This window comes from Lepus europaeus, chromosome 11, assembly GCF_033115175.1.
Source record: "Lepus europaeus isolate LE1 chromosome 11, mLepTim1.pri, whole genome shotgun sequence".
NCBI lineage: Eukaryota > Metazoa > Chordata > Mammalia > Lagomorpha > Leporidae > Lepus > Lepus europaeus.
This window is the reverse complement of record NC_084837.1, coordinates 43,918,762-44,207,119: the sequence shown is the minus strand read 5'-3', so window position 1 is coordinate 44,207,119 and position 288,358 is coordinate 43,918,762. Positions and strand designations below refer to the sequence as shown.

At 40.0% G+C, this 288,358-nt stretch overlaps 2 protein-coding genes, 1 non-coding gene and 1 pseudogene across 4 annotated transcripts; 3 read left to right on the top strand and 1 right to left on the bottom strand.

Annotated features, from left to right (window-relative positions):
- The first annotated feature begins 56,375 nt into the window (after nt 1-56,375).
- On the top strand, nt 56,376-125,585 carry G2E3 (G2/M-phase specific E3 ubiquitin protein ligase). Of its 2 annotated transcripts, XM_062205333.1 has the most exons (16): nt 56,376-56,492; nt 65,715-65,901; nt 78,673-78,713; nt 85,723-85,820; nt 90,241-90,342; nt 91,519-91,643; nt 92,959-93,124; nt 99,491-99,597; nt 100,640-100,756; nt 103,726-103,850; nt 103,954-104,083; nt 107,179-107,486; nt 111,615-111,796; nt 116,920-117,092; nt 121,608-121,798; nt 122,603-125,585. In XM_062205333.1, exons 3-16 carry the CDS (start codon nt 78,677-78,679, stop codon nt 122,857-122,859), a joined length of 2,118 nt encoding a protein of 705 aa, XP_062061317.1. In that variant the 5' UTR covers nt 56,376-56,492; nt 65,715-65,901; nt 78,673-78,676; the 3' UTR covers nt 122,860-125,585. The 2 variants fall into 2 exon arrangements, with proteins under 2 accessions (XP_062061317.1, XP_062061316.1); XM_062205332.1 differs by lacking the exon at nt 65,715-65,901.
- Nucleotides 98,310-98,419, bottom strand: LOC133770654 (U6 spliceosomal RNA). Its single transcript, XR_009867364.1, has one exon. It is a non-coding gene; the product is annotated as a U6 spliceosomal RNA (small nuclear RNA).
- Nucleotides 125,586-127,715: 2,130 nt separating the features above from the next.
- On the top strand, nt 127,716-234,168 carry SCFD1 (sec1 family domain containing 1). The gene is made up of 25 exons (XM_062205331.1): nt 127,716-127,815; nt 133,538-133,608; nt 140,786-140,874; nt 145,405-145,495; nt 147,741-147,863; nt 149,073-149,160; nt 151,132-151,221; nt 156,433-156,488; nt 157,452-157,537; nt 160,140-160,239; nt 173,152-173,291; nt 175,774-175,864; nt 176,497-176,570; nt 177,824-177,905; nt 195,099-195,195; nt 200,036-200,106; nt 201,682-201,761; nt 205,680-205,742; nt 207,428-207,503; nt 214,463-214,516; nt 219,981-220,033; nt 222,784-222,817; nt 223,727-223,792; nt 228,994-229,062; nt 233,969-234,168. Exons 1-25 carry the CDS (start codon nt 127,758-127,760, stop codon nt 233,990-233,992), a joined length of 1,926 nt encoding a protein of 641 aa, XP_062061315.1. The 5' UTR covers nt 127,716-127,757; the 3' UTR covers nt 233,993-234,168.
- Nucleotides 234,169-248,101: 13,933 nt separating this feature from the next.
- Nucleotides 248,102-249,077, top strand: LOC133769423 (pre-mRNA-splicing factor 38A-like; annotated as a pseudogene).
- The last annotated feature ends 39,281 nt before the right edge of the window (nt 249,078-288,358 follow it).

The following is a 288,358-nucleotide window of genomic DNA, read 5'->3' as shown; positions in this document are numbered from 1 at the left end:
GAACTGCTTCATATTGTTTGTCCCTGTTTTACCTCTGTAGGATACATTTGTTGCATAAACCCAACCATTTATTTGGACAAGAGAAAAAAAAACACAAAAATATAAAGGTCTAGTCATAGCACCATATCTTGAGGTAATTAAAATTTTCTATTTTTGCAGCCAAGGCTGATTAATAGCACAAGAATTTTAGATCAGGAGATTATTTGTGCCAAGGACAATGCTTGACCAAATATAATTAGCTGAATTTAGATAAATTCTCAATCTGGCTTTCTTTAACTTGAATAGGAAAATCACATACTTCATTGAACATGAATGGATTTGAAAATGAACATTTGGATTATATGTGAGGATATTTTCCTGGAATAATAGGACCAAGATTTTTTGATGTGCTTCACAGAAGTTCTTTGTTGACCCAAATAATCTATCAGCCTTCTGTTTTTACTTTCTAGTTCTATTTGCTGATTTTTGTTAATATTTATAATAACAGAAATAGTAGGTGAGGGAAAGCATGAGAATAACAGATCCATTTAAATCTTTATTCTTTGTTTTTTCAGTGCTTCTTGTTCTTTTTCTTAGGGATAATTAGAGATAAATGGTATGCTATTATATTTGCTCAGATAGCAATACAAAAATGCCTATTTCCATCATTTTCAGTAATAGACTTTCAAGCTATATTTTCCTCAAACTTGATCCTCATTATTCCAGTAATATTTAAGCTATTAATTTCTCCAGAGAGTGCTTTTTGAAAATGGTAAATTATAAGACAAATCCCAAAATTACATTTTCTTTAATTTACAGTATTGTTCAAGCTCTACTGTTAGCCTAAATGAATAGTCTGAGCTGGAGTCTGAAATAAAGGCTTGAGCATTAAACAGTTGGCTTGGAAACAGAAACATTAAGAATATGATTGAAATTTTTTTACAGAAGATGAAATAGCAGCATGCACAAAAGCTCATTTATGATAATTCTAACATTTTTGCTACAGTTACAGAAAAATGACAACATTTACCCCCACCCCCATCCCAAGAAAAAAAAAGAAGAAAGAAAAGGAAGGAAGGAGAAAAGGAAGGAAGGAAAGAAGGAAGGAAGGTTGGTTTAATTTTCTAACCAATTGCAATGATACCCCTTTTGCCTATAGTGAAAAGTGATTTTTCACAGTTACATAAATTTTGTGGGTTTTTTTCTGAGTTGTAAGTTTATACTTTTTGAGAGAAAATTTGACATTGAAAACAAAAGTCAGTCTAAGCAAAAGTTTTCATGTTTGGTATCTAAACTGCAATCATGTTATAAACATGTAAGAATAGCAATAAACACAGTCAAATGGCTTCTTACTCATTAAGACAATAATGTTTATAAATGTTTACAAATATTAGCACATTCATTTTACTATAAAAAGACATTAATTAATGCTAATGTGCGATGAAATCCTATGAAATTTCTACACGTCTTAAGGTATAGTTTCAATCACTCAGTCTGTTTCATTTCACACTAGTTATTATCTATTTGCTTTATTGTTTTGCCTTTTTTTAGGGGTAGAAGTATAGTTAAGGAAATAGAGAATACTCTTTAGGAAATTATGAAGGAAGAAGGTCTGTCTTCTTAAATATATTGATAATATGGTAAATTGCCAACAATAACCATCAGAGGCCTTAGCAAGCGTTTGTGATTCTTCAAATGAAAATATTCTAATTTCTCAGACTGAGAAAATCACTTCCTCCATCTAGTGGTGGCTGACTGTAATTCTCGCAAATTCTGGAATACTTTGCAACTCCTTTTAAATGTCATTTTATTTCTATATAAATGCTTGTGGTAAACAAATATACTTATGTGGGAAATTAGCGAAATTTTTTTGGGTTTCTGGAAAATTTGGTACAGTCTGATGAAATAGGCCATTACTATCAGCAATATTTCACCCCTGAGCCAAAATGCATAAAACCCAATCCCTGCCATTGTAGAGCTTACAGTCTAATTAGGGATATTTGACATGTATGCCTCAAAATGAATAAAAAAACATGTGAGGTATAACATAAAGTGATAAAGGTGGTATTAGGGCTCAGAACCCAATGCCCCAAAATATGGCCACTTGGAAAACTGAGTATTTTAAGCTAAAGGAAATAGAAAAAAAAAAACACCAAAGCAGAAAGGTCTTTCTGACCTTCTGTCTTGACGTTCCTGAAGTAACAGGTGCCCTGCCCTACACCCAGAGGGAAGGAATGAGAGAGACATGCCTACTTCTGGCCAGTGATACTTCCATACCACTGTCTGCTCTCCATTAAACCTAAGCATAAAAATACAGTTTTCTCAGTTTATTTGCGTCTTCATTTCTGAAGGCTCTCCTGTCACATAAAATTGAAATTAAATAAATCTGCCATGTTTTTCTCTTATTTATCTTTTTTTTTTTTTTGGTAATATCAACCACGAACCTTGAAGTAGGTGAAAGAAAAATTACTTTTTCTCCCCTACAGCAAATTCCTCAAGAATCCTGAGAAAGGTGTAGTTGTTAAACCATCAGGAATTGAAAAATAAATCACAGAATATGTGGGATTTAAATAGTCTTAAAGAGAAGTAGGAATTATACAACCTTAGAAGACTGATGTAGGTATTTCAGGCAGGGGGAGCAGTCACAAACAAGATTGGGAAACAAGATGCATCTGGCTCTGGCATTATTGGAAGGCAATGGGTAAATCCTTTGCTGCAAAACAAAAAAAATTAATTTTCGTGTGTCATTAAGTGGGGAGAGGATAAGGGTAAAAGTAAAGTTGTAGCTATTGTAGATATCGAATAGAGTTATGGTGGAGTCTTAAATGTTGTGAAAGTGCTAGAGTGGGAGTGAGCATTTAGCCTACCAGATAAGATGCCTATGTCCTCCATGAGATACTTGGACTTAATACCCAGCTTGGGCTCCTAACTCCAGTTTCTTGCTAACACACACCCTGGGAGGCAGCACATAGCTCAAGTAACTGGGTTCCTGCCACCCACATGAGAGATCAGGAAAGAATTCCAGCCTCCCAGGCATGTAGGGAGTGAACCAGAAGATGGGGCTCTATTGCTGTCTCTCTGCTTTGCAAATAAATAAAATTTTTAATAGAAAAAAAATGCTAGACTATCCATCAACCGTACATGGTTTATAATAGGTTTGCTGTGTTCCAGAATTTCTTGAAATACTATAGATAATCATCTGCACTTGAGTAGATATGTTTCAAGGGAGAGAGATACTTGTTATCAGATACTCAGTAGAGTTCCTTGCTCTGTTAATAGGCAAATATTAAAGGTGTTCAATTGCTATTGAGCTTTGGAAAGGTCTTCTGGCATTGATGGGTAGAGAATTGCTAATCATGTATTTAGGCTGACATATATATTCCTCCTGCAGAAGCAATACAGAGATATCTGCCAGCCTGGTTGCATGTACTTCATCCCTCACCTCCCTGAACACAAAAACTTCCTAATGAGAGATTTGGTAATTTATTCCATGACAATTTATAGATTCCTATATATTATATCTTCAAATATATTCATAAGTATGCCTAAAAGTTAGACTGAATGGGTATATCTTTCTCAACACTGGAGTGTTTTCTGTCTGCACTTGCATTTGGGATTCAGACTCCATAATGATAGAAGTAATCATAAAAGCTACCATTTGTTGAGGACTATATGCTAGGCATGAAACTAGGTATATTTACTCAACAAATACTTGTTGAGTGCTTATCATGTGCCAAGTTGGTCATTTGTCATTTTCATAATAATCTAATGAGTTGTAGTCCTTCAAATTAATACATGTGGAAGTGAAGTTTAGGAGTCAAGCAGTGTTGACCTAGTCACCTTGTTAATAGCTAACACTGTCTTGATTTCAACTGATTAGCTCTTTGATTCCGAAAGATGTGTCAAGGTGAAGCTGAAGAAGAATTTGGCCAGGATGCAAGATTTTTGAATGCCTGTATATTGTCCTATTATAGCCTTACCTTTCTTTTCCCTTTCTCTCTCCATCCAACCCACCCTGACTCCCCCTAGCCCTCACCTCTTGCAAAATGCCCATGGAATATAGGCATGGGCAAATATACCTTCTTCATTACTGCAAAGCTTTGGTTCAGAGGTCCAATGTGTGTACCAAGTAGGAATTATTTGTCAAGTTCTTTTCAAGGTTGGTGTTTCCCAAACGATTATCCTAAGTAACTACCTAAAAATATTAACTGATATTGCCCAGTGCTGTGGCTCAACAGGCTAATCCTCTGCCTAGGCAGCACACCAGGTTCTAGTCCCGGTCGGGGCACTGGATTCTGTCCTGGTTGCCCCTCTTCCAGTCCAGTTCTCTGCTATGGCCAGGGAGTGCAGTGGAGGATGGCCCAAGTGCTTGGGCCCTGCACCCCATGGGAGACCAGAAGAAGCACCTGGCTCCTGGCTTCGGAACAGCGCGGTGCGCCGGCCGCAGCGCGCCAGCCGCAGCGGCCATTGGAGGGTGAACCAACGGCAAAGGAAGACCTTTCTGTCTCTCTCTCAACTGTCCATTCTGCCTGTCAAAAATAAAAAATAAAAATAAATAAAAAATATATATTAACTGATATTAAAAGAAGAAAAAATATAGTTGAACCTCCATAACCATGGTTCTATATCCGTGGATGCAACCAATTATGTATCAAAAACTGAAAAAAATGCACTGGGGCACATATAGGCATAGCAGTTTAAGTCACCACCTGGGGCACCCACATCTCATGTTAGAGTGCCTATTTCAAGTCCAGGCTACCTCAATTCTGATCCGACTTCTTGGGAGATAGTCGATGTTAGCTCAAGTACTTTGTTCCCTGTTTTCCATATTGGAGACCCAGGTGGAGTTTTAGGATACTGTCTTTGTTCTAGCCCAATCCTGGCTATTTCTGCCATTTCAGGAGTGAATCAGCAGCTGGATGATCTCTCTCTCTCTCTCTCTCTATCTCTATCTCCCCCCCCCCCCCGCCTTTCAAACAAAATGGAAATAAATAAATAAATGTTTAATTGTGTTAGTACCAAACAGGTACAGACTTCTTTCTTGTCATTGCTCCCTAAAACATAAACTATTTACATAACATTTATATTATCTTAGAAACTATAAGTAATCTAGAGATTATCTAATGTATACAAAAGGTGTACATAGGTTATATTTGATGTAAGGAAATTAAGCATCACAAGCTTAATGGAACCAAACCCTCCTGGATACCAAAGGAAGATTATAATATGTCCTCTCCCACTGTAAGGTTCATGCTGAGGCCCCTAAAATAAAAGATATATTAACAAGAAAAAAGGGCCAGCGCTGTGGCGCAGTGAGTTAACGCCCTGGCCTGAAGCCCTGGCATCCCAAATAGGTGCCAGTTCTAGGCCCTGCTGCTCCTCTTCTTTTTTTTTTTTAAAGGTTTATTTATTTTTTATTTGAAACACAAAGTTACGAAAGAGGTACAGACAGAGAGAGGTCTTCCATCCGCTGGGTCACTCCCCAGATGGCTGCAATGGCTGGAGCTGCGCCGATCCAAAGCCAGGAGCCAGGAGTTTCTTCCAGGTCTCCTACATGGGTGCAGGCACCCAAGGACTTGGGCCATCTTATACTGCTCTCCCAGGCCATAGCAGAGAGCCAGATCGGAAGAGGAGCAGCCAGGACTAGAACTGGCACCCATATGGGATGCCGGCACTTCAGGCCAGGGCTTTAACCCACTGCACCACAGCACCGACTCCTGCTCCTCTTCTTATACAGCTCTCTGCTATGGGATAGCACTTTGGGATAGCAGTGAAAGATGGCCCAAGTCCTTTGGCCCCTGCACCTGAGTGGGAGACCCAGAAGAAGCTCCTGGCTCCTGGCTTTGGATCGGCTCAGCTCCAGCCATTGCGGCCATCTGGGGAGTGAACCAGCGGATGGAAGACCTCTCTCTATGTCTCTACGTCTCTCTGTAACTCTGACTTTCAAATAAATAAAAAATAAATCTAAAAAAAAAAAAAAAAAAACTCTGATTAAAAAAGTCTTTGGGGCCAGCGCTGTGGCACAGCGGGTTAATGCCCTGGCCTGAAGCACCGGCATCCCATATGGCGCTGGTTCTAGTCCTGGCTGTTCCTCTTCCTATCCAGCTCTCTGCTATGGCCTGGGAAAGCAGTAGAAGATGGACCAACTCCTTGGGCCCCTGCACCCATGTAGGAGACCCCTGGCTCCTGGCTTCGGATCACATAGCTCCAGCCATTATGGCCAATTGGGGAGTGAACCATCGGATAGAGGACCTCTCTCTCTCTCTCTCTCTCTCTCTCTCTCTCTCTCTCTCTCTCTCTCTCTCTGCCTCTCCTTCCCTCTTTGTGTAACTCTGACTTTCAAATAAATAAATAAATCTTTTAAAATAAGAAAACAAGAGAAAAGCACACAAATTTATTTAAGACTTATGTGACATTGAGAATCTTCAAAAAGAAACAGAGAACCCTGTGTTATTTTTATGTTTAGCTTTAATGAAGGGACAGTTGCATAGAATTATGATTGGACAATGAGAGTATGACTTATGATATACTGGGGAGAACACAAGACCTATTTGGTCAGATTCTTCTTGGTGTCTCTGTATCTTTGAGGATAAGGATGTTCCTCTTCTCCAGACATAGGAAGGGCACCTCTGGAATGAAGATTTTTATGATCTGCTCCTAGAGAGGAGAAAGGGGGGAGGCGAGAGTGATCTTCCTTTTGCTATTTTCTCAAATGCCATTGTACTATATTTTGAGGTAGCATCTCCAGAAACCTGCCACTATACCAGGTTAAAGTAATCCATGATCAAAAATATCATGGAAATACTACATCACATTCTTCCCTCTTGGTATTTAAAAATGAACATTCAGGGGATCCAAGATGGCTGAATAGAGAACAGCCACACTAACTTAAGCTGCTCTGGGATATGAAAAGACCAAAGACTACATTTCCAGGGGTCTGAGTGATGGAGATTTTCAGCAAAGAAGTTATAAAAAGAACAAAGACTCCATGGGACAAGAAGAGAGAAGATAGACACATCGCTGCAGCCAGACACATGGCGCAGCCAGCCTGGTAGGAAGAAATTACCTCATGCCCAGCTGCTCACAGTTTCAGCTGAGGGGGAGTTCCACAGCCACCTACTGACTTTACTTCAGCCTGGAGAGCCGACTGGGGTCTGAGCAACTGCCTGGCTCGGAGCAGGGAAGTCAGTTTTCTTTCTCCCCTCCCACACTCCCACAGAGTGCCATACTTGGCAGGGAAAAGTCATACAGCACATCTCTACTCTGCTCCTATCAGCGTCAGAGGCAGAGTCAGGGCAGCGTGTGGGACAAAGGAAGATCCCTGCGTCCTGCATCTGGGGCATTGACCCCAGAGCTACGCTCATGCACTCTACAGGAACAAGGGAGATTCTCCTTAGCGTCTGAGGGCTAACACCAGAAGCAGCCCATGAAAAATCTACTCCCACTCTGGGAGATCTGGATAATGACCCCACTAACCCCTGCAAAACCAGGACTGTAACAATTCATTCTAAATTTCTGAGCATCAGTGGAATCTACCCAGTACATATAGGGAAGAAGCCACCTACATCCACCTCTCTATACTCACACCTTCCAGAGTAAAATCTCTTGTATACCTGTAGTCATCCTGTAGGACTGAAATAGGGTTCAGTTCACATCCTCTGGTCCTAGGACTAGAGCTGTTGGTATTATAAGCCTCAGTACCAGTTGGGCTCTCCTAGCAGGACCTGAGGGAAGGTCTATCCATATCACACAGTCCTAAAGCCCAGCAGTTGGTGCCACCAGCACAGACTTGCCAGTAAGACAAGGTGGGCAGCCACCCCATTTCTCTCAGCACCAAGAACAAGACCCTGGCTGTCACATTTACCAGAGAGACTGACCTTGAACTCTCTGTGGACCAAAGATGAACACCCAAGGAAACCCCTATTCATCTCAAAGTCACACTTCTATTCCTATGAACTACAGCAGACTACTCCACTGTGTCACCCATACACACAGCTGATATTGATTAAGACCAAAGAAATCATTGAGAGACTACATTCCCAGGCTCACCTAGAACCAAAACCAAAGCCACAACCCAAGTGATACCCTGCAAACCAGCTAAACCATAAACTCTTTTATAATAAAAACTACTCCACAAAGAAGAAGGGATCAATGTACCAAGTGAGCAGACATCAATATAGGCACACAGGAGACAAGAAGAAGCATGACACCTCCAAAAGAATGCAATAATCCTCCAGAATTAGATCCTGAACTGAAGAAAATCTATGAAATGACAGATATAGAATTGAAATAATGATTGTAAGGAGACTCAATGAGATGCAAGAGAATGCAGATAGATTTTAAAAATGAGGAAATCAGTGAGTGATGTAAGTAAAAATATTACTAAGGAGATAGGACTTATTAAGAACCAAATAGAAATTTTGGAGATAAAATCTTTAACCAGTGAAATAAAAATACAACTGAGAGCTTTAACAGCAAAATAGACCAAGTGGAGGAAAGGATTTCTGACCTTCAGGACAAGAATTTTGAAATAATCCAGACAGAAATAAAGAGAGGAGAATTAAAAAGAAAGAAAAAGTCTACACAAAGTATGGGATACCACTAAATAACCAAATATTTGTATTGTAGGTATTCCTGGAGGAGAAGAAAAGGAAAAAGGCATTGAGAACCTGCTAAATGAAATAACAGTTGAAAATTTTTCAGGTCTTAAAAGAGACATGAACATTAGATACAAGAAGCTCATGGAACATTTTCTAGAATAGACCACATATTAAGCCATAAATCAAGTCTCATCAAATTAAAAAGATTTAGTGGCTGGCACTGTCATGTAATAGGCTAAGCCTTTGTCTGCAGAACGGGCATTCCATGTTGGAGCCAGTTCATGTCTCAGCTGCTCTTTCGATTTAGTTCTCTGCTTATGACCTGGGAAAGCAGTTCAAGATGAGTCAGGAACTTGGGCCCTTGCACCTGTGTGGGAGACCTGGAAGAAGCTCCTGGCTTCTGGCTTTGGATCAGCCCAGCTCTGGCCATTGCAGCCATTTGGGGAATGTACTAGCAAATAAAAGGCCTCTCTCTTTGTCTTTCCTTCTCTCTGTCTGTAACTTTACCCCTCAAATAAATAAAATCTTAAAAAAAATATTGAAATCATACCATGTATCTTCTCAGACCATAAATGAATAAAACTAGAAATCAACAAGAAGACCACTCATAAATACTTGGAAATTAAACAACATACTTCTGAATGATCAATGGGTCATTGAAGAAATTAAAAAAGAAATCAAAAATGTTCTTGAAATAAATGAAAATAAAAACAACATATCAAATCCTGTGGGATATAACAAAAGCATTATTAAGAGGAAAGTTTACATTTGAAAAAAGAGAAATGTCTCAAATTAAGGATTTAATGATGCATCTTGAAGACTTAGAAAAACTTAAACTCAAAGCAAGCAGAAGGCAAAAACTATAAGGATCAGATCAGAAATAGATGAAATCGAAACAAAAAAAATACAAAAGATCAACAAAACAAAAAGTTGGTTTTTTGAGAAAGTAAACAAAATAAACTCCTAGCCAGATTAACAGAGAAACAAATAAAAAAACTCAAATAAATAAAATTAGAAATGAAAAAAGTAGACATTATAACTAACTCCAATGAAATACAAGGTATCATAAAAAATTACTATGAAGAATGATATGCCAAAAAAACTGAAAAGCCTTGATGAAATGCATAAATTCCTAGATTCATATAACTACCAAGATTAAATCAATAAGATATAGACAATATAAACAGACCCAACAAACAATGAGCTTGAAACTGTTATCAAATGTTTCAATTGGGGCCAGCACTGTGGCACAGCAGGTTAACGCCCTGGTCTAAAGCGCCAGCTTCCCATATAGGCACCTGTTCGAGACCTGGCTGCTCCACTTCCAATCCAGCTCTCTGCTATGGCCTGGGAAAGCAGTAGAAGATGGCCCAAGTCCTTAGGCCCCTGCACCCCTGTGAGAGACCCAGAAGAAGCTCCTGGCTCCTGGCTTTGGATTGGCGCAGCTCCTGCCGTTGTGGCCAACTGGAGAGTGAACCATCAGATGGAAGACCTCTCTCTCTCTTCTCTCTCTCTCTCTCTCTCTCTCTCTGCCTCTCCTCTTTCTGTGTAAATCTTTCAAATAAATAAATAAATCTTTTTTTAAAAAAGTCTTCAATCAAAAAAAAGTCCAGAACCTGGCAGCTTTACTACTGAATTCTACATAACATTAAAAGAGGAAATAATTCCAGTACTCTTCAAACTATTTCAAAATATTGAACAGGATGGAATTCTGCCAAACTCTTTTTTGTGAGGCCAGCATTACTTTAATACCAAACCAAAGACACAACACAAAAAGAAAACTACCTTAATGAATATAGATGCAAAGATTCTCAACAAAATACTAGCAAATCAAATCCAAAACCACATCAAAAAGATCATACATCACGATCAAGTGGGATTTATCCCAGAAATGCAAGGGTGGTTCAACATTTGCAAATCAATAAATATCTGAAATCACATCAATAAAACAAAGACCAAAAGCCATATGGTCATCTCAATAGATGCAGAGAAAACATTTCATAAGATTCAACATTGCTTCATGATAAAAACCCTCCATGGTTTAGGTATAGAAGAAATAGTCCTCAAAATTATAAAGGCTATATATCACTAACCAACAGCCAATATTATACTGAATGGGGAAAAACTGAAAGCATTTCCCCTCAGATCTGGTTGTCCACTTTCACCAGTCTTATTCAATATAGTATCAGAAGTTTTAGCAATAGCAATTAAGGACGAAAAATAAAGGGCATCATCTATATTGGAAAAGAAGAAGTCAAATTATCCATGTTTGCAGATAACATGATATTGTACATGGGAAAACCTAAACATTCCACTAAAAAACTGCTAGAATTGATAAACCAATTCAGTATACTTGTAGGTTACAAAATAAACATACAGAAAACAAGCTTTTTTGTGTGTGCTAATGGTGAACTTAGAGAAATCAAGAAAGAAATACCATTCACAATAGCCACAAAAAAATCAAATATTTAGGAATAAATTTAATGAAACAAGTGAAAGATCTCTACAATGAAAATTATCAAACTTTGATGAAAGAAACCATCAAGGAAATATAGTCCTTGCTCATGAATTGGAAGAATCGATATTACTAAAATGTCTACACTATCTGACGCAATTTACAGAATCAGTGCAATCCCTACCAAACACCAATGGCATTCTTCACAGAGTTAGAAAAAACAATCCAAAAATTTATATGGGGGCCAGTGCTGTGGCACAGTAAGTTAATCCTCCACCTGCGGCACCGGCATCCTATATGGGGGCAGTTCAAGTCCTGGCTGCTGCTCTTCCCGTCCAGCTCTCTGCTATGACCCGGGAAAGCAGAAGATGGCCCAATTCCTTGGGCCCCTGCACCCATGTGAGAGACCCAGAAGAAACTCCTGGCTCCTGGCAACAGATCAGCGCAGCTCTGGCCATTGCAGCCATTTGGGGAATGAACCAGCAGATGGAAGACCTTTCTCTCTGTCTATCCCTCTCACCGTCTGTAACTTTACCTCTCAAATAAAAAAATAAAAAATCTTTAAAACATTTATATGGAATCATAAAAGGCCCTGAATAGCAAAAGTGATCCTGAGCAAGAAAAACCAAGCTGGAACATTCACAATACCTGATTTCAAAGTACGCTACAGACCATAATAATTAAAACAGCTTAGTACTGACAAAAAAAACTAATACACAGATCAATGGAATAGAAAAAAGAGCCCAGAAATTAATCTATCTACATACAGCCAGCTGATTTTTGACAACAACTGGTGCTGGCAAAAGTGGATGTATATAGGTAGAAGAATGAAATTAGATCCATACCTCTTACCATATACAAAAATCAACTCAATATGGACCAAAGAACCAAATTTAAGACCAGAGACAATGAAGTCACTGGAGTAAAATATAGGGGAAACACTTCAAGACATTGGTGCAGGGGACAATTTCCTGGACAGGACCCCCAAAGCACTGGCAACAAAAGCACAACTAAACAAATGAAACTATATCAACCTCAGAAGGTTTTTTACAGCAAAGGAAATGATCAGTAAAGCGAAGATACATCCAAGAGAATGGGAAATACTATTTGCAAGCCACCTATTTGACAAAAGATTAATATCCCAAATATGTCATCAATTTTAAAAACTCAACAATAGGGGCCGGCGCTGTGGCACAGTGGATTAAAGCCCTGGCCTGAAGCGCCAGTATCCCAAATGGGTGCCGGTTCTAGTCCCAGCTGCTCTTCTTCTGATCTGGCTCTCTGCTATGGCCCGGTATGGAAGTAGAAGATGGATCAAGTCCTCGGGCCCCTGCACCCACATGAGAGACCTGGAAGAAGCTCATGGCTCCTGGCTTTGGATTGGCGCAGCTCTAGCCATCTGGGGAGTGAACCAGTGAATGGAAGACCTCTCTCTGTGTCTCTACCTCTCTGTGTAACTCTTTCAAATAAATAAAATAAATCTTTTAAAAAAACTCAACAATAAAGCAATCCAGTTGAGAAATGGTCAAAGGACTTCAACAGACAGTTCTCAAAAGAAGAAATACAAATGGCCAAAAAAAAGCCTGAAAAAATGCTCCACATCACTAGCTATCAGGGAAATGCAAATCAAAATCACAATGAGATATCACCTCACCCCTGTCAGAATGGCTAAAATCCAAAACACAGAGAGTAACAAATGCTGGCAAGGGTGTGGACAAAGGGGAACACTTATACGCTGTTGGTGGAAATGTAAATTGATGCAACCATTGTGGAGACTTCTTTAAAAACTAGAAATAAACTTGCCATATGATCCAGCAATCCTACTATGAAAAGACTTGAACACAAGAAAGACAAATATCACATGTTCTCATTTATATGTGGGAGCTAAAAATTGAAACACAAATAAACAGACAAAAAAGAAAGATCTATGTGTATCTTTGCTGCAAATCCAGTTTTGTAAAACTTTGTTTTATAACATGTCAAACCAATGGTTAAGAACGTTATACTACTATGGTCTTAATGATCTGTGATTACCTTAAAATTTACTGTATATGAGTAAAATGGTCATCTTTCCATTCAATTGTTGTTTATAGCCATTGTCTATATTCCCACTAGAGTCATTTTGCTTTTTCTTGTTAAACTTCTTATTTAGTGAAGTATTAAGCCTTTTTACTGTAATGTAATTTTAAAATATGTTATCTCAAAAACTAAAAAAAGAATGGGGGGAAGAAAGGAAAAAGGTGGGAAGGAGAGGGGGCAGAAAGGAAGGGAATATAATTAAGTTCCTTTTTTAAAAAAAGATTTATTTATTTATTTGAAAGGCAGAGTTACAGAGGCAGAGGCAGAAAGAGAGGTCTTCCATCCACTGGTCCACTCTCCAAATGGCCGCAATGGCCAGAGCTGGGCCAATCCGAAGCCAGGAGCCAGAGCCTCTTCCGGATCTCCCACATGGGTGCAGGAGCCCAAGCATCTGGGTCATCCTCCACTGCTCTCCCAGGCCAAAGCAGAGAGCCAGATCTGAAGCGGAGCAACTGGGACCTGAAGCGGTGCCCATATAGGACACCAGCACTGCAGGTGGTGGCTTCACCTGCTACACCACAGTTCTGACCCCTCATTATGTTCTTAGAACACACTGAATCTGTTAAAAACTAAATAAAAATTATATTTTAAAAATAAATAAAAATCTAAAAATCCTTTTTTAAAAAAATAATTTAAAATGAAAATTCACAGATTAAAAACTAAGAAACCCATGGAAAGAAAAAAAGGTGACCCTGCTCAAGATAGCTTTTCTCAAATTTGTTTGACCAAGAACTCTCTTCCAATGAAACTCCTACTAATATGCCTCAAAGCAGTATTTATCACAGGCTTAAGTACTGTGTAATACTAAAATCAGGCCCTCTCTAGTATTCCACTGAAATTAATGTAGCATCCTCAGCACTTGCGAAATTGAGTTTCTCTGACCACAAGCATCTCAGGTGTTCACTTCTAAATGCCAGAGGTTCAGCATGATGCCTAAGAATATAAGCCTTACACTCACCAAAAATAATTGCAAAACACAATTAAATTGCAGAATAAATGTGGCCACTACTTTAACACTTTATATTATAAGCATCAATTACTTATTAAAGATAATTTTCCAAGCAAAATTAATGCCATCAAACCAGGAAATACTAAAATTGAGAACCACGTGATTCTCCCCAGTCATTGACACTAGCAGAGAAATCAGAAGGGAGGAAAAGAAAAAACTCTTCTCGGGCTCAGCTTCACTGGGGCGCAAGGCCACACCTATCCATGGTCACATACCTTGTCTGTGCACTTGAATTTCATTTGAGGGAAGAACCTATGCGGAAGTTAACTGTGAGCCTAAAGTTCCCATATCTGAGGGGAAAGTGAGAGCATCTGGGGAACCCACGGTGCCTCTTAGAGAGTGTTGAATCATTGCTGTTCTCTCTGCAGCTTTAGAAACTACATTTGGGCACCTCCATTCAGTCTTCCCTGAAACCCCATGCTCCACCTCACGTCTCTCCCAGATATTTTTCTACCTTTCTCTGGTCTTGCATTCCTGACACTCAGATCTTAACTGACAGTGGGCTGTTTCTGAGAAGTGATTTCCATGCTTCTTATGAGCAGGGAAGATCACATAGTACTCATATTCAGGCAATTCACACAACCCTGATCTGACTCTCTCTTCCTCCCTCTCCCTTTCTGTCTCTCTCTCTCTCCCCCTCCCCACCACCCCCATCCCTCCCCACCTCTCTCTCCAAGCCCAAGTGATCCCTGGATAGCCTAGGGTTACCAGAAATATAATTATTGCCTTCTCTTCTGAAATTCCTCAGGCAAGTCCTTTCACATCCACAGCAGTGAAAGCCCCTTAGTCCCTCACTTGTCCCAGATAAAAAGAATGACTCAACAGTTTTCTGAACTAGCCTACTGTTGATGGTGTGGCTTAAGAGATCTATTGATACAGGACATTCATATATGCTCACAGTACAGCCTGGACCTGCACTGCTCTTTTCAGATAAAGCCTCCTATAGAAGCCATCTGGACAATGCAAATTCTCAAAAATAAAATAGAGAAAAATAAGAAAAGCCTCATGCTTTTAACCTTTCCAGAGTATTTATAGCATTAGCCTGAAGAAATAGACATCTTTGTGATGAGGAACTCTAGAAGGAATTCTTTAAGGTTGATTGGTTTGAAAGGCAGAGTTGTAGACAGAAATCTTCCATCTGCTGGGTCACACCCCAAATAGCCATAATGGCCAGGGTTGGGCCAAAACAAAGCCAGGAACCTGCAACTCTATCCAGGTCTCCCATGTGGGTGGCAGGGGTCCACGCATTTGGGCCATCTTCCACTGTTGTTCCAGGTGCATTAGCAGGGAGCTGGATCAGAAGTGGAGCAGCTGGGACTCAAACCAGCACTTATATAAGAGCTTAAACCACTGTGCTTCAATGCTGGTCTCTCTTGAAGGAATTTTCATAGGAGTTTTTATTTACCATTATTTGATATTATAATGGACAGTATTTTGATTTTTTTTTTGATAGAAAATACTTAGAGAGCTATGAGATTCTTGGTCTTTAAAGACATAGTCTCCCAACTTCTATAATATTATTTTGATAATTGTATGTGTCCCACAGTATTTGCTACTAACACTACATAATGAATGACAAGCTCAACGTCACAATAAATTATGCATAATTCCAGAGGATCTATAAATACAGTGTAAAGTGTTCAGCTTGTTACTTGATGCAACATCTGAAATCAGATTGCTCTGATGCAAATGTTTATCTCAATGTTATAACTGTAGTGTGAAGTCTTCTAAATTTATTTTGTTTGCAAGGAGCATTTTATTAATTAGTAACATCAGTCTCAGGGTATTAGTTTTTTAAGAGCTATCAGTGTCAAAACTTCTGCAAATATAAAACTAACTCATTTTTAAAAGAAACAAGTGTTATTAAATGATTTTTAAAACACGAGCTAGAGAACATAAGTACTCCCAGGGGGTATATTTTCCAAATATTTCTAAGCATTGAAGCATTTAATAATTGTATTATTTATTGCTTCTCATTATCATCCCATATTGATTCTTTTGACAAAAATTAGAGTACAAGAATCCTATCTGTATTCATTTATTGTGAACTAAAATATCAGCCCAAGAAATTTTAGCCTATTTCATGATAAGATAGTCTATAATTCTTGCTTTTGTTTTTATTTCATTTATAGTATTGTCAAACTATTGATTGTGCTGAATCTTTTTTCCAAAAGATTTATTTTTATTTATTTGAAAGAAAGAGTTATAGAGAGAGATAGAGAGGTCTTCCATCTGCTGGTTCACTCCCCAAATGGCTACAATGGCCAGAGCTGAGCCGATCTGAAGCCAGGAGCCAGGAGCTTCTTCCAAGTCTCCCATGTGGGTGCAGGGGCCCAAGGACTTGGGCCATCTTCTACTGCTTTCCCATAGCAGAGAGCTGAATCAGAAGAGGAGCAGCAGGGACTCAAACCAGTGCCCATATACGATGTCATAGCTTCAGGCCAGGGCTTTAACTTGCTGAGCCATAGCACCAGCCCCTGTGTTGAATCTTTATATAGAAATATATTACCTACATATGTTGATATTTGTTTTCATTCTTGAAAGACGTGATTTTTATGTGTTTTGTGATTTTTGATTGCAAATTCATACTTAATATATGAATATTTATATGAGGACTGAAATTAAGGTAAGTTTCTTCAGGAAGATTTGAATTTGCTTCTAAAAATGCCTGTGATAGCTACCAACCTGAATTTTTGGAAGGGAGATCACATAGGTAGGAAGAATTCCTACCCCAAACCTGCATAAGGGCCAATTTGTTAAGAGAGATTAATGTTGTGTCCCCCAATTGCGAAATTCTAGGGACTACAGTGTTCCTTCCCCAGCTACCAGAACTGTTTCTTTCCTTTCCCAGATGCATGATTGGCAGTGCAGCCCTGCGGAAGTATGCTCCCCATGTTCTACCCACACCATATGTTCAGATTCAACCCTAAAGAGCTCCGCAGTTTCTTCCTTGTATAGCTTGAACCATTCTTGATCATCTCCCATCCCCCATCATGGGCCACATACAAGGACCACCTTAGGAATTGTCACTTTATATTCGGGATCATTATCAAAATTTAAGTCCTCTGTTTAAGTATTATTATATGGTTCATATTGTGGGTCCTAGGAAAACTGAGGCTATATACATAGCTCCAAAGGTTAACTAGTTAACTCCCCTTTGACATCCCTAGACCTAGTATACAATGCATAGAACCAGACCTAGTATACAATGCATAGAACTGGAAGATTATATCACATACACACAGGCCTATATTTTCTTCTTATTTGATGACATACTAATTAGTCAACTTTCTCTCTTTAACGTTTACCCTAAAAAACTTATATCATAAAATCTGTCAGTTCCACGATAAAACTATCTCTTTGTCTGCTCTGTTTTCCCTATTTTTGCTGTTTTACCTTTGGAAGCTCTTGGATTGCCTTCCAAATTAGTCTGACTTACCACGGTTTGATCTTTCTCCATTTCAATTCATTCCCATTTTTGTTGCATGAACTTTTGTGCTCTCTCTCTCTCTCTAACACTCCTCTAAATACATTTTCTTGTTTAGAAACATCAGACAGCTCCACACTGCATCTAACACCTATCCCAATATTCTTTACATGGCATAAAGATTCACAGCCCAACATGAACCTCATTTTTCTAGGCTGATCATCCAACTCTCTTCCTTCACTCATTTATTCAACAGTATACACTGAATGCCTACTCTGGGTCAAGGACACATTCAGTCACAATCACCTGAGTTTGTTGTTCTTTTAGCATCCATAATCTTTCATGCTTCTACCCCTTTGCACATGATATTTCTGATGCCCCTGACTTCAACGCCAATCATTCAGACCAAATTTAAGTGCCATATATTTTTTGAGGCCCCCTGTGACCTTCTTATGGTATGTTTTTTCCTGTATGGTTTCTTACACCTTTGCATATAACATTGTGACAATAGAATATTCAGTATAGCCTGCACTTATTAAGTCTACTGTGTTGCAAGAAGAGTTCTAGGCATGGATACATGAATGAGATATGGACTCTTCTAAAGATCTCAGTATCTACTGTTTATTAGATTATGAATCCCTTAAAGGCACAGATTCTTGGTTCCTAAAATATAGTAAGAATCCAACTGTTTGTTGGAGAAACAAATTATCAGGTCCATTTGCTCTGCCTTTTGTATTTTCTTTTTAAAGCTTTTATTATACATGATTTTCTTCAAAGCCTCCATGTCCTTTTGAAGCCAGGGGGAAAAAAATATTGCCCTTTCTAAGTCTAGAGATATTACTGAAGCCATTCAGTCTTACAATTCAATTTGCCCATAGTGGGGTTTGATGTTCTTCGCACCAAAAGAGGGCAACGAATTCTCCTTCCCTTGATTATGGGCCAGTCTTACCAACTTAATTCTGATGAATAGGAGGAAGCAGAAAGGCTGCTGCATGAGTTCCAAAGCTAAGTTAGAAAAATGTTGCTTCCACCTGGCTTGCTCTTGGAACATAGCCACCCCTGGGATGCTGGCCCTTTAGAACCAAGCCACCATGCTATGAAGAAGCCACAGAGCTATATAGAAAGGTCATACATAAGCATTTTGACCACAGTCCCAGCTGAGGACACAGCTGACAGCCATCATCAACTGCCAGATGTGAGTGGTCCAGCCTTCAGATGATTCCAGCTCTCTTAGTTGATGCCAAGTGGAGCAAAGAGGCGCGGAACTGACAAACCCTGCCAAAATGACAAATTTGTGAGCAAAGCAAATGTTGTCATTATTTTAAGCCACCAAGTTTTGGGGATACTTATTATGTAGCATTAAATAACTAGAACAACATTAAGATGAATTGCAACAAACACGCTAAGAGTAGCTTCTCAGGGGATGGTGCGATGGCTTAGCAAGTAATGCTACCGCCTGTGGACCAGCAACCCATATGGGCTCTGGTTTGAATTTCCCTGCTCCATTTCTGATTCAGTTCCATGCTAATGCACCTGGAAAAGCAGCAGAAGATGACCCAAGTCCTTGGGCCCCTGAGCCCACATGGGAGACCTGGGAGAAGCTCTTGACTCTTCAAATCAGTTGGGCCCAGCTGCAGCCATTGCAGCCATTTTAGAAATATTCCAGCAGTTGGAAAATTTCTCTCTCAATCTCTCTCTCTCTCTCTGTAAATCTGCCTTTCAAATAAATAAATAAAATCTCTCTCTCTATATATATATATACACACACACACACACACACATATATATATATATATATGTAACAGTTGCTCTTTGACCTTATGTTTAACTACACTATTAGCAGAGTACAGGATGCATGGAGTTCATCTAAAGCTTTCCAACATTGCACTGCTTACCTCCTTTCTGTCTGACCTAAAGCTCTCTGTCCTCTGCAGCCAAAGTGATATGTTCCAAGCAGACAAATTATGCTCTTTCCTGCCCAAAACCCTTCAGTCACTTTCGATCTCACACAAAATACCATTCCAATCATTAGCATGGCCAAAAAACCCTCAAGATCTGGCCTTCCAACTGCCTCATTTTCAGCACCTCTGACCCTCCCTCACTCCACCTCAGCCAGCTAGCACACTTCCTGTTCCTAGGACTTACCACGCGTATTTGTGTCTCAGGATCTCATTCCCTCACCTTGTTCATCTCTATTCAAAATCACTTTATCCTAGAGGGCATCAACAATCTCCACTTGAAATAAAACCTTCCTACTCAATTACTGTGCTCTGCTATCCTTATTTTTCTTCACAGCACTTACCATCATCTAACACACATTTATTTACTTATCTAGTTCATGTCTCCTTCTGTTACAATGTGATCTCTGTTTTGTAGGCTTAGAACAGTACCTGGTCCTCAATGATTATTATTGACTCTATGAATGAATGAATGAATATTTTTTAAAGGAGAGCCAAGATGTAAACAATTTAAACCATGAATGAGGGCAGGCGTTTGGCAAATAGGTTGAGATGCTGCTTGTGATGCCCACATCCCATATCAGAGTGCCTGGCTTCAGAGTCCTGCTCCCCTCTCAATTCCAGCGGCCTTCCCAAACCACCTGGGAAGCGTCAGGTAGGGTTCAAATAGTTGGATTCCTACCACCAGGTGGCAGGTCTGGATTGAGTTCTTAGCTCATGGCTTCCACCTGCCCCAGTTCAGACTATTAGAATTTGAGAATTGAGCCAACTTTTGAGAAAGATCTATCTCAATTCAAATAAATAAAAATAAATACTTTTTAAAAGAAATAAGCCATATATAGTTGGATTTTCTTCAATCAAGTTTCCATGTATGCTCAACTTTTTAGTTTGAAACAGAGAGGACAATTTCCCATCCACTTGTTCACTTCCCAAATGCCTACAATGGACCCAGGCAGGGCAGGATCCAGAGCAGAGATCCAGGAAATCAATCCAGTTCTTCTACATGGTTGGCAGATATTCAACCATGAGCCATCACCTGCTGCTTCCTAGGGTTTGTTCCAACAGACAATTGGAATAGAGAACAGAGCCAGAACTTGAACACAGGCACTTTGAGATAGGATGCAGGCAATGCCAACCATCATTTCAACCACTAAGCCAAATGCCCACCCTCATAGCACTGATTCTGGTTGTCCCGGAGTAGTAGTACATGATGTTAGCCATGTGAATTATATTTCTGCTTGTGGAAATACAGGATTTTAACAGAAAATGTTGACTATGAATTAGAGCTTGGTAGAGTTGAAGGATAGAAAAATTAATTGACAATATTATAAAAGCTATAATACAGAAAGTTTCCCATATATTTTATTTATCATAAATACTGGTAAAGACCAGAAAGAACCAAGTAATGTTTGTGGAAACTATGTGTGCTCTTTTTTTTTTAATCTTTATATACAGATCAATTTAGTATATATTAAGTAAAGATTGCATCAGTTTGCACCCACACAGAAACACAAAGTGTAAAATACTGTTTCAGTACTAGTTATAGCATTACTTCACGTTGGACAACACATTAAGGACAGATCCCACATGAGAAGTAAGTACACAGTGAATCCTGTTGTTGACTTAACAATTTGACACTCTTGTTTATGGCGTCAATAATCTCCCTAGGCTCTAGTCATGAGTTGCCAAGGCTATGGAAGCCTTTTGAGTTCGCCAACTTTGATCTTATTTAGACAGGGTCATAGTCAAAGTGGAGGTTCTCTCCTTCCTTCAGAGAAAAGTTCCTCCTTCTTTGATGGCCCCGTTCTTTCCACTGGGATAACACTCGCAGAGACCTTTCATTTAGGTCTTCTTTTTTTTTTTTTTTTCCCAGAGTGTCTTGGCTTTCCATGCCTACAATACTCTCATGGGCTCTTCAGCCAGATCTGAATGCCTTAAGGGCTGACTCTGAGGCCAGAGTGCTATTTAGGACATCTGGTATTCTATGAGTCTGCTGTATATCCCGCTTCCCATGATGGATCTTTCTCTCCCTTTTTGATTCTATTAGTTAGTATTAGCAGACACTAGTCTTGTTTGTGTGATCCCTTTAACTCTTAGACCTATCAGTGTGTTCAGTTGTGAACTGAAATTGATCACTTGGACTAGTGAGATGGCACCGGTACATGCCACCTTGATGGGATTGTATTGGAATCCGCTGGCACGTTTCTAACTCCACCATTTGGGGCAAGTCCGATTGAGCATGTCCCAAATTGTACATCTCCGTCCACTCTTATTCCCACTCTTATATTTAACAGGGATCACTTTTCAGTTAAATTTCAACACCTAAGAATAAATGTGTGTTAATTACAGAGTTCAACCAATAGTACTAGAACAAAACAAAACAAAAATACTAAAATGGATAAAGTATTTCATTGTACATCAACAGTCAGGACAAGAGCTGATCAAGTCACTGTTTCTCATAGTGTCCAATTCACTTCAACAGGTTTCCCCTTTGGTGCTCAGTTAGTTGTCGCCGATCAGGGAGAACATATGATATTTGTCCCTTTGGGACTGGCTTAATTCACTCAGCATAATGTTTTCCAGATTCCTCCATCTTGTTGCAAATGACCGGGTTTCATTGTTTTTGACTGCTGTATAGTATTCCATAGAGTACATGTCCCATAATTTCTTTATCCAGTCTACTGTTGATGGGCATTTGGGTTGGTTCCAGGTCTTAGCTATTGTGAATTGAGCTGCAATAAACATTAATGTGCAGACAGCTTTTTTATTTGCCAATTTAATTTCCTTTGGGTAAATTCCAAGGAGTGTGATGGCTGGGTTGTATGGTAGAGTTATATTCAGGTTTCTGAGGAATCTCCAGACTGACTTCCATAGTGGCTTAACCAGTTTGCATTCCCACCAACAGTGGGTTAGTGTCCCTTTTTTCCCACATCCTCTCCAGCATCTACTGTTGGTAGATTTCTGAATGTGAACCATTCTAACTGGAGTGAGGTGAAACCTCATTGTGGTTTTGATTTGCATTTCCCTGATTGCTAGTGATCTTGAACATTTTTTCATGTGTCTGTTGGCCATTTGGATTTCCTCTTTTGAAAAATGTCTATTGAGGTCCTTGGCCCATCTCTTAAGTGGGTTGTTTGTTTTGATGTTGTGGAGTTTCTTGATCTCTTTGTAGATTCTGGTTATCAACCCTTTATCTGTTGCGTAGTTTGCAAATATTTTTTCCCATTCTATCAGTTGCCTCTTCACTCTCCTGACTGTTTCTTTTGCAGTACAGAAACTTCTTAATTTTATGCAATCCCAAATGTTAATTTTGGCGTTGAATACCTGTGCCTCTGAGGTCTTTTCCAAGAAGTCTTTGCCGGTACCTATATCTTGCAGGGTTTCTCCAATGCTCTAATAATTTGATGGTGTCAGGTCATAGATTTAAGTCTTTAATCCATGTTGAGTGAATTTTTGTGTAAGGTGAAAGGTAGGGGTCTTGCTTCATGATTCTGCACATGGAAAGCCAATTTTCCCAGCACCATTTATTAAATGGACTGTCCTTACTCCATAGATTGGTTTTAGATCCTTGATCAAATATAAGTTGGCTGTAGATGTTTGGGTTGATTTCTGGTTTTCTATTCTGTTCCATTGGTTTATCCATCTGTTTCTGTGCCAGTATCATGCTGTTTTGATAACAACTGCCCTGTTGTATGTCCTGAGGTCTGGTATTGTGATGCTTCCAGCTTTGTTTTTGTTGTACAAGATTGCTTTCACTATTCGAGGTCTCCTGTGTCTCCATATGAATTTCAGCATCATTTTTTCCAGATCTGAGAAGATTTACTTTGGTATTTTGATTGGAGTGCATTGAATCTGTAAATTGCTTTTGGGAGAATGGACATTTTGATGATATTGATTCTTCCAATCCATGAGCATGGAAGATTTTTCCATTTTTTGGTATCCTCTTCTATTTCTTTCTTTAAGGTTTTGTAATTTTCATCGTAGAGATATTTAATGTCCTTGGTTAAGTTTATTCCAATGTATTTGATTGTTTTTGTAGCTATTGTGAATGGGATTGATCTTAGAAGTACTTCCTCAGCCATGGCATTGCCTGTGTATACAAAGGCTGTTGATTTTTTTGCACTGATTTTATATTGCTACTTTGTAAAACTCTTCTTTGAGTTCCAATAGTCTCTTAGTAGAATTCTTTGGCTCCACTAAATAAAGAATCATGTCATCTGCAAAGAGGGATAGTTTGAGTTCTTCCTTCCCAATTTCTATCCCTTTAATTTCTTTTTCTTGCCTAATAGCTCTGGCTAAAACTTCCAGTGCTATATTGAATAACAGTGGTGAGAGTGGGCATCCCTGTCTGGTACCAGATCTCAGTGGAAATGCTTCCAAGTTTTCCCCATTCAACAGGATGCTGGCCATGGGTTTTTCATAAATTGCTTTGATTGTATTTAGAAATGTTCCTTCCATACCCAGTTTACTTAGAGTTTTCGTCATGAAAGGGTGTTGTATTTTATCAAATGCTTTCTCTGCATCTATTGAGATAATCATATGGTTTTTCTTCTGCAGTCTGTTAATGTGTTGTATCATATTGATTGATTTGCGAACATTGAACCATCCCTGCATACCAGGGATAAATCCCACTTGGTCTGGGTGGATGATCTTTCTGATGTGTTGTTGCATTCTATTGGCCAGAATTTTATGGAGGATTTTTGCATCTATGTTCATCAGGGATATTGGTCTGTAATTCTCTTTCAATGCTGCATCTTTTTCCAGCTTAGGGATTAAGGTGACGCTGGCTTCATAGAAAGAATTTGGGAGCATTTCTTCTTTTTCGATTGTTCTGAATAGTTTGAGAAGAATTGGAGTTAGTTCTTCTTTAAATGTCTGGAAGAATTCAGCAGTGAATCCATCTGGTCCTGGGCTTTTCTTTGTTTTGAGGGCCTTTATTACTGTTTCAATTTCTGTGTCAGTTATGGGTCTGTTTAGGTTTTCTATGTCTTCCTGGTTCAATTTAGGTAGGTTGCATGTGTCCAGGAATCTATCCATTTCTGATAGATCTCCCTGTTTCCTGGCATACAATCCTTGTAGTAATTTCTGATGACTCTTTTTGTTTCTGTGGTGTCTGTTGTTACATTTCCTTTTTCATCTCTGATTTTATTGATTTGGGTCTTTCTCTTCTTTTTTTAGGAAGTTGGGCCAATGGGGTGTCAATTTTGTTTATTTTTTCAAAAAACCAGCTCCTTGTTTGGCTGATCTTTTGTAATATTTTTTTTTATTCAATCCTGTTGATTTCTTCTCTGATTTTAATTATTTCTCTTCTCCTACTAAATTTGGGTCTGGTTTACTGCAGATTTTCTAGATCCATGAGATGAATTGAAAGCTCTTTTATTTGGTGCCTTTCCAATTTCTTGATGTAGGCACCTATTGATATAAACTTTCCTCTTAACATTGCTTTGGTTGTATCCCATAAGTTTTGGTATGTTTGCTGTTACCTGAATGTTGGGTTTATTAATAGTATCCTGTAGATCCCCAGTAATATTTTTTAGATTTCTAATTTCCTCTTCTTTTTTTTTGGTTTGACTGTATACTTTCCTGTGCTCTGTCTTCTGATATTCTCTCTTCTGTTTCACTGACTCTGTTTTTAAGGTTCTCTAGTGTGTTTGTCATTTGATCTATTGAATTCTTCATTTCATTTTGATTTCTCTTCACTATCATACTTTCCTGTTCTACTAGTTTCTGCGTTTCATTTTGATTCCTCCTTAAAATTTCATTTTCTCGAAGATTTTCTATCCTGTCCAGTAAGGAATTCCGTACCTCAAGCATTTGTTTTTGAAAACTTCTAATTGTTCTTATCCTAAATTTTTTGAAATCTGTATCTTGCATTTCTTCCATCTCATCATTTTCATAATCTTGGCTTTGGGTATCTCGTTCATTTGGGGGTGTCATAATGTCTTCCTTGTTCTTGTTTCCTCGGTTTCTGCATTTGTTGCTTGGCATTGTGGAGATGTCTTTGGTATTTCTCCCCTCGCTATGGTGTTTTTTCTTGTTATATTATGACTTTATTAAGTGGACTGTCTGCTTTTGATGGAGCCTTAGAAGCTTGAAATGGGTGTGGCCTGAGAGCTCTGTTTGGTTCCTCAGGGTTAAGGGTGTGCCAAAGGTGACACTTCCAGGTTAGGCGTGGTAAATCTCTCTTTCTTTCTTTTTTTGATTCAAAAGGGAAGCAATTCTGCACAGCTGAACAGAATTGGAGGTAGTTAGCAGGCAAATGATATACCCACAGGAGACAGAGATTGGAAGCTCTTTCCCAAGGACCACACAGGGAATCTGTGCTGCCCTCAGTGTGGGTTCAAATTCTCCTGCAGTCTCCCACTGGGTTGCCAAGGTTACCGAATTGTAGCATCTCTGGAGAGTACTCACAGGAATTCCGTGAGTTCTCTCCCCCACCCTCTCTTTTTTCACAGTCTCAGTTCATTAGCTCCACACATTCACTAGGTCCTAATCTCCTGTTATTTCACACCCCCCACCCCGAGTCAGGTTTTTCTGCTTGGCTGAGGGTGGGTGCAGACCTGAGGTCACCCCGCTTATGACGTATGTCCAAAATGGTGCCTGCTCTTTGTCTTGCTCGCCTTTGAGAGGTGAGCGGAGAGAGAGAAACTTGTGTCCATATCGGTCACTTTTTTTTTCTCTCTTCTAGTTAGCCTGGTGAACTTTTCCCCGTGGGGTTTCAAGCCTCATTCTCTCTTGTCTCCTCTTTCCGCTTGCCCACCCGTGTCTCGGGCTATTGAGGTTTGGCTCACCTCACGTTCCAGCGCTGGTGTGTTGATTCTGCCGCTGGTGTCCCGAATTGTGGGCTCCCACGCTCTCCACGAAGGTCCACTGTGAATCACTTGTTCCTGAAGAGTTTCCTGTGCTGTTTCTCCTACTCTTCCTTGAACCTGAAGTATCTCCACTTTTATTAAACTGTCTCTTCCCGGACTATCAGTGTGCTCCCTTCCTATTCCGCCATCTTGCCACTCTCCTATGTGTGCTCTTAATGCTGTGATCATTCTTTTTTAAAAAGATTAATTTATTTATTTGAAAGTCAGACTTAAACATAGAGAGGAAAGGCAAAGAGAGAGAGAGAGGTCTTCCAATGGTTCACTCCCCAATTGGCTTCAACTGCCGGAGCTGCGCCGTTCCAAAGCCAGGAGCCAGGAGCTTCCTCCAGGTCTCCTATGTGGGCTCAGGGGCCCAAGGACTTGGGCCATCTTCCTCTGCTATCCCTATAGCAGAGAGCTGGATCAGAAAAGGAGCAGCCAAGACTAGAACTGGTGCCCATATTGGATGCCGGCACTTCAGGTCAGGGCATTAACCTGCTGTGCCACAGCACCGGCCGATGCTGTGATCATTCTTAACACTGTTTTACCCATTTCCAGACTTCATTTATTTGCATAGACCCAAATTTAAATCTATATTCATGCTTATATTCTTTCCACTGGTTCTGAAAATCTGAAAAATATCTGTAAATATCCTTATTTCACTCTCTCTTGTAAATATCTATTCTTTCTTTTATTTGAATGGAGATAGAGTCTATTTCATTTTTTTAAAAGATTTTCATGGAGTATAGAGATAAGGGATCACAATTGTTTTTTTCCTTCAGTATTTTAAAGATGTTGCTCCATTGACTTCTTTATTTAAGACTTATTTATTTATTTTGAAAGTCAGAGTTACAGAGAGAGAAGGGGAGAGACAGAGAGACAGAAATCTTCTACCCACTGGTTCACAACCCAGGTTTCCACAACAGCCAACACTTGGCCAGGCCGAAGCCAGGAGCCAGGAGCTTCTACCAGGTCTCCAACATAGGTGGCAGGAGCACAAACATTTGGGCCATCTTCTACTGCTTTTCGCTGATGGATTGGAAGTGGAGCAGCTGGGACTTGAACTGGTGCCCAAATGAGATGCCTACACTGCAAGTGGTGGCTTTACCCACTATTCCACAAACCAGCCCCTACATTGACTTCTAGCTGTGTAGTTACAGTGAAGTGAAAGTATGGAAATAGCTATACCATGCTAACAATAAACAAAAAGGTCACTGTGGCTATATTAATATATTAATAGCCTACAGAGTAGACTTCAAAACTAGGACTGCCAGAGATATAGAGGGCATCTCATAATGGTAAAAGGAAGGATCACAAAGACATCATAGCCATCCTGATGATATGTACACACCTAATATTTAAGCTTCAAACAAGTATAGGAAAAACTAAGAAATAGAAGGAAAATAGAAAAGAAACAGACAAATCCTCAGTAACAGATTGCAACACTCTGGTCTCAATATTTGAAAATATAGATAGATACTTTCTAAGCATATGGAACATTTGAAAAATATAATAAACACATTTAACCTCATAATGCCACAGAAAAACAGCAGAATACATATTCTTTTTATTATTTATTTATTTATTTATTTATTTATTTATTTGAAAGCAGAGTAACAGAAGAGAGAAAGAGTGAGAGAGAGAGAGATCTTCCATCTGCTACCTCACTCCCCAAATGGCTACAACAGCTAGAGTTGGAACAGGCCCAAGCCAGGAGCCTAGAGTTCCATCCAGGTTTCTCATATGGGTGGCAGGAGTCCAAGCACTTGGGCCATCTTCTACTGCTTTCACAGGTATATTAGCAGGGAGCTGGATTGAAAGTGGAACAGCCAAGACTTGACCTGGTGCTTCTATGGGATGCCAGCATTGCAGGCAGCACTGTGCCACAACCCTGGCCACAGAATAAATATTCTTTACAAGTACATGTAGGATACTTACCAAGGCATACCACCATGAATTCTGAACCATGAATCAAGTCTCTATATATTTTAAATTATTCCAAAACCATGCAACATGTATTTTCTGACCACAGTTATTTAGAAATTAGCAACCAAAAAATGTTTGTGAAATATCCAAATACTCAGAAATTTAACAGCATGGGTCTAAAACACCCAATGTCCAAGAAAAAATCCAAAGAGAAATTAGAAAGCATTTGAAATTGTATAGAAATGAAGGCACAGCTATCAATTTTTTTTTAAATGTTCACTTGTTTATTTATTTTCATCTACCTGAATGGCAGAGCAACAGAGAAAGACAGCGAGATTTTCCATCATCCACTGATTCACTCTCCAAATGCCCACCACAGCCAGGGCTGGGCCAGCCTGAAGCCTACTGCTAACACAGGCCTTGGGAGGCAGCAGTGAAAGTTCAAGTAACTGGGTTTCTGCCACTGATGTGGGAGACCTGGATTAAGCTCCTAGCTTTGGCTTTGCTGTGGCTCAGGCATTGAAGGCTTTCAGGAAATGAAGCATGCTCTCTGGGATCTCTGTCTCTCTCTGCCTGTCAAATAAATAAAGAAATAAAATCAGAGTAAGGTACCATTACATACCTATTAAAACTGTTGAAATTTGAAAAGACTGAAGGTGCAGGCGTTGCGGCACAGCAGGTTAAGCCTCTACTTAGGATGCCCACATCCATTACTAGAGTGCCTGGTTTGAGACCCAGCTACTCCACTTCTAATCTAGCTTCCTGCTTATGTGACTGAGAGGTGCAGATGATGGCCCAAGTATTTGCATCCCTGACAACCCTCTGGGAGACCCAGACAGAGTTCCTGGCTCCTGGTGAAATCTCTCTCTCTCTCTCTCTCTCTCTCTCTCTCTCTCTCTCTCCATCCCTCCCTCCCCCCCCTTTCTTTCTCTCTCTTACTCTCTCTCACTTCTTCCCTCTCTCTGTTACTCTGCTTCTCTTTTTTTAAAAACTAAATAAAACTAAGACTGAGGTAAACAGAACTCTTATACTACTATACATCTCTTGTAATAGCTAACATTAAAGAGGCTGATCCGACCAAGTGTTGATTGGCAAGGATACGGAAGAACCGGAATCCTTATACACTGCTCACAGTAAAATGGCACAACTGTTTCAGAAAACCATTAATTAGCTCCTTAAAAAATTAAATATATTCTTAAAATATGATCTAGCCATTCCACTGGTAGGTATTTATCCAAAAGAAATGAAAATAAATGTTACGGCAGATTTATTCGTATCAGCAAAAAAATTGAAACGATGCAAATGCCTACTAATGAGACAAAAAGATTGTATATCCATAAAACAAGTGTATGCATCTTCAAATAATTATGCTGAATGGAAGAAATCACATAGAAAAGAATACATACTCTGTGACTCCATTCTTTTAAAGTTCCAGAAAACACGACCATATCTACAGTGTCAAGAAGCAGACCAGTGGTTGCCTTAAGACAGAACAGAACAGAAGAGGAAGGAGGGGTTATAAAAAGGCATTAGAGGAAGACTTTGGGGATGACAAATATGCTAGTTCATGTCTTGATTATGGTGATGTTTTCACAGGCATATACAGAATATGTGCAATTTATTGTATGTCACATATACCTCAGTAAATCCAACAAAAATGAACTTAACAAGAGAGATAATGGCTTCTCCTGTATTTAAAGAAAGAGTCTTTTAATGCTAAAATCCTAAAGGTACATTTGTCAAGGGAGGAGGTCATAGTATATTGTATTCAGCAGTTATCCCCAATCATAAAACATTTTAGCTGACCATATGCCAGAAACACTTTTGCTGTTTGAGGTCAGGGATCGGGGCTTATTTCAGTCACACCAATAGATAGATAAATTAGAGATGGCAATAGTCTGTGATCCCAACACTCCACTCTCATTGTGTCATTGCTAAAGGTCTTGACATTTCCCGCAGGGGCTTTGCAAAAAGAACAAGGCCAGACAAATATACACTATCCATTGCCATGAGGCTTTTTTCTCTAAAACCAAAAGTCTCCCAGTGGGATGGGCACCACATGCTGAAGTCTTCTTTGACGTAAATTAGAAGCTGTCTGTGTTGGGGATCATTTATGTCTCATCTGACAACCTCTGGGCCCAGCTTTTTGTTCCAGAACTACAGCCATTGCTGCAGGAATGCACAGCCCCGCGTACCTAGGTTCCGCTGCACCAAGGCTCTCTTGCTTTCCACCACATTTCTCTTCTGTCCCCATAGGGGATGCCCTTAGGGGCCTTCTCAGCTGTGCTGGTGCACCTGAAAGAACCCTTAGTACATGGGAGGACTGGAATTTGAGAATACTCCCTCCTGAAGCACTCGTGGTTCTTATCGCATCTTCTCCATGGTAGCAAGAAAGAAAACCCATAAGAGATTAAATCTCAAGAAAGAGATCATGTTAAGTGAAAGGAGCCAAGCACAGAAAGATAAGTATCCCATGATCTCACTTACATGTGCAGTTTGAAGAAACAAGTGATCTCCTAGAAGTTAAAAGTATAATGATGGTTTCCAAAGGCTGGGAAGGGAAGGAGGCAGGCAGGGCTGAGGAAAGGTAGATAGTGTACCATATGTTTCTATATTTTCCAAAAAAACTAGAATGTAGGATATTGGATGTTTTCACTATAAAAATATTAAATGTTTAGCAGGATAGATATATTTCCTCTGATTGGACGTTATAAAATGTATATGTATATGGAAACAGCAACATAGTACCCCATAAATATGTACAATTTTTATTTGTTAAATTTATTTTAATTTTTAAAATTTAGAAAGAAAAGAGAGGGTTTTAGCTTCTCTGTACTCTGTGCCAGCATTTCATTCATCTTTGTAAAATTTTAGTGCAGTCATTTAGTAAATATATGTTTAAAAATTATTACAAGGGCGTGGCTTAACAGGCTAATCCTCCGCCTTGCGGCGCCGGCACACCAGGTTCTGGTCCCGGTTGGGGTGCCAGACTCTATCCCGGTTGCCCCTCTTCCAGGCCAGCTCTCTGCTATGGCCCGGGAAGGCAGTGGAGGATGGCCCAAGTCCTTGGGCCCTGAACCTGCATGGGAGACCAGGAGAAGCACCTGGCTCCTGGCTTCGGATCAGCGAGATGCGCTGGCCGCAGCGGCCATTGGAAGGTGAACCAACGGCAAAAAGGAAGACCTTCCTCTCTGTCTCTCTCTCTCACTATCCACTCTGCCTGTCAAAAAAATATATATATATATATATTACAAGGGGGCCAGTGCTGTGGCGTAGCAAGTTAAAGCCCTGGCCTGCAGTGCTGGCATCCCATTTGTGCACCAGTTCTAGTCCCGGCTGCTCCTCTTCCAATCCAGCTCTCTGCTATGGCCTGGGAAAGCACTAGAAGATGGCCCAAGTCCTTGGGACCCTGCATCCTTGTGGGAGACCTGGAAGAAGCTCCTGGCTCCTGGCTTCAGATCGGTGCAGCTCTGGCCATTGTGGTCATCTGGGGAGTGATCCATCGGATGGAAGACCTCTCTCTCTGTCTCTACCTCTTTCTGTAACTCTGTCTTTCAAATAAATAAAATAAATCTTCTAAAAAAATATTGCAATAAGTACAGTAGCATAATAACAAATTTTTTTCTAATATATTTTTGATAATAAATTGTTATGTAAGATCCAATGTATTAACTGTCTAAAAGAATTTGCTTTAAAAAATTCATTTAATGAATCTTGATGGGAATGGAAGGGGAGAGCGAGTGGGAAAGGGGAGGGTTGCGGGGGGGGGGGAGTTGTGGGGGGGGGAGGCTTTGTAATCCATAAGCTGTACTTTGGAAATTTATATTCACTAAATAAAAAAAAAAAACCCTAAAAAATTTTCATTTAAAATTCTGAGCCTAGAGATACACTATGTATAGTAGTTAGCTTCTAATCAAAATTTATATTGAAATAGGCCTATGATTTCTTCTACAATGAAAATTTTATTTGTATCTTTTCTCTGTGCAAAAAATGTTAGCAAGGGTTAGCACAGGTTGATAGGAGGCAAGGAAGGATAGCAGGAGGGAACCTGAATAAATGCTGGCAATGGCTCCCCTCCTGACTTTGCTATTTTCAAAGGGCAAATGAAGAAGTATGGAATTTATGTAGCAGAATGTTTAATAGTTTTTAAAGAGCTTGATGTCAGTGTAAAAATATTGACAAGGGCTATTGACATTAATTTACTTGAGTAGATGGAAACATAGTGAGACTGTATTCAATAATACTATAAACAGCAAATTTCATGCATATTTATGGAAAAATCTACTAAATTGTAAGTCTTCATAGTGCATTGTTCATCTAAAATTTCACAGAACATTCACTGTCGTACAGTTATAGCACAGTCAGAATCTCAACTGCCTGGTATAATTATTTGCCAAATGAATTATGATCAGGGGAGATTTCTGATCAGAATGATTCCCTCTGATACCACCAGGGTTTTCCCACCAGAGGGACCCCAGGAGGTCCTTCGAGGAAGACCTTCCCTTGGAGGGCTCCGTGCTCCAACAGAGGAAGGACTGTACTGGTATTAATAAGGGGAAGGTATTCATGCAGTGCATGAAATTGGATGCTCAGTAAGATCTCGGGCAGAAACAGGTGTTCTGAGGAAGTAGGTGGTCACCTCAGAAGAGGATCAATTTCATCTAGATCTGTTGTAGTCCCTTATCTTTGTTTTGTAACTGTCTGTTTATGTCCTTTCAAGACCCTTACATTTATTCCTAAGAGACTTACCTGAAGTCTGAAAGTAGGAAAACTTACATTTACTCCTGCTATCACAATTTTAATTTCCCCCAAGATAACAAAGATGGTGCTGTCAACTAGAGAAAATGTTAGGAAGTTTAGGAAAGAAACAAACTCACACTCACAAAAAAAAGGATGTGTAAGTCAGAGAGCCATAAACGTTTTGCATTGGAAGATGCTGTCAGATAATTGTTCCCAACTACAAGTTAGTGGGCAGATGTGGAAGACTGAAAAATCCATTAACTGTTGGTTGGTGAGTGATGGAAAGAAATAGCGGCAGCAAAAAGAGCAGTCGCATTATAGGTAAGGGTTCTTCTTGAAGTCATCAAAATGTTCTACATTTTGTTCATGATCATTTTTGCACCAGTCTGTAAATATAGGATCATTCCATTGTATACCTAACATGGGTGAATTTTATAGTAAGTGAGTTAAATCCCAAAGACATTTTTCAAACGTTAAAATAAAATGAAGAAAGACTGTGATAAATTTAAGTTTGCTTAGCAGTGATAACACAGAGAAATACATTATTTTTCTGTCCAGAAGGATGGATGGTTATTGAAGTTAGATGAGGGTACTGGCTCACACCAGCCAGTTCCTCTACTGGAATGCTCTTCCACTCCTCCAAGTACTCCCACCTCCTTATTAACAAGGTAGCTCTTGTGTCAGGTTCAATATCATTTTTCATGAAAGTTTCCTCTGAATGCTAAATCTAGAATACCCACCCACTCAATCCTAGCACATACAATACTTTAATTCTTAATTAATTCTAATATCATGCCTTCATCCTTGCATTGCAGTTATCACTAGCTGATGCATTAATGATTAAAAATATATATTTTGTTTTGAAAATTGAAATCCTATACATAAATGAATCTACATAAATGACTTTACTATTCTGCTGTCATTATTAACAAAACTTTATTATTCCTCTGTCCTCATTCACACTATTTATTTTTGCAGCAAACTCTCACCCAAAAAGAAAAAATTGTGAACAACTTTTAAAAGTAACTTTGGGGCAGATGTTGTGGCGTAACAGTTAAGTCACAGCTTGGGATGCCTGCATTCCATACTGGAGTATATGAGTCTCAGTGCCAGCTCCACTTCTGATCCAGCTTCTTGCTAATGGACACCCTGGAAGGCAGCAGCTGTTGGTTCAAGTGCTTGAGTCCCAGATCAAGTTCCTGGCTGCTGGCTTCTGCCTGACCCAGCCCAGCTGTTGTGGGTATACTGGGAGTGAATCAGCTAATGGAATCTCTCTCTCTCTCTCTCTCTCTCTCTCTCTCTGTGTGTGTGTGTGTGTGTGTGTTTCTCTATTATTCAAATAAAAATAAAATTTTTAAGTGAACTGTAATTATCATAGCATAAAATTCATCCATGATAAATACAATGCAGTGGTGCTTATAATACTTACAGACCTGTGGGGGAAATTGCAGCAACATAACTTTAGGACATTTTGATTATCTCAAAAAATGTTGTACCCATTAGCAGTGAATCCCATCTCCCCTAACAGACTTGGGCAACCACTGATCACATTCTATCTCTGTAGGCTCCAGTCTGTCCCTGTAGAGACTTTCTGTCTCTATCGCATACAATATGTGAGTTTTATGTGTCTTGTGTTTGCCACTAAATATGTTTTTAGCTCATCCATATTGTAACATGTGTCAGCATTTCATACCTTTTAGTTGTTAAATAGCATTCCACTCTGTGTTTAAATAAGGTGACTTTTGTTGCTGTTTTATTTTGCTTTTGTTGTTGTTGTTGTTTGTTGCATTCACCAGTTGATGGACATTTGGGTTGTTTCCACTGTGGGTCTATAGTGACTGATGCAGCTCTGAGTATCTGTGTACTAGCCTCTGTGTGAACGTGTACACTCTCATTTCTCTTGGTAGATTTCTGGGAGTAGAATTGTTGGGTCATACGGTAACTCTATGTTCAACATTGTAGGAACCTTCCAAACTATTTCCCATAGAGTCCACATCATTTTTAAAATCCCACTAGAAATACAAAAGGATTCTAGTTTCTCCACATCTTCACCAATTTTTGTTATTTTCAATTTTTAAAAAATTATCTCTATTCTAGTGACTACATGTCTTATGGTATCTTTGTGATTCTAAATTACATTCCTACTGTATAATGATATTGGACACTTTTTTATGTGCTTATGGACTGTTTATGCATCTTTTTTTTTTAAAAAAAAAAGAAGAGATTTATTTATTTTTTAAAGATTTATTTATTTTACTTGAAAGTCAGAGTTATACAGAGAGGAGAGGCAGAGAGAGAGAGAGAGAAGTCTTCCATCTGCTGGCCGCAATGCCTGGAGCTGCGCCGATCCGAAGCCAGGAGCCAGGAGCTTCTTCCAGGTCTCCTACGTGGGTGCAGGGGCCCAAGGATCCCGGCCACCCTCCACTGCTTTCTCAGGCCATAGCAGAAAGCTGGACAGGAAGTGGAGCAGCCGGGTCTCAAACTGGCACCCACATGGGATGCTGGGGCTTCAGGCCAGAGCGTTAAACCGCTGCACCACAGCAATGGCCCTGAGATTTATTTTTAAAAAATTTATTTTATGTATTTGAAAGGCAGTTATAGACACAAATGAAAAGTCAGAGAGAGAGATCTTCCACCTACTAGTTCACTCCACAAATGGCCACAACAGTCAGGGCAGGGCCAGGCCAAAGCCAGGAGTTTCTTCCAGCTCTCCCTGTGGGTACAGGACCATCTTCTGCTGCTTGCCCTTTTCCTTTAGCAGGGAGCTGGGTTGGACGTGGAGCAGCCGGGACTTGAGGTATGGGACGTCGGTGATGCAGGCCCCTGTTTATGTATCTTCTTTGGAGAAATGGCCATTCACATCTTTTACTCATGTTTAAATTGGATTATTTGGCCGGCGCCGTGGCTTAACAGGCTAATCCTCCGCTTTGCGGCGCCGGCACACCGGGTTCTAGTCCCGGTTGGGGCGCCGGATTCTATCCCGGTTGCCCCTCTTCCAGGCCAGCTCTCTGCTATGGCCCGGGAAGGCAGTGGAGGATGGCCCAAGTCCTTGGGCCCTGCACCCGCATGGGAGACCAGGAGAAGCACCTGGCTCCTGGCTTCGGATCAGCGAGATGCGCTGGCCGCAGCGGCCATTGGAGGGTGAACCAACGGCAAAAAGGAAGACCTTCCTCTCTGTCTCTCTCTCACTATCCACTCTGCCTGTCAAAAAAAAAAAAAATGGATTATTTATCTTTTTATTATTATATTGTGAAGGATGGACAAATATGTAACTCCAAAGTATACCACTTTGGCATAAGGATTATTTTGAGCTGAAGGCAACTGAGAAGAAAGTATAAGAAAAGCTTATACAGAATTACACAGAATATAAAGATTTCTTTTTTTCCTTGCAGCATTTGTTTTCGTCTTTCTGATAATAGCCATTCTAACTGGAGAAAGGTGGTATCCCGATCTTTTTTTTTTTTTTTTTTTTATCTATTTGAAAGGCAGAGTTACAGAGAGAGGGGAGAGAGAGAGAAAGAGAGAGAGAAAGACAGATCTTCCATCCACTGATTTAGTCTCCAAATAGCCACAATGGCCAGGGCTGGCCCAGAACAAAGCCAGGAGCCAGGAACTTCCTCTGGGTCTCTCACGTGGTGTAGGGGCCCTAGCACTCGGGCCACCTTCTGCTACTTTCCCAAACCTTTAGCAAAGAGCTGGATTGTAAGTGGAGAAGCCAGGCCTCACCAGTGCCCCTATGGAATGCCAGCATTACAGGCAGCAGCTTTATCTGCTACACCACCATGCCAACCCTTCCAATTGGTTTTGATTTGCATTTCCCTAATGAATAGTGATACTGGGCATTTTAAAATACACTGTTGTCTATCAGCATTTTTTTTTTTTTTTTGTACAGGCAGAGTTAGACAGTGAGAGAGACAGAGAGAAAGGTCTTCCTTCCATTGGTTCACCCCCCAAATGGCCGCCATGGCCGGTCCGCTGCACCGATCCCAAGCCAGGAGCCAGGTGCCTCCTCCTGGTCTCCCATACAGGTGCAGGGCCCAAGTACCTGGGCCATCCTCCACTGCCCTCCCGGGCCACAGCAGAGAGCTAGACTGGAAAAGGGGCAACCAGGACAGAATCCGGCTCCCTGTCTGGGACTAGAACCTGGGGTGCTGGCATCGCAGGTGGAGGATTAGCCTAGTGAGCCATGGTGCCGGCTCCAAATAGCATTTCAATCACTACACCATATGGATGCACCTTTTTGTGGATTTTCTGTCTGTGTGATCTCTCCATTGCTGAAGTGGAGCGTTAAAGTCCTTGTATTGATGTCTATAAGGCAATTTTAAAAAAACAGTTTGTGGAAAATGGAATTAAAAGATAAGGTTATTTTGGTTCAAAAAATTTTAATCCACGCATAATTTTTTCCTAATACACGTTTTCCATGAACTTTTTGAAGATTCCTAGACCTTCTCCCTTTAGGCCTATTTCTTCAAGAAGATTCATTTATTTATTTGAAAGGCAGAGAATAAGAAAAAGAGGGAGAAACAGAGAGGAGAGAGAGAAAGAGAAAAAGAAAGAAAGAAGGAGATCTTTCACCTTCTGGTTCGCTCCACAAATGGCTGAAGCACCCAGAGCGGGGCCAAGCTGAAGCCCAGAGCCAGGAACTCCATCTGGGTCTCCCCTGTGGGTGTCAGGGGCCCAAGCACTTGGGTCATCATCTGCTATCTTCCCAGGACATTAGCAGAAAGCTGGATTGGAAGCAGAAGAGCTGGGATTTGAACCGGCATTCCAATGTGGAATTCCAGTGTCACAAGTGGCTGCCTAACCCCCTGCACCATAATGTGGGTTGTCTCCCTTTAAGGCTATGAATATTGGGGCCAGAGAAGTTCTTTATTGTTCAATATGGAGGTACTGTTTTTCTTCGCCAATTTTTTTTTTTTTTAGTACTTTGAGAAAACCTGGCCAATTGTCGTATAGCCTCCAAAATATCAGATAAGAAGTCTGCTGTTAATCTTACTGATAAGTCCTTATATGTGACAAGTCACTTCTCTTGTGCTGCTTTCAAAATTCCCTTTTTTGGGGAACTGGCTTTGTGGCATGGTGGATAAAGCCACCACCTGCAATGCCACAATCCCCTATGGGTACCAATTTGTGTCCCAGTTGCTCTACTTCTGATCTAGCTCCTGACTAAAGTGCCTGGGAAAGCAACAAAAGATTGGCCCAAGTTCTTGGACCCCTGCAGCCAATGTGGGAGACATAGATGAAGCTCCTAGCTTCCACCTGCTGTTTCACTCACATAGGATACAAGTATCTAAAGTAGCATATCAACTAGGTCAAATCTCTGCCCCTCTGCTTACTTCTTTTTAAAGATTTATTTATTTATTTATTTGAAAGGCGGAGTTACAGAAAGGGAGAGGGAGGAATGGAGAGGGGGAGAAAAAGATTCATCCATCTGCTGGGTTGTTCCCCAAATGGCTGCAACAGGTCAAAGCCAGGAGACAGGAGCTTCATCCAGCTCTCTCACATGGGTGCAAGAGCCTAAGTACTTGGGCCATCTTCCACTGCTTTCCCAGGTACATTAGTAGGGAGCTGGATCAGAAGTGGAGCAGCCAGGATTTGAACCAGCTCCCATATGGGATGCCAGTGCTGTAGGCAGAAGTTCAACCCGCTGTGCCACAATGCCAGCCTTCCCTTTTGCTTACTTGTATTTGATCTTTTTCTATTCTTTAGACTCATTAATTTTTATTGTCCTATCTCCATGTTCATTGATTCTTTTTGCTACTTGCTCAAGTCTTCCTTTGAAGATTAGATTTTTCATTGCAGTTATTGTATTTTCCATTCTAGGATTTCATCTTGGCTTCTTTTTAGGTTTTCTATCTCTATATTTTATTCAGACATTGTTTCCTTGACTTTCTGCATGTCTTCCTTTAGTTCTATATTTAAGACAGTTATTCTAGTCTTTGTCTAGTACATCTGCCATCAGATCTTTCTCAGAGACAATTTATTGGCTTACTTTTTTAATGAGCCATACTTTAATATTTCCTTATATGGCTTGTGATTTTTTTAAGTTGAAAACTAGAGATTTGAATCAAATAATGTGGTAACTCTGGAAATCTAGTCCCCTCACCACCACTTCCAGAGTTTTCTGGATTATTTGTTTTGTAAACTGTCTCTATGCTGAGGCCTCAGGTGTGGACTTCAGAACTTCTCAGATCATTGTTGAGCAGTCACCTTCACCTAGCTTTGAACATTTTCAGCTTTTCATTACTTTAAAATACTTAAGAGGAGCTTCATGGAAAGGAAAAAGTTTATTTCCTTTTTCAAAAAAAGAAAAGATTTATTTATTTTTATGACAGAATTAGAGAGAGGCAGAGACAGAGAGAAAGGGAGACCTTCCATCTGCTGGTTCACTCCCCAAATGTATTCGAAACTGGACCCGTCTGAAGCCACAAGCCAAGAGCTTCTTCTGGGTCTCACACACAGGTGCTAGGGCCCAAAGACTTGGGCCATCTTCTGCTGCTTTCCCAAGTACATTAGCAGGGAGCTGGGTTGGAAGTGGAGCAACTGGGACTCAAAGTGGTGTGCATTAGGGATGCTAGTGCTGCAGGTGGCAGCTTCACTTACTATGCCACAGCACCAGCCCCCAGGAAAAAGTTATTTCTGCTACTACTTTAGAGAACCACAGTTAAATTCTGGGCAGCCCGATTAGTCTGGCCTGTGATGGAGGCTGGCCATGCTAGAATATGCTCAGCAATCACATGGTGTGCCAGGTAGCAGAGACAGATGGACACAGGAAGAACACTGGCTTGCATAACCAAACCTCTCATGAGAATTACCTTTGCAGAACAAGATCCCAATGACCTAATGACCTCCCACTAGGCCCGCCTCTCAGATGCCAAAATTAGGTCAAGTCTCCATCCTTCATCTATCAACCATGAACATGAGACTTTAGGGATTAAGCATCTGCATGAGTTCGGGGAGTCAAGTCCTGTTCAACCTGTACCCGCATGTGTGGTGACTTTCTAATTTCCTTCACGTATCTGGCTGCTTTTGAATGTCCTCATTTTCCATGCCTCGTTGTCAAAAGGGAAAAAAGAGAAAAACTTCAAAATAACAGGAGAAAAAGACAGCACCTATTTAAATACCCTGGACTTCTCTTTAGCCAGAGTGAAGTCTTCAAACAATGATATTGTATTGCAAACATAATTACCACAAGCTCTTGTCTATACCTCTGTGATCGGATGCAGCAATCAGTGATCAGAGCACAGATCCCTAATATTAGAGGACATGGTACTTTCTGCCCACCCTGATCACCCACTGGGCTGAGGGGTAGAGGGGGAGCTCTTAGCTGCTACTGTGCTAAGAGCTGAAATTGATTTCAATGAGCTGATTACCATCTAAAACTTCCCCTGGAAAGTTACAAGCTGTCAATAAATCAGATAGATTTTCCCAGTTTAAGTGTTGTCTAGTGGAAAGACAGATTTCTTGTGCTGCCTGTCTTGCCATCTTCCCAGATTTTCCTTAATTTTCATAATTTCTACATAGTCACTTCTGTCATTTACAAATATGGTTTTATTTCTTCTTCTAATATCTAATACCTTTTATTGATTTTTCTTCAAAACCCTTGACATCAATATTGATTTTTACTGTTCTGTTTGTTGATACAAACCCTACACCTGGCTGCAGTCTACTCTTAAATTTGCTGAAACGTACAGTGTGAATCTTGGGTTTGTATATATTTTCCCCTGAGAAACACCCAGCTTTCCTTGGCACCAGTTTCTTGGAAGCAATCAGTGGCTTTTCTGGGCAATTAGACTCAATCATTAGGTGAACTGTGTGTCTGGTAAACAACATATCAGCCCAGACAACCATAAATCAAAGTCCCTGTCATATTGTTACTATGAAAGAAGTAGAGAGTTCTATGTTTGCTGAAGCAATACTCAGGACCATTGCCAAGGTGGTAGATTTGTAATCAAAGGAGACAGCTAAGGGTTAAGTAGGGCAGGTTTAAAAAAAAAGTAAGTTACAAACTCTCTCAAGCTATCTTTTTCTCCTCTCTGCCTCTGTATCCTTTACCACTGGCTTCGAAGCAGAAGACAGAGAAGGGCTATGGGGAAGCTTAAAAAGCAAATTCCAGGGCCCAGTGCTATGGCACAGCAGGTTAAAGCCACAGCCTGCAGTGCCAGCATCCCATATAGGCTGCTCCACATCTGATCCAGCTGTTATGGCCTGGGAAAACAGTAGAGGATGGCCCAAGTCCTTGGGCTCCTGTACCTTCAATGGAAGACCCAGAAGAAACTCTAACCAGCGGATGGAAGACCTCTCTCTGGCTCTACCTCTCTCTGTAACTGTCTTTCAACAAAATAAAATAAATCTTTAAAAACAAAAAAGCAAATTCCAAATCTCTGTCATAGTCTGTGCCTCTTCATCTCTGCCTCCTTGATCCTCAACCTTGAGGCAAGAGACAGAGTAGGGCTATCGAAGATAAGAGGAAAAAAATTGCAAGTTTAAAAATTGCATGCTTGGAAAACCTTCACTTAGTAGCTGTAGGCATGGGTATGACACCAGTCAGATGTCGGAAGCACACTAAGGGTCCTATACCCAGTGCCTAACCACCCTATGAAAGATGTAACTACTAATGCCTCAGGGCCTCGTCTCTGATCTGCTGACCTGCTCCTTGACCCTGAAGGACTGAACTTTCTTTCTTCTAATTAACTTCATACTGTTAGACTTGTTGCTTTCTGAGGCTTCCCCAGTTCACTGTTTGAGGTTCAAAATAACCTGGCCTATGGCTTCCTACTCTCCACCCTCACAATATTTGCAGAAATAGAACTTCAAGGAACTCTAGGGAGCACATAGTGTGCAATTGGAGATTGTGCCCCACCACAGAGCTTACAAAAAACATGCATTACTGCTCTTTTGAAAACACATTTTTTGGGGCTGGTGTTCCTGCACACTGGGTCAGGCCACTGCTTGCAACACCAGCATCCGACATCAGAGTGCCAGTTAGAGTTTTGGCTACTCCACTTCTGAATCAGCTTCCTATTAATGTACTTGAGAAGGCTGCTGAAGATGGGCCCACAGCAATAGAAAATGGCCCAAGTACTTGGGTCCCTGCAATCCATGTAGGAGACCAGTTTGCAGTTCCTGGCTCCTGGCTTCAGCCTGGACCAGACCTGGCTATCCTGTCCTTTTGGGGAGTGAATCAGTGGATAGAAGATCTCTCCTCCAGCCCCTCTCTCTGTCACTCTGCCCTTTAAATAAATCAATCTTTAAAAAATAAATAATTGGAGCTGGTGCTGTGGTAGAGTTTGTTAAGCCTACACCTGCAGCTCCAGTATCTTGTATGGGCACCAGTTTATGTCCCAGCTGCTCCTCTTCCAATTCAGCTCTCTGTTGTTGGCCTGGGGAAGCAGTAGAAGATGGCTAAAATGCTTGGGCCCCTGTACCCATGTGGGAGACCCAGAGGAAGCTCCTGGATCCTGGCTCCAGATTGGCCCAACTTCTGGTCATTGTGGCCATTTGAGGAGTGAACCAGCAGCTAGAAGACCTCTCTATCTCTTAAATAAATAAATCTTTAAAAATAAATAAATAAACAATTATTTCTTTTCATCTATTTGAAAGATAGAGCCACAGAGAGAGAGAGAGAGAAATAGCTTCTATCTACTGGTTTGTAGTGGGATTTGTGAACAGAGACAAGACACCAAGGCCTTTAACAGAAATATTATTATTATTATTATTATTATTATTATTATTATTATACCAGCATAAGGCTTATATCTGAAAGACTGAGCATGGAATAAAGAGGGGAATTTCCTTATACATCTTTTAGTTCTCCCATATATGATTAAACACATATTTTTGATTGGATATTTTAATATTACACGGTGGCTACAGGAATTGATATAATACTGTGCATGGGTACATAGTTACCCAGGTTTGAGTAGTTTTTAACTAATATTTGACCACTTTGTTTTAACACACCTAATATTTCTTCCATACACTTATTGAGCAGTATGCTGTCTGGCAAGGGTTAACACCATAGCTCTATGCTAGCAAGCAGAAGCTAAAAAAGTTACAAATTAGGAGATGATGACCAGATTCCATTCCCATTCCCAAGACAAGTTTTTTTCTTCTTCTTCTATTTTTATTTTGAGAAGATCTCTACCACATTCCTTGCCTTTGATGTTCAGACTACCTCAAGGTCAGAGAGCGTTGTGACTTGTGCAGCTGGTTTTTTTTTTTTTTTTTTTTTTTTTTTTTTTTCTTTTTCTCTCAACCAAGGCCTCTATGAGGCTGCAGACAGTTCTCATAGAGAGGGGCACCAGGCAAGGTAAAATCAGACAAGCCGCCAACATTCCAATTACAGATTCCATTAGAGATTTGAGTGTGCTAAAAGTTGAAAATATCCTCCAAACAACTACTCTAGGACTCAGGACTCCGGGAGCCAAGAGCCTCAGCACCAGAATTGGAGAGAGACAAGAGACCAGACTACAGCAGTCCAAGCCACTGGCGATAAAGCTAAGGTAGATCCCTGTGTGAATATGTCTTGGAGCCCAGCAGGGGACAGTGTACCTGCCAACCTAAAAAGGGGGAAGGGGCAGCTTCTCTGTCCATGACCACCCAGCACAGCACCCTGTAACTAGCTGAGAGAGGGCAGGCATTATTCTGGACATTTGTAACAGCTGCTCCAACTTACATATGGACATAAGTCCAGCACCTGGCTGAGAGGATACACCTGAGTCTGGCTGGGAGCATTGACAGGGAGCTGTGTGCTCATGACCTTGGGAGCCTTGTGTGATGGGATGGACTGTGAAAACAATGTGGCTGTGTGTGAGGGTACAGGGTGTGACTGGGTCTCCAAGCAGTCACTGTGGATGGCTCCACACGCTCAGGGCACCCTGATTGCCTGGTGAGAGTCACTGCTGCAGGAAACATGCTCACACCGAGGACTGCACGGATCCTTTGTGTGGTTCTTGTGGTAACACAGACGAATATTGCATGCACTGGTGCTAGCATCCGGGGAAATGGTCTCCGTGGAGAAGAGGTGAGTGTGAGACTACACCAACAGAGCTGATCAAACCATGTCCTCTGATAAAAAAAAGAGAGAGAGAGATTTATGATGCCCAACTTTGGTGTCACCTTGGACATTCCCCTCACCCTGGACCCTGAACAGTGCTCCCAAGGCCATACGCAGCACACATCTCTGGGTATTCACTGCAAGGACAGACATTCCAATAAGCTAAGATGCATAGTACAAAGATAAAAGCCATCACAGGGGAAAAAAATCCAACAAGTATCTCCACAAAAGCCTAAATATAAACACAGAAATTCAAGAAACAAGAATGAGGAAGACAATAGAATTCCCCCAAAGGAACACAACATTTCAGTACAAGAATGTGAAGATGAAGAAATTAAAGAAATGCCAGAAATAGAATTTAAGAAATTGACCCTGGAATTACTTCTAAGTAATCAGAAGGAAATCCACAAATTAAAGAAATCTCATACATGACAATAATGAAAATTTTTCCTATGAATTTGAAATTTTAAACAGAAATCAAAATCAAATACTGGAAATGAAGAATTCAATAGATAAAAAATGGAATGGAAAGCATAAGCAACAGACTTGGTGAGGCAGAAGAAAGAATATCCAAGTTAGAAGACAAATCTCTGGAAAGTTTACATTCAGACCAAAAAAAAGAAGAAATTAGAAAGCTAAAAAACAGTGTTAGAAATTTATGGGATCCTATCAAATGACCCAACATCAGATCTTATGATTTCCTGAAGGCGTAGTAAAAGAGAAAATGAATTAGAAGCCCTTTTTAGTGAAATAATTACAAAAAAATTCCCCAATTTGGAGAAAGAAAGAGACATGCAAGTACAGGAAGCGCATAGAACTCCTAACAGACAAGGCCAAAAAAGATTCTCACCACAATACATTGTAGTCAAACTTTCAACAGTAAAACATAAAGGATTCTAAAATGTACATGAGAGAAAGGCCAGATTACTTTTAGAGGATCTTCAATTAGACTCACAGCTGACTTCTAATCAGAAACCCTACAGACTAGGAAAGAATATTCAAATCTTAAGAGAAAAAAAAAAAACTGCCACCCCAGAATATTGTACCCTGCAATGCTCTCATTTATGAATGAAGTGAAATAAATACTTTCCATAACAAACAGAAATTGAAAGAATTTTTCACCACTCATCCAACTTTACAAAAGATGCTTAAGGATGTGCTGCACACAGAAACATGGTCATCACTATAAAGGCGGTGAAGGCAGAAAATTCCCAGTAAAAGTACAAAATACATCCAAAGTAAACAATATGAGTTTTTATGGAAAAATGGCAGGACCAAGTCATTACTTATCAATAATCACCTTGAATGTAAATGGCAGTCCAATTAAAAGACACAGGCTGGGTGAGTGGATGAACAAACAAGACACATCTGTTTGCTAACTACAAAAACATACCTCACCAACAAAAATACACACAGACTGAAAGTGAAAGGATGGAAAAAGATATTCTACACTAATGGAAACCAAAAGAGCTGGTGTAGCCATCCTAATATCAGGCACAACAGACTTTAATACAAAAACTGTTAAAAGAGACAAAGGCATTATGCAATGATTAAGGGATCAATTCAAAAGGAAGATGTAACTATAATAAATGTATATGTACCTAATTACAGGTCACCTGGCTATTTAAAAGAAATGTTAATAGATCTAAAGGGAGACATAAACTCTAATACAACAGTAATGGGAGACTTCAACACCCCACTTTCATCAATGGACAGTTCAACTAGACAGAAAATCAACAAAAACAACAAAGCTAATCTACATGATAGACCAAATGGACCTAACTGACATCTATAGAACCTTTTATTCCACAGTTGCAGAATACACATTTTTTCTTTCTTTTTATATAGAAAGCTTTTATTTAAAAAATATAAATTTCATAAGTACAGCTTTTGGATTATAGCTGTTCTTCCCCGCCACACACCTACCCTCCCACCCCCAAACCATCCCACTTCCTACTTCTTCTCCCATCCCATTCTTCATTAAGATTCATTTTTAATTTTCTTTACATGGTCAACTCTATACTAAGTAAAGATTATGACAGTTTGCACCCACACAGACATACAAAGTATAAAGTACTATTTGAAGATTAGTTTTACTATTAATTCTCATAGTACAACACATTAAGGACAGATGTACTCTATGGAATACTACACAGTGGTAAAAAAAAATATGAAATTCATTCATTTGCAAAAAAATGGAGGAATGTGAAAAACATGATGCTGAGTGAAATAAGCCTGTCCCAAAGGGACAAATATCATATGTTCTCCCTGATTGGTGACAACTAACTGAGCACCTAAAAGGAAACCTGTAGAAGTGAAACTGACACTATGAGAAGCAATGACTTGATCAGCCCTTGTCCTGACTGTCGAGGAACAGCTTGCTATTTTATTCTTTTTAGTATTTTCTTTTTTTAGCATACACATTTTTTTTCAACAGTGCATGTAACTTTCTCGAGGATAGACCATATGTTAGTCCATAAAGCAAGTCATCCTATAAGTTTGAATGATTTAACAGGTTCAGAACTAGAGCTTACTGGAGCTGGCTAGAAAATTGACAGAGTATACTGTAAGCAATATTATAAGAACTATAGTCAATTTTTCTCACAGATTTTACAAGATTTATTCCTCTCAAACCTTTTATGGCTTTCTCACAACTTTTGCATCTTATTCAAACCTTTAAATATCTTGCCTTATTTTTTTTCTTTCTAGTATCCATTTCCTTGTAGGACAAAAAAGACTTTTACAAGCAATATCCCTTCTTTTTTCTAAATTATTTTCTTTCATAAACAGTCCCACCAAGAATGCATTTTTACACTTGAAATTTTTCCCCATTATTTTTTATTTACATTTTGAAATAATTCTTTTAAAACTTGCAGTTTAAGACAACAGTTTTAAATAAAAGAACATACTAACTTTTAGCCTTAGTTATTCTTAAGCAGTCTTCAGTTATTTTTCATATATGACCAATTTATGAAAACATATTTGTTAACCCAAATAGCTTTATTTAGAATTTAAGATGCTAAGAGTATCTAAATTTACATTTAGAAACATTTATCTCATTTACCTTTACTCAATTTATACTTAGTAGTTACACCTAGATAACTTAAGATGCTGAGATATTATATCATACCTTTATCTGAATTAAGGTCAAAATTCCAATTATATGGAATTTTACATTTATATGCAATTTTACTCCTTTTTATAAACAACTCTAATTGAAAATCAATGACATAAGCCAGAGATTACAAAATCCACCCTAGGGGGCTATAACAAGAGCTGATTACCCATTGTTATGGCTGTATCTGTTAAAACAAGTTACAAAACAAGTTTGGCAAGTTACAAAGCAATTTTAAGGCAATAAATTTTTAGATTTAAAAGAGAGAAATTCCTTTAAACCCAATATCCAGTTACAACCGAACCAAATTAGCATGACAGCCATTAGCCTGGCATTTTCATGCATGAGATTGTTGTTCTATTACATCTCCAACCTGCCTTAGAGTTTGGTTTCATCTGAGTACTGTCATCTTATGAGACTACTTGGGCAACTCTGGGATGTGATTAAGCTGCCCTTCTGCCACTCAGGACAGATGCGCCAAACCAAATAACCCTAACCCTAACCCTAACCCAGGTTCCAACCAGTTCCCATGGACAATGCTCCTTAGACTACCTCCTGTGCCCACTGGATTCCATTGTTCTTCCACGGCCAGGGTCCCAGTGTGTTGGGAGAGGCCCACCCCCTAAAAGTTCATTATTCCTCTGACACTACAGAGATCCCATGCCCTGGTTGACAAGAGAGGCAGAAAAAAAACAAAACAAAACAAAAAAAATACTGTTCCCATCCCACATAAGCCCCCAGAAAAATGTGTAGAAATTCGTGAACAGAGACAAGACACCAAGGCCTTTAACAGGAAGCAGTCCTTATCATTATATATACACATTATATATACATTATATATATCATTATATTATTATATATATCATTATATACATACATATATTATTTTATATCAGTTTAAGGCTCACTTGGATTCATATCCAAAAAGACTGAGCCAGGAACAAAGAGGGGCATTTATGTAAAAATGCCCAGAACTTGAACATCCTCCTTCTCTCAGCATTTGTGTGTGACTGGTGCACTGATGAGTTGTCTCCAATGTGTTAAATACTGCTGCATAGCCACTGTGACATCATATGTTGCAATAAATGATCTTACTGAAACAAAACAAAAAACAACATGAATAGCAACAGGACCAAAACCAGCACCCATATGGGACACCAGTGCCACAGGTTGCAGCTTTACCTACTATGCCACAGTGCTGGCCCCAAGAACAGGGTGTGTGTGTGTCTGTCTGTCTGTCTGTCTGTCGTTTTTTTTTTTAAGATTTATTTATTTATTTGAAAGGCAGAGTTACAGAGAGGAGGAGAGAGAGAAAGTCTTCCATCCATTGGTTCACTCCTCAAATGGCTGCAACAGCTGGAGCTGGGAGGATCCAAAACCAGGAGCCAGCAGCTTCCTCTAGGTCTTTCACAGGTGCAGGGGCCCAAGGACTTGGGCCATCTTGTACTGCTCTCCCAGGCCATAGCAGAGAGCTGGGTCAGAAGTGAAGCAGCCAGGATTCGAACTGATGCCCATATGGGATGCCAGAACCGCAAGTGGCAGCTTTACCTGCTAGCCACAGCACCAGCCCCTCAAGAACAGGTTTTGTATCCAAAAAAGTCAGAGCTAAAATACCAATTCCTTCTGCTATGGCTTTGGGCAAATAATATAATGACATAAAGCCCTGGTTTCATCACCTGTTTGCCAGGATTAATTAAATCAGCCTCTAAATTTTAGCATGGTGTTTGGAATGTAGAAAGTACTGAATAAATGTAAATTCCCTTTCTCTTTTCCAAGCATGTTGTCCTCAAACATAGGAAACCTGATTGCCCCATATGTTTACTGTTTGAATAATGAAGGTTAATATCTATTGCTTTGCCAATACTCAAGAAATGAGTCACCTCTGAGATACTCGTTTTGCAAACACAAATCATTAAAAAAAAACTTGGAGGGAGGAATATAGTAAACATCAGATATGACTGATCCCAGATTCTCTGTTCATATTTCAACTACAGATAGTTTATTAGAGCTAATCCATTAGCTCTTTGTATTAATTAATTTCACAGACTAGCTTCCAAGGTAGAAAGTAGAAAGCAGGTCACTGAAGAATTTATCACATTTTCCAAAGGGAAAAACAAAGAGATCCATTGGGGAGGAGAGTCCCCATGGCACTCTCAGGAGACTGCATGCCACTAGGAAGGGCAGGTGTTCACTGTTTGTTCTGCCCATTGTCTAATCATAATTACCATTCTAGAATTCTGTCACTTAAGGTTCACAAAAGGCCTATGAAGTAATGATTATTTGCATTTTACCAGTGAGTAGTGGAGCGCTGAGAGCTGGGTGTTTCATATTTGGCTGGTAAGTAATGGAGCTACTATTTAAATCTCTGCCTCTGTAGCTTTAAAGTCCCAGCTCCTACCATTGTGCTAGTCTCCTTGAAGAATTCCTCCTGAAGAACAGGTCCCTCAAGGCTAATCTTTAAGCAAGTGACTGCTTCTTAAGTAGCAGTTCTGTGCCCTGGACTATTGTTAAGATTTTCAAATTTTCTTCCACCTCCATTAAGAAATGAACGTGAGAATTGGGCTTGTTATAACTAAGTCACATTGTCTACTCAATTGAGAATCTTTTTCCTCAAGTATTCTGGGAAGGATTAAAAAATCAAAGTACACAAAATAAACTGAAAATAGTTTTGATTGCCAGCAATTGTACCAGGAATGTTTAAGATTCAGTTCAAGCATGTTGTTCATTACTTGATTTGTTTTGGGTGGCATTATCAGTGTGTGCTCCTTCATTTGGAGTTTACTCTTAACTGTAAAGAGGCTCTGATTTCTATGTAAACACTTCTGGCCAAAAGACAGCAATTAAAAAAAATATAAAGCAATACAGACAACTATTTGAAACGCCTACCTAGAAATAATGTTAATATAAACATACCATACCTTTGACCCATACTAGAACACCCTGTCTCACGTTGGCTACAAGTAAACCTTCAGCCTGTCTTGCAAAAACTACTAAGTTACTTAGCAGGAATAATATCATTCCAAATTACTGCTGTTAATATACCTACTTATTATTCAAACAATCTTGAGACAGGAGACCTGAAATTGGTTGTTTTTGGTGGTGCTTCCTGCTACCAGGAGGTGGTCTGTCTTAAACACACACACACACACAAAACCAGTTAGATTAAAACTTTAGGTCAAAATATTCAAGTGAATGAGACGATGAGAAGAAAAATTCTTTTTGGTAGCAAACAATCTACTTTTCTGAAACTGTATTTTGATTCAAGTTCAAAAATTAATGTAAAAAGACTGGCCAGGCAAACTTATAGGAGGAATGCTTTAGCAAACACATCGGTAAATCCCCATTCAGAAATGTATGAACACTGCTGACAGTGCAGCAGGTTACCTGGCAAATACTTCTTAAGTATGAGGTCATACACTAATAATGGTTGTGTACTTATTTTATATGATATTTTCAACATATACATAAGAGGTGATTGATAATATGGGCTAATTTGCTTTAGAAACATGGGATGAAAACTCTGTGGCACTGATGCTATATTCAGGGATATTTAGGATATTACAAAGTATCTCATTATTTTTGAGAATCTTCAAAGAAGGTCTAAGAAACAAAGAGAGTAAATACAGTGTAAAAAAAAAAGAGACCTTAAAAGGAGGAAGAGAATAAATCAAATATGAGGTAAATATAAAAACAGTAGCAAGATCATGAGTACAATAAAGAATTAAAGTTAATTGGGAAAAAGAGAATTAACTCTAGTTTATACTTTCAAATGCTTGGTAGAGGTTAGTGAAGTAGGATTTTAGGTATAGAGTGTCATGGTAGCCTGTATTCTGAGGAGAAACTCATTGTGACATACTTGAAAACTAGGCTGGCCAATATGGTAATCACTAGCCACATATAGCCATGGAGACCTTGGAAATGTGGCTGGTATAAGTTGAAGCATGCTATAAAAGTATAGTATAAAATAGTAAAAATTGCATAATAATTTCAAAGATTTATTACCTAACATATCTCATTAGTAGTTTGTTCTGTTGACTACATGTTTGTTTTGAATTGAACAGGATTTAGCTCCTCAAATTCATGTACACATTTGAACCTCCAGAGTTTTAAGGTAATAGCTAATGGATTAATGCTAATGGTTTAAGGATTAGGATAGAGGCTTAATCCAGTTATGACAACTGAGGGTGACGTCTTTGTAAAGTAATTGGATTGGATTAGGTTACTAAGATGAAACCTCATGATTGAATTATGATGGCATTATAAGGAGAGACCACACAGAAGATAAAGGAACAGTAAGCTCCCTATATCTCTCTGGTTTTTGGCTTGCTTTGTGATCATCATCTGCCGTCCTCACCAGAAGCCTAAACCAGTGAGGTCAGGCAATCTTGGATTATCAACCTGCCACACTGTAAGTCAAAATAAACCTTCATCCTTCCTAAGAAACTCCTAAGCAATGCTAAACTGTGGTAATAATATTTTAGATACATTGGGTTAACTCAAATGCATTCTTAAGTTAATTTCACTTATTTGATGTTTTTTAAGAAGGTTGCTAGAAAATGGAAAACTTTGTATGTGGCTGACATTTGTATTGGGAAGTGTCAGTCTAAGACTGATTGAAGAGAAGCTAAATGGCACCTAATCTAGATTCATGAAAGAAGTAGACCACTTGCCTTGTTGCTAATATTTCTCTCTCCACCCTGTTTGTCATTACAACCTGGCTATGACTCTGAGTAGACTTTTTGCCTGGTATCTTCTAAAATACACTTCTCATTGTATGACAACTAGGGTTCTTAGCAGCAGGAAACTTAAAGTTAAAAAGTTTCATTCTAAGATCTCAAGGTTGGTCTCTAGTCAGGGGAGCAGACAAGAAAAGTAATGTTGGGTACTGGGCAGAATATTGATAAAGATTTTAAGGACAGGACTTAGATAGAATCAAGACATTTGGCCTCAAGGTGGATACACACACATACACACACACATACACACACAAAGTTGACATTCAGGATCCTGAATGTAATAGCAGAGCAGGGTCTGCTGTAAGGATCAATTGTTTGCCTCATACGTGGCTAGGACATGAGGTTAAAGAACTTTTGGCTTGCTGGAAATGCAGGAAAGGTACCCAGAATTTTAATTATGGCTAACCCAGGGGAGGAATGAGTTGCCAGGACAATTTTGCCCAACACTGTGTACTGATTCCGGGTGAGTGCTAATTTAAGAATGGGTGCTAGGTTTATCAGAATTCCTCTACACCACAGCATTATTACTTTTCTAATGAAAGAATTCCATACTTCATTTCCATTTTTGTTTGTTTTGAGGTTCAACAGCCCCTAACTTGGACGACAGCATAACAGGGGGTAAAGCAACACAGCATTGGAAGGCCTCCTAAAAGTACAGATGTATGATCATGTATTCAATCACCTCTCTCTTGATAAGTTGTTCCCAGTTAGGAGCCACTATAACAGCTCTCCAACAGCACTAGCATGTTTATTTCTACAGAAGAATCCCGAGGTTGAGTAAAGCTTGTTCAGAGTTGCTTTACAAAAGAATTGTAGCAATGTATTGAGCTTTCTGCATGGTCCCTTCTAGAAGTACACTTCTCATTGTATGACAACTAGTGTTCTGAGTAGCAGAAACTTAATAAAGTTAAAAGGTTTCATTCTTCCATCTCAAGGGTAGTCTATGGATAAGAGTGTCTATTTTACCACCAAAGCGTCCCAGTATCGGTTGTTATTTAATATATGTATTTGTATATATTATTGTATATATATTTCAATCTTTAATTTTTCTAGAATTTTTTTACAGCAAGGTGTGAGGTAGAGGCCTAACTTTATATATTCCAGGTAGAAAACCAGTTATGAAATTATCCCTTTGCTAAGACTGAAATGCCACTATTATAATATGTAAATATTCTCTATCCAGCTGAAATTTTCTACATTCTTATCTTTTGTATGCTAATACTTTTTTTGTCTGATCTATTTGGGTTTTCTTTTTGCTGTTACTCTTTGTATTAGCTCTGTGATAGATTTTACTATTTAGAAAGACATTGATCTGTCTTTGTTAATCTTTTTCTGTTTTTAAAAATATTTGTGTATTTATTTTTAAAGAGTTACAGAGAGAGAGAGAGACAGACAGACAGACAAAGGTAGATATTCATCTGCTGGTTCACTCCCTAGATGGCCACAATGGCTAGTGCTGGGCCAAGGCAAAGCCAGGAACCAGGATCTTCATCTGGGTCTCCCAAGTGGATAGCAGGAGCCCAAACACATGGGCCATCTTCTGCTGCTTTTCCCAGGCCATTTGCAGGGAGCTGGATCAGAAGTAGAGCTCCAGGACACGAACCAGAATGCATGTGGATGCTGGCAGCACAGGCAGTGGTTTTACATGCTATGCCACAATCCTGGCTCTTAATCTTTTTTCTAAAATACCTTAGCAACTCTTCATATTAATCATTGGATAAGAACCCTGCAATCATCTTTGTTCTCAAAGTACATATTAAAAAATCAGGTCCTATTCCTTTTAAATGTATTTCTAGGCACTTTATTCCTTTTGTCACTCAGATTGATTGTCATAAAATCTTTCAAAGTAGATTGAAGGACTTCTGCTGAAGCAGTTTGTATTGGTTCTTGCATGTAATCCAATGATCATTGCTCCAAAGAGGGTTTTTGTCTTGTCTTCTGCTGAATTCAGAGTGAGGAGAAACTGCACTCCTATGGGATGCCAGTGATACAAGCAGCTTAACCTGCTGTGCCACAAAGCTAGCTCCTGGAAAGTTTTTAAGTTTTGTATGGAGTTTTATAAGGAAAACCATTATTATTATTATTGTATTTTATGATGAGGGGTGCTTTTTAGGGTTGACCTGACTATATTTAATATTCGCAGGTCAGCTTGAGAATTTAATTCCTGTAAAGGATGAACTTTGGTAGTGGGAAGATGCCAAGAATCATGAAAGACAGGAAAATACATGATGTGGTTTCTGCTCTCAAGGAGCAATGTATCTAATGGAGATGATAGAAATGTGGACCATTGACTACTACAAGATACATGAATGGCAAAAATGTGTAGTCAGGGGCAGGTATCTGGTGCAGTTATTATTTTTCTTTTAGATTTATTCATTTATTTGAAAGGCAGAGTTTCAGAGAAGTGGGGGGGGGTCTTCCACCCATTGATTCACTCCCCAAATGGCCACAGCAGGTGGAGCTGGGCTGATCTGAAGCCAGAAGCCTGGAGCTTCTTCCAGATCTCCCATGCAGGGGCAGGGGCCCAAGCACTTGGACCATCTTCCAGTGCTTTCCCAGGCCATAGCAGAAAGCTGAATCGGAAGTGGAGCAGCCGGGACTCAAACCAGCGCCCACATAGCATGCTGGCACTGCAGACCTGGCCTTTACCTGGGTCACAGCATGGACCCCTTAATGCAGTTATTAAGATGCCACTTGGGACATCTGCACCCTATTTCCCACTGACTGCGTCCTGAGTTTGCACCATGCTTCTGATTCAGCTTCCTACTAACGTGCACCTTAGGAGGCAACAGTGATGGCTCAAGTACGTTAGTCCCTGCCACTCACCTAGGAGATCCTGATGGAGTTCCAGGTGTCCACCCACCTGCCAGAGCCCCTACTGTTAGCATGTGAGAAGTGAACCAGTGGATGGGAGCCCTCTTTCTCTTTTTCTCTGTCTGTCCCTGTCTCTCTGCCTTTCAGACAGATAAACAAAATATATATGGTCATATCATTACTGTATAGTGTTGAATGAATTAACAAATGAACTAATAGACACAGACTATTCAAACATCACACATTTATACATTTGTTAAACCCAAGTCTCTATCCAGAATGTAAATATCATTCTCATAATTTTCACTTCAAGACAATATAGCAAAACACGTTTAATGTCTTAAAAATTCAAGTCGTTACAAAGTGAGAGGTTAAAGTCCTTCATCTCTGGCCACTTGTATTTGTCAGTCCCACTCCCAGGAACAGCTGTTTACAATTTATATGTACCCACCCCAGAGGGTGTGTGCCATAGAGACATGCATACACACTTCGAAAGGATACTATAGTTCTTTTAAACCTTTTTTCCGCTATTTCACTTCACAGCCTCCTGATGTGCTTGATTACTTTTATTAAGGGCGCATCGGAATGCCAGACTCTAAAATATCATAACTTACTTAACCACATCCTTCTAAGCGGAAACAGATGATTTCCTATTTTCCACTGTTAAAAAACAGTACCTCGGCTAACAGCTTTCCAACCTGTCGGAGGACTTGTAGGGCAAATTCGTCACCATCCAGCGAACCTCTCCCATTGCATTTGGGACGGAAGGTGTCAGAGAGCAGTGCTCTCAGTGTATGGAAATCAATGCTGTTAGCTGTGAGGCTGAGCCTGGGGGCTGCCCCAGTCGCAGCCCCAAAGGCCTGCTGTTTACCCTCCTACCGTCCCCCCTCCCAATAACACGTCCAGCCCTCCCTTCCGTTTCATAAAAGCTCCCAGATGTATCCCCTCTGAAGCTGAGGAAGTTTTGGATCCAGGACATGCTGTCCCAAGCAATCTCTCGGGACAATAAATAATAATCCTGTACAAGGATCCCTTATGAGAGAGAGGGGAAAAGGTGTATCGCTTTCGGATACCTCTCGACTATTTCATTCGGGACCGCGTATTTTCAGCGTGTGAGTGGAATAGGGCTGATTGGGGCCTGTGGCTTTTTGTCTCCCTCAGCTTGAGAGTAAAAGTCCTGAGTGTGACGGAGCAGGACTCGAGGGTGCGGGCTGCAAATCTTGCGATAAATAAGAGGAAGGTCTGCCTCCCCCGGCCCTCCCGAGCGCCGCTGCTATTGTTTACGCCCAGGCGAGGGGAGCGGTAGGGCGACCCCGGCTCCACGAGCGCTTTTATTTCCCTCACTGCTCGAGGGTGATGCGACTTCCGCACGTCCCGCTGCCCTCTCCGGTGCGAGCGCATCCTCTCACTAGCCACCCAGGCAGAAACAACGACCCCGCACCCGGGCTCCTCGGACTACCCTCCCATAAACAGCGAGAGAAACCGGACAAAAGAAACGGAAAGCTGGGGCTCGCCGCCGCGCCGTGGAGCGGGGACGCGCCTGTCCCCCCTCCGCCCCCCGCGCCCCGGGGGCCCCGCCCCTCGGGGGCGTGGCCGAGTGCTCTTTCCGGGTTACAGGCGGAAATGGGCGAATTTGAATCCTGCTGGCCGTTGGATGGGGCTGCTCCAGGTTGGTGTGCGGCGACGCAGCGCGAGACGGCAAAAGTGAGACGGCCGCTGTGGAACTTCTGCTCTGAGGGCCTCGGTGAGTAAGCGTGGAACGGGAAGCAGCGATTATTCCAGGGAGGGAAGCGCGGCCGTCGGAAGGGACAGCGGGGCCGGAGGCCGGAGCGCTTGGTGGGGGCGTCGGAGCGTCTTCGCGGCTGTGTGAGGTGGTGCCGGCCTGGGGACCTGGGCAGTCGGGGCGCTGAAGCGCCGGCCCCCCACTGCCAGCGCCCCCGAGCCGGGCAGCGTCTGGGGGCCGGCGCCGCGGAGGCCCGGCCGCTTTGGGCGCTGCCTCTGACTTTTTGGGGACTTGCAGTGTAGTATTTCCTCCAGTGCGGCTGGGATACTGAAGCCCCAGCAGTGATTCCATTTCACTGCCGACAGCGTTACCCCTACGAGTAAAACAAAAACTTGGTTTACGATAGATGGGAGGTTGAAACGAAGGGGTGCTCCTAAGAGGGGGGTTGCCCGGAGCCGTCTTTAGGACCCTGGACCACAGGGAAGTGACAGTCATTGAGATGCCCGGAGGGGATTTAAACTGAAATCCGAGTATCCTTTGTATTTAAAACCCGGATATTTTTCTTTCACGGTTGACATTTTTCGCGTACCGCAAAAATCCGAGACTCTTGCTCATTTAAACTGGCTATAGTAACCGCGGTGATTCACAAGGGTCTTAGTTTGCTAACAATGGGGTAAGGTTTAGTTCCACCGCCCTGCCTTTTCGCCCCCTTCATTCATTGGCCGTCTTGTTTATCGCCGAGTTGTGGGGGAAGAAGTATACACTGCTTCGGGAATCGGAGCCTTGGGAGGTGGTGGTGGCTTTGCTTCTGGCTTTCTTTTCCTTGTGGTGACGAACCCTCACTCCGTAATAAATAATCAGGTCTTTTGGAATAGTTTAAATATGTATATTTTAAGTGCCTCTCGGGGTTTTTAACGCTGTACAGATGTGTCTTTTTATAACTAGGACTCAACATTCATAATAAAAACATTCCTTCATCCTGTGTTGTCGACTCCCACTCCCCCGTGCCTGCTAATGAGCTTTTGTTTGCCATTTTAGCCAGGAAGAAGAGATTTAAATAGCAGTGCTTATGGTCTTGGAAATAATTTTTTCATAAAAATGGAGCAAATGAATTGGCTCTGCTTTCCTGAGGTTTGCAGGAGGATATGCTCATTTCACATATGCTACCACCGAGTAGTAATTTCTAAAGAATTTATCTTTACATCCTAATCTGGTCCTTTTCCCTTCCTGGACTCCTTCTGTTGAAGTTTTGCTTTATTTACCTAAATCAGCAAGTTTCAGACTAAATCGTGTATACATTACCTTGGAAGAGTTTGTTAAATGCTGATTCCTGAATTTCAAATCTAAGAGGTTGTGGATGAAGTTTGTGATTTAAGGACGGAGTTGAAGAATCTATATATTTAAATGAAGACTTAGCAAATTCTGATTTGGAGAAAATTCTGATTGGGTTTTTCCTGAAGAAGCATTGTAATGTATTTGGTTAAGGGCATGGAACTAGATCCAGATTGCCTTAATCTGATCTCATCCCTACCACTGGGGAAATGTGTGATCCCAGGCAGCATGTTTAACCTCTCCCTGTACCCGTCCCCTCAGCTGTACACTCTGCCTTCAGAGTATATGTGGCGCACAGTAAATGATGCCTGTGTCTCCTACTGTACTGAGTAACTAAGCATTGTGCAAGCCACATTACTTATATTATCTCATTAATCTTCACATTATCACTGAGCTAGTTACTGTTTTCAAATAAAACAGACTAAGACATTCAGTAATCTGTCCTTACACAACTAGAAAAATGTTTGAACTAAAGTATAAAGTTAGCTTTAATTCAAATTATGCTTTTTTTTTTTTCAAAGTAATGCTTTCCTGTTTCTCTCTGAAGTTTCTTTTCAAATGCTGCTCTATAAAAATCTCTGGTTGCTTTATATACATGTATATAAACTTATTTTTAAAGATTTATTTATGTGAAAGGCAGTGTGACAGAGTCAGACAGATAGATCTTCTCTTGCTGGTTTACTCCCCAAATGGCCACAAATGCCAGGTCTACACCAGGCTGAAGCCAGGAGCCAGGAAGTTTATCTGGGTCTCCCACATGAGTGGCAGGAAGCTAGGTATTGGGCCAGCTTCTGCTGGCTCAGCAGCTGGGAGCTGGAGAAGTAGAGCAGCCAGGACTCCAACTGGGGCGCATATGGGATGCCTGTGTCGCAGGTGGAGGCTTAACCTGCTGCTTCACAATGCTGGCCCCTCTCTTTTACATTTTATGTGCATACTTTGCTACTTGCCTTTTCATTTCCTCTTAGATTTTACCCAAATGGGTTTCAAGAGTTCCTTAGAGCACTTCTCGCTCAGTGCAGTTTGGTTTTAAATAGAGCGTTGCATCGACTTAGAGCACCTGGCCTCCTCGTCTTTGCTTGCCAATGCTCAGTACAGAACAGTGAGTGTCTCTATCCTCTGAAACTGTATGTTCAGTGAGTACTTGTTACGTTAGCAGTTTAACACACGTGCTTTGTATTAATGACTGAAAGTTGAAAAAAAGCTTTGTTTTCTTCTGAGATGATAGAATATAATCTTTTGTGGTCTAGTGGAGATTTTAGTGATAAATGGTTTTACAAACTTCACAGATAAAGAAATATAAGTACTGAAAGCATAAACTCAGAAGACATATCCGGTGAGAGAAAAGTAAGAGAAATATTTGCTAATATTAATGGAATTCTAAGTGCTTGATACATATTTTCTCAATTCTTAAAACCATTTTATAATTATAACACTATGTTAAAATGAATCTGAAGCACAAAAAGATGTAGTTTGAAAGTATTTTTTTAATTTCCTACTGTACTTTTTTTTTAACTGAAGGGTAATGTAAAGTATAATAAAGTAGCTTAATTCAAAGTGTTAGGAAATCAAAAAGTTGGACTTTCCTTCTCTGAACAGTTAAGGCTGTTAACTTGACTTCCTTTGCTTGCACTCCACATTTCTCTATCAAAGTGGTACAGGTATTTGAAACAGAGCTTCATATCTGATGCAAGCTAGACCATTCACACTATTTCTTCTTCAGTTTTGGAGTTGTAATACCACAAGACTATTGGAAGCCAAGCTGGACAGGTCTTTACAGTTGGGATGACATGGAAATCATGAAGAAACATGAACAGTGGGGCAGGGAAACCTGTTTCCTGAGAGCAAGTTACCTATTTACACCAATGTAAACTTTATTGTAGCTTTGTTGCTTTTCCTTTTAATTTTTTGAAAAGATTTATTTTTATTTATTTGAAAAACAGAGTTTCAGAGAGAGATAAGGACAGAGAGAAAGAGGTCTTCCATTGCTGGTTCACTCCCCAAATGGCCACAGTGGCCAGAGCTGAGCTGAGTGGAGCTGATCTGAAACCAGGAGCCGGGAGCTTCTTCTGGGTCTCCGACTTGAGTGCAGGAGCCCAAGGACTTGGGCCATCCTCTGCTGCTTTCCCAGGTGCATTATTAGCTGGATAGGAAGTGAAGCAGCCGGGACTTGAGCCAGTGTCCATGTGGGATGCTGGCGCTGCTTTAACCTGCTGTGCCACAGTGACGGCCCTCCTTTTAATTTAAACAGATACCTTTTTCTAAAATAATAGTGTAGTAGTTTAATTTACCTTTTTAATTGATACATTGATGTGTTTAATAAAATGCTTTAGTCATTGGTTGATGGTTAAGTTGTTTACAATTTTTTGCTGTTACAAATAAATCTGCATACAGTTATATATAGTGGATATATGCTGTCTTTTCTCTTGGCTGCATTGTACATAGGCATACATTTGATTTTGGGGGGTTAAAATTCACATAAAAATAACCATTTTAAAGTATACAATTTAGTACATTCACAGTGTTGTGCAAACATTGCCTATATCTCGTTCCAAAGCATTTTCATCGTCCCAGAAGAAAACCACATACCTATCAACCAATCACTGCCCAACCGCTTCATTCCCTTAGTCCCTGGAAACTATAAATCTATTCTCTTTCTCTGAATTGACCTAAGGGGCTGGCAATGTAGCTTAGTGGGTTAAGCCATCACCTGTGATGCTGGCATCCCCTATCAGAGTCTAGTTGCTGTACTTCCTGTTCAGTTCCCTGCTAATGCTCCTGGGAGAGCAGCACAAGATGGACCAGTACCTAGGCCCCTGACACTCATGTGGGAGACATGAATAGAATTCCTGGCTCCTGGCATTGGCCTAGCCCAGCCTTAGCTGTTGTAGCCATTTGGAGAGGGAGCCAGTGGATCTAAGATCTCCCTATTTCTCCCTCTCTGCCTTTCAAATAAGTAAATAAATCTTAACAAAAAAATTATAATTTCCCTGTTCTGTATATTTTCTATAAATAGATTATACAATATGGGATCATTAATCTCTGACTTTCTCCCTTATAACATTTTCAAGGTATATCATAAAGGAGGATTTATTTGGCCGTCATCTGTGGATTCCACATCCATGGATTCAACCACTTACAGATTGAAATTTTTTTTTCAATTTATTTGACAGATAGAGTTAGACAGTGAGAGAGACAGAAAGGTCCTCCCTCCATTGGTTCACCCCCTGAAAATATTTTTTTTTTAATTGCATTTTTGGAGCCGGCACTGTGGCGTATGTAGTACGCTAAGCCTCTGCTGGCAGTGCTGGCATTCCATATGGACTCCAGTTTGTGTCCCGATTATTTCTCTTGCAATCCAGCTCTCTGCTAATGGCGGAGGAAAGCAGTGGAAAATAGCCCAAGTGCTTGGGCCCCTGCACCCGCTTGGGAGACTTAGAAAAACTCCTGGCTCCTGGCTTCGGATTGACCCATCTCCAGCCTTTGTGGCTATCTGGGGAGTGCACCAGCCAATGGAAGACCTCTCTCTGTCTCTCCCTCTCTCTTTAACTCTGCCATTCAAATAAATGAATAAAAATTTTCAAAAAAAAATTAGCATTTTTACTAAACATGTAGAAACTTTTTCTTGTGTCACTATCCTCTAAGCAATATGGTATAATAATTATTTAGTTATTACAATTTCAAGAGGATTTAAAGTGTATGGATGGGGGCCGGCGCCTGCAGTGTCCGGCATTCCATGTGGGCGTGTGGGCGCCGGTTGGAGACCCGGCTGCTCCACTTCCAGTCCAGCTCTCTGCTATGAACTGGGAGGGCAGTAGAAAATGGCCCAAGTCTTTGGGCCCCTGTGCCCAATCTGAAGCTCCTGGCTTCAGATCAGCCCAGCTCCAGCCATTGCAACCATTTGGGGAGTGAACCAGTGGATGGAAGATCCCTCTCTCTCTGCCTCTGCCTCAGTGTAACTCTGCCTTTCAAATAAATAAATAAATATTTAAAAAAAAATAAAGTGAATGAATGTGATAGGTTATACTCAAATACTATGCAATTTTATGTAAGGATATTGAAGTGGCGCCAATGCTGTGGCACAGTGGATAAAGCTGCCACCTGCAACACTGGCATCCCATATGAGAACTGATTTGGAATCCAGCTGCTCCACTTCCAATCTAGCTCCCTGCTGATGCTGCTGAGAAAGCAGCGGAGGATGGCCTAAGTGCTTGGCCCCCATTACCCATGTGGGAGACCTGGAAGAAGCTGCTGGCACTTGGCTGGCACTTTTGATCTAGAAACCATTGCCAAATATGAGGTAATGAAGGTTTACACCTAATTTTCTTAAAAATTTTATGGTTTTGGCCTTTATATTTAAGTCTTTTTTTTAAATTCAAAGTATACAAATTTCATGTGTTTCATATATATACAGACTTAGGAACATAGTGATACTGCCCACCCTTCTTCCTCCTTCCTCTCCTATTAACTCCCAGTTTTCACAATGATCTACTTCATTTTACTTTATACTCATAAGATTAACCCTATACTAAGAGTTCAACAAATTGTAAGAAGAAAGTTCTCAACAACAGAGATAATTGTAAACAATCATTGAAGCCCAAAATGTCAATTTTACTTCTATGCATTATATTTTTGGTTTTCTACTAGTTACCACAGATCAGGGAAAACATATGGTATTTGTCTTTTGGGGACTGGTTTATTTCACAAAGTATAATGGTTTCTAGTCGCATCCATTTTGTTGCAAAAGCCAAGATTTCATTTTTTTTTTCATGGCTGAGTAGTATTCCATAGTGTGCATACACCATAAAATTTCTTTATCTAGTCATCAGTTTAGTGGACATCCAGGTTGATTTCATAGCTTAGCTATTGTGAATTTAGCTACAATAAACATGGGGTTACAGATAACTCATATGCTGATTTAATTTCCCTTGGGTAAATTTCCATGGGATTGCTGGGTCATATGTTATATCTATTTTCAGCTTTCTGAGGTATCTCCTTGCTGTTTAACACAATGGCTGTACCAGTTTACATTCCCACAAAGAGTGGATTAGGGTACCTTTTCCCCCAAATCCTCACCAGCATTTATTTTGTTTGGTGATTTCTGTGTGAGAGCCGTTGTAATTAGGGTAAGGTGAAACCTCATTGTGGTTTTGATTCCCTGATGACTAGTGATCCTGTGTCTTTTGGCCAGTTACTTAACTACTAGGGCAAATGCCTATCCCTGATTACAGTGACTTTGTGGTAAATTTATTGGAAAGTGTGAATACTTAGTTTTTTCTTTAGAAGATTATCTTGACTCTTCAAGGTTCCTTGCAATTCCGTATGAATTTTCACGTCAACTTTAACATTCCTGCAAAAAAGGCAGAATTTTGGTAGAGATTATATCAAATCTAATTATTTTAGGAGTGTTACTATTTAAATAATATAAAATCTGTCAGTACAGAATGCCTTTCCACTTATTTATGGTTCTTTAATTTCTTACAATACTGTTTTGTAGTTTTCATTAACTCCTTAGTGTAATTTACTAAGCAACTTTTTATGCTATTATAAATGGAATCGTTGATCCTTTTTGGAGTGTTCATTGCTATTATGTAGAAATACAACTTGTTTTGGCGGGTTGATTTTGTATCCTGTAAGCTTGCTGTATTTATTTTTTAGCTCTAACAGTTTATTTGTGTGAATTCAGGATATTTTCCATGTGAGATCATGCCTTCTAAGAATAGGATAACTTTATTTTTTATCTATTTCATTTATTTGAAAGGTAGAATATCAGAGAGCGCACTCTTCCATCTGCTGGTTCACTTCCCAAATGTCTGTAACAGCTGAGGCTGGGACAAGCCTAAGGCAGGAGCCTGGAACTCTATCTGGCTCTTCCACGTGGGTGGCAATGGACTAGATAGTTTGACCTTATTCGGCCAACTTCCAAGGTGCATTAGCAGGGAGCTGGATTGGAAGGAAAGTAGCTGGAACTTAATGTGCTACAATGCTGTCCCCAAATAGGGTAACTTCTTGCTTTCAGTTGGATGCCTATTTCTTTTTTTTTTTTTTTAAATATTTATTCTATTTGAAAGTCAGAGTTACACAGAGAGAGGAGAGGCAGAGAGAGAAAGGTCTTCCATCCACTGGTTTATTCCCCAGTTGGCCGCAACAATCAGAGCTGCGCTGATCCCAAGCCAGGAGCCAGGAACTTCTTCCTGACCTCCCACGTGGATATAGGGGTCCAAGGGGCTTGGTCCATCTTCTGCTGCTTTCCCAGGCCATAGCAGAGAGCTGGATCAGAAGTGGAGTAGCTGGGACTTGAACTGGGGCCCATATGGGATGCTGGCACTGCAGGCAGTGGCTTTACCCACTGTGCCACAGTGCCGGGCCCTGGATGCCTATTTCTTTTCTTTCCTTACAGTGACAAGAACTTCAAGTATAATACTGAATCAAAGTGCTGAGTTGATATTGTTATTTTGTTTCAGGTCATAGTTGGAAAGCTTTGTTTTTCACTATTGTGTGTAATATCAACTGGGTGTTTTTCATTAGATGCCCTTTATCATGCCTAGGAAGTTCTTGTCTATTAAAATGTTGAGTGTTTTTAATCATGAAAGAGTTGGATTTTCTCACATTTTTTTCCTTCATTGTATATCAGTTAAATATGTGACAGCCTTTTTCTTTTATTATGTTAATATAGTAATATTGCCTTGATTCTCATGTGTTTAGCCACCTTTGCAATCCTGGAATATCTCCCACTTGGTTGTGGTAGATAATTCATTTAATAAGAATTAGTTTGCTGATATTTTGTTAAAGGATTTTGCATCTGTGTGTGTAAGAGATATTGGTTTGCAGTTTTCTTTGATATCTTTTTTTAGCTATAGTATCAGAGTAAAGATGGATTTCTAAAATGAATTACACTTGAGTAATGTTGGTGCCAATTTTTCCTTAAATGTTGGTAGAACTCATCAGTGAAGCTAAGTGGGCCAAGGCTTTTCTTTGTTGGAAGGGCCTTCATTCAATCTCCTGTTGTAGATTTGTTGAATTTTTTGTTTATTCTTCAGTCAGTTTTGTTTATCAAATTTGTGTTTAACTTGGCAGTTATTTAGCTTCTAAGCATACAGTTAGTTGTTCACAGTAGTCACGGTGTTATTTGCTAGGTCTTTAGCAAGATGACCCTTCCTTTCTGAATTTAGTAACTTTATATTCTTTTTTTTCTTGATCAATCTAGCTGAAGATTTGCCTTTTTTTAAAAAATCATTTTAAAAAACCGATCTTGATTTTGTTGATTTTTCTATTATCACCACTCTGATCTTTATGATTTCCTTTTCTCCACTGACTTCAGGTATTGTTTGCTGTCTTTCTGGTTCCTTCTAATACCTCCCCAGGAAGCTGGATCAGAATTAGAGTGGCCAGGAGTCAACTGATGTAACCCATTGCCAGCCCTCCCAAATATTTGTTCTCCTCTTTATGCTGTCTTTTTTGGATTTCCATTAAGCATGGGTTGGTATACTTCATAGTGTCTCATAGTCACTCAGGCCTTGTTCATTTTTTTTTCCTCAGACTGGGTAATCTCAATTTACCTATCTTCAGATTTGCTGATTCTTCTGCCTGCTTAAATAGGCTGCTGAACCCATATAGAGAACTTTCCATTTCAGTTATTGTATTCTTCAACTGTCAAGTTTCTATTAATTTCGTCTCTTTATTGATATTCTCAGTTGTGATTATAATAGCTTTTGCCAGGTTTTTTTCTGTATTTCTGAGGACACAGACTCCCAGAGCCCCTTCCTCTGCTCTTTTAACTGATGTCCTTTACTACTGCGTTTTGAGAGTTATTTTTAAAAATATATTCTGGATTCAAGTACTTTGTCAATTATGATTTGCAAATACTTTTTTGTTTGCAACTTTTTTTAAGATTTATTTTTATTTATTTGAAAGGCGCAGTTACAGAGAGAAAGTCAGAAAGAGAGAAGTCCTCCATCCGCTTATCTACTCCCCAAATGCTGCAATGGCCAGGGCTGTGCCAAGGCTGAAGCCAGGAGCTAGAAGCTTCTTCTGGATCTTCCACAGGAGTGAAGGGGCCCAAGGAATTGGGCCATCCTCCACTGCCTTTGCAGGCACACAAGTAAGGAACTGGATTGGAAGTGGAGTAAGCTGGAACTCAAACTAGTACCCATGTGGGATTCTGGCATCACAGGCAGTGGCCTTACCTGCTAAGCCACAACACTGGCCCCTGCAGCTTTTCTTTCTGTGTTTTTTGAAGAACAGAAGATGTTGAAGAGTACAGTTTATCAGTTTTTTTCTTTCTTGTGCTTTTGGTGTTGTATATAAGAAATCTTAGCTAGTGTCAAGTCACAAAGATTTTCTCCTAAGTGTTTTTCTAGAAATTATATGGATTCAGAATTTGTATTTATATTTGTTACACATTTTAAGCTCATTTTTGTGAGACTTAAATTTTCTAATAATAGGTGTGTAGTGATAATTTTTTGTGGTTTTAATTTGCATTTCCTAATGACCAGTGATTTTGATCATATTCTCATTTACTTGTTAGCTATGGTGGTTTTCAAAACTTTGTCCATATTTTATGGAGATATCTTTTTATTGAGCTTTTAAGTATTTTTATATATTATTGATATAAGTCCTTTGTGAGATATGTTTTACAAATATTTTCTCCCGATCTGTCTTGTCTTTATCTTTTCTTGACAGTGTCTTGATTTGAAGATTTTAAATTTTGCATTTAGTTCAATTTTTTTCTTGATGGATGATGATATATCTGTCATATAAAAAGTTTCTCTCAAACCCAAAGTCATAGAGAGTTTTCTCTATATTTTCTTTCTAGAAGATTTTTGGAAGTTTTTTTTTTTTAATATTTATTTTATTTATTTGAAAGGCAAAGTTACACAGAGGCAGAGAGAGAGAGAGAAATTAAGTCTTCCATCTGCTGGTTCACTCCTCATATGGCCATAAAGGCCAGAGCTGGGCTGATCTAATCTGGAGCCAGGAGCTTCTTCCGTGTTTCCCACATGAGTGCAGGGGCCCAAGGACTTGGGCCATCTTCTACTGCTTTCCCAGGCCATAGCAGAGAGCTGGATTGGAAGTGGTGCAGCCAGGACTAGAACCGGTGCCCATATGGGATGCTGGCACTGCAGGCTGTGGCTTTACCCACTGTGCCACAGCGCTGGCTCCTATCTCTTTGTTTATTTAGATCTTACTTACTTTTTTCAGCAGTGTTTTGTGACTTTTTATATATCTTTTACTGAATTTCTACTTTATACACGATTCTTTAATTACTTTATAGTTACTAATTTCTTTTGAACAGAAATGTAGTTGGTTTTTGTGTATTCAACTTGTTTCTTTAGAATATGCTAGATTCACTTTCTCTAGTAATTTTTTAGGATTTTCTACCTAGATGGCTATGGATGAAAAGTTTTACTCTTTCACAGCTTGTGTTTCTTTTTTCTTAAAGTACAGTGTTTAAATGATTAAAGTGAATATTTGTAGATTCTTTTTGCTAGGCGGAGAAAATTCATTCTGTCTATAGTTTTGTCATGATTGGATGTTGACATTTGTCAAATGCTCTTTTTGCATATTTTGAGATTGCCTTGCAGTACAGTATTGAAATAAAGTGATTATAGTGTAAACATTTGTAGATTTCCTTTAAGTTGAAAAATTCTCTCCTTGATTTTCTTTAGATTTTTATGATAATTTTTTTTTAAGATTTGTTTATTTGAAAGGCAGAGCTTCAAGGAGAGAGGGAAAGGACAGAGTGAAAGAGATTTTCCATCTTCCAAATGGCTGCAGTAACCAGGTCTGGGCCAGGCTAAAGCCAGGAGCCAGGAGCTAAGAATTTCATTGTGGTCTTCCACATCGGTGCAGGGGCCCAGGCACTTGGACTGACTTCCACTGCCTTCCCAGGCATATTAGGAGGAAGCTGGATCAGAAGCAGAGTAGCTGGTATTCCAGCCACACTCCTGGTATCACAAGTAGTGGCTGCTCCATGTCAGCCCCTGAGGATTGATGAATTTTGTCAAATACTCTGTCTCTCTATTGAGATGATCATATAGTTTTTCATCTTTATTCTGTTTATATATGATATATTATGTTAATTAATTTTCATCTTATTCAGTCTTTCATTCTTTAAAAACCCAGTTAAGATGTACTATCCTTATTCCTAAGTTCATTTTAGTAATGAAGGAGTGACTATCAATGATTAACAAAGTATGCCAAGTCCTCAGCTAGGCATTTTACATGTTATTTACAATTCTTACAACAACCCACAATTAACTGTTATTCTAGCTTGAGAAATGATAAAATTGAGACTAAGTGAGGTCTCAGCGAAGAACATAGAGAACATGTAGCAAAGCTTGAATTTCAGTCCTTGTGTTTTGAGAAAATCCAGTGTGTAAGGACTGGCTGCAAAAGCAGGAGGAGCCAAGAGTCTAAAAATGGAATAAATCCAAGATCATGAAGAATGTAGTTTGTTAGATTTATGGACAGAAGTGTGGCCTCAGGCAAAAAGAAACATGGTCTGTGGTGACTGCAGGACAACAGATTCCCATACCACAAGGCAGGAGAAAAAGGATTTTACTGACAAAGGTGGCACATGGCTAAACAGAATGTACCTTGAATTGATCAGGAAATAATATTTCAAGAGACATGTGAGGTATGAGATAAGGGATACTCTAGGCATCAGATAAAAATAGCTGGTAAGAGTGAAAAGGTGTGGTGAGTGTTTGGCCTAGTGGTTAAAGATACTGCCTGGGGGCCTAGCTCACTAGGCTAATCCTCCACCTGCGGCGCCGGCATCTCGGGTTCTAGTCCCTGTTGGGGCTCCAGTTCTGTCCCGGTTGCTCCTCTTCCAGGCCAGCTCTCTGCTGTGGGCCTGGAAGGCAGTGGAGGATGGCCCAAGTGCTTAGGCCCTGCACCCGCATGGGAGACCAGGAGGAAGCACCTGGCTCCTCCTGGCTTTGGATCGGCACAGTGCGCTGGCCGTGGTGGCCATTTTGGGGGGTGAACCAATGGAAGGAAGACCTTTCTCTGTCTCTCTCTCACTGTCTTAACTCTGCCTGAAAAAAAAAAAAAAGAAAAAATACTGCCTGAGACACTGGATTCTGTATCAGAGCACCTGGGTTTGAGTCCTGACTATACTTCCCATCCCAGCTTGCTTCTTTTTTTTTTTTTTGACAGGCAGAGTGGATAGTGAGAGAGAGAGACAGAGAGAAAGGTCTTCCTTTTTGCCGTTGGTTCACCCTCCAATGGCCACTGCGGCCGGCGCATCGTGCTGATCCGAAGCCAGGAGCCAGGTGCTTCTCCTGGTCTCCCATGCGGGTACAGGGCCCAAGGACTTGGGCCATCCTCCACTGCCTTCCTGGGCCACAGCAGAGAGCTGGCCTGGAAGAGGGGCAACCGGGATAGAATCCGGCGCCCCAACCGGGACTAGAACCCGGTGCGCCAGCGCCACAAGGCAGAGGATTAACCTATTGAGCCACGGCGAGGGCCCCAGCTTGCTTCTAATGTATATCCAAAGAGGTGGCAGCAAATCATGCCTTAAGTAGGTGAGTCCCTGCTACCCACATGGGGGATCTAGGTTTAGCCCTGGCAGTCTCAGCCGTTATGAGCATTTGAGGAGCAAGCCAGTGCACGAGAGTTCTCTCTGACTTTCAAATAAGGATTTTTTTTTTAAATGGTAAGTTACCTTAATTACTTGTTTACTCTATCATAGAGCTAAGGATGGCTCCTAGATGGCAGTTAGCACTGTGGTTATGTCACACTGATTTCCTATACCCTGATACTCTTACTGTGCTGTGCTACCTTTTGTTTTTTTTTTTTTTTTAAATAATTCATAGTTAAAAGTTTCCAGGATTATCTTGGGACTTTATATACTTTTTTAGATATATATGTATTACTTCCTAGAGTATAAATAATTGATTTATGAAAAAAAATTTTTTTAAAGATTTATTATTTATTTGGAAGGCAGAGTAAGAGAAAGAGAGATATCTTTCATCCACAGTGATTCACTCCTCAAATGGCCCCAACAGCCAGGGCTGGGACAGGCTGAAGACGGGAGCCAGGAACACGGAACTGTATCCTGGATCTCCCAAAGCAGGTAGAAGAGGCCCAGGTAGTTAGACCATCATCTACTGCCTTCCCAGGAACGATAACAGGAAACTGGGTCAGAAGTTGAGCAGCCAGGACTCAACTAGCACTCTCATATAAGATTCCAGCATTGCAAGCACTGGCTTAACTAGCTGTGCCACAAAACCAGCCTCAATTACTTAGTGTTGATCTTGAATTTTTTGGAATCAATGTTGTTTTAATTTTAATTCAATTAATTTTAAACTGTTTGAAGTTTTTGAAGTAATTCTAAAGTCGCAAAAAAATTGGAAGAGTTATACAAAGAACTCCATGTACCCTTTACCGGTTTAATTACTTTTTAATGTTTTGGCATGTTCTCGTTTTCATTCTGTAAGGTTATACATTTGTGTATGATTTTCCTTTCCTTGCCCATGTGAGAGCAGCCTGCATACATGCTGTCCCCTGTCCCTTTTCTATCTGCATTTCCTAAGAATAAAAATACTCTCTTAAATATCCAGAGTGCAAATGTTAAGTTCAAGAAACATAGTGTAGATAAAATACTTTCAACTACTTCATATTCAATTTTTTGTCACTTGTCTGGAAGATAATTTTTAGACTAATTTTATTCCTCAATACAATATACAATCCAGGCTGCTTCAGGCATGTTTAGTAAATAAAATACAGTGTGTCATGTTTTACCATGCAATGACAAATCATAAAAAGAAATTAATGCTGTAATATGTAATATAAATATGTAAGATGTAAAGCAGCCAAATTTGAACATCTGAGTTTTGAAGAAAATTTAGAATACATCAGGTAATTACTACTTTGCACAGAATTAATGTGAACCTTTGTGATTGTTTTAAATCACATCATTCCTTTAGCAAGAATATACTAGATTAAATCACTTTTCTTAAGTGTTCTCATTCTAGTGTGTTTCTTATTTATTCAGTATCACCTTTTATTTCAGCTTTGTTTTTATCAGTATGATTAAGAGCTTAAGGAGATTTTTGAATGGACAAGACCTCTTTATTCAAATGTGGCTATCAGCTGAAGTGAGAGAAAATTTAGGTTACTTTGCTGTGTTAGTTATCTGCTGTTGTGTAAAAATATCACTTCAAAAGGTGGAGGTTTGGAACAAAAAATATTTGTTACCTGATGGTTTCTGTGGCTCACAAATTTGGGATCAGCTCGGCTGTGTTCTAACTTAGGGTCTTCCATGAAATTGCAGTCGCACTGTAGCCAGGCTGCAGACAGAGGAAGGCTTGATTGGGGTTAGAGGATTATCTTCTCAAATGTCTCTCTTACCAAGCATACCTCTCCATGGAACATCCTCAGAATGTTAATGATATGCAGCTGGCTTCCTCCAGAGTGTATGATCCATGATAGCAAAGAGGAAGTCACAGTGCCTTTTATGACATAGTCAGCACATCATCATTTCTACCAGTTTTCTGGTAGAAGCAAGCTAGCAAGCACTAAGTTGTCAGTAGAAGGGGCTTCAGGCTCTACCTACTGAAGGGAAGAATATCAAACTGAGTAACCCTGGCCAAGTGGAGGTAAGCAATGGAATAGACTCAAAATACCTCTTTGCTAGTGGCTTCCTGGAGCTTCATTGAATTGTTAATTATTTCTCAAGGAAGGGAACTGTTTTATAGTATTTCTTCCTCCCTTCTTTTTTAAAATAAGTTCCTTAGAGGTCAGGGTTTTTTTAAGTATTTTTATTTATTTGAAAGGCAAGAGAGAGTGGGATCTTCTATCCCTTGATTCACTCCCCAAATGCCTGCAACAGCTCTGCTGGGGCCAGGCCAAAGGCAGGAGGCAGGAACTCCATCTGGGTCTCATAGGTGGGTGGCAGGGATCCAAATCCTTGAACCTCACGTCATGCCTCCCAGGGTGCCTATTGGGATTTGATCCTAGGCACTCAAATTTAGGATGCGGACTTCCCAAGTAGCAGTTTAACCTGCTGTGCTACAATGCCTGCCTCAGTTTGATACTTTTATTTCTTCAAAACAAGTCTGTTGTTAAGATTTTGGCCATCTGTTTTCTTCATTCTACATAGGAAGTCTAAAAATTTATATACTTAAAGGAAACATCTAAAAAATGTAAACTCCAACACAAAAATACGTGAATACTTAATTTTTTTGCTTAAGTTTTGTTTTGGGGACTTGTTTGAAATAAAATGATCCTGAAACCAGGCTTAGAAACAAAAAAAGATTTATTTCAAATTCAGAGGATCAAAAGTATAAAGTATAAAATGTCTTAAAAATACCTTTCAGGTAACTTTGTTATAATTTCATATACATAGAGAAGAAGTTCCTTACGCCATATCCTTCAAACAGATTCACCAACTGATTGACTTATACCGTTTGCCTTACTTGTCTTGCCCTAGCCCAATCAGCCTAATACCACCAGGGATAAGCCTATAGCTTGATAAAGTGAGATGTACAGTATGCAGTTGCAGACCAGAGGAACCACAGGGCTTTTCACCAAACAAAAGGTACAGTAGAGTTCATACAGGATTTTGGAGGATAGCATTTAGCTGAAATTTCAATGAAGTAGTGTTTTCATAGGCTCAGAATAAAGCCGAAGATGTGTATAAAGGAATCAGCATTAGGCCTGACCTACCAAGTAGCTCCTGAGTCTCGTTTACTTGGAATATACCAAATTTAAAAGCAATGAGAAATATTGTGTTCAGAAAGCTGTCTTGGAAATCAAGACGACTTCTCTGTATCAGAGTTACTTAAATACTTAAAGAAAAGTAGGATTTTCCAGAAAAATTTTCCATGTCCTATTCCAGTTGTTTTCTCACCTGGCAGACAAGTGTTGTTCTTATATTTTTCATGATAGATAGTTTTGTCATATGAATGGAATAATTTATTTTATCTTTCCACAGTTGCTTTTCATTGCTGAATTGTATTATAAAAATATACTGTTAACCTGTGTATATATTTTCTTAATGTGCTTGTTGGTTTCTAATTCAGGGGTATTATAAATAAGGCTGCCAAAAACATTTTTGTGGAAAATTTTCTATGTTCATGTGCTTCTTTCTCTTGGATGAGTAGTTGTTAAATTCCTGAATCAAAGGGTAGGTGCAAGGCTATATGCTTAACTTCTAAGAGACTGCCAAAACTTAACAAATTGGCTTTTCCATTTAGTTTCCTATCTTTCCCTATATGGGTTGTCTTTTTAATATTATTATGGGTGAGAACTGGCCTTTCATAGTGGTTTAATTACTAGTGATGTTGAATATCTTTTCATGTGTTTATGTGCCATTTATATCTTACTTTGTAAAGTATTTGTTCATTTCATGTTTTTTTATTGAAATATTTACCTTTATATTATTGAAGTGAAAGGGTTTTTTTTATATGTATTTAGGATACAAATCCTTATCAGATACTTTGCTTATAAATATTCCTATCTGTAGCACACATATTCACTTTCCTAATGGGTTGATGAGTGAAAACTTAATTTTGATGAAATGCAATTCATTTTTTCTTTGATGAGTTAAATGTCAGCTGTGTCATGAGAAACTTTTGCCTGTCCCCAAGTAATGAGTCTATGTTTTCTTTTATAATTTTTGTGATTTTAATTTTTACATTTAGGTCTTTGATCCATATGAGATTAATTTTGATTATGATGAGAAGTATGGGGCAGAATTTCCTTAATTTCCATATGGATATCCTGTTTTTCTATCAGCATTTGTTGAAAAGATTTTATTTTCTCTCATTGAATAGCTTTGCTGCCTTCATTGAAAATCAGGTGATTAGATGTGGGTTTGTCACTGGATTCTATTGGCATATATTGTATGTAAACAAACTTTGGAAAACCATATAAAGTGTTTATTATACTTTATATGATAAAGTATATATCATATATGATATATGTATATATATCATATAAAGTATATATATATATATATATATATACACTTTATACTGACATACATAGAAAAAAAAAAACCTAGCTTAGTAATTAACAAGGAACTTCAAATACCTTTTTTGAAGTAACAGTTTTTTTTAATATGTATTATAAAGATCTAGACAGACCATCACAATATTCACCAAGAGACTCATTGAATCTTCATACAGCATAAAAGGGAAAAGTAAATGATGTACCCATACAGAAATTGGGATTTTTTTTTTAAATTTATTTGTTTGAAAGGCAGAGCAACACACACACACACACACACATAAACAAACATATACACATAGATCTTTCATCTGCTGCTTCATGCTCCAAATGGTTTTAATAGCCAGGTCTGGACAGTGCAGAAGCTGGGAGCCAGGAACTCCATCTTGTCTCCCGCTTGGGTGGCAGAGGCCCCACACTTAGGCTATCTTCCATTGCCTTGCCAGGCATGTTAGCTGGGAGCTGGTTATGGTTGAGATCCTACTGGCACTCTGATATGGGATGTCCACACTGCGAGTGGTGGTTTACCTGTTGTGCCACAATGTTGGCCCTAGAAATTGAGATTTCTTCATAAAGAAAAGTAATTAAAGAATCATTATATAGTCATATCAGTAGCTTTAGCATATGTATCAGTCACATTCAGCAAATTTTTACTTGTACTTCACTGAATGATACGGGGATTTTACAAAAGTTGCTTGTATTATGTACCTCAGTCACTATTCTGTATTATAATACCTAAAAGTAACCACTAGATAATTGAAGTTTATCCTTAGAAGGGAGAAGATAAGGAATATAAACTAAGCAGATGGGATTTTGCATATAAATCTGTGTTGTTGGATACTAAGAACATAATATCTAAATGAAAATTTTTATGTTTACTCTTAAGTGAAGCTCTTATTTTGTGTTGTTTATGGAACTTTCTGCAATAAAATAATGTGCATGATCAGATTTATGATATGCTAAATTCCTCAAAGGTTGAATTATAGAGAAGTCCTAATAAAAGAAATTTTATCTTCCCGTTTATTGTGTTTCATCAGATTTAAAATGCATCCTCCAACCATGACCAAAACAAATGCACGTATTACTTTTAACACATTTAAGATCAATTTGACCAGTTAGGATAAACTGTAGTAATTGTATGAGCAGGTATAAAATTTAGAAGTACCATCACGGGAACGGGGTTTTGGCCTGTGATGCTGGTATCCCATGTAGGCACTGGCTCATGTCCTGGCTGCTTCACTACAGGTTCACTCCCTGAAAATGGCCTAGGAAAAGCAGTGGAAGATAGCTCAAGTGTTTGGGCCCCTGCCACCCACGTGGAGACCCTGAAGAAGCTCCTGGCTCCTGGCTTTGACCTGGTCCAGTCACGACTATTGCAGCCATTTGGGGAGTGAATCAGTTGATAGATCTCTTTCTGTATCTTCCTCTCTCTGTAACTCTGACTTTCAAATAAAAAAAGTCTTTAAAATTAACAAAAGGGCAGGCTGTTGCTGTGGCATAGCAGGTCAAGCCACTGTCCCAGCTGCCAGCATTCCGTAGGGGTTGGTGCCTGTTTGAGTCTAGGCTGCTCTGCTTCCAATTCAGCTCGCTGCAGATACGTCTGTCTGGGAAGGCAGTGGAAGGTGGCCCAAATGCTTGGGAAAACATAGATGAAGTTCCTGGCTCCTGGCTTCAGACTGGCCTAGCCCCATCCATTGTGGCCATTTGGGGAGTGAAGCATTGGATAGATGAGTTCTCTGTGTCTCCATCTCTCTCTTTCACTCTCTCTCTCTCTCTCTGTAACTCTACCTTTCAAATAAATAAAATCTTTTTTAATTAATTTATTTTTAAGGAATACAAATTTCTTACATATAACTTCAGGAATAGTTCTTCCCACCGTACCCACCCTCCCACCTCTCCTCCTCCTCCTTCTCCCCTTCCCAGTCCCATTCTCCATAAAGATTCATTTTTAGTTAACTTTGTACACAGAAGACCAACTCTGTACTAAGTAAAGATTACAACGATTTGCACATACATGCACACACACACATACACACAAAACTGTTTGAGAACAAGTATCACATTTAACTCTCAGTACAATTCATTGAGGACAGAGGTCCCTCATGGGGAGTTAGTGCACAGTAACTCCTGTAGTTAATTTAACAATTAAAACTCTTATGTATGATTTCAGTGATCATCCAAGGCTCTTGACATGAGCTGCCTAAGCTATGGAAGCCTTTTGAATCCACAAACTGCATCAGTATTTAGACAAGGCCATTAACAAAGCAGAAGTTCTCTCCTCCCTTTGGAGAAAAAGTACATCCTTCTTTGATGGCCACTTCTTTCCATTGGGATCTCACTCACAGAGATCCTTCGTATAGAATATTTAATAAAATCTTTTTTAAGAAATACCATCTTATACCTTATAGTATTATCAATATCTCTTTAAAAAGAGAAAAAAGAAGAAAAATTCAGGAGACAATAAAGTATTCCTTTAATTCTATATTAATAGTTGTGGATACAGGGTAGGAGAGTTGGGCTATATTTAATTGCATTGCAAAGCCTACTTAAAACTCATCTCTTTAATTGTTTTAATGGACTCTCAAGAAGTATTAATCTTGATGGCATTGAAGGTAATTTTGTAACGAGAAACAAGAAAATATTGAGTTCTTGGAATCAGTGATTTCAAAAGAGACTGACTTTTTATGAAAGCACAAAAGTGTTATATGAGCATATCCATGTTTAAATCCAAAATAGTTCCAATAAGAGGAAATACAGATTCTAAATTGTAAGAATATATCATAAGTTTGAGTCTTCATAACATTGTAGATTTTGGAATACATTTTATGACATCATAGGTTGGATAAAAAAAAAATTTAAGATTTATTTATTTATGTGAAAGGCAGAGTTAGAGAGAGATGCAGAAAGAGAAAAATCTTCCATCTGCTGGTTCACTCCCCAAATGGACACAACAGTTGAGGCTGGGCCAGTCTGAAGCCAGAGCTACTTCCGGTTTCCCTGTGCGGTGCAGGAGCCCAAGCACTTGGGCCATTTTCTGCCGCTTTCTCATGCACATTAGCAAAGAGCAGCCAGGATTTGAACTGACACCCACTTGGAATGCTGGCATCACAGGTGGCGGCTTTACCCACTATGCCACAACACCAGCCCCAGGTTGGATGAAATTTGGTAGTAATCTTTTGGTAGTAATCATTGTTTATAGTTTTGGGCCTTTCTTTGATATTTAATACTGTATTTTGTATTATGTTTTTTTCATTATTTTCATCAAAGTGGCATAGTATATACTGTAGTCAATCAATTATGGTCTTAGTCTAGTCAGACTTACTAGTTCTGTAAACTTGGACAGGTCATTAATACTTCTGAACTTTAATTTTGCAGTTATATAATGACATTGATTTCCTAGTGTTACCCTTAGTTCTTTTCCACTTAAATTCTAAGAGCTTCCATATACTTTATTATACTTGAGTCTCATTAATGTATTTAGGGTACACTGTTCATATACTCCTGGTAAAGTGAAACTATGGATACTAAGATGTTTTCTTCCTCTTTTTGATATATTAGAAAGTAATGAGTGAGGAAATGGGGACAGATCTGTACTACAAGATGTAATAATGTGGGGGTCGGCGCTGTGGTGTAGCGGGTAGAGCCACCGTCTGTGGTGCCAGCATCCCATATGGTCCTGGATGCTCTGCTTCTGGTCGAGCTCTCTGCTGTGGTCTGAGAGAGAGTGGAAGTTGGCCCAGGTCCTTGGGCCCCTGCACCTGCGTGCAGGCTCCTGGCTTCAGATCAGCACAGCTCCAACCATTGCAATCATCTGGGGAGTGGACCAGCGGATGGAGGAACTCTCTCTCTTTCTCTCTGCTTCAGCCTCTCTTTAACTCTGCCTTTGAAATAAAATAAATAAATCTTTAAAAGATAAAAAAGATATATAATAAGGCAGTGCGATGCTTGCAACTCTATGTAGAATCTCTGCAAATGCAACAGCAACAAATATAGAATAATCAAGGACAAATTTATAGGCTACTCAAATATGAGTGACATTGCTATTGATGATGTGGCCCTCCCTCTTTTTAAGATTTATTTATTTATTTGAAAGGCAGAGCAACAAAGAAACAGGGGCCAGGGTAGGAGAAGAGAGATACCTTTCCATCCACTGGTTCACTCTCCAAATGGCCCCAAAACCTAGCTCTGAGCCAGGCTAAGCTAAGAGCTGGGGACTTTTATCTGTGTCTCCCATATGGGTGACAGCAGGAAGCTGTCTTGGAAGTTGAACAGGGTGGACTTGAACTGGCACTCCTCTGATGGGGATGCCAAGTGTAACAAGTGGTGGCTTACCGTGCTGTGCCACAATGCTGGTCCCTGATTTTTTTTTTCTTTAAATGATGAAAACTTCTTAGTGAGGTGTTGAGCAAAAATTAAATATAAATTCCTTGATTTACATGGGAGTTTAGTTCTAGAAATACCCATAGCAAGATAAGAGAGACTTGATTTTATATGTAAATTGGACTTTTACATTCTATGTTAATATAATTATAAGTAGGTTTTTTTTTTTTTAACTTGAATGTCCAGAAGGATAGGTGAAAATCCAGACCATTTGTCTGTGCAAGTGTGTAGAATTTGTTGGTGATTGCAGAATGTACTGTAATCCTAGCCCCTTTTCTACTACCAGTAAACATCTCAATTGTTTTATTGACTAAAAAACATTCCCTCCTATTTTAAATAAGTTCCCAGTTTCTACCACCCTTGTTGAGAACTACTGGTTTTAGATGTGGCAAGCTGAGGAAATTAGTACTGTAGAATAATAAATGATTATGTGACTTTTTGTAATTATACATTGATTAAGTTTAATTAAAATGGATAATTTGAGACTTTTACAGTTAAGATGACTGTATTGATGTGTTCTTATTTTTCCTAGTAAAATGAATGAAAATAAACCTGATGACTCACGGAACCTTGGTAAGTAACAATTTAAAATATTTTCATTCTAATAGATCTTTTTAGAAAGCTATTCAAAGAATGGAAATGAATTCCCTAAGATATGCTTAGTTCATTTGTATATGTAGCAAAGTATAATTGTATGTATTCACATCAACAAAAATGTGCTATCAGAGAGGACAAATTTATTTGCCAAATTTTATGTTTTCTCTATATATGTTTATTAGAGTTTATATCTTAATAGAACAGTATTATTTAATAAATATTTTTTCACTTTTTTATGACTTTTCTTTACAATAGGAAAAATGCAGGAGAGAACAATTTAAACAATATACAGAAGTTTAACATAAAAAGGAAAACTCATGTGCTCGTAGCAACCTCCCAATAAAGATACTGCCCTTTTTTTAAAAAATGAGAAATTATTTATTTTTAAAATTTGAGAGGCAGAGACACAGAGATGGAGGAGAGAGAGGGCACTCCCACCCTCTGGCTCATTCTCCAAATTCCTGCAATGGCTGAGATCATGTCAGTCCAAAGCCAGCAGCCAGAACCCAGATCCACATGAGTGGCAGGAATCCGGTTACTTTAGCCATCAACACTGCCTTCCAGGTTCTGTGCTAGCAGAAAGCTGGAGTCGTGAGCAGAAATAGATATTGAACCCAGGCACTTCAATATAGGACACAGATGTCTTTACTGTTAGCCTAGTAGTCTATCCCTAGATGCAGTCCTTTTGACCTCTGCATTTATTTTTGTGTTCTTTATTTGTTATGAAGAATATCAATTGATTTGCTACCATGAAAAATGAGGAATTTAAATGGCTACCGTATATTTTTTTACTACTACTACTTGTCCCTCCTCCAGTTTTTAAAGATCTTTTAAAATTCCTTTTAATATTAAATTACTATACTTAACACTTTGTCCCTTGACCTTCATTTTCAGAGATTATTTGTTGGCTCTGCATTATGTTGGATAAGAAAACTTGCTCTTGGGGCCAGTGTTGTGGCATGGTGGGTTAAGCTGCTACCTGCAGTGCCAGCATCTCATATCAGAATGCCAGTTAGAGTTCTGGCTACTCTGATCCTGTTTCCTGCTAATTCACTGGGAAGGCAGTGGAGGATGGCACAAGTATTGGGCCCTGTCAACCGCATAGGAGACAGAGATGGAATTCCTTGATCCTGGCTTCGGGCTGGCAAGGTACTTTCTGTTGTGGCCATTTGGGAGTGAACTAGCAGGTGGAAGATGATCCAGCTCTCCTACTCCATCACTCTGCCTTTCAAATAAATATACAAATCTTTTGAAAAGAAAAAAATGTGGTCCTATAACCCTCCATTTTCTTGCTTCTGCCTCCAGACTTGTATCAGCTTTGCAAATGGTTCTGAAATTTTAGTGATCTGTGAACTTTATGCATTTGCTAAATGCAAATATACCCTTATTGTTATTTACTTGATATTTTTCCCAAGATTGACTCTGTTTTTTCCTTACATGAATGTGTTTATTTTGTTACTGTGATAGAAGGTAGTCATTGTTAAAGAAGATAATAAATATAATAAAGTCAAAACAATTTTACTGAGTTGTATAAACATTAAAGTTAAAAATGGCAAAGCAGAAATATATACAAAAGTACTCTATAAAAATGCATGCATGAAGCCTAGTCTGTTCTGTAAAGAGAGGCAAGAGAGATGGGAACAAAAAAAAAGTCACAAGTCTACAACCTATTGCAGATGTACTTCCATTCAGAGTTTGTCATGAGGTCTGCCACTTTTCTGAAGTCTCAGCTAGTTCACAAGGACTCCTTTTCTCTTTCTCTTTTAGTCTCAGCTAATTCTGTGTTTTCTACTTCCTCTGGATAGCAGCATGCATGCTTACAGCTGAAAGTGTAGCTACTAGGGTTGAAGGAGTTATGATAGGAACAGCTGGTATAAAATGTCCAATGTGAATAAATTTTGGCAATTTACTGATATTAATTTGGACAACTCCTTCTCATAATGAAAGATGGAAAGTTGCAACCTTTTAAGGAGCTAGAGGAGGGACTTTGAGTTATGACTTCTAAGCTGGAGTGGAGAAGGGCAGTATACTGAGGGTATGTCGCAGTATTAAATATGAACAATTTCTTCCCAGTTCTAAAGTCTATTTTGTGTGCAGGCTGTTAACATATATAATGCTTTTTGTGTCATGCACACCTTGTTAATTATATTAATGTTTACTGTCTCAAGTAAGTTCTGCTGTTGTGTTCAATTTTGGTTTTTTTATTTAGAAATTGTTTTAAAAAGTATTTATTTATTTATTTATTTATTTATTTGAAAGGCAGAGTGACAGAGAAAGATCTTCCATCTGATAGTTCACTTCTCAGATGGCTGCAGTAGCCAGGTCTGGGCCAGGCTGGAGCAAGGAGCCAGGAATTCAACCCTGTCCCCCACATGGGAGGCAGGAAGCCAAGTACTTGGGCCATGTCCACAGCCTTCCCTGGTGCATTAGCTGGCACCCAAAGGATACTACAGTATGGCATGTTGATGTCCCAAGTGTGGCTTAACCTGCTGTGCCACAATGCTGGCTCCTGGCTTCATTTTTGAGGCTCCTGTCCTCAATTTTGAACATGAGGAAATAGAATCATAGAGTACTAGTGAAATAAACCAAGCACATAAAGAAAGATAGTGGAAAGAAAGATGGATTTTTTTTTTGAAGTTTTTATTTATTTGAGAGATAGCATTACAGACAGAGAGAAGGGGAGAGAGAAAGTCTTCCATCCACTAGTTCACTCCCCATATGACTGCAAGGGCCAGAGCTGAGCCAATCCAAAGCCAGGAGCCAGGAGCTTCTTCTGGATCTCCCACATTGATGCAGAGGCCCAAGTACATGGGCCATCTTCCACTGCTTTCCCAGGCTATAGGAAGAAAGCTGGATCTGGAGAAGAGCAGCTGGGACTCGAACCAGCATCCACATGGGATTCTGGCAGTGGCTTAGCCCACTACACCACAGCACCAACCCCTAGATATGGAATCTTAAAGGAATAGAACTCATAGATGCAGCACAAAGGTGTAGCGGATAAATCTGCCGCCTGCAGTTCCGACATCCCATATGGGTGCTGGTTCAAGTCCTGGCTGCTCCACTTTGAATCCAGTTCTCTACTATGGCCTGGGAAAGCAGTAGAAGATGGCCCAAGTCCTTGGGCCCTTGTACCCATGTAGGAGACCTGGAAAAAGCTCCTGGCTCCTGGCTTCAGATTGGCACTGCTCCAGCCATTGCAGCCAACTGGGGAGTGAACCAGCTGATGGAAGACCTCTCTCTCTGCCTCTCCTCTCTCTGTGTAACTTTGACTTTCAAGTAAATAAATAAATCTTTAAAAAAAAAAATAAAAAGAGAACCAGAGAATAGTGGTTACCAGGGCCTGGAGTTGAAGGGCAAGGTGAACATCATGGAAAAAATACGCAAGATTTCATTTAGAAGAAATAAATTTATGTGCTCTATTGTATAACATGGTCAGTATAGTTAATAATAGTATACTTTCTGTATACTTGAAAATCAGTAAGAGGGAAGATTTTAAGTGTTCTTACCGTAAATAGATGATATAAAGTAACACATATAATTAGCTCTATTTAGCCATTCTACAATATATACATATTTCAAAACATCATTTGTACAACATAAATGTGTACAAAGACAAAAAAAAGTGTGGAATTAAGTCTCAACATGACCCTGACTCTGCAAGTCATTTATTTTTGTGTGTATGTGTATATATGTGTAGTAAAATACACATAAATAAAAAGCACCATTATAATCATTTCAAAATATACAATTTGTTGACATTTAGTATGTTTACAATTTATGAAACCATCACCATTATTTAGTTTAAAACAGTTTTATCAACCCCAAAGCATACTCTCTACTCAGTAGGCAGTCAGTCACCTTGTCTTCAGCACCTGGCAACCACTAATCTGCTTTTTGTCTATCTCTAGAGTCACCTATTCTAGAAGATCTAATCCATATGTAAATGGAATTGTTCAATAATGTAGCCTTTTGTGCTTGACTTCTTTCACTTAGCATAATGCTTCTTATCCATATTGTAGCATGTTTCAATACTTTATTCCTTTCTGTTGCTAAATAGTATTCTATTGTATGGATATATACCATATTTTGTTCATCCATTTATCCACCTGTTGAATAACATTTGGTTTGATTGTACTTTGTAAACAGTGCTGCTAGTGAGCATTATTAGTATGAAAGTATTTGACAACCTCTTTTCATTTCTTTGGCTACAGTAGAATTATATCACTTGGTAACTGTTTTTAACTTTCTGAGAAACTGATGAAACTCCATGTTTAACTTTCTGAGAAACAAAGTGACTACATAATTTTCCATTTCTAGTAGTAGTGTATGAGGGTTTTAATTTGTCTGGGTCCTTGCCAACTTGTTATTATCTGACATTTTGAGTATAGCTATCCTTGTGGGTATGAAGCAGTGTTCCATTGTGGTTTAAATTGCATTTTCCTGTTGGCTGATAACAAATGATATTAAGAATTATTTAATGTACTTAGTGACTGTTTTTGTATCTTTGGAGAAATGTATATTTTGATCCTTCGCCTGGTTTTAAATTGGATTGTTTTTGTTCTTGAGTTGTAAAGAGTTTCTTACATATTCTGGTTCCTATGCCTTTGTCAGGAAAGAGTTTCCCAATATTTTCTTCCATTCTGTAGAGTGTCTTTTTACTCTACTGATAGTGTCCTTTGAGGCACAAAAGTTTAAAATTTTGACAAAGCTCAATTTATCTTTTTTGTTGTTGTTTAGCCTTTGGTGTTATATAAATTGTTATATAAATTTTTATTGCCAAATCCCATATTTCCTTCTAAGAATTTTATAGTTTTGCCTCTTAGATAAAAGGCCCTTGGTCTGTTTTGAATTAATTTTTGTGTATGATGTGAGACATGAGTTCAATTTTATTCTTTTGCATATAGCTATCTAGTTGTATCTTTTTCCATGGAATAGTCTTGGCACCCTTGTTAAAAAGCAGTTGACCATAATTGTATGGGTTTATTCCTGGATACTTTTCCATTGTTTTGTGTGTCTATACCTCTGCAAATCCATACTGTTGACTACTGTTTTAATCTTTTCTCCTTTTCTTGGTGAGTCTAGCCAAAGTTTTACTGATTTTTTTGTGGGTCTTTCAAAAAATCAAGTTTTATTTCTATTGATTCTCTTAATTGTTTGGTATTCCTATTTTGGTTTTGTCTGCTCTACCTAATCTTTCCTTTTACCTTTTTTTTTTTTTTTTTTTTTTTTGCTAATTTTGGTTTAGTTTCCTCTCTCTCCCCCAACCCCAACTTGTTAAGGTATAAAATCAGGTTATTGATTTGTGATCTCATTTTTTTTTTAAGATTTATTTATTTATTTGAAAGGCAGAGTTACAGAGAGAGAGAGAGAGAGAGATTGATCTTCCATCTGCTGGTTCACTCCCCAGATAGGCACAAATTGGGCTGATCTGATGAAGCCAGGAGCTATGAGCTTCTTCTGGGTCTCCCATGTGGATGCAGGGGCTCAGGCTCTTGGGCCATCTTCTGCTTTCCCAGGCATCGCAAGTGGAGCAGCCAGGACTGGGCACCCATATGGGATGCCAGCACCCTGGGCGGCGGCTTAACCCACTACACCACAGCATCAGCCCTGCAATCTTTTTTTTTTTTTTTTTTTTTTCTTTTTGACAAGCAGAGTGGACAGTGAGAGACAGAGACAGAGAGAAAGGTCTTCCTTTTTGCCGTTGGTTCACCCTCCAATGGCCGCTGCGGCCGGCGCATCTCGCTGATCCAAAGCCAGGAGCCAGGTGCTTCTCCTGGTCTCCCATGTGGGTGCAGGGCCCAAGCACTTGGGCCATCCTCCACTGCGTTCCCAGGCCACAGCAGAGAGCTGGCCTGGAAGAGGGGCAACCGGGATAGAATCCGGCGGCCTAACCAGGACTAGAACCCGGTGTGCCAGCGCAGCAAGACGGAGGATTAGCCTGTTAAGCCACGGCGCCGGCCAGCCCTGCAATCTTTTTAATGAAAGTTTTCATGAGCTTAACCTCAATAAAAATTTAGGGATTTCCACATCTTTTCTGAGCATGCATACATCCTTGGAAATGTCTCGAGGCCTTCCTATGTTATGTAGTATATGTGGAAATTTTTCAAAGCCCTTATTTCCCCAAGTATTTGTTTTCTTTAGCATTTTCTTTCCTAGGCTTTTTGGTTCATCAGCTGCTTTCTCTGACTGTTTTCTGTTGCCCCAAGGCACTCCCAACTAGTTATGACAGTACTTCAAAAAGTTATTAGAAAATAGAGTTAAAAGATGTTTGCTTATATTAAATTTTTTTCTGAAATTTATAAACACAAGGAGTTATCAAAAGATTATATAATGCATATTATGAAAAAACTTTGCATAGATTTTAATTTCCATTTTTTTCATGAACTGTTTGAAGTATGCTAGTACTTGTTTTAGCCCTGAGAAAGTTCAGAGCTAAGTGAAATGAAGACAGCACTTTAGCCCATCCCTCAGGGAACCACCTCAGAATCACTTTTGAGAGAAACGTCCGTGTTACTTCCTGTTGACCAGCAATCTGTATCTGGAATTAGACCATATTAGTTAAGTTAGATAAATTAAAATGCTGTCATCAAAATTTGGCAGCTTGTCTCTTCATTAAGCATTCCCTTAATTTTTATAAGTTTATTTGATTGCGGAACTTCTAAAAAATTGATTCTGACAGTTTTAGCAGCTTAATCATTGCTTTAGAAGAATGGAGTTTTGGAGTTCCTAATCCATCATTTTCTTTGGTGTTAATCTCAGAGGTTGCCATTTTAACCACATAATGGAATTAATCATTAAAAACTGATGGAAAAAAGTAAAGTCACATTAAAGTGTTAGAAATAGGTACTGAAAATTTTAAGTTACCAATAACAATATAATGTGATTTGCTGTCTCAGAAACGATTTAATGCATCAATTAAGAGAAACACCAATTCCATAGTTTTTTAAAATTAAATGTTTTTGTGTCTTTATTTTTTCTCTGCTAGCTTGTGTTTTCTGTCGAAAAAATGATGACTGTCCTAGTAAGTATGGAGAAAAGAAAACTAATGAGAAGTGGAATCTCACTGTACATTACTATTGTTTGGTGAGTATAATTTATAATTAAATTCTGGAGAGTTAATGTTGTAAAGAAAATTAGATACTGCTACTAATTTTTGAAAATTAGATGTCATTTAACTTCTCTGGATCTTGTTTTGCCTATGTGTAAAAATGGAATTTTTGGGAAATCATATTCTAAGATTCTGAAAGTACTTGATATATATACCGAGTTATCATCATAACCTGTTTGTTTTTGTCTAACCATTTGGGGGCTTAAAGAAAGAAAAAGGAGAAAATTATTAGGTCCATAAAGGAGGTGTTCTATTTCCCACTGTCTTATTTCCTTTGTTGCTAGTGATAAATCTCAGAAAAGACTTGTTTGAGGGTTCAGGGAGTAGAAGAAAAATATTTTATTTCACAGAAAGCCCAAAAAGAGAAATTCTGGCTAAAGCAAATAAATATTTGTGGAAAAGGAAACAATTTAATTTATGAGTGATTTATTTATTTATTTATTTGAAAGAATTATACTGGAGAGAGAAGGAGAGGCAGAGAGAGAGAGAGAGGTCTTCCATCCACTGGCTCACTCCCCAAATGCCACAACAGGGTGGAGGGAGCTGCACCGATCCGAAGCCAGGAGCCAGGAGCTTCCTCCAGGTCTCCCACACCGATGCAGGGGCCCAAGGACCTGGGCCATCCTCCATTGCTTTCCCAGGCCACAGCAGAGAGCTGGATTGGAAGTGGAGAAGCTGGGACACGAACTGGTACCCACATGGGATGCTGGCACTGCAGGCAGCGGCCTTACCTGCTATGCCACAGCGCCAGCCCCAAAAGTAATTTCTAGCTGAGAATTCATCCCTCGTTTGTTCCACTTTGTCTTCATCTTTCACTTCATTGAATCTATGCCTAACGATATTAGTAGCATCATCACTACAATAGCGTGTCAAGGATGAATAGGTATGCACAGTGTTTTATGACACTGTTGTCCATTACTGCTTAACATATCATTGTAAAATTTAGCAATTAAACAGCATTTATTATCTGACATACTTTCTGAGGGCTAGCACTCTATTATCAGCTTAGCTGAGTAACTGGTTCAGAGTAACCCATGAGAAAAAGATGTCGCCAGATTCCATCTGAAGGCTTTACTGAGCTGGAAGAGCCCAGCCTTTGGTGGCTTATTTGCATGGCTTTAGCCACTGTTCCTCCTATCTATTGACAGGATGTCTTGGTTTCTTGAACTCTTTCTTAGTAGTAGGGCTACTCATAGCATGGTATCTTTCTTCCTCAAAGCGGGTGATCAGACACACACACACACACACCCCAGATAAAACCATTTGATATAGTGTTCACAGAACACACCATTGTCACTTTTGCTTTCATCTGTTTGTTAGAAGTAAGTGTAGCCCACTGTCAAGGTTAGGGAAATTAAACTCTATCTCTTAAAGGAAAGAATATCAACAAAAGTATTAAAGATTTATTTGTGTTATTTGAAAGTCAGAGAGGGAGAGGCAGAGAGAGAGAGGTCTTATATCTGCTCGTTTGCTTCCTAAATGGCTGTAATGGCCAGGGCTAAGCCAGGCTGAAGCCAGGAGCCAGGATCTTCTAGGTCTCCCATGTGGGTGCAAGAGCTCAAGAAATTGGGCCATCTTCCACTGCATTCCCAGACACATTAGCTGGGAGCTGGATCGGAAGTGATGCAGCTGAGACTCGAACTGGCACTCATATGGGATGCCGGTGTTGTTGGGAATGACAACCTGCTATGCCACAGTGCCGGCCCCTGTCAACAAATCTATAAACATACTTTGTTTACTTATTTATTTGAGAGAGAGATGGAGAGAGAGAGAAACAGTTCCCATCCTGTAGTTCACTCCCAGAGTAGTGTCAGGGACAAAAGCCAGGAGCTAGAAACCCAATCCAAGTATCTCACATGGATGAGAGACCTAATTACTTGAGCCATCACCTGCTGCCTTCCAAGATCTATATTAGCAGGAAGCTGGAGCTAGGTATTGAACCCAACTATATCAGTATGGGATGTGTACATCTTAACCAGTAGGCTAAGTGACCCCCATGTGGACATATTTTTAAACCTACCACCATCCATGTTAAAATTCCTTCTATAACTCCTTAAAAAATAAAAATCCAGAGTGTTACTTGATAGCTTGCTAAGAGTACTTTTGTGCCCACAGGTGCTCTAGATGAAATAGACTTATACCATTGCTTAAGGGAACATGAATTTGACATTCTAAATGCTTCTAATTGGGATCTATTACTTTCTGAAATACAAAAAGTCTTTCAGAAAAGAATCTTTTCTAAAAGTTTAATTTTTATGCAGTAGAATTAGGTGAGCTAAGCTGTTTTACTAGTCAGTGGGTTATTGTTTCATAACTAACTCAAGTGATAGATCATTTTTGTTTTTCTTTTAGTATACTGCTTAAGAAATCACAAATTTGCCTTTTTGAAGTATTTTTGAATTTTTTAATGTGTTTGAGTTGAACATAACAGAATTTTCCTAATATTCTCCCTTATTTTATTAATGAGCATAATAAAGAAGAAATGTACTGATCCCTTTTAAGATTCTTTTTCCTTATGAATAGGAAAGTATAATAATGGTATATATTATAAGTGATAATAGAATACTAGAGTTGAGACAGACTTAAGAGACAGTCTAGTTCAGTGTTCTTATTTTCATGTTTAAGGTCAGAGACATTAAATTACTTGATTAGGATTCCAGAAGTTTAGGCACAGAGTCCTGTTTGAAGGACAAGATTTATTTCTTTTTTAAAGATTAATTTTATTTACTTGAAAGGCAGGCAGAGTGACAGGGAGAAAAGGGGGAGAGAGAGAAAGAGATCTTCCATTCTCTGGTTCACTTCCCAAAGGGTGACAACAGCCAGGATTGAGTCAGGCCAAAGCCAGGAGCCCAGAACTCCATCCAGGTCACCCACATGAGTGGCAGGGATGCAGATATTTGGGCCATCTTCCATTGCTTTCCCAGGTTCATTAGCAGCGAGCTGGATAGGAAGCAGAGCAGCCAGGACTTGAACCCAGTAAGGGATGCTAGTGTTACAATCACCAGCTTAACTGATTGTGCCATAACACCAGCCCCAGGACAAGATTTATTATTCAGCCTATCCTTTTTCTTGGTTCATGCTGCCTGAACATTAAATTATGAAGTTAAGATGAGATTTTTTTAAATTGAGACAATAACTTGGATTCAATAGGTTTCCCTATAAAATAGATCTTTTATGATTCAGAATTTTGCTACGTTTGATTTTTTTAATGAATTATTCTTTTATTTATTATTTATTATTCATTTTGAAAGGCAGAGAGAGGGTGAGAGAAATCTTCATCAACTAGTTCAACTCCGAAGTGCCCACAACAGCCATGGCTGGACCAGACTGAAGTCAGGAGCTAAAATCTCCTTCCATGTCTCCCACATGGATGGCAGGGACCCAAGTACTTGAGCCATCATCTGCTGCCTCTCAGGGTCTACATTAGCAGAAAGCTGAATTAGAAATACAGTACCCTCTCCTCTCTCTGTGTAACTCTGACTTTTAAGTAAATAAATAAGTCTTTAAAAAAACAAACAGAAGAGACGGCGCTGTGGAACAGTGGGTTAACGCCCTGGCCTAAAGCGCTGACTTCCCATATGGGTGCCAGTTTGGGACCCAGCTGCTCCACTTCCAATCCATCTCTCTGCTGTGGCCTGGGAAAGCAGTAGAAGATGGCCCAAGTCCTTAGGCCCCTGCACCTGAGTGGGAGACCCAGAGGAAGCTCCTGGCTCCTGGCTTTGGATCAGTGCAGCTCCAGCCGTTGTAGCCATCTGGAGAGTGAACCATCAGATGGAAGACCTCTCTCTCTCTCTCTCTGCCTCTCCTCTCTGTGTAACTGTGATTTTCAAATAAACAAGTACATCTTTAAAAAAATAAATACAATGCAATAAATAAAATAAAATGTACAGTAAGCAAGACTAAGAACAAGAACTCCAGTAAGGGCTAAGGGTATCGCAAGCAGTGACTTAACCACTGTACCAAATGCCCACCCCTCACCTAGATCTAAAGTTAGCCTAAAAGGACACAGAATTGTCTATTTATTGTCTGTATTTATTATTGCTGTAATTATAGCTCTATACTACTTTCTACACCTTTTTTTCTAAAGCTTAATTATAGGTATTTCTTTTCCTCCTTTCTCATCTTCCTACCCATTTCAGTTACTTACTACCTTCTATCTCTACTTCAAATACTTTTAGAAACTAGTTTGGAGATATGAATTGTTAATGTAGTATCTTCCAGATCAAATGCTAGGAGTAGCTTCTATCTTTCTTCATGAGAGATAAATATTACAGATAGTTGCTTGAGCTTTGAGTCATTTTATATCCATTTTTATTGAAGTGATATGAATTCATATTTTTAATATAATCTAGTTTCTTAAAAGGGTTTGCTTTCTAATGGAAAATATATTTATAGTTAATGTCAAGTGGAATTTGGCAGAGAGGTAAAGAAGAAGAAGGAGTGTATGGTTTTCTAATAGAAGACATCAGGAAGGAAGTAAATAGAGCTTCTAAACTGGTAAGTAAATTATTTTTCTTACTAAACTAAGTATCTAAGAATTATCAATAATGAGGAAGTCCTTTTCATCAGTTTCTGTAATAGGAATATTTTCTAATGCATATTTTTGTCAAATGTGATTAATGTTAGTAAAATATTTTATGTTTTTGCAAATGAATGAGCGCTACACTGACCCTGGATAATACATGTAACTTCACTTCCTTATTGTGTTCTAATCTATCCATCATTTCACCCATTCTAATGATCATAGCTCCACTCTTTAATTCTGAAGCATTCCAACTTTTTACTTCATCCTTTAAAAAAAAAAAAAAAAGCTTTATTTGTTTGAAAAGCAGAGTTACAGAGAGGGAGAGAACTTCCATCTGCTGGTTCCCTCCCCAAATGGCCACAGTGGCTAGGGTTGAGCTAAGCCGAAGTCAGGAGCCTGGAATTGTGTCTGAGTCTCTCACATGGGTGGCAGGGGCCCAAGTACTTGGGCTCCTGTTGCTTTCCCAGGTGTATTTGCAAGGAGCTGATTGGGAAGTGGAATAGCCCGGACTCAAAGCAGAGATCATGTGGAATGCCAGTATTGCAGGCAGTGGCTTAACTGTGCCACAATGCTAGCTAGCTCTTCTGTGTGTCTTAAATCTTTTGTTTTCTCTTTTAAGGACAGCAGTGTCCTTGAAAGATGATATTATCCTAAGATCTTTAACTTGATTACGTCTGCAAAGATCTTATTTCCCATTCAATTCATAGGTACTGGGAGTTAGGACTTGAATGTAGCTTTTTGGGGACCAGAATTCAGTACTCTATAGGTATACTTATTCACTTTGTTACAGTACAGTAGTCTTGGCCAGTTTTTTACAGACTGGTTTATAATATTGTTTTCCTGTTATTGTTTCCTATTTTTTGTGCTTTCTGTTGAGATTTCAGTATGGCTTGCATGTATAACCATTATGTTTTTAAAATCTTTCAGTTTAAAATATTTTCACAAGTAGGAAGAAAAAGACTCCTAGTGTCTTCCAGTTGTTTCTCGGTAGAACATTTTTTTTTTCAGCAAATTTCTGTCATCACAGTTATTAAATGATGAAAATAATTTTTAGACACTCCCCATGAGAAATATTCATTTTTAATCTTGGTCTTATTATAGTACTCAAATTTTGTGTTCCTGTTCCCTGTTTTCATAATTTCCTCTAGAAATGCTGTGTTTGCAAGAAAACTGGTGCTTCAATTGGATGTGTTGCACCTCGATGTAAACGGAGTTATCATTTCCCATGTGGACTTCAGGGAGAATGTATTTTCCAGTTTACCGGAAATTTTGCGTGAGTTATTTAACTATTAAATATGAAAGATGGATATAAGAGAGTGAAAAATGGATATTCCAATGATATAATTTCCTTGTAAAGTTTGCACATATACAATATGTAATGATACATAAAATATCCCATTCCCCACTCCCAGCTTTAATGGGGTCTTTTCTAAAAGCCTACCAAGTCTTTGAGACTAGCCATATCTAGAATAGGCTTAATGAGTGTTCACTTTCAGCTTTCAGCTGTAGGACAAAACACAGAAAATTGGTCAAATTTTTCTCCTTACGTAGTTCTGGATTTTCATGCCACTCTTTTTGGTGTTACTAGTCCATTTTCCTTTCATAGTACTATATGCAGTTCTGAGTAAATTAAAGGCATATACTTTTTTTTGCCCAAGAAATAAATATTATGCCCTAGGATGTTCCTGAAAATATTGCTTTCTGAATACAAAGTTAAACATCAGGATTTTATAAAATTTGACATTTTGTATCATGCATGTTTTATTTTTTCTAGTCTTTGGGTTCTTAACCTATATATTGGATTGTCACAATGTAAGAAACTGAAGTTTATAAAATGCAAATAGAAATAAAGTGGACTAGAAATAGGTTATTATTATATGTAGTTTATTGTTAGGATTATAGTGCTTTTTAAGTATAAATTCTGTATTCCTTTAATTTTATTCAATGTTGAATAAAAAGTATATACTCAGTTGTTGAAGGTAATAGTATGTATACTTGGTTGCTAATAGTGTTACATAGAATTCTTTTTTTTTTTTTTTTTTTGACAGGCAGAGTGGACAGTGAGAGAGAGAGAAAAGGTCTTCCTTTTGCCGTTGGTTCATCCTCCAATGGCTGCTGCGGCCAGCGCACCGCGCTGATCCGAAGCCAGGAGCCAGGTGCTTATCCTGGTCTCCCATGTGGGTGCAAGGGCCCAAACACTTGGGCCATCCTCCGCTGCCCTCCCAGCAGAGAGCTGGACTGGAAGAGGGGCAACCGGGACAGAATTCGGTGTCCCGACCGGACTAGAACCCCGGGGTGCCAGCACCGCAAGGCGGAGGATTAGCCTATTGAGCCACGGTGCCGGCCACATAGAATTCTTAAATTCTATATGAGATAAGTCTTACCTCCTCCAAAGGTTTATATTTTGAAGATCCATTGCCCCTTGATCATCCATTGTGACACTGACTTACAGTGCCAAGACTCTAGTCTATTGATGGTTAATTATGAGACAGATAAAAATGAATTTTTCTCTCATATACATGAATTATAGTGCTAGCCTAGTTAAGCTTTGCAATTCATTAGATACTGTTCTTAAATTACATTTTTAGGTCATTTTGCTGGAAGCATCGACCTGTTCAAATAATTACATCTAACAATTATAGAGACTCTTTACCATGTACCATTTGTTTGGAATTTATTGAGCCTGTTCCAACTTATAGCATATTACGAAGTCCTTGCTGTAAGAATGCTTGGTTTCATAGAGACTGTTTACAGGTAAGATGTGTTTTGTAATCTTTGTTTGATTGATAAATTTGTCACTTGCTGATTAGAATTTTAAATTAGGAAGAATTGGTATGTGTATGTTAGCTCTTAAAAACTGTTAATCTTATAAATAGCTTTAAAGCATTCAGTTAAAAGCATATTTTACATATAAAATTCACTAATCTAGTGTGCAATTAAAATCTTAATAGGTAAGATGCAACCTTTTAATGTATATTTATACTTACAAAATTTTATTGTTTTAACCTAAAAGCTTTGTTTGTATTTCACAATGAGTAATAAGCAGATTTTAATCCCAAAATTCTACTTACATATTTCAGTTGCAGAAACCAGGATGCATAAAGTGATAGTAGTAACTTTAAAAGCAGGCTAAGATATTCAAATGTTGAGAAGTCATTTTTTTTTCTCCTATCATAAAGACTGTCATAACTTCTTGACTGGGAGCTGATTACTGTCAATGAATTAAAAGTATTCATTCTTTGAGAGTCACTTTGTATATCAAAATTGTTGACTGATTTTCAAGTAAATTGAATGTAAAATACAACATTAAGCATAATTTATTGTTCTTTGATTTGGAAAATTTTTTATTTTTTTGAAAGACATTTTATTTATTTGACAGACTGAATTAGAGAGAGAAAGGGGGGAAAGATAAGAGTGCTTTTGGGGACCAGCACTGTGGTGTAGCAAGTCTTCAATCTCTATTTCTTCCTCTCTCTCTTCTCTCTGTGACTCTGCCTTTCAAATAAATAAAGATGTCTTTTTCTTTTTTTAAAAAAAGAGCAAATGTCCATCTGCTGATTAACTCCCCAAACAGCCACAATGGCCAGGACTGGGCCAGGCTGAAGCCAGGAGCCAGGAGCTTCATTCTGTCTCCCACATGGGTGCAAGGACCCAAGGATTTGGGCCACAGTCCACTGCTTTCCCAAGCACATAAGCAGGGAGCTGGATCAGAAGTGTAGCAGTGAGGACTCAAACCCAGTGCCCATATGGGATGCTGGCATTGCAGGTGAAGGCTTAGCCTGTTAACGCCATGACATTGGCCCCTTGAATATTTTTAAAACATCCAAATTATTATTAATTTCAAATATGTAATAAATATTTGTGAAAATGCCAGGTGATGTAATAGAATGCTAATAACATAAATTTACTCTAGATTAATATTGTTTTATTATTTTTGAAAATGTTTATTTGAGAGGCAGAGAATAGAGACAGAGAGAGCGCTCCTATGTGCTGCTTCATTCTCCAAATACCCCCGGCATTGGCCAGGGTTGGGCCAAGGCCAGTGCTAGGAGGTGGGAACTCAATCCAGGTTTTCCACGTGGGTGGCATGGACCCAATTGCTTGAACCACCACTGCTGCCTCCAAGGGTCCATTTTAGTTGGAAGCTGGAGTCAGAAGCCAGAGCAAGGAAGTAAATCTGGCACTTAGGTATGAGACCAGGGGCATCCTAATCAGTGTCTTAACTGCTAGGCCAAATGTCCACCTCAATACTGTTAAAGTTAGAAGATACAAATTCTCTTATATTTTAATGAAGTCAGTAGCAGGGTCAACAGAGCAAGTGTTGGGGAACAGTGGGTTAAAGCAATGCTTGGGATATCTGCATCCCATGTCAAAGTACTGATTCAAGTCCTGGCTGCTCTGCTTCCAGTCTAGTTTCCTACTTAGATGCCTGGAGGCAGCAGATGATGGCCCAAGTACTTGGGCTCCTACCATCTATGTGGAAGACCCAGATGGGGTAATTGACTCCTGGCTTCGATCTGGTTCAGGCCCAGCTTTTGCAGTCAACGAGGTGTGAGCCAGCTGTTGGAAGATATCTCTCTTTCTATGTCTATCCTCCCTCTCTCCATCATTCTGCCTTTCAAATAAATAAATAAATATTTAGTAAGAAAATATTAATAGTAGTCCAAGTAATAAAACTTAATTAATTTCTTGGTTTTTTTGGTATAGTTCTTGTACTATACTTAGGATTATTCAGTTAAAAGTGGCAGAGTGAAGCCTGTTTTGTTGAGGAAATCCTGGAAATTTCATTAATTCTTGAAAAGAACTGTTTATAAAAGGATCCCATAGAGTGCGGCTTAAAAACGTCATCATCTAGTGTTATCCTTACTTACAGAGGGAGAAGAAGTTCATTGTTATATGAGATTCTTTAAAAAGTAATTTATCTTAATGAAAGGTTTATATTTGAATGAATGTAATTGCTGCCAAATGTTTCATCTTGTTAATTTTATAATATATTATTTTTCAAGACAAATAAGATCTGTCTCATTTATGTATTAAAAATGAAGCAAGGCCGGCGCCGTGGCTTAACAGGCTAATCCTCCGCCTAGCGGCGCCGGCACACCAGGTTCTAGTCCCGGTCGGGGCACGAGATTCTATCCCGGTTGCTCCTCTTCCAGGCCAGCTCTCTGCTATGGCCCGGGAGTGCAGTGGAGGATGGCCCAAGTGCTTGGGCCCTGCACCCGCATGGGAGACCAGGAGAAGCACCTGGCTCCTGGCTGCGGATCAGCATGATGCACTGGCCGCAGCGGCCATTGGAGGATGAACCAACGGCAAAAAGGAAGACCCTTCTCTCTGTCTCTCTCTCACTATCCACGCTGCCTGTCCAAAAAGAAAAAAAAAATGAAGCAGAAGGGCCGGCGCCGTGGCTCACTTGGCTAATCTTCCACCTGTGGCGCCGGCACCCCAGGTTCTAGTCGGGGTGCTGGATTCTGTCCCGGTTGCTCCTCTTCCAGTCCAGCTCTCTGCTGTGGCCCATGAGTGCAGTGGAGGATGGCCAGGTCCTTGGGCCCTGCACCTGCATGGGAGACCAGGAGGAAGCACCTGGCTCCTGGCTTCAGATCGCCACAGCACACAGGCCGCAATGCACCAGCTGTAGTGGCCATTTGGGGGGTGAACCAATGGAAAAGGAAGACCTTTCTGTCTGTCTCTCTCTCTCTCACTGTCTAACTCTGCCTGTCAAAAGAAAAAAAAATGAAGCAGAAAACTCTCAAACTTGACCTAGTATTCATAGGGCTTTTTCGGAACACTGTGAAATTACTAAATTTTTAATTCTAAACAGAAATGGTATTATTAACAAAATGAGTATTTTTATGCCAATATAATCTAAAATCATAGCCACGTGGATACCTGTGTGTGAAATAAAAATTGGTAGGCAATTGTTACTTGATTAGAGCACATGGAGATAGGGCTGGTTCTTAAATCACTTTTCTGAAGGACCTTTTATGGCTTTCCACTTTGATACCAGAGCCTTAACTGAAATAGTATTTGGAGTCTACCCTGTCTACATAACTGTATATGGTTAAACAAATGTCATTACTTGTTACCACAAGTGCTATACTTTGAGATTTTGTTGAGTAGAGACTAGAGATAAGAACTTCATAAGAACTTTCCACTCTGCATGTCAGAATTATCAGTATTTATGTTCAGTTTTAACTCATCATTGTTCTAGTCTTATTAGTATGTTCATGTGTCCTATGTCATTTCCCCCCTCCATATCAGGTACTTCTTGTATCACATCTTACATTTAGTAAGGTCTTGGTGTCTGCCTATGCTTGCTCAGAGATTTCAGTAACTTGTTGCTTTCCTCCTATATGTTGTGTGTGTGTGTGTGTGTGTAAAAGGGCAAACACATGCACCTCTTTCTAGTTGTCTGAACCTGGAATGGTCTTTATTTACTTCCTTCTTCACCATTACACAAATCATACTCCAACTATATAAGGGCTACTTTGTAAGTATCTTTTTTTGTTCTTCCTCTTTTATTGGAATCCTACTCCTGTTGCTTTAACTTCATATACTTTTAACATTTATTTATTTAGTGATTCACTTGAGAGATAGAAATAGACACATGGAAACATAGAGCTCTTACCTACTGGTTCACTCCCATTCATTTCCCAAGTACAATATCTGAGGCTGGGCTAGTCTGGGGCCAGAAGTAGGAGTTTAGAAATGAAATCTATGTCTCCCACCAGAGTGTCAGGAACGCAACTACTTGACCCATTACCTGATACCTCCATGGGTCTGCGTTGACAGGAAGCAGGAATTGAACCCAGGCATTCCACTATTGTCTTATCTTGTGTCCCAATTGCTAGGCCAAATACCCACCCTCAGATACTTTTTTGTGGAAAGCTGTTAATTGATTTTTCTTCTGGGTGCCTTATTCCCTATTGAATTATTGATCACACTACTGATTTATTTGTCTATACTCATTACTTAGTTCAATTTGGCTAGAATATAATCCTAAATATATTATTAATTGCAGTTTTCTAATCAGATGTTCTCTCTGTTGCCACTGAGACTTTGACATATGCTATTCTCTATCCTTAGGACATATTTTATTTTGCTTGTCCTTTATTTCTTTTTCCAGACTTAATTTTGGCCTTACTATCTTTGTGGAATTTTTGTGATTATACACTATGTGCTTCTTCCTCTTTCTTTTATGTATATACTTTAAAAAAAAAGATGTATTTATTTATTTGAGAGGCAAAGTTACAGACAGAGGGAGAGACAGAAAGTTTCTCCATCTGCTGGTTCACTCCCCAAATGGCTGCAAGGGCCAGAGCTGAGCCAATCTGATGCTACAAGCCAGGAGCTTCTTCCGGATCTGTCACATGGGTACAGGGACCCAAACACTTGGACCATCTTCTACTGCTTTCCCAGGCCTTAGCAGACAGATGTTTTAGAAAAGGAGCAGCCGACACACGAACCGGTGGCCATATGGGATGCCGGCGACACAAGCAGAAGCCTAGCCTACTGAGCCAGCTCCTATGTATATACCTTTTTTCCAGAAGGTTTATATTTAATGAATACAAATTTTATATGTATAGCTTTTAGGAATATAGTGTTCCTATACATATACTTTTAAAAATAAACACACAGTTTTATAGTTCTATTTTATTAAAGATTTATTTATTTGAAAGGTAAAATTATAGAGAGAAATCTTCCATCCACTGGTTCACTCCCCAAATTGTTGCAGTGGCTGGAATTGTGCCACGCCAAATCCAGGAGCCCAGAACTTCTTCCAGGTCTCCCACATGCTTGCAGGAGCCCAAGCATTTGGACCATCTTCCACTGCTTTCCCAGGCATATTAGCTTGGAGCTGTATCGGAAGTAGAGCAGCCAGTACTTAGACCAGCTCCCACAAAACTCGCCCCTTAAGAGTTCTTTTTTATTTATTTGGAAAAAAAATATGAATCATATTACAAATTTGTATGTCATGTTTGTGCAGGGGCCATGCTAAGCTTCCCTGTATCATTCTAATTTTAGAATATATATTGCTGCCAAACTGAATGCCAGTTCTATGTCTATGCCTACTCACTAGAATTCCTTGAAGTTGGAATTAGATCATTTTATGTTTTTACTTTCTTTTTTAAAGATTTTATTTATTTATTAGAAAGTCAGTTACACAGAGAGAGAAGGAAAGGCAGAGAGAGAGAGAGAGAGAGAGAGAGAGAGAGAGATCTTCCATCTGCTGGTTCACTCCCCAGTTGGCTGCAATGACCGGGAGCTGTGCCGATCTGAAGCCAGGAGCCAGGAGCCTCTTCCAGGTCTCCCACAGGTGTGCAGGGGCCCTAGGACTTGGACCATCTTCTACTGCTTTCCCAGGCCACAGCAGAGAGCTGGATCGGAAATAGAGCAGCTGGGACTTGAACCAGCACCCATATGGGATGCTGCCACTGGAGGCAGCAGCTTTACCCACTACACCACAGCACCAGCCCCTATGTTTTTACTTTTGGTACATAACACAATATTTGGCATTTATAAGTAGACTTTAAGTATTAGTTAAATGAATGTGTGCTACTAATTTTAACTGAGGACTAGCTCTTTCTAATACTCTTGTAATTTCCTTTTCCTTCTGAGTACCCTCTGTCTGTGGCTTCTGTGTTTGTAATTTGGGTGGCATTGAGAATAGGTGTTAAGGTTCTCTTTTTGTGGAAAGGAAACTAATTTTACAGATTGAATTAAAAATAGAACCAGGGATGATTTACTTGTAACAACATCTTTTTTAGAAGAAGTAACCCAAGATTTTCTGTTTTTTTTTTTTTCTCACAATATAGAGGGCAACATGATATTTAGAGATAGAAATAACATTATGTATCAAAGGTTGAGAATCTTTGGGTGACAGATGTAAAGCTAAACACAGTAACTTACTCATTAGCTCACTTTTCACATTTTAACCCTGGGAAAAAAAGATCAGATTTTAACAGTGGGGAGACATAGTTTGTTAGGATAAAGTTGGAGAAAATGTTTGCAGAGAAAATGTTTGCATATTCTATTAAGTGAAAAATAGCACATGTTCTGTTTGTCATATAATTTATAACCTGATAAGAAACTTAACAGTAGATTTTCTGTTTTCCACTGTAGGCTCAAGCAATAAATGCAGGAGTGTTTTTCTTTAGGTGTACAATATGCAATAATAGTGACATCTTTCAAAAAGAGATGTTGAGAATGGGAATTCATATTCCTGAAAAGTGAGTAATATTTAGCCTTTTGACAAGAAAAAGAAAAGGTATTTTAAATACATGATGTATTTGCTTATAAATCATCTTCTGTGTCTGACTGAGTGATCATGGACAGATAGCCATTTCCAGTGATGAAATAAAGGCCTTCTTTCCTTTCCCAGATGACAGCAAGCAAGGACTCTTGAAGATCAGGAACTGTGATGTTGTAAATGTCTCATTAGTTGATTTGTAGCCTCTTAATAAAAGTACCTTGGCTGTTTGCAGATTTGATTGACTTATACAATAGGTTTCAAAATGGTGTGTGCAAATTTAGCTAAGGGAATCAGGATATGGTTTAGTGTGAATGAAAATAATTTTCTTAATGCTTAAAGATGAGGAGTCTAGGACCGGCGCCGTGGCTCAATAGGCTAATCCTCCGCCATGTGGCGCTGGCACACCGGGTTCTAGCCCTGGTTGGGGCGCCAGATTCTGTCCCGGTTGCCCCTCTTCCAGGCCAGCTCTCTGCTGTGGCCAGGGAGTGCAGTGGAGGATGGCCCAAGTGCTTGGGCCCTGCACCCGCATGGGAGACCAGGATAAGCACCTGGCTCCTGCCTTAGGATCAGCGTGGTGCGCCGGCCGCAGCGCACCAGCCGTGGCGGCCATTGGAGGGTGAACCAACGGCAAAGGAAGACCTTTCTCTCTCTCTCTCTCTCTCTCTCTCTCACTGTCCACTCTGCCTGTCAAAAAAAAAAAAAAAAAAAAAAATGAGGAGTCTAGCAATGATAGTAAAATTTGAAATTAAAAATTGGAAGTAAAATATTAGGGAAAATGTCATAGCAGTTTTTGCTTAGGTTTTTATGAAGCATTTAAAATTCACTGTGAGACTAACTGTAGAATAAAATGACACTATAATAGTTTTATATTTTAAAGAGCATTTTTTAAAATTTATTTATTTGAAAGGCAGAGGTACAGAAAGGGAGAGGCAGAAGCAGAGAGAGAGAGACGTAGAGATCTTCCATCCACTGGTTCACTTCCCAAATGGCCACATCCACCCCTCTACTCTTGTTTATAGAGATGCATCTTGGGAATTAGAAGAAAATGCTTATCAAGAGCTTCTGCAGCACTACGAGCATTGTGATGTCCGAAGATGTCGTTGCAAAGAAGGGCGAGACTATAATGCACCTGACAGGTATTACTGGTTTCTTATTTAAACCTCCAACTGAAAAAGTTGGTTTTCTATTTAATGAAATATACTTTTGCTCTGATGATATTTGAAGTTTTAACTTGTGATGTATTTATTAAATATTTATATACATTTACAGAAAATTTTTTTGTAGTTCAAGTATCTGTAACTGGTTTTCTGGAGTAATTTCATAAAGCTCTATTTTCTAGAGCTGCTTTATTCTTTATGGTCACCACCAGCCTTATGTGAGTATTCAGCACTTGAACTATGGCTATTTCAAATTGAGGTGATATGTAAGAATACAATGGACACCAAAGACTTAGTTCACCTGTACTGTCATAACAAAATATCTATGACAGCTTGGCTTAAAAACAGAAATTGGTGTTCTCAGAATTTTGTATACTAGCAGTCTAAGATCAGGGAGATGGCGGTTTTGGTTTTATGTGAAGTCTTTATCCATGGCTTGCAAGATGGCTGCCATCGAGCTATGTCCTTGCATAGTTGTACTTGTTTTCTGCATAATAATCTTGCGTGTGTGTGTGTGTGTGTAATACCTGTCATAGTGGCTTAGGGTCCACTCAGATGACCTGATTGTACTATAATTATCTTCTTAAGTAGCCTTATCTCCAAGTATAGTTACATTCTCAGGACTTGAGTATGTAAATTTTGGGAAGACACAGTTCAGCCCATAAACACGATAGTTTTTTATTGATTACTTGTTGAGTAAAAGGATAGTATTTGGTAAGCAAAGTGTATTCAGATTCTTTTACTTATTTTTATATTTTTACCTACTATAAATTTTTGAATTTTTTATATGGTTTGCTTCAAATTTCTACTAGACAGCCCTGTTTTACCAGTTAGTTGGGTTAATCCAGAATTGTTTCTTTTGGACCATTCTAAAAAGTGTTAGCATTTGAAATTTACTGATTACTCTTTTGTAACATCAATAGATGTCTGCTGTACTCTTCAACAATTATTTTATGCATTTCAGGTATACTCAACTGTATGGGGTGCTAAGAAGCATTTATCTTCATTTAGGAGTAAGATAAAGAATTAACAAGTCCAGTTTTGTCAATTTATATAGGAAAGCTCATTGAATTATTATTCCTGTTACATAATCTTCCTTGATTCATTACAGAACAGGATATTGGAGCTTTGTTTCTCATGGAAAGTGATTTGCCTGGATCAGCTACTTATTTGTAAAGATTTCGATAAGCATCTGGGCAGCTTTGGAAAGCTCTTTCTTAGCAGCTCTTATTCCTGATTCCCTACCCTGGGCTAGGAGTTATCTTGATTGGGCTTATTATGATACAGTTTTTTTTTTTAAGATTTATTTATTTGAAAGGCAAAACTACAGAGAAAGAGAGACAAAGTGAGATCTTCCCATCCACTGTCTCATTCCCCAAATGGCCAAACAGCCAGGTCCAGGCCAATGCTGAGGCCCCTGTCACTCAAGTGGGAGACCCAGATGGAGTGCCAGGCTCCAAGCCATTGGCAAGGAGCTGCATGGGAAATGCAGTAGCCAGGACTTAGAACTGCTGTCTATATGGGATGCTGGCATTACAGGCTGCAGCTTAACCTTCTCTGTGCCACAATATCAGCTCCATGCATTATTTAGATTTAATACTGTTAAACCAAATATCTTTCAAGGGCAGAGATCTTGTTCAGGTATCAGGTAACGTGTGTTCTTGCCCATGTTAAGTTGACTTAGTGGCCTTGTCCATTCATTTTTAAATACTAATATGACTAATACTTCCCTCAAGGATTGTGCTGCAGTGTAGATGAGATCATGTGTATATAGGCTTTTAAGAAGCAAAACATTCTTTTTTTCCACTAATACTGATATTTTAAAAATTCAATTTAGGCTGTTTCTATAAACTACATATATACTTCTTTAATACCATTGGTCATACAATCAGTAACTGCAAAAACTACCATGTTATTCCCATACTGCTTTTTATAATTGCTGTAATTTTTTGCCCTTTCTCCTGGGACATTAGCTATCTTCTGAAAGGCAAAATAGTGTAGTTGTTAGCCAGGTAAACTAGATTGGAAACCTCACTCTGAAACTTGATTAGAGTTAGCTTGATTGGGCAAATTATTTACTCATCTGTGCTTTGGTTTCCTCTTCTTTGAAGTAAGGATAACAAGGGTTTCTTTGAACTTTTTCATGTGAAGACTTGAGAACTGGGCCTGGTGCTTAGTATGGACTCAGGTTAGCTGTCATCATCAGTGGGCAAAACCATCTGGGGAAGAAACGGAGATACATGTATAACACCGACACACCCGTACCCACACACAGAAGGATGATATTCCCAGATCTGTGAGTGGGGATAGGGTATCCAGATACCCATCGTAACACCCACATTTCAATGTACTCAGGGAACAATACCCATTTCTGTACAAAGCAGTTATGCTCATACCCATACAGGAAGGAAAGGCCACACTTGTACCCATACAGAAAATAGGAATGTGGACTGGAACATGTAGAACTCAACGGAGAGGCCTGCAGAGGGATCAGATAGATGAGAGAGAAGGTGAGGTTGGGCCAGGTAGGAAGGCTGGACCCTGTTGTGCTGCACAATATGTGAGGTGTCCAAGCAAGATTATTTCAGGAAATATTCCTTACTTTGAAATTTGACTAAATGCTTCTGCTTCCACGTCAGACAGACACACTGATATAACAGTTTACCTGTGAGCATGTCATCTCTAAATATAAGGGAAGATTTTTTTCTCTCCTAACTCACATTCTTTCTGATGTTTATATTTGTTTTTGTGTTGATATTAAGTTAGTTTAGGTTAGGGGATATATTTAGAGGAAGTAGTTACAAACATAAATGAAATATTGAAGACTTTGGAAAAATTGCAGAATCAAAATAGGTAATGTGTCTTCCCTCTTGTGGCAGTGCTTGGTGGTTAAAACTAGATTTAGTGAATACCAAAACATAAACTTCTTCCTTTCTTTGTATCCTTAGCAAGTGGGAAATAAAGCGCTGTCAGTGTTGTGGTTCTAGTGGAACACATTTAGCCTGTTCCTCACTACGATCATGGGAACAAAATTGGGAGTGTTTGGAATGTAGAAGTATTATCTACAATTCAGGTAATATTTTGTAATTTTGTACAAAGCTGTTTATACTCAAATACCTGTTTTAAAGTTTATATCTGTATTTCTACTATGCTAATGCTGGAATTTAAATTTGCAGGTTTCCAAAAAGCCAAAAAACATGCATTACCCAACTCTAATAATGCGGCAATTACTGATTGTTTGTTGGAGGAATCATCACCTAAATTACCCAGACAGTCACCTGGAGCCCAAAGTAAAGATCTACTGAGGTGTGTATTTTGACTATGGAGAAAAATACAAAATCTATTTGGAAATGCTGCTTGGAATATTGGCTGGTCTTAAAATAACCTAAAAGTGCTTTTGAAACTGCAGGGTCCAGCATTTGATCATGAAATTAATGCATCCAGCCTTAAGTAAACAAAATGGAATGTAGATTATCAGATACCAATGCACATAGGAAGAATATATATGAAATTTATTTAGTTTATTGTAAACTGAGTCATGATATAAAATTTTTTTTCTTGTAGATCATTTTCAAGATAGTTTGAAAAACTATTCTGGAAAATGTGTTTGATTATAGAGTAAGATAGGATTTAAAATATTAATTGTACCATGTCACTTTGTTAAAAGTAAGGAGCCCTATAAAGATGGCTTGTTTCTTAATGTTGTAATCACTGCTTAATATGTTTACTGTCATTTACAAGTCTAAATGTCAGCCCTTTAGAAAGTTCAAAGCATACTTTGTAAGAATTATCGCATTAATTGCATTAATTTCATAAGACAAATAACTTTTGAAATCACACAAGCAGTTCACCAAGACTAGAATTAAATCTTCATATTGTGTTAGATATTTGTTCAGGTGTATGATTTTTTTTATTTTTAAGTTTATGCAGCTTTGTGAAAAGAGCCTTGATTTCACCGAATAGGAAAAAATAGAAAAGAACCATCATTATTTAAACATGATGAAATAGTTTGTGGTTTTAAAATAATTCCAAGTTTAAACACCTAGAAGATGGAAAAGAGACTTTGAAAATACTTGATAAAACTCAAATTTATAGATATGTATACAATTAATACTCATCAAAAAGTGAGGAATTGCTGTTTTAAAATGCTACTTGTAGAATCAGCATTGCGGCACAACAGGTTAATCCACAGCCTGCAATGCCAGCATCCCATATGGGAATGCAAGCTCAAGTCCTGCTACTCTGCTTCTAATCCAGCTTCCTGCTAATGTGCTGGGAAAGCAGTGGAAGATGGCCCAAGTGCCTGGACCCCTGCTACCCATGCGTAAGATCCAGTGGAGTTTCTGGCTCCTAGCTTTAGCCTGCACAGCCCTGGACATTTGGGGAGTGAACCAGCAGCTGGAAAATGTCTGTCCCTCTCTCTCTATATTTCACATAAATAAAGAAGTAAATCTTTAAAATAACAATAAGATGCTACCTGTGGTAGAACAACTGAAATATATGTTTATTGTAATTTTTTGTTATACTTTTTGTATTAAAAAAGATATTCACATTATTTTTACTTTTTTTCCCCTTCATTTTATATGAAGGACAGACAGACAGGCATCCAGACACAGAGATCTTCCATCTACTGGTTCACTCCCCAAATGCCTGCAGCAGCTCGGTTGTACTAGGCCGAAACTGGGAGCCAAGAACTCAGTCTGGGTCTGCCACATGGGTGGCAGTGAGTAAAGTACTTGAGCCATAATGTGCTGTCTCTCAGGGTGCACGTTAGGAGTAAGCTGGATATAAAGCAGAGTAACCTGGACTTGAACCCTCCAATATGGGATGCATGTGTGCTGATTAGCAATTTAAACTGCTGCACCAAACACCTGCCCCCCAAATTATTTTAAATTATTTATTTATTTATTTATTTATTTATTTGACAGGCAGAGTTAGACTGAGAGAGACAGAGAGAAAGGTCTTCCTTTTTCCATTGGTTCACCCCCCAAGTGGCCGCTATGGCCGGTGTGTTGCAGCTGGCGCGCTGCGCCAATCCAAAGCCAGGAGCCAGGTGCTTCCTCCTGGTCTCCCATGCGGGTGCAGGGCCCAAGAACCTGGGCCATCCTCCACTGCACTCCTGGGCCACAGCAGAGAGCTGGACTGGAAGAGGAGCAACCGGGACAGAATCCGGTGCCCTGACTGGGACTAGAACCCAGGGTGCCGGCGCCGCAGGCGGAGGTTTAGCCTAGTGAGCAGCGGCGCTAGCCAGCGCCAAATTATTTATTTTAAAATATGTGTAATATTTGAGATTGCAAAGATGTTGTACTAAGGCAGCATGACTCCTTGCTTCTACTCGAATAAACAGTTATGTTCTAAAAGAGTAGCATCAGCATTACCACTGACCCTTGTAGGAGCAATGGATCTAATCTACTGTAAGAAAGGGGTAATTTTGGATTTTCTTCACCTGGGATATGAAAAATGAAAAAGCAGAACTCGGACCATAATGGAGCATTGTCATGTCTTGGGTGTCATGTCTTGGGTGTCATGTCTTGGGATGAGACAAATTTTGAAATATAAAGGTGAATCATTCACTCTGAATACATTAATTCTAGTTACACATGGATAAACTCAGGTTCAAAACAGAGTTTCCGATTCTGTAGATAAACTGTGGTGCTCAGTAATTTGCACTCTTTTTTTTTTTTTTTTTTAAGATATTTATTTATTTGCTTATTTGTAGGCCAGAGTGACAGGGAGAGAGCGTCCTTCCATTGCTGATTCATTCTCATAAATGACTGCACCAGCCAGGGCTGGTTTAGGCCAAAGCTAGGAGCTCTGAACTCCATCCAGGCTTCCCACGTGGATCTCAGAAGCCCCATCACTTGGGTCATGTACAGCCTTCCCAAATACATTAGCCAGAAGCTAAATTAGAAAAGGCTTAACCTGCTGCACCACACCACTAGCCCTGAATAATCTGCATTTTTAACAAATTTCCAGGTAATGTTGCTGTTGCTAGTCTAGGACCACACTTTGAAAATTATTAGTGTAGACTAAAATATACTATTTGGATTCCACTTATAATATTAGCTTTACTATATATTACAGCTTTATGATTAAGAATATATGTGTAGTCTATTAAGACCATTGTTTTATATACTAATCAGAAATTACATTTATCAGCATCTTTATAAGTGATTTGAGTTTGGTAGAAGATGGGGGTGAAGAATCAAGAATTTAAAACTAAGGTTGTTAAATAACTGTGTTTGGCTCCAGTTGTAGCCGTTGTTCTGCTTTTGAGTGAGAGTTAGGGGAGAAGGACCTCTTAATCTTTTTCTCTTTTTTATTGGGTGTTGTAACTGCTGTTTTACATTATGTCTTTTTTTAAAGTACTTAACATCTATGTTTAAATTCATGTTTTACAGGCAAGGCAGCAAGTTTAGAAGAGAGATTTCAACCATACTGATAGAGTTAGGATTCCAAATTAAGAAAAAAACTAAAAGGTTGTGTATCAACAAAGCCAGTATCTGGAATAGTGCCTTAGATGGATTCAGAAATCAAAACTTTAATCCTTTATATACAATCGAAGTTGCATATGTTAATGAAGATGATCCTTTTGGAAGAGAGCATCCTGGGTCAAAGCAAGAATTTCTAAGTCTCTTAATGCAGCATCTTGAGAACTCATCATTGTTTGAAGGGTCCTTGTCAAAGAACTTGTCTCTAAATTCTCAAGGTAATTATTATTGTATATACTGAATATAGCATGTATAGACAAACAAATAGATACCTGGTTGAATTAATTTTTGAACCTATGATTTAAATAAAAAATTTATCTCATTATTAAGATGCTGATAGAATTACAGAATAGGGGAATTCAGGGTGATTTTTCAAAAAGTAAATTTCTTAGACATTTTTTTACTTGAGAATATCTACACTTCATAGTAATATCCTCTTTAAAATGACTTCATAATTAATTTTAACTTTATATTTTATTCATTCCTTTTTTTAAAGATATATTTATTTATTTATTTGAGAGATACAGTTACAGTGAGAGGGAGAGACAGAGAGAAAGGTCCTCCATCCACTAGTTCACTTCCCAAATGGCCGCAACGACCAGCGCTACACCAATCCAAGCCAGGAGCCAGGAGCTTCCTCCAGGTCTCCCATGTGGATTCAGGGGCCCAAGGACTTGGGCCATCTTCTACTGCCTTCCCAGGCCATAGCAGAGAGCTGGACTGGAAGAGGAGCAGCTGGAGCTAGAACCGGCGCCTATATGGGATGCTGGTGCTGCAGGCAGAGGATTAACCTGCTGTGCCACAGCGCTGACCCTTATTCATTCCTTTAAAAAAAAAAAAAAGATTTATTTTTTGAAAGGCAGAGTTACAGAAAGGGAGACACAGTGGTAGAGAGAGAAATCTTAAATTCACTGGTATACTTTCTAAATGGGTGCAACAGCCAGGGCTGGGCCAGGCCGAAACCAGGATCATTTGGATCTCACACGTGAGTTCAGGGCCCCAAGCATTTGGGCCATTTTCCACTGTTTTCCCAGGTGCATTGGCAGGGAGCTAGATTAAAAGTAAAGCAGGTGGAACTCAGATCAGTGCGCATAAGGGAACTGGCATCGCAGGTGCCTGTGCCACAGCACTGACCCCATTATATTTGCTCTTATTTCATTTGAATGGAGTGACCAAATGGGATGGATGACTATTGGAGAGGCGAATGTGATAACCACTACTCTACAGAAACCACAGGTGGATGACTATTTGCACTTCTCTTGTTCATATATTTGAAATTTGCAGTTGGCATATTTCTTTACAACCTAGGATTTTTAAAGAAATCGTTTTGTCTCGGCCGGTGCCATGGCTCAATAGGCTAATCCTCTGCCTGCGGCGCCTGCACACTGGGTTCTAGTCCCGGTCGGAGCATCGGATTCTGTCCTGGTTGCCCCTCTTCCAGTCCAGCTCTCTGCTGTGGCCGGGGAGTGCAGTGGAGGATGGCCCAAGTGCTTGGGCCCTGCACCCGCATGGGAGACCAGGAGGAAGCACCTGGCTCCTGGCTTCGGATCAGTGCGGTGTGCCAGCTGCAGCGCGCCAGCTGCAGCGGCCATTGGAGGGTGAACCAACGGTAAAGGAAGACCTTTCTCTCTGTCTCTCACTATCCACTCTGCCTTTAAAAAAAAAAAAAGAAATAGTTTTGTCTCATATGTAATAGATTCTTCAGTGTATTTCTGTTTTCATGAATTTTTTTACACAGCTTTGTATATGAACACTTCTCTATTATAGAGAAATTAATAGGATAAAAACAAGTATCTCAAAATAATAATTCTAGCATTTTTTCAGGAGCTTATATAACATTTTTGCTACAAGAGGTATTTTGAAAGAATGAGAAGTTTTATTTTATAGCATTTGAATTTCCTTTCATATTTTCCCTAGCACTTCCTGACTACCTGAAGCATCATTTTTACTGTATACTTGTAGTACGCAGTTTAATTCTAAACTTCCTTAAAAATGAAACCTTTGAAATAATCAGCAACCGTAACTCACGGCAGCTTTGGTACAGTGAGGAGTGCATGAATTTAAGTCAGGAAATCTTAATTTTAAGTTGTATACATCTAAAACATACATCCTTAATTTGCTCACCCTCTCTCTATCTTGTTTTCTTCATTTATAAATATGACTGATCATTGTTATCTTTCTGACACATCAAGGTTACTAAAACATCTTAAACGTATTTAAATAAGAGAAAGTATTTAAATCTTCAAGGAATGGTAAGAGAAAACCAGTGTTGGGGAGTAAATTTGTGCATTTTTAGAAGGTAATTTACTGATGATGTACATATTCTTTGACCACTGATCTCATAAGTAAGATTCTATGCTAACCAAATAATAAAATATGTAGATAAGGTATGTAAATAAATATAACACTGTGTCTCATATAGTTGAAAGTGTCACTCAACCAGGATGATTTGCATAAACTTCTAAGTTGGTTTTTTTTTTTTTTTTTTTTTTTTTGCCAGGCAGAGTTAGACAGTGAGAGAGAGACAGAGAGAGAGTTATAGACAGTGAGAGAGAGACAGAGAGAAAGGTCTTCCTTCCGTTGGTTCACTCCCCTAATGGCCACTATGGCTGGCGCTGTGCCAATCCGATGCCAGGAGCCGGGTACCTCCTCCTGGTCTTCCATGCAGGTGCAGGGACCCAAGCACTTGGGCCATCCTCTGCTGCCCTCCCAGGCCACAGCAGAGAGCTGGACTGGAAGAGGAGCAACCGGGACTAGTACCCAGCGCCCCAGCTGGGACTAGAACCCAGGGTGCCGTCACTGCAGGCAAAGGATTAGCCAAGTGAGCCACGGCGCTGGCCCTAAGTTGGTCTTAATGCTTTAATTAAATGTAGATTTAAGTAATTTGACAAGTATAAGAAAAATTTTGGAATACATTAAGTGGAACAAAACCAGAAGTCAAACTACTTATATATATATATATATATATATATATATATATATATATATATAGACAGAAATACACCAAAGGTTATTAATGGTTAATATATAGACTATACTTTCAGGAATCATTTCTATAGCTTGCTATAATGGTTATTATGGTGGTTTTAGGTTTTTTAAAATTTCAAAATAAACCATATCTTCACTGTTCTTTTTTTTTATTTTATTTATTTACTTATTTATTTGAAAGGCAGAACAACAGAGAAAGGGAGAGACAGAGGAAGATTTTATATCTACTTGTTCCTCCAAATGGCTGCAACAGCTAGGTCTAGCCCAGGCTAAAGCCAGGACCAGAAACTCTGTCCTGGTCTTATACATGGCTGGCAGAGTCCCAGGTACATGGGACTTTTAGGCACATTAGCAGGAAGTTGGAATGGAAGTGGACCATCTGAGAGTCAAACTGGCATTATAGTATGGGATGCCAGCTTTGCAGGCACTGGCATAACCCTCCGTGCCACATTGACAGCCCCAAGATGTTGTTTTTTTGTAATAGGTTATTACTGTGTATTTTTTTTTTTAGACTTTTATTTATTTGAAAGAGTTACAGTGAGAGGTAGAGACAGAGAGAGAGGTCTTCCATCTGCTAGCTCACTCACCGAAGTGGCTGCAGTGGCTGGAGCTAAGCCAATCTGAATCCAGGAGCCAGGAGCTTCTCCAGGTCTCCTATGTAAATGTAGGGGCCCAAGGACTTGGGCCATCCTCCACTGCCCTCCCAGGTGCATCATCAGGGAGCATCATCAGAGAGCTGGATCGGAAGTGGAGCAGGAGGGACTCAAACTGGTGCCCACATGGGACACCGGTGCCGCAGGCCAGGGCTTTAACCCGCTGTGCCAGAGCACTAGCCCATTACCTTGTATTTTAAAAATATATTTTTTGGGGGCCGGCGCCATGGCGCAGTAGGTTAATCCTCCGCCTGAGGTGCCGGCATCCCATATGGGCACCCGTTCTAGTCCTGGCTGCTCCTCTTCCAGTTCAGCTCTCTGCTGTGGTCTGGGAAAGCAGTAGAAGATGGCCCAAGTCCTTGGGCCTCTGCACCGGCATGAGAGATCGGAGGAACCTCCTGGCTCCTGGCTTCGGATGGGTGCTGCTCTGGCCGTTGCGGTCATCTGGGGAGTGAATCAACGGATGGAAGGCCTTTCTCTTTGTCTCTCCCTCTCACTGTCTATAACTGTACCTCTCAAATACATAAATAAAATCTTTAAAAAATACATTTTTGTATACTTTAGATGAAGTCTGTGTTTATACATTGTCATTTCTAATAATTATTATTTTATGTTTGTCTATTGCTTAGATCTTTTTAATTATGTATACTTTAAAATGATTATAATAGTGAAGTATATTTTACGTATTTTCATCTGTATTTACAGCTGTGAAAGAGAATCTTTACTATGAAGCTGGCAAAATGCTTGCCATATCTTTGGTTCATGGTGGTCCTTCACCTGGTTTCTTTTCTAAAACCTTGTTCAATTGCCTTGTTTATGGACCAGAAAATACCCAACCAATTTTAGACGATGTTTCAGACTTTGATGTGGCCCAAATTATAATCAGGGTAAGACATGTATCTGTTCATTAAAATGTAGATTCCATTCTAGATATATTTAAATATAAATAACTGTAATAGAATTATTCTCTCTGTGGAGTAGTTGGGGTATCAGCTTATCATATTTCTGCTTACCAAGCAGAGTTCAGAACCACTTAAGAGACAGATGTAAAAAAGTCACAATGCCAGTTTTAATGTTGATGAAATCAATTGGATGATGTCACTTAGTTCTTTGATCTCAATGTCTTGCTAACACCACTCAGAACTAGATGGATTTATTCACCCTGCCAGAGACAGTAAGAAGCATGCTCCTTATCACATGCTAGATATCTCATGAAAGTATTCTTCCCTGCAGGCAAGCAGATATCCAAGAAGGAAAGACTTGGCTCTGCAGTCAGAATACTCACTCTCCTCCTATGGGGAGAAGTGAGTGAGTGAGAGTTAGAGGAAGACCAGTCTGAAATGGAAGCAAGTAGAGGACCTCAATGCTCTCACCTAAAAATAGTTACCGCTTATTGAGCACCTACTGGGCCCTGTATCACAGAAGTCACATGTATAAATATAAGTATACTTGTGTCCATGTTACTGATTCAGAAACTGAGACAATGGAAGCCATTTAACTCTTCCATCTGATTTTCCCTCTGGTTTAAGCATATTCTATCCATTATCAGTTAATAAATAGTACAGTTTAATGATTAAATGCATAGGCTCTGATCTATACATGGTAGTTAGAATACCAACTCTTATAACTATTATAAGCTGTGTGACCTTGGGCATGTTCATTTAACTTGTTAAGCCTCTGTTTGTTTCTAAAGGTTTAATTATTTATTTGAAAAGCAGAGAGAGAAAGAGATTAATCTTCCTTCTGCTGGTTTACTCCCCAGATGGCTACAACAGCAGGGCTGGCCAGGCCTACACCCAGAGCCAGGAACTCTGTCTAGGTGTTCCACTTGGACCATCTTCTGCTGCTTTCCCAGTCGTATTAGCAGGGAGCTAGATCAGAAGTGGAGCAGCCAGGACACAAACTGCTGCCTATATCAGATGCTGGCTTAACTTGCTATGCCGTAATGCTGGCCTGCCATGTATTTCTTAACTACTCACAAACCTTAGTTTCTAAACCACAAAGTAAGCACTTTGGAAGTGTAAGGGTGTGTGTTTTGTTTTGTTTTTAAGATTTATTTATTTATTTGAAAGGTAGAGTTAGAAGCAGAGGCAGAGGAATAGAGAGAGGAGTCTTCCATCTACTGGTTCACTCACCAAATGGCCACAATGGCCAGAACTGGGCCAGACCAAAGCCAGGAGCTTCTTCTGGGTCTCCTATTTGGATACAGGAGCCTAAGGACTTAGACCATCTTTGGCTGATTTCCGAGGTGCATTAGCAGGGAACTGGATCAGAAGTGGAGCAGCTGGGAATGGAATGGGAATTTCCAAAATGGAATGCCAGCACTGCAGGTGGCAGCTTAACTCACTATACCACAGCATGTTGATCCCTAGTTTTTTCTTTTATTATATTTGAACAATTCTATTTATTTGGCCCAAGGCTGCTCATACTAAAATTAACTCTTTAACTTGTCAATTTATACTTTGTCCTCTTTACCAAAAAAAAAAAGAAAAAAGAAAAAAAGAAAAAAATACCCAGACTTCCTTGTTTTTACTTACTTCCCATTTTCCATACATTTCTTTTCTTTTTTTTTTTTCCAGATTTTTTTTTTTGAAAGGCAGAGTTGCAGAGAGAGAGGTAGAGATAGAGTGAGAGAGAGATTCCATTCACTGGTTCACTCCCCAAATGGCCTCATTGACCAGGGCTGGGCCAGGCTAAAGCCAGAAGCTTTATTTGGGTCTCCCACGTGGGTGCAGGCACCCCAAGGACTGGGGCCATCTTCTGCTGCTTTCCCTGGTACATTACAAGGAACTGGACCAGAAGTGGAGCAGCCAAGACAGGAACCAGTGCCCATATGGGATGCTAGCATTGCAGGTGGCAGTTTAACCTGCTATGCCACAACACCAGCCTACCATGTAATTCTTAACTTGTCATAAGCACATCTTTGTTTCTACCACCACACTCAAGTTAGTTTGTTCGTACCTTGATAAACAGGGTTTTAAATATGTACATTCAAAAGCCTTTGTTTTTAAATTCTGCGTCTTCTCTGACTTCTGTACCTTTCTTAGAATTCCTCTCTGCCATTTTAATATTGTCCTGCTTCCTTTAAGAAAAAAAAAAATTTTATTTTATTTATTTGAAAAGCAAAATTATAGAGGGAAGGAGAGACAGAGAAAGATCTTCCATCCACTTCCCAAGTGGATGTGATAGTTGGGGCTGGGCCAGGCCGAAACCAAGAGATTGGAACTCCATCTGGGTCTACCACATGGGTGGCAGGCACCCAAACACTCTGGCTGTCTTCTGCTGCTTTGCCAATTGCATTAGCCAGGAGGTGGATCGGAAGTGGATCAGCCAGTACTTGAACTAGCACTCAAATGAGATGAAGGCATCACAGGTGGCTGCTTAACCCAGTGTGTCACACAGTGCTGGCCCTTCCTCCCTATTTTGGACTACTGTTGTCTTCTTTAGTGCTTTTTCTTTTTACCCTCACTCAAAACATAGGCATTTTTCAGTGTTGTCTTCAGAGTTCTCATTCTGTATTATTTGAAGATCTACCCCTCCCACAAAACCTTTCTGAATGATGCATAGACCTGTATAAGGGAACTTCAAAATGTTCTTGGAGAAATGGAAGTAAAAGATTCAAATTTTAAAGTAAAGTTTCTCAATCTAAGCTCCATCAGGTTCAAGACGCTTTTGTAAGTGGTGAAACCAGCCATTTAGTCCATACCTCAAGAACTGAGGGCCCTGAGTATTTAAGCATGTCCAATGCAATCTTTTCTATATTATTAACTGAAGAAAAATAGGTGATCTTCAGAGATTTCTTTTAAGACTAGGAAATAGAAGTCAGAAAGAACCAAACCAGAATGTAAGGTGAAATTGCCCTTGAGACTAATGAACAGGAGCATTGTTGTGACAAAAAAGGATTCTCTGGTGAAACTTGCCGGGTGGGCCAGGGGTGGGGTGGTGGTAGGGGTGGTTTATGATAAAGCTTTGGCTGTAAGTTTCTTAACACAAGTGTTATCCTTTTTTGGTCCTCCAGAAAGTCAACAAACAAAATGCTATGAACATTCCGATAAAACTGTTACCATGACCTTTGCTCTTGATTGGTCATTCCTCTTTTGCTTTGACTAAACCAATCTGCTTCTTGGTAGCTGTTACTTTAATTGTGTTTTATCTTCAGAATTGCATGTTTTATCTACTCTCACAGTTCTTGGAAGAAGAGCTTTAGGATCTTGATCCCACTTGTTGAAAATTTCCATTGAAAACTGCAGCTGATGTGGTTGCAACACTTTTGTCACCCATTGAGCAAAAAGTTTGCTCTACTTTAATTTTCCTGTTAGAATTGTGTGAACTGAACCAACTGAGGTATCTGATGTTGGTTATTATTTCTGCTGTGAACTATTTGTCCTTTTTAAGTAGGGCATAAACAAAATTAATTTTTTCCTTGAGAGTCAATATGGATGGTTACCACTGTGGACTTCATCTTCAACATCGTCTCATTCCTTTTTTTTTTTTTTTAAGATTTATTTTATTTATTTATTTATTTGAGAGGCAGAGTTACAGATAGAGAGAAGTCTTCCATCTGCTGGTTCACTCCCCAAATGGCTGCGATGGCTGGAGCTTGGCTGATCTGAAGCCAGGAGCTTCTTCCGGATCTCCCACAAAGGTGCAGGGACCCAAGCACTTGAGCCATCTTCCATTGCTTTCCCAGGCCATCAGCAGAGGATGGATCAGAAGTAGAGCAGCCGGGACTTGAACCAGCACCCATATAAGCAGAGGATTAACCTACTACATCACAGCTCCAGCCCCCAGATCATTCCTTTTCAAAACAAGTTATCCATTTGTAAACTGTTGATTTCTTTATGTCATTGTCTCCATAAACTTTATAAAAAGTCAATGATTTCACTGTTCTTTTCACTCAAGGTTCACCATATATTTGATGTCTGTTCTTGGTTCAGTTTCAGAAGAATTCACATTGCTCTTACAGTTTCCCTTTTTAAGCTAATGTCTTAGTCTTCTTTTTCTCACACTATATCCTGTTCAGACATGTTCTAACAACTTATGAGTTTATTTTGTTGCAAAAATTTTGTGAAATCTGTACATAGTTTTTACATGAATGTTTTGAAGCCTTTTTGTAAATTTGAGCCCCAGATTTTCATTTGAAGATAAGATCTATGTCATGATAGCACATTAATCCCAACATGTTTAACATAAAACTAATTTTTTTGAGGTGCATTAGCAAGGAACTAGATAAAAAGTGGCACAGCTAGGACTCAAACCAATGCTCCAATATGGGATGCCAGTGTTGCAGGCCATGACTTAACCATCTACGCCCCAACTCCAGCCCCTAAGCTGATAATCTTTCATGAGATTTCCCCAGGTCCTCTCTCTTGCTTCTCTAGTCCTATATAACTCTTCTTTACTGATTATTCCTTAATTTTTAAAAGTTACTTTATTGCCTTTTATATAATTAACTTCCTATATTAAAGTGGCATATTCTGGGGTTTTTTTTGTGTGTGTGTTTTTTTTTTTTTTTTCACTTTTTAAAGTTTATTTAGTTGAAAAGCAGAGTGACAGAGGGGAAGAGGGATCGTTCATCCACTGGTTCACTTCCCCAGTGTCTGCAACAGCTGGCAAAAGCTGGACCAGGCAAAAGCCATGAAATTGTTAGATCCAGGTCTCCCATATGGGTGGCAGATACTCAAATACTTGGGCTATCATCCATTGCCTTTGTATTATCAGGAAACTGGGATTCCAAGTAGAAGAGGCGGGCTCCAAACCAGCACTCTGATATGGGATGCAGGAGTACCAAGTGGTAGCTTAACCCACAGTACCATAGCATTTGCCTTCATGAGATTTCTTGAAGGCAAAAACTTATTGAGCTGAATTACCAAACATTTTTTCTAGAAAAATATTTGTTCTGCTTTTACTCCACAGTGATGTACTTAATAAAAATTGAGTAAAAGTAATGTGATTTGAAAGGTAAATGTCACAAGTGAGTGAAATGAGTATGTTTTGTCCTTTGTTACAGATAAATACTGCAACAAATATGGCTGATTTAAATTCAGTAATAAATGAATGCTATAACTACCTAGAGCTTATTGGATGTCAAAGACTTGCAACAACATTAAGTGATAAATATATGTTGGCAAAAGACATACTTGTCTACCATGTAATTAAGAGAGTCCAAACACCCTTTGAAAGGTAAGCTGCTTAAATGTGCAAGATTCTCTCAGATTACATGTTTAAAGTGATTAATTGTCTTGTAATATGAGATGTATTTGATATCAAATATAAACGTGTAGCTGAGCAAAAATTTTAATGCTGTTTAAAAATAATGCTTTAAAACAAGTCGAAGTTGATAATTTTTCTGACCATTCTATACAGAATTGCAAAAATTTTATGATGTTTAGTTAGAAATAATTATTACTTCAATTTATAACTATCTTTCTGATTAAAAAAGTATATTAAAATCTCTTACCACATGAGCCAACAATTCCATCTCTACTTGTTCATTTAATTACTGTTTACTGAGCACCTGTCATTTGCTGGTTAATACAGGTACTAACGATTATTTGATTAACAAGCAGATATGGTTTTTTTGCTCTTCTTTAGTTTAGTACGCTGGCCTTCAATTTTTTTTTGTTCCAGTAACCCTTAAGAGAAGTTCAACTACTTATGTATCTCCTCAAACTCTTCCATTTTTATAACAGATATATAACGGCTGTCAACCTGTGGTTATTCCTGTTTATCTGTACCCTAACCTTATTATTCACACAAGTATGAGCAGATAATTATCAAAAGTGATCAATTCATGCTTTTTTTTTCTTTTTAATTCAAGAATTAAAAGTGTTAAAAATGCTTATAGTAGTTGGGGCTGGCAAGGTGGCATAGCAGATTAAGCCACCACCTGGGACCCCGTCATCCCAGGTAAGTACCAGTTGGAGTCCCAGCTATTTCACTTCTGATCCAGCTCCCTGCTTCTGGGAAGGCAACAAAGATGGCTGAAGTCCTTAGGCCCATGCATCCACATGGGAGACCCAGATGAGGCTTATGGCTCCTGGCTTCTGAACGGCTCTGCTCCAGCCACTGTGGCCATTTGGGGAGTGAACCAGCAGATGGAAGATATGGAAGATCCTCTCTCTCTCTCTCTCTCAAATCCTCTCTCTCTCTCTCTCACTGTAACTCTTAACTTTTGAAAAAATTAATCGGAAAAAAAAGCTTACAGTAATTTTCCTTGATGAAAGCTTAACATTGTTGTATCTGGCTAGTATAAGCCTCCTGTGTTGTTTTGATGTGACCTTTCATGGTGATTCAAACTCATTTTGTACATTATTGCCTAAGGAACTTGTTTGTGTTAATTTTAATTGGCATTTCAAAACTGCAGTCTGGATGCTTGAGATACTCATTTTTGCTAGATTGGTCATTGTTACCTAGGTATCTTCAGTGGGCCAAAATTAGAAAATAAAGACTTTGGGATTTTATTTTGTTTTTTTTTTGTGTTTTGTTTTGTTTTGTTTTTTCTTTGCTCTGTTTTTTTAAGATAAAATATGTAAGTTTGAAATGATACTTTGTTTCCCTTCACTTTGATACTGATACTTCTAATTCAGATTCAGTATTACACATTGATAAGTTTTCTTGTATTCTATATTGAGAGTTCCAGTTTTGAACAATGGAAAATCAGAATATGAAGCAGTTACTAACTTTATATTCTATATTTCATAAATAATACCAGAATAACAATACAAATATAATCTCCATTATATAGTACCACTTAACGCAGATGAAAATTATTTTTGTTTTAGGTTTGTAGAAATTAATGTGCTTTTCAGTAATTTGGAATGGCTAACCTACTGAGTATACATTTTTCATTGTTTTATTTTTAGTGATTGATCTTTATTTAAATTTAATTTCATCTTAAAAGTGAGTGTTTTCATTAAGGGGAGAATTCGTTCTATGCCTTCACCACCTCCTGGTGGTTGCTTAACTCCAGTTTCTCACTTTGTATTACCTAGCCTTCTTTTTCCTCTATGTGTGTTTCTCTTCTCTGTGTGTGTCTTACAGTAAAAGATCTTTGTCAAATTTAGGATCATCTCAAATAATCCTGGCATGATGATCTCATCTCAAAATCCTTTGCAGTTATATCTGCAAAGCTGCCTTCTCCAAATAAGGCATGTTGATGGGCTCTTAGGGAAGGGGATGTGGAGACCACCAATTAATTAAGCTCAAGATGAAAGTCAGTATTGGGTTATTTATCTGGCACATCTCTATGGCTGAAGGATAGAAATGAACCAGAATAGTGATATACCTGTTACATAGCTTCTTTGCAGATAGTTTGCATTAGAGTGATGCAGGGGAATATATTGAAACAAGCAGATAAAATGTTTTCAGAAAAGGAAATTTATGGGAGTTGGTAATTAGGAATGGGAAAGGGAAGATTAAAGATGACTTTTAGATTTAGCTATATACCTTTTTTTTTTTTTTTTTTTTTTTTTTGACAGGCAGAGTTAGAGGGAGAGAGACAGAGAAAGGTCTTCCTTCTGTTGGTTCACCCCCCAAATGGCCGCTACGGCCAGCGCGCTGCACCGATCCGAAGCCAGGAGCCAGATGCTTCCTCCTGGTCTCCCATGCAGGTGCAGGGCCCAAGGACTTGGGCCATTCTCCACTACCCTCCCGGGCCACAGCAGAGAGCTGGACTGGAAGAGGAGCAACCGGGACAGAATCCGGCTCCCCAACCAGGGCTTGAACCCAGGGTGCTGGCGCCGCAGGCGGAGGATTAGCCTAGTGAGCCACGGCACCAGCCTATTTTTTTTTTTTTTTTAATTTGACAGGTAGAGTTAGACAGTGAGAGAGAGACAGAGAAAAAGGTCTTCCTTCTGTTGGTTCACTCCCCAAGTGGCCACTACGGCCGGCGGTGCACCCATCCAAAGCCAGGAGCCAGGTGCTTCTTCCTGGTCTCCCATGTGGGTGCAGGGGACTAGAACCCAGTGCCCATATGGGATGCTGGCGCCGCAGGCGGAGGATTAGCCAAGTGAGTCATGGCGCCGGCCCCCTATATACCAATTTTATGGATTCATGGGACCATTTACTGTCACTTAAGGTTCAGGTTTTGATGGGTAAGGTGATTTGCTTTCTTTTGAACTTCAAGGAAGGCCACACCTCCTAATACTGTTGCATTGGGGATTAAACTTAACATGGATTTTGAGAGGGATTCAAAACATTCAAACACAGGAGCATATTTAAGACATCTTGAGAAAGAGTCAATAAAAAAGGAGAAATAAACAAACATAGTAGATTATATGAGGAGAAGCATATGTTATCCAGAATCAGTCTGTTGGACAATGTTACCTCTGTTCGTTTTTTGTTAGTGAAAATGTGCATTTAAAAATACTCATTTGTTGGGGCAGGTGTTGTGGTACAGTGGTACAGCTGCCCCTTGAAATGCTCACATCTCATTTTGGAGGACTGAATCAAGTACTGGCTACCTCAGCTTCCTGCCTAACTTCCTGCTAATGGCACCCTGGAAGATAGTGGAGATCCAGATAGAGTTCTTATTTTTTGACTTTGGCCTAGCCCACACCCGACTGTTGTGAATATTTGGGGAGTAAACCTGGGGATGGAAGATCTGTCTCTGACTTTCTCTGTCTCCTTGCCTTTCAAAAAATATTAACTTTTTTTTCAACTTTTAACCTTTTATTTAAAGTATACCAACTTCATGCATTTCATTAATACAAATTTAGGAACATAGTGATTCTTCCCACCCTTCTTCCTCCTCCCTCTCCTATTCCCATTCTTATTTTTTACTAAGATTTGTTTTCAGTTAACTTTATACACATAAGTTTACCCGTATACTAAGTAAAGAGTTCAACAAAGCATGAAAAAATACTCATTTGGTATTTATAGTACTGTTGTCTCATTTTCTCTTGTGCATATTAAAATATTTTCCCACTTTTTTGTCTTTGTTAATTTCTTTTTAGCAATATGTATGTTTTACATCTTAAGTGGCTAGTATTTATCTCTTTTTCTATGTACTATCATAAGAAACTTCAGTTCTATTATAAGTAACTTGGAAATGTAATATATTTCAGATACCTACTTCTTTTTTCTTTTTCTTTTTTTTTTTTTTTTGACAGGCAGAGTTAGACAGTGAGAGAGAGAGACAGAGAGAAAGGTCTTCCTTCCGTTGGTTCACCGCCCAAATGGCTGCTATGGCTGGCACGCTGCACTGATCTGAAGCCAGGAGCCAGGTGCTTCTTCCTGGTCTCCCTACTGTGCGGGTGCAGGGGCCCAAGGACTTGGGCCATCCTCCACTGCCTTCCCAGGCCACAGCAGAGAGCTGGACTGGAAGAGGAGCAACTGGGACAGAGCCGGCGCCATAGGCGAAGGATTAGCCTAGTGAGCCGCGGCGCCGGCCAACTTCTTTTTTCTTAATAAAAAATTGACTTAATTTTAAAACTGTCACACCAAGTAATGTAGCAATCAGTTTATGTTGCATTTATTTGTTATGGATTTGAAAGACTGATTTATGTGTGTGCAATACATCCATATCCCCCCCCTTCTAAATATATATTAGTAGGTTTTTTGTGATGTGTTTCTGGTTTTCTGTGTTAGCAATACCTGATTCGAAATACAGACAAATTAACTGGAAATTTTAATTCCCTAATGTAATGCCAAATATAGTATATGAATGTTTTCTCATTATAACCCCTCTCTTTTAAGTTTTAAGCAGGGTCTCAAAACTCTTGGTGTTTTGGAGAAAATCCAGGCTTACCCAGAAGCATTTTGTAACATCCTCTGTAAGAAACCTGAGAATCTTTCTGCAAAAATCCTTAGTGATCTTTTTACAGTACACACAATACCTGGTGTACAAGCTTTGGGATTTTGGAACAATTACTTAGAAACTGTTGAGGGTATGTAGGTATTTTTATTTTACTACCTGAGAATGTTCTTTTAGCACATTTGTTTAATTTTGCCTTTTGATAATAAGGCATTCAATTGCTAGCTTCATTATAAAAGAAACCTATTTTAATACAAGTTTATATGACTTAAAAGTAGTGAGAAAAGGTTATATAATAAAGTCATACTTTGCAGTTTGTTTTCATCTAGATAATTGGACATGAAAGCTATTCTTCCTAGAACACTTAAGAGCTTAGAACAGTCTTAAAGCTAATCTATTTCATCTTTTTCTGTGAGGTTACATTGAATTCATCTCCACTTAGGTCTGTGACAGTAATATCTATCGCTCTGCACTAGCAGTAGAAAATCCTTTTCATTTAATGGAATGGAGAAATTTTAGCCTTGAGCTGAAATTCTGTTTAGCTAGATTTTTGTTTTTTTACCATTTAGTTTCTTATTCTGCATTTATTGAACTCTTTCATTAAATAGTGATGATCTATAAATGGTCAAATATACAATGAATAGCTGAACTAAATGATTTTATAAGTACTTCTACTTTGTGGTTTATTTATGGAATATGCTGCTGCCTATTAGAACACTTGACTTAGTGATTTTTGCCCAAGATGAATTTGAGTGTTTATGTCTTACTATAGCCCCAGTCTAGTTTGAGAAGAATTTATGATAATTTAATTAATTATAATTTATAGTATATTTTATATAATATATATAACACATTATATATTATATATAATTTATAATTTATTTAACATCAGTTTATTTATTGTTCTTTTTAAATCTTTTATTGGTAAACTTTTCAGATGGCAAATCTACAACAACATTGGAAGACATTCTTCTTTTTGCAACTGGTTGCAGTTCAATTCCACCTGCTGGATTTAAACCAGCTCCTTCAATTGAGTGCCTTCCTGTGGATTTTCCCATTGGAAACAAGTGTAATAACTGCTTGGCTCTTCCAATCACCAATACATATAAAGAATTTCAAGAAAATATGGACTTCACCATAAGAAATACTCTAAGACTAGAAAAGGAAGAAAGTTCTCACTACATTGGACATTAACATGTTTGTTTAAACAAACAAAGGTTTCTTTAAAAGCTGCTATTGATAACTCTTCTCTCAGAAATCTGTTAATCTCATCACTTTTGAACAAATTTGTCAGCTTCTTGGCCCAATAAAATTTATAATATGAACATAAAGGAATGCTTTGGCCATTTAAGCAAAGAAAAAAATGTTAAGGCATACTAGTGTAAATTTGTGATATTTTTCTATTAATATACATGCTTCATAAACCTCAATATACATACTTTAAAAATGATTATAAAAACTTTATTCAGGTATAGTAGCATGGTATATATAAGAAAAAACTTACTATTTTTATCATAAGGTATTAAATATACCTATAGGTTGCCACAATTCTAGTTTTATGCAATTTTCAAAGTCTTATCTTAAAGCATTAAATAGAAAAGCTAATTGGTTAAATCCTATTTTATAAATCAGAGGCTTATATTCTGAGGTGTGCATTATATGTATGCTTTTCTAGGATGGCACTAAATTGTTAAAAAAATTTTAGATTGCTGATTTATGTTAAAATATCCCACATATTAGATTATGTTTGCTAGGAAATATTTTATAAAAAGCAAACTTGCACAAATATTCTGAAATCTATGAACATTCCATACACTTAAAAACACTTGTGGGATAGATAAAATGTAGTTGAAAATACGTAAGAAAAGTATATTATCTTTAAAGCCTTGGCTTTAATCATAGAATTCTTTTTCTGTATCATATGTCAGATTCTTGATCGTTTTAGGTATTTGAATTCTGTGGACTGCCATGTGGTAGGTTTGGCTATTTGTCAGTTATTTATTATAAAGGTGGTTGTATCATAGATAAGCTGGCACCATAGCATTATGCAGTTATCTTCTTTGCTCTTGAAATGTACCTTATTATATAAGCAATGATAAATAAAAAATGCAAATAGAGTGAGAAACCCACTCTAATCCCACCATGAAGAGATAAGTACTTTTTCTGTGTATTCTTCTATAAAGTCTTTGTTTCCTTTATTTTTTAACAATTAATGGTACTATAAGTAGTAATGTAATAAGAATTTACTAGTAGCCCCATAGCCACATCCCCATGCTTGTACTTCTGCAAAAGAAAAACATGGACAAAAACCTGATTTCCGCAGTTATACAATGAGACAAAGCCTTAGGTTTTCCACTGAAGTAAAACATTTTGATAGGTAAATCATTATTGGACTTAAAACTTTTAGCCATATTTTTCTTGATATACAGAGCAAATATCAGCACACTAATGTTATCATTCCTGAAGGAATATCCTGAATATTAGTATTTTTAATGGAAATAACAGGAATGTATTTTATTGTAGGTAACACATTTTCAGTTACAAAAGGAAAACTGAAACATTTTCCTAATATGATTTTCTTTGTTACCTCATGTTTGTTTCAAGTGATACTTAACAACAGATCTAGAAAATCAATGTTTTACTTATAGTTTGAAGTATTTAGGAACATTAAACAAGGCATTTTCTTTATACTAGAGTTCAATTCTGTTGGATCATCAGAACTAATTAAAGGCTTGATTGTCGAAAATGAGTTTGAATATTTAAACCTCAAACTCACCATAGAGCTTTTATGCCAAATGTGTGGATAAATTGGATGACTAATTTTTTAAGCTAATTTTTATAAAATTTTAAAAGCTATTAAACCAGTCAATCCAAAAAATCATACTTAAGGCTATTTTCTGTTTTGTAGTTTAGTTTCCCCTAGAATAGCTATTTTAACACACATTTTGTTGGGCCAGGGAACTGGGTGGGTAATGGTAGTGTGCTTGGATGCTAGCTACAGTTAAAAACATCATTTCAGTTCCTCATTTCATTTTTCTGTGTAGTCAGGACCTTAGTGGTAAGAAAGTATGAATAATAACTTAGGATATTTATCTTTTAAAATGAAGCCTACATAATCATTGGAAATGTTTTCTGGTTTGAAGGATGTTCCATCAGTAGATTTGTATATTAATCTGTGTAGTCAAAGCATATCAGAAAAACTTAGAGGTTATTTATTTCCTGCAGTGTTACTATGTCAAATGATTGGTATTATAATTGTTCTTTTTCTATTCATCTTACAGCATGATTCTTACTGACATTGATTTATAAAGGAGTTATATTATTAAACCTTTATATGTATTTCTTACTAAATGCCATGTATTCTAAGCCAGTTTTCTGTTGCTTTCAATATTGAGGAACACTGTAATTGACCTGAAATGCCTCTGCTGTTTATGGTTTTGGTTTCGGTTAGTTTTAGTTGTTTGAAAACAGTTTTTCAGATTTTTAGTATGGGAACTTTGATCTTATGGCCTTTTTTACAAATCTCTAGTATTCTTGGGCATTTAACTGTTTTGGTATTTAAGGTAAATATTCTTTCAAATATCAAACAAGTTTATGATTTTATACTTTGTAATAGTTTCTATATTGTGAAGAAGGAGGTTTTTGTGGTCTGGGTTAAGTAAAAACTCTTCATTTGTTTACCAGCATGAGAATTCACTTGGGTTTCTATTTATTCATCTATAAGTTTTTTTCCCTAATTATAAGAAAGTTATTGGAACTTGTGTACTCTATGGTAAATACTAAATAAAGGGGAGTACAATAGGTAAGTTTTCTCTATGACTTTGCTTTGGCATTCAGTCAGTATAAAAAAATGATCAGAACTAGATTATAGTGTATACATTATATTATACATATGATTCTCTTATATGGTGTTATCATGTACATCATTGTTACTTTTACAATAAGCTATTAAACTTTATTTATGCTTCCAGTAATGTGTTATGGAAAATAAGAACGCATTTTATTTTAATGATGAATTTGTAGTTTAAGAAAGTTTGAATTACCTTGAAGAAACCCAATTTTCAAGATCTGATGTTGACCATTATCTTTTCCAGTTCCTAAATATAGTCTAACAGCTACTGTATGGCAGGTTTTATCTAGATAATCATTTATGTAAGCCTGTTCGCCCTCCTTAAAAAGAATGCCAAATACCAGCACAAAGCATGACCTTTGTAATGAAGTTTCTAAATGAATGTCTGCCACTAAATGTGAATGCTTATATAAAGTAAATTAATGAGGTTACTTCTAACAAAAACTGAATAGGATACACAAGATCCTTTACTCTCCAGGTTTGAGAGACCCTGTAAGTAGAGTTGGCTGACACCTGGGAACCTCTCTAGAAATAAGCTGTTCTGAGTTGTCTGATTAACGCAGTCCTCTAATGTCAAATAGCTTGCCAGTATAAATTATTTAAGCCAAAAATCTGGAGTCAGATAGTTGGCTGTGGTAAGTGAGGATAACTAATACTCAGAAGCCATAGGTTGTTTTAAGTTACTGATTCTAGTAAATACAAAACACATAGCATACTCAATCTAAGCCTTGCAAAGACTATTTTTTTTCCTACTGTTACTGTTCTGTAGGTTGTGGTTTCCTAAAAATTTATTGTCTAAGCTCGTTGGTTGGGATAGTGTTTATTTCATACGTGTATATATTGTACATAAATGGTAACACTGTCATAGTATTTTATATTAATATGACTCCAGTGGCCTTGAGATGGAGTCTGTGATGGAGCGGACTTGGTTAGATAGAAGACAGGCATTTGAATGTGCCAAATTAAAGACTGACCTCTCAGATGTTGAAAGGTAGGAAAGGCTGTATATTTTACATTCCATGGAGTCCACAGAAGAAAACAGAACTTTTCCATGAGGCAGGAACTCACATTTCTGTTGAATTAAAACACACCTAGATGATTCACAATGTCTTTTAAATAATATTAACACTAAAACCGATAAATATCTTAATTTGTTAATGAATATGTCAATTGGAAATAATCAGATAATATAAATTCAATACTAACTTAAAAGTAAGGTAACTTGTTTTAAATGTCATATAAATAAGTAACTTATTTGGAAAGCAGATGTTTAGTGTTTCCTCACAGAGTATAAACGGCGTTTTTTTCTGTTAGGATAATATAATTTTGAAAGTTAAATTTTTGAGGCATAGTGATTTTGGAATTTGATGCAACTTCAGAATTAGCGTTCTACAGCTGATGCTATGTCATCAATGAACTCTACTGAACATGGGAAATGTCAGTGTATCCGTTTTTGACATCCAGTAAAGTCTAGGGGTCATAGCAATCCATATTGAATACATTTGTGATCACATGGCTTCAAGTGTACATTCAAAAGCTTGTACCACAATCCGTGCCCCACCCTCCACCGCAAGGTAATGTTTTGTGAGTTTGCAATTACTGAAAGCAAAGATGAGAGTTTGCTGTGTTGTGTTTTGTTTTGTTTTGTTTTGCCTCTTCCCGGCTCCTGTGCCTATGGAGGCAAATCGCCACCACACTGCTAGGCCATTTTATCTAAGAGAAGAGATTGAGAAAACTGCCAAATTAGAGCCGTGCTCCAAAACTTGTCGAAAAAGGAAAGGGGGAGATTGCTGCTGCTACACCCAGAAACGAGAAAGCTAACGTTTAGGTCTACTTTGTTTCAGAAGCTTCTTTTACTTTAGTCCATCCTGAGATCATCTCACCCATACGCTAGATTGTTATCACGAGGTAAAACCTCTTCAAAGGACGAGGCTGACTTTTAAGCACTACACCACGCTCCTACCCTGAGCTCAGTTTACAGTAGATATCATTTGAGAGGATATGGCTTGGTTAGGTTAAAAATTCCTACTATTATGCTGCTGGAGAGTAAAACCAGTGAATTCAAGCACTAATCTCCGCTAGAAATGCCAAGTTTAACTACAGAGCGGAGGCGTGGGGGCGTGGCCCGGAGGAGGCGGGGTCCCGCCGGCAGCAGCGCCTTACGTCCCGCCCCTCCGGGCTCTGCTTCCGGGGCGTTAGGGGTGGCCACGTCATCGGGATCCGCTTGCCAGCCGGGCGGTGAATGGTGGGAGGCAAGATGGCGGCGGCGGCGGCGTCCAGTATTCGGGAGCGGCAGACAGGTACTGACTCCGTCCTCCCCGCAGTTTCATGCGTGCGCGGGGTCGTCTTGTGCATGTAGCCCTTACTCGGGCGTGGCGCGTGCTGCAGAGACTGATCACTAGGAGTTTAAACCAGCAAACCAGAGCTCCGCCCCTTCGAGTTTTGGGGAAAGCTGACATTAGCCGGAGCACCCAGTGCTTCACCTGTGCAGCAGGGGACGGGGCTTCAGGGCTGAAGCCGTTGCTCTTGTCATAGTGCTGCGCTTGTCACCTTCCTTCTGGGCCTCGAGAGGCTAGACAAGATCTAGCAACTGATGTTTTCTTTGCTGTGTTGCCAGCTTTGAGGTGTCTGGGTTTGTGTGCGTGGTTCATTTCTCAGTCTTAATACTGAAGGCACTCCATTGGCGCTTCCAGCGCAATTAAAGAGTTCAGGTATTCCTTTAAGAACGGCTTACTTTGTGTGACTTCTCTCCTGTGGGCCAGTCTTTTGGGAATACCTGAGGAAAAGTTCCTGGTGATCAAGATTTCCTTCAGCTTGCGGAGAGGTCGAAGAATGGAAAAGCAAATGCATAGTGCTCCCATTGTAGTTGTTTGACAGATTAGTGTTTTAAAACAATGTATTACTGGTTTTCTCTTCAACACTGCATGTTTATGTAACTTCCATTTATGCAGTGAGGTGTGGTAAGGAAAAGACTATCTACTCCTGCGTTTTGATTTTCTTTTCATCTTAGATATTTTTAGTTTTGTCTTGTTACTTGTAAAGTTTTGATGGTAACAGCATACACCGGTTAGCTACAAGGTAATGGTTTGTACCTGTTAGCTAATTGTCTTGAAAATTGTCACGCTCTGAGGAGCTTACAGAAACCAGCCATCAAGAATGCTCTCCCGGCTGGTTGGAGTTTCAGCTGCTCCATTTCTGATTCAGCTTCCTGTTAACAAGCATCCTGGGAGGCAGGAGTACATAGCTGAGTGCTGGGACCCTTTGCACCTACATGGGAGACAGGGATGGAGTTCAGGCTCCTGGCTTTAGCCTAGCTATTGGAAACATTTGGGGAATAAACCAGCACATGAAAGATACACGTGTGTGTGTTCGTATTCAAGTAGATGAAAATACATAAATATTTTTAAAAGAATGTGCATACTTGGAAAGTGTGCCTCCTGAGATCATTAATAGGACCTACAGAAGGATTTGGCTTGCACTTCATTCCTTTGTCATTTAAAAGAAAAAATGATTGACTTAAGTTTAGTAATGAATTGTGTTATATGCTTTTCCCAGCATATAATTTTAGTAGGACCTATCTGATGAGGTCAAGCATAACTTAAATATAGGAATGTCCAGATAAGACTTGAGAAATAGCTGTTAATTGTTTTCTCTCTGTAAACAAATAGAGATCCACTTATCATTATGATCCTGATAGCTTAATAAATCTAAATAAACTGTCATTACATATTAATGTGTCATTGAGACTACCAATATAAGAGAATTTTTGAAGCTTTTGTATAGCATTGCATTTTTATGTACAGAAATTCTGTGAAATATTAAAATTTAATACTAAAGATTGGATTTCTACAAAAATAAACTTCAACAAGATTTAGGTCATGCTAGATCAGTTACTGATCAAATGAGTACTGTAACTGACTTCTCTCATTTTCAGAAGAAGAGAAATGTCTTTATATGTGTTATGGTGTCAGAAGTAAACATTTGTTTGCCTATTTAGAATGTTTTGGCAATAAGTCACATGTATTCTAGAAATGAGATAAATTGATAACAAAGGAATTTGCAATCAATTTGAGTAAATGAGAGCATAACTGATGTATGTTGAGCATTTAGTATTAATTGAGAACTGATGGTTCACAGCCACCGTGGCTGCTTTTGAGCTAGGCTAAAGCCAGGAGGCTGGAACTCAATCCAGGTCTCCCTCGAGTGTGGCAGGGACCCAACAACTTGAGCCATCACCTTCTACTTCTCAGGGTGTGCATTAGCAGGAGGCTGGAATTAGTAGTAGAGCCGGGTCTCAGACCCAGGCACCATGATAGAGGATGCGAGTGTCCAAACAGGTGTCTTAACCACCTCTCAGCATTTGCTATTGCCAGGTACTACGTTTGATGATTTTATATGTATTGTTTCTGTTTTACAGATGAGGAAGCCAAGGTACAGAGAGGTTGGCTAGCATACTTGTTTCTGGCTCTACCTTCTTGAAGAATCTTTATTGATGTTTTAAAATCACCTCTTCCAAAGCCTTTGTGGAAGCTTCAGGATCACTCCCTTTTCTCTCTTTAAGTTCAGCAGGCAGAATCAGTTGTTGCCTCCTGTGTTACTGTTGCAGGCTCTTGCTTATCTCTCCCAGTTCTCAGCATTGCAGAACCCCAAACTGTCTGGCCTTCTCTGCTGTAGTGTTTCATCTAGCCCCTTCACTTTAGGTACTGTATGTGCCAGTGATTGCTGAGTTTGTATCTCTAGTCTGGACCTGACTTTTGAATTCTATGTACCCCATATTCATGTCAACAGCTATTATTGACTGAACATTAGGTGTTTACATTTTACCAAACAACAGTATCTGTACATACATGTAAATATGCAGATACATTCAGCATTCCATATCTGTGTTCTGCATTCATGTATTCAACAAACTGTGGATTTACCATAACAATAACAAGAAATTGTGTCAGGAACATGTAGAGACTATTTTTCTTATTTCCCCCTAAACAATGCAGTATAACTATATTTACATAGTACTTATAATGCATTAGATATTATAAGTAATCTAATTATAGATATTATACATAATATATTAGATATTAATCACAATATATCTAAGATGAATTAAAGTATATGGGAGAAAGTGCTGTGGGATAGATTATTTACAAATATGAAGTCATTTTATGTAAAGTACTTCAGCATCCTTGGATTTTTCGTAACAGAATCAACCCACAAAAGCTAATAGAAAACTGTCTTATCACTGAAGTACAGTCTCAGAGGTATTATAGCATTATACCTACCTCAACAAACAAGTATTTAATCGAGGTTTTCCTACTGAGCAAACATGGTGTAAATCAGGGGTAGGGAACATTTGACCTGTGGGCCTTAGAAGACTCACGAAATCATTTGGTCTGGCTCTGCCAAGATAGCTACAGGTGGGACTTGAAAGTCAATAAATATATAGCAGGCTAATTTTTAAATTGATAAATTTGTATGGTCTGTGAATGATGTTCTCCAAATAGTCCTTGGCAGAAACAAGGTTCCCCACTGCTGCTATCAGTTAATACTCAAGGTGAGCATTTGGCGTAGTGGTTAACACAACAGTTCTAGCACTTGCATCCCACATTGGAGTACCTGAGTTTGAGTCCCAGGTCTTCACCACCACCACCACCCGCCCCTAGTTTCCTGCTGATGCACACCCTGGGAGGCAGCAGGTGATGACTCAAGTAATTGGATCTCTGCCACCCAGGAGACCTGGATTGAGTTCCTAGTTGCCAGCTTTGGCCTAACTCAGACCAAGCCATCGTGGGCGTGTTGGAAGAGAACCAGCTAAATGGGAATGTGTTGTTTTCTCCTCCTCCTCCCTCCTCCTCTTCCTCACCTCCACCTCCCACTCTTCCTCTTCCTCTTCTCTCCTACCCCCACCTCCCATTAATAAATAAATAAATACATTTTAAAATTGATACTCAGATCATTTTAGTATTGTGTAATCCTGCCATAGGAATTTGGAATATGAGTTCTTATGTATTACTTAATACTGACCCAAATGCTTTTAAAAATCAAGAAGAGTACAGGCATTCGGCCCAGGGGGTTAAGATGTCTGCATCCCACAGCAGAGTACCTGGTTTGATTTCTGACCCTGGCTTCTGACTCCAGCTTCCTTCAAATGCAAGACCCTGAGAGGCATTAATGATAACTGAAGTCATTGGGTTCCAGTTATGCATAGAGAGCTGGATTGCATTTCCAGCTTCAGCCCTGGCCCAGCTCCTACTCTTAGGGACATTTAGGGAGTGAACTAGTAGATGAGCATATGCTTCCCCTCTCTCCATTCCTCCCTCCCTCCCCTGCCTCTTGTCAATTAACATTAATTTTAATAAAATGTAAACCAAGTAGATTTAAGTTTGCCAGTTTTAAAAATTAAATCACCTGATACATTGCTGTGACTATTTAACCATCTCAGTTTTATATAGAAGTATATTAAGAGGTTTGCATTTTCTTAGAAAACACTGAGTGTACTGTGACACATAAACAAATAAGTGATAAAATTCACAAAATATGTATCATAGATCTGCAACTTTTGTGATTATGTATTTTTGTATCTGGAGTTACCAGTTATGAACCACATGTGTGGGAAAGTCTCAGTTTTCCCCAGGAACATAGGATTTTAAATAATATAACTTTTCAGTGAATAGGATAAATTGGTTGTAGTGTGCTGTTGAGTAATTGAAAAGCAGACCTGCTCTATGAAGGTTTTATACATGAATGAAATATATTTTTAGAAAGACTGAACTTGGGCGGGCGCCGTGGCTCAACAGGCTAATCCTCCGCCTTGCGGCGCCGGCACATCAGGTTCTAGTCCCGGTCAGGGCACCGGATTCTATCCCGGTTGCCCCTCTTCCAGGCCAGCTCTCTGCTATGGCCCAGGAGTGCAGTGGAGGATGGCCCAAGTGCTTGGGTCCGGCACCCCATGGGAGACCAGGAGAAGCACCTGGCTCCTGCCTTCAGATCAGCGTGGTGCGCTGGCCGCGGCGGCCATTGGAGGGTGAACCAACGGCAAAGGAATACCTTTCTCTCTGTCTCTCTCTCACTGTCCACTCTGCCTGTCAAAAAAAAAAAAAAAAAAGACTGAACTTAATCCATGCTTTCCACCAAACCATGGACAACAGTACCAGTTATCTATTCAAGCCACTGCAAGTATGATTGAAGAAATTTCTTTTTCCAGCTTTGTAAAATATAATGTGGAATTGTCAAAAGTAGACTTGCTAAGGATAAGCATCAAAACATTTACTTCCTAATATTTTCCACAGTTTTATCTGGAGACAGATGACTATCATTGTGGGCTCATCCTGCAAGGCCCACACTGTCAGGATGGTGGGGCGTCGGCATTCTTCGACAAGCACCAGAGACAGTTTTGGTGAACATGTCCATTTATTAACAATCAGGCACAAGCTTTTATAGGGCAGGCAAAGGGGAGTAGCTAGCTCAGGGTAGCAACACTAATTCTATAGGATAAAGCTGATACTAGTGCCTCTACGCTTCTCCAATCAGCTTGAAGGCCTGCATATTCTTCCAGGTGGTCTTATGAGTCTGGGCCACACCCAGGAGCTGTTTACCTAGTACAAGGTCCTTCAATGGAAAGTAGGAGTGGGGGAAATGTGCTTGGGGCTCTTGCTGCCTTCCAGCAGTCAGGTCATGGGTTGGTCTCAGTGTACTGAATCCCGGACCAGAGGACCAGAGTCTTTCCCTGGAGGTGTGGTGTGCCATGCCCTCTTAACCTCCTACATGGGCCAGGCAGGCAGTTTCCCAGCCAGGCACAGGATCACCCAATATTCTAGTTTAGAAAGTCTCCAAACACATGCCAACCAGCTATTGAAGGAATGGTCTTAAACGTCTGACCCGCTTTGTAGGTCTAGTCATTGGGTTAATCTGCTTTGCCAGAGTTGATTTGTACTTTTTTTTTTCTGAGGTAGTGAATAATATATAAGAAAAATGAAATCCTAAAAAACAGTGATATTATCTGATAAAAGCTATTTTTATTTTCAGTGGCTCTGAAGCGTATGTTGAATTTCAATGTACCTCCTGTTAAAAACAGCACTGGAGAACCAGTATGGAAGGTAAGAGTTTATCTCAATGGAAGCTATTTCCTTATTCTTCATCTTTATTGATGATAAGTAGAGGGAAATCTAATACTGAACTAATAGCACCTTTTAGTTATGCATGAATATTTTACTTTTATCTAACATGACATGTTAATATGAAACTTTGTGATAAACCTTTTCTGAAGGGAGACAGGAAGTGAAACAGTAATATTCATCAAGGAAGTCCAGCTGATCTCTTGGGTAGAGTTTTTTTTTTTTCCTCTCGCTGAAGATTATTTATTTGAAAGAGTTACAGAGAAAGAGAGATCTTCCATATGCTAGTTCACTCCCCAGATGGCTGCAGTGGCCAGAGCTGGGCAAGGCTGAAGCTAGGAGCTTCATCCAGATCTCTTCCAGGGGTGCAGGAGCCCAAGTATTTGTACCACCTTACACTGCTTTCCCAGGTGCATTAGCAGGGAGCTGGATCAGAAGTGGAGCAGCCAAGACATAAACCAGCACCCATTTAGGATGCCAGTGTCATAGGCAGCAACTTAACCCACTACACCACAACTCTGACCTCTTGGTTAGAGTCTTAAATGATAGATCTTTAGATGTTTTGTTGCTAACTTTGCAAGTCCAGACTACATCCTACATGCTTGTTCAGGGTTAGATTCATGGGGACTGGTTAATTTTAACCAATTCATGATTGAGTGATATATAAAACACAATACCATATTACTTTATGAGATATAAAACTCAATAAGATTGTCCTTTGGACCAGAGCAATCCAAAATCTTTCTCCTTTAAGAAATCCTGAACCTGTTGTTTGGGCTCCTTCTTTTTAAACTTCATGCTGGCTCTGTCTCTTCAAAGAGATAATATAGTTAATTAGGTCTAAATATTAGTTTCAAGCACTTTGTACTTATCTCTGAGAAGAGTTAAGAACAAATCAACTTGGTTAGAATTTTTTTTTTTTTTTTTTTTAATTACTGTTTTCCATCCTTGATTTGTTTGGAATTCAAAGCCAGGATCCTGGAACTCAATCCAGGTCTCCTACATGGATGTTAGGGACCTAAGTACCTGAGCCATTACCTTTTGCCTGCCAGGATGACATCAGCAGATGGCTAGAATCCTTATTGGAAGTGGATCTGTGGCCGGCGCCGTGGCCCAACAGGCTAATCCTCCGCCTGCAGCGCCGGCACACCAGGTTCTAGTCCCGGTCGGGGCGCCGGATTCTGTCCCGGTTGCCCCTCTTCCAGGCCAGCTCTCTGCTGTGTACCGGGAGTGCAGTGGAGGATGGCCCAAGTGCTTGGGCCTTGCACCCACATGAGAGATCAGGAGAAGTACCTGGCTCCTGCCTTCAGATCAGCGCAGTGCACCGGCCGCGGCGGCCATTGGAGGGTGAACCAACGGTAAAGGAAGACCTTTCTCTCTCTCTCTCTCTCTCTCTCTCTCTTTCTCACTATCCACTCTGCCTGTCAAAAAAAAAAAAAATTAAAAAGGAAGTGGATCTGTGACTCATACCCAGGCACACTGACACTGATATGGCTTTGGTTTACCAAACAGTATCTTTTTTTTTTTTTTTTTAAGATTTATTTATTTATTTGAAAGAGTTACACAGAGAGAGGAGAGGCAGAGAGAGAGAGAGAGGTCTTCCGTCTGATGGTTCACTCCCCAGATGGCCGCAACGGCAGGAGCTGTGCTGATCCGAAGCCAGGAGCCAGGAGCTTCTTCCAGGTCTCCCACGCAGGTGCAGGGGCCCAAGCACTTGTGCCATCTTCCACTGCTTTCCCAGGCCATAGCAGAAAGTTGGATTGGAAGAGGAGCAGCCAGGACTAGAACTGGTGCCCATATGGGATGCCAGTACTTCAGGCCAGGACGTTAACCTGCTGCGCCACAGCGCCAGCCCCCCAAACAGTATCTTAACACTGGTCAAATACCTTCCCAGAATTTTGGATGTTTTAGAAGCTCTTGTGAGTCCTTATAAGTCCTTTGGGTTATTTCTCAAAATGATTAAAGTGGTCTAAATTGAATTCATAGTTTGTAAGCTTCAGAGTTCCCTTAGTTTCTTCCCTTCTTGTTTCTTTGTCCTCAGCATGTTCTTGCCCCTTGCATAAACTGTACTTGTTTATTTTATAAGGCCTGTGTTGAACTTCCTAAAAAAGATTTGTATATTTGAAAGGTAGACCAACAAAGAGGAGTAAAGAAAGAAATACCTTTTTTAAAAAAATTATTTATTTGAAAGGCAGAGTTACAGAGAAAGAGGGAGAGACAGATCTTCCATCTGCTGGTTCACTACCTAAATGGCTGCAACAGGCTGGCGCCGCAGCTCAATAGGCTAATCCTCTGCCTAGCGGCGCTGGCACACCGGGTTCTAGTCCCAGTCAGAGCACCTGATTCTGTCCTGGTTGTCCCCTCTTCCAGGCCAGCTCTCTGCTATGGCCCAGGAGTGCAGAGGAGGATGGCCCAAGTGCTTGGGCCCTGCACCCCATGGGAGACCAGGAGAAGCACCTGGCTCCTGGCTTCGGATCAGCGTGGTGCGCCGGCCTCAGCGCGCCGGCCGCGGTGGCCATTGGAGGGTAACCAACGGCAAAATAAATGGCTGCAACAGCCAGGTCTGAGCCAGACCAAAGCCAGGAGCCAGGAACTCCCATCTGGGTCTTCCATACAGGTGGCAGGGACCCAAGTACTTGTTCCATTTTCCACTGCCTTCCTAGGCACGTTAGCAGGAAGCGAGATAAGAAACAGAGCAGCTGGGATTCCAGCCAGCACTTCAGTATGAGAGGTGGGCATCATAAGTGGCAGCTTAACCCACTGCTCCAAAACACCAGATCCTATGTTGAACTTTTGAGTTACATAGTTCGAGAATTTTTTGAGTACTCATTTGTGTCCAATACTTTCCTTGCCCCTCATTTTGGGGTCACAAAAATTAATAAATTGTCTCTCCCCTCCACCACCCAGTATATTCCCAGACCCCCAGTGAATGCCTGAAACTGTGGCTAGTACCAAACCCAATAAACTCCCCCTCCCCGTATGTGTAGATTCTATATCTGTGGATTCAACCAACCATAGGTTGACATTTCTTTTAAAAATTCATGTCTGCACTGAACATGTACAAATATTTATTGTTCCTCCGCCTTGCGGCACCGGCACACCAGGTTTTAGTCCCGGTCAGGGTGCCGGATTCTGTCCCAGTTGCCCCTCTTCCAGGCCAGCTCTCTGCTGTGGCCAGGGAGTGCAGTGGAGGATGGCCCAAGTGCTTGGGCCCTGCACCCCATGGGAGACCAGGATAGGCACCTGGCTCCTGCCATCGGATCAGCGCAGTGCGCTGGCCACAGCGTGCCAGCCGCGGCGGCCATTGGAGGGTGAACCAACGGCAAAGGAAGACCTTTCTCACTGTCTCTCTCTCTCTGTCCACTCTGCCTGTCAAAAAAAAAAAAAAAAATTGTTCCTTAAACAATGCAGTATGACAACTGTGTTGCATTTATATTGCATTTGGTTTAATAAGTCATCAAGAGATGACTGCAGCAGTGGGGAACCTTTTTCTGCCAAGGGCCATTTGGATATGTATAACATCACTCATGAGTCATACAAAATTATCAACTTAAAAATTATCCTGCTATAGATTTATTGAATTTCAAGTCTCACTAGTGGTTTCCTTGGCAGGGCCAGACCAGATGATTTTGTGGGCTTTATATGGCCAATGGACCAGACCTTCCCACCCCTGAAAAGTAAATGGAAAGATGTGCATAGATTATTTGCACATACTGGACCATTTTATGTAAGGGAAGGACTTGAGCGTTATTGGGTTTTGGTATCTGCAATGGGTGGACGACTGTATATACTATGTTTTTGCCTATACATATATACATGCCTATGATAATGTTTATAAATTAGACACCATAAGAGGTTAACAACAGTAGAACAGTTTTATCATTATAGTATAAGAAAATCACCAACATCACTGTTCTTGCACTTTGGGGCCATTATTAAGTACTTGAACACAAGTATTATGATATAACAGTAGACTAGCAGATAGCATATACAACATAGATTGATGAGACAAAGGGATGATTCACTTTCCATTCAAGATTGAACAGGAAGACGAGATATGCTACTCAGAATGGCACACAGTTTAGAATTTAGGCTGCTCAGACTCATAGGATGGCAGATGTCCTAAACAACACTCTGGCCTCAGAATCAGCCCTCAAGGCATTCAGATCTGGCTGAAGAGCCCATGAGAGTATAGCAGGCATGGAAAGCCAAGATATCATGGAAAAAAAAAAAAAAAAAGGACCTAAATGAATGATCTCTGTGAGTGAGATCCCAGTGGAAAGAACGGGCCCATCAAAGAAGGAGGTACCCTTCTCTGAAGGGAGGAGAGAACCTCCACTTTGACTATGACCCTATCGGAATAAGATCAAAGTCAGCGAACTCTAAAGGCTTCCATAGCCCTGGCAACTCATGACTAGAGCCTAGGGAGATTACTGACGCCATGAACAGGAGTGTCAAATTGTTAAATCAGCAACAGGAGTCACTGTGTACTTACACCCCATGTGGGATCTGTCCCTAATGTGTCGTCTAAAGCCAAGTGATGCTATGACTGGTACTGAAACGGTATTTTTATACTTTGCGTTTCTGTGTGGGCGCAGACTGATGAGGTCTTTGCTAATTATATACTGAAGTGATCTTCTGTATATAAAGAGAATTGGAAATGAAAAAAAAAAAAAAAACAACCTGGTGTTAAAATGGAAATGGCATAGAAAATTAATTAATTTGAAAAAAAAAATTATGTAGGATCTCTGTCTTTAATGTGCTGTACATTGCTATTTAATGCTATAATTAGTAATCCAATGGTAGTTTTTTCACTTGATGTTGCTATATGGGCAAAAAGTTGAAATCTTTACCTAATATATACTAAACTGATCTTCTGTATACAAAGAGAATTGAAAATGAATCTTTACATGAATGGAAGGGGAAAGGGAGCGGGAAAGGGGAGGGTAGCGGGCGGGAGGGAAGTTATGGGAGGGGGGAAGCCATTGTAACCCATAAGCTATACTTTGGAAATTTATATTCATTAAATAAAAGTTTAATAGAATTTAGGCTGCTCAGAGTGGTACATGATTTAAAATTAATGAATTATTTCTTCTATTTTTCTGATCATGATTGACCAAGGATGACTGAAATTGCACATTGTCAAACTGCAAATGAGAGGGGACTCCAGCGTAATGAATTTAGAAAACTTCTTAGAATTACAAATGCTGGCACTCAAGAAAACCAGTTTTTAATAACAGCATATTGCATCCTCTTATTAGCAATTTCTTATTCCGCAAATAGTTACTGAGGTAGTTGTGAAAAACACCAGTTGAAGATCTCTTTTATTTGCCATAATTCTTTTTTTTTTTTTTTTTGGACAGGCAGAGTTAGACAGTGAGAGAGAGACAGACAGAAAGGTCTTCTTTCCATTGGTTCACCCTCCAAATGGCTGCTATGGCCAGCACGCTGCGCCGATCTGAAGCCAGGAGCCAGGTACTCCTGATCTCCCATGCAGGTGCAGGGCCCAAGGACTTGGACCATCCTCCACTGCCTTCCTGGGCCACAGCAGAGAGCTGGGCTGGAAGAGGAGCAACTGAGACAGAACCAGCACCCCAACCGGGACTAGAACCCCGTGTGCCGGCACCGCAGGCGGAGGATTAGCCTAGTGAGCCACAGCGCCGGCCTTGCCATAATTCTTAAATTCTAGTTTTGTTAGAAGGCCAATTGGAGTTCTTGCCATTCCTAGAAAGTGTTGGTTTTAATACTTTGAGAATGTGAGACAATGCATTTGATAGATTAAGACTGTCAAGTCATTAACTGTTAGGGGCTTAGCTTTTAAAATGAGGACTTTAGGGGCCTGTGCTGTGGCATAGTGGATAAAGCAGCCACCTGCAGTGCCAGCATCCCATATGGGCACCAGTTCGAGACCCGACTGCCCCACTTCCGATCCAGCTCTCTGCTGTGGCCTGGGAAAGCAGTGGAGGATGACCCAAGTCCTTGGGCCCCTGCACCCATGTGGGAAGACTTGGAGGAGGCTCCTGGCTCCTGGCTTCAGATCAGCACAGCTCCGGGACATTGCGGCCAACTAGGGAGTGAACCATTGGTGGGAGGACACCTCCCTTCCTCCCTCCCTCTCTTTCCCCCCCCATAACTCTGACTTTCAAATAACTAAATCCTTAAAAAAAATGGGGATCTTATTTATGTTAAATGTTTAAATTGCTAAATTTTCTTTTTTGTGATGGAACTAGTTACATGTTAGTTTCAAAGTAACTAATTTTTATATCTATAGAAAAGAATATGTGAAGTAGGAAAAAAGTAAGTCTGTGAATTTGCGGTATGTTCAAATTTCTTTAAAGCTTTGAGAAAGATTTTATAGTCTAATTTTTTTTTAATGTAGAGAAGGTATTTTAGAAGAAGAAATGGAGGCCAGCACTGTGGTGTAGTGGACAAAGCTGCAGGCTACATTGTGGGCATCCCATATGGGCGCCAGTTCAAGTCCCAGCTGCTCCACTTCTGATCCAGCTCCCTGCTAATGTGCCTGGGAAAGCAGCAGAAGATGTCCCAAGTGCTTGGCCCCTGCACCCAGGTGAGAGACTTGGAAGAAGCTTCTGGTTCCTGGCTTCTGATCAGCCCAGCTCCAGCCATAGTAGCCATTTGGGGAGTGAACCAGTGGATGGAAGATCTCTTTGTCTATTTGTCTATCCCTCTCTCCTTCTGTAACTCTGCCTTTCAAATAATAATAATAATAAAAGGACAAATAGAGATTACTTCAACATTGTCTTTTTAAGATTTTATTTATTTGAGAGGTAGTATTACAGATGGTGAGAGACAAAAAGAAAGATCTTCCATCTGCTGGTTCACTCCCCAAATGGCCTCAACAGCCGGAGCGAGCCTATCTGAAGCCAGGAGCTTCTTCCAGGTCTCCACCATGGGTGCAGGGGCCCGAGCACTTGGGGCATCTTCCACTGCTTTCACAGGCTATAGAAGAGAGCTGGATCAGAAGAAGAGCAGCTGGGACTAGAACTGGTGCCTATATGGGATGCCAGTGCTGCAGGCAGAGGATTAACCTACTGTGCCACAGCACTGGCCCCTCAACATTGTCCTAATATGGTTTCCCTATTGGGTGTTCATGTATAATAATGATGTTTTAAAAACTCATGGTTGTGTTTCTTAATAGGTGCTCATTTATGACAGACTGGGCCAAGACATCATCTCTCCTCTGTTATCTGTGAAGGAATTAAGAGACATGGGAATTACTCTGCATCTGTGAGTCTTAACATACTTTCAAAAGTGACATTTATTTTTGAATACATTATTAATTCATTTGGCCACCCTGAAATCAAATTATAAAAGAACATTTGTAGTGAAAGATAGTATTAGGTTACAGTATTACATGTTGTAAAATATTTCCTCCTCTATATCCTCTTTTATTCAACTCTTTTTTTTTAATCAACAAATAGCAACCTACATATTTATGGAGTATAGTGTGATATATCAGTACCAATGGATAGTGATTATTTTCTTCTATTTTTGATGCAACATCGTTGTATAATTTTTAAAAATATTTATTTATTTGAAAGCGTTACAGAGAGGCAGAGAGTGAAAGAGAGATCTTCCATCCACTGGTTCACTCCCCAGATGGCCGCAACAGCCAGAGCTGAAGCCAGGAACTGGGAGCTGCTTCTGGGTCTCCCACGTGGGTGGGCCCAAGGACCCAGGCCATCCTCCACTGCTTTTCCTGGCAGCGCTGGCCCCTGTGTAATGTTTTAAAATATTGAATTTGGGGGCCAGCACTGTAACGTAAAGGGTAAAGCCACCACCTGCAGTGCCAGCATCCCATAGGGATGCTGGTTTGAGTCCCAGCTGCTCTACTTCTGATCGAGCTCTCTGCTATGGCCTGGGAAGGCAATAGAAGATGGCCCAAGGCCGGCGCAGTGGCTTAACAGGCTAATCCTCCACCTTGCGGCGCCGGCACACCGGGTTCTAGTCCCGGTTGGGGTGCCGGATTCTATCCCGGTTGCCCCTCTTCCAGGCCAGCTCTCTGCTATGGCCCGGGAAGGCAGTGGAGGATGGCCCAAGTGCTTGGGCCCTGCACCCGCATGGGAGACCGGGAGAAGCACCTGGCTCCTGGCTTCGGATCAGCACGATGCGCTGGCCGCAGCGGCCATTGGAGGGTGAACCAACGGCAAAAAGGAAGACCTTTCTCTCTGTCTCTCTCACTGTCCACTCTGCCTGTCAAAAAAAAAAAAAAAAAAAAAAGATGGCCCAAGTCCTTGGGCCCCTGCACCCATGTGGGAGACCCGGAAGGAACTCCTGGCTCCTGGCTTTGGATAGGCGCAGCTCCAAGTATTGTGGCCAATTTGGGAGTGAACTAATGGATGGAAGACCTCTCTCTCTGACTCTCCTTCTCTCTCTTTGTAACTCTGACTCTCAAATAGATAGATAAATCTTTAACAAAAAAAAAAAATTGAATTTGTTGCCGGACAGCACTTCAAACTGATTGGAGGCATTACTGTAGAACCCTAAACTGGATCCACTCACCCAATGGCGCAGAAAGCCAATCACTGACATCGGATGGTGGAAATAAGTAGGTGTTTATTGCAAAGCACAGACCAAGGAGCCAGGCAGCTATTTCTTAATTTTCAGGCTCCCTGAGGAGTTAAGGGTGAAGGTATTACAGAAACCTGGGGTGGGAAAACTCCCTTCATTCAAACAGGCACCAGAGACAGTAAATGATCAAGAGCAGTTTATTGATGCCAGTAGGCTCAGCTGGAATTGTTTCCTGAGAACTGAGCATCAAACCCCAGTTTCTTACAATATTTTTAAGTTCATCAGCATCATACCTTAACTGTTACAGCATTGATGTGCTTAAATTGTAGCCTACGTGACTTAGGACCACACTTTCAGTGGCCAGTAGGTGTGGTGTGTTTATGAAAGAGATTCCATGGGCAGATTTATAAGACAGACTTATGACTGGAGTTACAGAAGCACAACTTGGGACATCTTCCCTCCCTAAACAAGGTAACTGTGCACAGCTGCTTCACCTGATAATTGGGAGCAGCTATTTTTCAACATCAGTGTTGGGGGTCCACTTTCCCTCCTTTGTCTCTTTGCAGCTGTGTTTCCCCTATAAAGGTTTAAAGGTTTTTTGTTTTGTTTTGTTTTTTGACAGGTAGAATTATAGACAGAGACAGAGAGAAAGGTCTTCCTTCTGTTGTTTCACTCCCCAAATGGCTGCCACGGCCAGCGCTGCACCGATCTGAAGCCAGGAGCCAGGTGCTTCTTCCTGGTCTCCTGTGTGGGTGCAGGGGCCCAAGCACTTGGGCCATCCTCTACTGCCCTCCTAGGCCACAGCAGAGAGCTGGATTGGAAGAGGAGCAACCAGGACTAGAACCCAGCAGCCATATGGGATGCTGGCACCGCAGGCAGAGGATTAACCAAGTGAGCCACGGTGCCGGCCTCCAAAGGTTCTTATACATTGAAATTGGGGCTGAGTTGTACATGATCATTCTAGCCCAAGTTCCTGGTTGGTCGGTGGTGCTTGTTACCTTCCTTTGATTTGTCAGTGGTGCTGTGCCTTTAAGGGAATTTGTGATGGCTACATGGGCTCTAGTTGGTCAATGGTTACATGAATGTGACAGTTCCATTCTGCATTGACCTGGAATTCCCCTATACAAATCACCCCAGAGCAAACAGCACACTGGCCTCAGAATCAGCCCTTAAGGCATTCAGATCTGGCTAAAAAGCCCATGAGAGTATTTCAGGCATGGAAAGCCAAGACACTCTGCAAAAAATGACCTAAATGAAAGATCTCTGTGAGTGAGATCCCAATGGAAAAAAGGGCCATCAAAGAAGGAGGTACCTTTCTCTGAAGGGAGGAGAGAACTTCCACCTTGATTATGGCCTAGTCTAAATATAGTCGGAGTTTGTGAACTCAAGAGGCTTCCATAGCCTTGGCAGCTCATGACAAGAGCCTTGGGTGATTACTGACTTCATAAATAAGAGTGTCAATTGTTAAATCAACAAGAGGAGTCACTGTGCACTTGCTCCCCATGTAGGACCTCTGTCCTTAATGTATATGAGAATTAATGGTAAAACTAGTCTTCAAACAGTACTTTGTACTTTGTATGTCTGTGTGAATGCAAACTGTTGGAATCTTTACTTAGTATAGAGTTGATCTTCTGTATATAAAGATAATTAAAAATAAATCTTAAGAATGGATGGGAGAGGGAGTACGAGATGGGATGGTTTGCAGGTGGGAGGGTGGTTATGGGAGGAAGAACTGCTATAATCCAAAAGTTGTACTTTCGAAATTTGTATTTATTAAATAAAAATTTTCTATATAAAAGAACAAATAACAAAAAATCACCCCAGGGCAACACAAATTTTTTCTGTAACATGTTAACTGTTCCTGACCAAACTGTGACCAAACTGAAGTTCAGCTTGATGCTGTTCTTGGAACCGGTGATTTATCAATAAGCATTTGTTGCCATTGGCACTTGTCTAAGTGTTTTACTCCTTTATTTTACTAATGAATACTAAAGTTTATTTTCGAGATTGTCCCATAATTGTACAAGTAGTTAGTAGTGGAAGTGTGGCCAAGCTGCTTGACCATTAATTATGTGTTGTCTACTGAACCACAATGGCTCTGTAGCAGTAGGTAATAGAAGAGAGGCATAACTCAATGCCTCATAGGTAACAGGGTTAGTCTGCCCGTTTCAGAGTCTAGGAGTCTCTGCCTGACCTGTTGCTGTTGCCTCCAAGGTGTGAAAGATTACACAGCAGCAGTGGTAAACTCTTGACCTCTTGCCTTTGACCATTCTTTCCTATTTGCTGAAAAATACTACATCAGTCACTTTATACTCTACAAACTGTTTAAGTTGATTTGTAAGAAATAATAGTTACACGTTTTTAGAATATGACATGGTGGCTATAGCCCATTAGGCACTTGACTAGCTAGCATAAAAAGACAGCAACCTATGGCTACTATCACAGTATCCTCTTCATTGTTAGCAAGGAGTAGCCAGGCAGATGGAAGAAAGTATTAAATGCAGACCCACTGGCAGCATGTACCTCTTTAACTCCCTTCTTGATTATAGAAAGATGAATATTATCAAAATAGAATGTTAGTCATATTTCCTTAGATAAGCTTTGTAAAATCTTCTAATACAGAATAAGGAAAGTCTATGATTTGATAATGAGATATTTGAATTAAAATATTCCCTGAATTATAAAAAGAGAAAACTCTCCAGTGATATATATCTTAGATAATCTCTTGTGCATTCTCTTGTGAAGCAATAAATAACACAAAAGTAGATTTTGTGTAAGTTCTAAGGAAATATTAATATACACTTCATTTTAAATATATATTTGATTTCATTTGTAGTTAAATTGTGGTTGTGTTTGTGAAGACTCCTTCAGCTTTCTATTTTCCATTTTTAGGGAGAGCTGCACTTTTAGCCTGCTCATCCTCCCCGGCACCCAATACCCCCTGAATTTCTGTGAAAAAGGAGAATAAAATTGATTTTGAATGTACTTTAGTTCTTACTCAAGAATGGCAGTGTAAGGGAATGTTTGACTATAAGAAAATGAAAATAACAAGAAATTAGGATCTTACTAATGAATTACATTAATACTGACATAAGGAAAAAGTTAGGCTCATAATTGCCCTAAGAGCTTTTAGAACAGTGGTCACTGTGTGAGCTCGTGGAATCCTGGTTTAAAAACTGTCTGAAAGTATCTTCTTGGATAAGTGGCTAAGAAAACAGTGATTGTTACATTTTTTATGTTTTCTAGGCTTTTGCACTCTGATCGAGACCCAATTCCAGATGTTCCTGCAGTGTACTTTGTAATGCCTACTGAAGAAAATATTGATCGAATGTGTCAGGTAATATGCATTCTCAATTTCCTGACTCCTGACCATAGAAACAGATTTTTTTTCCAAAAAATATCTTAGATATCCAGTGTAAAGAATCAGAAATTTGAGGCCAGCATTGTGATGTAACAGGTAAAGCCTCCACTTGCGATGTCAGCATCACTATGGGCATCAGTTCATGTCCTAGCTGTTTCACTTCCAACCCAGTTCCCTGCTAGTAACCTGGGAAAAGCAACGGAAGATGGTCCAAATGCTTGGGCCCCTGCTACCCACATGGGAAACCTAGAAGAAGCTCCTGGCTTTTGGCCTGGCCCAGAGCTGACCATTGTGGCCAAATGGGAAGTGAGCCTACAGGTGGAGGATCTCTCTGTCCTCTTTCTGCAACTCTTTCTAATAAATAAATAAATCTTAAAAAAAAATCAAATCATTTTACCCAATTTCCCACTTGATTTTTTTTTTTGAGACTGCCTTTGAATTTTAAATAGCTCAAGAAATTTGAAAGGTTTTGACTGAAGAGCCATTATATCAGAAAAGACTGAATCTGGCTTTTAAAAAAAAAAAACAAAACAGAAAGCCTAAATATAATAACTTTAAAAATAGGGGTTTAGCTTTCTGAGATTATAAAAGGAAGGCAGTGATGCAAGAGTACTCTAAGGGGTCAGACTCCGGTTCTTTCTGTCTCTGATCCATCATCTTTAATTTTTTCATTTTGTTGTCTTGCTTGTTAGCTCCTGGATGTAAGGTGGCAGGCAGCAGCAGTTGTAAATATGCAGAAGGGGAAATAGGCTGTTCCAGTCCTGAATGTTCATTTTGATTGGGAAAGCTAAGGCTTCCAGTAAACTCACAGGAAACGTTCTGTTCCTTCATGTCTTACTGTGTAGAACTATCCACAAGTGCAGCTACCAGAGTTAATGTACATGCATTTATTGCTATCCCAAAGAAAAGATTGTTTTTGCAAGGAAAAGGAAACAAAGTGAGGCAGTACGTGTGTATACACACACACACTCACGTGCACTCACACTTTTATGTCTACATTTATTTCTGTAACTCTCTCTCCTCCCATCTTGATGGATAAACTCTAAAACTGTTTCAGTTCAATACAGGATACAGTCTAGATTTCCCTTTACAAATTTGTAACACTCTTCTCTGACAGTGAGAGACATGATTACCAAAATCCTATACAAAATCGTTTTCTCTGTCCTTGTTATAACTCATCTCCCTATGTTTCTTGAATTACTATGGCCTTAGCTACTTTCCTCACAGACTCCAGTCCCTTTGTTTTTTCATGTCTTTTCATTTTTATTCATTTATTTTCACTTTATTTGAAAGGCAGAAAGAGAAGAATCTTCCATTCACTGGTTCTCTCCCCAGATGTGCTCACAATAACCAGAGCTAGCCTAGGCCAAAGCCAGGAGACTGGAACGCAATCCAGGGATCCACGTACTTGAGCCATCACTTGTGTTTCCTTGGGTGCAGATTAGCAGGAAGCTGGATCAAAAGAAGATGAGCCAGGCCACAAACCAGGCACCAAGACACAGGTGTTCCAAATGGCATCTTAACTGCTGTGCCAAACACCCACAGGTGCACATGTTAACCTCTGAAATTAAATGCATCTTAAAATTTATTATGTATCATAAAGTTTTATTGGCAGCATTACATTAATTCTTTCTAAAATTGCTACCTAATTGATGGTGCCTGTTACACGCATTTAACATTTAGATTTGAAGAAATGTTATTTAGCTGTTTGCCTAGAGTATAAGAAAATGAGTAAATTTGATATGAGAATTTTCACTAAAATTCTGCCACTTTTAAGTGATTGAGAAGAAATACATTTGGACTTACCTGTGTGCAGTGAAGGAAGTACACGTGGCATCCATCACGTGAGCACAGCAGAAGCTAATGTCTGCCAAGTGTAGCAAGCCTTCACTCTGTTAGGTAGTATAGGATCCCCTTCTGGGTGTTTCAAGGAAAATGCAGAAGGCTATTTCAAAGCAGTTTGTGCAATCTTGTAGTTAATGTGATTCTGTTGATAATTTATAATTTCATAACATTATTAAGATATATTTCATTAACCAGGTAAGTAGTACTTTTTCATAAGTTTCTTTTCATGGGACACCTTTTCAGTTGTCATTTATCTAATATTTTAATCTATATTTTATCCACCAAAACCTTGCTCTTAAGAGTATTTTGAAAAATTTTTATTCATGGTCAACCTTTATACAATTGTATAAGAATCAAATACTCATTGTATTTATAGGACCTTCGAAATCAGCTTTATGAATCATACTATTTAAATTTTATTTCTGCTATTTCAAGAAGTAAACTGGAAGATATTGCAAATGCAGCCTTAGCGGCTAGTGCAGTAACACAAGTAGCCAAGGTAAGGGATTGGATTGGTTGGTGCTATTTTGTTAATATAAAAGTTAACAGTGTTCCAAATCCTATTAATTGACATGAATGTCTTGTTTACAAATGACCTGAACAAGCTAAGAAATGTTTAGACTCAGCACTTTTGTAGAATGCTGCTAATGTAAATTATCTGTAACTTACACTAGCCAAAATTAAAGGGGCCTAGTGTTTATGAATTAGATAAAAATTAAAAGCAGAATCAATTTTTGCTTTACACTGGGATTTTTATGATCTTTTCAGCTCATTTCAGAAATAGTTTGATGGTGTGTTGTCAAAAATTGTGCTCAAAGTATGTTGACATTATTTTATCTGTAATCACTATAGTCACCATCCTGTCTATAATTTTTTTCTTAGGAAAGAGGATCCAAAGAGGCTATGTTGCATATTATAAGAAAAAAGGAATTCCTTGCAGGCTAGCAATTCCACATCATAGTGACTTTTCATTAGGTTCAGCTATAAATAAATTTTCAAAATGTAATCCTGGTATAGCTTTATAGTGCCTTTAGTTTCTTGAATTTGGACAAGACATACATGAAAATTCTATGGAACTATATGGAGCAAGTAACAGAGTAAATATGCATTTATTTCCCACCTTTTTCCCTGCTGACAGGTTTTTCATTCTTATATTTAGATGGTCCACTACTACTTCTGATTAATTCTTGAGGTGTATGCCTTAATGTTCTTGATCAAGACTTATTAATTTCACATAACAAATAATTTTTAGTTTAAGTAAATTTAATAAATTTCAAATACTTTTCTTCATTTCCTCCTAATTTGCACTTGCAAAGAACTGATGTAACTTTCTCTTTATATTTATGAAGGTTGAAGTGATAACTTTTCATAGGAAAGTGTGATTTAAAAGTTGTAGTTTTTCTTCAAAATGCCTGTTCCCATCACAATCAAAATTTAGATCCTTGTAGCTGCCTAAATTTCATTTTCTGAAAAATGTTATTCTTCATGGTATTTACTGCCCAAAAGCTTGTTTTCAGTTGTCTTTTTCATATGCCTAACTCCTTTTTGCTTAATTACATAATCTACACAGTAGTTTTCTGTTACTGAATTTATAATTGTATTATTATAATTTCTTCTAATTCTGCTGTTACTAGATTATATCAAATAAAATTTCCTTTTGATGTGGCCAAATTACAAAATAGATTTGTAAACCTTTTTTTGTTTCTAGGTTTTTGATCAGTATCTCAACTTTATTACTTTGGAAGATGATATGTTTGTATTATGTAATCAAAATAAGGAGCTTGTTTCATATCGTGGTATGTAAAAATAAGAATATTACAGTTCGTTATTACCAAAATGAAGAAAAAAGCAGTGAATAGGATTGGCATACTTCAAAGCCACTTAGTTTACAATAGTAAAGCTGTAAAAGTTTTTAAAAAGCATTCAAAGAAAATGTGTGAATTTTGTCACAAATAAGCAACATTTAATAAACCTGTTTTGTAAGATCAAAAAGTACCAATTCTTTTGTTTATTTTAAAGATTTATATGTTTATTTATTTGAAAGGCAGAGTTCCAGATGAAAGGAATAGACAGAAATCTTTAATCCAGTAATTCGCTTCCCAATTGGCTGTAAAAGCTGTGGCTGGGACAGACTGAAGCCAGGAGTTCCATCTGAGCTGGAATTCCATCTGAGTCTCCTACATGGGTGGCAGATACCAAGTGCTTGGGCCATGGGCCATCTTCTGTCTTCCCAGATGAATTATCAGGGAGCTGGATGGGAAGCAGAGCAGTAAGGACTCAAACCAGCACTCACTTGGGATGCAGGTGTTGCAGGCAGTAGGTTAACCCATCACGCCACAGTGCCAGCCCCATCTAGTTCTCTTTTGGGTGTCCCCACAACAACATGTACGAAGGTTCACTTATGGCATGTAAGACAGTATTTTATAGCAGGAGTAAGTTAATTGTCTAGTACTTGGACAGAATTGTAGAATTTTCTCAAATCTGTTGAATCCTTGGATAAAAGAGCCAAGAACCTTTAAAAGCTTCCCGAGAGACTACTTTTTCTTCTCCCATATTTCCAGGGTGATTTTTACCCCCACTTAAGTGTGGTAACTACTTTTTCACAGTCTTACATTAGAAAATAAATTCATGGGGCCAGGGCTGTGGCACAGTACGTTGAGCCTGCCCTTGCAACAGCATCCTATATAGGAGTGCTGGTTGGAGTTCAGCTGCTTTGCTTCTGATCCAGCTCCTTGCTAATGGACCTGGGAAGGCAGCAGAATATGGCCCAAGTACTTGGGCCCCTGCTATTGTTTTGGGAGACCTAGATAGAGTTCTAGGCTACTGGCTTCAGTCTGACCTAGCACTGGGTATTGCAGACATTTGAAGAGTGAACCAGCAGGTAGATAGAAGATCTGTCTGTCTCTGTCTCTCCCTCCCTCTGTCACTGTGCCTTTCAAATAAATAAATCGTTTTTTTTTTTAAAAGCAGTCTTTACAAAAAAGAAATAAATTCATTAATCTTATAATGCAAAGAGAATGTTATGTGATAGTGGTTTTGCCATAATTAACTTACTTTGTCATTTTCTGGCCCTATAAACCCTTTTATAATAGCATCAGCATCAGTAATTTCTTGGAGGAAGGGCGTTTACTCCATTAGGACTCCTGTGTCCTGTATCAGAGTACCTGGTTTTGATTCCTGGCTCTGGCTTCTAGTTCCAGGTTCCTGATGTGGACTCTGGGGCCAGCAGCAATGGCTCAAGTAATTGGGAAATAATGGATTGAGTTCCTAGTTCCCAGCTTCCAGCTTCAGTCCCAGCCATTGCTGATATTTGGGGAGTGGACCAGGAAATAAAGGTGTCTGTCACCACCACTTCCAGTCTCCCTCTCTGCCTCGCAAATGATGAGTGAAATTTTAAAAATTTTCTTGATGCCATGTAATTTAGTGTTTTATGAATAAAATTATAGAATACAATATTTTCCCATTTACAATAGCCAAGTTTTGCATGGCCGACTTTTCGATTTTTTTCAAATTACTACTCACCTAGTATTGAAGTAGTTTGTTTGGCTGTGTTTTTTTTTGTTGTTGTTTTTTTTGTTTTTTTTTTTTTTGAGGCTGTATAATTTTCAACAGATACTTGTTCACTTAAAAAATATTAAAGCAAAAATTTCACTGGAGTATTATAAATGTTATCAAACTGCATATTAATTAGTTTAATAGTTTTAAGAGTTTAATAGCAATAAAACAAATTGTGGTGATTTTCTCTTCCCTTGCCTGTATCATGTTAGCCATTAACAGGCCAGATATCACAGACACGGAAATGGAAACTGTGATGGACACTATTGTTGACAGCCTCTTCTGCTTTTTTGTTACACTGGGTAAGTTTTCAAGTCTTTCCGGTATTTCTTCAAAGTACCTTAACTGTTTTAACAGTTCATTTTAACCTGTTACACTAATATGACCCCATCTGTCTGGATCTCAAGGCTCTCTGACGTTGTGGTAAAATACATGTTCTGTGTTATTTGAAACCTAATTCTTCCAATAACGTGATGTGATAATTCTTCTTGAGTTAGCATTTAGCAGATCTACTGAGTTGTCTCCTTCGGTGTCTTTAGTATTTGTAACTGTCTAGTGTATTGTTTAAGTGTTTTGGTGATGACTTCACTTATGTGCCTGCTAATTGTCCTTTAATATTCACCATGAAAAATGTCAAACATACTTCTGTGATGAGAGCTATATGAGTATGCTTTGTAAATATTAACAGGAAATATACAAGGCTTCAAAAATAATTCATATGTAATACTAATCTGTGTGTACTTTACACAATTTTTAAGTATTTCTTTGTGTTATCTAAAATTAGAATTACATTGTTTTTAGTATCTAATATCTGACTTTATGCTTTTCTAGAATCAGTCTGTTTAGTAACCTGTTGTAATTTTTATTTCTTTGAAAGGCAGAGAAGAGAGTGTATGAGAGAGAGAAATCTATCATCTGCTAGTTCACTCTCCAGTGTCACAACAGCCAGGGCTGAAAATCAGGAGCCAGATCTCCCACGAGGGTGGCAGGGACTCAACTACTTGCATCGTCACCTGTTGCCTCCCATGGTGTGCATTAGCAGGAAGCTGGATTGGAGAACAGAGTTGGGACATGAACCCATAGCAGACTGCTATGGGATACAGGGACTTAACCATAGTACCAAATGCCTGCCGTGCAATATTAATTTTTTAAAAGATTTATTTATTTGGCTGGTGCCGTGGCTTAACAGGCTAATCCTCCGTCTTGCGGCACTGGCACACCGGGTTCTAGTCCCGGTTGGGGCGCCGGATTCTATCCCGATTGCCCCTCTTCCAGGCCAGCTCTCTGCTATGGCCCAGGAAGGCAGTGGAGGATGGCCCAAGTGCTTGGGCCCTGCACCCCATGGGAGACCAGGAGAAGCACCTGGCTCCTGGCTTCGGATCAGCGAGATACGCCGGCCACGGCGGCCATTGGAGGGTGAACCAGTGGCAAAAAGGAAGACCTTTCTCTCTGTCTCTCTCTCTCACTATCCACTCTGCCTGTCAAAAAAAAAAAAAAAAAAAAAAGATTTATTTATTTGTTTAAAAGAGTTACAGAGAGGCAGAAGCAGAGAGAGAGAGGCATTTTCCATCTGCTGGTTCACTCCCCAAATGGCTGCAACAGCTGGAGCTGGGCCAATCCAAAACCAGGAACCAGCAGCTTCTTCTAGATCTCCCGCACAGGTGCAGAGGTCCAAGGGCTTGGGCCATCTTCTACAGCTTTCCCAGGCGATTGCAGAGAGCTGGATCAGAAGTGGAGCAGCTGGCACTTAACCAGTGCCCATATGTAATGCTGGCACTGTTGGCAGCTGTTTTACAAACTACGCCATAGCACCGGACCCATGTAATATTAATTTTATAGACACAGCTTTTAGTTAAAATGATCCTCATACTATTTTAATAAAATCTGTCTTCAAAAATGAGAAACTTCAAGAGGACATAAAATGTATAGGTTAGGCTTTAGACAAATGTTTAAAGAGGATTTGTGTGCAAATTTGGGGGTTATTCCCATTAACTGCCAGCGCTGTGCTCAAACTTCTGATTCCTCACCTCAGTAAGTCCTCTGTTTCTGTTTCCTCTTTGTTCTGTGTTCTAGTAAAGTGGAAAGGACTCGGGAGAAAGACTGGTTACAAATGTGTCTCCCCTTTGTGATTCTCTTTGAGGAGTTTTATCTCCCTGCTTGTTTAATGGGCTCTCAATGCCCTCAGGGGAGCTTTTTTGTTTTTCATTTACTTTTTGTTTAAAAGCACATGTATCAACTTTAGTCATTAGTTATTTTTGTATTGTGCCATTCTAATCAGTATCCAAAATTTTACCTATTGCTAGGGTTATTGTGACCAGTTTTCAAAATAAGAGTAGACTAAAAAAAAGAAAAAACCTATGGGAAGCTGGATTTTTTTTTTTTTTCAAAGAAGAAATTGAAATTATTGCCAGTCTGACATAGAATGATGTCAATATTAAATTGTTAAGTGGGCCGGCGCCGTGGCTCAATAGGCTAATCCTCCACCTTGCGGTGCGGCACACCAGGTTCTAGTCCCAGTCGGGGCGCCAGATTCTGTCCCGGTTGCCCCTCTTCCAGGCCAGCTCTCTGCTATGGCCAGGGAGTGCAGTGGAGGATGGCCCAAGTGGTTGGGTCCTGCACCCCATGGGAGACCAGGAGAAGCACCTGGCTCCTGCCTTAGGATCAGCACGGTGCGCTGGCTGCAGCGCACCAGCCGTGGCGGCCATTGGAGGGTGAACCAACGGCAAAAGGAAGACCTTTCTCTCTGTCTCTCTCTCTCACTGTCCACTCTGCCTGTCAAAAAGTTAAAAAAAAAAAAAAAAAAAGTTAAATGAAGAAAACCGAGTTTCATAACAGTATCTATGAAATCCTATTTTTGTTTTTTTATATGCATGTACACAAACATTCACATTTACTGCACAGTATGTAGAAAACAATCTGAAAGCATCATTTCTACTTTTTTTTAAAGATTTATTTTATTTATTTGAAATACAGAGTTACAGAGAGAGGTGGAGACAGAGAGAGAGAGGTCTTCCATCTGCTGGTTCACTCCCCAGATGGCCGCCACAGCTGGAGCTGCGCTGATCCGAAGCCAGGAGCCAGGAGCTTCTGGGTCTCCCCCCTGGGTGCAGGGGCCAAAGGAGTTGGGCCATCTTCTACTGCTTTCCCAGGCCATAACAGAGAGCTGGATTGGAAGTGGAGCAGCTGGGACTAGAACCGGTGCCCATATGGGATGCCGGCGCTTCAGGCCAGGGCTTTAACCCACTGTGCCACAGCGCCGGCCCCTATTTCTACTCCTTAACTGGCATTATTTTGGTGGGCTGAAATCAAGATGGTTAACTTTATATATTTCTAATATTATTTAAATTTTTTGAGATAAACATGTAGTATAACTTGGGCCATCAGAAGAAAACAGTTTTTAAAAGCACTTTACTTTTTCAGTTCCATTCCTATAAAATCTAAAATGCGACAACTTCCTCATATAAAGTTATCAATGTACCAAGTTTATTTTTAAGAGATTTTTCAGTGCATTTAGATTTTTTTTTCTACTAGGATTGCAGCCTTTGTTAAAATTTATCAGAGTAATAAGAAATTAAGAGGTTCAGTGAGTTGATTTAATAATTAAGGCTAGCTTTAGGAGCATTTCACATTATGCAAAGTATGTGTTTCCTGTTTTAGTTTTTTAAAAGATTGATTTATTTGAATAACAGAGTGATAGAGAGTGAAGAGACAGAAAACAGAAGGATCTTCCATTTGCTGGTTCATTCTCCCAAAATGGCCACAATGGCCAGGGATGGTTCAGGCCAAACCAGGAGCCTGGAACTCCATTCAGGTCTTCCATGTGGGTGGCAGAGGCCCAAGTACTTGGGGCAATCTGCTGCTGCTTTCCCAGGTGCATGTGTGGGCAGCTTGATCAGAAGTGGAGCGGCCAGGACTCGAATAGGCACTCCAGTATGTAATGCCAGTGTTGCATGCAGCTGTGTGACCCATTATGTCACATTGGCCCCTAAATTAGTAATTTTTTAAAGACTATAATCCTTTTAATATCAGTCAATTTTTTGTTACTACAATGAAATATCTGACAGGAGCTGACTTTCTATAAGGAGAAATGGTTTATTTAGCTCAGAGTTCTGTACATTCAGGTCCAAGATCATTAGCCCCATTGGTTGGGCATCTGGTGATAGCATTGCTGCCAGAGTCTTAAGTTGACATAGATCATCACATGGAAAAAGATGGGGTTCAGATGCTCATCTGTCATGTCTATGTGGTGTCTCTCTCTCTCTCTGTCTCTCTCTCTCTCCTGTTGTTTTAAGATTCTATTCATTTGAAAGGCAGAGTTAACAGAGAGAGAAGGAGGGATCTTCCATCTGCTGGTTCACTCCCCAAATGGCCACAATAGCTGGCATTGGGCGAGGCTGGAGCCAGGAGCAACTTCTGAGTGTCCCACGTGGGTGACATGGGCCCAAACACTTGGGCCATCCTCTGCTGCCTTCCTAGGTACACCAGCTGGGAGCTGGACTGGAAGTGGAACAGCAAGGACACATATGGGATGCTGACAGTACAGGCAGCAACCTAACCTGCAAGCCACCACACCAGCCTCTATGTGGTCTCTTACAAAGCCACCATGGGGCTCAACCATAACAGATTCACCCAATCAAATCACTTCCCCAAGGCGCTGCCTCTAAACACCACAATTAGGTTGTTTCTACCCTTGTAGTACCATTAACATAAGACTTGGGAGGTGGGGGCGCAAACCTTTAATATTTGGGAATTGGGCCGTAGATTTAAGTCTTTAATCGATACTCAGTATCCAGACTCATATCCAAGCCATAGGACCTTCACTGTAAATGTTTATAAATAAATAACAATCCGAAACTGCTAAATTAGCCAAGCTCTTTTCATTCTTTTAAGTTAAATTAGTGTGAGTTCTTCAAGTAAACAATCATTTGAACTGCTCATTTGTGTGTGTATGGCGAGGGCGCAGGTCAAATGCTGATTTAGTTACCCCATTGAAAACTCCAGTTGTCCTAAACTGATCCACTCCATAAAAAGTTTTTTTTCTGACACTCTAGTGTTTTCTTTATTAATGAGAAGATTCGTTTCTGAAACTTTGCTTTTATGTTGATATTATAAAACCTTTCATAAGATTTGTTAATTTATTTTAAAGGCAGAATTACAGATAGAGGGAGAGACAAACAGATCTTCCACCCACTGGTTCACTCCCCAGGTGGCCACAATGGCCAGGGCTGTGCCAGGCTGAAGCAAGAGCCAAGAGCTTTATCCAGGACTACCACATAGGTGGCAGAGGTCCAAACACTTGGGCCATCTTCCACTGCTTTTTCTAGGCCATTAGCGGGGATCTGGTTTGGAAGTGGAGCAATTGGGACTCAAACTGGTGCCTATAGGGAATGCTGGCATTGCAAGCAGCAGTTTTACCCACTGTGCCATAATTCTGGCCCCAGTGCCGATATATTTGATAACTGACCATTTTAATTAAGAACCAAGATCATTTCTAACATTTGTTTTTAAAACAGGTGCCGTCCCTATAATCAGATGTTCAAGAGGGACAGCAGCAGAAATGGTAGCAGTGGTGAGTTTATGCAAATATCACTTGGGTAAATAATATTGTCAGTTTCTAATAAATATCTCAAATGTTTTTGTTAGTATTAAGTACTTGATTGTTATGGGTTATATATTTAGTACCAATAACAAATATTTTTATCTTAATACATGGGAATTCCACAAGAGATTATCAAGTGTGTATACCAGTGTGATAAGATAAAATTATTTACTGAATTCTGCTAGTCCAACTCTGTATCTTTTTTTTTTTTTTTTACTAAAATGTATATTCATCAGCCTTGTTTCTCCAAGTAGGATGTTATGCTCATTTGATCCTCCAAGTCATGTAATATTTAACTTCATTTAGCAAATATTTCTTACAAATCACAACCATTTTTTAAATGCCACACGTTTTGCTATCCCACTACATTAGAGTAAAATATTTAGTATATATTGAACATTCATAAGTTTACTTATTTGAAAATTAAAAAGAACCAAAAAAGATTAGAGAAATTATAGAATTACTGAAACGGAAAAAGGTCAGTGGTATGGAAAGACAGGGAAATACTGTAGCATTTTGGAGCTCAGTGGAGCTCAGTGGATAACTGATGGAAGACTGCTTTCTTTCACATACTCCATTTCTATTCTGGGACCTTTCGGCCCTCACCAGTACTCTCCTCACTCCCACCCATCCAGATCAACAGCTTTTCATTTGGATACCTTCCTTGGCACAGCTGAGTCATGCTTACAGAGAAAAGTGTTGTTTAGAGAAATCAGGCCTGAGTCACAGTAGAAAAGGCATTAGTCTTTTTTGAGTCCAAGTTGTGAGAGTGTTGAAATGGTTAAACTAAAATACTTAGATATTAAAATTACTATTTTATAAAGAAATAGCAGGTTTCTTGGATATGAAACTAAGACCACGGGTATTACCCTGAAGTTCATAAAGTTATGTGATACTGTTCTTTAAGATTTCATCTAAAATTTTATTTTTCAGAAACTAGATAAGAAACTTCGAGAAAACCTAAGAGATGCAAGAAACAGTCTTTTTACAGGTGACACATTAGGAGCTGGCCAATTCAGGTATATTACTTGATATACTTCCAGGACTTGAAAATAAAACATTTGCAGAATACATTTGTCATTTTCTTTGTCTAATAGAGTACCTCTATCCTTGCAGTGAATGTGTTTCTTAACTTTTTAGTGAGGTAATCAAAATCAGGATTTTTGACCCAGATTGTTCTTGAAATATAAATGAGTATTTTATTCAGCTGACCTTTTGGTAGACGTTCTGGTAGAAATTTGTTACATTTTACCATCTAGGAGATATGTTTCTGTTTATATGGCTTTCAAGGTCAGAAGTCATTTCCTTTAGGTTATCATTAAGCCTCTTGGTAATAGAAAAAATGAACAACTTTGGATGCGTGTATCTACTCCTACTTTTAATATCAAATTTCTATATTTACCCTGAAATACTAACATCTTGCACTTAAAGCATTTTTGTCATTGTTAGCATTTCTAGCCATAGAAGGTAATGCCAAAGTTAGTGGCTGCTCAATTGTTATTGAATAGAAATAAATCAGAATCCTATATATTATAGAGTATCTTGATTATTAGTAATAAGACAATATTGGATTGAAGAAGTAAAGAGACCCACTCACATGGCTGAGAATTATGTACATGAGGAGACTTTATTTTGGAAAATTGATTCTTATCCTCAGTTTAGGTGAATTAGTAATTAAATCCTGTAAAAATAAATTGATGCTCAGAAAAATAACTGCCCTCTGGGAAAGGTAATGTCTTGACAACCATCCATAGACTTCATTTCAAGTCAGTTTTCATGGCTCATGTTTTGGAGTTTTCACTAACATTGTATTTCAGTTGTTTGGCCAACTGTCTCAGCTCCTATATTTGTTTTTTGTTTTTAAAGATTTATTTATTTATTTGAAAGGCAGAGTTACAGAGAGGCAGAGAGAGAGAAAGATCTTCCATCTGCTGGTTCACTCCCTAGATGGCCGCAACGGCCAAAGCTTGGTCTGTCTATCCAAAGCCAGGAGCCAGAAGCTTCCTCCCGGTCTCCCATGCAGGTGAAGGGGCCCAAGCACTTGGGCCATCTTCCACTACTTTCCCAGGCCACAGCAGACAGCTGGATCGGAAATGGAGCAGCCGGGACTCAAACCAGTGCCCATGTGGAATGCCAGCGCCACAGGCGGCAGCTTTACCTGCTGTGCCACAGCACCAGCCCCATATTGTTTTAAATCGTTCTCTTATTCCATTTCTGGTCTTAACTATTTTTCAGAATGTTTCTCAGTAGAGCAGAAATAGCAAATTCTCACCTGATTTTTTAACAGAAGCAACTGCTATGTCATACCTTAATTAATATTTTTTTAATAGTGCTCTGGTTTAAACCTTGAAACAAATATAAAGGCACAAACTATTTTATTTGGATAATTTTTTAAAAATTGTTCTCACCACAATGTGGTTGTCTGCTTTCTTAAGTTCACTGAATACATTTCTAAATTACTTTAATTAGGGGTCAGCAATTTTTTGGAATGTTGTTAAATACATTTGAATCCCAACTATAAGCTAGTGATTCCTACCCAGGGTTGTTTTTGCCCACCACAGACATTGGTAATATGTGGAAACATATTTGGTTGTCATAGCTAGGTAGATGCTGCTGGGTAAGATGCTGCTAAACGTTGTGCAGTGCATAGAAGAGCCACTCATGTAACAAATTACCCAGACCCAGATGTCAGTAGTGCTAAGCTTAAGAAACCCTGCTGTGGGCAAACCTCCCTTTTACTTTGCTCTGCAGTAATATATGATAGTAGGTGTTGAAGGTATCACTCTGACTCTTATCCAGAGTCAGTGCAGCTAGGAAAGTCCACTGACCGATACCCAGAAGGGTGTATTGGATTACTAAAATAGAGGTCTTGTAATAGGAAATATGTAGGTAATATAATCAGATAGCAATAACTTGAAAATGGTTTGTACCCTGAATACAATAGTGCCTTTAGAGCAAATCTCTCAAACTTCTATAAACACATGGTAACCAGTTGGCTTTATGCCCTAATTCATTTTAAGTATGAAGTCTTTCACATCTAAATTTTAATAATAGTGTCAAACAGTACATGAAGTAGCAAATGCCATGTCTGTTAAGTGACTAATTAAATAATTAGGTACCATTGTGGCATGATGTTTTTGTTTTATGTGTTGTTATGCGATAGGGTTTTTTGAAGTTCTTTTGTGGTCTACTTTTTTGAAATTTTTTTATAAAAATTAGCAATTTATGAAACTATCATATTTGTATAAATTTATAAGATCTACTGTTTGTAATTGTTTTCCCTGAGTTTGATAATAACTATTCCTCTCCCTTTTTTTCAAAAATGTGAAGTTTATGGCTAAGTAGAAGCTACTTACTATTATTCACAGAATTATTCTATAAAAGTATTTGTATAGATTTCTTCCTTTAGGAAGGTTTCCTAAAATTTGTAATCTAGTATTATCTTTAGGTCTAGGTAGTCCAAAGCATTACTGTGTTTAACTGACCATAGTAGAAACAATATTTTAAAATGAAGTGTTGTATATTAACATACTATTGTTACATATATTGCAAAGTGTTAGAAAATTTTAGATGTAACACTTCTATCAAGACTTATACATGTATTTTTTAATATATTTACAGCTTCCAAAGGCCTTTATTAGTCCTCGTTGACAGAAACATAGATTTGGCAACTCCTTTACACCATACCTGGACATATCAAGCATTGGTGCATGATGTACTGGTAAGAGGCTAAATATAGCACTTACTACTGAAATGTAACATTCAGTGGACCCCTTAATTTCAAATTAGTATCATGACTGCAAAAATAGAGATGACAAGCATAGAGCTAAAAAATATGAATAAAAAAAAGGGATGTGGATGCCAAAAAATAGTGAAGCATTGAAGCTTATAGCCCCAATATTTATGGTCTTTATAATATAAAATAGTTAATCATTCACAATGGGGGGGAAGAATGGAAGAAAATGAACAACCCATTGGTGTTTATTTAGATTTTCATATGGAATAAGTAAATAAATATGTTCTCCTTGGGAAACAAAATTATACTTTCTCCTTTTCTCTGGAAATCAGTAACCTCATTTTATGGTAAAATAAAGAGTATTTTATGTTACACCATATGTTTTCTGAAGTAATTCCACATATCTGATTTCATGTATACAGCAAAAATTTATATTTCTCCATGTATATATTCATCTACTAAATATTCTGTTTGGCATGTAATATATACAAATAAATAAAACACAAGCCCAGTCTCCAAAGATAGTGTAAAGAAAACATATATACAATTAATTACTCTGAAGACACTAAGTAATAGGTCCAGAATAGTCTCCATTTAAAAGATAGAAAAACAAATTAATTTGGTTTTGTTGGTTTTTTTTTTTTTTTAAGATTTATTTATTTGAAATTTAGGGTGATGGGGGAGTGTGGAGGCAGGGGAGAAGAAATCTTCCATCCACTAGTTCATTCCTCAAATGGCTGCCATGAGGCCGGGAACCTGGAATTCCTTCTTGGTCTCCAACATGGGTGCGTGGGCCCAAGTACTTGGACCATCTTCCCCTGCCTTCCCTGGTGCATTAGCAGGGACTTGGATCAGAAGTGGAGCACATGGGACTCAAACTGGTGATCATAGGGGATGCCTATGTTGCAGGTGGTAGTTAAACCATTTGAACCCAAATCATTGACTCTCTAAAGACTAGCAACCTAGTATATAGTAGTGTAATTATTGCCAAGATTTCTTGAAATGTCATATAAAAAGGAAATGAAAGATATACAGATGAGTTTGTTTACTAATTTATTTCTTTAAACCTGAATATAAGCTCTGAAGTGTTTATGTAAATGTGATGACTTGGGAGTCCTGGAGGAAATTGGCCTTTCTGCATACTTTGTATCCTAGAGTCCTATGCCATTTCTGTAGGATTAGTATCAAGGAAATAGTCAATTCCAAATCAGTAGAGAGGGCAAGAAGAATCAAGTTAACCTCTGAATTAAACTGAGTAATAGGACATGGAAGCTGATTTTAGAGGGTCAGGTAAGAGACTGGAGAGTTCAGTTTAATCAGTATTTGAGTGCCAGCTTCTTTTTGCTTAAAAAAAAATATTTATTTATTTGACAGGAAGTTATGGAGAGATAGAGCTCTTCCATCCCTATCCGCTGATTCACCCCCCAAATGGCCACAACTACCAGGGCTGGGCCAGCCTGAAAACTGCAGCCAGGAGCTTCATCCCTGTCTCCCATGTGGATGCAGGGGCCCAAGCATTGGGGCATCTTCCACTGCTTTTTGCAGAGAGTTAGATTGGAATTGAAGCAGCCAGGACTCAAACCAGCGCCCATATGGAATGCTGGCATTGCAAGTAGCAGCTTAACCCACTACACCAGGACCCTGACCCCAAATGCAAATGCCTGCTTTTAAACTGACATTCCGGCCGGCGCCGTGGCTTAACAGGCTAATCATCCGCCTTGTGGCGCCGGCACACCGGGTTCTAGTCCCGGTCGGGGCACCGATCCTGTCCCGGTTGCCCCTCTTCCAGGCCAGCTCTCTGCTGTGGCCAGGGAGTGCAGTGGAGGATGGCCCAAGTGCTTGGGCCCTGCACCCCATGGGAGACCAGGAGAAGCACCTGGCTCCTGCCATCGGAACAGCGCGGTGCGCCGGCCGCAGCGCGCCTACCGTGGCAGCCATTGGAGGGTGAACCAACGGCAAAAGGAAGACCTTTCTCTCTGTCTCTCTCTCTCACTATCCACTCTGCCTGTCAAAAAAAATAAATAAATAAAAAAAAAATAAAAAAAATCATAAACTGACATTCCAGTTGCTGGTTTCAGTAATAATAAAGGCAAAAGTACTTCTTTCTTTCTGAAACTTACATTCCAATAGGAAAGAGGAAATAAATAAACAGAGTATTTCAGAAGGTGGAATAAAGAAGGTAATGATGAAGAGGTTTGAAGTTTTAAAATAAGGTAGACTCATTGATAAAATGATGTTTGAGGAAAGATCTACAGGAAGTAAGAGAGTTAGTTACATAGCTATATGGAAAAAACATTTCAAGGATGCCTAATGTGTTTGAAAGATGTCAGGGTAGTCACATGCCCACAGGAAAGTGAACAGGGCAGGGGATGGGGAGTTGAAGGAGATAAAGTAGGATACAAAAGCAGTGTAGTTATAAGGACACTGATGTTTAATTTGAGGGAAACAGGGAACCACACACAGTTTTCAGTAAGGAGTACCATCTGGTATACATTTTAAGACCATCACTCCAGGTGCTGTGTTGAAAATAGACTCCTTGTAGCCATAAGTAAAACAAGACAGTCATTTAGGAGGTTGTCCAATTATCTTGGTAAAAGGTAGACATTCAGGAGGATGAAAATGGTGAGAACTATGATTATCTATTGAATATGGAGTATAAGATTTGTTGATGAGTTGGATGTGGAATTTAAGAGGAGAGGAGTCACATAACTTCAAGGTTTTGGCCTTTGCAAAAGGAAAGATGTTTACTGCAATGGAAAAGATATGAAAGGAAGGAACAGTTGTTTGGGGGAAAGGATCAAATGTATAGTTTGGATGTGCTAAAAATGAGATGTCTATTAAGATATCTGAATGTAGATGTTGAATTAGGTAGACAAGAGTCGAGTTCAGGAGAGAAATCTGGTTTAGAGAAATAAATTTAATTGCAGTCCATATATAGATGACATTTAAAGCCAGATCACTAAGGGAATGAGTATAGATAGATAGTATAGATAGAACGAGTATAGATAGATAGTCTTAAGAACTGTACTCTGAAGCACTAATACATTTGGAAGTCAGGTTAACAAATAGGAACCAGCAGTGCAATGTGGGAAGGAGCAGCTGCTGAGGTGTGAGAACTAGATCTGTGTAGCTTTTGGAAGCTAGTGAATTAAGTGTTTCAAAGAGGAGGCATAAAACTAAAAAGACTGTTGCATATGGCAGTGTAAGATGGTTAGTGACTGTGGTAAAAGTTTCCATAGTGTAGGGATAAAACACTGAAGAAATATAGAAAGAGAAGCATATGACAATAAATATATACAAATCAGAAAAAATGTTTCTGTGCAGCTGAGAAGCGGGTTGATTCCTGGAAGGGGGATGCAAGGTCAGAAAATATTTTTTTTCTTTTTTTTTTTTTTTTTTAATTTTTGACAGGCAGAGTGGACAGTGAGAGAGAGAGATAGAGAGAAAGGTCTTCCTTTTGCCGTTGGTTCACCCTCCAATGGCCGCCGCGGTAGCGCGCTGCGGCCGGCGCACCGCGCTGTTCCGATGGCAGGAGCCAGGTGCTTCTCCTGGTCTCCCATGGGGTGCAGGGCCCAAGCACTTGGGCCATCCTCCACTGCACTCCCTGGCCACAGCAGAGAGCTGGCCTGGAAGAGGGGCAACCGGGACAGGATCGGTGCCCCGACCGGGACTAGAACCCGGTGTGCCGGCGCCGCAAGGCGGAGGATTAGGCTAGTGAGCCGCGGCGCCGGCCCAGAAAATATTTTTAATGAGAACAATGATTCATGTTTGTAATGGGAAAGATCAGGAAGTTAACGATGTAGGAAATTGTTTGTCCTGTAGGTGGGGTCAGTGACTAGTGTAAACCAGGATTTCTCAACTTCGGCATTATTGATACTTTGGACCTGATCATTTTTTGTTGTGTGGGGCTGTCCTGTACGTTGTATGATGTTTAGTGTCATCTCTGTTCTCAACCCCCCAGATGCCCAGTAACACTCCGCCAGTTGTGACAAATTGAATGTCTTCAGACATTACCACATATGCCCTAGAGGATAGGAAGGGGCAAAATTACCTGATTGAGAAATACTAATACAATAATATGATGACAAAACTAGAGTTGTTTGAGGGGAAGGAAGGTTAGTAAAGGATTGGGGAGTAGCAAGGAAGATACCTAACCTCAGCCCCAAGCCAAGTAGTAATAGATGTGTGAGGCTGAAAGGTGTGTATTATTAGTATCTCCAAAGGCTGCAGGGGTAGCCCATTGGAGTTCAGTTAGAGCAAGAAAATACAGGGGAAGTTGAGAGGGAATGGAGCTGGGTAAGAATGGGAGATAGGATGTGAGAGAGGGCAGCAATGAGGACCTATATGGGGACTAAGGGCATAATGAGATGATCTTGATAGTGTCAGATCACATTTGAGCACGCTAATCAGGGGTTACCTCTTTGATCCTGCCAAGGATGACATGGAGGCTGAGACATTTAAGGATCCTTTCTAATTACTGAACTTGACAAGTCCCTGGGCTTTTTGTGTGGTGGAAGAAAGGAAAGAACAGGATGCCTTGAGTACAGGAAAGAAGACATAAACAAATAATTGCAGTATAAGAGGACATGCTGAGTCTCCATTGTCAGAAAATTGGGAAACATGACTCAGGGCAGAGATTACTCAGAACCGAAGAAGGCTAATACTAGTCCTTGGGGAGATTTTCTAAATCGTCACATAAAAAGTTGACAATTTTTAAACTTTTATTTATTTGACAGAGTTCCCATTAATTGATTCTCCAAATTCCTGCAATGGCAAGGACTAGGCTGGGATGAAGCCAGGAGCCAAGAACTCAATGGAGGTCTTCCATGTGGGTGGCAAGGACACAATTAAGTCATCACCTACCACCTCCTAGAGTGTGAATTGTCAGGAAGCTGGAATCAGGAGCCACACCTGGGCACGCTGACGTGGGATGCAGGCCTCCCAACTGGTGTCTCAATTGCTAGGCCAAATGCCTGCCCCAGAAGTTAATCTCGGAAGAGTTGGGTTATAATAAACTGCACAACCTAATGGTAGTACAGTTCTGTTCATTAATGCAGCTCCTAGATATGAACAAACTAGCTGAGATGTCATAAATTGTAACCATGCTATCTTTTACTGATTGTTAACACTACTATTTTGCCAGTTTCCTCAGAGCTTTAAAAATTCTTATACCATTTGTCTCCACAAGATGGAGTACAAATTCTAGATAGGAAATATTAACAGAAAAGTTTGATGCTTTTTATATAAATATCTCCCCCAAAATCTGGATTATTGTTAATTATTTATAGATTAGGCTTGGAAGCAACTGAAAATTCACAGAGCTTCCTTGTGTGTCAGAAAGACAATTGTTATATAAAACAGAAAATACCTTCGGTAAAAAGCTTAGCACTGCCTGTTTCCTTTTATCAGGATGTAAGACACAAAATAAGTAATCAGAACACTGTAATTCCTTGCTGTTATATCTTGTTTGCTGGAGGGTTGAGTTTGTTTAACTGCAAAGAGTGGTTACTCTCAGAGGAATAGACATTATTTCATATTTATCCCTTTTGTCCTTTGCTACTGACTCTTACAATTGAAACATCAAATCGGAATTTATACTTATGTACATAAGGACTTAATTAAAGGGTGTTTTTGACACTCAAGAATAAAAAGGAAGTGGTTTCCAAATACATATTTTTATTGTTTGTGTGTTTATCAGACAGAGAAACAGACCCCAGCAACTCCTGGCTGTGGCTGAAGTTGACATCTGGGAACTCAATCCAGGTCTTCCACATGGAGTGGCAGGGACTCAACTCTCTGCCTCCCAGGGTCTGCGTTAGTTAGGAAGCTGGAGTCAGGAGCCTGAGGCAGTACTGGATCTAGGCACTCCAACATGGGATGCCCACATCTTCACTGCTAGGTCAAATACCCACCTCTAAAAGGTTATCAGAGAAGCATTTAAAAATAACTAATTTTCTTTAAAAAAGAAAAATTTATTTTCTTAGCTATGTAATTGTAATATAACAGGTGCCTAGAAGTATAATTCAGGGGTTGATACTTGGGGGTAGGTATTGAGGCATAGTAGGTAAGCCACTTTGGATGCCCGTATCTCAAATCGGAGTGCCTGAGTTCAAATCATGGCTGTGCATCTGACCCAGATTCCTGTTGATGCTTACTCTGGGAGGAAACAAGTGGTGGTATCTGGGTCCCTGTTGCTTGGAGACACAGATAGAATTTGAGGTCCTGGACCTAGCTCAGTCCTAGCTGTTGTGGGCATTTGGGGAGTGAACTAGTAGCTAGGCTCAAACTGGCACACAAATTTGGGATGTGGGCATCTCAAGTGGCAGCTTAACCTGTGCAATAACACCTGCCCCTTATAAACAAATCTCTTAGGCCATATGTTGTTAGTCATTTTCCTAAAAGTCAAAAGGATAATGTAAATTTTACTATTTAGTCCAAATAAATGCGCATCTTTCTATATTTGTTTGTAGGAAGTTTCTATTGAAGGTTTGTAAGCTATGTAAAAGCCCAGAACATATCCTTAATCTCAATCTTTTTTTTAAAAAAAAATTGTATTTATTTTCTTATATGAAAGGTAGTGACAGAAGAAGGGAGAGACAGAGACAGAGATCTCCCATCTGCTGATTCACTCACCAAATGGCTACAGCAGTCAGGTTTAGGCTAGGCCAGAGCCAAGAGCCAGGAACTCCATCCAAGTCTCCTACGTAGTACTTGGGCCATATTCTGCTGCCTATCCAGGTGCGTTAATAGGAAGCTGAATCAGAAGTTGAACAGCTGGGACTTGGGACTTGAACCAGCATTCCATTAATAGGATATAGGCAGTGCAAGCAGTGGCTTAACCTGCTTTACTACAACATTGGCCCTGAAATATTGTTTCAGTGTTATCTCCACATCTGTTGCTGTGTCTGAGTTTTCATTTAATCCAATAGTATGTACTTAATATTCTGTTAGATTATTCTTTCTTTGCCTTCTTTAAATTCATTTTTTTCTCCTTGTCATCATTGGCCAAAGATAAGTGGTTCTAAGTTCTGGCTAATCAAAATGCAATGTAAACTATCAATGTAATTTTAACTTTTGTAGTGGCCACATTAAAAAGGTAAAAAGGAGCAGGTAAAATTTTTAAATTTACATAATATTTTCAAAGTATTAAAATTTTAACATATAATTTAAAACTGAAATTGTATATTTTCTTTTCTAAATGTGAAGTCTTATAAGTTTGGGTGAAGTCTTATAAGTTTGGTGTATATTTAACACATTAGCCCAGTTCTAAATCATAAAGCTCAAATTTTTCACAAGTTTAGAGAATAAATAAATTGCTTATGAGTTTGAGTTAAGATTACCTCATGAAGAGTAGTAGAAAATGTTTGCAATCTGGAAGGTTTTCCGGTTGTGATTTGTAGGGTTCTGAGGAAGAATGAGCAAACTTCCCAAAGATACTGCTGATACTGTATAAAATACCGTAGATTCTGAATTAGGGTAGGTTAGCTTTGGCTGCTCAGCCTAAACCAACTTTGAAACTTCAGTGGTATAAAATAATAAAGATTTATTTAATGTTCACAGTATTTTATGTTCCTTGTCCAATCTGGATGGACAAGGAGGAACTCTGCTCATAATAGTCATTTGCAAATTTAAGGTGATAAAACTCATCACAATGGCAGAGCACAAACAATTGTGGGTTACACTTTAAATCTGCTTATACTTTAAATCTATTAATGGATTTCTAATAAAACACAAATTCTGAGAATCCTGTAATGAACCCTCATGTACCTCATTCAGCTTCCCTGGCATTCTGTGATCCCATGCATAAATACTTCAGCATGTAGCTATTAAAAAAGATATCATTGGGGGGGCCAGCGCTGTGGCTCCTGCAGTGTGCCAGCATCCCATATGGGCGCCGGGTTTCTAGTCCCGGTTGCTCCTCTTCCAGTCCAGCTCTCTGCTGTGGCCTGGGAAGGCATTGGAGGATGGCCCAAGTGCTTGGGCCCCTGCACCCACATGGTAGGGAGACCAGGAAGAAGCACCTGGCTCCTGGCTTAGGAATGGCGCAGCGCTGGCTGTAGCAGCCATTTGGAGAGTGAACCAACGGAAGAAGACCTTTCTCTCTGTCTCTCTCACTGTCCTATAACTCTACCTATGAAATAAAAAAAAAAAAAAAAAAAGATATCATTGGGGCCAGCGCCATGGCGTTCTAGGTTAATCCTCCACCTGCGGCACCGGCATCCCATATTGGCGCCGATTCTAGTCCTGGTTGCTCCTTTTCCAGTCCAGTTCTCTGCTGTAGCCTGGGAAAGCAGTGGAGGATGGCCCAAGTCCTTGGGCCCCTGCACCCACATGGGAGACCAGGAGGAAGCACCTGGTTCCTGGCTTTGGATTGGCGCAGCTCTGGCCGTGGTGGCCACTTGGGGAGTGAACCAATGGAAGGAAGACCTTTCTGTCTCTCACACTGTCTGTGACTCTACCTGTCAAATAAATAAATAAATAATCTTTTAAAAAAGATATCATTGACATATTCAACAAAATTAACAATAATTCCTTGGTGATATCTAACACCAGCTCTGTATTCATTGTCTTCTGATTGCCAAAGATGCATTTTTACAGTTGGTTGGTTCATATAAGCATCCACATAGTATCTGTCTGTTGCATTGATGACATCTCTTAAATGTCTCAGTTCACAGTTCCTCCCTCTGCAATCCTTTTTTATTGTCATTTTGGTTGAAGGATTTGGATCATTTTTCTGTAGAATTTTCCTATACTTCTGCATTGGGTTGATGTTATCTATGTGGTATAATTTGACATGTTTCTATATCTTCAGTGTCTAGAAGTTTGATTATATTTGATTCAGTTCTTTGTCAAGACCACTTAATAGCAGTGTCATGTAGCTTCTATTTTATATCAGAAGATACCTAATGCCTGTTTGTCTCAATGCTAATAATGTGATTATCCATTCTCTTTGAGATAGATGATTTTTTTAAAAAATTTATTTATTTATTTGAAAGGCAGAGTTAGAGACAGAGAGATCTTCCATCCACTTGTTCGCTCCCCCAATGACTGAAACTACCAGGACTGGGCCAGGCTGAAGCCAGGAGCCCTGAACTCCATCCCAGGTCTCCCACATGGGTGCAGGGGCCCAGTACTTGGGCCATCTTCTGCTTTCTCAGGCACATAGGCAGGAAATTCATTTAACCTTTCATTGAAAACTTAAGGGGCTACCTGCAATACCAGCATCCCATACAGGTGCCAGTTTGAGTCCTAGCTGCTCCACTTCTAATCCAGCTTCCTGTTAATGCACTTGGGAAAGCAGCAGAGGATGATCCAAGTGCTTGGTCCCCCGCCTCCCACATGGGAGATCCAGGTGAAGCTCCTGGCTTCAGGCTGGTCCAGCCCTATCCTTTGCAACCATTTATTTGGTAAGTGAACCAGAGGATGGAAGATATATCTGTCCCTCTCCCTCTCTAACTCTGCATTTCAAATAAGTAGGTAAGTTTTTTGTTTTTTAAGGTTAGCTTTGACACCCACGTCAGCACATCAGAATGCCTGGGTTCAATAGCTGGCTCCGGTTTCTGACTTAGTTTCCCAGGGGCAGCAGTGATGCTCAACAAATTGAATTCCTGCCTCCCACATGGGAGACTTGGGCTGGGTCTGGCCCAGCCCCAGCTGTTAAAGGTAGACTCTTGTGCATGCGCTGTCTTTGTCTCTCTCTTTCTCTGTATGTCAAATAATTTTCTTTTTAAAATGAGAATGTTCCCTAGGGGATCCCACACCTTTTTGGAGATTAGAATTCTTAGATTTATGTACAGAGATGTGGCAGCGTGGGTGCTCATCTTCAGATGGCGGACATCATATCTCTTTGCTGCAGGGCAGGATAGAAGCCAGAGGCACGAGAGACGTTGCAGGAGCTGGTGGGCAGTCTCCTTTCCTCTTCCTCACATTCCTCAGTCCTCTCCACTGCCATCATTATCAAAAAATGTTTGTGTTCCCTAGTTTCATGTGTTCTTTTATCTCATGTTTTATATCTCTTGATTAATTTGGTATTACAAGTTAAAGAATCTCCTTAATGTGTTATTATCACCTCAATATGAAAAGTTTGTTGACATTTTATTCATTACTCCAGAGTACATCTGTTGAATCAACTAGGAGTTTAATTGGAGCTAAAGGGGTAGTAAATTCTTGCTGAAGTTGTTTTTATTTTACTTTTTTTGCTTTTTAATAGATCTTAGCTCTGCATAGATAGGTATGAAGTCCAAAGGTGATTTTGTTAACAGTTAATGTGGTGCTACTGATCTGATTTAATTTGTGAGAGTGAAGTGAAACTTCTGTTTTTAGCACTGCCTCAAGGGATTTGTTCAGATCTAGTGATTCAGCGCACCATTATCCATCCTTCTAAGTAAGGAAGACGTGACTATCAAATGGAAATGGTTAGACTCTGCCATGTTAAAACCAAATCTGTTGTCTTCTCTTTGTATATAAATGTTCTGTCACTTTCACGATTGAATACAGCACAGAATGCCCTAATTTCTCACTTTTCAAAATTGAAATTACTTTTCCTTATTTGCCTTGCTATTATGAAAACAGTAGAAATGTTCTTGCTACTATTAGGTTATTTCTCAGAACTCTTTAACATCTTTTATTCCCTTATCATTTTGTATTTTCTTTTAAGTATTCCATCAATACTTCAGTGATAATATGCTCTCCTATCTTAAGAACAGTAATTTTACTAACAAGTTTTTGAGTGAGCTTTGTCATCACCACAGAAATTGTACTTCTCTCAAATCTCGAAGTCATAAAGCTTTACTGCTTATAAAGATGTTTCTTTTCAGCATCTTTAGCTGTGTTCAGTTTTAGAAGCTAGACTTCTCAGATGTAACTGTTAATATCTGGTTGGTATTTAAAATGATTTTCCACAGTTGTGTTATTTTTACTTTCTTCCTATACAGATGATTTGTTGTGCAAACTGAGGTTTAGAAATGGAGGTTGGGAAACAGGAATTCAGAGAGGTTACTGATATTTTGCTATATGATAACCTGAGGAATCTACTGAAAGACAGTCTTAACAGGTTAAAATACAGCATAGTATATTCTTTGTCACCCAGCCATGTTTTTGTGACTCTCTAATCTTTAGACTACCTGTACCGCAGAAGGCTACACATGTTATACATTACAGAGAATTTCAAGTGATGGTATGTCATTCTTTCTTTCTGCAATGGAATTCTTTCTACAATAGAATTAAAATATAATGCTCAAAAGCAGTGCTCCTAAAGTCAGATTTCCTAGGTTTTAATCTTCATTCTACCATATATTTTTGTGTAACCTTCGACAAGAAACTTATTTCTGTACGCCTCAATTTTTTTCATCTTTGAAATGGGAATTTTGTTATTTCTCCTAAGGTTTATTATAGTTGTTATAATAAGATGGTTATAAGGATTAAATGATTTAATGTAAAATACTAAAAATAGTGCCTTGTACATAAAAGCTATTCTTTCTGTGATTGTTTTCCTCTTTGGTAGGCTTTAATACATCATTAAGAGAAGGCTGCCTTGTCGCTCTTTTAATTTATCTGACAGAAAATAGACCTGTTACTCCCACTATGGCATCTAGACATCTATATTTTCATATTTTTTATGTCAAAGGGGAAAAGAACAAAGAAACCTTTTTATGAAGGATTTTAATGAGAAAGTTACAGGTTATATTTTGAGGGTCTGGGGTCAGTATTGATGATTTTATTTTATCTAGATGATTTTAAATTGTATTTGGAATATTTAATTTGCTAAGATCTAGAATAATTAATTTAAAATATGTACAAAAATCTTAGAACCAAGCTAACTGTATTTTATCATTGATAATTTCTTCATATACTTTCTTTCCAGCTCATCATTTACTTACTTAATGATAGCCATATTTTCTTTGTAAATCGCTGTTCTTCAGTAGAACTGAACCATAAAACACAGCTATTATGAGAAAACCCACAGAGCCAATGTAGGAAAGGGAGGAAAAGATAGAAAAGATATTAATTTATGAGGACTCTTCAAAACATTAAGGGAAAATGAGTATTATGAAAATATACATTGATTTCAAAAAAAATATTATACCAAAGTAAACTCATCTTTTAATTTCACTTTTGCACAAACTCTGAGGTACCCTTATACTTTTGCTTGTTTCTTGTTGTGTGTTTATATTTTGAGAAAGAGCGAAAAATTAAAAAACAGTCCTAAGCATAAAAGATTAGCTACCCCTGGTCTGATTGGCTTTCAGGACTTATGTGAAAAGAAGTGCTGTTATTATTGTAGCTTCTATTACAAATTATTTTTAAAATGCAATCTAACTATCAAGTAACACATCAGAATTATAAAACTCTTGAAGAGTTTAAAGTTATTTTTAGGATTATGTGTGTTGCTAGAAATAATGAAGTAGCAAGAGGCCTACTCATATAAATTGATTCAGCCAAACATTGGGTATTTAGCCATGATAAAAGTGAAATAGACCTACATACTGATATTAAAAGGGCTCTAAAATAATTATTAATGGAAGAAATATGTATTAAAAAAAGCTAATATTAACCTAATTTTAAGATATTAACCTAAGTTTAATGTAAAATTTAAATTATATATATACTAGTGTAAATATATAAGTATATAAATATTTTTCTAGGATTCACAAGAACTTTAATTTTTTTTCTGTTTGAAATTTTAATCATACACATATAGTACTTCCATAAACAGTTAAAAGTGCATTGATTTGTAACAAAAGATTGGAAGGAGGTTTTTTACATTTTATAGCTGCATTGTGTCCTTGCCGAAGTTAGAAAGCAAGAATCTATGTTCATTATCTTCCATACTCTTGGAAATGTTATGGCTCTTAAACTCAAAACATGATTTTTTAAAGCAGGATTACTTTCTCCTAGGATTTCCACTTAAACAGAGTTAATCTGGAAGAATCTTCAGGAGTGGAAAACTCTCCAGCTGGTGCTAGACCAAAGAGAAAAAGCAAAAAGTCTTATGATTTAACTCCAGTTGATAAATTTTGGCAGAAACATAAAGGAAGGTAAATAAGAAAAATAGCAAATAGATAAGTGTCTTTTACGTTCTGATTCCTGTGTTTTTATTCATTGTTGCTTTGTAGCAGCCACTTCTCTTTCAACTATGCTCATCCCATATGATTTTGCAGATTGTACAGATAGTCTTTCTAAACTTATTTGTGCCTTTCATTGAAATGGGTTTTTGTTTTAGGGAACCTTTGGGGTGGGATTTTTCCTTTTTGTTCCACATTTGCCTTAATGCAAACTCCATTTTATACATCTGTGAAAAGAGTACCTAAGCCTGAAGCCCAGATGTTAATTCAAAGTACATTCAGAATAATAATTGAGAAAATTGTTGTAACTGCCACGTGACTTACTGTAGGCAGAGTATGTATCCCATGTGGTGTTATGTTCCCTTCAGGTTTAGGACACTTCATGGGCTCAATAACTGCTATAAAAGTTCCCTAGTGCTCATAATGGCTAGAGAAATCATTGTAAACAAAGAAAGAATCATTCTTCAGAGAAGAATTCTGTATCCAGAATATATCCAATTAAGGATATACATTATTTTTAATATTTCAGGTGTATACATATGTCTGGTATACAGGAGGCTTGAAAAAGTACACACACATTTGTGTTTTGATATAGCTTTTCTTGGCATTATTTTACGTTTATGTTTAAGGAGGAGAAGTAGATATAGACTTGATTCAGCATGTTGGGATTTTTAAAAATATGTTTTATCTTTCTTTTACTGATAGACTTTTAAAATAGTTTTTTTAAACAGAAAATCATATTACCATAACAAAGACTTGACTTTCTCTGCATATTTATTTAAACATGGCAATATTAAGTATTTAAACCATGTCTAGGAACAGGATAAGCGGTCAGCTGAATAGTATGAACTTTAATTGTACATTGATAAACAGGAATAGTCCCCTTACTCTGCATATCATACTATAATGAAAATATGAGCACAGAGGACATTAGGAGACAGCATAGAATTCAACAAGTGACTTAAATGTCTCTGAGGTTCAGTTTCCTCATCAATAAAATGGGAATATGATAATTCTACCTATTGCCCTTATCTACCCATTGCCGTATTTTAGAAGATTGTTTTGAAGGTATTATGAGATGATGAATATAAAGAAATAATTTGCCTAAAGTCGTTCATCTTTCATTGGTAGAGTTGAGGCTAGAACCCAGTTCTGGCAGATGCCAAAGTGTGTAGTCATAAGTATTATAGTACTTACCTCAATAGACTGGTTAAGATTAGATGAGATAGTAGCATAGTAAGCATTCAACAAACAAGAGCTGTGATTTTCTGTTAGCTCTAAAGCCTAAAGATATTAGAGAGATTGAGGATCATTTAGTTTAAAGCACAGTTTACAGATGAAGCTAGGGCCCTGAGAGGGTAAGAGCTTTCCTGCAAACATGGTTTCCCTCATCGTGAAAGAAACAAGGGCTTTTTGACTCCCCCGTGCAGTGCTGAGGCCTCAGTCCTGTTTTTTTTTGTTTTTGTTTTTGTTTTTTGTTTTTTTTTTTTTGCCAACATAGACTCTGCTGGAGCCAGGGTTAAGTGCCTAGGGTTGGCAGGTAAAATTGGACTTTGTTCCTCAGAATCCTGTCTGAACTCCTCTTTCCTGCCAGTCTCCACTGGCTGAAGTGTACTAATCACAAGTGGGGTATTTTCAGGTGTCAGAGCTGAGGAAAGAGGGAAACGTTTTGGTTTCACTGCTAATGAGACATGACCTTTCCTTTCTTGAAGGAGAAAAGTTTCTGGCCTCCTCTAAGGCTGTGGACCAAAGCACACTCATTTTAACAGGCATTTCATGATCTAGAAATTTATGGAGAATCTCACGACGAGTGCTGTGTGACACTTCCTACCTGAGCTACTCAGTGATTGCAGAGCAGCTGTGTGCGGAGTCTGTGTGAGCCGCTGCCAACCTGCACCGGCCTGGAGGAGACCCCAGGCTTTAAACCCACCCAACCATGGCCAAGTGCTGCTTTTCCTAGTAGGGCTATTAAGAGTACTGAGTTACAATATTTGTCTTTCACAGTTACTTATAGGTGGTACTCTGTAAATGTCAATCTTGTAGTCACATAGACCCTTTGATTAATTTATTTAGGTGGGGGTAATGTTGGGTTCATGTTGTGCCATGACTTGCATTCCTTTGGTTTTCAATCACAGATATTTGACTTTGCCAGAATATAAGTAGATAGAAAATCTGATAACTTTAATGGAAAGAATAGAAGTGAAATTTAAAGTTGCTTAGATTTATAAGTATTATGATAACATTTTAGAGAAAACAGCATTTGTTATATAAATAGGTATCAGAAAGACATATGGTTGTATAATTAGTGTTTCTGCCTTTGTTGTACATAAAATATTCAAATCCTAATAAGTATGTGAAGTCCTAATAAATCTTCATTGTATATATTTTAGAATTAACACAAAAATCCATCTTTTGATGTCACTCTCACAGTTCCTCTTGTATAATACCATTTTAGTCCGTTCCCAGAAGTTGCAGAATCAGTTCAGCAAGAACTAGAATCTTACAGAGCACAGGAAGATGAAGTCAAACGACTTAAAAGTATTATGGTAAGGTTCTGCTTGCTTTCTAGGAATTATAAGGCAGAGGAAGGGGATCTGGAGCAGTAAAGAGGTTTACTTCTTTTTTTTTCCTCATACAAATTCAAGGGCATTTATTATTTTAATATTTTAATAAATATTCTCTGTCTTTTTCAAAAAGAAATGTAAATATTGAGGAAAGTAAAAACCTTTAGAAAAAATATGAATTTATTATGTGAAAAACTATATATAAGTGCCTTCATCTTAGAGATATATGTTCCAGTGCTGCTCATTCGACCATGCGTTGATCTAGCCTCAAATTTCCCCTCTACTGTTAATTGCTGTGTGACCTATGGCAAGTCTCTGGGCCTGTTTCCTAACCAGAAAATGCCAGCTATTCCTATATTTAGTCATCTGACCATTTATCAGACTGGTGGTAACTAGAAATTTTCTGTAACAAAAATATATGTGCTTATTCATCGGAGAAGAATTGTTATTCTAGGTGAACTAAATCGTGTTTTGATGGGTAGCCATAGGAATGTGTTGATTTTTATGAATGGGCCTAAAAATATGAGTAGTTACTAAGACTGGTTTTTTTGTATGTTTGTGGTTTTGTTTTGTTTTGTTTTGTTTTGTTTTGTTTTGTTTTGTTGCTTCCCCAGGGACTAGAAGGGGAAGATGAAGGAGCCATAAGTATGCTTTCTGACAATACTGCCAAGCTAACATCAGCTGTTAGGTAAGTAAGCAGTATTTCTGCCTTAAAGTCTTTCTCTTCATAACATTTCCTTTGAGGTTAAAAGATTGGCTAATTTTTTTAATAATAAGAAATAGCAGGGGGGCCAGGGCCGTGGCTCACTTGGTTAATCCTCTGCCTGCAGCGCCGGCATCCCATATGGGTGCCGGGTTCTAGTCCGGGTTGCCCCTCTTCCAGTCCAGCTCTCTGCTGTGGCCCAGGAAGGCATTGGAGGATGGCCCAAGTGCTTGGGCCCCTGCACCCACATGGGAGACCAGGAGGAAGCACCTGCCTCCTGGCTTCGGATTGGCGCAGTGTGATGGCCATTTGGGGGGTGAACCAATGGAGGGAAGAACTTTCTCTCTGTCTCTCTCACTAACACTGCCTGTCAAATTAAAAAAAAAGAAAAAGAAAAATAGTAGGTAATAGCAAATACACCACTGAGTTTAAAAAGAGTTAAATTTTTGCATTTGACATGTTCAAGCTCATTTAAGTCCCTGCTGTGTAGATGATTATTTGCTTATTTCACCTGTTATAAATATGTAATGGGAATAATTTTACTAGGAAAAAGTATTGATAAAATAGGACACATTATTAATTTTATTAGTAGTACTGTATTTTCTTCATTGAAGGTTAAGTAGTAGTTTTTATACTTTGAATGCCATCAAGGAAGAGGAAGGAAACATGTTTTCAAAACATAGGTAGGAGCCAGTGTTTGCCTTAGCCATTAGGTCTGCTGCATCCCCATGAGAGAGTACCTGGATTCAGCCTGTGGTTCCAGCTACTGAGTCCAACTTCCTGCTAATGTGAATGCTGGGAGGCAACAGTGATGGCTCAAATAGTTGGGTTCCTGCTCACCTGCAGTGGAGACCTGAATTGAGTTCTTGGCTTAGTTGAGGGCACCTGGGGAGTAAACTAGCATTTGGGAGTCTCACAGACATTTTTCTAACTTAAAAAATAGTCAAAAGCATGTTTCCATTAACCTGACCTTATTCTAAACCTCCAAACTTTAGAGAAAGTGAAAGAGTAGAAATAATGATATTTGGGAGCAAGATTATTTTAAAATAAGCATTAAGTATGGTAGTACTGTGTTTTCAAACCTAGAGATTTAATCAGTTGTTAGTTTCACTTTATCATTTTGTTGCTGTTTCAATGTTCTGAGTTTTCTCAGAGGAAACACCCGGTCCTGGACTTTTAAAGTCTATCATTGTCTTAGCAAATCTAATGGTTTATTGTTAATTTTTTTATTCTTATAGTTCTTTACCAGAGCTCCTTGAAAAGAAACGGCTTATCGATCTCCATACAAATGTCGCCACTGCTGTTTTAGAACACATAAAGGTAAGTTTAACTTTTTTCTACCACAGCATGACTTGTATTTGTATAGGGTTTTATACTTTGTATGATGCTTTCATAGTTATTATCTCCTTGAGCCCTCACTGTAACATCATGAAGTATAATTTAGAAGGCAGCAGTATTATGTTCATTTATTTGCAAATGAGGAAGTTTACCAATCCAGAAAGATAATTGAGTTGCCCAGGGTTACATGTTTAGTAACTAGAGGTCAGAATCAGTGATATTTCTATTCTGTTGCCACTGTGTCTCTGTAAATGTTACTCTTTTAATAATAGGCTTCTATCAGTAATGCAGATTGAGAATTATGGTTCTGTCTAAAATATCCATTAATAGCATTACCTCATTTATGTGACTTGGTTCTAAACTTTTTAGTTTTAGATGAATCTGTTAACATTAAAGCTTCTTACTGTCTCTCGTTGAATTGTGATTTTTACAGCAAATATATTGGGGCTCCCATATGTTGTTATCATAGTTCTTTTTCTCATTGCTTCATTCATGAATCCCCCAGCAGCTTATTTATAATCAGACTTTCAGTATTCTGTCATTTGTTCCCAGGATGTAGTGCTGAATCCCAATGGCAAATTGACCATATGTGAAGGATTAGTTATTACTGGCTCCTGCTTAAAAAGCTGAACATAATTGCTGCATGTCAAAGATATTAGCACCTTAGATTTATGAAGAAGGAACTTAGCATTTTACTTTTTAATCGTTTAAAAAGCCATAAAGCATTAGAATGGAGCTATTATAGATTGATAATCTGCACTGTACTACGTTGAATTTAAATTATATCATTCTCTTAAGCTGACAACCTACTTTTTTTCTTGGTTTCATATCGTGATGTTGATACTTGATATTTTCAGGTACATACAGAAATATCAACTCAGTTGTGCAGTCTGTAGATGATTCTGCTGTTCATATTTTCTCTTTCATATGTAGCACATGTGTAAAATGTTAAAAGGCTGTTTAGGTTTGTTATTTACCTGAGGTCATTGGCTCCTGTGGAAGTAACATACACTCACAGCTACACACCCTTCCATGTGAAATACAGGAGGGAGCTTTATTAAGAATATCCTTTAGTAGCAGAAAAAAGGCTTTGCTTACAAGGCTAAATATGAAGACTGTGGACCTAGTGTTAATGATTTATTACCCTAAAAGAAACAAAATATAGGTTCTAGTGTATATTTTTTAATCTATAATTATGTAATTAGGACCTTATGATCCATCTAGCATACATTTTTTGAGTGCTTGCTGTGTGCTAGGTGGTACATGTAAACAGACAATTAAAAACAAACTCTAAGTAGTTATGGTAATTGTTTTTAGGCCTGTGTGTGTGTGCTTTGAGACTCAAACTGTTCTTTGGGTTTTCTTTGATGTATAGGTTTTTTTTAGAAGTTTATTATTGTCTATGCTTAGATTTTACTTTCTGACCGTGATTTTCACAGCTGTAAAACTAAGAAAATGCTAAGGTCAGCTCCTGCTACAAACCTCAGTTGTATAGCCCAAAGTAACTGATGATTGTACCTGTGGAAAGCACAATCTCACCTTATTCATGAAACTTTATAAGAATCATTCTCTTAAAAATTTATATGAATATGCTCTATAGCAAAAGGTTGGATACTCTAGCTTATGGTTTGAGAAAATTTTGGTTAAGGTAATTTACTTATCCACGTCTGTTTATTGAGTGACTATGTATATTGTGCTGGGCCCTGGAGATACTATAGTATCTGTATAGTGGCCTTGGGGCTTACATTATGGTGACAATGAACAGAGTAAACAAATTAGGGAAAAGGTAACTCCAGGCATTTAGGTGATATAAGAACAACAGAAAACAGGGTAGTGTGATGCCTGTAAGATCCACTCTATAGTAAGTTGTTAGGGAAATCTAAATCATAAGGTGGAGCCAGAAGTAAAAAAAAAAAAAAAAAACAAAACAAAACCTCAGGTCAACTATTTTAGGAAGAGGGAACAATAAGTTTAAGGTCGTAAGACAAACAAATTTGATGTATTTGAGGGCCCACAAAAAGATTAATGTGCTTTTTTAAGAAGAGAACAAGTGACAGAATATGGGATCAAAAAGGTAGGAGTTTGGGACAAGCGTTTGTTACAGCAGTTAAGACACCATTGGGATACCTACTCCTATATCAAAGTGCCTGGGTTCAAGTCCAGGCTCCTCTTCTGATTCCAGCTTGCTGCTAAAGTATACCTTAGGAGGCAGCAGTTGATGGCTCAGGTAGTTGGGTCCTTGCCACCCACATGGGAGACCTGGGTTGAGTTTCAGTTCCTGAATTTGGTTTGGCTCAGCCCTGGCTGTTGCAAGTATTTGGGGAGTAAATTAGCAGTTGGAAGATCTCTCTCTCTCTGCACCTTTCAAATAAATACATAAAAATTTACATATACATATGTATGCTATTTCTCTATGTTCCCTTGCTCTTGTCACCAAAATTTCTTGACCATCTGAGCTTCTTTGTAAACATTTATTTACCTAAACAGTAAATATTTTTATTTGCAAGAATAATGTGTCTTTATGTAGAGATCTCAGAGCTTGTGTCTTGGTATTTGTCTTCAGTGCGGTTTTGCATATTTCCTCTTGTGGGATTTTAGATTATAGCTGCTTATATTTCCTTAGATCATTTTCTAAAGCAGAACACCTTTAGAGGAGATTAATCTCTTTGGAAGACCTACAATTATCTCACAATTAGAAAGCTAGAAACAGCATACCAGTTTGCCTCATTTTTACAAACATTACCATTTAAGTTTATGAATATATATATATATATATTTTTTTTTTTTGGACAGGCAGAGTGGACAGTGAGAGAGAGAGACAGACAGAAAGGTCTTCCTTTGCCGTTGGTTCACCCTCCAATAGCCGCGGCCGGCACGCTGCTGCCGGTGCACCGCGCTGATCCAAAGCCAGGAGCCAGTTGCTTCTCCTGGTCTCCCATGGGGTGCAGGGCCCAAGCACTTGGGCCATCCTCCACTGCACTCCCTGGCCACAGCAGAGAGCTGGCCTGGAAGAGGGGCAACCGGGACAGAATCCGGCGCCCCAACCGGGACTAGAACCCGGTGTGCTGGCGCCGCTAGGCGGAGGATTAGCCTGTTGTGAGCCACAGCGCTGGCTGTGGATATTCTAAGGATTTCAGTGACTTGGGTAGTTAGCTTGGTTTAATAAATTACAAAGTAAAATATGAAATACTCATTTGTTTTGGGCAACCTATTTTTTTAAACCTTTTTCTTTAGCAGTTTTTTTTGTTTGTTTCTGAGGCACATGTAACTTCTCCCACCTGCTGGTTGTTGAAGAAGGGCTTCTGGGATTACTTATAATTTGTAGACAGCCTGTTTTAATTACTCTGTATAGTCAAACTGAAATAATACTCTTTAGCACAAGATACATCAGAGAAGGGAAAGAAGCCTCCTTATAAGGCATAATAGATGAAAGATAGAAATGGCATCATGTGCTCTTGTTCCTAATGCTCCTACCTACAAGAGCTCTAATATCTGAATACCCAATCCTCACGTACATGGCAAAGAATGAGCGGTGTGGAACAAGGCTCAGTTGTTCACAGGATCCTCAGTTTTGTGTTGCTTATTCTTGTTGAGGAAGTTAAGAGGGTGAATTGACTCTAAAGACGTCATCTGATCAGGTAATGAGGTCTGTACTCTAAGCCTTACCCTTGGCTGGCAGTGCAACCTTTAACTAGAATCCTTTCTCCTGGAGACTAGTTTTTCTTTGGTTTAATTGCTTTACCTTTCTTAGGAGAAAGTGAGCTTTGCAAACGAAATAAAAACCCTCTAATTGAGCTCTGCTTAATCCACAAACTTTTTTTTTTTAACCTATGCCTTTTATTCTCTTTTTAAAACATAGTGACTGATGGCCACGTTTTTTGTTTTTGTTTTTTGTTTTTTTGTTTTTTTTTTTTTTTTTTTTTTTTTTGACAGGCAGAGTGGCTAGTGAGAGGCAGAGAGAAAGGTCTTCCTTTTGCCATTGGTTCACCCTCCAGTGGCCGCCGCGGCTGGCGCGCTGCGGCCAGCGCACCGCGCTGTTCCGAAGCCAGGAGCCAGGTGCTTCTCCTGGTCTCCCATGGGGTGCAGGGCCCAAGGACTTGGGCCATCCTCCACTGCACTCCCTGGCCACAGCAGAGAGCTGGCCTGGAAGAGGGGCAACCGGGACAGAATCCGGCGCCCCAACCAGGACTAGAACCCAGTGTGCCGGTGCCACTAGGTGGAGGATTAGCCTGTTGAGCCACGGCGCTGGCCAAATGGCCACGTTATTAACATGTTGTCAGCCTGGAGCTAGCATGCCTTACTGTTATGCCAGTGCCCTTTTCTGCTCTCATGGGTTAGGCTATTTTGTTTACCAGGGAATTATTTGTATTTGATGCCAACCTGTTTATGTCTCTTGTTTGAATATGAAAAGAGGATGGTTTCTATCAAACTAGATAACACATCTTAACTCAGTGAAGATGGTAATTTAAATATTGTTTGAATTAAGTATGAGTAGAGAAAGCCTCACTGTAAGATTGGAAAAATCTCAGAAAATACCATATAGTACTTAGATTGCTTTGCAAATGTGTTTAAGGTTTTTTTTCCCATCCCAAAGAAACTGACCCTGGAAATCTTAGGCAATTCCTGACCTGTGTGCTTAATGCAAAGAAGAAAAAATGTTTCAGTTAGTGAAAAATTCTGAACTCAAAGAAAAGGTCTTGAGCCTACATCAGTGACTGACACACACTCATGTATTTTAAGTTGTGTGTTAAAAGGCAAAGTTTGAAGTGTATGTATTACAACACACTTTTTTTTAATCAGTCTTTACTAATTGACTTTGATTAGTTGACCATAGCTGCCCGCTAATGCTCCTGTTCACATTAGGGGTTGTTTAACTGTGCTGGGAATCTCAGGTTTCTTCAACAGACTCTGTCTTATCTGTTTGAGATGACCTCTTGTTCACCATACTTACCAAGTAATCATTCCGTGACCTTTGTGTCTCTTCTCCAAGATAGAGAAAAATACATTCTTCAGCAGAAAGTCCCCAACAGACAAGCTGTCAGTCTTTTACTACTTCTTATCTCAGATGAGCCACTTTCAGAACCTAAAGAACTCTTCTTCACTTCATGTTTGATTATAGATAGTTCTTGCGTGAGTGGAATATCCTTCACCTCCTTCATCACTATGAATTTCTGGAGACTACTTCCATATCTAAAAAATAAAATATGAAATTGGGGTCTGATGTTGTTGAGCAGTGGGTTAAACCTCTATTTGCCTTGCCAGCTTCCTAATTGGAGCACTGGTTCAAATTCCAGCTGCTTCGCTTCCCACTCCATCTCCCTGTTAATGCACCTGGGAAAGCAGCAGAAGATAGCCCCCGAGTACATGGCCCCCTGCTATCCTGAAGGGAGACTTGGATGAAGTTCTAAACGGTTCCTGGCTTGGACCTAGTCCAGCCCTGACTGTTGTGGCCTTTGGGAGTGAACCACCAGATGGAAGATATCTTTGTCTCTGTGTGTCTGTCTGTCTCTCTCCCTGCCACTCCACCTGTCAAATAAATGAAATCATTTTTTTTAAAGTATAAAATTTCTCCACCTCTTTGGTCTCACTTCTCTACCACCTGTTTTAAAGATGAAACATTGGCATTTAGCAAGATCTAGTTTAATATAGTCATGAAGATTAAATTCAAAGGAATAAAGACATCTCAAAACCCAATAATAAAAAAGCAAATAACCTGTATTAGGGTTTTGAGAGAAACAGAACCAATCCTTGACTGAAAAATATGAATATATGATGTGGTTTTTTTTCCTTTTTTTGTTTAAAAAAATCCATTTATTCATTTGAAAAGCAGAAAGAGAGTGAGAGAGATTATCTTCCATTCACTGGTTCACTCCCCAGATGGCCACAATGGCCGGGACTGGGCCAGGTAGAAGCCAGGAGCCAGGAGCTTCCTCCAGGTGTCCCACATGGTCTCCCACAAGGGCCCAAGGACCTGGCCATCTTCTGCTGCCTTTCCAGACCAGATAGCAGGGAGCTGGATTGGAAGTGGAGCATCCAAGACTTGAACCAGTGCCCACATAGGATGCTGGCAGTGCAGGCGGCAGCTTAACCTTCTGTGCTGCAGCACTGGCCCTGGTTTTTGTCCTTTTTAAAAGGAGAACAAACTTTCTTTGTGTGCACTTGCACAGCAGATGAAATGAAACTGCATACTCTGAATTTGAATTTGTGCTTTTAAGTCCTGTGCTCTTTCCACTGTGCTGTACTTCCTTAAAACAAATTCACCAAAAATCCAATAATGGTTTGCTTTATTGTAATCCCTTCAGCATAATCATGGGATTAGAAATAACTTACAGTTGGGGCCGGCACTATGGCATAGCAGGTAAAGCCTAGGAAAGCCATGGAAGATGGCCCAAGTCCTTGGGCCCCTGCACCCACGTGGACGACCTGGAGGAAGCTCCTGGCTTCACATAGATGCAGCGCCGGCCATTGCGGCCAATTGGGGAGTGAGCCAGTGGATGGAAGACCTCTCTCTCTATTTGTCTCTCTCTCTCTCTCTGTGTAACTCTGACTTTCAAATAAATAAATAAATCTTTAAAAAAAAAAAAGGAATAGCTTATGTTTTAAAAATATTTTAATAGAAATCAGTAAGGAACTACAGTTATTTTACTAAAATATTTGACCATTTATTGTATTTAGTCATTCATTTTTAAAATGGTCACTCTGGTTTTATGTGCTCATGAAATATGCTTAAATTTGAAATGAAAATTTAGTACTTGTAAATTAAGTTTCATAAAACAAGTAAATTTTTAAAAACAGTACATTTTTTTAAAGGTGATGATTTTGAAGTAATGATAAATACCTCAAGAATCATCTTCCAGGGCTGGCATTGTGGCATGGTGGGTAAAACTGTCACCTAAAGCCGGCGCCGCGGCTCAGTAGGCTAATCCTCCACCTTGCGGCGCTGGCACACCGGGTTCTAGTCCCGGTCGGGGCACCGATCCTGTCCCGGTTGCCCCTCTTCCAGGCCAGCTCTCTACTGTGGCCAGGGAGTGCAGTGGAGGATGGCCCAAGTTCTTGGGCCCTGCACCCCATGGGAGACCAGGAGAAGCACCTGGCTCCTGCCATCGGAACAGTGCGGTGCGCCGGCCGCAGCGCGTCTACCACGGCGGCCATTGGAGGGTGAACCAACGGCAAAAAGGAAGACCTTTCTGTCTGTCTCTCTCTCACTGTCCACTCTGCCTGTCAAAAAAAAAAAAAAAAACTCACCTGAGATGCTGGCATCCCATATGGGTTACAGGTTCATATACTAGCTGCTCCACTGCCAATCCAGCTTCCTACTAATGGTCTGGGAAAGCAGTGGGTAATGGCCCAAGTGTTTGGGTCTCTGCCACCCATGTGAGAGACTCAAATGAAGCTCCTGGCTTTGACCTGGCCCAACCCTGGCTGTTGTGGCCATCTTGGGAGTGAACCAGTGAATGGATGATCTCTCTCTTTCTCTCTCTCTCCCTTCCTCCCTCCCTCCCTCTCTCTAGCTCTGCCTTTCAAATAAATTAATTTATATAAAAAAAAAAAAAAAGAATCAGCTTCGATGTTAGCATAACATACTAACTGCAATAGAAAACATTAATACACACCAACAAATATATTTTTTTCAGAATTATTGAGGTATAATTGAAAACATTTCATACATTTAAGGTATACAAAAGATGCTTTGATATACATTTACATTGTAGAATTATCACAGGCCAACATATCCATCAACTCTTAAATTACCTTTTAAATTTTTTTAAAGATTTATTTATTTATTTGAAAGGCAGAGTTATAGAGAGACAAAGAGAGAGAGAGAGAAAGAGCTGTTCATCCACTGGTTCACTCAAGGGGCTGCAAGGGCCAGAGCTGAACCAATCCGAAGACAGGAGCTTCTTCCAGGTCTCCCACACGGGTGCAGGGGCCCAAAGACTCAAGTCATCTTCTACTGCTTCCCCAGGCCATAGCAGAGAGCTGAATCAGAAGTGGAGCAGCCAGGTCTCAAACTGGTACCCATATGGGATGCTAGCACTGCAGGCAGTGGCTTTACCCACTACACCACAGTGCCAGCCCCTATAGTTACCTTTTAAAACATCTTTTTTTTTTGTGGTGAGAATACTTAATGTCTACTCTCTTTGCAAATTTCATGGATGTGGTACATTACTAGCAATAGCCCATAATGTATATTGTCTCCAGAAATTATTTGTTATAGCCAAAAGTTTGTACCCTTTGACTAATATCTCCCTATTTCCCCCATCTCTTGGCCTCTAGTAACCACTCTTCTATTCTCCATTAAATTCAGCTTTTCTAGATTATGTCATTTTTGTCTTTCTGCAGTTCATTTATTTCACTTAACATAATGTCCTCCAGGTCCATCTGTCAAATATATTTTTATGGTATACTGTATTCATTATAAAGATAAGGCTAGATACCCCTAAAGCTGAGTATATTTTTAAGACATGTAAAATCATCTTTGTATATTTTTTTCCTTTTTACATCATTTTACATAATATCCATGAGTAAGAGAATATGTTATTCAAAACTATAAAATTTTCCCAAGATTATATAATTAGATTTGACCCCCTTCTGTTTTTATCTGTGTCTTATTTTTTTGTTAATGGACTTTTATATGTGTCTTTCTTATTTTTTAGAGCAGTTTTAGCTTTATAGAAAAATGAGTGAGAAATTGAGTACTAACTCTAACCCACCATCCCTGCCCATTTCCTCTATTGGCACCTTGTATTAGTTGTTACCAGTTAATTACAGCTGATCAGTCAACATTAATACCTATTGCTAACACAAGTCCATTAGGACTCATTCTCTGTATTGTGCATTCTGGAGGTTTTGAAGAATCTAAAATGACATGTATAGTATCATAGAGATTATATCATTATAGTATCATAGAGAATAGTTTCAGTGTCCTAAAAATCACCTGTGCTCCATTGGCTCATTCCTCCTTGTTCTCTCTGCCTGCCCATCACCCCAAATCCCTGACAACCACTGCTCTTTTTACTGTGTACAGCATCATTTTTTCATCATTTCGTGGCTTGTTAGCTCATTTCTTTTTATACCTTAGTAATACTCTTGTATACATGTACCACAGTTTGTTTATCCACTTATTTACCTACTGATGGACACCTTGGTTACTTCCGAATTTTGGCATTTATGAATAAGTCTGGTAGAAATATTTGCATATATGTTTTTGCATGAACATATGTTTCCAACTCATTTGGTTATATGCCAAGGCACATTATTCCTGGGTCTTATGGTAGAAATATGTTTAGTTTTGTAAGAAACTGCCAAACTATCTCCAGTGACTACCATTTTACATTCCCACCAATAGTGAATGAGTTTCTGCTATTCTACAGCTTTGCCAGCATTTGGTGTTGTCAGTGTTCTGGATTTTTGCCTTTGTAATAGATGTGTACTGGTATCTCTTTCCCCTAATTTGCACTTCCCTGATGACATGTGATGTGATCATCTTTTCGTGTGCTTATTTGCCATCTATATATCTCTTTTGGTAAGACGTCTTACATGGATAATGCCTTTGGTGTAGTGTCTAAAAAGTCATCTCCACGGCCAAGGTCATCTAGATTTTCTCCTATGTTGTTTTCTAGGAATTCTGTAGTTCTCCATTTTCCATTTAGATCTGTGATCAATTTTGCATTATTTTTTGTGAAAGGTTTATGTCTAGATTGATTTGCTTTGCATGTGGATATCTAGTTTTTGAAAAGGCTGTCCTTTCTCCATGGTATTGCTTATGGTCTTTTGACGATGTTTGTGTGGATCTGTCTCTGGGATCTCTTTTTCTCTTCCATTGATCTGGTCAGTTCTGTCTTGATCATTGCAGCTTCCTAATAAAAGCTGATATCAGGTGGTAGTAGTCCTCCAGCTTTGTTCTCCTTCAATATTGTGTTGGCTATGCTGGGTATCTCACCTCTCCATATAAAATTAGAATTAGCTCTTCAATATCCACAGAATATCTCACTGGGATTATGTTGAATTTGTGGATCAAATTGTGAAGAACAGATATCTTGACGATTTTGAGTCTTTCTATTTTATTCTTTGGTTTCATATTAGTTTTGTATGTTTCTTCATAATAAATCTTTTGCATACTTAATTTGACTTCATTTATACCTAAATATTTGAGGGCCTTCCTTTTTTTTGGGGGGGAGGCGGGCTAACCTCAATGGTTCTGCTTGCAATATCAATTGTTCATGCTGGCATATGGGAAAACCATTAACTTTTATAAGTACCTTGTAGCCTGGAACCTTTCTCTCATTGCTTATTAGTTCCAGGAGTTGTTTTTAATTCTTTAGAATTTTATATAAAGAAATTATGTCATCTGCAAATGAGAACAGTTTTATTTCTTCCTTTCCAAGCTATATACCTTTTATTTCCTTTTCATGTTTATTGCAGTGGCAAGGGTTCCAGCACAATAATAGTGGTAAAAATATACAGTCTTAACCTTTTTTCTGATTTTAACAGGAAGACAGTTTCTCACCATTTACACTGTGTTTTCTAGAAGAGATTGTGAATAATTAGTATAATTTCTTCTTTAAATGTTTGCTGGAATTCATTAGTGCACACAAAAGGATCTCATGCTTTTTTTGTGTGTTGGTTAATTATTATTGACTAATTTTAAAATAAATACTTGGATATTCAGATTATCTTTTTCTCCTTAAGAGAGTTTTGGTAGATTGTGTCTTTCAAGGAATTGGCTTATTCTAGCTAGATTGTCAAGTTTGTGGGTATAGTTATTCAAAATATTCCTTTATTTCTTCCTTTTAATGTTATATCAGTAGTGATGGCTACTCTTTCATTTCTAGTATTAGTAGTTTGCGTCTTCTCTCTTGTCTTTTTAGGTTTCTTAGTTTCCTAAGTTATAATCTGACTAAAGGTTCATTAATTTATCTTTTCAAAGAACCAGGTTTTGACTTTTGTGATTTTTCTTCATTGGTTCCCTATTTTTAACTTCATTGATTTCTGCTTTGATTTTTATATTTCTCTTTTGTTTACTTTAACTTACTTTTCTATTTCTAGGTATATCTTTTAAGAGTTCAACACATTAGGTGAATAAAGTAAACCTAGATATTTTCTGAAAGCCATGAGACTTTTTTTTTTTTTTTTTTTTTGTGGACAGGCAGAGTTAGACAGTGAGAGAGAGACAGAGAGAAAGATCTTCCTTACGTTGGTTCACCCCCAAAATGGCCACCACGGCCGGCACGCTGCACCAATCCAAAGCCAGGAGCCAGGTGCTTCCTTCTGGTCTCCCATGTGGGTGCAGGGCCCAAGCACTTGGGCCATCCTCCACTGTACTCCCAGGCCACAGCAGAGAGCTAGACTGGAAGGTAGAGTAACCAGGACAGAATCCGGTGCCCCAACCAGGACTAGAACCCGGTGTGCCTGTGCCACAGGCGGAGGATTAGCCTAGGGAGCTGCGGCACTGGGCTAGATTTCTAACAGTTTATAAGTACCACACAAACTTTTTTATCTACAAAAATATAAATAAAGCAATCCTCAGTATTCATGATAATGTCATTTATACTTGTATTTTAAATACTTGTCATCTATAAAGATCAGATCACTGTGTACACTTTAAATTTTTTATTATATAGATCATTTTAGTCAGAATTTAAATATTTTAGTAGAGGTTAATATATTAGATTTACAGATTTAAACTTAATAAATTTGTTGATTTAAAGCTTAAGTAGTTTTTTTTATGCTAAAACAGATTTAAGGTAGTTTCCATGAATAGCACGTGCAATGAAAGCAATGATATTTTAAAATTTTTAAATAGTTTCTATATAGCTAAAATATTGATTCTCAAATTTGACTTTGAATTTTTAGGTACCCAACTTATAAAAGAAGTGATTAGATTCGAAGAAATCACACAGGAAGGAAATTTTTTTCTGACTTTTATTCTAAGCAAAACATTCCACACTTTAACGTTACAACAGACATTGCTTCTATTGGCCATTACCTAGAGTCAACTGAGTGATACAATGATATAATATTTAATTTCAGTTAAACTCACTGGTTTTGTGTGACCATTTTGTATGATAACTTTTTTTCCCCCCCACAGGCAGAGTGGATAGTGAGAGAGAGAGAGACAGAGAGAAAGGTTTTCCTTTGCTGTTGGTTCACCCTCCAATGGCCACCACAGCCGGCGCGCTGCAACCGGCGCACCGCGCTGATCCGAAGGCAGGAGCCAGGTGCCTCTCCTGGTCTCCCATGGGGTGCAGGGCCCAAGCACTTGGACCATCTTCCACTGCACTCCCTGGCCACAGCAGAGAGCTGGCCTGGAAGAGGGGCAACCGGGACAGAATCTGGCGCCCCGACCGGGACTAGAACCCGGTGTGCCGGCGCTGCAGGTGGAGGATTAGCCTATTGAGCCGCAGCGCCGGCCTGTATGATAACTTTAACTAAAGCCAAGGGTATAATATTAAAATATAATTCAATGACAACAGTTGTATGAGTTAACAAGATAGTAAGGTCTAAGTTTATAACCTAATGATAAAGAGAAGGAACAATCTTCAACATTTATAGAAAGGAAAGGGAAATTCCTTTGGTGTTCTGTCTGGGGTCTTCTGGTAAAGGTTTCCAGATAATAGATTTTCAAAACCCAAAAAATATATACTACCTTTACTGCTTAGATGAGTCTTAAGAATTGACCACTATAATGAGGGAAGGGACAAATTAGTGTTAGAACTCTTTTTTCATTTTTTTCAAACCCGGTGGCCATAGCTACATGTCTAACATGCAATCTGTGGATTTTATGGATAGCATATAAATACTGAAGCAGTATACTGAAAAGTGAAAGAAACATCAGACGAATTGCCCACCCTGAAATTCAGAGAAAAATATTTTTAAAATAAGTTTCCTCCCTTAGAAAGCTCTTTTACACAGGTTTTAGAGAAATTCAAACTCAGTCTCTGTTCAATATATATAATCTGCACTCCATGAAAATAGTTCATTTGATTTTCTGTTTACTTATTTATTCTTAATGTTCATTAAAACCACCAGAAATGTGTTATTATCTTGGCCTTGTTAATTCATGTTATATTTGTATCCTTTTTTTTTTTTTCTTTTTAAAGATTTATTTTATTATTTGAAAGAGAGTTACAGAGAGAGAGGTCTTCCATTCTCTGGTTCACTCCCCAGATGGCCTCAATGGCCAGAGCTGTGCCGATCCGAAGCCAGGAGCCAGGAGCTTCTTCCAGGTCTCCTACGTGGGTGCAGGGGCCCAAAGATTTAGGCCATCTTCTATTGCTTTCCCAGGCCATAGCAGAGAGCTGGATCGGAAGTGAAGCAGCCAGGACTGGAACCGGCGCCCATATGGGATGCTGGCGCTTCAGGCCAGGGCTTTAACCCGCTGCACCACAGTGACGGCCAATTATCTGTTTTCTGTGTCACTCTTATTCAAATTGTATTCTCCTTTGAACCCATGTTGTATGAAAATAATCATTGGATTTATAGAATTAGCTTCTTTTAGGATTTCTCCCTCATTTCAAGAATTTGAAAAAAACGTGCAGGTATTAAATCTCTGGACAAACTAATCTTTTGCTATATAATAAGTTAAATGTATTACCAAAAAATTAAATATATACTAATTGACAAATATGCTTTCTTTCATAAAGCATATATAAAGGAAGCAGTAAATTGTTGTTGAGGAAAATGTAAGTTTTCCCACTCTGTGATATACATTGGAGTATGACCTGGATTTGAATCTCAGCTCTACTACTACTACTCTGGTAACCTTGAATGAATCTATGTTTCTGTGTGTCTGTTTCTTCATCTTTAAAATGAGATTAATAATTCCTAGGTCATAGCATTATTTTGGAGAATTAAATGAGATAAGTTAGTTTTTAAACACTATTTTCTGGTGCCCTAGAGCTATAGAAAGACATGTAATGGGTCATTTGTACCTATTTTATGTTTAGCATTCTAGAAATATTTGGTTTCAGAAAGAGGGTCCTAAGGTTTTCTGTTGAAAAATACTTGAAAGCCATAGCTCTACGTAAAGTACCTTGCATAAGATGGGTACCAAACAGATACTAGTTCTCATACAGGTTAGAAAATCAGTTTCACTCCTTTTCCTCTTCAGTGATACCCCCTCATAATCAGTATAATGAAATACTAAGCTAGTTTGTGGACAGCTTTATTGAGATAGAATTCACATACCATGCAGTGCATCCACTTAAAAGTATATCGTTCAGTGGCTTTTAGTATATTCACAGATATATTCACAGAGTTGTCACAACCACAATCACAACCTACTTCTAGAATATTTTTGTTACCTAAAAAAAACCTACTCATTACTGGAATTCTATTTCCCATGAAATTTTGAAACCCCGTCCTGCATTGGAAAGACCAAAATGAATCAAATGTCTGTACCTGTGTAAGTCTTTGAACCATGCTTTTTTCACTGATTTGTGTAGTTAAACATACTCATATGGCATTTGGTATACTTGATTCTATATAATGAGTCACTGAACACTAGGTTTGTTTACATTTTTTAATTCTAGAAGTACGTTCATTTGCTCTCATAATTTTTAAAAAATGACTACTTAGTCTGTGTGTGTCCTGCTGTTAGCTTCAAAATTCAGTAAATTCAAGTACTAGTTATGAGCCAAACGCTATGTCGGACACAAAAGGGTTAGACGTTAGACACACTCTAGGACTTTATGGTTTTAGAAGGATGACACATAAACTAATGATGGTAATATAATGTCATTTTTGTTATGGAGAAGTCCATAAAGTTATGTTGGTACAAAGGTGAGGGAAGTTAGGCCGCCTTCTAGCCACTGAGATTAGGAAAGGGCAGGAATGGAAAGAGTTGCAGGGAAGCTATAAAGAAGGTGGACCTTGAAAAATGAGTAGACTTTGCCAGGCAGATGATGGAGGAAAGGAATATATTCTTGAAAAGCTAACCTAAAAGAATAATCTGAACCTTGGCCCAGAGGATTAAAAGCATATGCAGTGTTTAATGAAAAGTCAGTTACTTGCTATGCCTAGAGGGAACTGAGCTAGAAGGAAATGAACAGGTTGCCTGGATCTGATTGTGAAGGGCTGGAAAGTCAGTTCAACAGCTTATCTTACCGTCGTCTTCTTTCCATCCAGGGCTTCACTCTACAGATGATAGCTTTTCGTAATCTAATGTTGACATTAACTTAGTTCTTTCTTACTGCTATCATAGTTCCCCAGAAATTTTCTTTCCCTTCTTTCATACTTGACTTCCCATAGCCTACCATCATCTGTTATATAGAATCTCTTGGATTTCTTTTGTTCATTTTTAATATTATTTCTAGGACTTTGTCATTCCTAGGGCTTCGAACTCTTATCTTAGTATAGTGAGTAGCTTTATACAGTAGCTAAAATAGTTCCTCTGTCAGGGAATCTGAAAATACCAAGAACCAGAGATTCTTATAATGAGTTTCCTTTAATATGCTTTAGTAATCTTTAAGTAATTCTCCATATACTGATGTAGTCTGTATCTATCAGTGAAAAGAAGGGATAGAAGAATATACTACAAAGGGTCTTCAAAAAGCTCATGAAAAACCACACATGGATTTCATTTTTTGCACTGAAATAAGCAACTTTTTATTCCATTTTCCATGAACTTTTCAAAATACCTTCTTTTATTACCTTTTTGTGTCAGAAAAGAGAGGGACATTAGAATACAGACTATTTGTTTATATTTGCATAAATTAAACTATGACAAAAATAACCCAAATAAATACCTATCAGAGCAGATAGAAATGGAAGGGCAGAGGACAGAGTTGAGAAATGAGACTTCTCAGCATATACCTTTTTATGTTGTTTTTGCTTTTGAGCTATCTGAAAGTTTTATCCATTTAAAACTCGGGCCTTATGTGCCACTGCAAGGGAATGGGACCAAGAGGCCTGGTCTCCTGTCACACATCTATGAAATCACTCCTTTCTCTGCTGTTTGACTGTCTCTACTCTGTTAAGCCTTATTATGATTAGGTTAGCCGTATTGACCTGTTTTTATGTTCCCAAATCACTTTCAAGAGTCAATTCAAAATGTAATACTTTGCAGTTCAGCCACCAGTTGGGACACCTGCATCCTATCTAGCTATGCCTAGGTTCAAGTCATGGCTCCACTCCTGATTCCAGCTTCCTGCTATTGCACACCCTAGGAGCCAGTGGATGATGACTCAAGTAGTTGGGTCTCTGCCACCTGCATTGAGACATGGATTGAGTTCTCAGCTCCCAGCTTCCATATGGCCAAGCCCCAACTATTGCAGACATTGGGGAAGAAAGCCAGCAGATGGGAGTTTTCTCTGTGTCCTTGTGCCTCTCAGATTGAATAATTTTTAAAAATTAATTGCTTCCTCCTCTATAATTGGTTATAGTTTAATTCAATCTATTATCTTAGCATAGTGTATTTATGTTTATTTTTATGCTTTATTATGTTTTATGCTTTATTGGTTCTTTGTTAGTATTGCTGAGTATCCTAATTTATTTCATGAATGGTTTCTGTTCCCACTCTAACACATTAAACAGAAAACATGTTCTTGTATTGTTTGTATTATCTGAGGCCTAGATACTTGATAATAATAAATCTTATTTGCTTTGGAGGATCCTAATATGTTAATTTGACTTGAATAACTATAATCAACAAAATTTTAAGTTAGAAAATGTGTCAGAAAAGTTTTACTGCTTTTCCATTATCTAAAACTTCAAAAAATTAATGGGAAAATTAATGATGCTAAAGTTTTATTATAAAACATTGAAGTTAATTAGGGTAACTGTCCAGTTAAAGTGAAAATATGTGGATGCACACTAAAAAAGTAAACATAGCATGACGACTTGGCAATAATTTGCATGGAGTACAATGTGATTTTTATGCTAGTTACTAATCAATACAATAATTGAGAATTCTTTTGTATCTTTGCTAATATGTGTATACATGCCAAGTGAATTTGGAATTTACAAGTGAAAGCATGGTAAATAAAATAGTTATTCTATTGCTGGTGGGTTATTCTACATTAAATGTATGATCAAAAGTAAGAAATTTTAAATCTATTAGGAAATGAAGACTTTTTAAAACTGATCATACAAAATAAAAACGCATAAGTTGAGAGACTGTTAGTATATTTTTATTACTTAATATGTTCTCATCTAATATTTATTGTGAAACAGGCAAGAAAACTGGATGTATATTTTGAATATGAAGAAAAAATAATGAGCAAAACTACTCTGGATAAATCTCTTCTAGATATAATATCAGACCCTGATGGTATGTACCATAAATTTGAGGATGATGTTTCATATTTGATAAGTCCAGCATTTTCAATCTGAGTAAATTTGATTAGAATTACTGTTTTGTGCTGGTTCCTAGAAGTTCTGAAGGTATGACATGCAAAGCAAGTGTCTCTACATGATACTCTTTCTGATTACTTGGGTTTACCTCAAAGAGTATCCTGAAAAGATACATCCAAAACTGAATTCTGTTTTACTTATTCACTTCACTTTTGAAGGACTCTAATCTCTTTATATTTATCTAAATATTTGTATGTTAGATTTTCTTAATATATAACTATACTTAGAAAATATAATCCAATTATAATGACTGGGATCTACATAGGATGTTAACTTCTAGAATTCTCTAAATTTAGAGATTTGTTGATCATTTCAGAATTGCTTAAAACTCAAATCTCAGCTTTTTCTAAAATAGATGAAATGCCTAGAACCCGATTTACATACAAGCTATTGAAGCAGAATGATGGTGGTTTTTGAGTTAAGAGTTTTGGTGTATTCCAAGTTGGAGAGTAATAAAAAAGTACAAACTGTTTTATAATTAAAGATTTCCATTCATTAAAAACATCTTAGTAGCAGTAAGTGTTGCTTATACTTTGACAAAGCTAGTTTTCTGATTAGAACATAGCATTTTGAAGGTGTATGCATTTTACAATGGAAGAAATGCAAATATTTATTGTGTGTGTGTGTAAGTTCATCATTTCTGAGCTATTCCTTGTTTACAATGAGTTACAGTGAAGTTGAAACATGTTGATAAAAAAAGGCTATCAGAGACTTTCTTTTTCCTTTCCCAAGCAAATTTACTTGTAAAGATGGTAAGTAGGGCAGAGTGAGGTTAGGCATTCATGTGGAATAACAGTCAGTTGCCACTTTAGCCCAAAACAAGACATTGGAACCTGAGCAGGATGACAAAGGCATCATATATGGGCTAGAAGGCAGGTTGGTAATCTGGCATGAGTTATCAGTGTCCAAGAGAAGTAAGTAGTGTTCACGTGCAGGAACAGTCCAACAAGAGGAATTAGAGCCCTAACAGGTACAGGTACAGGGTGCAGGCCCTACAACAGCACCAAACCAGCCTGCACCTAGGTGGGGTGAGAAATTCATCAGGTTATGGGTGGGCTCATTGTAGGAATCAGAGCCCAAGTGAAATAAGACAGGCACCCCACACAGGCAAAAGGATAGCAGCAGAGATAGAATATGTGTTATGTACAAACAGAATACTGGTTAAATAAGTAATATAGGATAATATAAAGGGACCCAGATTTTCTGTTGTCAGAGAAGGAAGTTCTAAATATAGAAAGGGAAAGATCTGGAGTAAACCCTGTATTGGAATTAGTTACAGGTGTGAGGTAATAGTTTCTGTATAAATTTGTCAAATATAGATTGTGTGTGTGTCCTCATATGTATTCCTTAGCTCTACCATCTGAGAGGACCTGCAGTAACCACTAGTAAAGATTTTGCAAGTGGGTGGACCGCGCGGCCTGAAGTGTGAGGCTCGGAGCCCGGGGTGGAGGGGTGGAGGGGTGGAGACGGCTCCTGCGATCACAAGGGACCTGATACCAGCCGGCCGCGCGTTTAAAAAAAAAAAAAAAAAAAAAAAAAGATTTTGCTTACAAATACCATTTTCTAGGACTTCTTGGAGAAGTGACTGACTCCAGTGCTGGCAAAGGGAGAGAAAGTACACAATGAGTATAGAACATTTTATTGTGTCAGAAAGCAAAGAAGGTATTCAAAAAGAGATGGAGCATGTCAAAAGGATCCAGAAGTCAGCTTGAAGAGGCTTGAAATCATGACAATTTTAACATCAAAATAAATGATAATACCAGATTATAACCCACTGAATGAAAAAGGAAGCCATGAATCCTTACAGACATTAATAAGTTGAAATTTTACAAGATACATGCACAAGTTTCAAAGTAACCCCAAGGAATACTTACTAATTGCAAAGGGAGATTAAGTAACTATAAAAGAGGAGCCTAATGAGTATCTTATTAGATATTCACACAACACCCAGAGGCTCCAATGCAAAGAACACAGTATTACCATTGTGATATTCTTGCCAAAGATGTGTAACTTGAATCTAATTATGAGGAAATAACACACCACTTAATTTTGTTAAATTCTATTTTTAAAAAAATCCTAGGCTATAATCCTAAAATATATCAAGGCCTGCAAGTCGAGGAAAGATGGAGAAACTGTTTCATATAGAAGACTTAGAGACGTGACAACTGTGTGTACCAGTTGATCCTTTTGCCATAAAAGATGTTAGAGACAATTGATTAAGCTTAAAATGAGATCTGGGAGTTAATGACAATGTATGTATCAATGTAATGTACTATTAAAATAGAATAAATGTGTCAGTGTTAATTCCCTGATTTTGATCATTGTTATATTAATGTTACATTAGTGAATGTCTTTGGCAGTTGGGAGCGATGAGACAAATTGTCCAAGTAGGAAAAAGCTCTCCAAACCATACTTACAGCTTTTCTCTAACATACATTGAATTACTCAGTGAAGGAACTCCCAGCTCTAAAATAGACAGCAATCATGGGAAAGATTTAAGTGATTCAAGAGGTTCCAAGCTGTAGCTAAGGACTCTAATCACAGTTCTGTGGATACATTTTTACAATTTCAATTGTTCTTCCTGTTGCTATAAGCATCCAGGTGCTCTTGAACTCTTACCATCAGGTGACATTTTAACAGCATGACAAGAAGTTGTTGTAAAGCATTATTACTGTAAAAATTATAAAATATGTTTTCCCTTGAAGATGAGAGGGAACTATTCTTTCTTTAAAGCAAATATGTGCCTTGTATTAGAAAAGACTTTGGTAGATGCTAAGGACAGTAAAAGTAATAGTAGGGACCCATGGGCCCCTAAACTCTGAGGGAAAGGAGCTGTACATCCTCTCCTATCTTAGGAGTTATTGTCTCCAAAAATAAGGCAAACCCTGTTACTCTCTTTGTCCTGTAGCTCCTTGGTCACAGTTGCAGCCATGGGTGCAGGAAATACACAGTAGGGAAGGGTGACTAAAGGCAAAGCTTTCTGGCTGGGGTAGCAGAAAGGGAGGGTCAAAGGAACAGGAAAGTAGCAGAGAGAATGCAAAAGAAAGGAGCTCAGGAAAGCAAAACCATGAAGTTATTTTTGAATTCCTGGACTCACCCCTAAACTGCATATGCATGAATCTAGTCCTAAACAACATTCCAAAGACTGAGGGGTGAAGGGCTAGACCACCTCCCAGTTCCCAGGATAGACGCAGACCCCAATAGTACTGCAAAAGTTACTGAAAATAAACTCAGGGCCAGCGCCGTGGCTCACTAGGCTAATCCTCCGCCTTGCGGCACCGGCACACCGGGTTCTAGTCCTGGTCAGGGCACCGATCCTGTCCCGGTTGCCCCTCTTCCAGGCCAGCTCTCTGCTGTGGCCAGGGAGTGCAGTGGAGGATGGCCCAAGTGCTTGGGCTCTGCACCCCATGGGAGACCAGGAGAAGCACCTGGCTCCTGCCATCGGATCAGCGCAGTGCGCCGGCCACAGCGCACCTACCGCGGCGGCCATTGGAGGGTGAACCAAGGGCAAAAGGAAGACCTTTCTCTCTGTCTCTCTCTCTCTCTCTCACTGTCCACTCTGCCTGTCGCCTGTCAAAAAAAAAAAAAAGAAAGAAACTCAGTGTTGGAAATGCAACCCACAGAAGTCTGATAGGAACATCAACCCAGTATGGCTAAATTGCCCATTAAAATAAAAGTATCACTAGTCTCCTGGGGTTGAAACAGGACCCTGAGCCTCATAGCCTAAAATTCAAACTGTCCTGGATATATTTACTTGTAAACGTGAGAACTTGGGAGAACCAATCATTGATTTGATTTATTTTACCACTCTGTCATTCAAGGAGTCAAGGATAAATTGAGAATGAGTGTATAAAAATCATTGGTTCATCAGTAATTATGTTTTAGAAAAAAATCTCCTAGTTTTTGTTCTGAATTAAAATATGTACAGCAGTTAGGAGTTCTTGCATCTTAGGGCACATGCTAGAGTCACTGTTGTTACGTGTTGAGAACAGTATTTTGACATTTTTCCACCAAAGTACAGCCAGGAGAAAAGAGAACAAATGAGTTTCTCTGGACATTGTTAGCTTTGAAGAATAGGAGTAGTAGCACAAACCATCCAACACAAGCAAGAAATTTCTATTATGTCATATTTTTGCCTTAAAATTTGATGCAAATATATTCTGCAGCATAAAGTAACATTGTTTATTTTAATATAAAAATATGATATTTCCAAACCTTCCAATAACATGATATCCTTCAGAAAGAGAAGACATGTCTGTTTAGAGGCCGGCATTTGAGAAGTTAGGACTGTAAGCTCAGCCAGATGATTTCACTTAGCCAGCCAAGTTTCCCAGTTTCCCATTACTACAGTATGCTAGGACAGCCCATTTTCATTCCACTTCTCATTGTGTGATTGTTTCTAGCATCCCTTTACATCTCAAAAACCTGTTTTAGAATGTATGATAAACCTACTAATTGCCTTTCTTTTGTTTGAGTTCATATCCAAAAGGTGTCTTCCCATATAAACTATGGAACATAGAATGGAGATGCTTCCAAAATCACAGTCCCCTAATCCTACAACATTTAATCTTCCATATTTATATTTTCCTTGATTGTAATTGTAGTGCTTATTACCTTAAGCTAGTTGAAAAGAACCATGTTTTATTTGTCACATTTATTTATGCCTTGAATTTTAATGTACTTGTTTAAGTGTTAATTAGAATACATAATAACTACAATTATGAAAGCCTTTTTTTTTAATGTTTTCCCCTATGTAGCAGGAACTCCAGAAGATAAAATGAGGCTGTTTCTTATCTATTACATAAGCACACAGCAAGCCCCTTCTGAGGTATGTCCTCTGTTCAGTTATTGGGAGGAAGGAGGAATGCTTGTTTGCCGAGTTACTACAGCTAGAATTTCAAAAACAGAAGTGAAATCACTGTGGCTAAGCCTCTACTTCATTTCTGTCTTTAAAAGAAAAACAGTTTGTGAAGGCTGTTCCTATTTACTGCTGAGTTTTATTTGGGAGCAATATTTATTGTCACCAGGGGAAACCATCCCCAGGAAACGTCTGACCATTCTTAAGTTGTTGGAATACGTACTGAATTCAAATGGCCGAAGTACTTGATTTTGGAAAATAACTATTCCAAACCAAGTGAATCAGATTTGCTATGCCTTTGGAAAAGTTGGTTAAGATTATTTTTAAATTAATGTCCTATATAGAAATGTAGAAAATATCCTACATTTGCTATTCTGTTGAGGAAAGTGGTGATTCTGGCAGCAGATGTCTTGCTGGATCTGAGACTTGAGTCTGTCTTAGGTGAATTCAGTATAGCTTTACTAGATGAGCAATGAGCATAGGAACCCCCAAGATGACATCTGGAATGACACGGCTGTTGTAAGGTATTTTCCTTTGCAGGTAGCAATTATTTTATTTACGTCTCCTAAATTGTAAGGCTTCTGCTGGTCAAAACTCTGGCATGCTAAAAGAGCAAACTAAACCCAGTATTTGCTTTAGGCTCTTCTACTTTATCCTAGAAGTATATCTCTTGACTTTAATTCAGTAAGAAACTCTGATCTTCATTTTAGAAATATCTCTTTTCATCAGAGGGGATTTACCTAGCTCTTGTGGGATTATAATAGCCTATCTATAATATTTTCTTAAGAATATAGGATTTTAAATTTTAATTCAGTATTCCCTTTCTTTAATTACATCATTTTATTTTCATTTACTTTGGTAAGGATTGTCTTTTCATTGATTTAAGTTGATCATGAAAAAGCTTTAAGAAATTAGGACTAATATCAGATTAATAGCCTCCAAAAATATAAAGTAGTGAAAATTTCTAGATGGTGGTGAGTTTAAAATTTTCTCCCATGTAAAATTTCTACAGTGGATCACCATGATGATAAGCTCCTTTAATTTATTAAATTCAGCTGGATTTACTCATCAAGAAACAAAAATAATAAGAGATTAAAAACAAAAAACCCACAGCTTAAGAGCTGTAGGACACCCGTAGTTCAGTTAATGAATCTGGACGCCCGAGTGGAAGACGAGAAAGCTGAATCTGCAGATCCCCTCGCTGGACGTCAGTCCCCTTGTGTTTCTGATCTTTGAAATACTCTTGGTCACATCATTCGCCTAGTGCTCGTCCTTAGGAAAGACAGTCTATTTCAACAATAGAGAAAAAACTGACTTTGGTGGACAAAGTGCTGTACTTTTTAGGTGATTTTTAAAGTATTAAGTAATTTTCATTATATGTGATTTTTAACTCAGGTGCCCATTTGAGTTAAGAGGTGACTTCACTGTGCTTGGGTGCCTAGAATTTAATCATGTCTGTGCTGTTTTTGTTTAATAGAATAACAGCAAACAAAATGATCTTTCATGAAAGTAAATTTTTGTCATACAGTTCTGTTCTTATTTCAGGCTGATTTGGAGCAATATAAAAAAGCTTTAACTGATGCAGGATGTAACCTTAATCCCTTACTATATATCAAACAGTGGAAGTAAGTTTTATTTTCTTCTTTAATTCCTGTCATGTAAGAGGGCACAATTGAGATTTTGTTCCTCAGAAAATGGGAACTCTAGTAAGAAAATTGCACCATGCTATGGTATGTTTTTATGCCCAGTGGCATAAATATTTTCTGTCATATCCATGACTTGAAATTACATGACATAGTGATACCTTTCTTTCCTAGACAAGCTTTAAATGTTTTCTATTGATAAGGTGAGAAAATCAAAGACTAAAATGTATTGTTTTCATATGTCTCAAAAGCATTAAAATGAAATTTTATTTGCACTAGTAACCAGAGAAATAGAAACTAATAAAAATTTAGAAATTATCGTGCCCAGGAAACAGGAAAATTAATTGGCGCATTTATACTCTGCTATTAGGAATATAAATTATCAGTATTTTTCTAGAAGGTATCAGAAGTTCTTAAAAGGTAACTTTGGATTTATACTAAAGAAGTAATTGGAATTGTAAGATCGCGAAGCAATAGTAGTAATGAAATTTTGAAAACTATTGTGAATGTCTAGGAGTAGGATTGGTAAATGAACTGTGGCATTTCTATAAAATAAAATACAATTAAGTCATTAAAAATCATGTTGTAGGGGTGGTGTTTGACACAGCAGTTAAGTTGCTACTTGGGACATGCACATCCACTGTGAAGCCTGGGTTTGAGTCCTGGCTCCACTTTTGATTCCAAGTACCTGCTAATGCACACCCTGGGGGGTAGCAGGTAATATCTCAATTTCTGGGGTCACTGCCACCCACATGGGAAACCCAGATAGAGTTCCAGGCTCCTGGCTTCAGCTTGGCCCAGACCTGATTGTTGCGGACATTTGGGGAGTGAACCAGCAGATGAAAGACCTCTCTCTCTGTCTGTCTGTCTGTCTGTCTGTCTCTCTCTCTCTCTCTGCCTTTCAAATAAATAGTTATTTTTAAACTCATGTAGAGAAGACTTATTTAATGACATTTAGAAATGTCATTATGTTAAACTGTTAAGTGAAAAACAGCTTACAATACTGTTCTTTGATTGGTTTCATAAATACTATTTGTTCTCCACATCTATAAGTTCTGCATCTGCAGATTCAACTAAGCACAGATTGAAAACATTTTTGTAAAAATTGCCGAGCATTTATAGACTACTCTCATTGTTATTATCCCCTAAATACAGAGTAATAATCCTATTTATGTAACATTTACATAACATTAAATATAAATAATCTAGAGATGATTTAATGTACCCAGGAGGATGTATGTAGGTTACATACAAATATTATACCATTTTAGGTAAAGGACTTGAGCTTCTGCAGACTTTGGTATCCATGAGGGTCCTGGAATCAATCCTTCATGGATACTGAAGGATAGTGAACTTGATAAGCAGGGACCCTGCTGTCTGAATCTGCAGTTATGTTGAGGGAACAGTTAATCCACAAATAAATGAGCAGAGTAATGTTAAACTGTGTTAAATTATATTAAGAAAATGAAACTAAGTGCTAAGATCTTAACTTTTTGGATGGAGGCCAGGGAAAGTTTCAGGGTAGTTCACATTTGAGTCAAAACTTAGATGACATTTTTTTTTTTACAGTCTGATAATCTATTGGACTTGCATAGCTGAAATAACATACATTTAAATATTATTATGGGTAACTTGAAAGTGTTAGAATTTTTTCTTTTGGGTGCTTTTCTTGATTTTTCATATTGTCTACAACATTGCCTTTGAAATTTTTGTAATAGTTAATTTTTTAAGAATACAAGATTGTGTATGTTTTCTGATCTCAGTGGTTTCAAAAAATAGACCTAGCAAGAGAAATATACCAAGTTGTTAACAGTGGTTATCCCTGACTAGTGAGTTTATGAATGCTTTCATTTTTGATACTTTTGTTTTTCAAATTTCCTTTTATTTGACTTATTCTTGTAGTATCAAAATGCATATACAACAAGGCTTTGTTTAAAAAGAAAAAACTATCTCCAATTTTTATTATATACACACACACACAGATATATATATATATAGATAACACATTTGGCTGTGTAGTATATGTTCTATGTTATGATTTATGTGGAATTCCATAATCAATATTAGGATTTATAAGTGGAAAGGCAGTGTGGTATTTCACATAGTTACAAAATATATAATCTCTTAATTTATTTTTATTTCCAACTTTAAGAATAATACCAGTTTGCTGAATATTTTAGAAAACTCAGAAAGATATAAAGAAAATAAAAACATACCTTATAATCTTACTATTGAGAAATTATAGATAAACGTTAGTGTATGTCCTTCCATTTTGTATACATATGACACTGTTAAGATTTATTTGTTTGGGGCCCTAAAACAGCATAGCAGGGCATGCTACCACCTGTGACGCCAGCATCTCATATGGGCACTGGTTCATGTCCTGGCTGCTCCACTTTCCATCCAGCTCCCTGCTAATAGCCCTGAGAAAAGCAGCAGAAGTTGGCTCAAGTACTTGGGCCCCTATGACCTGCGTGGGAGACCCAGGAATCTTCAGCCCGACCCAGCCATCTGGGGAGTGAACCAATGGATGGAAGATCTCTGTGACTCTGCTGTTCAAATAAATATTTATTTATTCAGTAGTGGACAGCTATTTAAATATTTATTTGAACAGCAGAGTGGCAGAGAGAGAGAGAAGAGAGCATGAGCAAGAGAGATCAAGAGATCCTTCATCTATTAGTTTTTCCTCATATGGCTGCAAGGGGCACAACTGGACCAGGTTGGAGCTAGGAACAAGGAACTCCATCTGGATCTCCTCATGTGAGTGGCAAGGATCCAGGTACTTGGGCCATCATCTGCTGTCTCCCAGTGCATTTAGCAGGAAGCTGAAAATCTCTATGTGTCTTTCCCTCTCTTTCTGTTGCTCTTTCAAATTAATCTTTTTTTAAAAAAAATACCCTGTATTCAAACTAGGCATTCTGATATGGGATACGGACATTCCAAGGCATGACTTAATCCACTGCACCATAATGCCCACCCCTACATACATTTTTTTAAACTGTGAAATCTTTAAAAGTTTTTTTTTTTAAAGATTTATTTATTTATTTGAAAATCAGAGTTACACAGCGAGAAAAGGAGAGTCAGAGAAGAGAGGTCTTATATCCGCTGGTTCACTCCCCAACTGGCTGCAACGGCCAGAGCTGCGCCGATCCGAAGCCTGGAGCAAGGAGCCCCTTCTGGGTCTCCCACACTGATGCAGGGGCCTAAGGACTCCGGCCATCCTCTACTGCTTTCCCAGGCCATAGCAGAGAGCTGGATCAGAAGTGGAGCAGCCTGGACTAGAACAGGCGCCCATATTGGATGCTGGCACTGCAGGTGGAGGCTTTACCCACTGTGCCACAGCGCTGGCCCCATATTATAAAGTTCTATATCCTACTTTCCACTTTCATCTTGAGAGTCTTTCATTGTCTTTAGTCCTCAGTGGTAGTATTTACTATTTGCATAATATTCATGCATTTAATGTACTGTTTAATTCTTCGTTATTTAAATATATTCTAGTGGAAATAATTTTTGTCAAGGCAGGAATACCTGTCCATTACTGAACACAGTTGATTTGTGTCCTCTCTTTGAACAAGACTGAAATTTTGGGGGATTTCTGTGATGGTATTATTGTTAGATTGTTAAGTCACCAAGTGTCTACCTCAGTTCTTTTCTTTAATGATCAGATGTAAAAAAGCAAAAGAAAACATGATGTTTGGGAAACTAATACATTTGTGTTTATTAAAGAATCTCAGTGTTTCAGTACTGCTAATTGAAGTATAGTTCTATTAGTTGAAATTTATTTCTCTTTTAAGAAAATGTCTTCATTTTAGAATTAGTCTTGTAGATACTTGGTGTCACTGCAAAACTGAATGGTAGAGCCAGGAATCAGTTTTTAAGTATAACTTCCTTACTTCACAGGGCGTTTGCCAAGATGGCCTCAGCTCCTGCCAGCTATGGCAGCACTACCACTAAACCAATGGGGTAAGTATTTGTAATAATTTCAATTGAGTCTTTATACATTAGACTTTCATGTCCTCAAAACAGTGTCTGACACTTGGAATGTAGAATGCTTTCATTGTGATACAGAATAAATGTCAGTATGCCTTTGGGTTCCTTAAATGATTTAAAATATGTTAGTATCTTTTACATGGTGTGAACTGTTTGCTTCATGCTTCTTAAAACATTCATCACATTTTCCATTCTAGTAAATACATAAATGTTAAAAGCTTTTTATATCACTGTTGTGTTACTAATATGTACTTGAAGCGAGGCACTCAAGACTTCAAGATCAATCCATAGCACATGGGCATATTGCTAGGTGATAGCTAGGAAACCCCCAGGGCTTTGTACCCCAGAAAATCCTAGACTATATGTGGTGGTCAAAGATGGCATCCAAGGTGATTCTGACTTTTTCATGCCATACAAACCAATCCCAGGTTAACTTTTAGAGCTAGAACAAAAGCATGAAACCCAGAGGAAAACAGATTTATACTAGCCCCACACTGAGCTAGTGGTTTTAATAGAATGATTTCAAAAAACAAAAGCACTTGGCCTAAGGCAGGACCTTATAAGTACTTGGCAAAATGAATCCAGCAAGCCTCACCACCAGCCAGTGCTACACACACACACACTGAAGGGTTAGCACACCCCTTCAGCCAAGAGCTGCCTCAGCGCCATGCTGCCCAACAATGATTACTTTATAGTGTTTCTGTCCGTGTAAGGATTTCCATCCTGTCAATCTCATAGTTTCAGAGAGTGAAGACGATGTAGGGAAAGGGAAAGTACTTTTGGAAAAGTATCCCCATGTATTTCATAAAGTATACTTTCCAGTTTCATGTCTCAAAATATGATTGAATGTTTAAAACCTGTTATGTTTCTTATGGATTATGTGTTTGGGGATTTTAATAAAATGCATTAAGAAAGTCTTGGGTGATTGAAGGCCACCCCCAGCCTTGTAATATAACGCAGGATTACTGTTCTGGCCCACAAAGCATCCTTTGATCCTGTATGAGAGTGAGCCATAAATACAAACCCAGTGTGGCAAGTTATTTGTTGGGATTTTTGTTAAAAATTCAGACAATGAACACTTTTCAGAGTTGAGGCAAAATTCCCTACATGTCGTATGCTTTTTATATGATAGATTTTATGTATAGGGCAGAAGACAGTGTGGCATACAGGATTGCACCCAGCTGGAGAACACAGCAACATTTGACCTACTGGTAATCCTTACAGGCAAATGAGTGTGTATTGTCAGTATGCTAGTGTGTTTTGAATTCCTAAAGCAAGTTGTCAAGTACTGTCTTTTAATTTTATTGTTTCAGCATTGAGAGGCAAATCAGCAAGGCAAGGAATACTCAAATCATAATTTGCCTAAAAACTATAGCAGAGGCTAAGCAGTTAAACTATTTTGAGACCAGCTGTTTATATTTTAAAATAATTATTGACCAGTCAGAGTATTTTTTTTATAATTTTATTGTTAAATAAAATTGCAGCAGTGATACCCATGGAAGCAGAAATTCTGAAGTCCATTCTGTTAGTGAAAACAAAGATGGGAGAGGTGCAGTGAGCATCAGCATGTGGTGTGTAATCGGGCAAATATTTTCTCTGTAACAGATTAGAGTAACAATTCTCACTTACTGTGGTCCTCCTCTTTTGTGTCTACCTAGTCTCTTGTCACGAGTCATGAATTCAGGATCACAGTTTGTCATGGAAGGAGTGAAGAACCTAGTATTGAAACAGCAAGTAAGTACATTTGTTAGAAAACACACTGCTGAAAGTGAACTGGTGGACTGCTCAGTTATAGCATTTCCATACTCACTCAGATAGTAAATATTGGCAATAAAATGAAGAAGTCCTTTATTGGTATACTTAAGATTATGAGACTTTTTTTTAAAGATTTTATTTTTATTTGAGAGTTAGAGTTACAGACAGTGAGAGAGAGACAGAGAGAAAGGTCTTCTTCCGTTGGTTCACCCTCCAAACGGCCGTTGAACTGCGGCGATCCGAAGCCAGGAGCCAGGCGCTTCTTCCTGGTCTCCTACGGGGTTGCAGGGGCCCAAGGACTTGGGCCATCTTCTACTGCTCTCCCAAGCCACAGCAGAGAGCTGGACTGGAAGTGGAGCATCGGGGACTGGAACCGGCGCCCATATGGGATGCTGGCACTGCAGGGGACTAGAACCGGCGCCCATATGGGATGCTTACTGCGCCACGGCGCTGGCCCCAAGACATTTTTATAAGTATAGTTCAGAGATCTGACATTTTAAGTTTGGTTTTTTTTAAAGATTTGCTTTGGACTTTACTAACATTTTGATTGTTTTCTGTAACTACTCTCAGGTTTGTGAAAGTATGTTAATTGAAAAGATGAACCTATCCCATTTGGAATAATGAACTGCTCTGTAGTGAATATCATTTAACATGTCCTCAGAATATTAATAAGCAAATGAACTTAATACAGAGTCAAAAGTCCTGTGTAAATTGGAATTAATATTAATTTACATTTATATTTTGGGGTAATGAAATTATAGCTTAATTTCACAGTCCATTTGTTTTTGTTTTTTTATTTTTGACAGGCAGAGTGGACAGTGAGAGAGAGAGACAGAGAGAAAGGTCTTCCTTTGCCGTTGGTTCACCCTCCAATGGCCGCCGCGGCCAGCGCGCTGCAGCCAACACACTGCACTGATCCAAAGGCAGGAGCCAGGTGCTTCTCCTGGTCTCCCATGGGGTGCAGGGCCCAAGCACTTGGGCCATCCTCCACTGCACTCCCAGACCACAGCAGAGAGCTGGCACCCCGACTGGGACTAGAAGCCGGTGCCGCAAGGCAGAGGATTAGCCTGTTGAGCCACGGCGCCGGCCAGTCCATTTGTTTTAATCCTCCATTTTACATATAGGACACTTGAAAGTGATTTTTTTATTTCTCTGGTTTTTCTTTTATTTTGTTCTAGATATCCTGCTTCAAAGTCATTAATTACTTTGGCTCCTTTTCTTTTTCTTTTTTTTTTTTTTTTTTTGACAGGCAGAGTGGACAGTGAGAGAGAGACAGAGAGAAAGGTCTTCCTTTTTGCCGTTGGTTCACCCTCCAATGGCCGCTGCGGCCGGCGCATCTCGCTGATCCGAAGCCAGGAGCCAGGTGCTTCTCCTGGTCTCCCATGCGGGTGCAGGGCCCAAGGGCTTGGGCCATCCTCCACTGCACTCCCTGGCCACAGCAGAGAGCTGGCCTGGAAGAGGGGCAACCGGGACAGAACCAGCACCCCGACCGGGACTAGAACCCGGTGTGCAGGTGCCGCACGGCAGAGGATTAGCCTAGTGAGCCGCGGCGCCGGCACTTTGGCTCCTTTTCAACAAAAATTTGCTTTTTACTCTTTATTATGGAAATGGTCAAATATAGATTACCCTATCAGACTCTCCTGCACCTTTTGTTATTCAACATCCATTCATTCTTGTTTTGTCATCCCATTTGTGTTTTTTAATCTTATTTTTACTGGACTATTTTAAGGTAAGCCTAAGATTTGGTATTTCACATAAATATTTAGTATGTAATGAGAAGTGTTTTTAAAGGCTAAATTCAGAAAAGAGAGACTATTAGTTATTCAGATTTGAGTGTTAAGTGTTAACTTACCTTTTTTCAGAAAGAGAGTGAGATCTTTTTCTAAACTTCTTCCACACTTATTTTTTATCTTACATTGTTTTCTTGTGGTAGTTTACATAACCATTCTTTGCCTTTTATTTCTAGATAGATTCTTTCAGGGCAAGAAATTTTTTTCCCCATCTTTGGATTTCCCATAGTGCTTTGCATGAAGTAGATTTCTCTTTTTAAATTAAATTCTTTGTTCATATTCTTCATTTAAGTAAGTTACGTTTTCTTATAAAAAACCATGTAGTGTTAGTAAAGAACAGTGGAAAATCCTAATTATTTAATGAAAAGACTCATTACTTTCAAACTTCAGATACATTCCAAATTGTATTACTCCTTACCTGGGAACACTTTTCAGCCTCATTATCCCTTTTAGGAATTATTGTCAGTTCCTCCCATTCTGCCTTTTCTGGTGAGGAGCTGTTACTAAATATTTAATTTGCAGTTTTTACTGGTTCACAGTACTGTCCTGAGTCAAAACATCTTCATCCTCCTAGCCTGTAAAAGATGAAAAGGCATAAAAATAGGAAGTTTGGGCACATTAGAGACCACTGCGCTATGTTCTACAGTTGAGCCTAGTGCCATTCTTGCTTCCCATCAACTGGGCACAAAATGATTTTGTTTTGTGAGACACAGGGGACCACCAGTTTGTAAGGTGATACCTGTTTTTTGCTAGATAAACTGGGTATTGCAGAGGTCATCAAGAAGTTCATGAAATTATGTATTATGGGCTGGCGCCGTGGCTCAACAGGCTAATCCTCCATCTTGCGGCACCGGCACACCGGGTTCTAGTCCCGGTCAGGGCGCCGGATTCTATCCCGGTTGCCCCTCTTCCAGGCCAGCTCTCTGCTATCGCCCGGGAGTGCAGTGGAGGATGGCCCAAGTGCTTGGGCCCTGCACCCCATGGGAGACCAGGAGAAGCACCTGGCTCCTGGCTTCGGATCAGCGCAGTGCGCCGGCCGCAGCGGCCACTGGAGGGTAAACCAACGGCAGAAAGGAAAACCTTTCTCTCTGTCTCTCTCTCTCACTGTCCACTCTACCTGTCAAAAAATAAAAAATAATTTTAAAAAATTTAAAAAAATTATGTATTATGAAAAAAACTGAGTGGTTTTTTATTTTTTGTGCCAGAATAGACTTCTTTAATTCCATTTTCTATGAACTGTTTAAAAATATCCTCCCATATTCCTAATAAATAGCTCATAGAAATTATAGACTTTAAGATGATCTAGTTTCTTTTTGAAGTATTACCTTAAAATCAGTTACATGGTATGTGTCCCCTAATGATAACTGTAGGAGGTCCCAGATAGGTCAGCTGTTAAATATTTTGTTGTGCTAACACGAAAGTTTATTTACAGTTCATAAAATATAAAAACTATCCTTAATAACCTCAAATCCCTTTGCTTTTGTTAATTTTGCAAATAGCATACAGCTTTGACCTGGGCAGTTTCTCACTTACAAAAGTAAAGTTTGAAATGGTCATTGGTTACCCCCGTCTTTATAACATTCTTATCACCACTACAAGAGCCATGCACTTTTTTTAAAAGTTTGAATTTAGAGGAAATATCTATTTACTGGGGATGGGGATGGGGATGGTTTGTTTTATGTTGTGAAATAAAAATAGAAGCATCTTTCAAAATAGTCCAATATTAAACTTTTTGTTGCTCTTTAAAAAAAAAAAATAGAGCGTACTGACAGATAACACATCCGGGCTTTATGTGTTAGTTTTTTCTGGGTGGGTATTCATCTAATTACTTCCACTCATGGGATAAATTCTTAAAATTTGAATTGTGGAATCAAAGTTACATAGTTCTAAAATTCTGTGGGAGGTCTAAGGCATTTGGGAGGGCCTAAGAGGTGTCAAAGATGAGACTGCTAGAGATTAATTCGGATCTGCGCAGCTCCAGCCATAGCTGCCATTTGGGGAGTGAACCATTGGATGGAAGACCTACCCCCGCCCCCTCTCTCTTTCTCTTTCTCTCTGCTTTTCCTCTCTCTGTGTAACTCTGACTTTCAAATAAATAAAAAAAGAAAATATTTTATTTATTTGAGAGGTAGAATTACAGATAGAGAGGGAGAGACAGAGAAAGGTCTTCCATCCTCTGGTACACTTCCCTAATGGACACAAGGGCAGGAACTGAGCCAGTCCAAAGCCATGAGCCAGGAACTTTTTCTGGGTCTCCCATGAGGGTGCAGGGACCCAAGCACATGGGCCATCTTCCACTGCTTTCTCAGGCCTTTGGCAGGAAGCTTGATTGGAAGTTGAGCAGCCAGGACTTGAACCGACACCCATATGGGATGCCAGTGCCTCAAGTGGTGGCCCAGTGTACTATGCCAGCACTGGCCCCATCCTGTTATTTTTCTACTAATAAAAATTTAGTTACCAGCCTGTACAGTGTTTTCCATTTTATTTCTAAACAGCAGTTTCCAAGACCTATATATAAATTACACTCTTGGAAATTTTTCAAACTTTGAAAAACGAGTTTTCATTTGATCACATTTCATTTATACCTCTCGTACTGCAGCACACAAGGCTTTTTATGTTTCTGAAGAGAAGTGAAGTAGCAGACTATTTGTTGAACAAAGAAAATTGGTTTTTATCTAAAGTTTTCTATTTGCTAGCATGATGCTACAGTTGAATTTTTTTTCAATCAGTAAAAGTAATCATCTAATCATCCTAGTATCTAGATTATTCTTAGTATACAACTGATTTTTAAATGATTAATTCAATTCTTGCCTTCATTTAGGCAGACAACTGAGACTTATTAGAGTGTCAGTTGGTGGCAGATCCCAGAAGTTGTTTTCTGAAGGACTCTTTCTTACATGTTGAAAGACATTATGTATTTTCATTCTCTACCCCTGCAGTTCCCCCTATTCTACAGTAGTCTGTGGATATTATATAGTGCAATAGTGGTAATTGATTCTTTTGGTGTTAACTGATTATAAGAAAAGAATCTCTAGGCTGTTGAATTTTTGAACAATTTTGCCAAAAAAATTTTTCTCATGTAATTTAATGGTCTATTCATTGTCAGACTTGTTTTCAAATAAAACGAAACTATGAAATACAAAGTAAAATTTGATTGTACCCTGTAGGAAAATCTGATTTTTATACTAAATGAAAGGCATTACACATGTTGATATAAATGTTTATATTTCCAATTATTTTACAAGTATAATAAAATATGACATGGTTCATTATGTAAAATCTCTAATTTTTCTGCATGCATTGATATAATAATGCAATACAGGGAGCTAAACAATTCAGTGTAAATAGAGAAATATGAAATCATCAATTTAGTAAAGTCTTACAAAATTATTTATAATGTTCCCTTGCTCTAGAGTTTTTTTCATTATTCCTGTTAGATAGCAAGATACTTCGTTGTCTTTTGTTGATACTGCTTGCAACTAAATGCATAACTGGACTTTTCTCCATTGGATAAAGCATTTATATAGATTGCAATCTGTACCCAGTCATTTTTTTTTTTTTAAGATTATTTATTTGAAAGGCAGAATTACAGAGGGACAGAGGCAGAGAGAGGGAGGTCTTCCATCCTCTGGTTCACTCCCCAAATGGCTGCAATGGCCAGAGCTGAGCCAAACTGAACCCAGGAGCCAGGAGCTTCTTCCAGGTCTCCCACGCAGGTGCAGGGGCCCAAGGACTTGAGCCATCTTCACTGCTTTCCCAGGCCATGGTGGAGAGCTAGAACAGAAGGGGAGCAGCCGGGACTCCAAGCAGCACCCATATGGAATGCCATCACTACAGGCAGCGGCTTAACCCACTACACCACAGTGTCAGCCCCCCCAGTAATTCTTAAAATGGACAAACTCAATTTGAGTTGTAAGAAAAAGTTAAAAGGTAAATTTGAGGGCCACTTTTAAAAAAAAAATCCTAAATAGTATTCAGGAGGAACCTTCAGTCAGCTTGAACATTTGGTGCTTGTGTTTATACTTAAGTTCCTGGCCAACACAAATATCAGAGAATAATGAAATGGCTTTAATTTTACTTGCCTGAGACCATCTTAAAAGACTTTTATTTACCAGTCTAGAGGAAGGGGGGGAAATGCATATTTTCTGTCTGAAGAAAGCAGCATTTTTTTGTAGTAGAACCCCATTTTAGAAACAAAATGTTTTATATGACCTAAGAAAACTGAAAAATCCTTGTGAAATCGTAATGTATTATCTACAGTTTTCTAAATAATCAGATTTAATATTGCTCTTGTTGTATTAAGTCTTTAAGATACAAAACTGTTCTTTCCAGAACACCCTGTACAGCTCATAAAATATTAATTCAAAATGGGCAGAATACCATCCCAGAAGGATTTTGCTTTGAAGAGACATACTAGTCACTTCAATTTTTTTGTACATCATGTGTTTTATGTTTGAAATAATCAAACTCAGATTGAAATGTAATAGTATTTCTCGTCTCAAACTCAAAAGTATATCAAGAGGTGATCTTTTCCAGCATCAGTGTTGTACATTCATATCCAAAGTAGATTTTGTTCTCTAAAACAATGCAGTATGACACTGAAAATTTAGACTTTTCCCAGACAAAACTAAAATGGTCAACTAATAATATATCCTCACTTTTCAAAACACATAGATATCTTTTTATTTATTTAAAATGAAGGAACTCTGTTATTTCATCTCATACATTTTCACAAACTTTAAAAGTTACTTTATTTCTAAAGAAAACTTAGATTTGAAGAAAGGAAATGGAAAAATACAACAGAATTCTTATTTGATCAAAAGAAAAACTTGCAATTAACTACTGTTAAGAAACGGACATCCACAAATAAAGTAAAACTCCTAAACATATATTGGTCCTAAAACCTGAATATACCTACACGTGAAAAGGAGCTTTTTATTTGGAATTCTATTTTTGGTGGAAACTTGAATGCCAAGGATTTTACATCTATGACAACACCTTTATCATTCATGGAATATTTAATTTTAGAATGTATTTAATGGAAAGGCAAGCATACTTAACTGTAGAACGATTAAGTTGTTTTTTTTAGTGAGCAGAGCTTTGGTTTGTTCTAATATTTAACAAGGTACTCACTAATCTCTCCCACAGAATCTACCTGTCACTCGGATTTTAGACAATCTCATGGAGATGAAGTCAAACCCAGTGAGTAGCATCAAACTTTGTACTTGTAAATTCTTAAATGTATCAACTGACTAGAAAGGCAGTAAAATCACATTGAGTTTGTTGTGAACTTAAAGCACAACGAAGTGCATGCGCGAAAGCAAACAGTCAGCATTTTTAAAAAGCCTTTTTAGCCATTGTCACAGATACTGGGAATTGGTTCTCTGAGCTACTGCAAACATTCTGGGCAGTTCTCATCAAACTAAATGTAGATAATATATCCTAAGACAGTGTATCCTAATTTAAATGTATCCTAGGGAGTAAGTTTCTGTAAATGAAAAAGAACTGGTAAGCATCAGTGATATAGCATAAAGAGTACCAGCCCAATTTAATTTTATGAAAATTAGAGAGGAGTGCATAATGAAATTTTTGAGTACAAATGTTCAGATGGCACTAAATTCTTTAGTGTTTAAGAAGTAAATTGTAGAAATTGTTGGCTGAATGGATAAATGGGTAAATATTGTGATTGTTTATACTTAAATATTGAGCTATCTGTTTACAATTCAAGAATGGAATGTAAAATCAAAGTCAGTTCCAGCACTGTGGTATCCCAGGTGAAGTCGCTGCACGGCTGCCAACTGCTCTCACTTCCTACCCAGTTCCCTGCTAATGGCCTGGGTAAAGCAGGGGAAAATGGTACAAGTGCTTGGACCCCTGCTACCCACATGGGAGACCAGGATGAAGCTCCTGGCTTTGGCCTGGCCCAACCTTGGCCATTACGGCTGAGGGTTGGAAATCTCTCTCCTTCTTTAACTTTTTAAAAAATCATCACGGCCAGCGCCGTGGCTCAACAGGCTAATCCTCCGCCTTGCAGCGCCGGCACACCAGGTTCTAGTCCCAGTCGGGGCACCGGATTCTGTCCCGGTTGCCCCTCTTCCTGGCCAGCTCTCTGCTGTGGCCCGGGAGTGCAGTGGAGGATGGCCCAAGTCCTTGGGCCCTGCACCCCACGGGAGACCAGGAGAAGCACCTGGCTCCTGGCTTCGGATCAGCGCGGTGTGCCTGCCGCAGTGCGCCAGCCACGGCAGCCATTGGAGGGTGAACCAACGGCAAAGGAAGACCTTTCTCTCTCTCTCTCTCACTGTCCATTCTGCCTCTCAAAAATAAAAAAAAAATCATCACAATCTGTTTTATAAAACAGCCTGTCCTATTATGACAACCAAAAGGTAATTATCACAAGAGTCTGAAATCAAGAAAGGCCAGCATGATTGTACCCTTATCAAAACCCTTGTTTGTAGGGTGGGTATTTGGCCTAACAGTTAAGACACTAGTCAAGATGGCCACTTTTTTTAATTTTAAGATTATTTATTTATTTATTTGACAGAGTTACAGACAAGGAGAGATAGAGACACAGAGAGAGAGGTCTTCCTTCTGTTGATCCACTCCCCAAATGGCCTCTACAGCCGGAGCTTCGCCGATCTGAAGCCAGGAGCCAGGTGCTTCCTCCTGGTCTCCCATGTGGGTGCAGGGGCCCAAGCACTTGGGCCATCCTCCACTGCCTTCCCGGGCCATAGCAGAGAGCTGGACTGGAAGAAGAGCAACCGGGACAGAATCCGGCACCTATATGGGAAGCCAGTGCCACAGGCAGAGGTTTAACCAAGTGAGCCACAGTGCCAGCCCCTCTAGATGGCCATTTAGGAGTAATTGGGCTTGACACGCAGCTCCACTCTGACTCCAGCTTCTTCCTGATATAGACCCTGGGAGGTAGTGGTAATGGTTCAAGTAATTGGGCCCCTGCCCCTGGCTTCAGTGGCAGCCTGGGGCCATTGCTGGCATTTGGGGAGTGAACCAGTGTCTTTATCTTCCTTCTCCCTCTCCTACCTTCCAAATTTGTGGGGGGGAAAAAAAAAAACACCTCAAATTCGAGTTGATCTAAATCACTATAGTCTTGGCAGTGAAGCTTATGATTGCAGACCTGAGAAAGAGAACAGAATCTACAAATTAATGTGATGTTTTAACTTTAATTAAAACATTATATTTGGGCTGGTGTAGCAGGTAGAGTTGCTGCCTACGATGGCAGCATCCCAAATTGGCACCAATTCGTGTCCCAGCTGCTCTACTTACCATCCAGCTCCCTGCTAGTGAACTGGGAATAGCAGCAGCAGATGGCAAGCATCTGGGCCCCTGCACCCATGTGAGAGACCTACAAGGAGTTCCTGGCTCATGCCTTCAGCCCGGCTCAGCCCTGGGCATTGCAGCCATCTGGGGAGTGACCCAGCAGATGAAGATCTCTCTCTATATATAACTCTGACTTTCCAATAATTTTTTTTTTTTTGATGGGCAGAGTTAGAAAGAGACAGAGAGAAAGGTCTTCCTTTTCCATTGGTTCACCCCACAAATGGCCGCTACGGCCAGCGCATTGCAGCTGGCACACTGTGCTGATCCGAAGCCAGGAGCCAGGTGCTTCCTCCTGGTCTCCCATGCGAATGCAGGGCCCAAGCACTTGGGCCATCCTCCACTGCACTCCTGGGCCACAGCAGAGAGCTGGACTGGAAGAGGAGCAACCGGGCAGAATCCGGCGCCCCAACCGGGACTAGAACCCGGGGTGCCAGCACCACAGGCAGAGGGTTAGCCAAGTGAGCCGCGGCACTGGCCTCAAACAAATCTTTGAAAAGAAAAACATAATTATAATATTAAAAGAAATTAACAAAAGAAAACTTTAAAACAACCTCATGTAAAAATAAGATACAGTGTAATAAAACATTTCAAAAAAGGAAATTAGCATTATGAAAGGAATAGAAGAATTATCCATAAGAATAAACTAAAAAGGATTAGATTCTTCCATGTGGGAATCAACATAAATGAAGTAGAATACAGTATACCAGTAACAGACTCTCTGCCCCTAAATTCGAGGACATATGACAGAGAGATTCTTCTTGAAAAACCTAAGAGAGGTATACATTTATGACTGATTGTCTTAGGGAACACTGCTTTATAATCGGCAGTAAACTACTGGAGGATATTATCCCAAACAATAATAGATTAGAAATGTTGATAAATGCAAAAATGTCAAACAGATGCCAAATCCACAGGCAGTTAAAGTGTAGCATCTTACTGCTGTCCTTAATCTCGAAGTGGAGGTGAAAAACAACAGTAATGGTAACAGCTGGCTTTCTACATGTCTGCAGCCATTCAAAGCAGTAACCTGTTATTTATTAGTAGAACCTTCAGAGGAAAATACTGTTACTATTCTTATTTTCCAGATGAGGAAACTGGGGCGCATTGAGGTCAAGTAACCTACTCAAGGACACAACAAGTAGTGGCAGTTAGGATTGTGACCACAGGCAGCTTTCTAACCATTATGCTGCTTTGATTAGGTCAATAACTATACTTTTCATGGAATCACAGCTTTAAAATATAAAGAAAATATAAAGAAGGCCATCTTAACAATGGAAGTGAGGCAAGTCACACTTCCAGTAGCAGAATTGGAACCAAAAAACCTGCTCCTGTATCTGCCTGGTGCTGATTCTACCATATGCATTCCTTCCTCATTTCTGTCTGTCCTAAACAAATGGGTAGCTAAATTGTTCATCTTGCTCAAATGCTTCTACAGGTTGCAGAAATTCATATACATGTTCTTTTGACTGTTTAAAGGTTCATTTTATTTACTTAAAGGCAGATTCAGAGAGAGAGACATCTCTCATCCACTGGTTCACTCTCCAAATGGCTTAATGGCCAGGCCTGAACAGGCAGAAGCTACGATTCTGGAACTCTATCTGGATCACCCTCATGGGTGGTAGAGGCCCAAGTACTTGAGCCATCTTCTACTTTCCCAGGTGCATTAGCAAGGAGCTAGATTAGAAGTGGAGCAGCCAGTACTTGAACTGGCATTCATATCGGATGCTGGTGCCATAGGTGGTGGTGTAACCCACTGCACCATGATACCGGCTTTTATAACTGGAAATACTACACATTTTTTAAAGGTATATTTTTCTATGTTTTGAAAGCATCAAAGCACTCTGCACTCTTCTATTTACAGATGAACAAAATCATCTAGAGTTAAGCACTAAATTAGACCTGGCAAATTTGAATGTATCTTATCTCAAATGCTGTTTTTGTTGATACTTTTGTTTTAAAGATTTATTTATTTGAGAGGCAGAGTTAGGGAGAGACAGATCTTCCATTCCCTAGTTCACTCCCCAAATGGCCACAAGGGCTGGCTGGAATTAGGCCCATACAAAGCCAGGAGCTTCTTCTAGGTCTCCCACATGGGTGCAGGGGCCCAAGCACTTGGTCCATCCTCTGCTGCTTTCCCAGGCACATGAGAGGGCACTGGATCAGAAGCAGAGCATCCAGGACACAAACGGTCCCCATATGGGATGCCAGTGCCACAGGTGGCAGCTTTATCCCCTATGCCACAGTGCTGGCACTGTTGGGTATTCTCCTTTGTCTTAATACATTGAAATTATTGCAAGGTGCCAGATCAGTTTCATCTTGCTTACAAGTCCTGCTGATAGCAGATTCTTGGAGCAAAGCGTTGAAGGATTCAGATGCTATATTTGAGTGTACTGAGAGTGCTGTGATCGATTGAAGTTTTTCACCATTGTGTATGGAACTAGGTAGTAGCACCGCATGTATTATGTATGTCATGGATCAGGTTTTCATAGGGCCTTGGCTGATTCTGCTACCAAACAGGAAAACAGAGGTTAGGAGCTAATTACATCATCAAGGAATAGAACATACTTTCGAACTGCTGTTAATTTGAAGAATTTAAGTTTCCAATTTAGCATAGAGGTCCACAATGCCCTTATCCACAACTTTGGAAATGCAGAAAGCTTGAAAAACGCAGTTTGTCTTTAACACTCATTTGGTGGCAAAACCTGATCCAGACTTAAGTTGAGGCTCTTTGTAGTTTTTATTTCTCCTATTTTATTATTCACATATTAAGTTTCAGAAATAGTAACATGTCGTGTTAAGGTGCTGCCCCCATTGTGTACTGTAAATGCATGATATTACCTAAGTTCTAAATTCTGAAATAAATCTAATTCTAAAGTTTTCAGATAAGATAATGAACTTGTGTATTCAGTAAAAGCATGAGCATATAATGATAGGTAAACTCCCAGAGCAAAAATATTTAGCTATATTAGCTGTTTTCAGGCTTATGAAACAGGAATATTTTTGAGAAGCAGTGTAGAATGGCGGCTAAGAGCTTGAGCAGTGTGGACTGCCTAAGTTCAAATCCTGGAATTCTGTTATTATGTGACCTTACCAAAGTTATGTAACCTCTCTGTACCCCAACTTGTCTATCTGAAAAATGAGGATAATAATAGTTACCACCTGATACACTGGGGATTGAGTAAAGCTTTAACACAGAAAATACTGATAAATGTTAGGTGTGGTTATACATTCTACAAAGGTGGTAGATTCCTTAAAATAAGGTACTGTGTGTGAAACTAGGCCTTCTAAGGAGAAATCCCATAGTCACGGTAAGTTCTATTTCCCTTCCTAGGAAACTGATGACTACAGATACTTTGATCCCAAAATGCTGCGGGGCAATGACAGGTAAGCAGCTTTTGTCTTATAAAATTTGTTGTTGGTTTTTCCTTTCGAAGAATGGGAAAAAATTGGCTTTCTATTATAAGGCAAAATATAAACCATATAGAAAAATGGTAAGGAAACAGTATATATAATCCCATTATTCAGGGAAAATCACTAATAGTTATACACACACAAATATATTTGGATATTTGCTTCTTTAATGTGAAATGATAGAGGTATTACGGACTAATTGTGGAAGAGGGGAATTTGAATAATGTATGTATGTTTTTAAATGAATATGATTGGACCAAATGAAAATGCAGGAGCTTTATGTTGGATACCAGCTTATTTCATTGCTTTTTATTTAACTGGTCCAAAAAGTCCCTAGAAATAATAATGAATGGCAATGAGACATTCTATGAATACTTTCTGTGACAGACATGGTAAGGTGTAGTCAGTCACGGATATTCTTTTTGTAAGATTTAATTCATGGTGATATGAAAAATAGCCTACAAAAAGAATAGGGAGCATTGGGGGAGATTATTTGGAATGCTTTTCCTTAGCACTGAAACTTAGTAGACAAAGCTAGTTTCTTGCCTAAGGCTAACGTTGGGGATCTTCAGAACTTTGTTGGCTGTATCCCAAGTTTTCACATCTTCATAGACAGACAGGACAGATTATCTACTCACTACATTATTAAATTGTTTAGTAACTTAAAATTCTGTTCCCTTCGTTGAATTTACCAGGAGTGACACCAAAGCTGCATAACAAGCTGCTAGTAGCAGATGCAGTTGACAGACAATTTGACTAAGAGTAAATTATGGGAAGTGAGTGATGACTAATGGGAACAGAGCTTCTTTTAGGAGTAGTAAAAATATTCAGAAATTAGACAGTGATGGGTATACAACTTCGTAAATATACTAAAAACTACTAATTATACATGTCAATCCAGTGAATTTTTACAACTTCCTACACTGGTAATTCTCTTACATTCTTGCATAATTCTCCATCTTAACATTTTTGCCCCTTGTTTCATGTAGCTAATTAAGTAGATATATTTTGCTTCTTAGAAACTGAGAAATTCTTAAGACAGATAAGCTCAGTTTTACAGAGCTTTCTTCTGTCCCATCACAATTAAATGTCAGTTATTCTAGTACTGAAACAGTATTTTTACACCTTGTGTTTCTGTGTGGGTGCAAACTGATGAAATCTTTACTTAGTATATGCTGAATCGATCTTCTGTATATAAAGATAATTGAAAATGAAAAAAACTTGGTGTTAAATTGGAAATTGCATAGAAAATCAATTCTTCAAAAAATATCATGTAGGATCTCTGTCCTTAATGTGCTGTACATTGTGATTTAATGCTATCACTAGTACTCCAACAGTATTTTTCACTTGGTGTTGCTATGTGAGGGCAAACTGTTGAAATCTTTACTTTATATATAGAAGATCAGTTTAGTATATATTAAGAGAATTGAAAATGAAAGGGGAGAGGGAGCGGGAAAGGAGGGTTGCGGGTGGGAGGGAAGCCATTGTAATCCATAAGCTGTACTTTGGAAATTTATATGCATTAAAAGTTATAAAAAAATCTCAGTTATTAATAACTAGTAATACTGTAAGCCTCACCTCTCTTCATAGCTAGTCACAGAGGAACTTGAAGCCTGCTAGACAGAAGTTAAACAGTGATGAGCATTTCAATCTGATAGACTTCTAGTCCCTTTCACAGAATATTCAGACAGGCCATAGAAATGAGGAAAAGATGATATAACTATGTGATTAGCCTCTGAACATTTAAGGGAGGTTATAATAGCTGTCTCTTATCAGTTGAGATTTTGAGAAATTACTCTTTTAATAGTTTATTTAGTCACACCATTAAGCCTGTGAGCATAATGTAAATGAAAGATGTTATCTCAAAAAAATAGTTCGTCAAATAAAAAGGCTACAGTCCAGCAAGAAAATAGTCAAGGGCTATATACTTCCTGTCAATTTGTTGGACAAATATTTACAACAAAGTTTATTTTGTTTGAAATTTTATCTCTAACATCTGAGGGAAAATGTGGTATTTATCTTCCATTTTACTGCAAATGAGACCGTTTCTTCTTTTTTTTAGTTGAATAATACTCCATTGTATAGATCTACCACATTTTCTTTATCCATCCGATGATCAAAAATTATTCTTGAGGCAAGTTTAAGTTGCCCTAAAAGTCATACCATAGAACCTGGGTTAGCACTCAAAACAAGTATCTGACTCACAAAAGCTTTGAAAGTATCTTTATTAAGGATCTCTTGGACACCAAGGAAGTATTGTTTAAAAATATAACAAATAACCAGCTACAGTAAAATGCAAATCCCTACTCTTTCCCACTTTTCCCAGGTGTTATCCTTCCCTCACAGGTGACAAATGTAATAATGCAGCTTACGTTTATTATTTTGAGCAAGACAAAAATTTATCATATGCTTTATCAATTTACGTTATATCCAGATTTCCACTCCTAGACACAGGAGCTGCTGCTCAGTCTTCTAGAAGACTCATTTTACAGTCATTAGCTGGGCCATTCTTTGTCAGGTACTGAAATATCTAGCTTCTTCCTCTGCAACCCAGTTCATTACCCAGCTCTACCAAATTAAAGGATCTGCTTCCCTCCTAAGAAGGTGAAGGAGGTAGAATCATAAATACCTGTCTAATAGTGTGCGTGCCTCTATATCTCACTCCTATTTTACCCATAATAAAAGACACGGACAAAACTCAGTACATTTTTTCTTTATTACAGCTCAGTTCCCAGGAACAAAAACCCATTCCAAGAGGTAAGTTCCATAGAAAACATCTGTTCCCAGAAAAAATAAAAAGGTGACCAAGCAGTCTTCAAGAATATCTTTGTCCTGAATATGGCTTTCTTAGGATTATAGTATGGCAGTCCTGATAAATCCAATTCTGTATACCAAAGATCTTTTTTTAAAAAAGATTATTCTCAGTGACTACATTTTCCTGATTTTTAAAGCTGTTTTTACTTATATTTTAAGCTTAAAAATACCTGACAAGAAAGTAAATAAAGGAAGCCTTTTAGATTGTAGTGAATTTTATATGTGTGGAATTTTTTTCTAAAATTGAATTCCAAACATTTGTGAAGATATCATGACTGTTTATTTGAAAAACAAAGAAAGTTCTCAGAAAGAATACAGTAAATAAAATATGTTGGAAATTACATAAATGCTAGGTTTTCTCACTTCCCAGCCTATAATAAATAACCTGAAACTCAAAAATATCCTTTGGAGATAGCTTTTGGATTTTTTAGCAGTTTTAATTGAAGAATGCAGTTATTTCACTCTAACTTGTTTTTGAAAAATCCCTACATCTTTTTAACGCTCAGTAGAAGTTAGAAATTGACAAATACTTTTTAGAAACATTTAATGTTTGTAGTAGCATCAGGTGCTTAAAATGTGCATTTGGGCTAGCTTGCATAGGAGCATTTCAGAAAGTTCATGGGAAAAATGCAAAGTATACTGATGTGAATATTTTTATATCCATGTTTAGCTTGTTTAGATAGGGATGTCAAAATTTTTTCATCAAATGCATGTTTTTTCTCTTTACTCTTCCACAAAGTTTTTTGCCTCATTCGTAGAAGAGGTTCCAGGTTAACAGTCATATTGCTTGTAAGTTAAAACACTGCTTGAACCATTTCTGTGAATTTACTTTTCTTCTGTTTTCATTTCTAGGCAATAGTTTTTGTGGTGGGAGGTGGCAACTACATTGAATATCAAAATCTTGTTGACTACATAAAGGTACATTGTGGCCTTTTTATTCTACCTTTTGATGGCTTCACAGTTCTATATTTTTCTGGTGTAGCATTCTCTAATGGCTTTCCTGATCCTTACATAACTCCTTTTCTAAGAGGGTGGTTTTAAAATCCTGCATATACAGAAAAATACCCATGTGGTCATTGCTTTCCTATTCCTATCACATTCGTTTCTGGCCCAAAATCACACTTGACTGGAGAAAAAAATGTATCTTCTAGATATGCACGTTGCAGCCATCTATCTTAATACAACTTTAAATATTTAGAGACCACAAGTATAAGCTCCTCTTCCAAAAAGTCTCCTTTGGTGAAATGATTTACAGAACATATCTATCTGAATAAGACACATTTTAGTCCCATCATATATATGTAAATCAGCAATATACTTCAAACAGGAGTTTCAGAGTTAGCAAGTTAGAAGTAGAATGCTATTCAAAGCTGACGAAGGCAAGAAGTAACAGAAAACTAAGCAAAAAGATTTAAAGGAAGAGGCATAATTTGAAGAACAAAAACGCTGTTTAAAGTACAGGGTCAAAGTGGGCATTGTGAAGCAGTAGGTTAGGCTGCTGCCTCTCCTAACAGTGCCTGGGTTCTAGTCCTGCCTTCCCTTCCAAGTCAGCTTCCTGCTGATGAGCAGTCTGGAAGGCAGCAGGTGATTGCTCAAGTACTTACATCCCTGCCAGCCACCTGGGAGACCAGATGAGGTCCAGCTGTGGCTGTTGGAGATATTTGGAGAATAAACCAGTGGATGAAAGATCTCTCTCCCAGCCCCTCTACACACACTTGCAAAAGGTAATATGATCATTAGAATCAGCTGTTACTAGAATGCTATTTTTGTAATGTTCATTTATTCACTTAATGTTAAATGATAATTTTTTATATCCTTACATAAAGGTTTTAATAAAGGTCAAGGATAGGGCACACAAGGGCAGAGCTCACAGAACAATACTTTGTCTTTGGACTATGCACAATACCTTGGTGTTAGAGTAGCCCTAGTCTTGTATAAAAAAAGGTTTTTATACCCCTTTGGTCTTATAACCAAAATTAGCCTGTATGACCAAACTCAATAGCAGAAAGCAAGAAAATGGGACAGAAACTAGGTGCAGGCCATCTCATTAGTACACATTGCCGCCTGGTCTGCTGGACACTAGCACAGAGCTATATTCATCATTCACGTTTGGACAAGGATTAGCAACATCAGTGGCTCCGGGTGTCTCCAGTAGTCAACAACAGGCTTGCAATAAACATTTACACTCCTACATCCCATATACCCCCACCTTGGTTATGCTTTTTCAGTCACCTGTCATCGTTCTTTTGGCATCTTTTCAACACTTATACAACAGAAAAACAAACACCAAAGTACTAATTTGTAGAGGCTGAAGTATAAATTTAACGAAACATTGTGGTTTACCAGATAGTCCAATGAAGGTTTTCTTAACCATGCACAAGCTTGACAGCTCCTCTTTTTACCAAAGTTGAATTTTGTAGAATATATTAATAAATCAACTCAGTTGGGAATTATTAACTAAATCTAGTTCTTTCTTTGATCAATCACCTTTCATTGGAAGAATAGCTGTAGAGGTTTTACTTCATTCACATCCATATTGTCACTGAATTTGTTCACATTAATCTTACTATTGATACTAGTGTTACACCAAACAGCAGTTACATTATGCTTTAGATTAAGATCATTACCAAAATTTTTTATATATATAAACCAAGTCAGTTCTTACTCATATACCAACTGTAATCTGGGGAAAATTATATTCTCCATTTGAGGAACCACAGGTTGTTTTCCAAAGTAGCTGCACATTTTACATCCCCACCAGCAGTTTAGAATGGTTCTGTTTTCTCCACATCATTAACAAGACTTGTTACCCAGCTTTTATATTCTAACCATTCTGGTAGGTGTGAAGTACTATTTCATGGCACTTTTTCCGTTTTCCTGATGACTTATGATGGTGAGCATTTCATGTGCATACTGGCCATTTGTAGTTCCTCTTTGGAAAAATGCTCAGATTCTTTGTCCATTTATAATTGGGCTTTTTCGCCTTTTCATTATTGAGTTGTGAGAGCTCTTTATGTAATTGACAAATCCTCTATCATACATGATTTACAGATGTTTCCTCCTGTTGTCTGGGTTGTCTTTTCAGTTTTTAGCACCAAAGTTTATTTTTGTTAGTGAAATCCAGTTGTTTCTGGTGTCAAGTCTGTTTTCCTTCTAAGAATTTTATAGTTTTTGCTTTTACATTTAGGTTTTATCCATTTCAATTTTTCGTACCCTATGAAGTAATGCCCACCTTCATCCTTTTGCATGTGGCCATCTGGTTGTTCCAGCAGCAGCAGTTGATGAAAAAATTGTTTCCCCACTGAATGGTCTTTGCAGCCCTGTTGAAAATCTGTTGACTACACATGTATGGGTTTATTTCTGAACCTTAAACCCTATTCCATTGATCAGCAGGTCTGCCCTTGTGCCAGACTACAGCGTGTTGATCACTGCTGCTTTGTAGTAAATTTAGAAATCACGACACATCCCGCCTACTTTATTCTTTTTCAAGACTATTTTGACTTTTCTGGATCCTTTGTAGAAGTTGACACTGATTCTAAAATTCATACAAAATTATAAAGATCTAAGTTGGTATTCTTACAGAATTTGCATGCAATCTTTGGTTTCATTTGGATAATGTTTTCATCTGAACAGTGTTAAATCTCTGGATCCATATGCACATGGAATATTTTTCATACATATCTTCTTTCAACAATATTTTGCTCTCACAGTATTCATAAAATTCTTAATTTTTATGCTGTTGTAAAAGGGAATTATTTTTAACTTTTTTGGGTTGCTCATTGCAAGTGTATAGAAATCCAATTAACCTTTAAATGTTGATCTTACATTCTACAACTTTGCTAAGCTTGCTTTTAAAAGTGGGTTTTTGGAATATTCCACATATCAGATTATGATACTTTCAAACAAAGATAGGAAAGGAAAGGCAGAAGTAAGACTAACTGCCCTGGCCAAAATTTCATTAGGTTGTTGATAGAACAGGCAAGAAGAGGTGGGACAAAGTCTCAGTCTTTCACCATTAAGTATGATGTTATCTGTGGGTTTTCACAAATGCCTTTAGCTCCATTAAATTTTTAGTAGCTAAGTCTCTATCCTGAGAGTTTTTTTCTTTTTAAACCCTTATAGTCTCATTTCCTTGGCCCTGAATAATCCTAATCTTTTTCTGCATTCAGCCCTATTCAGGAAGAACATGACAGCTGCTATCACATCATTAGAAACCCATGTCAGCACAACCCTGCAGTAGGAAACCCAAGAGATTTGTAATACTGTAATACAAAGTTAAATAAAATGGCCCTTAATTTATACTAGTCTATAATACAGTGAGTGAGTGCCATTTTTGTTGAAAAGACAAAATACCATAGTAATTCTGATTTACTTAGTAATGATGTAAATCTAACTCATAATATGACTGATACTTACTATAACACTGGTGTAACTGGTAAAATTTATCAAAATATTGATAATACATTAATAACCATAAGGTATTTGTTTGATGGCCAGTGATTGGTTAAAGAACTAGATTTAGTTAATCATTAATTTTATATTGAATCAATGCGTTGTTACATTTCTTGAAATTCAGTTTTTAATGGAGGGAAGAAGGAGTTGTCAAGCTTTGTCATGAACAAGTTTGCATTGGAGTATTTGGTAAGCTATACTGTTTCTTTAAAATTACACCTACACTTCATTGGATGGCACAAGTGATTACTATTTTGGTATTTATTCCTGTTATCACTTCTCGGCCTTTTGTCTAAGATCAGTGTGTTTTTCTGTTGCACTAGAGTAAAAGATACAGAAAGAAAATGAGGAGCAATTTGATTAAGAAAGTGTGATCATAGGGGAAAGGAGGAAGGTGGACTGTCCAAGTTTAATCTCAGCTGGCCTTTTGCAACCCTATGCTTATATCAGAACCATGGTGCTGACTTGGTCAAACCAGAATGAAATGTACTTAACGATGATAAATATTGGTCCTATGCTGGGGTCCCAGATATACCAGGGGGTCATTTGCATTAGCTTGCTGTTTAACAGAAACTGTGAAATGTTGCTTTGCCCCTGGTTTCTGTTATATTGAAGCTGATTATGCAGCCTGACTTTTCCCATGCAATCAGAGAGGTATGAAAGACCTCTGCAGGAATAAGACTGGGAAGCCCCTTAAACCAACATACCCAGAATATATCTGGATGGGTTCACAACTGAAAATGAAGTATGTCCTATGCTACTGATGTAGAATCTTGGGAGCTCTGCCTAGAAGTTTCAGACCCCTCTGATGAGTGGCTCTATGCTTTCTTTCTGTGCTGTAGCCTCCACCTATATGAATGCTTCACTTGTGTCTATTCTGTGTAGGCTCAGTAGTCCCAACTACTTGACCCTGTGTAATTGCTATGTGTATAGCATCTCATTTTGTAAAAACAGCACATTTACTCAGCCTTCAGAGAGAGGTAGCCTTCTCTTGTGCTACAGAGCTATCATTCTTACGTTCATTAATGAATTATCAAATTACTTTGTTATGAAATTACCATTTACATTACAAAAAAAAATCTCATGACTTTACCTTCAAGTTCAGCATGAAGAACTTAGCAAAATTCTCTGGTACAAAAATTTTGACTGTTATGATTGGATTCTAACTTCCTGTAAAAATCAAGAATAAAATTCATGGAGTTACAAAGTAGAATGAGATATATTAACATATAAATGCTGTTCTGACAAGTAAGGTGGAAATAAAAGTCCAGACCACCTGCTTTCAGCCTAATGAAACTTTAAGATGTTTTCTTGGAACAGTATAGATCTTACATTGGAGGAATGTTGATCTAATATTTTATAGATAATTGTCGCTCCTATGAAATGTGGCAGTCATCAGATCCCTTGTGTCATGGGAAAAGGCACCAATAGGATGTTGTAACACACATAGATTGGAGAAGGAAGTTCTGTGCCCATTTCACCCACTGTATGTTGGTTTAGTCCATGCAATTTTAGGGTAAACATGTATACTCCAATCCAGTATCACCACCCCAAAAATGACCTTTAAGAATTTTTTTTAAATCCTAGGCAGTTAATCTCTCCTCTTGGGAATATTGAAAATGTCCTTGCTTACCTCTATCTGATGTTCTGACTCTGGTTTTTTCCAGGGGAAACAAGGCAAACACATTTTGTACGGCTGCAGTGAGCTTTTTAATGCTACGCAGTTCATAAAACAGGTAACGTATACCTTTTTAGTTCCTGTTAACATACCCCAAGTTGCTGTGTTTTTAAAAGAAAGAAAATCTTTTACTCATCTGGACCAGCTGAAACAAAAGCCATACAGTTTTATTTAAGGAATACAAACTTGATGCATTTCATAATTACAACTTTAGGAATATAGTGATTCTTCCCAGCATACCTGCCCTCCCACCCACTCCCACTCTTCCTCCTCTTCCCTCCCCCCTTTTCAGTCCCAGTCCCATTCTTCACTAAGATCTATTTTTGATTAACTTTATACACAGAGGACCAACTCTGTACTAAGTAAAGAGTTCAACAATTTGCACAAAAATACTGTTAAAAACTTTTGCCATAGACAAAACTATATAAAAGTGACAAATCAGAAAATTTGTAAATTGGGTTAGAGCTCTCAGAGAAAATTCAGTTCAGCATCTCCTAATGTTCGGTCCACATTTCTGACCTTACCAAGAATATCACACTTTGGGCCTGTGAAACTGAGTGACTTCCCTGCAGACTGGTGTCTGTTCAATTGATAGAACTGAATTCACCCGCAGGCTCATGACAGAAGAGCTAAGGTGGGCAAACTGTGTAGTCCTTTTAGTATTGCTGCCAGTGATGGTCTCAATAATCATATTGATCTGAGGCATCTTAAATTGTATGTAATTGGGGCTCAGTAGTCTGACCAATAATGTCCACTCACCTTTGCTTTGGCGGTCCTAAAACTCATAACCACACTGTGTATTCATTTGCAGTATCAATGTTCCCATCATTGACTTTCGTACACAAATTCCTTCCCATTGCGCAGTTCTTATAATTTTAACTTGCCCAGTTAATTATGAAAATTTCAATAAGAGTTCAAAAGAAATTGCAGTAAACATCTCTGTACTCCCCCATTGGTTTACTGTTCATACTGTGTAATCTACCTGCCTGTCAATCAGTATATTTATCACTTCAACTTAGTACCAACTTACTTTGAAATTAATAAAATAATATCAGTACATTTTTCCCCTTTAATACTTCAGTGGCAATGTCATTACCTAAAGATTTGTGGGGCCAATTTTGTGGTGCCAGCATCAATTTCCAGTGCAGCTCCCTACACCTGAGAAGGCAGCGGAAGATGGCCTCATTACTTGGGAACTTGCTACCCATGTGGGAGACCCAGGGGGAACTCCTGGCTCCAGCCTGGCTCAGTCCTGCTGTTGTGGCTATTTGCAGTGTGAACCAACAGATAGAAGAGCTCACTGACACACACACATACACTGCCTTTCAAATAAAAGGGGGGATGGGGGGCAGGGGGAGATCATTATCTAGCCCTCCCTTCCTTGAGAAGACAGACTTAGAACATTAAGTAAGCACTCCTACTGAGGACAGCATTGGTGCAGCAGGGTAAGCAGCCACCTGCAGTGCTGGCATTCCTCACCTGAGTACCTGCTCAGGTCTTGGCTGTTCACCCAGCCCCACCTCGTGGCCATTTGGGGAGTGAACCGGTAAATGGTAGAACTTTCTCTCTTGTTTTCAAATAAATAAAATGAATCTTTAAAAAAATGTGCTCTTTTCCTAGGTAGTCCCTGTTTAATCACTGTCTGGATATTTTCCTTCATATGATAGTTTAGAACAGGCAAAACTAAGTGGAATTTTTTTTCTTGGTAGGTTAATAAGAATAATCTGTTTTGTTCATCTTATGAATCACATGTTGTCTGTTACTTTCCTTGCTTGTTTCTTATAGATTTCCACCCTGGAATATTTCCTTTATTCTAATTACTTTTCTTTTTCTAATTTCTTAGATTGTTCTTTTCTAAACTAAGCATTTAAAGCCATAAAATTAAAATTCTAACCAAATTCTACTTTAGCTACATCCCACAATTTTTGACATGCTGAATTTTTTTCAATGTGAAATATTTTGTATTTTACCTTGTGATTTGTTCTTTAGCCTAAGTACTATTTATTGATCTGTTGTTGTTTGCAAGTATTCATAATCTCAAGAATTGCTATCTAATTTAGTTCCCTTGTGATCATAGAACATACTCTATAATTTTACTGCTTTAAAGCATATTGAATTCCCTTTATGGCCCAACATATGGTCTATCTTGCTAAATGTTTCATATGTGCTTGGGGCAGACATTGTGGCTCACCAGCTGCTCTGCTTGTGATCCAGCTTCCTGCTAATGCACCTGGGAGGTAGCAGATGGGTATTTGGGTTCTCGGCTGCAGCTTGGCCCAGCCCTGGCTGTCACAGAACAGAGTGAACCAGCTGATAGACAGATCTGTCTGTCTCCCCCTGTGTCGCTCTACCTTTCAAATAATTTTTTTAAATGCGCTTTTACAGAAGTTGAGTGTCAGGTTCTATGAAAATCAGTATGGTCAAGGAAACCAACTGATAGCATCATTAAGATCTTCCATGTCTTTGTTGATGGGGGTAGAAGGGAGGTGTGCCTATCATCTGCTGAAAAAGGCATTGAAATTGCCAATTATATTTGTGCAGTTATCACTTTCTCCCTGGAGTCCTGTCAATTTCTTTTTTTGAATTTTGAAGCTGTTATTAAGCGTATATTAGGGATCTTCAAACAGTACATGGAAAGAACTGTGTTTAGATTTAAAAATCTTTTGCACCAAATAAACATTTTGAATTATATTCTTCTACAAATTTTTTGATGTACCCTTGTACACATTAATGATTATTGTGTCTTCCTGCTGAAGGGATACTTTCTTCATATGCAGTATTTTGGTAACTATTTTTGGCAAAGTCTACTTGATATGAATTTAGCACTGTAGCCTCTTATGCTGTTTGCATATTGTAACTATTTCTGTTTACTTTTATTCTCATTCAATATTCAGCAAGTATTTATTGGGTACCTACTATCTGTCAGGCACTGTGGTACCCCCTCAAGGTTTTTTTTTAGTTTAAAAATTTTTTTAAAGTAAACAAATTTCATGTACTTCACATATGCAGATTGAAGACCATAGTGATACTTCCCACCCTAATCTCCTGCTTCCTCCCTTACGCCCTCTCTGTTTTTACAATGATCTACTTTCAGTTTATACTCATAAGATTAACCCTACAGTAAGTAGAGTTCAACAAATCTTAAGAAAAGTAGAGGTAAGGGCTGTAAACAATCATCAAATCTCAAAATGTCAGTTTCACTCTCTACCTTAGATTTGTTTACTTTCAGCCTATGTGCTAAAATGTTTAACTTGTAGGCAGCATATAGTTGGATTTTTTATTAACCATTCTTACAGTCTCAGCCTTTTAATGAGTATGCTCTATTAAACTCAGTTTTATCAGTAATTACATTAAATGTTAAGTCTTCCATTTTCCTTTGAGTCACCTGTTAAGGATTCCTCTGTTCCTCCTTTCATAAATTCTTTTGGATTATTTGAAAATATTTTAGAATTCCATTCAATTCCTCCACAAAATTTTTTAGCAATATCTCTGCATTAATTCAGTACATCAAAATAAATATATATTTAACTGTTGGTAAACTAGAGCTAATATTATGCCACTTGGGTTAAGTGTAGGAACCTTGCAGTCTTCTCGGCCCATTCTTCCAGCTGTGTGTGTTGTAACTGCCATAGATTTCACATGTACATGTAACTTCACAATGAGCAGTGTTATCTGCCTCAGTCAAGTATTTCGTAACACTGATTCTTTGCATTTACACAGATTAGGTATTTCAAAAGGTTGTGGGAAATGGAAATAAAGTATGTTTTAGCACCAAAGATTTTTGAAACCATGCATACCTTTTCAAAATATGCATTTTTCAGCAACATTTTGAAAACCATCATATGCCTGGCTAATGGTGATTTCATTTTCTATTAACATTATTTTGACTTTATATTATCCTGGATAGATATTCAGTACTTTAAAGATTGTTATTTACTATATTCTGGCTTCCATTGTTTGTAATAAGTTAGTAGTCATTCAAATTAGTGCAACTATCTTAATGTACCATTTCTCTGCTTTCAAGCTTATGATATAGTTATAACTTTTTGTATAGTCATCTTGCTTGGGAAACACTGAGCTTACTCAGTCTATAAGTTTATACGTTTACCAGATTTAGGGAATTTTCAGTAACTATTTCTAAATATTTTCATTTCCAATTTTTGCTCTCCTCTTTTGGGTCTCTCTCTCTCTATGTATGTGTGTGTGTGTGTGTGTGTATATATAGGATGGTGGCCCCTTAAGATTATAATGAAGCTGAAAATCCCTATTACCTAAGGACTTCATGGCTGTCATAACATCATAGCATAGTACATTACCCACATGTTTGTGGTAATGCTGATATAAATACTGTGCTGCCAGTAGCTTTAGCAGTCTTAAATACTTCGGGCAAGAAAGACTGCCAGTTTTCTGTCACTGCTCTAGTTGCCTGGTGTAGCACCAACAATAGCCTGCCTAAGACTGAAAGCCACAGAACCAGGGCTCTGCCCGGTGCTATTTCTTCCTCCCCTGAGTCGATTTTCCTACCCACTCTTCCTGTTTTCAGTTGCTTTCCACTGCCTTCACGTAGTTGACTTTTACGTTTTGTTTAAAGAGAAATTCTCATATGAAGAAGAGCACTATTAGCAGTGAAATCACTCATGACATTCCTCTTTACATTTTTACATGGTTAATATTAATTTTTTTATTCCCAGTGTTTTTGTTCTTTATGAAATAAATTCCTGCCTAATGTTTACATTTCTTTGATATGACACTGGTTATTGCAATTCAGTTTTTAAATATCTACAAATGTTAGACATTTATTTGTAAACATTATTTTTCTAGAATGTAGTGAGTAAAACAGGAAGCCTAAATTTTACCATAATCAAAGTGTGACTTTTAACATATTATACAAATAGGTTTGATTATATGAACTTCTTATAGCGTGTTTTCTTAAAGTTACATGTATGTTTTTTGCTTTCTTTTAGCTGTCACAACTTGGACAAAAATAACAAAAAACTTTAATAATCTACTTGGATAACTGTAAAAAGAAAAATCAAAAGAGCCAAATGTTTTCTTCTCCATAACAATGTCCTAGCAGTGAAACTCAGAGCTATTTGTTAATTTTTAAGAAAATTCTATAATATAATGTGTACTGATTAAAAGAATAAAGCATTTCAGAAATAAAATTCTGCCATTGTTCATCCTCTATCCTATAATGTTTGACAAATGAGAAAGTATGAGGGGTCTTCAGAAAATTTATAGGAACTGCACTTTATGAAAATATGCAAGGATGTCATTAATTTTTGGAACAAATATCTTAATTCCATTTTTCTGAAAACTTTTTGAAGTACTTTAGGGGTAAGAAAAGCACTATGTGAATATAATAAAATAATTACTATAGCAACTAAAAGGTTATGATTGAAGTTGGTGAAAGCTTAAGTTTATAATACATATTACTTGATTAGGTCATGAGTCCTCTACATAGAAGCATTTTTTAATCGTAAAACTGCTTTCTCATAGTTTGTTGGTTTCCTATGTGTTTTCCAATGGCTGTTCTCCCTCTGTCATGTTTATGTACCTTTTATCAGCTAAAATCCCTCTACATAATGGTGACAGGACAGTGGTAAAATGGGAGAGGTAGTATTTAGAACTTTATGGATCAGTGTCTTCTAAGTAAAACTATGTGTTGAATTTGATTGCAAGTTTCCTGGGGAAAGAAGTAATATAGACAAATAAGACATCAAAGTACTAAAATTTGATCATACCAATAATTATAACCTGGAATAATTTTTGTACCAAAGTGATAAAACACCTGCCCTAGGGGTTCAAAAAGGAAAGCACTGTGGAAGTGTGTTCAAGGCAAGCACAAAATTTAAAGAAATGTTTAACAACTTTATCTCATTGAACACAGCAAACCTCCACTCAACAATTCTGGAATACACAATCCTATGAAGCTCATTATAGAACATTTTTTAAAAATCTTACCATACTATGAAGCAAGTCAAATGAGTGAAATAATTGTTTAAATCATGATTTAGGTTAAAAAAATCCACATTCAAAAACCTGTGTGGGGAAGTTGAGACATAGTTCTAAATAACCCATTAAGTTATCAAGTAGAAAATAGTTTTAAATGAACAGTCATGAAAGTCTACATAATGATATATACTGAGAAAAGAATTTTGAGGCATATTTATAGTTCAAAAGCAAATAGAGGATAAAAATGATAAAATAAAGGTCCATCACAAGAAGTTGGAAAAATAATAAAATCAACATGTGAAAAAGTAGAAAGATACAGAGCAGATAATGAAACAGATCAGTGCAATAGAGACCGAACTATGTACAAGCACAGTTCACGTGTTGGAAGTTCTAACCCCCAAAGCGACTTTTTACAGTAAGGATTTAAGGAGATAACTAAGGTTAAATAAGATCAAAAGGCTGGGGCCCTGATCCCGTCAGACCGGGGTCCTTTTAAGAAGCGGAAGGGGCACCAGCCAGCTCTCCTTCGGCTTGTGCACAGAGGAGAGGCTCTGAGAGGTCACTGCCGAAGGCGCAGCCCCACCAGCCAGGAGAGGCTTCACTACAAACAGCCCTGCTGGCACCCTGATGCTGGCCTTCGAGCCTCCAGAACTACGAGAAATACAGCATGCGCTCACTGATGGAGAAAAGCAAACGCCTACCTCAAAACAGAAGAAAAATACAGTGAAAAGACATAAAATCCTAGTATTAAGAATGAAAAAGAGCCATTTCCACCACTGCAGACACTGAATAAGAAATAACGCAAATGGAATTGTTGCGTTCTGCCAAGATGGAATAACAGGTACCACCACGTTTACCCTCCTATCAGAAATCATATTGGCTGGTGCCGCGGCTCACTAGGCTAAATCCTCCTCCTGCGGCGCTGGCACCCCGGATTCTAGTCCCAGTTGGGGCGCCGGATTCTGTCCCGGTTGCGCCTCTTCCAGGCCAGCTCTCTGCTGTGGCCCGGGAGGGCAGTGGAGGATGGCCCAAGTGCTTGGGCCCTGCACCCCATGGGAGACCATGAGAAGCACCTGGCTCCTGCCTTCGGATCAGCGCAGTGCGCCAGCCGTGGCGGCCATTGGAGGGTGAACCAACGGCAAAGGAAGACCTTTCTCTGTCTCTCTCTCACTGTCCACTCTGCCTGTCAAAAAAAATCATATTAAACTGGACAGGATATATAAAACAGCCCTTAAGACCCTGCACATCAGCAATAAGTAATCCCTGAGAAATAGGAAGTAAGCAGATTCCTATGTTTGCCTGGAATAAGTCTCTGGGCTGTGTGCATATACTGGGAAGCTGGGGAGACCGAGAAGACCAAGTTTTCAAGGTGGGGGACCAGCAGGGACCAGCATTGTGGCACAGGTTAAACCATGGCCTGCAACACCTGTATCACATGAGCATTGGCTCAAGTCCTGGCTGCTCCACTTCTGACCCAGGTCTCTTAATGCACCTGGGAAAGCAACGGAAGATGGCCCAAGTGCTTGGGCCCCTGCCACCCATGTGGGACACCCAGAGGGAGTTCTAGGCTCCTGGCTGTGGCCTGGCCCAGCCCTGCCTGTTGCAGCCATTTAGGGTGTGAGCCAGCAGATGGAAGATCTGCTTCTCCTGACTTTCAACTAGATAAAACTTTCTTAAAAAGATAGGGTACCAGAGAGGGGAGAGATGCATAGAGCACTCGAACTCAGCAGAGGGTTCTCTGTTACTCAGTGCAGTACCTATCAGTGTGTGCTTCTGAGGAATTTATCTGAGGCTGGGCAAAGAACCACCCAAAGGATCAGTAATTCTCAGAGCTCACATGGACCGAGAACCAGCCAAAGTAGCGAAACTCATAATTCACAAGGAATTGACCAAAAAACTCAAATATTTTGTCTTAGTAATGAGGCAAAAATAGTCTTGGCTTAAGCACTGTTCCAGTCCTGCCTAATGAAACTTAAGAGTATCACCCACAAGAATCAAACTGCTTCCAAGTGACTTAAAAAGGTCTATGGTAGTCAGCTTTCCATTACTTTAAAATCCCTGTGAGGAGCTTCTAGGAAGGGAGGTTTAACTCTGCATGGTTGCAAGGTTCATAGCCCTGGATCGGCAGCACCGTTAGCCTGGTACCTGATGGAGGCTGGCAGTGGCAGAGAGAGAACTACATGGTGAGCCAGGAAGCATATACAGAAGCTAGTCTAACTCAGAGTAAATAATCAACCCTCACATGAAAACTGCCTTCCGAGGGCAACCCCAGTGGCCTAAAGACCTCAAGAAAGGCCCACCTCCCAGATGCCATAGTTAGAGGAACTCTCCCCTCTTAATCCATGAACATAAGACTTTGCAGTTCAAATATCCTGTTCAAACCATAAGAGTGTCTCAGACCAAAGCCCCAGAGCTTAGGAATACAAAAGTACTCAACAGCCAGCACAGTGAAATTTGAAATCTAACCAAGATTTACCAAAAATATAAAACAGCAGGAAAACAACTTATCACAAGCATAAAATTATTAAATATAACCAACTGTGTCAGGGATGCTATAAAGTTAATGAGGACATTGATGTACTTACCATTATTCCATATGTTTAAGAAACTAGGAGAAAGACTGGACTTGTTAAGTAGAAGCACAAAAGATTTAGCAGAAACCCAAGTCAGACTTCTAAAGACAGAACCTCCAATATCTGTATTAGTTTCTCATTGGTGCTGTACCGAATTACCACAAGCATAAAACACCGTAAATGTGTTGTCTGACAATTCTAGATGTACGAAATCTAAAATAGGTAGGTCTCAGGTCAGCACTGTGGCATAACAGGTAAAGCCACCGCCTGCAGTGCCAGCATCCCATAAGGGTGCTGGTTCAAGTCCCAGCTGCTCCACTTCCAATCCAGCTCTCTGCTATGGCCTAGGAAAGCAGCTGAAGATGGCCCAAGTGAATGGGCCCCTGTACCCGTGTGGGAGACCCAGAAGAAGCTGCTGGATCCTGACTTCAGATTGGCCCAGCTCGGCCGTTGCAGCCATTTGGAGAGTGAACCAGTAGAAGGAAGATTTCTCTGTCTCTGCCTCTCTCACTTTGACTTTCAAATAAATAAATCTTAAAAAAAAAAAAAAAAAAAAAAGACTAAAATACGTCTCATTGAGCTACAATCAGGGAGTGGTGGGCCAGGCTGCATTCCTTTTTGGAGGTTTGCGGGGGACCCCGAGATGTGCCTTTTCCAGCTTGAGAGGCTGCTACGTTCCTTGGCTCCAGGCCCCCTTCCACGTTGTCAGCTAGCAATGGCCACTCAAGTCTCACGTTGTGTCCCTCTGACACTAATTTCTCCCCCTCCTCCCAGATATAATGGACCCTTGTGATTACACTGGCCCTTCTAGAGTAATCCAGGATACTCTCTAGAATGCTTCACCCCAAACCAGCAGAACACCCCTGAAGTGGGCGTGAGGAAGCTGCTTCTTAATTCCCTTGCCACCTGGTCCCCAGTGCAGGTGTGAGTTTGGACCAGACTCTGGCCGAATGTGACCCCCTGCACAGGGAAGTTTGGCCAGTACCATATAACAGAGTGCTTCTCCGGGATCCACTTCGGCTGAACCAAAGAGGGAGAGGAGGAGCACTCATGCGTGCATGGGAGGGGTGGGGTCATAGCCACCTCTCCTCTCCCTCATCTTCCCTCCAAAGCAGAGGCCACGTGGTCTGCAGCTTATGCTGAGGGCATCAGGTGAGAATGTTGGATACAGACAACAAAGCTGATTGAGGGATTAAGCTACAGAAGAGAAGACAATTTTCCTTTGTTTCCGCTATGGTGGAAATTAGACCACAAACACTTCACATTTTGCACAAAGGAGAGGGTCTTTTTTCATGTTATTTTTGCATTTAAAACTAAGTTGTAGGGGTGTAGTGGATAAAGCCACCACCTGTAGTGTTGGCATCCCATATGGAGTCCTGGCTGCTCCACTTCCGATCCAGCTCTGCTGTGGCCTGGGAAAGCAGCTGAAGATGGCCCAAGTCCTTGGGCCCCTGCACCCACGTGGGAGACACAGAAGCTCCTGGCTCTTGGCTCCTGATCGGCCCAGCTCTGGCTGTTGTGGCCATCTGGGGAGTGAACCAGCAGATGAAAGACCAACTCACTCCTCTCTCTCCCTCTCTCCCTCTCTCCAACTCTTTCAAATAAATTAAAAAAAAAAAAAACTAAGTTGTAAAAACAGTCTCAACAATAAATGTACAGTATTGTTTTCAATGCTGTCTTAAGTTCACATAAACACCCCATCTTATAGATATAAAGAAGCCTATTGCCACAGTTCTGAAATAACCTTTCAAGGGGACCTATAAACATTCTTGGGTTTCTTAAAAAATCTTTGTGGGGAAGACCTTGGCCCTTCTCAGACTGCCCACAGCTTAGCGCTGTCCGTCCTGGTGGCCGTTACCCAGCCTGGCCTTCCGCAGGATCCCACATCACAGAGGGTGCAGCAACAGCCCATGGCCTGGCCCGTTCCGAAAGTAGCCGTATCCACATTCTCAGTGTGATTTTTCTCGACAGAATTGATTCCTGCCCTGAGAAAGCTCAGAACAGGGGTGGACTAGGAAGGAAACAGGACACTTTACAGAAAGTGGCACTTACCTCCTTACACCACCAGTTTTATAGACAGAAACCAGATTTTATAGATGGAAACAAGCTCACAGAGGGAAGTCCCTTGCTCAGGGTCACAGCCAGCACCTAGTGGAGACAGAGGGAATGCACACCCATCCGCTCCAAATCTTCCTCTTCCTACACCCAAAAATTCCCAGGCTGGGGAACAGGAGGCCAAGAGCCTTGCTCCCCATCAGCCGGGTCAGTCCGTCTCCCTGCGCTTTGTGTGTACAGAAGGTTGCATGAGCAGGGGAGTCTAGTGTTCCCCTTCAGGCAGTGCAGCACACCCGAACCAGCTAACTCAGGACGGCCAAGGAGCCAAACGCCTGACCTACGGAGCTGCCGCTTGTGAACTAGCGGCCCTAGAGCCTTGCAAGAAAATCTGTACTTGTTTGATAGAAACACAAGAGAGGCCAATTCACTTAGCACAGATACGGCTCTACACTGAACGGAAGAGGTAAAATTTTAAAAGACAAGGAAATTCAGGTCAAAACAGAAGTTAACCCTAAACTCGAATCTTCCATTCCATTGATGACCAGATAATTTTGTGCTACAAACGACAAGTCAAACCCACATCCTGGCATGTTCAGAATACATGTACAATGTTCAAAATTATGAGCTTTCAACTCATGCCCTTAAAATTGACAATCTTTGTAATTCAAGACAAGCTGGAACAGGGTATAAAGATTTAAATTCACTTAAATGCACACAGATCATTATAACTGTGGACATGTGGTGAAAATTTCCCCCCGTTTTAAAATTGTAAGGTATAGAGCCTCCTAATTGCAGGGGCCGATGAGACTTGCTGAGAGCGTGTGAATAAAGCTAACTGGAAACAAGGTTTGTTCAAGTGCCCACGTCAACGCAGACCTAGATGAAGCAGAGAGATTTAGGGGCTGATTGACTTCACTTGTGGAACTGTTCTGGGCTCAACAGAACAGAAGAATTTCAAAAACATATCAGAAGAGATTCCTGGATGACGACTTGTGAGTACTGGGTTTTAAATATTTGCAATGGGAACCCCATGATGGTTCTAAATCAAGTATTAGCCCAGCCGTGCAGCTCCATACCAAGGTGCTATGGGGTTTGTTCCCTCAAGGGTCAGGTACCGGAAGCTTGGACCCCAATGTGGTGAGGTTGAGACACAGAGGAACCTTTAAGAAGGAGCGCGTGCTGGGATGTGTTTAGAGCTTTAAGGGAGCTTTGCTCACAGCAGTGCACTTTCACTCTTGCAGAGCAGGTTGTTACAGTCAAACCAGGAACTTCTCCATCTCTGGCTTCCTTATCCATACACCTGCTCCTTCTGCCGGCTCCCTCTCTTCTCTACTCTGGTATGTTATGACACAGTCAGCGGACCTCTGACAGAAAGCCAGCACCATCTTGTTTGGGCCTCCAGCCACCAGAATCATCAGCCAAGACCTCTTTATGAGTTACCCAGTATCAGGTATTTTGTTATAACACAAAAAACTATGTGCCAAGATGGTGCAGTAATCTAAAAATCCAGAGACAACTGCACAAACCCTAGGACTCCCAAGATTACAGTAAACTGGTTGTGAGAATGTAAGTTGATTTGCCTGCCAGTATTTTCCCTGATTTTTGTCACCTCTGTCCCATATGTCTCTGGTGGAGCCAATATCATTACTGACAACAGCAGTAATTGGTTAAGGGATAGACAGGTAACAAAACCCAGCCAATGAGGTCAGAAGTTAGGCTCCTGCAGAGGTCGCTGCTTGAGAGGCACCAGAGGGCTACTCCCTCTTCTGCTGGACTTAAACTGGATGGCTTGGGGTGGGCTTTTTGGATCAATGAGTTAAGCTGCTGCTTGAGATGCCCATATCCCATATTGAAGGGCCTGATTCAAGTTTAGCTACTCTACTTCCGATCTACCTTCCTGCTAATGTGATCCTAGGAAGTAGCAGGTAATAGCTCAAGTGGTTGAGTCCCTGCCCCCCATGTAGGAGATTCAAACGGAGTTCCAGGTTCCTGGCTTTGGCCTGGCCTAGCTGCAGCTGTTGCAGGTATTTTGGAGTGAATCAGCAGATCCAAGAATCTTGCTGTGTGTGTGTATGTGTGTGTGTGTGTGTGTGTGTGGTGTGTGTGGCTTTGCCTACTAAATAAATATACTAAATAAAAATAAATCAGCTTAAAAAAACCCTGGAGGTCCTTCAATATGAGTGTTAATATGAGGTGTTAACATCACCTCCCAAGAAGCCTGAAAAGGGAGCCCACACAGAGCCCAGAGACATCCTACTGACAACTGAACTCCTCGGCCTATCATCACCATAACCTGAGTTTGACAGCCACAGAGCCACACAAGCCTTGGAAGAGAGGCAAAGCCTAATGGATAATTTAAACATTCTAAGAAAGCCCAGGAAATGCAAACAAAATAGAAGAAACAATGGTTTTAGGCCTTGGACAGGGGACACACAGGACAGTACCTCTCAGAGGAGACAAGGTGAGCCCCCTCATTTCCCCAGCTTGCTTCCCTGAGAGAAACACTGTCTAGGCTGCAGCACAGGCAGGGCCAGCCAGAGAGGGTTGGACATCCAGGGAGGTTGAGGCAGCTGCATTTCACAGAACAAGGTGCCCAAGAGAAGAGAGCTACATGAGAAGGGAGTTCTGGAGATTTGCACAAAGTCCCCCTGAGTATTCAGCTGAGTACCAATTGATGTATGTGTGTGAGGAAATCCCAAGGCCAGGGGAAGAACCACCTCTGAGCATTGGAAGTCAACAATCCTCTGTGCTCTCGTGCAGCCGGGAAGTCTCTCTCACAAGTCAGAGTGGAGAGCCTCCTGGTGCACCAGGTATCAGGCACAGGATCGATACAGACCCCCTTGGTGGTGGAAGAAACCAGCTCTGGACTAAGCACCATTCTGATCCCACCTCACAAACCTAACAAGCAAGACCCAAAATGACCAAAATGTCTCCAAGTAACTTCACCATCCATGCCCCAGAAAGCTCAAGAATAATGCAATACAAAAATAGCTAGCACGCAATAAGATGAAGATAATGTCTATAATCAAATCAAAACTTACCCAGACACTACAAGACAATAAAAGCCATAACAAAGAGAAACTGACTTGAACAGGGTGAAGACATAACCTGAAGTCTCTTCTTCAATGAACTGAGCCACTAAATTCCCTTTTGGCTTAAGAGAGTTGGGGAGCATTTCCATTTGATGGGGAAGGGGAAGTGGAATTCAGGAGGCAACTGCCTAATCTGGACAAGATAACAGTCTTGCTGGTTCTGAAAAAACACCTTCTCTTTCCAGCACTGGCAATACTGACGCTGGCACCCATCACGCACAGATGTGGACAGAGTTGAGACACACTCACAGAATAAGAGCCAGGCATCAAAAACCCCCCTGTCTGTGAGATACCAGAATTCTCTTTGGTTTTTGTTGCATTTGATAAATTATTTACACTAGGCCTATGACTGTTTCAGAATATAGAATTAAATTTTTTTGGAATTTTTTTATATTGTGATGTTAAGATATGTTTTGATTCTTAGTAATGTTTTTAAATTATGCAGCTCATACACAAATGAATTTCTCACCATGTACAGTGTACTTCAAAAAAAAAGTTGGGTTACGCAATCCTCAAGTACCCTTCTGTTATTAACATTTCAAAATCCCCACCAGACTCACAGAAAACCAATATAAACCTACATTCAAACGTACAAGTTAATCTGTACCAAGAACTAGTAATGACCAGCTGTACTCATCAGCTGACAGGAGGCAGTAAAGAAAAGGGATCTAAGATTTTGTTATTGTCAGTAGGTGCTCTACACGTTAGTTCATCTAATTAGTAGGTAGTACTACCCCTGCTTTACAGGGGAAGAAGCGTCAGTCCAGAATTAAGCCACAGTCCAAGGCCACTTCCGTTAGTAGGTGATGGAATTTGAAACTGATCAGATCTCAGTCTAGAACCTTTCCCATGTGCAACGAGTAATCAGTGGATAGATCAGGTGACTGAGAGACGCCACCGAGGTATTTCAGCTGATGGACTGTCTAGGTACGTTTCTGCACCAGAACCAGGACCGAGTGGCAGAGGCCGATTGGCACCTAAAGCAAACGTGTGAGGGGAGAACAGACGACACAAGGAGGCAAAGTCTGGTTGCAAACTCTCGTTGACTGTACTTCCAAAATCCAGTGGGGCCGTGTGCCTTCACGCATTTCATTCAGAGTTCACTAAAGGCCTCCAGTGTGCAAGATACTCTGGGGATGCTAGAGTTACAAAGCCAGATCTATAACTTGCCTTATTTCCCAAGAGATTGAAGCCAATATCATGGCTGCGTCTAGCTGATGTATAAGGAAGCATACCACTTTCAGAAGTGAAGTTTCTGCATCATGATGTAGTGCTGTAGGGGGTAAGGAAATCTCTCAGCAGGAACCCAATTCCGTTGGGTTTAGACCTAGCACAGGTGGCCCTTAGAGCACGAATGGCCCTCACCCTATCTACTTGCTCCCAATACCTTGCCAAACCCCAAGGAAGTGAGTAGGGCTGTTCTTGAAAGAGAAGGCCATTTCCAGCATCTTTCCGAGGTGTTGGCACCTTCTTCATCTCAGATCTTGGTAAATATAAAAAGAGGGGGTGCAGAACACTGCATGGAGTGTGATACTCTATGGTGTTTCAGAAAGCAAAGGGAAGGAGGAAAGGAGGGAGGGAGGGAGGGAGGGGTCACTGCACTCACTTATTATATGTGTTTGGAATATCTCAGGAAGGACATATAATCAATTGGTAATAGTGTTTGCTTCCTATAAAGGAAACTAGGTGCTGAGGTACAGGAATGAGAGGCAGATCTGGAGACTTTTCAGTGTGTACTTCTATATATTTTGAATTTAGGACCATACATAAAGTTACATCCCCTCTGGTACATACGGAGACAATATTTTTTGCTCACTAAATCTGACAGCAAAACTGAAGGGATATTCTAAGGTCCCCGCTTTCTCTCTCCATGGTGTTTGCCATCACTGCCTACTCCCTTCTTGAAATTCCCCTTCTTTGGCCTCCTTGACTCCAAAGTACCAAATTAGAGTCATTTGACTTGCAGTCTGTTCTCATCATCGCTGAGGCTCAGACACCCGGATAAGAGTTAAGGCGAGAAAATCCCACTGGATTTGACAGAGAATATATAGAATCCACATCCAGTTCTACCATATCTTGTCATTAGTGAAACATTAGAAGCCTCCCTACAAAGGTTGTTACCTGTGTCAACTCTGAAAAATACCAATGTGTAATAAAGCGTTTGGACCCTTGCTTGAATTCAGTCCCAGCCTCAACCCTTTTTAGCTGTGTGGTCTTGAACTTAATCTCTGTAAGCACCAGTCGCCTCTCCTCTCAAAAGGGGGAAATAACTGTGCAACTTCCTAAGGTTGCCGCTCAGATTAAAAGCCACAGTATATGAAAGAGGCAGGCACAGGATCTGAAGCTCACTCCATGTTAGCTGTCACCATGGCCTGCGCTGTACGTTCCAAGAGGCTGGGCTCCGAGATCCCCTCGGGAGCTGCTAACTGTCCCCAGCAGCTGCCATTACAGTCCCAAGGTGCTGCGGGTCCCCACGGAGTGCTTCTCACAGACAAGCAGCAGGTGCCAAGCCCTTGCACCACAACCTCTGGACTGGATGTGGTTACATCCAGATGAGCCCGAGACTACAGCCACAAAGACTCGGGGGGGGGGGGTGCGGGGGGGTCGCCATGTGGTGTAGTAAAGTTGTTGTGGCCATGACACCAGCCCTCGAGGACAGATTCTGTAAATGGCAAAGCCAGATGCTACATCCATCCTGCACCTCTCCCCAGCTGCTACAAGATGGAGCCAAAGGGGCAGCCCTGTGGGTGCACACGGCCAGTCTCCCTTGCTGGCCTCCACTTGGGCTGCGGTTCAAACACCAGCTCTCTGACTACCGCAGAATGTTCCAGGTCAACGCCAGGCCTGAGTCACAGGAAGGCAGGAAGTAAGTCAACAGACGCTCTCGTGCCCCAGGTGTCAGCTGTGATTTGCGCTGCCTCCCTCCTGGCGCAGCTTCTGCTGTGATCGCCCCCGTGTGGTCTGCGAGGGGGAACGTGTGCCAGCTGTCACCTTCCCCTTGGCCACCCTCCTGGCCAGATCAGCCAGGGTCTACACCCATGCATCTACTTTGGCCCAGCCTCTGAATCTTGACGTGACACCAAGAGGCTCCACAAAGACACAGATTCAGCCTTTGAGCCGTGGCATTCATGTTGCCCAAATTCAGAGAAGCGCTTGGTGGCCAACGACCTGACACAGACATCAGAGTGGATCCAGCCCGGAGACAATCCCGCAGCTCCCGACGGCTTGCCGCTCAGGTTCCCAATAAGCTGCTTGTGTTTGGAGGGAAAGCAAGCCAACGGCGAGGCTGAAGGAGACCACATTGACTCTGAAGCTGGTAAAAATCCGCATGCTATTTTCAAAAAGCAGAAATGAGCTCCCACATCAAAGAGACCTCTGTCCTTTGTCCTCGGCAGGCAGTTGGCCCTTCTCACCCAGTGTTTTCGTTCCCCGCTCCACCCCCTCTCACGCTCCACTTTTCTTGTCAACACAGAAGCCCGCAGGTTGCTAGACTTGCCCCAGATACATCCAGAAGACAGATAACCAGGGTGAAGGAAAACTAAAGCAGCTTTTCCCAGAGTGGGAGTTTGGCCTAGTAGCATGGCCTCTGCTTGGGAGGCCTGTGCCCCGCACCAGGGTGCCTGGGTCTGAAAACCTCATCCAGCTCCTAAGGTAACTTCCTGCTAACACAGACCCTGGGAAGCAGCAGGGAATGGCGCAGGTAGTTGGAATCTAGCCACCCACATGGGAGACCTGCACTGAGCTCCCAGCTTCCGCTGCTGCAGGCATCTGGGGAATGAATCAATAGATGGGAGCTCTCTCTCTAAAGCAAATTAACTGATTAAAACATTGTTAAGCAGCACTACTTTTGAATATGCCCATTCAGTTTCCCTTCTAACCTGGGTTTTCCTGTGCACATTCATTGGCGAGCTATAGTATCCAGAAGAGAGAAAATGAATCAAATGATTTTCTCATTCTGCAGGTGTGCATCTGATGTGGTCATCCCCATGTGATCCGCATGTGGGGAATGTATGCCTGTTGTCACCTTGGTGCCCTGGCAGCCAAATCAGCCAGTGTTTATGCTGCACATGCTGTATTCGGCATCCTATGATTTGACTGCAGGGCCACATCCCCTATCTTTGTCTATAAGGACTGTATATCTTTAAAAAAAATTAAGACGAGGGGCCAGCATCGTGGTATAGTAGGTTAAGCATCTGTCTGCAGCACCAGCATCCCATATGGGTGCTGGTTTGTGTCCCGGCTGCTCATCTTCTGAGTTAGCTCCCTGCTAATGGCCTGGAAAGGCAGTGGAAGATGGCCCAAGTCCTTGGGCCCCTGCACCCATGTGGGAGACCCAGAGGAAGCTCCAGTCTCCTGGCTTCAAATCGGCACAGCTCTGACATTTGCAACCATTTGGGCAGTGAGCCAGTAGATAGAAGAACTCTGTCTCTCCCTCTGTCTATAGCTCTTCCTCTCAAATAAGTAAACCTTTTAAAAATAATTTTTAAAATATCTCTTTAAAAATTAAGATGGAAATGATTTCATTTTGTAAGAAGAGAAAAGAAGCACTAGAAATTAAGAGAGAGCATCGGGGGTGACTTACACCACCAATTGGGAAGCTGTCACCTTAGCAGTTCCCTGCAACAAGTGCTTCTAAAACTAGAGGGTTAGGAAGGAGGGGATTCAAAGTGACCCATGTTAAAACCACCTCACAGACACAAGCACAGGGCGAGCTCTGACACCAGGCTGCGTTCCATCACCTGACCACCACGGCCATGAAGTGGGTAGACAGAAAGTGCTTCTCACCCGGCCCTTGGGGGCGGGAGCTCCTGCAAGCGCAGGGTGCTCATGAAAGCAGAAGTCTTCACACAGAAAAGCCTCCCTCACTCGCCAGCCAACGCTGCAGGGTCCCCACACCACATGCATGAGAAACTGGCTCCTCTGTAGAGTGCACGTGAGGACAGAACCCAGAAACGCATTCTGACAACAAATAGGTCTCGTGTATGAGGTCCTGCTAGCGTCGTCCCACCCAGGGACAAACACCAAGACTGTGCCCGGGGCTGAGAGAGCAGCAGGCTGCACCTGCCTGTCCCTGGGCCTGTATCCTCTGGCAGCCCAGGGGGCCTGCAGAAGCAGCGGGTGGCCAGCAGACACGCAGAGGCTCACCTTGTTCAAGTTTCAGTGAAGACGTCAGTCAGGTACCAAAGAGGACAGAAAACGTCCAAATGCTTCCTCTTAGCTACAAGGCATACATCTGTGTAAGCTCTATCAACACTATACACACACACACACCCCACCTGTGACCAAGATTTTGCATGTAATTCCTACTTACAAAACGGGTGATTCATAGAACAGTTGCTAAAGCAATGATGAGCGGTTTTTTTTTACTCTGGATGAGACGCATTAAAGAACATGACGGAAGTGGGGCTGAAGGCGTTCTAAAATGGAGAACCATACTGTGAAGGATGCACATAGCATCCACAGCACCAACCCTCAGTACCTGGTGGAGAAGATCATTCGGACGCGAATCTATGAGTCCAAGTACTGGAAAGAGGAGTGCTTTGGGCTTACGGCTGAACTGGTGGTCGATAAAGCCATGGAGTTAAGGTTTGTGGGTGGTGTCTATGGTGGCAACATAAAACCGACTCCTTTTCTGTGTTTAACCTTGAAGATGCTTCAAATTCAACCTGAGAAGGATATCATTGTAGAGTTTGTCAAAACTGAAGATTTCAAGTATGTTCGTATGTTGGGGGCACTTTACATGAGGCTGACAGGCACTGCGATTGATTGCTACAAGTACTTGGAGCCTTTGTATAATGACTATCGAAAAATCAAGAGCCAGAACCGAAATGGGGAGTTTGAACTAATGCATGTAGACGAGTTTACTGATGAACTGCTGCACAGTGAGAGTCTGTGATATCATTCTGCCTCGGCTACAGAAACGCTGTGTACTAGAGGAAGTTGAGCACTGGAGCCTCGCGTTAGTGCTCTAGAAGAGGACATGGATGACATGGAGTCCAGTGAAGAAGAAGATGAGAAGTTGGAAAGAGCGCCATCACCTGATCACCGCCGGCGAAGCCCCGTCGCTCTCCTACAGGAGGAGTAGGAGTCGGTCACCCAGAAGGTGGAGTCGATCTCCAAAACAGAGAAGCCCACCCCCTCGTAGAGAAAGGCCTCGTAGCAAGAGCCCCAGACGTCACCGCAGCAGGTCTAGAGATCGACGGCACAGATCTCGCTCCAAATCACCAGGTCATCACCGCAGTCACAGACACAGGAGCCACTCAAAGTCTCCTGGAAGATCTAAGAAAAGCCCCAAGAAGAGCCGGAGAGGGAATGAGTAATGGATTCAATTTGGTTTTAGTCCAAATGGCCTCCTCTGTATATGAGGGCATCTGTCTACGTGGAAGGATTAAGACCTGCTCCCCAGGCAGCTATGAGAATATTTTGGTCTTTTCTTTAAAATAAATAAATAAATAAATAAATAAAGCAATGAAAGCTGAGCACACACTAACAAGCCGTGAAAATACCCAGTAGAATCAGCAGCCGGCAGGCAGGGCAGTTCCCTCAAAGGATGGATATGTGTCTGCAATGTGTGTGTGTATAGTGTATGCATAAATTCACAAATACATATTCTGGATATGCATATTTAGGTTCAGGAGGGCTCTTCAAAAAGTTCATGCAAATTTTTAAAGAAATAAAGGAGTGGTTACAATATCTTCCACGTGCTGGAGACTGCCCATGCATTGGACAGTTGAGGGTATGCCAAAAAGTTTGTGGAAATGGAATTAGAAGATGCTTATTGTGGGTTTTTTAAAAATTTTGAAACTCATGCTTTCCCATGAAATTTTTTCCTCAAGATTTATTTATCTGAAAGGCAAAGTTAGAGATTGAGAAAGAGACAGACATCTTCCATCCACTGGTTTACTTTCCAAATGGCCGGGGCTGGCCCAGGTTTAAGTCAGGAGCCTAGGATTCCATCCGGGTCCCTCATGTGTATGCCAGGAGCCCAAGTACTTGGGCCAGTATCTGCTGCCTTCCCAGGTGCATTAGTAGGGAGCTGGATCAGAAGCAAAGCAGCTGGGACTCAAACTGGAGCCCACATGGGATGCCGATGTCTCAGGCAGTGGCTTAACCCACTGTGGCACAGCGCTGGCCCCTCCTGTGAAACTCTGGAAGACCCTCATGGTGCCCTGGGCTGCAGCTGCACAGAGGGGGTTTCCATGGGCTGACTGAAGGGTAAAGCACCACCCAGCAAGAGCGCTTCTGTGTGTAAGTCACAGCCAAGGACTCCTTCCCTGTACTAAGCACCGCTTGAATTTCTGTCTTTTCAAGATTTATTTGAGAGCCATAGACAGACAAAGGGAGAGGTCTTACATCTGCTGGTCCACTCCACGAATGACCACAATGGCCAGAGCTGAGCCAATCCAAAGCAAGGAGCTTTTCCCGGGTCTCCCCCATGGGTGCAGGGGCCCATGCACTTGGACCATCTTCACTGCTTTCCCAGGCCACAGCAGGGAGCTAGATGGGAAGTGCTTAAGATGTGGGGTTGTGGAGCTGCAGACAGCAGCTTTACCCACTATGCAACAGGACCATCCCCAGTTTGAGCAGCATGAGCATGCAATCCCTGTCCACAACTTGCATTTAGACATAGGTAACCCACCAGGGTGGGAACGAAAAGAAGCCACTTGGGGAACAAAATCACCATTCCTGAGGGGGAGAGAGAGGAAAACCAGCCCTCCGGGGAGTCTCTGGGCATCCCGGCAGGGAAGGATGTGGGGTGAAAACCAACCTTGCCCTGGAGCACAAAGCTTTCTATTGGAAGAGCCCTGTTGACAGCAAGCAGGGCAGGGCATGACGACAGCCACGTGACCACTGCAGCCTCTGCCCTCATCCCAACCACAGGTGGACGTAAAGGGGGGAATATACTTTCCTTCTGGTTGGAAAGAATTCAACGGCAAGATGGCCAAGTGGCCAGAAGACAGACACCAACATATCGATCACGTCCAAAGAGCTAGAGAGCCTTAACAAGACGCTGATAACCATGGCCTCTGCTTGGGGGCTCCACTAACAGGGGAGACCTGGGGCCTGCCCAGACCGTGTTGTGCCCTGTGCTGATTAGGCCTGGGACATCCAGGTTACACACTCTGCTTCCTGTGCCTTTCACCACAAAGCCATGAGGTTGGTCCTCTGAGGCCCATTTTACAAGTGGGGAATACTGAGGCAGAAAGAGGTCCCCCCCGCCCAACACCACTGATCTAGAAAGCCAAGTGTTGCTGTTGGGATTGGAAGCCAGAGGTTGCTCTTCACTGTGCCACCCGCCCACCGGCAGCACGGGCACATGTGGATAAGACCCAGAGCTGCGCAGGGAGACAAGTGATGTATTTGTGGGAAATTTAGCTATCACAGCTTGTCTGTGAATACAAGGATGGAGTCTAATATCAGACCACCCTTAATGTGTTGTATGTAATACACAAGCTTACTTCAAAAAGTTCATGGTGGGACAGTCTAGCAAGTGAGCCGCTGGTTGCAATTCTCCTGCCCCATGGCCAGAGTGCCTGGGTTCAAGTCCTGAGCCCACTCCTGATTCCAGTTTCCTGCTACAGTGCACCCTAGATAGCTGCAAGTGATGACTTAAGTAGGCGAGTTCCTCCTACCCACGTGGGAGACCTGTATGAAGTTCCCGACTCCTAGGTTTGGCTCCTTGGCCTTTGTGGGCATTTGGAGAATGAACCACAGTATGGGAATACATACTCTCTTTCTCTCTCTGCCTCTCAAATAAAAAAATAAATTTATTTATTTGAAAGGCAGGGTTACAGAGAGGCCGAGGCAGAGAGAGGTCTTCCATCTGCAGGTTCACTCCCCAAATGGCCACGACAGCTGGTGCTGGGCCAATCTGAAGCCAAGAGCCAGGAGCTACTTCTGGGTCTCCCACATGCATGCAGAGGCCCAAGGACTTGGGCCATCTTCTACTTAGCATAGAAGAGAGCTAGATCAGAAGAGGAGCAGCTGGAACTCCAACTGGCACTCACATGGGATGCCGGTACCACAGGTGGCAGCTTTACCTGCTACATCACAGCACCAGCCCCTCAAATAAAATTTTAAAAAGTTTTAAGTTCCTATAGAATTACAGATAAATTTATTTTGCTGTGAAAATTCTGGAATGCATGCATAGTTTTCTCATAATACACATTTCCCGTGAACTTTTTTAAGTTGTACTTGACTCTACTTCCGCATGAGACTTGATCATTGAATTCCAGTCACAAGAAATGGATTGCACAAGGATTTTTAGTACCTACTTCTTATTTGGCCATTGCTGAGGGAGGCTGCCATATTTGCCTGGACCACATGACCTACCATAACAGCCATTGACAGTTGTACCAAAATGGCCCTTGAAGGTATAAGCTTGCACAGGGCAACCTTAGCCAAGGAGAGAAATCCCATACAGGACAGTGGCTGAGCCTATAGATGCTGTTTCTTAAGAAGTCTGAGGACAAGGTGTGCAGAAGGAACCATATCAGGTGGAAGACGGAATGCTATTCAAGGGCCAATAGAACAAAGATAACTCTTGAGTGCTGAGAGGGGAGATGAAAAATCTGTGCCATTCGAATCACAGCACACTCGCTGCCTTTTCAGAACTACTTGGCAGATTCACGGGTCCTGGCCACATGACTGTCCCTGGGCCCCATAGGCTAGCAACATGACCATAATCTGCAGCTATGTGAATCCTCACGGCGAAGCCAACCCATCTGTGAGTTAGTCTGAGTTTCCGACCATCAGAATTACACTGTTAGACCGACAATCAACCAGGGTCAGTTTCAGTTTCAGCAAAAAGCTTTTGCTGAGGGTCAGTTGATTCAGTAATGCCAAAGCAGGTAGCAAATGACAGCTGAGAAAGCATGGTCTCTGGGTAGTACCTGTGGCTGCCCTGTTAGCAGTCCCGGTCCTCATCCCGAGGCTCATAAGCACCTCTCTGTAGCCCCCATGTCCCTCAACTCATCCATGCTCATGACCTTGTCTTTCATCTGACAGTGAGCAATTCTAATACTCCTGGGAGGTGTACAACAGAAGGCACTGGGAAAAGTCTACACGTTAGCTGGAGCCTTCTACTGACCTCTACTTGAGAGCACAGCCATGTCTATTGATTTTGGTCTACTTCCCTGGCCAATCCACAAACAGTGCTCTGGCCTCCCATCCAGGCACTCAAGAAAATCCCACGCTGTTCAAAGTTTGCCATCAGAGCCTTTACCTCGTCTAAATTTTAATAGACGTGTCTCTCCCACCTCCAAGGTACACTGCTGGAATTAACCAATAATCCTGTACTTTTCTCATGCAAGGACTTAGGTGGCTACAGGGCTAAGAAGAAGCTCAGTGACTCCTAAGCCTGGACTCCTTTTGGTTGCTGTTGCTAGGAAGGACCTAGAGAACCTAGGCCTTTATTTTGAAGAAACTAACATTTCTGCAGTTGTGAGATAGTGATGTTATTATTCTTAAGAGTTGATCTCTTCATTATGCCAGATCTTGACAAGGCATGTTACAGAAGCTAAATGATAAAGGTTTTCCATATACAAACTTACCTACTCATTAAGGCAAATGCCCCTACAAGAGAGTGTCAAAATTTTGTTTGTCTTAGTCCACCCACAACATAGCATCATGACCAACAGATGAAAAAAGCTCAAAAATTATGATGGGGGAGAGCCACAAGGAAGAGAAGAGGGCTAAATGATGAAAGCATGAACACACCAAAGGACCATACATCAAAGTCGTGAGTTTCATAGCAAAACACTTCCCAAACACCTCCACTGCAAGGTGAAAAGGAAATGAACCGCACTGCCTGTCCTAGCCTTGACTTTCCCCAACCACCGCATCTTTCACATCGTATTACCCACTGGAAGTTTACCTTCTATGTTGTTTCAAAAAATGGCCCCAATCATCAAAGTTCCCAGCTGCCAAGCAGGACGAGCAGGGACCTGACGGTGTCTGTGACAATGTGGCTATTCTCTGCATGTTTGTCAGAACATGGTCAGAGATGTCACGAGCTGTGTGGTCTTACTGGGTAGACTCTTATATGCCCCCTTACTGAAAGCTATTCTAGAACAAATCCACTCGGGCTATAAACACATGAATTACTTTTAAACTAAAATGTAAATGCTAAATTATGTAGCTGAAACATCTTTTTAAGAAGTGACTCTTACTAGCCAAACAAGCTCTATTTTAAGACTTGGTAACAACATTATCTAGTGTTTCCAAAGTGGTTGAAAAATTGGACACACTGCACTTTCATCTTTCACTAAAACTCAGAATCAACATTACCATGCAAAATGAAAAGGGATTTCTATTGAGAATATCTCCACAGAAGTCAGATGTCTTTGGACTAGATGTCCAGTAGGAATGACCTTGTTGGAAGGACAAAGCCTTTGACTATCCCTGATCGCTGACAGCCAAGTGATGTTCTACAGGTGAAGCTGGTCTCTAAGTGGCCAGAGGCCAATATAATTTACACTGAAAAGGATACGAATTCCTCCCAACTAAAGGGAAAAGAGATCACCCTCAAGGAGTTTGCATTCTAGAGAAAGGGGACAGAAAAAAATCATAAAGCTGATAAGTTACCTATTATGTAAAAGATTATAAATTCTGGAGGGGAAAAAGTTCCACAAGGTCGAGGATGGGCAATGTGCCTGAGAGCAGTGTTAAGTACTCCAGGACAGGCTTCGCTGAAAACAGACACCAGGGAGATGAAGCTCAGAAGCAATGCTGCGAGTTTCTTCATACTGCGTTGTGTCTGCCACCACGACCTCAGCAAAGAGAATAAACCCACCCTTTGGATTCCAACAGCGAGACTGGGGCTAGCAATTCTCCAACTCTTCCTCAAAGGAAGATGCTGGCCCTCGGGGCTGGCGCTGTGGCATAGCGGGTAAAGCCCCCACCTGTGATGCTGGCATTCCTCGTGGGCACTGGTTCGAGTTCTGGCTGCTCCACTTCCAATCCGGCTCCCAGCTAACATGCCTAGGAAGGCAGTGGAAGATGGCCCAAGGTTGGGCCCCCTGCACCCATGTGGGAGACCCAGAAGAGGCTCCCAGCTCCTGGCTGTGGATTGGCCCAGCTCTGCCGTTGCAGCCATTTGGGAAGTGAACCAGCAGATGGAACATCTCTTTTGTGTGTGTGTGTGTGTGTGTGTCTTCCTCTGTATATCTCTGACTTTCAAATAAATAAGTAAATCCTAAAAAAAAAAAAAAAAAGATGCTGGCCCGCATCTGTATACAGCGTTCCCCAGTCATGCTCCCGGGTGCTGTCAGTGAGCTGGGATGCCAGGCTGACTTTTTTATTATTTTATTTTTATTTTTGACAGGCAGAGTGGACAGTGAGAGAGAGAGAGAGAGAGACAGACAAAGAGAAAGGTCTTCCTTTGCCATTGGTTCACCCTCCAATGGCCGCCGCGGCTGGTGCACTGCGCTGATCCGAAGGCAGGAGCCAGGTGCTTATCCTGGTCTCCCATGGGGTGCAGGGCCCAAGCACTTGGGCCATCCTCCACTGCACTCCCGGGCCATAGCAGAGAGCTGGCCTGGAAGAGGAGCAACTGGGACAGAATCCAGTGCCCTGACCAGGACTAGAACCCGGTGTGCCGGCACCGCTAGGCGGAGGAAGGCTGACTTCCAATGACAAAGTCCACTCTCTTTTCACTGCCTCCCTAGAATGTTTACATCCGACTGCAACCTCCATAGTCAACTATAAATCAAGCTTTAACTAGGTTCATTCTTACTAAATAAATATATCCTACTTGAAATCACAGTAATGGTCTGAAAATTTATATCAGTACATATTTCCATGTTCAAAAAACACCAAACTTTTTGATCCAAGGATCCTACCACTGCATGAACTTAAATCATACCCACAATTTGATAAAGTGATTGCCCTACTCCAAAAATAATCACTTTAACAATATTGTAAACTTAGATTAATTCTATAAATGTTGATATACTTTGGATTTTATTTTATTATACTTTATTTAGACACTGCTAGTACTTTTTTTTTTAGTAGCTTACGTCAACAAATATTATTATTTAAAATTGTATAACAGAGTTTGGAATCCAGGACCATTTTAGTCATTCATCAGTTTGCAGTCAAGATGCCAAGTGGGGCTGCAGCATCCGAAGGCTTGGCTGGGGCTGGGCAGTGTCAAGGTGGCACTCACAGCTCACACGGCTGTTGGTTGGGCACCCCGGCATTTTTTTTATTTACTTTTTGCGGACAAGCAGATTTTTAAAATTTAAGGTGAACAATTTTATGTTTTTCATATATTGAGATTTAGGAACATAGTGATACTTCCCACCCTTCCTCCTCCTTCCTCTCCACTTTTACAATGATCTGCATTGTTTACTTTATACTCATGAGACTAACCCTTCGTAAGAATTCAACAAATAGTAGGAAGAAAAAAAAAATACTGTCCCTCAACAGCAGGGACAAGAACTCTAATCACTGAACCTCAAAGTGTCAGTTTCATTCCTCTGCACTATGTTTTTGGTATTTATTAGTTACCTGAAAACATATGGTACTTGGGAGCCTTTAATTGCTCTCCCTTTTCTTTGGGTCTCCCCCAGGGTTGCAAGAGAACTGGCAAACCTTGGCCCGAACTCCAGTGCCCTAGACTGAGATAGGCAAAGCTTTCCAATCTCTTCTAGGTGATCTCACAGTTTACTTCTTTTAAGATTTATTTATTTGAAAGTCATTGCAGAGGGAGGGAGAGAGGGAAAGAGATCTTCCATCCACCGGTTCACTCTCCAGATGGCCACATGGCCAGGGCTGAGCCAGACCAAAGCCAGGAGCTTCATCCAGGTCTCCCACATGGGCAACAGGAGCCCAAGGACTTTGATCATCTTCCACTGCTTTTCCCAGGCCATTAGTGGGAATGGAGTGGGAAGCAGAGAGCCGAGACACGACCTAGTGCCCGTATGGGATGCCAGCACCTTCACCCACCACGCCCCGCCGCTGGCCCCTGCATTTTCCTTCCTCTTTCCCCAATTCCACATCCCTCATCTGCCTTGGCTGCCCTCCACTCTATGCCCATTCAGAGCCCAGCCCCTGGGTGAGTTTCCTGCTGTTTTAAAATACACAAAATTTAATATTCTAATCATTTTAATCTGTGCAACTCAATAATGTTAAGCACACTCACAGTGGTGTGCAATCACCACCTCTATCTACTTCTAAAACTTTGTAATCGCCCCAAACAGAAGCCATTAACCAGTAAGCAGCCAGCCTGTGTTACCCACTAGTAACCACTAATCTTGTGTCTGCTGCTATAGAGTTGCCTGTTTTGAATATTCCATATAAATGTTATGATACAGTATGTGGCTCTTTGTGCCTGGTTTCTTTCACTTTGCATAGAGCATTCAAGGTCGGGTTCATCCAGGTTGTAGCACATACCAGGACTCACTCCTTTCAATGGCTAATACTCCATGGTTGAGAGGTACGGTGTTTGTTTATCCCTACATTTGGGCTGTTTTTGCCTTTTGGCTTTAGAGGATCGTGTTTGTCTTTTTCATTCTTTCCAACATTAGTTTGTTTTGTTTTGAAGCCTCTCAGTCCAAACACACTACGAAGCTGCTGTACAAGACCACAAGGAAGCACTGAGAGGAGCCACGTAACCAAAGGAGCCGCCTCCTGTCATCTCTCCAGCTTCAGGGCCTTGCTTTCCTACAGGGTCACAGACCGATCTTCCACCTTTTCACTCAGACTTGTTCTCTCCCCAGTGAGGTCACCTGGGGTCTCATTGTTCCACTCCAAGAAGGTTCATCAAGGAAATCCCTCTGAAGCAAAGCAGCCCTCTCGCCAACAGGGATTCTACTGAAAATCTTTTTCTTCATCTTGTTAACCAAGGACCTTTGCAGAACTGGCCAGAGGCTATAAGCTGATAAAGTCACAGCGCTGGAAGGCACACAGCAAGAGGGGTGTCCTCTGAGGACAGAAACAATGCTCCCTTGCAGCACAGGCGCTGAGCTCTGCCTGTCAGTAACAAGTTAGGTGTCGGTATGCTAACAGTCAATGAAATTGGAACCTACTGCAAAAAAGGCAACTTCGAAGAATCAGACAGATACAAGTGAGAGCATAGAAAGCTCCCAGACAAATCAAAGGCATGGGACATGGTAGCTGTCTGACAGAGCCTAGGTCACAAGCCATAGCTAGCCCCTGCACTGGCCTTGTCTCTCCCTGCAGAACAAGACATGGGCCAAGATCACCAGAAAATTCAGAATCTAGTTAGAACAAGGAGAGATGATTCAGCTTGTCACAGCTACTGGGATGGAAGGGTTGCAACAATTGTGCATGAAGCTGAGGACCATTTTAACAGCAGCTGTAGTGGCAAGTTAGAGGGCAGAACTTTCTGGTTGAGTTTAACCCAGTGCCTACTGTATGCTGGCCTCATTATGAAGCACAATGGATACACTAATGAGGATCAGACCTGGACCATGTCTTAAAAAATCACATTTAGTAATGAGAGAAAGACAGTTATAAGGTTGAGTGAAACTGGACTGAACACAGGTTATAGAGGAGGTAGGTGTAGGAGGTATAATATATATATATATATTATGGAGGAGGTAGCCGAGCACTGGGAAGATGCAGTAACCAGCACATGGCACCACGAGAGAGGACAACTGTTTACGCAGAAGCCTTTTCAAGTCCATTTTTGCTATGGCCTATTTCAAGCCCTTATGAGTCTCATCTGACCGCCTGAATTTATTTGCTAACTGGACTTCCAGATTCTAGTTTCTTCTCCATACAGAGTACTCTAATCTGTCACCAGGTTGACTCATAAAACTTAAAGCTTACAGTAGCGACCACTCACAGAGCATTTTCAAAGGGTCCTGCACTGGGTAAACCATTTTCTATATCTCTCTATCCTTACCTTACAGAGGAAGAAACAGAATTCTGAGTTTAAATATTTTCTCAATGTCACCTAACTAACAACATTAGTAAAAATGTAACTAACAGAGCTAGGGTTCAAAAGCGGTTGTGCCTAAATTTTTTTTTTTTTAATCTGCCCTTAACTGTTACCATACGTTGTTTCTTCCATGAGTATCAGGCAAAATTCTTAGTTGTGATTTAAACAGAAAAATATATTTAGTAAAAGAATATCAAATGTAGTTTTGGTTCCACTCAAGATGTAGAAAACCACAAAAGAATACATTTCCCATTCTATACGGAAAAACTTAATTCAGTTTATAAAATTTTATCTCTTGTTGAGCCTATCAGACCATAGGGCCCGAGAAAAGCTATGAGTAAGAGCCCGTGACTGAGAAAATCCCCCAGTATCCTGGGCCACTCATGAAGCCTAAGATAGCAACAGCTGATGACAGAGGAAGTGGAAGTCTACAGTGCACTTAAGGCAACTAAAAGAACAAGAAACTCAAGCCCAGAGCTGGCTCTGCACACTGCAGCATGTAGAGCTGCTGTGTGCAGTGCCAGCATCCCAGATGGGCGCCGGTGCAAGTCCTGGCTGCTCCACTTCCGATCCAGATCTCTGCTAGTGCAGCTGGGAAACCATTAGAAGATGGCCCAAGTGCTTGAGCCCTGCCCCCAGGTAGTAGACCAGGATAAAGCTCCTGGCTCCTGGCTTCAGCCTGGCCCAACTTGAGCCATTGCGGCCATTTGGGGAGCAAACCAGCTGATGGAAGATCTCTGTCTCTCCCTCTCTTTCTGAAATTCTGACTTTAAATATTTTTTAAGAATAAAAGAATAATGGGAAACTGGATATTAAAGAAAGAAACTCAAGCCCAGCTGTACTGCTAATGCCTTTATTCAATCATCCATAGTAACATCCTGGCAGAATAAAAAATATGCCCATTTCTGATTTGCCTCAGTCGCTACCATTCTACATACAAGTGTCCAGCATCCAGGGAAGATTAAGCATCAGAAAAGCAAGAAAGCAAAAACACTTTCAAGATCCAAAGCAGTCAATAGAACTGGACCCAAAAATGACTCATAAAAATTCCATAAAAATGGAATTTTCAAATACCTATAATTTATCTTTTAAATGATCTAGTAAAAAAAAGTAAACATCCATAGAGAACATCAATATATTGATGGAAATTAATTTTTTAAAGTCAAAGGAAAATTCTGAAAATAAAATATATCATTTGGGTGCACTTATGGTAGCTTAATGGTATAAGAAAAAAGGAGCAGTGCACTTGAAGATAGGCATGTAACAATCATGCAAACTGAAGCACAAGGCGAGAAAAGCAGAAAAGAACATCTAAGATATCGTGAAATAATTTCAAAGAAAAATAATGAAAATGTTAAATGAAAAGATAGGACAGATGAAATATTTGAAAAGATGGCCATTGGTTTTATAAAATTAACACAACACAGAACCAAAGAGCTCAGAAAAGGCCCAACACACACACACCATAGTCAAACTAAAGACTGAAGTCTCTAGACATCAGAGAAATAAGAAACATTACATAATAATGAAGGAAATAAGGTATACAGCAAATTTGTCAAAAAACATGAAAGGCACAAGATAACAGAAGTGGCATTTTGTTTCCACTGAATAAAAAGGCTAACATAGAATTCTATACCTAGCAAAAACGCTCCAAAATGATGAAATCGAGATTTTTTTCTGACAAAGACAAGTCATTGCCAACCCTGAAGCACTGCGAGAATGTGAAAGGATGTTCTTTGGGCGGAAAGTTTACAAAGCAGAAGAGTAATACAAGTAATTTCTACAAGTAATTGAAGAGTCTTGATTAAAAAAAAAAAAATGAGGTAAGTGTAAAACTTTTTACCTTTTAGGCCTTTTAAAATTTGCTGTTTCATGCAAAAAATAGTAACTATACTTTGTGAGGTTCATAACATATGAACAGTATCCTCAAAATGGCTGAGCAGAGTTACCCAGTGCTTGCCTCTTCCACCTCAGAGAAGCAGCAAAACCACAAAGAGCCGCATTTAGAGGGCGCAGGCTGTGGCAGGCAGCACCGTCCTGAGAGGGGAGTCGCCATCAGAACCCGCACGCCCCAGGGGACAGAAGCCCCCAGATACCCCCTCCCGGGTGCCCCACACAAATTCCTACCCACTAGCCAAAAAAATAAAAAGGCTGCAGGCTCACAACCCCAACTCGACCCAGCAGCTCAGCTGTGAGCGCAGCACCCTAACGGCAGCACCCTACACTATAGGGGACAAGGGGGTTGGAACAGCTGTGGGACCTACCCCCAGGACCCTAGAAATCAAGCCTCATGACCCCTCAGGCCCGCGACCTTCTCCCTCCCTCCCTTCCTCTTGCCGACAAGAGCAACGCTCTCTGCTCTGAAACCTGTGCTCAGTGGGACTGCTGCCGGGAGCGCCTGCTTCCTCAGCCTTGCCCCACAGCTGCTCCCTGGCCTACGGGGCCCCACCAGGACGGACAGCCACGCTCCTGTGACCCCAGCCCCATAGTGGATTCCCTGCCAGGACCACCTGCCAGCAGCACTGGACACATCCAGTCCCGCCCTGGCCCCCGTGGACCCATTCCCCAGTGCCCCACCTCAACAGTACAGTGGCCAGTGCTCCTGCTACTCCAGCCTTGTGGCTGCCCCTAGGACGGCCGGCCACTTGCATTCCCACGAGCCTGGCCTTGCCCCTGTGGACCGTGGACTGATCCTACTGTCTCAGGCTGCTACTGAGACACAGAAAACTGCTAACCTGCACCCACTGGCTGCTGCAGATCCCACACCACCCTGTGGGACCATGGACTGGTACTCCTGTAACCCTATCTGCAGCCTGCCACCAGGTCCCTCTCTCCACCCAGACTACTTGTGAGCGCCGCTCCCATGACCTTGGCCGCACTCTCACAGGCTGGGACTGGGGCTGCCAAGACTGCTGGCCAGTGCTCCTGTGATCACACCCGAAGCTTGAGCTGCAGACCTCACTGAACCTGCACAACCCCACTGGGAGTGCCCTAGACACTTGCTGCCACTGCCATTGATTACAGTGGATAATGTTAAGAGAGTCCACACTACAGCATCCAACCGGAAGCAAAGCTAAAGTAGCCTACTAGCTGGTACCGAAAACCTATCTTCAGGGAAAAGCTTTTTACCACAAAAGCCATCCATTAAAACCAGCAGACAACTGATTCATCAGATGCACAAATCAACATAGGTACACTAAAAGTTAGGAAAAAGCAAGGCAATGTGATGCCGCCAAAGGAACACAACAATGCTTTAGTAACAGACTCCAAAGAAAGGGAGATTGATGAAATGCCTGATAAAGAACTTGAAGGAGGGCCCAGTGCTATGGTGTAGAAGGTTAAACTGCCACCTGCAGTGCAGGCATCCCATATGGGTGCCGGTTCAAGTCCCAGCTGCTCCTTTTTTTTGTTTGTTTTTTTGACAGGCAGAGTGGATAGTGAGAGAGACGGACAGAAAGGTCTTCCTTCGCCGTTGGTTCACCCTCCAATGGCCGCTGCGGCCGGCGCATCTCGCTGATCCGAAGCCAGGAGCCAGGTGCTTCTCCTGGTCTCCCATGCAGGTGCAGGGCCCAAGGACTTGGGCCATCCTCCACTGCCCTCCCTGGCCACAACAGAGAGCTGGACTGGAAGAGGAGCAACTGGGACAGAATCCGATGCCCCAACCAGGACTAGAACCCGGTGTGCCAGCGCCACAGGCGGAGGATTAGCCTATTGAGCCACGGCACTGGCCACCTGCTCCATTTCTGATCCAGCTCCCTGTTAATGCGTCTGGGAAAGTGGTAGAGGACAGCCCAAGTTCTTGGGCCCCTTTATCCACATGGGAGATCCGGAAGAAGCTCCTGGCTCCTGGCTTCAGCCTTGACCAGCCCTGGCTATTGCAGCCATTTGGGGAGTGAACCACCAGATGGAAGATCTCTATCTCTCTCTCTCTCTCTCTCTCTCTCCTTCTAGCTCTGCCTTTCAAAATAAAAAAAATTGAAAATTTAAAAAAAATAGACCACAGTTCCAATCACCCCTGAGCCCGTGGACACTTGGCTTTGCCCTTCAGGAGCTTACCCCCTGCTGCACAGGAAATAGATGGCTCCAATTCCAGAAATGGATTCTTTACCGAAATCCCTGCTTCTTCACATCCCTATTAAAACTCTGGAGTGCAGACATCTGATTGGCAGAGCACAGGTTATACATCCTTTCCTTAACTGCAAGTGAGCCTGGGAAGAAGGGTACATCCTACTTTCTTGTCTAAGTAGGGGAAGAGGAAGCAAGCTCCCCATCATGTGGTCAGCATAATTCATTGCTGGGTAGCCAAGAAAGGTCAAAACTATCCACCATAGCTCCCCTAACACGGTCTGATTAAGAATTTCAAATGGGGGCTGTCACTGTGGCAAAGTGGGTAAAACCACCACCTGCAGTGCCAGCATGCCATATGGGAGCTGGTTCTAGTCTTGGCTGCTCTGCTTCCAATCCAGCTCTCTGCTATGACCTATGAAAGCAGTAGAAGATGGCCCAAGTCCTTGGGCCCCTGCACCTGCGTGGGAGACACAGAAGAAGCTCCTGGCTCTTGGCTTCAGATCTGCCCAACTCTAGATGTTGCAGCCATTTGGGAGTGAACCAGCAGATGGAAGATCACTCTCCCTGTCTCTACCTCTCCCTCTAACTCTGCCTTTCAAGTGAATAAATAAACCTTTAAAAAAAAAAAAAAAAAAAGAACTCCAGATGAATGTCCAAGGCTTGAGGGAGAAAACCTGTCCTTTTTCCTTGGCCTACAACGCCTGACACTAAACTATCTTCCTAAACCCAGTACCTCCCCTTACCCCACTGCTCGGCTGGCTCCAAGCACCCAGGAACTCTCTCTGTCCCTCTCAAGTCCTTCATCCTCACAGCTGTGGGACTCTGCTATATTCAGAATGTCCTCCTCGTCCATCTCCATCAGGGCAGCTCACACGCAGCTGTCAAAGTCCCTCCAGGGAAGCCCTGCCTGACCTATGGGCAACACAAAGCCAGTGCTCTCTGCACTCTGCAGCGTCCAGCAGGCCCTAAAGGAGCAGATGCCTGGTGGATGAGAACTCTCTCTCTCTCCAAAATTAAAGATGCAGCTCCCAAGGCTTAGATGAACTTTAAAAACCAATGTGACAGTCAAAAGAATCACAAAATTTTTCAGTGTTTCCCAGAAATTCTGAACCAACAGATGGCCTTTGGCCCAACAGTCTTCCTCCTCCCTATGTCCTGAAGGTTTTCCCTGAGCAAATGAGTGCAGTTAAGACATATCTGAAAACGCTCACTAATCCAAAAAACACAGAAATGAAACCGGTTAGGATCCCTAAGGGCACAAGAGCAGATCCAGTCTAAGCTGAACTGAGATGCTTACACGATTAGGATATGAAATTTGTTGTGCAATGCTTCTCACCGATAACTAACAAAGTCAACAACTAGAGTGGAGATCCTACATTACGCTATGCAAACTAACAAATAAAACTTGGCTAATGGTAGAGCTGATCTGAAACTCCCGTAAGCGCCTTAGTCTTCTGACTCAGACAACTACATGAGACAGGAAGGGGGGATATAAAGAGAATTCCAGGGATGAACCCCCCAGGGAGAATCCCCACTGGCACCCCTGGTGTGGTGGGCATATCCCACACTTCCCAGCCTCAACGGAGTGGCTGGTACTTATGCTGGGAGAGAATTCGCAGATCAGCTCCATTTGCCTGGGACCTCAGACCTGCCTTACTTGCTTCCTCCCTCTCTTTGGGCCTTCTTCCATCTACAAAGATCCACTCATGGTAATTTATTCTGCCTTCCTTGTTTCAAATGGCAGCCTGCCCTTTGCCCGCTTTCATCTTTGCTTTTCTCTCTACAGTAGCCGTCTGAGCACATAAGGCCATTGAATCCTTTATTTGTGGATTTACAATTTTTTCAGTTGTATTTTGAAGGCTTCTTGAAGGCTGTGATGCAGTTCCCTGCTACCATGTCATTCTCTTGCAACGTGGACGCTAATTTCAACTAACCGACCGGCTACTAGTGGGCGCTGATGGCCAAGAGGTAGCAGGAGAAAGGCAGCCAGAACTGGAAACGTGTACAGCCCAAGTCAAATGGGCCACAGTGGGCATGCAGAGAAGCGAGAAGCACAAGTCAAGAGGTACAGGAATTACTGCGAGGACCCTGCCATCTCCTCCCATGGTGACAAAGGAGTCCCAAACCTGCCTTGCCTGTCTACCTTAGTCTCAAGGGCAAGAGAAATTATGCAATGTACCCAGCCCCTACCCAACAACCATTCCTAAGAACACTCAGAGCAGAAGGTTTTAAAAAGCATACTTTTTTTTTTCCCAGAAGGGAGAAAGACTGAAGTTAGCAAAGGAAAATCCCAAGAGAGATCATTGCTTTCCCAAACAGTCTCCAAAGGCTTGGGAACACGTACCGTACCCATTTTGTACCCAGCGAGAAAAAACTTTTTATAACCTTACCAAAAAGTTACACAAACAACACTATCCCCTTTGTTGGTTTCTTTTTTTAAAAAGGATTGTTTGGAAAATAGATAACTTTACTGACGGAGGAGCCAAGAATGGTTGCTCTGTCTTAAGGAGCTGTGGGATGCCCTTTTTGGCAGGGTCGTTTGTTTGCCCAAGATTATGCATGTTTGCTGGGGACATAAAAATGAGCTCAGGACTGCAGAGAGCTGCACCTGAGTAGGGCTTGCTGGAGCCACTGCCTGGCCCTGGCTCCTGGTTGCTCACTTCTCCAATCCAAGCTCTTCCATGTTGAGATGCAAAGCTGGGGGTGCGGGCGGGGTGTTAAGAATGTCCTAACGGTCAGGGTGCTGACCAGGGAGAGCTCACACAGAGAAGGGACATAAAACCTGATGGGACTGAAGCACAGAGCAGGGGAGGATGAGAGAACAGGAAAGCTGCCAGGGGGAAATCAGCAAGACAGAGCTAGTTGTTCAGAGGCTGTCATTTCCAGAAAAAAAATTAAAAAGATGTACCTGAAAATAAAAAAAAAAAGAGAAGGCGGCTACTCCAGGAGAAGACCGGTGTTAAACACACAGACTCCACAGACCCTGGTTAGTGCCACCTCCGCACTCCCCACTCCATCTCAAAGGAGTGGTTTCCAGTGAACCCAGAGGAAATGGATACAGCAGCAGTGCTGATGTGGAATCTGGTTACTATTATGCAAAAATAATAGCATACAACCTAGTGGGAAGGGAACTTGCATGGTGCATAGAGTTTCTGCTTTGATATAGGACTGCCTGACTCTAAGTATAGAAACTTCTACAGATGCACGCACCTCAACCCAGAAACACAGAACAAATAGCTTTAAAAGAGGCAGGACCAGACTCAACTTCCTTCAACACGGAATGCATCGTCCGAATCTGCTCCTGGGAAAATCAAAGCCTGTGCAGTTCGAATGCTCTTCTCTTTCATTGTGGCCCCTCTGAATAGCAATTTTGATACTAAATGGCCTAACAGAAAGATGAAAAACAAATCTGAGAAATCAGTGTTTAATGCCAGACTTTTTCAAGCCCATACTTTTGACGTTCAACATTTCTACTATGTGAAAAGAACTAAAAGTAACCGAATTCCTCTCAGATATTTAAGTAGAGGTTCATTCATTGATTGCCCTGAGCCCAGTACCAAGGCCGAAGGCTGGCTCCGAGCAGTGCTGGACAAATGTGAGCTGTGTTATGTGAACAGACGTGTGTGTGGTTGCAACCCCTCTCTGGATGATGCCCTGCCTGCAAACACTGTCCACAGGGTAATTTTCCAAGCAAAAGGGAATGTTTTAAAATTAGCCCACCAGGATTTAAAGAGCGAACTCAGAGTCCTGTACATGTCGATTTACAAAACAAAACCACCTCGATGTGATGAGTTTTGACCCGAGAATCAGCTTGGGAACATAGGAGGAGGCAGCAGCGTGGGCATGTTGATTACCGGGAGCGCCTGCCAGTCAGCAGCTCCTGTGCTCCAACACAAGTGCATTGTTCACTGTTTGTCTTGGAAGCCCATGAGAGCGGGCAGTGAGTGCGTCTCATCCGCGTCCAGGTGTAGGCACGGGGCCCAGCCACTTCAAACAGGGATACGGGGACGAAGGAAGGGCACCAGAGTAATGGAGCCCAGGATGTGCCCGCTGAGGCCACGGCGTTTTCAGATTACCATCTGCGATTACTTCCATGTCACCTGCACCTCCCAGTGTTTCCTCTCTTTTTCAAGGGCCTCTCGGGAACACACACATCCTGAAAGGTTTTGTTTTGCCCACATGGAGGAAGTAACTGAAAACGAGGATGTGGCACTACCTCTTGTCGCTCTGTCGAACCTAAGCGAACATTTTCTGATCACCTTGCCTGAAATGAAAAGGACTGTGTTCCAGCCCCACGCAGCTGCACCTCCGGTCGGGATTATTAGATCCTCGCATGGCATGTCAAAGGCGGTCTGCCATGGCTCAGAATCCATCCACCACCGCCTCCCCTCTCTGGGATGCAAGAGCCACGTTGGAAGTCAGAAATGTGATGTTTGTTTTGGTCCCTACTTCTTCCAGCATCGCCACTGATGCACAAGGGTTCCCCCGGGGACTGCTCTTCTGAATGCACTGTGGTGCTGACACCTTTACAGGAGCTGTGCCCTGGGTCCCCTCTCCTCCAGAACTTGACAATCTCCAACAACAAAGACGAATATATGCCTTGATGTGTCAACTGGGTTGAATTTAGCCATGACTCACAATTGCCGGCATTTAAGCTGATGGCTTCCACGTGTGAGCTACTGCTGCCTTCTCTTGAATTTCCAGACCTTTGCTGTTTTCTGCGGCAAGGAGCTGTGTAGCCCTCATTCCATCTTAGGGAAGTTCCCAGCAGGGGCTGGAAGTGATGCTCCCTTCCTTCCTAAGAATCCCAGGGAAAACACTCCTGGATTAGTTTCTCAACAGCAGTGATGGGGAACATGCTGTCGCTTGGGGCTTGAAAAGAGCTGGGGTATGATCAGCCTGAGGGGACTGGAAAGGAGTCTCTCAAGGCTGTAGGAACACTTTCCACACCAGTTGCAGAACTCGACTCTCAGAGCTGCTAATCACATATGCTCATTTGCTCCCACATCCATTCCCGCATGTTTTGAGTGTATTTTCGCGGCCACACATTGTGTTAGAAGCTGGGAATGGCTTCTCGGATGCGCATGCCCGCATAGGGACTCCCCTCGCACTGTCTGATTGCATGCGTGAATCCGAGAATGCTTCCTCTTACTTCTTCCACACAACGCTATTGTGGCGTCCCAGACTTTATTTAACAAACTCCACGCCTCCTCCCTTGGGCATGCAAGTTTGCTAGCACATTCCACACGCCAGGGAAGCAGCTTTCTCCTCCGACTACTGAGACGGTCCAGGCGCTCTGCAATTGCCCTGTTTAGTTGACTGAACACAGACCCGAGGACAAACAACTGGTCCAAACCCATTCAGTGCATCAGCCTGGTAACAAGAACTGAAACCTGAGGCCAACCATGGTCACACAGCACCCAGCTCACGCAAAGGTCAACGGTGCTTTCTGCTAACACAGAGCTAAGTGGCGCCACTACGTTCTGCCACAAGGCAGGGCTATACCGTCCAAAACACACGGGTCAGACAAGAAATACGAAGCCAAATTAGGGAGGCCAGAATTTCCTTTGAAAGGCCAGCAGACAGCATGGCGCCAGCATGGCATCGCGCTCCAGACCAACATCAACTTCTATAAATCAGTGAGAGGAGGAGCATCATGCTCTCCGCGCAGGGGAAAGCTTGGGCCTCCCACAAAACGCCGCATCTGACTTCCACCTTGACTCCTCTAACGCCACCTTCCAGCACCGCCAAAGGTTAAGTGCCAGGACAGGTCCAGAGTCACGGAGGCCCTGGGATGCGGCTGCTCCACCAACGCTGGAGCCACGCTGTATTAGTGTGTGAGGCACAGGATGGGCAGCCCCACACGAGATCACACCAGCAGCCACCTCGCAGGGTTACTAGCTGGACAAGGGTATGAGGGAGCTGTCGGGGTGGTGGCATGAAAGTGAGAGACACACACAGGCACTGCCAACTAGCACAGCATGGTCTTCACATTCATGTTTTCTTAGAGAACTAGAAAGCTTCAGTTAGGGGGCTGGCGCTGTGGCGTAATGGATAAAGCCGCCACCTTCAGTGCTGGCAATCGCATAGGGGTGCCAGTTTGAGTCCCAGCTGCTCCACTTCTGACCTAGCTCTCTGCTGTGGCCTGGGAAAGCAGTAGAAGATGGCCCAAGGGCTGGCGCCATGGCTTAACAGGCTAATCCTCCGCCTTGCAGCACCAGCACACTGGGTTCTAGTCCCGGTTGGGGCGCCAGATTCTATCCCGGTTGCTCCTCTTCCAGGCCAGCTCTCTGCTATGGCCTGGGAAGGAAATGGAGGATGGCCCAAGTGCTTGGGCCCTGCACCCGCATGGGAGGCCAGGAGAAGCACCTGGCTCCTGGCTTCGGATCAGCGAGATGCGCCGGCCATTGGAGGGTGAACCAGTGGCAAAAAGGAAGACCATTCTCTCTGTCTCTCTCTCTCACTATCCACTCTGCCTGTCAAAAAAAAAAAAAAAAAGGGCCGGCGCCGTGGCTCAACAGGCTAATCCTCCGCCTTGCGGCGCCGGCACACCGGGTTCTAGTCCCGGTCGGGGCACCGATCCTGTCCCGGTTGCCCCTCTTCCAGGCCAGCTCTCTGCTGTGGCCAGGGAGTGCAGTGGAGGATGGCCCAAGTCCTTGGGCCCTGCACCCCATGGGAGACCAGGATAAGCACCTGGCTCCTGCCATCGGAACAGCGCGGTGCGCCGGCCGCAGCGCGCTACCGCGGCGGCCATTAGAGGGTGAACCAACGGCAAAAGGAAGACCTTTCTCTCTGTCTCTCTCTCTCACTGTCCACTCTGCCTGTCAAAAAAAAAAAAAAAAAAAAAAAAAAAAGTCTAAAAAAAAAAAAAAAGAAGAAGAAGAAGGCCCAAGTCCTTGGGCCCCTGCACCCACGTGGGAGACCCGGAAGAAGCTCCTGGCTCCTGGCTTCGAATCAGCACAGTTCTGGCGATTGTGGCCAATTGGGGAATGAACCAGTGAATGGAAGACCTCTCTCTCTCTCTCTGTGTAACTGACTTTCAAATAAATAAATCTTTTAAAGAAATAAAGAAAGCTTCGGTTAGGGCTCTTGATCATTTTTAAGATGATAGATAAGCCTTCAATATCATTATTCTCCTATCACCCCTACACCTCTTCCATGCTCACTGACACAGCTGAGGAGTTAAAGCAAATACTACACCCAGCTATGCGTGATCAAAGCACGGGCCGACGGCTTCCGAGTGTATCTCCGCTGTATGAGTTTTCTTGAGGTAATGGAATAGTCACACAGTTACTGTAATAAAGGAAGGACTACTCTCCAAATATCCTGGTTTCCACCCCAAGGCTTTTCTGCTAGGTAAGAGCAAAGGAGAGAGATTTAAAATTAAGCTGGGTGGACCTTGTTTTCCAAAGAGGCATTCCCAATAGAACTTGCAACCAATATTGCTTAATTGCAAGTGATAAACTAGGATGTTAGAGACTTTGAGTGCAGTGTTTCTGGGGAGAAAAGAAAGCTCGGGCATTAAGACAGAATGCCCAGTTACACTCAAGAGCTCTATTCTGGAATCACAGTCCTTAAGTGAAAAGCCCCGAGAGCCATTGTATACAGCATTCCGACAGAGTGAAGTTCATGGAAAAAGAGAGGGGAGAAACAGGAAAACAAGTCCCCGAGTTTGATATCAAATTCATAACTTTGAGCAATGAGTATAATGCTTATAATGTATTTGGATATTACGTAAACCAACCAGTGACAGCAATGTTAACATACATCTTCACTCCAGAAAAGACCACAGATAAGGGTGATCTGTAAATGCCATTAGTTTATGGAGTCCACCCACCAAGTTGATTGATGGAAAGAACAGAGGTCCTATCTATGGAACAGCACCAAGCAGAGGGAAGGCGCTGATGTGCAACCAACAGAGCCACCCTACAGCCGCGCGAAGCCCTACCACCCGCGACAGCCTCCCCACTGCACTGGCTTTGCATCGTTCATTTGGTTCATGGAAGACTGAAGATGATCCAGAGAAGAGCAACAAAAGTTTCTGCAAGAATGGAAAGAGGGGCCACAAGACAAGATGAAGAACAAAGGGGAAAGAACGGTCTCATAGAAGGTGAGTTCACCCGATGGTGGCACCCCTGCTGTCTCCGTCGGGTGACGATGTGTACGTCAAAGTTTTTTTCTAACATCTTGATCATTTTAAACTGCACAAACCAATGGCATTAAGTCCATTCATATGGCTGCGTCACCATCCACAGAGCTCTTTTATCCTTAAAATCGAAACTCTGTATCCACTTAACCATAACTCCTCACTCTCTCCTTCCTCCTGCCCCTGGTAGCACCAGTTCTGCATTCTGTGGCCATGAATTTGACTGACTCCCCACGTGGGTGGGATCACCAGTATTTATTCTGTTGTGACTGGCTTATTTCACTGAGCATAACATCCACAAATGAAAAGATTATTTTTCAGAAAGCATTTAACAAGTATTAGCTGAGGAGTCTCACCAGCTGTTTTCCATCTTCCATAAGAACAAAGAAAACAAGAGAAAATGAGTTTAAATTGTAAGGGAAGAAACAGCGGCTAGAGGCTGAAATATAAACTCTTATAAAGAAAGCACTACGCCTTGTCTTTAGCACTTACCAAAGTGCAATAAATAATGTTTTTAACATATATTGAGATGACTTCCTTCCTCATGATAGTATCTCCCAAAATCGTGAAACGAATTCAAAAAGCTCTAATTGAGCTGACTATAATGGCGGGAGTGATACTAAAGAGAAAACCCAGTCTTTTTCTTTGAAAAGCATACCATTTACTCTGGAAGATAGCATAACGTTCCTCACGTTCTTACAGTCCGACATTTTCCACCATAACCCGAGGGTGGCAGGTGGCTTTCAACTCAAGCACCTACTCTTAAACTGGAAGAGTTTGGAAGCCGCCTAAAGCCCTGGTGTGAATTCTGAGCCCAAGATTGAATGCAGATGAAAACCCTGAGTGGCTGCTGCTGTTTGTCATAGGTCATGAAGAGACAAGCCAGGGCAGGAGTGCCACCATCTTGTCACTCCAGTCCAAACCCTGGTACTCTTGTCAGGCATATTGACTGTTCAGCACTGATCGATACTTGTTTCCTGTTTGTCTCTTGACCTAAAGTTTCTCATTACTCGTCAATACTGTATTTCCCATCTACTTAGCGTGCCCACACTATGCACGGTATACACACACAGTAATGGGACAAGAAGCAGTTGGGTGTCAGGGTAATTACTTCATTCCTTATCATCCACTTACCTGTTTTCTGGGTCCCATCTGCCTCTCTGGCCTCGAGGTCTTTGTTCCAGCAACATTCTTCTCTTTCCTGTATCTCTGCCCTCTCCTTCCTCAGAGACTCTTTCCTCTAGGGCACCTGAACATGCAGCATCTCTCCCATGACTGAGCAACAACTATCATCCCTAGGCTTCTAGACCATATTTTCTTTCCTCCTTCACGGTGAAACATGAGGAGGGTTCTCCACTAGCTACCTACAGGTCCTTATGTCCAACCCCCTCTTCCAAGCTCTATGGTCTAGGTGTTCCTTCATGTGGCCACCTAAAACTCTTTTGCTAAGTAATTATTCATTAATGGCCAGATTGAACACACTGTTTTCAACCATTACAAAGCTTGCCATCTCTGGCATATCGGATGCCCTAAACCCTTCTGTTCTCCTTAAAAATCATTTCATCCTTTGACTTTGTTGCTTCTATCCCCACTGGTTATTTCTCTTCCCTCTGTTTGCCCATTCTGACCAGAATTTAAACATGTTTGTCCCCAAGGGCCAGCAGCCTTCTCCTTTCACAAAACTCAGCATTTTTCAACCACTGTGACTTAGCTGATTATCCAATTGCCTCTACATGGGATGCACGCACGCGTGCGCACACACACACACCCCCTGCTTGTTTTCTTATAAATTAGCACTTTCACCAATACAGCTGTCACAATAAGAAACCCAGACTCTGCCCTGTCTTCTTCTCCACACCCAGGCGCCCCTTATCACTGTGAACTCTTCTAACATATCTTTCACATATTTTCCCATATCTCCATTCCTGCTGTCGGCATCCTAATTCAGGCTTTCATCATTGCTAACACAGACAACTCCATCTGACCCACAGCTTCCATCCTTGGCCCCCCTTTGGGGTCCTTTATGCTATTATTAGGATGATCCTACAAGCCCACAAATCTGTTCACATCGTTTCTTTGCTGTAAAGTCTTACGTGGTTCCAGATAGCCTAGGGGATGAAATGTAGACATCTTCGAGGACATACAAAGCCCCTTAAGGTTGAGTCTGTGTGCACAGCCTCCTTTCCTACTTGAATCCCTTTCTACTTCAGTCACCAGCAATAATAAAATCCTTGCCAGGGGCAGGTGTTTGGCACAAAGGTTATGACGCAGGTTGGAACAATCACATCCCATAGTTGAGTGCCTGGGTTTGAGTCTTGGCTTCACTTTCAACTCTAGCTTCCTGTCTAATGGTCACCCTGGGAGGCAATGGAAGATGGTTCAAGTATTTGGATGCCTGTCCCCCATTTGGGAGACTCATATGGAGTTCCAGGCTCCTGGCTTTGGCCTGGCCCAACCCTGACTACTACAGGCATTTGAGAAGTGAAGCAGTAAACAGAAGACTTCTCTCTCTCTCACTCTCTAAAGATAATTAATTAATGGATAATTCATATACATCCATGCTCTCCACCCTGTGCACGCGCTTCCTTCTCTGCCTGCACCCTGGTCGCTCCCAATCTGTCTCTGTCCGACCATCATCCTTCAAATTTCAATCCAAACCAAGTCTTCTGTATTAACTAAAACTCTAAGCTGAAAGTAAAAGAAACACATTGCCACAAACTGAAACCCCAGGAGAGTTTATTGGGTTGCACATCCAGGATTCACATATGTGGTTTGGCATTTTCTCAGCCCGTGCCCCAGGCTACCTCTCAAACCAAAGGGAACAATGTTCCCTTCATACTTGTACTTTACTCTAAATTTTGATCCATTTAGGATAGCTAAAAAAATGTTATTAAAAACAACTGCAATAGCAATCTAGACCAAAAAAACAAGTTTTTCCCCTAATTTTCTGTTCTGTTACTGGTTCAGTAAATAACTAGTAATATTTTTATGGGATCTTTCACTGTAATAATTAAAATAAATATTCCTGTGATCTCAGAGTTTAAGTAATAAGTTTTTCCTAAAGATGATTCTGAAATTCTAATTTAAATACCCCAAAGATGCTGTCTTAGGAATGAAAAAGAAATACAAATTGTTCCAAAGGAAAGAGACAAATATCCTCTGCAAAATCCATCCACTGACCCACCCAGGGTAGTAAGAAGCCAAGTCCAGTTGTAAAACATCTGTGTAGGAAAAATGAAAAGCATCCTCTCTTGTCCATCTTTAAGTTAATATAGAAATAGATCTCCCCAAGAATCTCTTTCTTCTGCACCAGGGATTAGAAGACTAGAGGCTGTGGACCAATCCAGCCCAATACCTGTTTTTGTAAATAAAACTTTATTGGAATGCAAACACGCCCACTGGTTTCCATATTGTCATGGCTGCTTTGCACTGTAGAGTTGAGTAGTTAAACTCTATAAACCACAAATCCAAAAAATATCTACTGCCCAGCCTTTTTACAAAAAAGCTTATTGATCCTGTCTACACAAAAACCTAGGGCCTTCAAAAAGCTCACGGGAAATGTATTTTATAAAAAAATTAGGCATGGATTTCAATTTTTTGCACCAAATTTATCTTTTAATTCCATTTTTCCAAACTGTTTGGAGTACCCTCATAGAAGATTTTCTATATTTACCAGTGACTATATATCAAAGACCACCTTTGATCTATGATTCAAGATTTCTATAATAACACAGGATTATGCCTAATTTTTTAAAATTAAGTCATGAATTTCTATAGAATTCCTTACTATTCTATCAAACTATTTTGGATCCTTTTCATTTTCATAACTTTGGGCAGAGTGTGAGGGATGTAATATGTAGTGCCAATGTGACCCATGTGTATTCAATCAGGGAGTGACCTTGAATCCCAAATGACTGAAGAAAATGAGTGAATCCACTGAGGTTCAATTTGTGCCCATCTCAAAAAAGACAACAAATGCCCAGAGGGTGACCCCCACCAGCACCATACTAATGAACCATTTGCAGATTTTTTTTTTTTTTTTTACCCTTTAGCTTTCCTATACTCACTGGTTAATGTTCAATATCATTAGCCAGCAGGAAATGCAAATTCAAACCACAATGCCATATCACTTCACACCCACTGGGATAGCTATCACCAGTAAGACAAATAATGGTAAAAGTTGGGGAGGATATGGAGAACTTGGGATCCTCATATGCTGCTGGTAGAATTCTAAGAGGGCACAATCTCTTTGGAAGAGACTGTGGCAGTGGCTGAAAAGTTATAGAGCTATCATATGACCAGGCACTTCTGCTCTGATATATACCCAAGAAATGAAAAGCTAGATCCATGCAAAAACAAGTACATTAACCTTAAGAGCATCATCATTCCTGATAGCCCACAAATGGAAACAACCCAAATGACTATTCACTCCACAAATAGATGAACCAAATCTATTCTAGCCATCCAATGGGATAGAACTTAGCAGTAACAAAGTGATGTGATGCCAAGTGCCACACCACAGGTGAAATGTAAAACATCGGCCGGCGCTGCGGCTCACTTGGCTAATCCTCCGCCTGCAGCGCCGGCACACCGAGTTCTAGTCCCGGTTGGGGCGCTGGTTCTGTCCCGGTTGCCCCTCTTCCAGTCCAGCTCTCTGCTGTGGCTGAGAAGGCAGTGGAAGATGGCGCAGGTGCTTGTGCCCTGCACCCACATGGGAGACCAGGAGGGGGCACCTGGCTCCTGATCGGCACAGTGCGCCAGCCGTGGGGGCCATTTGGGGGGTGAACCAACAGAGGGAAGACCTTTCTAACTCTGCATGTCAAAAAAAAAAAAAGAAAGAAAGAAAGAAAAGAAATGTAAAACATCATGCAAAGTGAAAAAAAGTGACAAAGACTCTCCCCTAGGGCAAACTTCAGTCAGACTCCTCTAACCCCTCTCCTTGACCCAGGCTTATTAGCTGGGAGCTCCACAGGAAGTGGAGCAGCCAGGACTTAAACCATTGTCCACATGGAATGCAGTGCTGCAGGCCGTGGCTTTAACCCAGTATGCCACAGTACCAGCCCTGTACACCACAACCTCTCTTCCTCCACTATAGTAGTTTCCGAATGAAGTCTCTTTTTAATAGCTTTACTGCCCGGCTCCGGTTTTCTTTAACTGAAGTCAGTCACCAAGGGTCACATATTGTATGATTCTGCTTACAAGTAATATCCATAATAGGCAAATCTATAGAGGGTAGATTATTGCCTAGGGATAGGGAACTTGGGGGATATTGGAGAGTCTGCTAGTGCATACAGAGTTTTTTGGGGGGATGATGAAAATATTCCAAAATTGTGGTGATGACTGCATAACTCAAAGTATTTTTAAAAATCAAATTGTATTCTTCAGATGGATTGTGTGAAATGTGAATGCGGTGACTGTTCCTCGCCACCGCTGGAGAATTAGGCAGGCTGCCCGCAGCTTGCCTTGACCGAGGAGGGGAAGTGCGCCACCCGCCACTCAGCCTCCCCAAACCCGAGGGACAATCAGGCGCGGTGTGGAGCCCAGTCCTAGCAGGGTCTCACTTCATTGTAAAAGGGAGGTGTATATATAGCTGAGGTACAGAGCGGATGCGGGCAAGGGGTGGGGTGATGTGATGCAAAAGGGTCTTAGCCACTCCTATTATACCACCTTAATGATCGTTAGGCAAAAGCGCCCTGGGGCTGGGGTGTTTGCCACCAGGGATTTGAAACTTAAAGACAGGTTTTCAAATTTGAGGCAGGCTCAGGAAGTTTCCTCTAGGCCTCTCCGGATTCAGCCTCCCCCACATGTGAACCTATATTAAAGCTGTTAAATACATTCATAATGTACAGTCATCACAATTCAGCTCCATAACACTTCATTTTTTAAACTGCTACTTTATACCCATTAAACAATGACGCCCATTTCTCCCTCGGCACAGCTCCTAGCAACCAGTATTCTATTTTCAGTCTCTATGATTTTGATCATCCTAAGTCCCTCATACATGTGGACTCACACAGTATTTGTCTTTTGTGACCGGCTTATCTCACTTAGCATGAGGTCCCTAAGGTTTGCCCATGTTGTAGCATAAATCAGAACTTTCCTCTTGTTTAAGGTTGAATAATACTCCATTCCACTTGCTTATTCATTCACCCTGGGATGGACATTTGAGTTGCTTCTATATTTTAACTACTATGAATGCTGCTACAAACATGAGAGAACAGTTACCCTGTGAGACCCTGTTTTCAATTCTTTCGGTATTCATTCACAAATCAAATTGCTGGTTCAAATTGTGTCTCAGTCTGTTTGTGCAGCTCTTACAAAATATATGAGATTGAGGAATTTATAATGCATGGAAATGTATTGGCTCAAAGTTGTGAAGTCCTAGGTGGAGGGGCTGCTTCTGGCAAGGACCTTCCTGCTGCATCTTGACATAGTGGAGTACGTCACGTGGCCGAAGGCAGACAGAGCCAGCGAGTGCCAAGCACGTTCACAGGAGAAGGTGAACCCACACAGATGCTAACAGCTGTAGACCACTACTGAGAGCAGAGCCCTCCAGACCCACACACCTCTTAAAGGGCCCACTTAATACTATTGTGATGGCAACTGAATTTCAACATGAGCCTTGAAAGGGATAAACATCCAAACAGCAGCATACAGTCACTCTACTATTCACATTTTGACAAACTGCCAAAATGTTTGCCATAGCCACAGCACCGTGTTTATTGCCACCAACACTGTCCAATTTCTTCACATCCCCATCAATGTGGTATTTTCTTGGTTTGTTTCTGGTTTTTTGGTTGACTGATTTTTCTTCTTCTTTTATGCTTTATACTAGCCATCAAAAATGGTATCTCATTATAGTTTTGATTTACATGTCCCTAATTATTAAATGTTTATACAACTTTTTGCAAGTTATTTATCCTCTTCAAAGCATTATTTCTTTGTTTTTATCACATCATTTTACATACTAAGTATATGGAAGCTCACTTGCTCTATTGTCTCTCTGCCTCTCAAGTAAATATTTTTAAAATAAATAAAATAAAATTATATGCAAATACAGAGGGCCAAGAATAGTCAAGAAAAATTTGAGGAAGAATAATATGGGAAGATTTAATATCAATGTATAATTTTAATTAGGATAGTATTAAATTAGTAAATATGTGTTATACATACAGTCACTACACACAAATAAGATCAGTGGAAGAGAAGAGTCCAGCAACAGAGAATGTACTTATACATAGTATCAGATTTATAACAAAGGTGGTATTTCAAAGTAAAATAAATAAAAGTTAATGGTTCAGTTGGAAAAAATAAAAGGAAAAACGGTTTTACTCTTATTTTATAATCTGTCCCAAAGTCAGTTTGAGGCATACTGTAATTCTAAATGCTATCTAAAAATTTATATGGTAAAATATATTTATTGCCTTTGGAAAGACAGTAATAGAAAGTATTAACCAGAGGTGCCAGTGTTGTGGCATTGCAGGCTAATCCACCACCTGTGACACCAGCATCCCATATGCATGCCAGTTCTAGTCCCGGCTGCTCCATTTCCAATCCAGCTCCCTGCTAATGGCCTGGGAAAGCATCAGAAGATGGCCCATGGGCCTGGGCCCCTGCACCCACGTGAGAGACACAGATATAGCTCTTGGCTCCTGACTTCAGCCTGGCCCAGCCTTGGCCATTGTGGTCATTTGGAGAGTGAACTAGTGCATGGAAGATCTCTCTCTCTCCTTCTCTCTCTGTAACCTGACTTTCAAAAAAATAAATAAATCTTTTTGGGGAAAAAAAGTATTAACTGTAAAGAAAAAATATGTGTACTTCATTAAAATTAATGACTTCTGTTTATAAAAATTGTGTTATTATGGGGAAAGAAAAACATACTGGAGAGTGGACTTGACTTTACTCAGAATATAAAAAGCTTCAACTCAATTAAAAAAATGGCCAGTCAACTGTGTAGAAATGTAGACAACAGGTTTGAATAAGCTCTTCACAAAAGATATCCAAATACCCCATTAACTTATGAAATTTGATTATAGAATGGCAAAATAAAACAAAGATAAAATACTACTAAGTGTCTACACAATGGCTAAAATTTAATAGTAATATTACTAGGAGTTGGCTACAGATACTGGACTCCTGGGTAGCATAGACACCAATAAGATCAGAAAAATTTTTGACATTACTCTAGCATTTGAAAATACCCTCTACAAAGGCTATCAGATACAATTAAGATAGTGTTGGAAAGCAGTTTATAGCATTACATAACTATTGGTATAGCAAATGAAGATAAAAATGAATCAAAGAGCCATCCATTTAATAAATTAGAAAAAGAACAACAAAATGAATCCAAAGGAAAGAATAATTTTGAGAGCAGAAATCATTGCATACCATGGAGAGATTAACAGGGCCAAAAAAAATAAAATCAATAAGCTTGTTATAAATTTAAGAAAAAGAGAAGATGCATAGAAGAACTATCAGGAAGCAAAAGAAAAAGTCAGTGTAAATTGCGAAAAAATAAAAATATTTAAATTGTTATGAATAACTTTATATTAACTTATTAGAAAACATAGATGAAATGAGTTTCCAAAAAGCAGAACATAAACAACTAAGGCGAGAAGAAATAGAAACTTGAATAGCTGTGCAGCAATTAAGAAATCAAGAGTCATAATCTTTCCATAAAAATGTATAGCTCCTTCAAGGACAGTCCATTCAACAAATGGTGCTGGGAAAACTGGATTGCCACAAGCAGAAGCATGAAGCAAGACCCCTACCTTACACCTTACACAAAAATCCACTCAACATGGATTAAAGATCTAAATCTACAACCCGACACCATCAAATTATTGGAGAACATCAGAGAAACCCTGCAAGATATAGGCACAGGCAAAGACTTCTTGGAAAAAGACTCCAGAGGCACAGGCAGTCAAAGCCAAAATTAACAATTGGGATTACATCAAATTGAGAAGTTTCTGTACTGCAAAAGAAACAGGAAAGTGAAGAGGCAACCAACAGAATGGGAAAAAATATTTGCAAACTATGCAACAGATAAAGGATTAATAACCAGAATCTACAAAGAAATCAAGAAACTCCACAACAAAACAACCCACTTAAGAGATGGGCCAAGGACCTCAATAGACATTTTTCAAAAGAGGAAATCCAAAGGGCCAACAGATACATGAGAAATGTTCAGGATCACTAGCCATCAGGGAAATGCAAATCACTATGAGGTTTCACCTCACCCCGGTTAGAATGGCTCACATACAGAAATCTACCAACAACAGATGCTGGCGAGAATGTGGGGAAAAAGGCACATTAACCCACTGTTGGTGGGAATGCAAACTGGTAAAGCCACTATGGAAGAGAGTTTGGAGATTCCTCAGAAATCTGAATATAGCGCCCTACCATATAACCCAGGCATCCCACTCCTTGGAATTTATCTAAAGAAATTAAATTGGCAAATAAAAGAGCTGTCTGCACCTCAATGTTTATTGCAGCTCAATTCACAATAGCTAAGACCTGGAATCAACCTAAATGCCCATCAACAGAAGACTGGATAAAGAAATTATGATACATGTACTCTATAGAATACTACACAGTGGTTAAAAAAAAAAAATGAAATCCAGTCATTTGCAAGAAAATGGAGGAATCTGGAAAACATCATGCTGAGTGAAATAAGCCAGTCCCAAAGGGACAAATATCATATGTTCTCCCTGATCAGTGACAACTAACCGAGCACCAAAGGGGAAACATGTTGAAGTAAAATGGACACTATGAGAAACAGTGACTTGATCAGCCCTTGTCTTGACTGTCGAGGAACAACTTAATACTTTATTCCTTTTAGTATTTTTTTGTTCTACTAAATACCATTGGTTGAACTCTTAAACACTTAAGAATAATTGTGTGTTAATTAAACTGAAAAGTGATCCTTGTTAAATATAAGAGTGGGGATAAGAGGGAGGAGATGTACAGTTCGGCACATGCTCAATCGGACTTACCCCTAATGGTAGAGTTAGAAACGTGCCAGGGGATTCCAGTTCTATCCCATCAAGGTGGCATGTACCAATGCCATCTCACTAGTCAAAGTGATCAGTTTAAGGTCACAATTGATCATAATGATAGGATTAAGAGTCAAAGGGATCATATAAACAATCTAGTGTCTGCTAATATTGATAGAATTAAAAAGGAGAGAATGATCCAACATGGCAAATGGGATACACAGCAGACCCATAGAATGGCAGATGTCCTAAAGAGCACTCTGGCCTCAGAATCAGCCCTTAAGACATTCAGATCCGGCTAAAAAGCCCATGAGAGTATTTCAGGCATTGAAAGCCAAGACACTGTGGCAAAACAAAAACAAAAACAAAAACCCTAAATGAAAGATCTCTGAGAGATCCCAGTGGAAAGAACAGGCCATCAAAGGAGGTACCTTTCTCTGAAGGGAGGAGAGAACTTTCACTTTGACTATGGCCTTGTCTAAATAAGATTGGGGTTGGTGAACTCAAGAGGCTTCCATAGCCTTGGCAGCTCATGACAAGAGCCTCTGGTGATTACTGATGTCATAATGAAGAGTGTCAATTGTTAAATCAACAACAGATGTCACTGTGCATTTACTCCCCATGTAGGATCTCTGTCCTTAATGTGTTATACTATGTGAATTAATGGTACAACTACTATTCAAACAGTACTCTATACTTTGTGTGTCTGTGTGGGTGCAGTCTGTTGAAATCTTTACTTAGTATATACTAAGCTGATCTTCTGTATATAAAGATAATTGAAAATGAATCTTGATGAAGAATGGGAAGGGAGAGGGAGTGGGAGATGGGATGGTTGCGGGTGGGAGGGAGGTTAAGGGGGAAAAGCCACTATAATCCAAAAGTTGTACTTTGGAAATTTATATTAAATAAAAATTGAAAAGAAAAATAAAATAAAAAGTATAACTCCAGATGACTGTAAAAAGGTATCTCACGAACATTAAAAAAGAATTTTATGTACTATTTCATAGAATAGAAAAATGGAAAATACTCTCCAACTCATTTTAGAAAATTGACATAAAATTGTTACCAAACTCTAATGAGGATGATACAAAAAAGAAAAATTGCAAGCCATGCTTACATATGGGCACAGAAACAATGATACTGAATAATTAGCAAATGGAATTTATCAGTATCAGGTTGATAAACTTTAGGAATGCAAGATTAGCCTAACTTTAGAAAATCAATTAATGTAATTTGGGGCCAGCATTGTGGACAGCGGGCTAAGCCACCTGCAACACCAGCCCCCCACAGGAGCACTAGTTCTAGTCCCCACTGCTGCACTTCCAATCTCGCTCTCTGCTAATAGCCTGGAAAAGCAGGTGTCCTAAGTGCTTGGGCCCCTGCCACCCACATGGGAGATGCAGATGGAGCTCTGGGATCCTAACTCCAGCCTGGCCCAGACCCTGGCCACTGAGGTCATTTGGGGAGTGAAACATCAGAAAGAAGATCTGTCACTCTACATTTAAATAAATAAATCTTTTTAATAAAACTGCTTATCAACTTAATAGAAAGGAAATTCCCCTCTTAAAATTTCCACCTTAAGATCAAGAATAAAACAAGAGCATTTTTATTTGTCATTGTACTAAAGGAGAGATAACATACAAGGGTTGTGAAGGATATAAAATCAACGTATAAAATTCAATTATACTTTTATAGCAGTAAAATGAAACAGAATAAAAAATTTATTGGCTAGATGTAATAATCAAACGAGCCAATAAAATTATAATTACATAATTTTAGGATTCTATTGTAAGTGCTATCTGTATAGAAAAGAATCATAAAACTTTATTAAAAGGATTTATCTACTTGAGAGGCAGAGTTAGAGAGAGGGAGAGAGAGAGAGACAGAGAGAGGTCTTCCACCCACTTGTTCCCTCCCACAATAGCCACAATGGCCAGAGCTGGGCCAATCCGAAGCCAGGAGCCAGGAGCTTCTTCTGGATCTCCCAGTGAGTACAAGTGCCCAAACATTTGGGCACTCTTGTACTGCTTTCCTAGGCCACCATCAAGGAGCTAGATAGGAAGAGGAGCAGCCAAGACATGAACCGGAGCCCATATGGGATGCGGGCACCACAATGCAGATGTTTAACCACAGTGCCAGCCCATCTAAAACTGTTTTGAAAGGTAGTAGGGGTTGGCGCTGTGGCATAGCAGGTAAAGCCGCCGCCTGCAGTGCCAGCATCCCATATGGCCACCAGTTCAAGACCTGGTTGCTCCACTTCTGATCCAGCTCTCTGCTGTGGCCTAGGAAAGTAGTAAAAGATGGTCCAAATCCTTGGGCCCCTACACCCACATGGGAGACCCAGAAAAAGCTCCTGGATCCTGGCTTTGGATTGGTGCGGCTCCTGCCATTGCGGCCATCTGTGGAGTGAACCAGCATATGCAAGACCTTTCTCTGTCTCTCTCTGCCTCTGTCTCTGTAACTCTGCCTTTCAAATAAATCTTTAAAAAATAAAATTTTAAAAAAGTAGTAAAGAAGACCTCTGTGGTAGACAAATATATATATTTATACATTTAAATACTCCCTATTGTGAAGAGACAAGTCAATACAATACCAATAAAAAACATACCAATCTGTTCTGAGTTTGTTTTGCTTTGATCTTGTTGGCAGCCTTGACAAGCTAATTGTAAAACTGCTACGGTGGTGGAAAAAGCCAAGAACAGCCAAAACACTGTGAGGAAGAGAAGATAGGTGAACTTGCCCAATAAATACCAAGACTTATTTTTGTATCTACAACATACACAGTATGATTTAGTCTAGAGATAAAAAGAAGAGGCATCAGGCACTGTGGTAAATGATGGTAACACTACCAATACATGAGAAAAAGGAATATTTCAATAAATGGTGCTGGAAAAACTGAATATCAACACAAAATAACCATGTGGAAAAGTGAAATTGAACCTCTAGGTGTTAGTTTTCAGGTAAGCCTACATTCAAATTTGAAAATCAGAAGACTTTAGCTTTTAGATAGTAACATAGGAGAATGTTTAAGAAGCAGGAGTTCATACAGACAAACACAATAGAATTGATCAGGAAAGTAAACTCAAATGAATTTAGCTATACTGTAAGTACTAACTTCTCGCCAAAATGTACCATGAAGAGACTACAAGGGTAAGTCATACATCATGGAAGAAGATGTACACAAACATAACTGTCAATATATTGAATATATAAAGAACTGTTGCAAACCAACAAGAAAACACAGAAAATGAGCCAAGGGCTTCCCTAGGAACTTCACAAATGAGGAAATCCAATAAATATGGGCAGAAACATTAAATTTCTCCTCTAGTTGTCAGAAACGTGGGAAATGCAAAACCACAGATGTGCCTCACTAGATAAACACAAATTAAGGAAGTCTACGTGTTAACAAAAATGTGGATTCCAGGACTTTCCATACACTGTGCCAGAGTCAGTGCACGTTGACACAACCCATAAGGTTGAAAAGTCACACCCCCGAGGAACCAAGAATTTCACTTCTGCATGTTTACCTGGAGATACGCATCTGCACGTACGGGAATCACTCAACAATAAATAGATGACTGAATATGACATAGTAACATAATACAATATTCTATGGAAGAGGAAAGGAAGCACTGCAGGCAGAGGCAGAACATGGTAAATCAAGAGACAAACACTAAAGTATGATTTGTGAATAATTACCTCACTCAAATTACTACAAACAACCCATAGTTACGCTTTTGCTATAGGTGAGCTAGCTATCCTCCCACGGAGAGCAGTTGGAAAAGACGGAAAATATATCTTTTTAAACAGGTTTCTGGAATGCTATAAAGGCTGCAAGGACTGGATTTCTCAGATTCAGGAAAGAAACAGCCAGAGATGTGAGTCCAAAGGGCATGTGCCAATGGGGGACTGAGAAGCTGGGTAGAACTCGCAGGACTGGGAGCTGTGGGTCAGAGCCTACAACAAAGAGGCCCTGGCAAACACATCCCAAAGTGGTTTCACCCCAGGAATAAGGAGAAACCAGAAATAGCCCCTGAGGAAGGACGGAGTTCCAGTTTTCAATTAGCTCAATATGTTATCAAATTAAGTTGATCAGTTCCCAGCCTGACAGAAGGATCAGTAAATCCTCTCTAGAAGATCAAATAAGCCTGAAATAATCCCAGGGCCGGCGCCGTGGCGCAGGTTAATCCTTCTGTGGGATGGGCGCCAGTTCCAGTCCTAGCTGTTCCACTTCTGATCCAGCTCTCTGCTATGGCCTACGAAAGCATGTGCTGTGGCCCAGGCCCCTGCACTTGCGTGGGAGACCCGGAAGAAGCTCCTGGCTCGGATCAGTGCAGCTCTGGCTGTTGCAGCCATTTGGGGAGTGAACCAGCAGATAGAAGATCTTTTTCTTTGTCCCTCTCACTGTCTATAACTCTACCTCTCAAATAAATAAAATCTTTTAAAAAAATAAAAAGAATCCCTAGAATTTTTTTAACCAAAAACTATGAAGGGGAAAAAATCAAATGGCAACAGATTCATAAGCAATGCAGATATTGAAGTTATAGATTTTTAAATAACTGCAATAAATATGACCAAGAAATTAGATGAGAGGAGGAAATTAAAAAACAAGAAAATTAGGTCAAAAGAATCAATGAGGATTCTAGAACAAACACATGTTCTGAAACGAAAATTTTAATGGGCAGGTTTACAAGCAAATTAAACTGAAAGGAAGGAAGGTAAGTCGAGAAAAAACACAAAATGACAAAAGAGGAGACCAGAACACAGTATAAGGAACATGAGGGAAATGGGGCAAAGGACCAACGGAAGTATAATCTTGTAGGCAGCCCCTAAACAAGTCATAGACAAGTCAAGGTCAGTCTTGGCTTGTGGAATTCCTGGGATGAAAAAAAGTTACCTATTCCCATGCTCTAGGAGAATGATCAAACAAGAACACTCCGCTAAAATTAACTATGTTATGATTGTGTTGCAGAAGCCTGATAAGTTGCCTGCCTGTGTTGTTAACTTCTGTGTTGCCTTGAGCTGCAGCTGGTTATGTATAAAATACGCTGAGACGCTGGAATAAACAAGCCTTGATCAGACTTTTGTCTCAGCTCCATTCTCTGCGCCCTTGTCCCTCTTTACATCCCCACTCCCTCCTTCAGGTTCCCTTCGACAGGTGCTGCTGGGCCGCATCATAATCTTAGCTAAACAAGTGAAAGCGAGCATGGAGTAGACACAGTATTTGGAGAGATAGTTTTCCAAAGCCAATAGAAAATTCAGGAAGCGCAAACAACACCAGAATACATCTTCGAGATAAAACTGCTGGACAGCAAACACAAAAAGAAAATTTCAAAATTGCTGGAGCTATCAATTCAAAACTTGACGAGATTGAACTGTGTTGTTTGGGGCCAGCGCTGTAGCACAGAAGGTTAAGGCACCAGCCTACAGCACCGACACCCCATATGCATGCCAGTGTGAGTCCTAGCTGCTCCTTCTGATCCAGCTCCACTTCTGCTGGGAAAGCAGCAGCAGATGGCCCAAGTCGTTGTTCCCCTGTACCCACATGGGAGACTTGGAAGAAGCTCCTGGCCTCAGACCAGCTCAGCTCCAGCTGCTGCGGTCAGTTGAAGAGTGAACCAGCAAATGGAAAAACTCACTCTCTCTCCATCTCTACCTCTTTCAAATAAATACAATAAATCTTTAAAAAACAAATTGTGTTGTTTAGGGATGCCCAAACAGACAGCATCACTTTTTAAAAAGGAATTATTTTAAAAGGTACAGGGACCGGCACTGTGGGATAATGGGTAAAGCCGCTGCCTACAGCCCTGGCATCCTATATGGACATCCATTCGAGTCCCAGCTGCTCCACTTCTGATCCAGCTTTCTGCTGTGGCCTGGGAAAGCAGTAGAGGACGGCCCAAGTACTTGGGCCCCTGCACCCACGTGGGAGACCCGGAAGAAACTCTTGGCTCCTGGCTTCAGATCAGCTCAGCTCTGGCCATTGTGACCATTTGGTGAGTGAAGCAGTGGATGGAAGACCTCTAACTCTGCCTTTCACATAAATAAATCTAAAAAAAAAAAGGGGGGGGGTGGGACACTATCTGTTATCTCTAAGAGGGTAAAGGGCTCTAACTGGAGAGGAGAGTGGACTTCCTGGTGCTGATGCTGCTGCATATGTTAATCCGCATGGTTGTTGCCTGGGCGGTGGCCTTACGGCTATTCGCTAAGGTGCATGTGTATTTTGAGTGTATTTTTCTTGTTATAGTTATGTTGCACAATAGAAGCACAAAAAAGTAAGCAGTGCTTTTTAAAATATGTCTTCTAAGTGGTGGTGTTGTTTTCTTCCCTAGAGACTGTTTGATGACAAAGGGTTCTTTCCGGGGAAATGCTTTTCATCTTGGCAGTTTCGTTAGCATTACCATAGTGTTATTTTGATCTGCAGAAGCTTTTTCCCTGAACACAGAAATATCCTTTTCTTGTAGATCACACAAATAAAGAAATCTGATCAAAGACAGTATTTTCAAAATTAAGGGAACAGTTGGTGGGAAAAAAATGAATACCAAATATAATTGCAGAACCAATAAGAACACATGCTATAGATAAAGGGTAATATTTTGTGGTAAGTGGGTGGAAAATTTTGATCTTTTTTGGCACTGAAATCTGTTAATTTCAGTGTCTGCCTAACAGCTATTTATTTTAAAAAATCAAAACAGATTTTAATGCATAATACATTTTTGTTGTTGTTAGTTGAGCCTGCATAATTACTCTTATTCTTTCTTAAACCAACAGAAAATTGTTTTTGTATTATAAGCCCTCAGGTGCTAAATGTAAGCATTTCATTTCAGCCTGTGCTGCATCGGATCACTGGGTAATTATTTGTTTTCTTTCTGAATGTGATCTGGCTCTGAGCCTGCCCACTTTCAGGAGTTTACCCAGTTCATGCGGCTTTGGTGACCAAGCCACACACTCTAATGCTCCACTCAAGTTGTAGCAGGCAGACATATAAAGAAAAAAGTAGAAAACTACAATATTTTGGGAGCTCCTTCAGAGAATCAGGATCATCCTCCCAATACAGCAAGGACCACTGGGCCTGGAGGACCATCAGGCTTCTGGCTTCATGGTGGGAACTGAAGATACCTTAAGATGCCAAGCAGGGGCAGGCACTGTGGCAAAGCAGGTGAAGTCATTGCTTGTGATGCCAGCATCCCAGATGGGTGCTGGTTTATATCCCCAGCTGCTCCACTTCTGGTCCAGCTCCCTGCTATTGCAGCTGAAAAAGCAGTATAAGATGGCCCAAGTGTTTGGGTTATTGTCACCTACATGGGAGACCCAGATAAAGCTTCTGGCTCCTGGCTTCAGTCTGGCCCAGCGCTGGCTTTGTAGACATTTGGGGAGTGAACCAGTGATGGAAGCTCTCTATCTCTTGCTCACTCGCTGTCTCTCTCACTCTGCCTTTTAAATTAAAAAAAAAAAAAAGTCAAGCAATAAAATAACCCATGGTTTTTCTCCTGGCCATGTGTGATAACTCAACTTTAACTTCATGGAGCAAACTATTCTTACTTCTAGAATCTCCCTCTC

Bases quoted from the DNA above. Each gene is read 5' to 3' on its own strand.
- SCFD1 (XM_062205331.1), top strand. From the start codon at position 127,758: ATGGTGGGAGGCAAGATGGCGGCGGCGGCGGCGTCCAGTATTCGGGAG. The intron at 200,107-201,681 runs GTATGTCCTCTG...TTCTTATTTCAG, and splicing joins CACAGCAAGCCCCTTCTGAG to GCTGATTTGGAGCAATATAA. The intron at 205,743-207,427 runs GTAAGTATTTGT...GTGTCTACCTAG, and splicing joins ACTACCACTAAACCAATGGG to TCTCTTGTCACGAGTCATGA.
- G2E3 (XM_062205332.1), top strand. From the start codon at position 78,677: ATGAATGAAAATAAACCTGATGACTCACGGAACCTTG. The intron at 78,714-85,722 runs GTAAGTAACAAT...TTTCTCTGCTAG, and splicing joins TGATGACTCACGGAACCTTG to CTTGTGTTTTCTGTCGAAAA. The intron at 99,598-100,639 runs GTGAGTAATATT...TCTTGTTTATAG, and splicing joins GGAATTCATATTCCTGAAAA to AGATGCATCTTGGGAATTAG.